The sequence below is a fragment of the Tyto alba genome, unplaced genomic scaffold (assembly GCF_018691265.1).
Source record: "Tyto alba isolate M040663 unplaced genomic scaffold, T.alba_DEE_v4.0 Super-Scaffold_29, whole genome shotgun sequence".
Lineage (NCBI taxonomy): Eukaryota > Metazoa > Chordata > Aves > Strigiformes > Tytonidae > Tyto > Tyto alba.
In genome coordinates, this window is record NW_024881303.1 from 7505839 (window position 1) to 7789258 (window position 283420).

A 283420-nucleotide genomic window follows, 5' to 3' on the forward strand; every position below is an offset into this window, starting at 1 on the left:
GATCTGTATCCATAACTGAGATATACTGTCCTAAGACTCAGCCCAAAGCTTTCTGCAGCCAGAGATCACCACAACAGGGGATGCCGCCCTGCAAGGAGACTTCTGCTTTCCAAGGCATGAGCATTTATATTAAGATCTTGTTTTACTGACCCAACCTCTGCCTCTCCGAGCAAGAAAATTCCCTTCTGATCTGGCACCGGGGAAAATCCAGCCAGAAACAGAGGATAAAAATCGCTGCCTTCCAATGTTGCCTCCCTTCCCAGCTTGTCTCCCTGCTAGATCAAGAGCAACCACTCGTCTCGCCCAGCCTCCCTACTATCAACTTCAGCCCAGCTACTGCCTTGGCAGCCCCCCGCCCTCCCTCCCGCATCCCCAGCCCCCGTGTGAAAGGTGGGGGCTCAGGGAGCCAGCCGCCCATCCTTCTGAAGGTGCTGTCCCCCTTCTCTCCATCTGCACACAAGCTGCCAGGGAAGAAGTAACCGTGGCTGTGTGTGGTTTTCTCGCCCAGGGTGACCTGGAACACATCTGCAGAGCCCTCCAAAGTAGCAGGAATGTGCTCCGTTAGGACATGATTCATCCTGCATACCGCATGGGTGGCTGCTCAGGGAGAATTTTGACATTTGCATACACTGAGACTTTCCGCTTCTCAGTTGCCCTGGAACCCCTGCGCTTTGTCTGGTTGAACGTGCGGGTCTTGAGGAGCCAGAAACCCCCTCCCAGAGGGGATCTCCCCTGGCTGGAGCCAACCCAGCAGCAGTGGTTCTCCCCCTCGGCTGCGTCATGCAGCAGAAACGAGAGAAGCTGCTCACAGCCAGGTTGAAGGATGGCTTCAGACCCTCAGCCCCTGCTCCAAGCAAAGCTGGGACAGAGCTGCCGTCCAGGGATCGATCAGGAATTTGGCATCTGCAGGGCAAGAAAATATTATCACAGTCCTACTGCTCAGGCAAAACCAAAGCACGGCAAAGGGAAGCGCTACGGACAGCAGGACTGAGTCACGCACGCTGCTTCTGGGAAGGAAAAGGAGTTGGGCAACAAGGCGATTGTCTCTCTACCTGAGGGCTGCTCCCGGTAACTGGATTTATTTCGGCAGCTGCAGAGCGCAAGGCGTGTCAGACCCCAGGCAGCCAGGGGAGAGGTGCTCCCAGGGCCGGGAGGCGGCACCGTGCCAGCGGGACCACCGTCAGCAGCGCTGCGCCACGCCGAGCCAGCGGGACGCGGCTGCCATCGACGGGAGGGATGGAGGAATGGTGAGGAACGGTAAGGAAAGGTAACGTCTCAGTGATGAAAAATGTAATAGCTATCTACAACTGGGCCTGACTATTTAAAAAAAATTAACCTCCCAGACCTTGTCTTGCTTCCCGTGGCCTCAACACAATTTAAGAGGTGAAAGGGTGTTTTCCTGCTGGCAGGTGCAGGCTGTTAAGTATCTCTAATGTATATATAGCTTCAGTGAGGGAAACTGTTTCACCTGTACAGATTAGTCTGCTTGAACTTCCTGTCATTCATTTAGGCATCAAAACTGTAGCTAGGCAATCCTGGCATGGGGAACACAGATCTAAAGTAATATGGTAATGTGTTTACATCCTTTATTATCAAGGGAACATAAATTTCAGGCTGTTCTCAAAAGCCTGCGCAAACCAGGTCTGATACCAAGGGCAACATTTTAAAGAGAAATTTTGAGAAACACAAATTTAGCAAATAGGAATTTACCTACCCAGAAAGAAGGCCTGATGTAGAAAGCATCCCAATGCCACAGGAGCCACGAGTAAATACTGACTAGTTCTAACAAGTAGGTGGAAATATATTTCAATAGCATCTATCTAATTATGGTATAAATTTTGTTTAAGACACAGATTTAATAGCTAGGTTCGGTATGAAATAGAAGATTTATGGTTTTTAATTTAGTAACTTAGAAGCAAAGTTAGGGTCTGACAAAACTCACTTCAGTCAACAGAAAGTCTCATTCTAGCTTAAGCAGGCTTTAGATCAATTCCCTGGTGAGCACAGGGGTTCCTAGTTGCCATCACCTTCACGATGAGTCATTAAAAGCTGAGTTTCTATTTCAGATTGCTTTTACAACACAAAATTCTAAGCCCTCACATTATATCCGAATAGAAATATTTACACAAGATGTGTATAAATATAAAGTTTATTCAGTATAGTGTTTAGAAAAATAAGTTCACATCATCTCAGAATACAAATAAAACACTTAATTGTCCAGGCACAAACCCCTATTACAGTACAACAAACATACATACTTTAGATCTCTTTGGTTGGGTAATTAAGCACAGATATGTTTGATGATACACTCCAGGGCGGCATCACCTAACAGTGCAGCAAAGTCTTCTGATTATTCCCTCCTCTAATGCGTACATTCTGCTTAAGTTTCATATTTGTTGTAAGGCACAATAAACCCATATCACAGAAATAACTGGTTAGTTCTGGACAAACAGTACATGCAGCAAAAGAACAAACATCCTCTGAATGTGAATCCCAAAAGTCAGAAGATTCACCCCCTCCTTGAGTTCAGAAATTTAAGAAGCTAGTTTTAAATTATATGAAACATACAAGTAAGGTATAAAATATCCTTCAAGATAACTGCTAGGAGATACAGGAAGACTTCAGGTCTCCTTGCCTTGTAAAATGTCATTTATTCTTTTTATGATTTGAGATGCTTCTTGACCACAAGTACTAGACGATTCATGCCCCTGGGAGTCCTGCACACCTATTTCATATGAAACTGAAAGGAAGCACCCTCTTGGCTGTTCATCTGCCCCTGCTAAGAAAAGTGCACAGGCACTGGAAACCTGATCTAGTGGAAGGTGTCCCTGCCCATGGCAGGGGGCTGGAACTAGATGATCTTTAAGGTCCCTCCCAACCCAAACCATTCTGTGATTCTATGAAATCTACATATGGAAGAAGCTTCTGCACACATGGGGCTGAGTTTTGCCCCACTTAATTTAACTGAAAATAGTTATTGAGGTGATTTTGCAGGATTTGAAGCCAGAATCTGTCCATTATTGTCATTAATCTTGGACTGATAGTAATAACAATAAAGATGGTTCCAGCCTTACTTCTGAGTAAAGTAGCTTTCTGAATGCGTCTTCTTCCTGACTCCACAGGTAGGGTAAAGCAGTAAATGAAAGAGGTATATGCTTGGATAGACTGTGACCATTCGGTTATAACTGTCAGTGTCAGCCTTGTGCACTGGTTCATACTGCCACCGTATACTGGGCCAAATCTGTCCCTGACCCAACTCCAGTGAAATGAATGGACCATATTCTCAGCTGGTGTGAAAGGACATTAAAGTCAGTGGAAATGTGCTAGTTTAGCCCAGCCGAGGACCTGGCCAGTAGATGTCCATGATTTATGTGGCTGAAATGTCCCTTCAGATAAGACCACAGGAATAATGCTGCAAATAGTCCAGACAGAGCATTCATTTTAATGTATTTCTGGTTCTCTGCAAACCTTTGAGTGAAACAGAGGCAGCTTTAATTAAAAGTAGTAAAGAACAAAGGGTTTTTTAACATCATGCTTTGTAGGAATTTGCTTAAACTTTAAGCGCATTTTTCAAAGCTGAGTCTGGGATCAGCAAAGTAGTAGAATTTGGCAATGTTTCCTGTTAAGATTTCCAGTGGACTTACAAGTTACAAACATATGTGAAGTTGAAGCAATCCTTTATATTCTCATCCGTAACAGAGAGAGAGGGAGGGAGAAGGAACATGTATGCCAGATAGACACACCTTCCATTTAAACAACAGAATGTGATAATAAAGACTGTCTGTGGGGCTTGGACACTCACTGCCATTCATGTGTGTGGGACATGAGCATCCATATCCCCTAAACACCGTGTAAAATCCTCAGTTTGGGAATCAGTGGAGCAATGCCTTATTTACAGCAGCCAAAGATCCAGCCCCAGGTGCTTTTCGGGACTTTGTGTACTGTCTATTTAGAGCAGCTAGCCTGCTTGCTTGAGGGCCACATAATAAAAACTGACCCTTATTTTACAGTAGGAGTAAAACTACTATTTAAATATCTATTTTAAAAACACTGTACCGTGCAATGAGTCTTTATATTGTGCATATGTACCTGCAGAAAACATGAGGTTATAACTACGTTATCTGGAGGGAATGACACTTATTTTCAATGGGAAAAAGAAAGAGTAAAACATAATAATAAGTTATTTGATATCTGGAAGACTAGAATAGATTAATCTTACTTTGTCCCAAACCACTGCTTTTATGTACATCCTCCGCTCCCACTGAAGAGTGAGAAGCCTCCTATTAGAAGTACCAGACACTCCAAGATACGTGCCACTGTAACAACGTACACAGTTTTCACCTTAACTGTGCTGCAAAGCCATGGAATTCAGAGCCTCAGTAACACAACAAATGCAAAGGAGGAAAAATTAAAAAAAAAAAGTAACAGGTACTGGCGTAACACCACAGTCTTTTCAGTTATGAGACCTGATCATGTCAACAACTGAGAGAGTACTCTGAAATACTCTCTAGCTTGCCTCCAAATATAGCCTGAGCTTCACAAACAAAATGTTAAAGCCCTAAACAACTCCTTCAGAGCCATGCACGCATTCTCTATTTACATGACAATGATACAGGGTCCTTCTAATTTTCCTAATGGTTGAACAAATTCATGCAAAGCAGATACAGCTACTGTTATCATCATCATCATCATCTTGGTTTTACGGGCAAAGAAGAGGTGGGAAGCAGATTGCTCATGCTGGAGCCCAGAAGACAGCTAAACAAGCAGAGCAGAGAGCAGAACTCCGGACTATCCAATTCCTGGCTCACGTGGAGATCCCCTGAATGTCAAGGGAAGTTGTGCCAGGGTAACATATAGCTCCATGTTCTGCTTGTGATAATCTCCACTTTAAAGTGCTTGCCTTAAACACTCTTTTTGCTTGGGAGCACATGGGGACAGCCAACTGCTTATGGGCTGCTTCTGTGTGCAGAGCATCAGTGACTCGGTACAGCTGCGAAGTGCATGCCTTGCACACTTGCTCTTCCCTTTCCCTGCACTTCTCCCTGCAGCTCTAGAGACTCTGGTTCACAGCGTAGACGCCAGTGCTTACCAACAGAGCTCCGCTTCAAGGTTCCACAGAATACGTTGCAAAACACACTGTATTCAATATAGTGCAAAACAATAACGAGGATGCCTATGCCATGCTCATGGTGCACAGAAAAAAACCTTCATTCCTCAAAGGCTTTCCACAGAACCAGTTAACAACCATGACAGAAACAGACTGGGATGTGCTACCTCTATTCTCTTTCCTTTCCATTTTGTTGTCCTTTACAAGTGATCTTGTTTTGTGCTGAGCCTGATTTGGAGCCTACAGAATTTACGAAAACATTTCTCATTGCCTTCCAAAGGCTTTGCACCAGGCCCCTGATGAGGACGAATACATGCTTCAGTTACTTTATATATTCACGTTAGAATAAAAGTTAACAAAACAAAACCACAAAGATTAACAGCATGTCATTTTTATACATCTGCATTCTTCTTATTATTTTAAAGCTTAAGGATGTGCTTTTCCATGCTACAAAAACTCCTTTGGAGGAAAGGTAAGATCTGTTCCACCTGCCCAGAGCCCGCCTGCTTCTGCTGTCCTCGGCGCAGCACAACAGGGCGAAGGGAGAGGAGACTCATCCCCAGCCAGGCAGAGACCACGGCTGCTCCTACAAGCCCCTTCGGGCAGCTGCAGCTCCCACCATCGGCCCCCACGCTGCTTCTTCTGGAAGGATATATAAATACACAATCAAGTGCACTCCTGGATGGGGGCCTGCTTGCTTGAAGAGCAGCTGAAGCCCTCCCACATGGGCTATCTGGCCAATAGGTCCATGTAAACATGGGGCTCCCTTCCCTGGCCTGCCCACCCAAACTCTCCTGCTCATCTGCCCGCGCCTGGAGCCAAGACCTTTCCCCTGGCACGACGGCTCTGCCCATGGTCCCTCTCTGGACTCCTCCTGCCCTACTGACGTGGTATGGAAGGACCTATCTTTGGCGCTCTGCACCGCTAGAAAACGTCACCCACGATGACCAACAGACTTAAAACTCTTCTTACTCGTGCAAGTAGGGGCACCGAAGTCAGCGGGTCTACTTGCAGAAGTAAGGCATCAGGATTTGGCCCTGAGGACGGATATTTGCAAATCAGTGTTTTTATTCCTCCTGCCACTGTGCTTTAGTAACAAAGATAAGGCCACTAGGAAGAAAGGCACGTGGAATTCTGTAAAAAATACACAAAAAGGTTCAACTAATTCGCAAATTACTAACAAAACAAACAAAAAACCCCTGAACACAAAGACAGAGGGGATAGAGACAGGGACCTCCTGGGTTTGTGAGACTGGGAGTTCATTTTCTAGTTTCAGTGTGATTAACATTTTACTTTTACAGTCTATTGCTTGAAAAACTACAAAAAAGTAAAACCTTGTCAGAAATAACTATGTTTACTTCCTGCTCAAACAATAAAAATAAATTAAACAGCCAGAAAATGTTTTCCTTTTCAATGCATTGTGTCTAAAGTGAAAGGGAACATAAACCATAAATAAAATCCATTGTACTAATTTTAAAAAAGTCTCCTTTATAAGAACTGAAACAATATTTACATTCATACTGGAGAGAAAGCTTCTGAGTTGCATAATTAGAGTTTCAAATGATGCTTTTTCTGGTGCACTGACAAAATGCTAGCTGTAGCATTTAGAAATTTGTAAATGTTTGATGTGAGATTTTTGGTTTGAATGAAAGTCTGCTGGAAAAAAGCAAACACACCAGTAACAACATTATTTATGATTTTGTTTCGTTTCTTAACCTCAATCAACATAAAAGCAGTTGGTGAGGTATCGTCTAGAGTTCCTTAAAAATTTCTCAATGCCCATGGACTAGAAGTAAACAGCAAAAATGACTGCATTGTTTCTACCTTTTTGGAGCGAGATTTTTGTTTTCTATCTAAAGTTAGGAGTGTATACTTACTGTTGAGAGTACGTCGTACTATGGAGAGTCTAGTTAAATTATCAGGGTAGTATCTCTTAGCCAAACCTGTACCCATTCGCTCGGTACTTGCCCTGGCATTTTCTTTCTCCTTTAATCTGCTTAAAGGAGAATACTGCATGCAAACCAAGTGTGGCAATCTAATTCCATTGCTGGAGATTCCTCTGTACATCGATTCAGACCATTTAAATGTTCTTCTGTTTTCTTTAAATGAAAAAAACCCACCAAACAAAACAAAACAAAAAAAAACCAACCCAAAAAACCACTTGGTGCTTGTTAGGGCCTCAACAGGAGACTTATCTATTAAAACAGAAAGCAAGAAGAAAAAATTACAAGTCTTGCATATCTTCATCCATCTGAACTGTCTGCAGTTTGGCAAGTTCTTTTTTGTCCGTTTCCAGTTCTTCACAAACCGTGTCAACCATGTTACTCATAACATACTTGGATTTCGAATCCAGCATCATTAAATTGCCAGTTGACTTACTCTCAGAATTAGGTAAGAAATTCTCTTTGACATCAGGTACAGCTTGCAGAACTAACCTGTGCTCTCTGACAAAATCTTGATGTACTTGTGCAGAGGGGTGGCTCACACGGTCTCCACTTGTAGAAATTATTTCTCCAAGCGTGGGCTGTGCTGTAGAAATGGACAACAGATCTTGACTGGTAATGAGGGAACAGTTCTGAAGGGTTGCATAGTTAGTGTTGCTGATAGATATCACGGTAGAGGTACTGGTCACGGGCGATGACATGGACTGGCTCTCCGAGATACCAGAGTTGAGTTCTGCAGCATTTAAAAGAGTTGGTGTCAGGGAAAAGTTATGTGAGGGCGTTACATTCACTAATGAGGAGGCCAGGGACTGGAGTCCTCCACTGGACATATTTTCTGAAGACATGTTCACATTTAGTTGTGTGTTCTGACTGACGGGCATCAACTGAGAAAACACAAGGCTTCTTTCCAGTCCTTCTTGCTTGACAGAGCCTACTGCCTGGCCAGAATTGGGAACCGTATAAACGACTGCACTTGGAGCGAGGGGGCTGAAGAAAACTTTTCCTTGCTGCACTGTTGAAGATTCAGTCGTAAAAGTTCCTCCATCAGATGTGCTGGGATTTATTGAAACATTACCTAGAGAACGGGAAGCAAAAGAAAACACAGATTATAGTTGGCAGAGAGTTGTGCAGGCATTTTGTTAAGATGTTTTGGCCTTTTTTTATGTTTGCACTACATACATATGCTATTATTTCATGCAACACAGAACTGCATTGTTTATAACAGGTGAGACAAAATTTGGCATGAAGAAATAAAAGCTGCTAATAGAAACTGCTTCTAGAAGTTAAAAAAAAAAAAATGTTCTGGTATATTAGGTATCTTTCAGACTCATTAAGGAGCCAACAGTCCCCAGCCACGTGATTAAAATGAACGTGCTTTGGCCTTCACTAGTTGCCACCACTCAATTTCTATCTAAGAATAGAAACATGAAAAGCTATTAAAGATAGTTCAGTGACAGACTACAGCTTGTGTGTGGGAACTGGAGACACGTCACATGAAATCTGCTACTGCTGGGCAGAACCCACCTGAGTCAACCTGTAGAGAAAACCAATAAATTCTATTGGGTTAACTGGGTAGTCCGTCAAGGACTCAAACGTACTGCCTTTCACCTTGCTTTATCACGTTTTTCTAAAAGCCTAACCCTGCCACATCCACCACGCTGTGTAAAGTCACCCAGCGACCGCCCACCCTCGTTGAAAGCCGTGGCACTGCTCACGTGATGTTGTAGCTAGCCAAAGCTAGAAGGGGTGGCCAGAGATGACCTGGAGTTAGTTTTACTGGACGTGCCATCTAAGTTGTCATTATAATCATTCCTAAAATAAGATATACTGGCTCTTGGGACTGGGTCCTACTTCAAACACCACTCCTTCTCAAAAGCAGTTTAATTATAATTTTAAGAGGTTACATTTGGAGACACCTGAATTTTTCACAACAGCACTGAAGATGAACTTCTTCTCACCTGGGAAATATTTTAGTTCCCTATTAATTTCTGTTAATCAGTGATGATTTTTGGAAGATGTTGGTCACACACATGAACTACAAGAATAAAGCAAGGCAACCTGAAGTTATCTGGCAATAAGATACCATTTACTGTAGCTTACTTAACATAACCTGCAGCACACTTCACTTGGAATAGGCAGCCAGCTATCCATCCGTCTTGTGTTAAGAAACACAGAAAAAAATCAAAGCAGCAAATACAGACCTTGGCTTTTCTCTGCACCAGACCAGACATATGGCAGATCACTCTCCAGTGGGAATTAGTATTTTTAACAATGGGGAAAATGTTCACTGAGGAGCTCAGCATGAATCCTAGGACTTTTGAATACAACAGTTCCACACTACTTAATGGACAGACCTTTCTTTCTCACCTTGGCTGGCTATCAGTTTATGCCTCGGAGCACGTGGATTAAATGGCTTTTGTAATTACAGGTGGTATTCAGACTAAACATCTTCTCTTTTTCATCTCAGTTAAACTATGTAGCAATAACTTCCAGTGACTGTAAATGCCACATTTTAGGCTCTCATAACTATGCACCCACTTAAAATGTGTTTGTGCAGCTACAGTGCTCTTCCCCGTATTATGGAAAGAACGATTCACTCCCTATACACGAATTCAAATAAGCTCACATGAGCACAGTTTGATTTTCACTACTGTGCTCACAGCTCCTGAAACTAGAGAGATTCATCCAAGTTTAATCATTTTCATAACCGAAGATAGAGTGGCTAATCAGTAACAAAGCTGTTCAGATGTGCTTTATAACTGACCTGCTTCAAAACAAAGCCAAAACTAGGCTTGTGCTCTCTGGGATTCTTCCTGGCCAGCCGCAAGTTTCAGTCTATGGTATGTTAAGAAAAACTCTAAAGCAAACTTGGGGAGGAGCCTGCACACTTGGCACGTGAACCTGTGATGACATATTTCCCTTGGACTGAGGGCAGTTTTATCCAAATACCCTCGCATTTTATATCTACACGCTATTGCGTATTTCTATTGTTTCCCTGCAGTTTAATCTTTTTTAATTATAGGACTGAAAATGTATGAGCATAATTGCTTGGTCTTGTTGTGTCTATAGTCATTTAAAATTTATTTTTATGAAATGCTTTGGTTAAAACAACAAAAAAACAAAACAACCACCACAAGAACAACAACTGTAACAATTTCCAGCTGCCGCAATTTTCATTTTTACGAACTTTCTCATTAAAAGAATTCAAGAGCAAATGGGGAATATTCTGAAGTACTGAAACGTGTAAAATTTACAGATATTTGTGAAGGCTGGTATCACAGACTTCTGAGAAAAGCATGAGATGAAAGGGATGTAAAATACCAGACCGCCTTCTCTCCTCTTAGTAGAGGAGTTCAGCCTCATGTAACAGTCTGCCCACAAGCATAACCCACTGCAAAGGAAGGTAAAAGGTATTATTTGACATACTGTGTGTGGCCATGAGAGAAATTCAATCCTGGTACCTTGGAGGAAAAGGACCACAGCTTCTAAAATGCTAAGTGTGCCTGATTCCAACTTTTTCTCATACCTTTTACAGCAAGAGACAAAACTTTTACCTTGTGAAGCTGCCACAGAAACAGGAGGCAGCTGCAGAGAAGAAAAACCAATGCTTCCGTTCAGCAGCTGGCCATTTGTTCCTGAATTGGGGATCTGGACAATGCCATACTGGTTTATTTGGACAGGAGCAGTAAAAGTAACTACAGAGCCTCCATCTTGGGAAGCAGCAGTTTGTACGCTTTCCCTTTTCACCTCTGAGCTTGGTATCAATCCTGGAAATGAGACTGGGATGTTGCTGGGGCTGAAGGTGGCTGCCGCGGCGCTGGGGACTGAAGCCTGAAGGAGTTTGAAGTCCTTAACATCTTCTGACGAAGACGACAGTATGTCAGTAATGGACACCCCGTTGCTCACAACGCTCGACGTGGTTTTGGGTGAATTTAAGGTAACCGTCTGCGAAGCCCCCACACTGAGTCCATTGAGAATGACGCCGTTGGGTCCCTGAAGAAAGGAGCTACCATTGAGAAAGACGGGAGAGGTACTGGCAGGCACGAGGTTTCCATTCAACAAGACGCCAGATGAACTCAAAGCTATTTTAGTGTTTCCGAGCTGTTGCATGTAGACGGGTTCCGTGTGGCCGGGAAGGCTGAGGCTGGTAACACTGTCGGATGAGCTGGGGAGCGGATGGGGAGATAAATCCTCCTGCCCCTTACTGGATTCATCTTCTGTGCTAGGGTTGCCGTCTGACTCGCTATGAGAAAAGACAGAGAGATGACATTGCATTACCATGGTGTGCCAGCGAGCTCTGCACCAAGGGGGAACTCCTTGCTTTGAGAGAGTTTGCGAGAGTCTTCCTGAATATTTTTTTTTCTGTGTTACGCCTTTACACGGCACTTGAATTTCAAGTCAAGGGGGAGGTTTCTTAAAAGAAAAGCACACATCAAACCAAACGCTCGCCGAGGAGAAACTTTACAGATCGGGTAATGGATTTGTTAAAGCATGCCCCCCTCCCCGGCCATCCGACCCGGGTGACCGAAGGGGGGGCTGCCCGGGACCCCCCGCCGCCGGCCCGGGGTGCCCACATGTGTGGGACCGGCCGCAGCCATTTGGTAACTCCCCGGGCGGCAGCTGCGGGAGGTGAGCGCAGGCCGGGCCGCTCCGCCCGACGCTCCCGGCCCCGGCCCCCCGGCCCGGGGAGGCAGCTCAGCCCGTGTCCAGCGGCGGGGGGGGGGGGGGGAGGTGGGGAGGGGGGCGGCCTTTGTGCCGCCGCCCCGGCCCCGCCGAGCCCCTCTCCGCCGGGAGCTGCGCCGGGTTTTTTTTTTTTGCTGACTGGTCCGCCCTCGACTGCATTTTTCGGTCGCTCCCTCCCCCCTTCGCCCTTTGATGTGTCCCGCGGAGAGGGGGCCGCGGCGGCACAATCGCGCCCTTGGTTGAGAAATGCCTTGGGGCCCTCCGCCGGCCGCCGCTTCCCCCCCCCCCCCCCCGCCCCTTTCCCTCCTTCCCTCCCTTCCTCCCCCTCTCTCCCCGCTCTTTCTCCCCTCCCTTCCCGTCCCTGCCCCGGGAGGAAGGAGGGGGGCGGGAGCGGGGAGGTCACCTCCACCTGCCCGCCTTGCGGCGCCGAGCCCCCGCCGCGGCCCCCTCCGCCCCCGGGGAGGGAGACACGGCGGCGGGGGAGGCGGGGGAGAGCCGAGGCAGAGCCCCGGCCCGGGCGGGGAAGCTCTCCCGCCCCGCGGGGAGCAAACGGCCGCGGGGCTGGAGGCGGAGGCCTGCGGCGGGCCGAGCCCGGCGGTGCCGCCGCTCAGGCCCGGCGCGGCCGGCCCCGCTCCCCCGCTGAAACCCGAGCCCGGCCCGCTCCCGAGTCAGGTTTCAAAACACAGCGAGCGGCGGGACCCCACACCCCCGCGCGTCCTCCGGCCGCCGTCAATGATTAACTCTGTCAGGCGCGACAATTAAATAAAAACAAGGGGGAGAAGGAGGGGGGGGGGGTGGGACACGACACCAAACACACCCTCCGATCGCCGGTCCCTTCCCCGGAGCTCCCCCGGCCCGGGGGGGAAGGGGTGGCGGCTGGGGGCGGTGGGAGGGGGGCGGCGGGGGGGCCGGGAAGTTTCCCCGCGCTGCCTCGCATGCCCGGGCCGGGTGGGTGTGTTGGGAGCGAGGGAGCGGGGAGGGGGAAGGAGGGGAGGACGAGGCGCACCGAAGGTAAGCGCCATGTTTGCAAGGGAAGAAAGAGCCGGGAGAGGGAAGGCAGGCAGGCAGGCGGGAGAGGGGGCGGGGAGGAAAGTTTGCCCTCACCTTTTGGACTGGGTCTCGGAAGGGTTGCGGTCCCGCTGCCTGCGGTTCTTGAACCAGTTGCTGACCTGGGTGAGGGACAGCCCGGTGATCTTGGCCAGGTTGCGCTTCGCGGCCGGCGAGGGGTACCGGTTCAGCTTGTAAAACTCCTTCAGCGCGTTGCGGGATTTCTCCTTGAAGCAGTAGACCGTCTCCTCGCCGTCCCAGATCGTCCTGGGCAGAGGGTATTTCCTCCGCAGCCTGTACTTGTCCACCGCCCCCAGGGGTCTGCCCCGGGCTCGCTCCGCCTCGGTGTAGCGAGCCTTGTACCAGAGCTCCTGCAGGAGCGGGTGGTTGGAGGAGTCGAAGTTGTGGCTTTCCAGGATGCTGTAGAGCTCGGCGTAGATGCCCTGGTGGAAAGCCACCAGCGCCCGGGCTTTCATCAGGCTCTCGTTGCCACGTAGCAGATCGCTCGGGGGCAAAGACCAGAGGAACCTGGCCAGGCGGTCCAGGTTCCCACCTTGCTGCAGCGCCTCGCACACGCAGGCGACGTGGTCCGGGGAGAAAGCCAAGGGGGTCTGTGAGGAGGAGGAGGAGGAGGAGGAAGAAGAAGAAGAGGAGGAAGAGGGAGAGGAGGCAGCGTGGTGGTTCCTGGCCAGGAGTTCCGTGTGGAGCAGTACCTGGTCCGCGGCTCCCTCCTCCCCGGCGGCGGCGGCGGAGCCTGCGTGTTCCATGGGGAACGGGGCGGCGGCGGGAGGGGGCGGCGGCGCGGGGTTGAGGGCTCCCGCCGCGGCCCCGTCGGGGGGCACCTTGCTGGCTTCAGAGAGGATTTCCATCACATTTTCCTGCTTGATCTCCACCGCGCTCGTGATCTTGTCCGTGGGGGAGGCAGAAGACATGTTTCGGTTTGTTTTCCTTTTTTTTTTTTTTTTTTTTTTTTTTTTTTTTTTTTTTTTTTCCTTCCCCCCGTCCCCTTCTCCTCCTCTCCCCCCTTCCTATCTCTCTGGAAAGTCCACTCCTCCTCCTCCTCCTGCTCTCGGCCGGCTCCTAGCCGATCAGGTTTCCTCCCGGCCACGCAATAACCATTAAAGATAGCTGCTATAGCAAAGTAGTGTAAACGGGCTCCTCTCCGCGGCTCCCCCCAACGTGACTCCCAGCCCCGCTGCAATACTATATGGCACCGCAGCCTGCTGGCCCGGCCGCGCCCGCCCATTGGCTGCGCCGCGCCGGGGGGGCGGGGGCTCCCGCGTCTCCAGGACAACCGTCAATCAAGCGGCCCCTCTCCTCTCCCCCCCCCCTCCCTCCTCCACCTGGAGCGCGGCGCCCCGCCGCAGGGACGTGTCCCCCTCCCCCTTCCCCCCCTCCCCAACCTGCGCCGCTGCTGAGGCGCCTTTCCCTAAACGAGGAGGGAAAGATTAAAACTGTGAGGCGGTGCGAGGGGCGCTGCGGTAGTTATGCGGGCCGAGGTACCGCACTTCGGCCGGGCCGGCAGCGGGGAGCCCCGTGAGGGGAGCTGCCGCCCCGCAGCGGGAATCGTTCCCCGCACCCCCCCTCTCCCCGTTACAACAGGAGCTCTCGACCCCGGGCGGCCTGCCGCACCCTAACGCCAGGCAGCTGCTGTCCGGGGCGGCTCGTACCTGGTCGGCCCAACCGCCCTGAGGGTGGTCGGGGCCGGGAGGGGTGCGGAGCGAGGCGAGGCGGGCCGGGCCCCCGCGGCGGGCGGAACGCGCGGGGCGGCGGGCGGCGCCGGCGGGCCCCTTTGGCGGCGGCACCGCGCGGCGGAAGGAGGAAGGCGCGCAGGGAGGGAGGGAGGGGAGGGGGTGGCGGCCATGGATGACCAGGGCTGCCCGCGGTGCAAGACCACCAAGTACCGCAACCCCTCCTTGAAATTGATGGTCAACGTCTGCGGGCACACGCTGTGAGTGGGGCCGCCGCCCTGTCTTGAGCGGGGCTGGGGGGAGGGAGGGTACACAGACGCGGTGAGGGGAGAGGCGCCTCGGCCCGGGGGCGGGGGGGGGGGGGGCCGGGGGCTGGGCGGCGGGGTCTGAGGGGAACGGTCGTTCCTCGGGTCGGTCCAGGGGTTGGGGGCGACCCCGGCCGCCCAGCCTGGCCCGGTGGAGCTCCGCCAGCCCCGTGCGGGCGGTGGTGAGGCGGCTCCGGGCCCCCTCATCTCTCCCCCGTTTGCTTGCCGCGGGCAGCGGCTCCGCGCCGGGCTGGGGGCAGGTCGCGGCGTGGGGCTGAGCCCTGCTTTCGGCTGCTTCTCTCTAGTGAAACGCTCGGGGATGGGGCGGGAGACCCACGGGACGTGGCGTGTTCGGTGTGGTGGAGGGTGCTGGCTCCTTCCCGAAGGGGTGTGAGGCTTCGGGGCGTGAAACGGGGCACGGAGAGAAAAACATATTTGTCATCAAGTTAAACATTTACTATTTCTATTTAATACTGTGCTTGGATAATTAAGAAAAAAAAAGAAGCCATAGGTTTTTTGGCGTGTTAATTCTCCTGAATGAGGAATGATTTGTCTGAAGGTTTGATGATGGTTTAAATGTTGGAAAATCCTCTTGTGAACCTGTGCTGATGGTGTTGTTTACTCATTTGGTATTTTTTTGCAACAGGAGTCATTACTTTTTTTCTTTTTTTTTTTTTTCCAAAGATGAACACTTAGATAATTCCTACCACTGGCTCTCGATGATACAAGTCATACACTGTCTGGACTCATTTACTTTCAGATCTGGAGAACTTCCTTAGTTGGTGTGGAAGTTTTAAAGGCTCTAACTTCTTTCTAGATACAAATGACATAAGCCTCATGCTGCAGCCCTTTCTGTGTGTTTTTTTGTTTGTTCGTTTGGTGGTTTTGTTTGATTTGTTTTTTGCATCTTTTAATCTTCCCTGGGATGTGTATATTTAACTGTTTCTAGTTTTAAGTTACATTTGAATTGCATTCAAAAGATGCACTCTGAAAGCTTTACTTAACTTGATACAGTGTTGTAAGTGAAAAGGAGGAAGGAACTGCTTTGCAACAAATTATGTTATTTTCTTAGAAGAAAGGGTTAGCTTTCCTCCAGTTCCCTGATCCTGTTCTCTGTGGCCACATGAACGCTTCTGTTGCCACGAGAGCAGCCGATGACCTCCTGGTAGTGGTGGTGTAGGAGAGGGTGGCATCAGGAGTGCCCCTTTGGTGACAGTGATGCTGGCTGCATAGATAACGCAGCTTTACCTGGAGTTCAGAAGGTAACAGCTCCATTTGGTCAAGGCTGTGCCGCTTTCAAATGATGCTTCTAGTATTCCAGTGAAGGTCAAAGGACTAATGGTCTTGATGATCTTCTGCTTTCAAGTTCCTCCAGAGCCACTTCCAGCAGAGGACAGCATGTTTCAGTTTGCTCTCCTGCTTTGGTTGCCAGTGTTTTTTTTTTTTGTTGTTGTAGCTGATCTTTGCTTGAGAAAATTAGTCATGTTTTGTGCTTTACTGGGTCCAGCTGCTGATGCTATATTTGGGGTTGATGTCCTTGTCTTGCTTTCCTTGTTTCTTCCCAGCTGCACAAGGAGACTGCCTCTTCCCCCAGCTCGTGGTGTTTGCACTTTTGCATTTGACAAGTGTTTTATCCACGACCAGATCAGTAGTCTGAAATCCTTGTGGTCCTGGGTTGAGCCAGCTGGGTGTCTCTGCAGGGTCTTTGCTGGGACAGGGCTGTGCAGACTCACCCAGACTGACCTTACCTGGACCCAGCAAGATCTCTTAGTCCCTCCTTTACCTTGCCAGCAAAGAGTGTCTGTGCAACTGGGCACCATCGCTTTAAAGCTTATGTGTATGAGGGTAAAGCTGAAGTCACTGTGTAAGTAGGGTCTTTGGATTTCTTTGGTTTTGTAATTAAGGACTCTCCATCTTGATGTGGTTCAAGTGGGTCACTTTTCCTCTGTAATATCCTTCCAATAACTCCTTTAAGGTTGTGCTTTTATTATTATTTCCATATGATGTTACAAAGCCTTTATGCTGGAAGTCATTTCTTAGTAATGGTTAATAAATTCTTGTAATAACTGATATAAAAGCTGAAAGCTCAGATGAGGCATCTGTGAGTGAAGTATGAGGGGAAAAAGGGGAAGTAATTGACATTTGTTCTTTCATAAATTTACTGTTTCAGGCACAAGGGAGGAATGTTTAACTAGTTCTCAAAGCAAATGAGCTAACATAAGTTTCTGATGGAAATTTACCCTTCTTAGGCAATCTATTCTGATAGTTTGCTGTTCCTACCACTGAAAATATTTCTCCTAATTTCTAATTAAATTTATTTGCTATAATTTAAGCATTTCAGAATTCTAACATGCATTTTATATACTTTGTGAACTCTTTCTTGCACCTCTTCAGCAGGAATGTGTTACATATTTTGGGGGCTTTCTCTTTAGTGTTTTCCACACTAAAAAAATGCCATTCCTTCAGTCTCCTCTCTTCAGTGATTTTTTATTTTTAATACATCCGTGGGCTATTCTCACTGCTTTTCTTGAGGCTTTTTCCACTTCGTTTTCATTTTTCTGGAACACTGGAACTGGACACGGTGCTCCATCTGAGTCCTTAGTACAACAGACAGTCAAAACTATTTCATATGATACCTGCATTTCGTACATCTCAGTAAGATGATAAGCCTTTATGTATTTTTTATTTTTTTTGCAGTGATATGTGTAATTTATGTTCAGAATAAACCCCAGATTCTTTAGCCCTTTACCATTCAATATATCTCTGGGCAGAACAGTATTTAACCTTGCGTTCCACGTTTTTCTTACCTTTTTGCTCTGTCAAACTACATCCTGCTTCAAGTGACTTTTGCACTTGCTTCAAGTGACTTTGGATTCTGAGTCACTCCATCCAAGTACTTATAACTGTCCCCGATTATCCTCTGTTAACTTAAGAAAATGACCTTTCTGTCCTGATATTTTCCAGTGTGTAGTTTGTGGACAAGATATTGTCTGGGAGATCCTCAAAGTTGCTGCTTGTGACCATAAGAAATCAAACTGGGGCAGAGCAAAATATGGAGTTGCCAGCAGTAAGTTCCTTGCTAAATAGCTTTTCCTTGCCTCCTGCCCCACCAAGTTACTTTTTGTAACAGTGGAGAAAGCTAAAAGATTAGCCATGTGAATGGGCTTGCTACCTATTTTCTTTCTGACTGAAATAATGATAACTTATCTCTGGGTATGGGTTTCTAATCATCTCTCAGTACTTCAGTATTCACCGTATTTGTTTAGATTATATGAGTGTCAGTTTAAGAGTGTCAAAAGTCCAGTTAAACCAAAGCTATATTGCCTTTAGTTGCTGTTTTGCTACCTACGTTGTTACTGTGTCATTGGAGGAAATGATATTCATTCGATATGATTTGTTCACAACAAATTGTGTGTTTGATCTTATCTGCTTTGTTATCTGAAATATGCAGGAGATACGTTGTCTGTCTGATTATTTATTTCATCATCTTCTCAGGGACTGATGGTAACCCCGACTGGTCCATATTTCCCCATGTATTTAGTTTCCTGCTCTTTAGAGGCAGGTGCTTTTGCCCTTATTCAGGCTGCTGAAACTTAATGCAGAGAGCAGAGATGATATTTGGTAACTGCCTTTGTCAGTTTTCAAAGGGTAAATAGCATGTCCAGCAGATTTGAAAACCTTGAAGTACTCTTTTAATGCTGTAACCCCTGAATATAGTCCATAGGTTTATGGACTACAAGTCCATAGGTTTATGGAAGCTTATTAAGTTGTCTGCAGAAGCATATTGCCTTTATCATGCTTTCTGTTTGAAGTTTGCCGATAAATGTGCATGGGAAATTCAGAGTCTTGACTTTGTTGGCTCAGGACCTTTGGAGCAATTGCTCTAATGCATTTCCCGCTTCTAGCTTGTGCTCTTCCTCATTTTGCTGTGATATGAGTTACATTAGCCAGTTAATCTGTCTTAGTGAATGAAGATCGATGCAGAAAATGCCCCAAGTGCTTTGGCATCATCTGTTAGAGATTTTCCTTCCCATTCAGTAGTGGGTTAATGCGCCTCTACTTTTAACTGCTCTTTCTTTTACTGCAGATGTTCTGAAGGAATATTTTCATGTTTACCTTCAGTGTTGCCTCCCAGTAGTTTCTTTCCTAATGATTTGACCATTCCTCTTTTGTTAACTGCTCTGATAACTTTATTAAGTGACCTCCAGTGATTTGATTTGCACTTGTGCAATATCTCTTGACTTTCAAATCATTAAAGAGCCTATACTTAGCTGAGGTGATTTGTCAGTAAGCTTCACATTTTTCTCCTGGGTTTCTGATAGCTTGTGGTTTTAACATTAGTTCATTTTCTTTATCTTATGGCTTTCTGTTCTGCCCTTCTGAAAAATTGCAAGAGTTGCTGTCTTATGCCTTCTGTTAGCCAAGTTGTTTCTACTTTCACATTCTTAGACAGTTCCTCTTGTTTGATTAGAGTGAAACGAGAAGGGCCTTCCTTTTATTGTCGTGGTGTTGTGTTGGTTTTTTTTTTTTTTTTTCTTAATTCCTATATAAGCAAGGTTAATCTCAAAATACTTGAGAACTTGTTGGGCAGTGTGTGTCCTGTTTGTTCCTTCTTTTTTGACAGATAACCTGCAGTGAAGTTTCTTCTTACTATGAAGTGGTGTGCTTTGGAGGTTTGGCTGTTCATTTTTCTTCGGTTTTCTACTTTATTAATTTAAACCTCTCTCATCTGGAGTAGATACTACATGTTAGAGTACCTGTGTTGGCCTCCCATCTCTCTTTTACTGTGACCTTGACCCTGACAACAAATTCATTCTGAATCTTAGCACCAACATATTCAAATAGCATTTCTCCTCCCTCATCCTTTGCATATCTTCCTGTGTTGGTGTGCTTAACCCTACGTTAGAAGAACTCACAGTGGCTTTCTCCTAACTCTGCGTGTTTGCCGTGTTCAGTTCCCCTGTGGTCAGTGGGGCTCTGGAATGTGTTTGTGTCCACTTGTGGCAGAGCAGGGGTCAGTGTGCTGATAAGCACGGCGGTGCTGCGGTGGAGATAAGGGATAGACAGATGAGTGCGAGAGGATAAAATCAGACATTGGGTCTGAGCTATAAAGATCCTTCAAGTTGGGCTTCCATTGCAGTTTATTCTAATAGAACCATGCCAAGCCTTACACTTATGGGAATGTTTTTTGGGGAGAGGTTATTTCTTAGTATTTTGTTTTTCTTGGTTATTGCTTCTTGACCAATATCGCCAAAAGTGTAATACCATGTGTTTTTGGCATTAGAGTTATGTTAAATAAGCCCTTTCCACTATAAATCTTCCCTGTCACTGGGAGGGAGTATGATAAATCAGCAGTTAAAAGTTGTTCTAGGATGGAACTAGTATGAAAATACTCAGTTCAAGAATAATGAATGTCTCTAAGTTTATTTTCTTAAGTATAACAGAGGTTGAAGGCATCAGATACTTGGCTTGAAAGATACTTTTGTGCAGGGGAGAGTGTGTCTAATTATGGAGCAATGTCTGATTAAAGTTCTGCAAGGCATTAGTTTCTAAGGTGCACTGATGGCTTTGCCTCCTTCTAAAAGTTCACTCTCAAGAATTATATTCAAAAGCCTTTGTGCATGCATGACAATTTTGGATTATTCAGGTGATTCCTAATGTCTTTTCTGAGTGTACAGATGCTGGGTGCGTGCTTGCCAATGGAGTTGTAATCCACCTGGTTTAATTTGAGACCATGAATTATCTTTTACTCTGCCTGCTTGGATTTCATGGCCTGTGTTGAGTTTTAGTAGGCAGGCTAAGCTTATCCCACTGATTTACTTACATAAAGAGGAAAGGAAATGCATCCACCCAAAACTGCATTAAAAGAATGTTAAGGTTGTTACTGCAAACAGGACTGGGTAAAGAAATTTACTGTTGGCTGTAAACTTGGACCATATGGTCTCCAACAATCAGACACAAAAGTCTTAGGTAAAAAAGGTAGTTAATTGGGGCTGCTGGTTCAGCTTTGTTGTCCCACTGCCTGCTATAGGGAGGAGGAGGGAAACTGGTATGTAAAGCTTCTAGGTGTCAGTCCTGCTGCTCCAGCTACCTGTGACCCATCCTGACTTGTAGAGAGAGGAAATCTGGATGTCTGCAGATCAACAAAAGCAAAGAAACTCCCTTTCTTCCTAGTCTCATGCCAACTGTTGCGCTGTCTCTGCAAAGTATCTTTCCCATGCTTGACATCTCTGGAGGACAGGAGCACAGGTACCAGAGGAGCCTCCACAGAAAACTAACAGACGTGCTTTCAGATGCTGCCAGTGTAGTGGTTTTAGGTTTGTTTGTGTACTGCTGCAGTCTTAGATGGTAGTTAATGAACTTGCTCTATTATAAGCTTTTCTGGTGTCTTTTTCCTGTCTGCAAGAGACTTACGGAAAGGTGTCTAGGCTCCTTATTAAAATGTCTTTTTTTTTTTTTTTTTCTCCTTTTCCCAGAGGGAGCTGTGATTATTTCTCATTTAATTTGTTAATAAGGCTTCAAAATGAAGACAGCATAAAAATGCTTACTATCTCTAGGCCCAGCTTTGTGTTGCTCAGGGGAGACATCAATTCACCAAGTTGTGTTGTGGGGATTCTGTAATCTGCCCTGCACCCTGTTATGGTTGTTCCAGGGATTCATTAGGGGGTAAGTGCATCCTTTGAGAACTCTAATTGCAGTGCTAACGGCTGCTAAAATGAAGAAACAGAGGTTTCATTATTTGTGTATTTATTTAAATGTTAGGAGCATTTGGAGTTTTGCGGCTGTCAAATTCCCCAGGAGTTGGAAGTAGGAACATCCCTGGTGAATTCGGGGGAGTGGGGCTGGAGTCGTTGGAAAAAAGTTTGGAATCTTCTTGTTTAAACTCCTTCCAAGTGAAAGGATCACTTGGCTTCCTGCTGCATTCTTCTCTGCAGTGTGGTTCAAGAAAATGCCTTTATTCTAAGATGGGGGGAAGCCCTGGAGATTGTGGAAAATAACATAAAACTGTATTTCAGCCAAGTGAGTTTGAGTGAAGAGGACTAACTAGAGGTGTAGGCAGCAAGGATCTATCAAACCTGTAACTTTTAATTTGAGCATATGCTTAATTAAGTGCTTAGGGAATGAGCATGTTCTTAATTAGGGAATTGGGTACTTAAATACCTATTTTAATTTTATTTGGCAAGTTTTTTTCCTAAAGGAAATATCGTGCATTTAATATATACGAGGACTATGATACCATATTGAGGGCTGTCATTTGTACAGTAAAGATTGGCTGTGATGTATGATTTTTAGGCCACCAGATTTCTACTAATACAGAAGTGGGGCTTGTAAGTGCAAATGGTATGAGCAGTGTTGGTTGAACCATAGAAATGTTCATGTGGATGCAGGACTTGAGCAGGCAGCAGGCACGAGGAAAAGAGGCACCAGACTGGTACTTACTGGACCCTTGTAGGAGCTGATCTGGTTTGCTCACCTGGCAGAACAGGAGAAGCTTTTTTGATAAGTTAGTCTGGTGGTGTTTGTACAGGACCAGTGAGTTGAAGTGGCTTGTGAATGGTTAGACAGGTACCAGGGGTGGTGTAAGGTTATCTGTAGGAACGTGTGTCCACAAGTAGGGTGGGAATAGGGTCAAAGGAAGGACCTTCCTATGGCACAATGTTAATTTAGCTTGCACCATTTTGCGAAGCTGCATGCTCAAGGAGCTGGTTTATCTGGGAGAGCAAGTGCTCTATTTTGTCTCTTGGGCTTGTTTTCTTGCTGCTCTTTTTACATCACATCTCAAATTAGGTTCCTGGGTGGTAGATCCTTACTTGCATGAAAAGCTTAAGTAGTCTTGGAGGACTAAAAAGTAGGTTGGAACTACATATAGCTAAAAATCTCAACCAGAACAGGACCTTTGTGTGGTCCTAAAAATGCCTACTTTGTTTTGGAGAACTAAGTAATGTTTAATATTTAATTCCCAATGATTTACATCTTTGAGAGAATTCTCTTCATTTCTTCTGAGTGAGTTGGGAGACACATCAGGGAGGTTTTTGCTTGGGTTTGTCAGATCTACCATGGGAAGTTAGGTTAACTGGTGCTTGTTTGAAATAGTTGCACAATCACAGCCTGTCTTCATCTGCAAAGGAAGAAGCAAAATTACTTTTTTTAAAGTGGAAGAAAGCTTTTTTCTGACTTCTTAGGGAATAAAAATCTAGGTCATCTTTCTTCTTTGTCTTTTTGGAGTTATTCCTGGTTTTATTAATTGGGATTAGATGCAGTTTGGACTCCGTTCCATCCCATTACTTTTCCAAAGTCTCTCCGAGTTAGTCATGGGAGGTGATTAAATCATTGTTGAAATACCCAAGAGGTTATTTCCTTCTGCCGTACAGTTTTGACAGTGAATATTTGCTTTTAAATTTGACTCTCAGTCATGGTCTTAATACTTCTGATGAAGTGGTGTTAATGCTTCAGTTATATTATTCTTTTGTTTAAAACTGACATACTTAGAAAATCTTTTCTCTGAGCTATCAGTTGGCATGTCTGTTTAGTAATACTTCTTGTCTGCTTAGCAAAGCTTACAGAGCTCTACTCTTCATTTCTTGTAAGTACGTTTTTGAAATTTAAGTTGTGGTTCTTCTCTGAGATGTAACCTTGGCAAAATGAAAGCTATTGTTTATATCCTGGATCTCTACTCAGTAAATGGAAAAGTAAATTTTCTTTGCTGAAAATTCAGTCTGGCTACAATCTGCAACCTGGGATCCTAAAAATGGCTAGTGGGTTTGGGTGCCCAGCTTTGAGGAGTCTTCAAACATGCTTTTTATTAGGCAAATACTTGCCATAGTAAGGTTAAATATGGTAAATGTCCATCATGGTAATGATCCAACACAGGTGTGGTAAATCTCTATGGTTAAAATAAAGCTTCTCAAAAAGAAGGCAAACACAATAACCTTTCAAAAATTTTATATTAGGCGGGTTTTTGTCTCCTTTCTTCTAATTGTATCTACTGCATTATAATTCAAGCCAGTAATTCTGAAGGTTTGTGAGGAAGAAAGACATTTGACATGCTTCTATGTGGTTGCATTAGTAGCCAAATGTTGGTGATATGCATAGGTATAACATTTATAAAATTAAGCAAATATATTAATGAGTAATTTTAAAAAGGATGTCTTGGTAATTGTAAATTCCCATCAGGGCAGATCTGAAAGTGCCCTCTTGGAGTACTCAAAAGTTGCATTCCTGTGTATGCTCATTGTTTGGGGCATTGGTTGGTGTCCTGGGTTGAGTGAGTGGTGGAGTTTTTTGGTGGCAGGGGAGGGGGCTATCGGGGTGGCCCCCTGTGAGAAGCTTCTCGAAGCTCCCCCAGCTCCACGTCAGCTCCACTTCTGTTTGGGAAATTGAGCCAATCAGCTGCGCCTCTGCGATAACGTATTTAAGAAGGGACGTGGTGACAGGCAGTGGGACTTGTGAGGAGGAGTTGCTGAAGCTGCATGAACACCAAGGTCAGTGGAGGAACGGAGGAAGAAAGGAGGGGGGGAGGTGTGCTGGAGCAGAGACCCCCCTCTATCCTGTGGTGAGACGGCAGGGCGGCCCCCCCCCGCCACCCATGGAGATCTACGGTAGAGCAGACATTGATTTGTGGCCTGTTGTTCCTGCTTGGATGATCAAGGTTCTGTGCCCGAAGAAGGCCGGGGTCTCATGGGAAAAGGCAGCCCCGCTGCTGTAATTCAGCGCTGGGAGGATTGCAGCATGCGGGGGAGTCCCACGCCGGAGCAGCTTGGGAAGGGCTGCAGCCGTGGGAGAGAATCCAGTCGGAGGAAGTTAGTGACCCATGACGGAGCAGTGTGGGGAACGCTGCGGCCCATGGGAGGAATTCAAGTCGGAGAAAGTTTGTGGAGGACTGTCTCCTGTGAGAGGGGGACCATGATGGAGCAGGAGGAACAAGTTTTGGACACTCCCCTCACCGAAGATGAAGGAAGTGGCAGCGCTGACTGCACCCCCCACTCCCTGCCCCTGCGCCACTGGGGGAGGAGGTAGAGATATCGGGAGCAGAACTGAGCCCGGGAAGAAGGGAGGGGTGGGGGGAAGGTGTTCTCAAGATGTGGCAATGCTTCTCACTGTCCTACTCTGTTATGTGTTGTTAGTGTCTGTAATAAATGTATGTTCTTTTTTTTCTTCCCCTAACGAGTCTGCCTTTTGCTCGTGATCATAAAAGGGGGATTTTCCCCCATCCCAGTCCTATCTTGAACCCCAAGCCTGGCTCTCTGTCCCTTCTTATTGCCGGAGGGGAAGGGAGAGAGAGCTGCTGCATTGTTGTTGGCTGCCAATCAGGCCTAAACCATGACAGTTTTTTGTTTTTTTTTTTTGCCCAGGACAACTGAGGGTGAAGTTTGAAGAAAAGCTAGGTTGGCATTTTGGAAATTGAATTGTGTAGTCCAGTGTTCAGATCTGGTTAGGAAATTAAGAAATAAAAAAATCTTCCCTGATAGTAACAGAATATGGGCTAGGCAGGGGGCTCAGCTTGTGTTGTGGACACTTAAGTTTCATATTACCAGTTCCCTCTTTGGTTTAATGATATGCAGGAAACATTAGATGTTTCTTCACAGAAAGGCCATTCTGGCTTTAATAGAAGTCATAAGTAGTAGTCCTAAGAGTGAACTGAATTTTGGAATGACATCTACTTGTTTTTTCCTTTTTGAAAAATATTTTGTAGGAACTATACTTGACAAAACCACATCTGAGAAAAGAACTCAGCAGGAACTGCTGCTATATATGACAAAATTAGACTTTAATTGCTGTAGCTAAGAATATTTTTTGATGATCTGAAAATGAGATTCTAAGTTGTTCTTCCTTTGAATATAACACATACAGGGGATGGAATGTATTGGGAAATTCTTGTGTTTTTTTCATGTGGAATGCAGGTGAGTTCAGAGAAGTGAGAACAAAATGCCTCTGCCAGAAAGGAACAATGAGCAAGTCATCTGGTCTGATAAATACTTTGGCTCCTAATTGGGAAACATGTAGGTAATGATTTTTGCAGTTCCCACAGTCCTGCCTTAATGTTTGGCAGTAAGGTTAAATTATATGTAAGCATTTGCAGAATTCTGGGTTTAATATGAGCATGACTTCTTTAACATTATGGAGGAGAAGTGGTTCTGCTGAGAGTTAGGAAACAGTGGGATGGGACAGAGTGCGGAACAGGTATGTTTTTTTTTCTTGTTGATTTTTGTTTGTTTGTTTTTTGTTTTTCACATTTGTAAGAAGCAATGTTGAGGTAAAAGTTCCCAAGCCCTAAGAATGTTCTATTCCCCCTCTTTTTATTAATGCCAAGCAATACGGCCGGGCTGTCAGTCTCTCTGCCAGAGTGGCAAAGAAGGACTGATGTTCCTAGACAGCAAAGGGCAAGGGAGTGGCTTGGCTAATGTAGACACCTTCCGACTGAGCCAGAATGGGAAGTGTTAGGTCTATTTGGGCAGGAAAGTTTGGCACTGGGCTTAAATGTATTGCAAGAGCTGCTGGCAGAGCTGGGGTGAAGAAGGAAGACCTCTGGTCCTGGACAAGTACAGGCAGACAAACGTTTAATGTCTTTGTCATCCTTACTTGAAATGTGTCGTGTGTGTTCTGTAAAAAAAAAAAAAAAAAAAATTGATATCTCTGTGGGGATTAGGAGTTGAACAATCAGTAGGTGTAATGAACGAGTAGATAATCTTTAGTGTGAGTATATGAATAGCCTTGTGTAAACAGAAGAGTTCAAATTCTTCTGGGAGTAGCTGTCTGCAGGCTTAAAAACCCTGAAAAAATAGTCCTTGCACACCCTGGATGGTGTCAGGAAGGACTGTCGGTGGCAGTTGTGTAGTTTGATAAACCTGTGACTGATATGCTGTGAACTAGAGATAGGAGGCTGCCTTTAAATCCCCAAGATCCCCTTGTTCCAGGCAAAAAAAAATAAGTTATCTTTAGTTTTGGGATATGGCTGTATTTTGTAAAGGGAGAGAGGGAGGTTAACGGGGCTGAGGGCAATGCCAGGTTGATGTGATGTTGCTGTGAATGTCGTCAGCTGAGCAGGCTTGGAGGAATTCAGGAGCTGGAGAGATACCTGTTGAGCTTAGTCTAGTATTACTGTATTTGTTTGAACCTTTATGTTTCCACTCTTGCAACAAAGCCTGGCCTAAAATTTTGTTAAATAAATCCTTGATTTCTATTCTGTCTGCCTGGTTTTGGGGAAAGGTAATACAGGATGAAACAGCAGACATGGCCAGAGTTAGCTGGCTCCATGTAGGAAGTATCTCAATGATGTACGAGTGGAACAGCCCCATGGAGATTTGTTCCTTGGGATGAAGTTAGGGACCTCAAATTGCATGGAGTCTGTGTGGGAACCTTTGCTGCCAGCTGACAGATTTTGAAAAGAAGCCTTCTCTTTTGCAGGGAACTGTGAGTGGGAAACGTGTCATGACTCTGGGGGAATTCTGAAATGCTATAGTGGAGTCAGGAGGAGAGGTTGACTCCCGGTGTGGCAGTAAATGAAGCAGCAAAGACCATGAGAAGGACTTGCTTATAGAAAGGGGTATGCCTACATGAGGACTTGAGAGGAGGATTGATGGCTGGGCTAGAGAAGCATTTAGAACTATCTGGGAAGCCTGAGTGAAAATTGGAACTAAAGAGCCATAGGGGAAGGTGCAAGATTCTAGGGAGATGAATGCTTGTGGAGCCCGTGGCTACAGGAAGATCAGAGGTAAGGATAGTGAGTATCATGTGTGCGTGTGTGTGCGTGTGTGTGTGTGTGCACGTGTGCGTGTGCGTGGCAGAGCCCTGGGGTGAAGCTGGCCAGGCATTTCACAGGGGCTCTGGCTGTGCCCCTTGGACTTCCCTGCAGGAGTGCAGGCTGTGTGCAACTGCGCCCGTGCTCCCTGGGAGCTGGGCTTTGAGCAGAGGAAATCCCGTGTAGCACTAATGCTAATCGCTCTCAAATCAGGAATGTGAAAATTGGGCATGCTTCAAGCATTAATTATTCTGGCTTAATTTCCTTATCTGGTAATGTGGGGCTAACACTACCTCATGGTGGTTTTGAGAAGGTCAGTTCTTTAATGCTGACTACACAAAGAAAACTGGAGGGGGGGGGGAATAAACACGTCAAAGCAGGATTTGAACAGAGCAGAATAAACAAGGTCTGAGGATAAACCAGCATTGTCTGCATGCATGTTAGTTGAGCATTGCCTATCCAGAGGGCTGAAAGAGGTGTAGCAAGTTGGAAAGAGCAACCTTACATCTTGGTTCTTGGCAGGCCATGCACATTAACTGTAAGGAAAACATGTAATGCCCAGGCTATATATTGTGCAGGCTTGTTAGAGGAATAACATGACATTGAGGCCTCTACCCACTGACTTAGTTGACATAAGGTAATGGCTATCGAGGGGGGTGGATGGGGAGGAGCTGAGTAACAGCCTGATTGCATAAGCCTTTTTTCCAAAGGAAACCGGGCTAACATAATGTGGAGGTGTAATAAATTTATATCATAGTGCATGACCACAAGAGGGATCAGACCACTTGAATTTTCACTTTTGCGTGTTTGGTTCTGCATTCTTTCATGTAGTTTGGTTATGGGTGTTTTACATATGGAGATTTTAATTGTCCAGCTTGCCAATCATAATACTAGAAATCTAGTTCAAACAATCTAGGCTGATGTCTCTCTGTTTTCTGTCACAGGACGTTTTCTTGGTTTCAGTCTCTGCAGTAAAAATAAGGCTGTATTACTGCATGAGTTTGATAGATAGTTTTACATTTCTACTTGCACAAGAAATTATGTCTTATTGTTTGCTAGGTAAGACTTCATTTCCAATATTCTTGTTATGTCTTTTTAAGTGAATATTTTTAAAAGATTACTGTGCCATTAAGTGAGTTCAGAACCTGTACAGTCCATTTCATACGAGCTTGATCATTTGAGCCTGATTTCTAGCTTTCTACCAGTTTCCCTCTTCTTGAACATCAGCTGTACTATTGGCAAAATTATACAAGACAAATGCTGATCTGAAAGTAACCATTCACTGAATGTAATGGACCACAATCACTTTCTCTTACACCTAATTAGTTCAACATTTTATTTTAAAATCCCTATGTTTTTTAGGGATAGTAGCAAGATGCAAAGTTGCCTGAAGGAGAATTGCCCCAACTTCTTTCTACTCTGTGTCCTTCCTTCACAAATATAGAAGCAGCTATATCATTGAAAATTTAATGAAGCTTTCATCAATATAATGCTGTGCCTCTACATTCTCTGAAACGTATACATATTTAATGAGCTTCTAATTCTAATTTCAGGTAACAGGAACAACTGAATATAACCATAAATCTGATTTGTTTGTGAACAGCATGTCCCATGTAATTTATAATTCGTAAAGTCGTCATTGATGACCAGTGTGGTGAAGCACGGAAGAGTTGTACATCTGAGCATCAAGCAGCTGCTATTTAAATCAGCTTTTGACTGCATTTGTTAGTTTGTTAAAAATGTTTTGTCTCAAACCTTTTTTTTTTTTTTTTTTTTTTAATTAAAAATCAGCCTCAGGAAACAGAAGCAATGACCTTAAAGCAACGAGACTGTTGTCAGTGTCATATTTGAGTATTTCTGTTTTGGTTTTTTTTTTTTTTTTTTTCTCTTTTCTAATTCTTAGCAAGCCTAAGGTTAGTTCCTTAGTTAAAAACTACAATAGTAGGAAAAGATTTTGGATGTGTGGGAGAGCTGGTAATACTGAGCAAAATACAGAATTGTGTATAATTAATTACAGAAGATGGACATGGGCTAGGAATAACTGTGAAAATACCCTACTGCACTTTGGACAGTCTCAAGATTTCTGTGAAGCATCAAATGTTGCACTGCTAGGCTTGACTGGAAGAAGCAACAAGGCTTGTTTTGCTCTTTCTTACTGGGAGTGAATCATAATGCTGAAAAGACAGTATTGTTTACCAAATTTTATGCAGTAACACCACCTATGAGTACATAATTACATTTTCAATTAGAATAAGAAAACATTCCCACTGAAACATCATTTTGGTCATGTGAAAATACTTTATTACTCTATCTACATTATTTAATTTATGGTCCTTTTATTGTTTCTCATAATCATAATTGACACTTATCCATTAATATTTAATTTTTGTTTTGGAGGTTAATTGCAGAAAAAGGCCGTATATGATGTGATGCCACTGAATATAGAAACATAAAATTTAATAACCAGAAACATTCCCTACTACACATAGTATTGCCTTTGTAATAATACAAAAGGCAATGTAGAGAATGGTATTCACTCCACCCCCTTTCTGGGCAGTATGCAATTTTCTGTTTCATCTATTAAGCTTTTAAAAAAGAAATCATAATATAGTACCAAGAGAAAGCTACACTTGCATGGCACGTGTTAGTATCCTGCTTGCTTTTCACTGTTCTTTTCTTGCATTAACTTACTTGGAGCATTTCACTAGCAGAGCTAATCAGAATGTTTTCTCACTTATTTTTCTAATCCAAATTTTTATGCACATTCTATCAGCCTTGCAAATGGAACACTATATGCTGAGCGTATTACATGGATGCTCTTACTGGTTCAGGTATGTATAGCAGCCCCAGAATTTTATTCAATCTTTAGCAAGTCTTAACACTTTGACTGTCACGGTCTCCTTTTAGAGAAGACCAAGAGAAGTTTTTGGACTGGCATCTCTTGGGAGGTGCAGCTCTGGAGCCGGCGTCCTCGGAGCTGCCAGTGTGCCGCCCTCAGAGTGGCACCGGCACAGGCTTGCGGGGAGTCTCCGGGAGCGGTCGCGGGCAGCCAGCTAGAATGGGGCAGGAGGAATCTGCCTTTTGTCTCCTCAGACAGCCCTGCCCTGCTGTGGTTTGAGCCCTTGCCTAGAGGAACCTGTAGCAAATGCACTGCAGGCAGCAATCCCTGCAGCAGGCTGGGTTGTGATCCCTGGTCCTGATGGTTCCCCAGTCCCTAGCGCACGTCCCCGCAAGAACACTGCTTCTCTACCTTCTGAATTCTACCCTACCTGAGTTTTAAGGCTTTCAGAGACTCTTTCCTTGCTAGAAAAGATGTGGTGTGGGCAAGTAAATCTGGTATCTCCTGAAATAGGAAAGAGAATTTACTTGCTGTACTAGTCTGTTCTAGGCATTTCATGCTGGGCAATGTCAGATATGTATCAGTAATAGACACTTCCATTGTGTATTGATTTATGTATTTACTGAATTTATGATGGCTAATTAAAAAGTACAAATTTCTAATTAAAATTCTTGTTTCCTAGCCAATTAGGATGCAGAGCAGTACAACAGTGGAACAGATGAAAGAACTACATTAGCAACACTGTTGTTTCAAAAGACTAGCTCAGTTCATCAGGTGCTTGAATGCCAGGGTAGCCTCACTCATGCAAGTAGCCCATAGAAACAGTGAAACTCCTCATGTGACGATTATTTTTAGGATCAAAACCATACTATTTATTTTCACTTCTAAAAAACGTACATCAGTTTTTCTGACAGTTGTTTTTCTGTCAAATAGTCTGTGTGTTAAGTAAACACAGACAAACAGTTTATTTAAGATAAGTCGATGGCAGTAGATTTGGAGTTTGTCTTAATACAGTCACTTTTCATATTTGGCTTTGACTATTTATAGTAGAAGCTGAAGGTGGTTGAGATGAGGGAAGAGGTGTGAATGGTGTTTTTGGTTCTTACCAGTTTAGGGGTCTTAAGTGGGTGCCCCTCATCATCTTCTGAGTGACATCAGATCTTTTACTTGCCAGTCTTCAGCATTGACCTCTTTTGATTAGGTCAGTTTTTGACGAAAGACTGTAATAAATGTACTAGTCCAACTTCAGTCCAATTTCATGGTTTTTTTTTTTTTTTTTTGGTGCAGGCTTGGAAGGGCTACTTTAAAACTTTATTTATTTTCCTTTCCTATTATCTGTTTTTTAAAATTCGGATTCTTTAAAGATAAGTTGAGTATTTTTACCTGCGGTCTCTTGAGATGTGTGTACATTGCATATAAAAGCTACATTCCAAGCTTTGTTTTGGAGTTTAGCACCCAGAAGTTAGAAAATGCCAAAAAAATGATTCCTTGTTCAATCTTAGCTTGATTCCTCTGTATATATGGTAGTATAATATTATTGACATAGAATGCTGTTTTTCATCTTGCAGGACCGGTTTTGTACCATATTCAGAGAATATTTTGTTCACTTATTTTCAGGACATTATCAAGCATATGCAATGAATAAGAGGATCATTGATTTCTTCTTTTTCTATAGTGCTCAGTGTCCCTGGATATAAAACCTCTTATGCCTATGTACTTCTGTGATATAAAACCATTGCTACCTCTACCTTTATGATGAGAAAAATCCTCATGATTTTACAGGGATCTCTAAATTTTGAAGTGTGCTATAAGGGGAATGTTAGAATTTCTTTCCCATTTACCCTTCATCTTCAAACATACAAACTGCCTCCACATCAAACAAAAATAGCCTTTTGAGAGCTTCATAATGAAAAGTGTTAAACTTTGACTATGCCAATCCTATGAATAGCTGTCGGGCATTCCAGAAAAGGGCATTTGCATTAGTTAAGGTCATTATATTTCAGCTTTGCTCTGCAATATAGTTTTAGAGTTCTTTAAAAGGTTTTATTTTGTGTTACAACATTGAGCTCATAGATGACCGAGTTGTGCAACCTAGTGTTTGGGCAGGTAATAATCCATTGGATCATCTCAGTGCTACTGAGCAAGATTAAAACTGAAGTTTTGATCCTGGGGGAAAGTAGGTGTAAAAAGGAACAGTAGAGTTTCAAAAGGAGTGGGGTTATTAGGGGCATGGGTTTTTTTCCCTTTGTTCCACCCCCCCATTTTTCTGTTATGCTTTATTGTCCAGCCTCTCATACAGTTGTATCGATGCATCCAAGGGGCAGGAAGCTGCAATGCCAGTGCAGGTACAGGGAGGAGCTGGGGATACACAGCAGCAAGGCCTGTTTGGCCACCAGAAAAAGCCTATTATGCAGCTGCCCCTCTGTGTCTTTTCCTTGGGTCCTCTGTGTGTTTTCTGAGGTACTTCAGCAGCCATGTGCCTTCACATGCAAGTTTTGTCTATACATTCATTTTTAAGATAAATCATGCACAGAACAGTTGCACTTTGCCAAGCATCTGTGATTGTGCCCTTTCAGTGGCATTGTTATGGCTTGAACACCAAACATTATGACTCTTCCCACGTTTTGCTTCTAGCACATACGAGCCTTGTGACTGGCCTTGTTGGTATAAAATATTTTTATGCTTTGTACATGAAGACATCAGACATCATTGGTTGTACCTTTTATGTATAAAGGTTACAGGAAGAAAAGATGAGCACTGGTGTGGTTAAAAAAAAAAAAAAATACTGGCTATGTGTGTGTGGTGACTTCCACTTGAGTCTCCATGGTCACTCCAGCTAACTGAAGTCCAGATGTTCCCTGTGACACATGCCTGCCCATCCTTGTGTTCCTACCCTTTTTTTTGGTACTTAAGCCTGAACCAGTTCAGGAAGGTGATCCATTTTAGGGTTTTAGACTAGGTATCATCTGAATTAGCTCCTTGTATGGCTCCTGGGCACGTGTGCTATTGTACAGGTATTAGGACTTGAATATGGGGTGGGGAACTCTGGCAGCCCAGATTTAAAAGTGGTATAAGCTACTGTAGCACCAGACTTTACCTTGCACTTGTAGTAGCTGTATGTGATGCCAATAAAAATAAATAAATAAATCTCCATATTAGTTACTTGTATGTGTCTTTGTTGGTAGCTTCAGTGCTGTGCCAGGACGGTGCTGTCTTGGTGGCATTCCTACAGCATAAAGTGGTCAGGTAGGTGTGTGGCAGCCATGCAGAAAAAACCCTTTGATCTCTGATGATGGCATGCAATTTCCCCAATACATACTGAGGGAGTTAAGATGTTTGTTTAGCTGACAGCCTGAGCGTGCAGAGTCTCCGTTTTTCCTTTGCTCAAAAACCGTATAGCTTGCATTTGGATTTAGCTTAAACAAATTGCAAGGAACTGTCTCTTCATGTTATGTAAAGTTTATGTTCCTGAGAATAAAAGGATCACTTCTGGATTACTGGAAGTGTTGCAATTTGAAAAGATCTGTGCTGGGAGGGGTACAACTTTCTCCTTGAAGTGGGGAGAGTTTTTGGATCTATTCTCATTCAGATCTTTTCACAGTCCTTTCAAAGCTTGGGCAGGGGAATGTGGTTTACAGTGGCCTTCTGGCATTGTCACCAGTGTGAATGAGAAGCTGGTATGAGATATTACTTGTGAGGATGACTACTGCACAGTATCATACTTGATAAGAGTGGTGGTTTTAATTTTGCTTACTTCTCTACATAACTGAAAGTGAAGATAATACAAAGCAAAATCCGTTTCAATGATAGTGGGAATGACAGTGAAGCAAGTTTGATATTTGATGCATCACAACTGTTATTACCAAGCTGCTTTTTCTCCTTTTTTTTTTTTTTTTCCCCTTTTTTCCCCCTTTTTTTTTTTTTTCTTTTTTGGGCAGTGTTTATATTAGTAGTAGACAGAAAACCTTTCAGGAGTCTCAACTCATAGTTCTGTGCAGGTAAAGGAAAAATCCTTCATTTAGCTGTAGTCTAAAAAGCAAACAAATTTGAGCTGGGGAGGTAAAGAAAATGTATCTTCAAGATACAGGGAACAAGAAAAGCAGAATTTCCTTCTGAGTTAGTTGATAGTGTCTTGTGCTAAAGTGCTTGCTCAGTTTTATGTATTTTTCAGCAGAGCTGCAGGACGGGATGAGGAGTAAAGCTGTTAGAGCTTCATGGAGGGTAGGTTTAAGCAATTGGTGACTGCATTTGTGGCTCTTAATCTCTATATTGTTTTTCTTTCCCCACTTGGAGTAGAGTAGGTGGGCTGGTGTCAGGGCGTGTTTGTGCAGTATCAGAGAGTGATCGGGTGTGTGCAAGTCCTCTTTGTCCTCTGGCATGGGAAGCCATCCCACAACTTTGATCTGCAGTGTGTGCAGGTGGAGAGGAGGATGAGGAAAAGTCGTGCTCCTGAAAGTACTTTGTGTCCCTGGAGTGCTAAACTTGGGGTCTTTTCAAAGAGTAATAGATGCCTTACAGGTGAATCAGCCTTTTGTGCTGAGGGCCAGGTGCTTGACTTGTTTTCAAGCTGGCATGGCAGGACACACTGGCATTCATCACATTTGTAAACACTCCTCAAAGTTGGGGAAGGCTTTTGTCTTGTAACCGGTTTTCCTTAATGCTCTGGGAGTGACTGGCTTGACGCATTTTCCCCAGGTGGCATCAGCAGCCTATGAAATACAGAGGAAGCATTTCTACTGCGTGACCTTTACTGCAGGGTGATCTTCACAAAGGACAACCAAGAGTGAGTGTCTTTGTATTTTTGGTACTTTGCCCAAATATGTACACCTGTGACTCCAAAACAGGGAATGGAAGTCTCCATGTCTTGGACCAGTCGTTTGGGCAATGCAGTTCTTGTCCTTGTTTTTCTGCTATGTGTGAATTTGATGGTCATTCTGCAGAACAGGAAAAAGGTAACTTTAAGTGATAGAAGGATCATTGCTGGTATTGCCAAGTGGAACAGAGCAGGGTTGTAGACTGTTGTGCTGAGATTTATGTCAAGTTTAGGCTTTCACTTTTCTGAAAGAGTGGTCAAGTTTCCCTTTAATAATGTATTAGTCCTTTATAGCCTTTGTTTTTGAACAAAGACCTGAGAGTATTTGTCTGTAGCAAAGAACAAGTTAAAAGTAGTTCCTGGTGAGTTTTTTACAGTATTTGGTGTATGGCCTCACTGCTGGGGCTGCTTGCAGAGGGGAATGTGTAGCAGTCCTAGACCCCCACACTATGTTGCAAAGGAAAGCAAAAACTCCAGTTAAAGAGGAGTTATCCAATATATGTAATAAGCATTTTCTCAAGTGTCTGGATCTGTCTCTTGATTTTCTTTTCTCCTTTCTGTGCAGTGTTTTTTTGTTTGCTTGCTTTCAGTAGACCCTTGTCTTGCGGAGACTGATCTTGCAAACGGTAATGAACAGAGTTTTTGTTTACTGGTGATACCTGTGGGACTGTTCAAATAAGTATATGTAGCTGAATCCAAGGCCTCCTTGAAGACCACCAGCTATTGAGGTTTTGTTTCCCTTCCTTCCTTGAGACCTCTATTCCCAGAGGGACATGAAGCCACCTTACCTCTCCAGTAGTAGCTGCCTGAAAGATTAGGCCACATTTTTTTCACAGTAAAAAAGACCTGAACATATTCATATTTTGACATGTTATGCCTGAGAATGGCAAAGCAATGGTTTACACCTTATACGCACATTTTTAACTTACCTGTGATGAAGTATTGGGTTTTAACATGCCTCTTAAATGGGTATCTTGGGGATGGAAAAGGTGACTTAATTGTATATTGTCAAAACCAGATAACTTCTTTTGGCATGGCCATTTAACGGACCATTTAGCTTCACTTGAATCTGGTTTTGCTAAAGGCTACTAAGCAGAAATCACATGGGTTTCTCTCTCACTGTCAACTGTTTGCTGTGTAGGTGGGGGTACGATGCAGGTGCGGGTGACAGTTTGAACTGTTTGACTTTGTGCCCAGAGTGACAAGTGCTGCCTAGTAAGCAGAACCAAAACATACTATTATCTTATTAGTGCATTCATATCTTTATGCAATTAAACAGCATTGTATTTAAGCTGCCTCTACTATTCATGTTCCCACAGTTTTAACACGTTATAATTTAAAGCCCATGAGAATTTGACTGAGATTTAATTCCACGTATGTAGTCTGGGTAGTAGTTGAGTGTGATTGTGTGGTTGAGGGTGGCTGTCCTGAGGAGTGAGCGTGTTCCAGTCAGTATAGTCAAGGTCTTCAGCAACCAGGTAAGAGGGAATGACCATCAGGAAATACTGCTTTGTGGGGGAGAGTGTCTTTCTTCTATGGGAGCACTTTCAGGTAAAAGGTGAAAATTGATCATCTTGGTATTTGCAGTAAATTTACATAAGGGCTGATCAGCAAGGAAGTTCCCTTCAGGTGTTTAATAATGCTGATTTTTGCAGTTCTTGAAGAAAACCCATTATTTCACAGGTGCCTCGGTTCCATCGCTTGAAAGTTTTGCAGCCAAGTACTTGGCAGTTCTGGAAATGATAATATAAATTCCTATTAGAGGTGATATTTTGGGGTGGAGTATTCTTTTGAGTAAGCATATATGTCTTTAAACCATCTGAGTCATGTGTTCTATGTTTTAATACAAAATGGTTTTGAGGACTCAGCGTTTGGGGTGGTGGTGATACGGCACAAAGCATAAGGTGACATGCAAAGGCCTCCTAAAAGGAGGGAAAAGAAGTGAGAATCTTAGTACATCTGATCACTGACTTAATTTACGCATTTATTTATTTCTAGTGACCCCATCAACCCCCGTTGGCAAGCTAAATAGGGTAGGGTGATGGTTCCAGTTTTGGGGCTGACATCTCTCCTGTCCCAGTTAACTAGGATGTTGAGGGAAGATGGTAACGGTAGGGCAGCAGGTAATGGTTACTCTTCACCAGTATAGACAGAGGTGTGCTTTTTTTCTGTGTTGAGTTCAGTCATCTCGGGAATGTGGCCTGATCTTTGATTTTCATGACCAACTGTAGCATGTTTTTACTGAGGAATTTTGTTCGACTGGTTAACTTTGTACATTGGATTCAGGTCATGCTGCAGTGGGTGTCACCAAACTTGTTTTACAGTTTTTTCCAAGGAAAACACCCAATATGGTGTTTTCTGCCCTGGGTAGGCTGATAGGCTGTAAATGCAAAAGGCTTTAGTGGTTTTTCAAATACTTCTGTTGCTCAATGGCACCATCAGTCATGAACAGCAGCCTCTGCCATAACTAGATTCTTTTCAGCGTTTAACTGTTGAGTGCATGATAGCTGCACTAGCCAGGGTGCAATCTTCAGTTTCTACAAACAACCCATCTCTTTCTTCTCTTTGGATCCCTTTTTTAATTTTTGACTAGTAAATTTGGCTTACACCCTTTGTGGAAGTAGGTAAGATGATCACTTTTCTGTAGCATTGTAATGTTTCTTGGAGAAAATACTGGTAACAGTAGAACACCTTTATACCTCTATCCAAAGTGGTGTATGTGGTTTTAAGTGATGGACGCAGCTTGGATTGCCCTTTAGATAAAGGTTGCAAAATTTAAAGAAGTGGCTTAAGTTCATGGGGATATGAAAGCTTTAGAGAACTTGCTAGAATTGTCTTATATATAGGAGGAGTGTGGATTTAAATGAAGTCGACTGCTAATCATAGGTATTGGTGATGAGTTGAAGGACTGTATTTTGCAAGGACAGAGTATGGCAAGAAGGTCTTTTTTGCACTCATAACTGAATCAGAGAAGGACCTTCATTTTTTAGATGCTAGTTTAATCTATAAAGCGGGGAGCGAACCTTTAAATGGGAGAAGCCATCTCTGTAAGCATGTTACAGAACAGTCATGGACCTCAGCACACAAGTAACCACCTACCCAAATGTTTGCCACAGTGCTGAGCCTGTGCTTTCAAATCTAAAAAATTAAAATTTCACACAATTGTTCTGAAAACTAGCCCCTTAGTCCTGGCAAAAGGAGTCTTGTTTGTCCTGGTTATCCCTGTTGGACATTAAGGACAGTTTGTGCATTCAGCTTGCAGGATTGAGCCCAATAATTCGTAGCAATACATAATTCCATCAAATAGTGAGAGTAGATAATTCACAGTCTGCGGTCTCCTTCGAGGTTATTTTTTGAGTAGAGAGAATTTTTATCTTTTGTGCATAATCAGTTTGCTTTGGCCAAGAAGGTTAAACGTGGATGGTGTTAAGTGGGTCCCCCCATCATTTCAGCAACTGGAAAGGTCTTTGTTTTCTGAAAAACTGATCCTTTGCTTTTTTGTGTTTCTTTACTGCATCCCCCAATAGCCAATTTCTAGTGGCTATTGCTTTGTTGGAGGGTCTGCGGAATCAAAAATTCATTTGTAAAACAGGTATTTTGATTGAAAGTGGGTTTAAAGAAGAAATCCTGTCATTATCATGTCTAAGCTTATTATTTGAATGAGGCTATAGAAAAAATGCAAAAAGGATAAAATTCTGCTTTCAAGGACTTTTGATCTTCCTATAAATACGTGCTCAAGGGGTATAGTCTCCTGGTTTGTTTTAATTTGACTGCTTTTAGTGGCACTAGATAATATCAAGTGTTTACTGTGTGTGATTTATATGGATAAGGAAAACACTATACTGTTTCTCAAACCAGGAACAATGTTCTTTACACGTGGCTTCAATACAGCTGTTGTGAGCCTAAATAAATGCTGCTTCTGAATATGTGTGCAGATCCCGTATAATTATGGAGCAGTGTGGTGTTTATGAGAGAACCTGCAGCATTGTTGAATGTTTCTCAGCTGATGTTTGGATAAAACAGATAAGCTCAAATATTGTCTGGGACTGATCATCTGAAACTTGGGCCAGATTTCCATTTCCTTACTTGTTTCCAGTGGCTCTTTGCTTAATCAGTGGGACTAGTGGGCTATGGTGCCGTGCAGCACAAGGCTGTAGCTGGTGCTAATGGTGGGTTTTGGTTGTCTGCTTGATATTTGCAGCTGAAGTAGAGAATGGAAATTTTGAGAACTTCTTTTTCACTTAATGTTATGCAGAGATCAGAATGAACAGAAGTTTTCTGCAAAACAAATAAATTGTACCAGTTCTACAGAGGGTGGAAGGTGTAGTTTATACTGAAACACACATTCAAAAATACTACTTCCAAGCTATTTACACACACACATAATGAGCCACACACAAATGCCCAACAAATCTGCACTGAGTTTGGTGTTTATGCATGGGAGGAACTCCACATAATGAAGAACAGATTTGTGGGTATTTATCTGACTTCATATTGTTAGACAACGATCTGATCATGATCAGTTTAGCAATGTGGGGAGACAGCTGTGTGTCATCCTCCCCGTATCCTCTGCAGTCTCTCATCCGGGTGTCTGCATCCAGTGCTGAATAACTACACTGGAGTGTTCTGTTTTCTGTGGTTTGTGGCGTTAACAAGTACTGATATAAATACAAACAATAATATAATTTATTTTGCTATAATCATTTTTTTGCTTTTGTCTTTTTGCTCCTCCATTAATACACGTTGTCTTGCTTCTTGCTCCCACATTGTGCAACTGATTCTCCTCATTGTCTTTCCTACTAAAAAAATATTAAAAGAATGAATATGCATCACAAATTTTCATCACGATAAAATTGTTTGAAATGTGCTGCAACTTGGAGAGAATAGTTTGTGCTCTGTCTTTGGTATGGTGAGTAATGTATTTGTTTACTTAGACTCCTGTTTGATAACCTGTGAAGCTACCTCCAACTTCAGTGAAATAGGGCTGGGTTTCTATTCCCTACAATCTGTAAGAAATGTTTGAGATGCCAGCATAGATAATGAAGGTCTGACACATCCTCCTTATTTTTGTTTAATACCTTCCTCTAAAAGTAGTTGCATTGAACGTGGCCTTACCATTTTAACATCAAAAAGTTTGCATGATGTTCACCAACTGGTTTAATGTACTAAAATAGCAATGGCCATTTATTTTTAAGTTTGAGGAAAGAGCTTTTTTTTTTTTAATGATTAAATTTATAATGCAAAAAAAAAGTTCCCTGCCAGGCTTTAAGTATGTCAGGATCTCTGCCACCTTTCAAAAGGAAATTGCAGTCTGACCTGCGCAATGGCCAGTGTGGGATGGGGGGGAGGTTTTGGTGCATTTTTCCTTTCTTTTTTCAATAAGTCAAAGCATTATTTGTTTTTGAGATTTGTTTCACTGGCCACGTGTTGTATGTTGTAGGGTATTTCAAGACATCCCTGAAATATTTATCATGCTGTGTCCCACCAAGAATGTAATCTTAAGGTCTCCACTGTTTATGAAGCACAGTCTATATTTTATCTCATGCTGAGAAAAGATGTGATAATGGTTGTTTAGGGATTATGTGAAAATGGAGTGAGGAATGACCCTTAAAAATTGGTAGGAAGTAGGAGATTCCCAAATGAGACTAGGGAGGCGGGGAAGCTGTTTGAATTACTACTGTTTGGATTTTTCTAATGAATATTTCCTTTGCACCTATACTGGTGAAAATGGAGATTGGTGAGATAAAGAAGCTTTTCAAGAACATGCAATAAAAATTCGTTGGGTTACAGAAACTAAAACAAAACTTGTAACTTTAGTAACTTGCCTTTATTAGTGCTGTGGTTTCAGAGGCTGCAGCCACAGAGCATGATAAGGTGCCTGTGATGCTGAAGATAATTAGTAGATCAAAAGTGCCGGCTCTGGGAGTGATATGACTTAAATGAGCTTGAGGCACAAAGCTTGCGGGGACACTCCTAAGGAAGCGATCCATTGCAACAAGAGATGCCTGCCTAGTAAAGAATGAACCCAGGCCCATCCCCTTTATCTTTAGCTTATGAAACAAGTAGATTTATCAAAACCTTAGTGCTGGGTTGCAGAGTTTTGTGTGGCCCGTGGCACTTTTGGGGCAAATGCTCTGCAGATTTCTCTGAACAGTCTAACACATGGCTCTACAGAAATGCAGGGAATGGCCCCGGGGGTCCCTTGCACCACTGGCTCTCTGTGTGATTATGTTGAAGTGAACTTGTTCAGCAAGCCCAGAATAGTTTGTTAGATTTTTTTTTTTTTTTGTATTATATATATCTTGCATATCAAAGATATATTTTTTTCCCTACGTTTTCAAAAATAGAAATACACAAACCTTTCACTTTTTGCAAGTGGATGTTTGGTTTTTTTTTTTTTTTTTTTTAAATGCCAGTCTGTCTTTTTAAAAGACACTTGCCCAGGCTTATTTCTTTAAGGATTAAGTCTGTATTTGGATGAAAGATGGCAATAAAATGTTATTGAGCTGGGTTTTTTGTTTGTTTTTCTTTCTTCTGATGAGATTTTCTGCAACTTAATGTTAAGAATGATTTAGACTCTCCTCTGTAAGGTATTTAAGGACTGGGTAGAGATTATTCTTCCTTCTCTGACATCCAGCTATTCAAATTGTAATAGTAAAGGCAACAGAGATTTAGCAAGTCATTCTAAATGGTGCTTTAGGGCAGGAAATAAATAATGCCCCAATCAGTTGAAATTCCAGTAGGGAATTGGGATATGGTGTAAAATTACCTACACTAGTCTGGAAGACCGGTGTGTTCTCAACAACAAAAATACTACTGAGTCCTTAGTATTCGAAGGCTATTGGTGCTTTTGGTTTGACTGACTGAAAAGGCAGCAGTCTCAAGAATCAGGTTGTTCCCTAAGGCTGTGTGGGACTGATGAAGAAGAGGGAGTGATGATTTGTTGAGTCATGACCACCACCTTTTGCTGCACAGAAGTCATTCATCTAAACTTGTTTTACTTGTGAGCTGAGGTATGGCATAGTACAAGGTGTACAGAAATACGCATCAGCTAATATGTACTTGCTACCAGAGGATTTTTTTACATCCTAGTAGAATATATATCCATATTAAATTACACATTAAACTACATGCACTATCTGAAATAAGACAAGCTGAGAATGCTTACTCTCTAGTTTTCTGCTGTGCAATAGTATCAGCTATTAAAGACAAGCAAAATGGTATGATCTTACCTCTTCTTTTTCCATAAGGTGAAAGAATTGATCCAAGTGAATCAAGTTTGGATCTCAGACATGTGCATATTATGGTTCATGCCAGATAAGATAAATTAATTGGTTATTGATAAAAGAATATGAATCTGTGTAATTTATGAAAGACTGCTCTAGACTGATGGTTAGGAGCTATTTCTGTTACGAGCAGAAGCAGCAGATGCAAGAACACGTGTATCATGAATGTTGTCCTTTAAAAAATATTCTCAGTATTCAAAGATGCATGTAACACTTCAGTATCTTCACTTTCCTTTTTTATTTTTCTTCCTGAGTTGTTGTCTCAGAGTTTCAGGATTTAGAGCATGTAGCTAGGACCATAGATAGGACTGGAGGCACCTTGGTTATCAAATCTAGTTATCTGTTGAAGACAATCAGGTCAGCAGATCTTCCCTGTGAGCTTATAAAACTACATTTGAAACAAATTTTTGCCCTGTTACTTCTGTCGGAGGAAATTCCAAATGCTCACTGTTGTGGCTGGTAAAAACTAAATTTGCCAGTATAAATTTTTACACTAGTGGTTGGACTAGTAGTGTTTTAGTTTAAGCAGCTTTTTCTGCTGTTTCTCCTCTGAGAATCCAGTCTTCCCAATTTTGTGATCATCCTAGTTGCCCTTTCCGCATTTATAGTGTGAGGTCATCTGTTTCGAGTGTGAGTGACTGAACTACACATGCCATTTTGGGTGAAGTCTCCTCACATTCTGTGGATGATTCTGTCTTTCTGACAGCAGCAGCTCTTCTGATACATCCTTGGGTTGAATGTGGCTTTTCATGACTGCATCACATAGCAGAGGGACCATGAGCTATTATTTAATTGGTATAGGGGTGTCTCGTCCTTGGTGCTTTTTACGTGATGAGTTCTCAGTGATGTTGTGACTTGTTTCAAATGCATGAATTTGTTTTGTTCAGTTGTATTGCCTTCTGTTTCTATTGTGGAAGGACTTGCCTGTAAAGTAATCTTGTATGCTTTGTTTAAAATATTCTGAAATGATGTGACATACGTTTTGGGTCTTCGATTTTTACCAATTCTGAAAAATACTTCTTATCCTCTGTCTGCTACCCTACCTGTTCTTGCATTGCTTGTGTTGTAACTGTGCTTTGACTCACCTTTCTAGAGGTGTGTTGATCAAGCAGCTTTTAGGGTACCCTGAAATAATGACGGACACTTTTTGAGTTGTATTCTCTCTCCTTATACTTTTGGATCAACCTAAAGTAGCTGGGTATGCCATAAAAGCTTTGTAAGAGGGAAGGGAAGGACAAATTTTAATAAACAGCATTGGGTGCTGTTGAATTCAGAGCTTGGGAAGAGAGGAACAGCTTTTTATGGTCTCTTACCCAATGACTATCCATGATAACTTAGTTCTGGTGTCTTACTCAGACTGAAAGGACCTTTCTGGGAGTCCCTGGCCATGCTGGGCATCTCCACAGGTGTGATTTGCTGTGGTTACTTCCATCGACAGTGGTGAGGGGCCCTTTTCCAGGGGAAGTATTTCTCCTACAGTTGAGTCGTCTTGCCTCAGATGTTATTACCCAGTTTGTAAAGAATGTGGTGAATGCTGGGGAGGAGCTTTTATTGCCAGGGTTTTTGAGGATGTTATCCTACATCAGCCTAAGCTGTTCAGAGGTTGCGTGCTGGAGTGCTGTCCTCTTCCATTGCTTTACATAGACCCAGGTGCTCTGGTGCTGGTGCTTGTGCCACGGGCATGTTGGCAGTTGAGGTATCTCCCCCGACAAAGCCCTCGCAGTGTCAATACATGAGTGGAAGCTGCCTGAATGGGAGCATTGTTTGTGGGATGCCCTAACCTGTCTGAAGTCTGCAGCAAGTTTGGCTGCTCAACTTGTTGGGACCTGGAGTTCACTTGAGGGTTCTTTTAGTTCCGCTTTGAGAACATATCTGCAAAGCTGTGTAGGTACGTAGTGATGTTTACAAAAGTGCCTAACCCATGCTGCTGGGCACCTAACTGCATGGTCTGGTACTAAACACGGTTCCTGTTCCCTGTCCTCTTCATGCTTCAGCTTCCCTAATGGATCAGTCTTAAAGACGTCTGGCTTTCAGGACTTTCGCGATAGTGGTGTGATATGCTTGCTGTGCCTGGAATCTTATGTTTGACAACATCCCGCTTCAGCTTTCTCACCCTGGTTGCTCATTCCTACCTTCACTTTGTCCATTGATATGTGCTGCCACAAGCATTTGTGAACTATGTGGTGAACCAAATGGGAGATCATCTGGCTGAAGAATAACCCAGCAAATAACCACGTGGCTGGACAAATGTTTCTCTGGCCTGTGGGAGAGGACAGCAGGGGAAGAACAGCGTATGGCAGGGTGAAGGCAGATTACAGCAGCTTCTTTGGCATCAGTGCTGACTTAACAACTAAAAATACAATTTTGGTATTCCTAGACTGCATATATAAACTCAAGGTTGTTAGGAATTTTTCTACTCATGAGAATGGAGGTTGGTGTCTTGACCTTTGAGTTTGGTCACTCATTTCTGACAAATTACACCCACAAAAAAATCCAGTTGATTTTATTGTATCATAAACCAAGGTTTATGCAGGAGCTCCCGCACAGCACTTTGTCCTGGCAGATTGTTCTCTCAGTCTTTTCAAACCAAGCAAGCTTAGTGGTAGAAAGGACAGCTCTCCATTACATGTTGTTTTTTGAGTATTGACAGTATTTTCAGAGCTATTCAGAACATGGATGAAACAGTTATTGCTCCAACAGGCTGGGTTTTTTTCCCGTTTTTTTTTTTTAATTGTGTGTACATACACTCACACTGTCTCTCTGTGTTTGAATAACTTAAAGAAACTGGACTGTGTACTTTCTGTTTCGAGTGAAATACAAGCCTGTGCTCTTGGCAGAAATTTGGCTTAGTTCCTCTCAAAAGCTGGGAGAGATAGGTCAACATATGCAGATCATTCAACAGGTATGTTTGCAAGAGATTGGTAAAGGTTTTGATTTTTGAGAGAGTTTTAACACTTACATGTTTCCCATTGAGACTCCAAACCACTGTTATTTTTATTGGAAAACCTTGGTCATATGCCTGGTTCTCTTACAGATGTGTCTCTTAACTACTTACTTTCTGAGCTTAGACATGAAATATGGGAGTGTCTTGTGACAAGCCTTCAGTAATGTGGTCAGGATACCTTTTGAGTTTTTTTTTTTTTTTCCCTTTTCCTGTGAAGCTGCATTTCCCTGTCTTGCTTCTACATGCCATTGTTGCACTACAGAATGTGTTGAAAGTACAGAACAGAAGGTAGAAGCCTTGTTTTGGATCAAGTAGAGATTTGTCATGATTATTTTGGGTCCCAAAAGCATTTATTTTCTGTTGTCTGTGTTTTAGTTTTTTTTCAGTGTCATTTCTGGCCTATGCAGGTGTTTTATAAGATTGAGTAAGCGAAGGCTTAAAATACTTGAGTGTTGGTAAGACCTGTCGGCTCTGGGGGCAGTTCAGCTCGCACCATGGCGTAGGACTTTCTCACAAGGTAACAAATGGATACAGAAGGGAGCAATATGTCTTGTAAGGAGTTTGGTGTGTGATCTTAAACTTGTTAACGATAAGTATGTCTTGTGAGACAATGGGCAATGTTGAGCTGGATCATGTCTAAAACCAGTGCTGTTTCTGCATTTTAAACAGACGTGAAAAGTTTCGTAATTGTCTTAAGTTTGGGTGTGCTGTGGGCAGCTGCTAACCCCGATAGCTACCCAGTTTGATGGTTGTTGAGAACCCTGAAAACTTGCAAAGGTTCTCATTCAAAGAGAATAAAGCATAATAAAAGGGTTATTGACATAGTTGAATTATTACTTTAGTGCATGTGTTTGCCCAGTAGACTGTAATAGCTTTGAAGTAGTTGTTCTGGTACATTGAGTAAATTCTCAGTCGATTTTGGTATGCTTAGTCATTGTGAAAACACTTATTTCTCAATGCCACACAGCTGCTCTTGAAGTGTCAAGAATTGGCCTGTCAAGTATTGGCTCGTTGTTTGACCAAATTGACATAATTGTGATGTAAGACATGTTTTTTATGATTGTGTGCTTAATTGACTAGGCAGAAGTATCTCCTAAAGAATCACTTTTATTTAAATACCTATAGAAATATTTTCTCTGTACTGTGCAGAGTTAATATCATAAAAGTTTCTTCTCTATTTTTTTTTTTTTTCCTAGGAAAAAAGAAAAGGCTCATCTGTACTTGGATAAATGTGAGTTAAGTTTCAGTTTGCTGCAAACTCTCTTGTCAGGTCCAAGCCACTTGAAATGGTTTTGTAATGGAGATGTTGAAACACAATGGGTGGTAGAACTGTTTCTGTTTATTATAAATTGACTCAGTATGTCTTTTTTTGCTTAAAATGCCAGTCATTCAAGGCTGTAGTTCAACCACTACCTGGTCTGCTTTCTTTCTAGTGAGTGCAGTAGAGATGAACTGGTGTATCAGGGTATGTATAGGAGTGTTTGGAAAATAGGCTTAACTGTGGCTGAGTGTCTCCTAAATTTTTGAGATGTCTGGGCTCGTTTAACCTCCTCCTTTCTGCAATATGGAGCAGAACTCATCTGGAAGAGCAAAAATGAAACAAAAATATGTGCATGCATCCTTTTCCCAAAAGATACAAATAGTCTAAAAGAAGGATTGTATGCTCAGAATCTTGGCAGATGATGCTGAGAATTGACGTAATACAGATGTAGGCAGAGTACTGGAGTCTTCTTTTGGTTTTGCTTTGCTCTTTGAAGGAGAGGTTAAGATCAGCTCTCTGGAGTCTCAATACTTTTGAAAAAAAAAAAAAATGTTAGCAAAGTAATCTCTGAGATTTTGCTTTACAGTGCATGTTACTGTGGGTTGAATAGAGAGGAGCTGCAGACATCTGAAGATAGCTTATCGACAGTGTTTAAAACCCAGAAATTCTCATCTGTTCATAGATAGGAGCTGTGATTTCTGCCTGAAACCCCAAGATGCATTTTACTGCCATGAGGAGCTGTAATCTGTATGTGGCGCATGAGCTGCTTGTGAGACCTGTTTATTTACTAGTTGAAGACAGATCCATCGTGGGTTTTTCAGCCAAATAAGGTTTTGAGAGCATTCTCAAATTGTCTCCTTACAAGGTGAGGACAGCAAAATCCCCATTGGTAGGATTTCACAGAATCTGAACAGAAGAGGGAAAGAGTAATTGGTATCTTCTACTTCCAAGTCCCTCTGATATTTGGTCGACAGGGAAGAGATGGCCCAAAACACATAAGCAGCAGCTTTTGCCAAGTACTCGAATAAAGATTTCTGAGTTCCTGAAGCTGAGGTGTGAAAAGGAAAAAACTTTTTTGTTCCCAAGTCCCTACTCATCTGGGAGATACTGATTGCGTAAGCTCATTTATTCCGAGGCTCTCAGAAGCATTTGGTGTCACTGCAGTCATGCTTCTTTCTCTTTCCTCAATTTTTGGTCCCTAAAAAAACCTGCTTTTGCTCAGTTCCCTTAGCTTTTTGGATCACAGAGATCATCATTGCTGCAGATTCTGGGAGGAACCTGCCTTGTAGGCTATGGCTATTAGTCCATCAGCCTAGAAAATAAACCTGCAGTGATCAACTGCAAATAGTAGATGAACTCTTGGCTATGTAGCAGAAACCACTGTTGGTTATGAGGACTTGCTAGATGTACTGAAAGTTGTAAAATAAACCAGGTTTGACAGCTGCTCACTCCGAATTGGGCTGTTCTTGTCTCAGTTCAAGAAACTCTGTACAAGAACAGAAAATTGTCTAACCCAAGCTAAGCAAAAAGCCCGTGCATGTTTCTAGAAGCATCTTTGATTTAAAAATCTAGATGTCCTTCTGTAAACTTTTTCACACTTGTGTGTTTTCTTTTTTTTTTTTTTTTTTTTTTTTATGTTCCCTTGCTATAAATCAGGAGTCATTCAATTTCTCTAAGTAAATTTCCCTCTGACATCAGAATTGAGGAACAAGTGAAAACACAACTTTTTTGGATGATTCTTTCTATTCCATTTATTTGTAGTTCAGGTCTTGGCTGTACGTTGAAGGCTGTATTACTATTTTTTTAATCTAAACTTTTTTTTTTCTATAGTAGAGGATCATTTGTTCTCCGTGTTACTTGGTTATAAAAGCTGAAGAGGGACTTAGAGATTCTAAATATTTGATACTATTTAATAAGTATATCTACTAAAAATAGCCTTTGTAAAGAAGGGTAGTAACTCATTCTGTAATATTCCTAGTCAACAGAAAAAGCCATAAAGATTTTTTTTTTTTTCCCTGAAATGATTAATGGCTGCATATCAGAAGTCCTGCAAACTTTTGCTATAGTCAGCAGAATCTGAAATTTTGAAAGAAAGAATATCTTGGACTCCTGCTTGTGAAAATAGCTCTTGCTTTATTCTGTTCTGTTTGCTCTTTTGCTAGCCAAGCTAGAAAAGTAAGCAGCACCATCAAGCAATGCTAATCTTGTGAGCCATTTTCATCCATTTAGTGTCCAAGAGGCTTGGTTCCTTATCTGCCATCATCCCTCCATGAAGGGTATGTGTGCATGTGTGGGGAACGCAGGCTTGGGCACAAATCTTGTACCCTTTGAAGACACTGTCCAAAACAAACACTCAGTTCTAGTAAATGTAATTTAGTTGATAAATATCTAACAGTTTTCTGGAGAGGAACTTCTGCTTGTTTTCTGCAATGTACCAAAAGCATTGTTAGCACAATCCTGAAGTCCTTGAACACTGACATGAGGGCATGTAGTGCTATTTGTGCACTGATGGTGCCAAGCCATCTAGATGCTTTATTATTTGCTTTCCTCAATAATGTGGCATTATTCTAGACTGCTTAGAGACTGAGCTGTTTGTTTAATATTTCATGTAGATGAAAGAGAACAACAAGGCAGATCAAACCAGTGTCCATGGAAATGAAGATGAGCATACTGATGTTTCTTATCCTGGTGTGGAAGACCAGGAGGCTTTATTGTTGCTGGAGGTGTTGTGAGTGGTTTTGTTAGTGACATTATGAATAGTTCTCCTGTCATCCATGCACGTGTAACTCCATGTCCATTTTCTATTGATATCTTCACCCAGATTACCTATTCTCAGGATACAAACTTGAATCCAAAAGGTAATGAAAGATTTTAGTGCGTGTGTGAAATAGAATACCCATCACAGAGGTCATACAACCTCAATGTGAAGAGGAGAATCGGCAGTATCACCAAGTGTTTGTTTAGACCTCATGGAAAGCTGTTGTCTTCAGACATACTCAGTTTTGAACAACTGTATAGACCTGGCTTTTAAGCATGAACATTTGTCATTTTTACTTTATATATGTAGTATGTATGAATGCATAACATATATGCATATTAAAAATCACTGATTGAAGGTTTCTAATTTAAGAAAACACATGGCACCTGTTTTGGCCATGATTTGAAGGGAAGTTAAGCAGGTGTTTTGGTGCTTTACTCATTGGGGGAAAGCCATGTATGATGTGTCAGCCAATAAAAGATGCACTGAATGATGCCTTGCTTCTATGGTCAGACTGTCCTTATACAACGGCAAATGGAGAAGAGTTGGACTTGCAAAGAAATGGAAGGATCACCTGAATTGATGTGGTCTATGTGCCAGGAAAGAGCTCTGTAATGTCAGCTGTGGTGTTGGGGTGTTGCCTCATGCTGCCTGGGATGTCTGGCTGTTGCATGGGTTGGCTACTTTTGGTGAAGTCACACAAATTGCTGCATCTCTTTTATTAAAAAAAAAAAAAAAAGTCATGCTCTATTTTAAAATTTTACAGGGCAAGATAACATTTTTTTCAACTCATGCTTTAAAATTTTTATTTCAAGACATGAAATAATTTATTAAATCCATCTTTATTGAAATCTGCCTTCCTGGTGTTTACATATACTCTGAGTTTAGCAGTCTGCAGCAAAATCAAAAGGAAGGCATTTGAGAGGGATTTGGGAGATAGCTTTTTTCCTTCCGCAAGAATCAGATGGAAACATGTGACCAAACGTGCTTGCCATCACTGGAAAAGTGGCTGCAGTTTGTGGGAGCAAGAATGACAGACCTGCTAGGAAGTAAGGTTGGGATCTAACTGTGTATACTAAATCTATCTGGAGATGGAGAGGAGGCTGGATTTGGAGAGAGTCCCGGTCTGCCTTTGGCTTGTCCCATATAACCCCTGTTGAATTCAGAAGGAATTATCTATGAATAAATATAAGAGTGAATGTGCATGAGTGAGTGAGAATATGATCATCTGATGTGGGATTCCCATACTGAGGTGTTGACTCATCTTTTTTTGTATGGAAAGTTATTTTCCAGCCTTAGAAACACTGGTTCCAGATTGGGAAGACATTGAAGCACTTGTTCAAAGTGCTTTTCCAAGGAGGGATTTTTTCCATAGTCAAGTCCTGTGTAAACTTGAAATGTCTTCGATTTAGGGAAGGGCAGGGAGGGGAGGGGGGAAAGTGAAGTAAAGTAGTTTCAGGTGCTAATGTCTGTGCATAATATTTTGCACATGGAGACCCTGTTCTGTTGGTCCTTAGGCAATACCATGATTAAAAAAGCAATACAAACACCTGGATCCACCTGCCAAGTTCTGTAGCTTTACACTCCCTTTTCTATAACTTAAAAATAGGAAAGAGAAGGCAGGTTTTTTTTTTTTGTTTTGGTTTTTTTTTGTTTTTTTGTTTTTTTTTTTTTTTTTTTTAGCTGTGATTTGGCTTCTGTGTTGAGACACACATAAACAGCATGAGCTGCCAAAATGAAGGAGACAGTGAAACTGTCCTTATGTACTGGGCTGTTGCATGCACAGACAAGTTAGGGGAGGAAGGAGAAAACCCATTCCCTGCCTTGCCTTCTCTCTTGCTTTTAGTGTTGCTTCTGCCATAGTGGTGAGCTAAATTATTTTCATAAAGAAGTGTGCTTCTTGAATTGATGTCCCAGTAACTTCTGAATTTCAGGCCTAGTGTGCTAAAGTTTTTGATCTTTTCATTCTCAGGTAAACTGTATTTAAATGTGCTTAGTTTTCTAACTAAAGGAATTCTGGAGCAGGAAAATGTCCAAGTAAATTCAAGGTTTGCTCTTTAACATTGGCAGCTGCTGTGCAAGATGTATTTTGAAACTGTAGTTCTACTTGTGTTAACAAAAAAATTGCACTCTTTTTTTTTTTTTTTTTTTTTCCTTCCAATTGTAAGATACAATTGAGTTTGTTTTGCACTTTCTAATCTTGGAAACAGAAGCTGGGTAGAACTGGTTGGCTCTAGCTAGTTCTGCCTCCAAGTATTGGAACCAGTTTAGTTGGTGGTAGGTCAGTGGAGTGAAAGTTTTGTTTAAGATCCTTCGCAATCCCGTCAGTATTGTTTCTCTTAACTTGTTTAGCTTTTGTGCTGGGCTTGTGAAGGTACAATACAGCTTAGCCCTTAATACACAACTATTCTGGCTGCAGTATAGCAAAGTTATAAATAGACACCCCCTTGCCACCCCAGCAGTAGGAAATGACTGCAGCAGGTGTTGTCCTCTGCTAGAAATTTGCACATTATTAATACACAAGCACTTTTAAAAAAATTGGGTTTGTTGTCTGTTCTTCCTTTATTAAATACCAACTGACTGGTCAGCAAGTATATTGTTAAAATCTGAAATCTTAATGAAGACAAAAGAAATAAAACCAGAAAAGTATTTTTGGTTTATTTCTGTGTGGCCTCTGTATAAAGTATATTTTATGTTCAATTTTAAAAGTATGAACAGAAGGCACAGGAGAGCGCATAATGCAGGTTTCTGGTTAAAATGGCATTTTGATTCTTTTAGCAGTGTTGGGCTGGCGTTTAGCTCAAGTTGGTTACAGCTGTTGCTCCATTGTAGTACTGGTAGATGCTTGGAAGGCTGTGGGTAAGATTTGTATCCCTGCTTGTGCTGTATAGTACCTTGCACTGTGAATGGCATCAAGAAAATAGATGGGGCTTTTTGTACAGCAAGGTAGTGCTCAGAGTAAATAAGGGTATTGCAGTCTGGTCCATGCAAAATGAGTTTGATGGTGTCAATAAACAAGCTTCCCCTTGACACAAACCCCATCGTTGTGTTTGGATTAACTTTAGGTCTCAGCAAAGAGGCCAAGTTGTTTGGGCAAGGAGAATAAATACATTTGTGCTGCTGAGATTGTTTCCTTTCAGCCAGGGTGGAGAGCCCTTGCTGTCCTGCCACTATTGGGTGCTACTATTGAGTGAAATCAGGGGGAGATGTATTGCGTACTTAGTGTGTGCGTAAACAACAAGAAAGGGGGACAATCCTGTGTTTCAGTTACTGTTTAACACGTATCTGCCTTTATACGCCTTCCTTTCTCCTGAAGATGCGAGAGCTGTGTGGAACTGCTGTTTGTGAGAGGGGCTGGGAACTGCCAGGAGTGCGATACCCCTCTGCGGAAGAGTAACTTCAGGGTACAGCTCTTTGAGGATCCTGCTGTCGACAAGGAAGTGGAAATTCGGAAGAAAGTGCTGAAAATGTGAGTGTCACTAGTTAAAAGAACAGAAGGTGGTCGTATTTCATGGATCACATAAAAAAATTGAATTACTCCTCCAGTAGTAGAGAGGAGATAATGTTTGTGGGTTTTTTTGTTTTTGTTTTTTTTTTTTTTTTAAAGTGACAACCCATAAAACTTGCCTCCTTTTAACGTGGAAGGATTTCAGAGAATCTGATTTTATGCAACAACTGAGGGTTGAATTTTCAATTTAGCCTTGAGGGATTCCTACTTAGCATTAGAAAATGTTGGGTGTTTCCATGTGGCCTCCTTTGGCAAAGACTTGCCTCCTAAATGGAGGTTATTAGATATTGAGGACTACAGCTGCTTTCCCTTTGAGGGGGTGAACATGGGAGTGGGGCAAGAAACAGGACCTTGATTGTTTTGTTCCTTGGGGACCTGTTCTGAGAGTTGAAGGCCACTTCCCTTCAAAATGAAAATGGACAAAAGAGAAGCCATGTTCACACTGTTTTCTACTTCGCACAATGATTCTTAGTGAAAATGCTTCCTTACAAGCCTTGTGTTACTGGTCATGTAGATTTGAGAGCTCCTGGAGTTGAGATAAGTGAGGTCTAAAATTGCATCAAAGTCCTTGTGGACAAACCCCAACATTTTTATAAGGAAAATAAGCAAGCCAGTTAGTGTTTTGGTAGAAGAGGGTCTGATGGAACGTAACAAACCTGGAGAGGGTTGTATGTGCAAAAATGAACATACAGATACATTATGAGCTTGGCAGCCTTATTTAAGACTTAGTACAATACTAAATAAATTGTATGATGTTGCTGAGAGGTAGGGAAATTGTGTCTTTGAGTACCAAGATGTTTATGTGGAAAGTAGTAATAATTTTGATGTTTGACTATGAAGTCTACTGAAGTTAACAAAAGTCAAACTGGAATAAAGTCAACTTAGTTGACTAAATACAGAATGAAGTGTAGTTAGAAAACATTGTAAAATGCTTGGCCCACTTGGATTTGACAGATTAGTTTTTAGTAGGCAGAAGAAATGGCCCCAGATTGGAATTTGGCCTGAGAAACTCCCTTTTCTGATACTTTTAGAAAAGCTTTTCTTGTGGCTGTTATTGTTGTCTGTGCCTTTGTTAACAGGTTTTTCATGCTGAAGGGCTGGCTTGGAATTAGTATATTCTAACCTCTGTGCTCCTGTTTACCTGTAACCCTGGAAGAGGAATGGGCAAACAGTAGGCAAAGATAGCAGCAATTTATGCCAGGCAAGCTCCTTTCCTTCGAAACAAGCACTTCTGTCTCCTTTTAAAGATTCTGTATGTCAGTCAGTTGTGGGAGCCACAAAGCACGTAGTTGATAAAACTAGGTCAATAATTAATACACTTGCATCAAGAACCTTGCTGAATTGAAATTGCATCTTTGTGTGTTACATAAATACTTGTTTCTTTTCTCTCAAAGATACAATAAAAGAGAGGATGACTTTCCCAGTCTAAGTGAATATAATGATTTCCTGGAAGAAATAGAAGAAATTGGTGAGTCTTAATGCTTGCATTTTTGATGTGCTGTGCTCATGAGACCATAGGCTTTTATCTTGTGACTCAGCTGCCTATAAGAATGTCTTAAGTTGAGTTTCTGTAATAGGATTTATCATAGTATCAGATGTTTATCTAATTACTTTTTTTCTGTACATTTTTAATCATATTTGCTGAACTGAAGGACATAGTTAAGTAAAACTTTTTATCTGCCAGAGACAAAACATGATTCAAAGTGGGAGCAGTGCTTTATAGCTGGAAAAGAAAGGCTTGCAGGGGACTGCCAGTGCTGCACTGGGAAAGATTAAACAAAGAGAGGAGAAATTGAAATTTTCATTATATGCCTCCATTAGCTTTATCTACCATGACAGAAGCCATATGGTGTCTTTCATCATTTTTGCTTCTGCAAGTACAGTAGTTGAAGCTGCTTTGAAGCTGATGACCTCATATACCACTGTGGTAGCATTTTAAGTTGCTGTGCAGAGGGAGAAGGTTTAGGAACAGACATTGATTTCTTTCTCTTTGGATTAGTTGAAGCAGAACTTTGCCCTCTAGGGAAGGGACTATGTTATCAACAGAGATTATTTTCTTCTTCGTTAGGGTGACTTGTGATTTATGGTGGAGTGATGAATTTTGCTTAGAAAAACAAGGATGTGTTCAAAGGAGTGACTCCTAAATGGTTTGTTTCTTGTGTTTTATGAGCTTCTGAGGCTTTTCTTTTTTTTATCCTGGAGGAAGGAAGAGGTGGCGTAGAACATGCAGGAGGGTCAGTGAATGTGATTTGAAGGAAAAGATGGAGATGCCACTCCCCTTTGGTTTCTCAAAGGAGCCCTTGCTCCTCTTTGCACAGTGGTGTTTTATAGAAGTGTATCCAATACACTTACTGCTCTGAGTAATGTATCATGTTATTGTTGGCATCAGAAGGCGGAGGATGGAGAGGTAAATTGTGTGTCTGGGAAATACCAGGCAAACTCATACGGGTCCAAATGTCTGGAGGAGACATTGTGGGTGTAGTTCTGTTTGTGTATTTTTTTGGATGGGGCGGGGGAAGGAGGGAATGAGTAGAAATAATGGTTGCACCTTAGCCAGAGGATCCTGGAAGAAATCTGTGTGCTCATGGAAAGGAAAACTGCTTTTTATTTATGTGGCATTACATACAGGTTTCCCAGTTAATGCTGTTGCAGGGCTTTTCAGTATCTGCAGCAAGGGAGTTGAAGCTTTGCCTGAAATTGCCTTAACCTCATCAATTTGTGCAGAATGTTAGGATTCTCCAGCTCTTGGGATTAGGTTGTTAAATTTCAAATGGTTCCAGAGCCTGTGCTGGTAATTTGGTTTAGAAGCAGCAGAAATCAAGGCTGGTCTTCGTAACCTTGTGCAGAAGAGTGAATTTGTCAATAATTGTGCTGGCTCTGCAAATGCATAATGAAGAAGCTCGATAGAGTTGTCACGAATTGGAGTTAGTTGCCTGAAAGGGACACCTAAAATACTAAAAGGAATAGAAAGTCTGACTACCTCCTAGTTTCTTTGTGTAGCAGCCAGGGTGATGAGATGAAAGAAGGGGTGCAGTCAGAGGGCTCTTAATTTTCACTGTCAGAGGGGTCACTTACGATATACTAACTTCAGGCAGATCCAGAATCTGGAGGACGGGTTAGATTCAAGAATGGGTAAGAATTCAAGCCCTGTTCTCCTTTCCCTGGGGACAAAGCTCATGGCACACATCTTGCTCTCCCTAAGCCCGTCCCTGCCTGTGTTCCTGGGCAGTGTTCTCCACCTGACAGTTGTCTGATACGTAGCAGTAGTGCGACTTCATCCAATGTTTTTGCTGTGCATGTTGAGTGTGGCACGGCTGAACTATATGTTAAAGGTGTCTTCGACTCTGTATGGTTACTTCACATTTTACTGCTGAGAGTATTTATTTCATTTTTTATGTATGTAAATTCCCTGCTTATTTGTGCGTGTGAAAAACGGGAAAGAAAGGGTGTAGTCCTGCAGCACAAAATTTTGCCTTGTGGAGCTAACGTACAGCAGGTTGGTAGTAGCTGGTGGTGATCGTTCAAGCTGCCAGGTTAGGAAGCTAGGGAGCTGGAGAACTGGATTTCCCCTTTCTCCCCTCTGCCCCAAACTTTAAATTTTCCTACGGGAGGGTCAAAGTGCAGCTTTACTCTGTTTTCTTTTTGCTGCTAAGTTTTGTTTTCTAAGTTGTTGTGGGGGATTAAATGAAGCAGTTGCTTGGCAGAGACAAAATGTAAGCATCCTGTATAAATATACTTCATGTGACCCTGGCGCAATTCTGAATGTTTTTCCAAATGTTTCAGGTAGGTCAGCTCCAACATGCAGCAATTGCACTGTCTTATTCCACTGATGTGATATATGACCTCACTTGAAACACATTTTCTCCCCTTCATATCAGGCATGTTATACCTACAGACCTTTTCTATTTAAAGAAAAGGGTTGGGTGGTATAGCAAAAGTGTGAGAGGGGAAGGTCAAACAAACATTAGGGTAGTCACCTCTTAAGATTTCTATTATAAAAAACACGTTTTTGAAGTGGTTTAGAATGTAGCCACTAAATAATGCTTTGGGCTAAAATGTGTTATACAAGGCTTTAAATAGAAACCACATTTTAAGGCAGGTTTTCCCCAGAAGAAAGTCAGTTGGATAATTTGAGAACATTGTAAACACAGTTTGTTGTCATTAACACTAGGAAGAAAAATTAAGTGAAAGGGTTAAAACCTGCCTTTGGGAAAGGTATGGACAACATCTATCAGAATAAGTCAGGTCTATGGCCATATGATGAACTGGGCAAAGTTAGACCTTGGAGTGTTGGTACAAGTTACAATCTTTGGATATCCCATAAATTTTGCTTGCTCTTTCTACAAAGTTTTCTTCTTCCCCAGAGAATCTCCGTAGCCAGTTTTTCAAAACCAGGTGTGTGAGCTCTCCAGAGCAGGGCCTGCCTCCTAGCACATGTATACGCACTGCCTGGCACCATTCTCCTGATACCTGAATGGGGCCTCAAGGCATTACCGCAACACAATTGCTAATAGTAATTATTGCTTTTTAAAAACATTCAGTACATTCAACTTGGAAGGAGGCTACTGTATTTGTGCCCTTTGGATTCCTGTATCTCATTACTCCTCTAGCACTTTATGCAATACCAGCTGCCTAGTGTCTTGCTCAGAATGTTTATCTCAAGTGATCCTTGGATAGAAAGGATTTTGTTATCTGTGATCACTTGTGGGTTGTGTTGTTTATTGTTCAGCGGGTGTTTCCCTCCCACCCCCACCCCGGTGTGTGTACATGAGGATTGTATTGCTGGTCCTGACAATGGGAATAACCCAGCTGGAAATGGGGCAGCTTCATCAAAGATCCATTTCATTCATCTCATCTGAACAAAGATTTCAGTACTGCACTGTTCCAGCCAAAGTGGTCTTTTAGACTGATGGGGGCTGAGTGCTTTCAGTCATTTGCTACTATGCTAAGGTATTTTTCTGGAAAATTATCGACCCAATAAAAGACAACTGAGGATAAACAGAAATAATTATTAATACCTGACTAGATTTTTCTGGCTTAGCTGTGGGTTTTCTTTTGTTTCTGATGATTATTTTGTTTTAATCACAGAAATGTTGGTTGGAAGAGACCTGTTAAAATCCATTTCATCTTTCCTCCCCCTCACCTCTCTCCTACTTGTCTTAAAAGTGAAGCACCCAGGCATCAAAAGCACCAACAGAAGGTGCCACAGTAGCCCTGGACGCCCTGGGGAGACTGAGGATGTTGTGGCTCCCTTTGCAGAGCTCTGCCCAAAGCAGTTGCTCTTCTGCCATTTCTGATCTCTAGCTGATGATTTATGAAAATGATAATTAAAGAATTGTTTGTAGTTGGGTGGGAGGAATATTGTTTATACCAAACTACTAATTTTTAAATTTTCAGCTGGCTCATACCAGCAATGCAGATCGAACACTGTCAGAAGAGTAACCAGCTGCTATCTTGCCAGAGAGGGAATGTTTCTACTATTTGAATAGCAATATTTTTTTGGGGTAACATAAAGAAAGACATCGTCGCAGAAAATTTGCAATGTCTCAGACTAAAATAGGGAGATTTTGGTGGACTTGAAGTCCTGCACTGAAGTGAAATTCATTCATAATGCTGCATCTCTGGACAAATTACTGTGCCATATAATTAAAACTTTTGCTTAATTTTCTTTTATAACGAGAAAAATATTTTTCCATTTATTGTAGAATTGCATAATGAATGTTGTTGTTCTGAAAAGCAGCGAAAGTCTCCCTGTAGAGGCCGAATTTCAGAAGTAGGGAGTTTTACCTAAATAGAATGAAATGTTTCAGAAAAACACAATAGTCTTCCTGTTATACTTCAACAGATGTCTCAAGGCAAGTCATTTTATAAACCAACCAATGTGAGATGGATAAGTAGATAAATAATTGTTGCATACAAAACAGCTTCTGTTTCTTTTCCCTGAAGGGTTTCAGGCCTCTTATATCGGCTTATGCTATATTTCAACATGGACAAAAATAAGTCTGGCTTTTCTTTGAAACCTTTTCAAACTAGCCATCTGCTTTGCCAGTCATACTCAAATCTATACCAATATTTTTTCAGGGTAGGTGCAGCATATGAGTTAGGGTTTTTTAACTCTTTCTGCTTCTTCTAGTTTTATAACTTTTGTTGTCTTTTTTTTTTTAAAAAAAAAGGGAACATTTGGAAGAATTATATTTAAAATAAATTCCTGGCAAAACCAAACACAGAACAAAAAAGCCCCCACAAAGCTGCATAGTCCTAGCTATGTAAAAGGTAAGATGTTGAGTAGTAGTGACTGCATTCTTTGATTTGTTACTTGTTTGTTTTTAAATGCCAGGTAACTTGTGGGGTGGTGAGAGAAGAGAAAGAAATAATATCTTAATTATTTTTGTGGCCTAGTGCCCCTCTACAAAATGGACTTGTCAGCTGTAATTGCGAGGATACAATGGCAAGAATTTGTATTCTCTGAATATTGATGAAAAGATGTTTGAAGCCTATGAAAAATATATTAGAAAAATATGTTGGAAGATGTTGTGGCTGGCTGATTGGCCACTGATAACCATGCAGTGTCAAAGAACATAGTTTGTTTTGCTATTAGGGTGTTTATTGTAGGAGAGAAGATACTCTTCATTTATTAAAGAATAACTATGGTCACTGATGTCAATATAGAGACATTCAGTTCTTAACACTGTTGCAACAAAATTTAGCTCTTCAATATTTTGAGTCTTGATGTGTTTAAAACTTAGTGTTGAGGCACAGGTGCTTAGGACCAAGATAATGTTTCTCTTCAGTGACTGTGAATTGATACTCAGTGGGAGAAATCTGCTCTGGTCTTTGAGGGTGCTGGAAGTATGAATCTTTCTGATTACTGATGTTCTACCATATCCTCAAGCGACAGGGCAGAACAAGACTAACAGAGGAGAACCATCATTGTGTGGGCAGATCTGACCATTGAGAGGGTTTTATTTGTGATTTGCTTCCAGCCACAGCAGGAAAACGGAAGAGGAAATAAACCACCTTTCACCTTGCTGCAAGCAGAGCAGTGGACATTTAAGGTGGCTATGCAGGTGGATACTGAAGATTTCTTAAACATCGACGCATAAACATATCTCTAACATGGAAATGTTACTTCATATCAAGTAGCAAAATAAACGCGCTTTTGTAAGGAGTTCTAAATAAAGGCAGGCATCTGCACGTGTCTAAAATTTGCCTACCTTCCCCAGTATGAGTTTTAAATAGTACAGTTTTTGTTTTACAAACCTAGATTGTGACTAGTTGAACCTCTTAAAGGTAGCTGAAAAAGGATTAAAAAAACCCCTGAACATTTCAAGCAGCAATAGTTGCAAAACCTAGATTATCATCTTATTGCTGGATGTTTTTTAGAGAAATACTCAAGAAGTTCAGGTGCCCAAAGACATTTGGCTTCTCATCTTGCTCCTCCGCTTGCACGTGAAGGTGACATCTGGGCAGCCTGCTAGCACAACGTGTCTCATATGCAATTTCTTTCTTGTGTTGTCATTGAAGAGCTTAGAGAGCTGGTGTGTGGATTTAAGTTGTAGGAAGTGCTGACACTCCTGTGCAGCTGCTGTCACTGCAGAGCCATGGTCTGATTGTATGCCAGCATTTTCACATGACAATTCTCTGCCGTAATATTCAAATATTAAGCTGCTTGTCAGCAGGGAACTGTAGGCTGGGAAGTTGGAGGTCATATCTCCATTGAAATGCTAAAAATATAGACTAAAGTGTTTTATTAAGGAAATGCTGCTACGACCAGAAAGTGTATGTTTGTTGCAATATAAAATTGGAAGATGATGTTATGCTTTTTGGAGAGAAAATAAGAAAATACATTTGAAATGAGTAACGTGCTTCTGAAAACCAAGAGCTGAACTTTGAAGGGCTTGTTTGGGTTATATCAGTGCCCAGAAGTTCCACCTGAGATAAAGACTATGGAAATCGGTCTTGCATGTAGCTATAATAAAGGAGACACAGCAGACTGTGTATAGGAGAAAGGAAGATTTATTTCCCTGTCCCTGGTTCTTACAGGTGGGAGACTTCCAGTGCAGCGTCCCAGCGATCTGCCCAGGAACAGTAGCAAAGTTGGAAATTGAACCCAGGTTTGGATTCCCGACCAAATGCTTAAACCACAAAACCAGCCTGCATCTTGGATCACTTCTGAAATGAGGATAATAGGGTCAGGATGGAAGAGTTCAGCTGATTTAGGAGCCAGGCTGAATTAAAAGTCAGTCGTCTTGAGATTTCTCATTGTTTGGAAAAGAGGAGAAAAAAATTAAATACAACATTTTGTTTGTTTAAGGTTGGGAATTTCTTCAACTATATCTGGCCTAGCCCTTTTTGCTGCCGTTCAAGGAAGGGCTGAATACTTCTGCTAAGGATAAGATGATATGGTGGTTCAGTGGAAAGAGAGTATTCCTATTCCCATCTGTACACTTTTCTTACTTCCCTTGCACTGTCTCTGGCACTTGCCTGACCCCTTTGTTGAGCCAGTTCAGGTTACTGGAGGGTTTCTGTTGATGCTGCAAAGCATCCACGGAGTCCTGGAGTCAGGTCAGGGAAAGGGGCGAGACCTATGCCTGGGTAAGTGGGACTTAAGAGCAGGACTGCCCCTTTTTGGCAGTAGTGAGCTGCTGTGTAGCTGGGTTCATAGAACTAAGCTGTATTCCACAACTATAGCATTTTGGACCTTCCCTGTTTTTTCCCTCTGCCCTCATTTACGCCCTGCTTTGGTTTCTTCTTGTTTCCTTTGCTGCTTTCAGCTGATTTGCCAGTATAGGCTATTCATTATTTAGTTTACCTAGAACCCTCGTAAAAGCTCATTTCTGCCATGTTACCTGTGGAGAGGATGAAAGAAGGGATATACTCTTTACCAAACTGAGGTGTGTGCTCTTCTGATGAATTAGAACAGACTTTATGCTTCCTTCCATTTCTCTCTAGCAGCCTTATACAGATGACTTGGCAGTGGTGCATGTGCCCAGGGTTTATTTGGCCCAATCACCTGAGAACCCAGGAAGAGAGAACTGAACCAAAACCTTCCAAGTTTTGTGCTGGCATTTCCTCTAGAACCTCCTTGTCTTCCTTAGGGTTTGACTTAGCACAGTTGCTGTGCCGGTGTTTTCTTGTGAACAACTTATCAATGGCAGTGCAACTTTCTCTGCTGCTCTTGTAAATTTACTGTAGCCACATGGAAAAACTCTTTGAAGGTTTGAGTGCTGCACGTTGGCAGGCTTCAATAGCTCTAAGGCCATGAGCATGAGCCCAGCATCCATTCTGGATGGTGATCACCAAGCGACTTCCCAGTGATATTGGCTTTCAGTTGGAATTCACTTGACCCACAATTGAACCAGTGACCTAGAGGTGAAAGACTTGGCCATTGTATCAAATTACTAATCATCCAAACCATCTACATCTTTCAAGCTGTTGATTATCGAAACAGTTCAGTTTCTTGAGGTATCTTCTGTGCCATGTGTAGATAATTGGGAATGTTGTGCTAAACTATGGAGCTTGCTGGCCAACCTTGCTTGTTCGTAATTATGTGAGATATACTCTGTCAGTATTGAGAGACATCAAAAGAATGTCATTTAACCTATTAATCTGGATGTATCTGCAGATTTCTCATAATAAAGGTAATTGTACCTTGGTGCCTTTTAAGTTACCAGGTAATGTGAAAATTTTTTGTGTACCTGAGAATTCAAATAGTCTGTGCACTAGATAATCTTATGAAATGGAATAACTTAATTTCTAACCTTGTCTTAATATGTATGTGTTCAGTCTAATTTAATTTTACAGAAATGACTGTGTTCTTAGCTGTAACTGCTACTTGAAAAGGTTAATGTTTTACAAATGATACTATGATTATTCATCAGTATCAAAATAGGATGCAAGACTCAAATTTTTATCTTGTACAGATGTATAAATGTAAAGGAACTCTGGCTTCTGTTGAAGTTTGTAATGATTTAGCAGATTGTGTCTTGCTTTACAGGGCATATTTAAATAAATTCTGTTGTTATGATGTTTATATCTGGTGCTAGAAGGGATAGAAAGCATGAGTAGTATTTCTTTGTCATAGTCATGCATGCCAACCTAATAATTTTGCTTTTTGTCTTTGTAATATTTATGCAGTATTTAACTTGACCAACAACGTGGATTTGGAGAACACCAAAAGGAAAATGGAACTGTACCAGAAAGATAACAAAGAAGTCATTCAGAAAAATAAGATAAAACTGGTTAGTTAACTTCTACTCTCCTCTACAATTTTTATTCATTAGTTAAAGGATTTTTGAAGCAGAATACTTTCTGTAATGTCTTAAACCAAGTCAAAACTGAAGGCACTACGTAGGTTGCACTTTGTATTCAAAAATCATAATATGCTGATATTCTGCAATACTGATATTTAGTGCTGTGTAAAGAGAGTAAATCGATAGTTGGAATGTAGTTACACTTTATTTGGGGAAGGGCTTGAAAAGAGGGACAGGCAGTAAAGTCTGCATCTAATACATCATCACTGCATGTGTGCTTGCAGTGTCATTGGACAATATCCAGGAGACACCCAAGTTCATTCCTGTACCAGGACAATCATTCCTTTTTCTTCCGAAGGAAAAAATGAATTCAGACACAGACTTTATGAAGCTCCCAGGAGAGAGCTGTAAAAATGAGGGGAAGCACAGGTCTGGTTTATGCAAAATTTAAAATGAAAGATGTTGAAACAAACACGAAGACTTTTGTTCAAGAGCTGATAACAATAACATCAGGACTATTGTATACATGATCTGTATGCAAAACACATGGTTCTTTGAAGATTCATTCATTAAAATACAGCTCAGATATCATTTGGGTATTTAAAAATAAACTTGCAAGCATTTTTTTCTGTAAGAAAAGTTTAATTTGTTAAATATTTTTTCAGTTTAAAAATACACATTGTTATCGGTTCTTGAAGGAAAATGTCTGCCCAGAGTGTGACATAGCAAGGTTTTGTGTTTGTATTCCAGTTGCACTAAGGACTTGCTTTCAAATCAGTAGGGGTGAAATCCTCACTCCCCTGAAGTCTGTGGCAAAACTCCCAGTGATTTCTTTAGCTCTAGGATTTCACAGGAGGAGATTGGAATCTGAAAAATGTTTGTTTGAACCTCTTCCTTTTAAAGGCAAGGAAATTTCCCTAGGGGTCCATCTCTGATCTGTTGTCCTGTCTCTGACACTGTGCAATATCCTATGCTTCAGAGCTTGAAGAGACCTGCCAAATCTTTGGCTACATGTCTTATTTTACATCGTAGGTGCAACCTCTAGGGTCGCCATGAGAATAGTGTGCTTTGCCTGCAGCCCACCTTCCGTTCATGTACGTGACTCACAGCCAGCCTGTGCACTAGCTGTGTGATCATATCAAGCAGCACAGTAATACCCTGAACCCACCCCAGCCCCCTGGGCCTTCTGTTTTCTGTACTGCATGGTCTTGCTGTGCTGTCTAGTGGAAGCTGGGCAAGCCTGCTTGAATCCAGACTTATTGGAGACCTGGAGACATTTCTTTTTTATTTCAACATTTGAAACATTCAACATTTCTTTTTCAACAATTGAAACAATAATAGACTTGACGCAGATGCTATTACAAAAACTGCATGATGTTGCCTATAAACTTACCCCTCTCCAAAAGCTGAAAGGGTGCTTTCTCTCTCTAGCTCTTTTTGGCAAGTTTTGGAATGTCTTTAGTGCATAAATGGTAAAAGGTGTCCTAAAATCTCACCTAAACTTCTCATGACCAGTCATTGTCCCTTCATTCTTGGACTCACACGAATTTTTCTGTCTACTGTAATAGCTTGCTTCTGAGGAATATAGATATTTTCTGTCCCTCTTGGTGTTTTTCTTATCCTTTGACTGTTTCAGTTTGAATTTGTGTTTGGCAAGCAGAAGGGACCAAAATTGAATGCAGTATTGTAGCTGAGATATTAACAGCTTCTTATGAAAGACCTCTGTTTTCCCATCTCTACTGGAAGTACGTTGATGTGATTCTAAGACTGTTCTCTTGTAGCAGTGTCATACAGGAGGTTCAGAATCAGTAGTGGTCAAGTAGTACATCATGTTTTCTCCTTTTCGGTTTCTAACTGATAAATTAATGTATCCAAATCCATGGCATTGTAAGTTATTTTGATCTCACTTCTTCTACTTGTGTCCTCATAAGTGTGTTATTCTTTCTTACAAATAAAAATATTAACTTACTGAACCAGTCCTGTGAATTTACCTCAGAATTTTAATAACTGGTTATTCTTCTGTCAGTACAAGCCATATTTTTCATCTTTGTAGCCAGTTCCTAATGACCTTTGCTACTCATGTACTAACCCATCTTTTAGGTCTGTAGATTTGACGCAGGACCATTCAGAGAAAAAGTTTCAAGTAGCCAGGTTTGGATGGGAAGGTGTTCTTGAAATTATAAATTGATTTTTTAAAAAAAATATATATTTATATATATATTTAATATATCTAGAAAGCCTTGCACTTTGAGTGGACTACAGTTTTCCCAAATGTGCCTTCTTCCTTAAATATCTGCTATTCACCAGTCATAGGGTAACTTGTTACTTCCTATTTTGTCCCTAGATACTGAATTTCACTTGCTGCTTTGTTCAGTCTTGAAATAGTTTTGCCTGAACTCCATTATATGAATGTCTTTAAGTTTCCTTGATTATCCTTTCTCGAATGTGGCAAAACATCATTATACTTTTCTATTTACTTCTTCCACTTGTCTTCCTGAGTTCATTTCAGGCTTCACCATGATCATCTTTATTTCTTTAGATGTTGGGGCTGTGTCTAGATTATCATTAGGCTTGACACAGCCCTTGCTGCCTATTGAACTTCTCTTTTGTTTTACTGTTTTGGTTGGTCTTCCTTTCAGAAAGAATTTGATCGGACTTGTGACAATTCTTCCTTTTTCCTGTAGTCTGATTCAGTTTACTTATTTCTGACTATAATGTTTTTGGGCTGGTTCTTTAAACTAGGACTGTCAGCACTTCCCTACAAGTTTTCTTCTGTTTCAGTGCAAATTCCAGGTAGTCTTTATACATAAATGTGGAAGAGGCTTGGAATGTCTTAAAGACCCTGAGCTTTTCAGTTCTGTTGACTGAACTAACTAGATCCCTTAATTATCAGAAATAATGTCAATTAGCAACTTGGAGATTCTCTTGTTTGTTTCCTTTCATTAAATGCAAAGAGAATCCAGCTTCAGGTGGTCGCTGGTTGGTGACCAACTTTTCCCCAGTGTCACTGCTGATTACAAAATGAAAGTAGCTTCCGCTGGCTCAGTGGCAAGTGATGAGATCTGCCAACTCGTGCACCCAGGAGTAGCTGGGCCTCACTGGGACCCACTGGCTTGACCTTCCTGGTAAAGGGATGTTTTTCAGCATCTCCTAGCCTGTATCAGATAGCTATGCTTTATGGTAAAATGTTATGATAAGAACAAATTTTACTAAGCTCTTGGTTGCAATGATGTTTTGCTGAAGCTGCTTCCACTGATGAATCATCTATTTAAGTTTTATGAAATTTTAATGCGTTTTTACTGAATTTCCCTTTGCTTTAGTATTTTTGGTGAGGAAGATTTGGAAAATGTTTCCTGTATGTTTTATCCTATACCTTATTACAGTTTACGTTCTTTTGATTCCCCCTTCTGCATAAAATTGTTGAAATCTTATGTTTTCCTCTGTCTCTGAGCCCTCTTCTTTTTATTCTTTCACTGTGACTTTCAAATACAGATTACTTAATAGTTGACAGGTTAAAAAAGATTTCTTGAAGTAATTCCTGAAACAAAATGTAGTCACTTCATACTAGTAATCTCTTTCTTTTCATCTTGTGTCACTTGACTGCAGTCTGGGTTATAGAAAAAACTTCTCATTTTCTGGAAATGTGACATTTTTACAGTTCATGCTGAAATATATTTTAGATTATAAGCTTCTCTATTAATACAGATCTGTAATTTCTTATTTTTCTTCTACACCACTGATAAGCACACAGTGTACTTTGCACAGAAGATGCAGCTGATAGGGGAGACGATCAGGAACAGTATTGTGGGATTATATTTTTGGTTACCCCACTTACATCACTTGAAGTAGGATGTGTGGGAACAAAGAAGAGCTCATTTTAGAATGAAGGTTTAAGGAAAACCCACTGTCATCCTCTAACATTTAAAAAGCCAAGATCCAGATGGTTACTTCCTACTGCAGAGAGCAGCAAGGAAAAAAAAAAAATCTAATTTTGCACTGGACAATAAGAGGAGGTAGAATCTTCATCTGTAATTACCTTAATTCTACCTAATATACTAACTTATTAATACCTAAAAGTCTACCTTAAAAGGTAGAATTTGGCTGCTTTCCTATTGCTTGTTCTGTCCTAAGTCCTTTGGTAGGAAGTAGAGTAGAGGGCAAGCTCTGTCCTCCCAAGGAGGAAGATTGCTATCAGTTGATTTCAAATTTCTATTTCAGACGCGTGAGCAGGAAGAGCTGGAGGAAGCTTTAGAGGTAGAGCGACAAGAAAACGAACAAAGGCGACTCTTCATACAGAAAGAAGAACAACTACAACAGATGATAAAAAGGAAGAATAAGCAGGCACTCTTGGACGATCTGGTGAGTAACAAAACCAGAGGCCTTGACTGTTCAGTAGCAGAGCAAACAGCAAGTACATTGATGTTCATCTCTACTGTGGTTAACTGTGTGGAATTAAAATATCTGCCCCTTTCTGCTTCCCTGTCTTGCATGTTTTGTGTCACTGTTGTCTCACATATTATTAATTTCAGTGTTGCAGACAACTCTGGTTTTGGTAAGCTAAGGACTGAAGGAAGAGTGTTTCTTGGATTCATAGACTTAACTGGACTCATTTTTCGGAATAACCAGTGCTGGTTAGAAATTAATTCTAGGAAAGCTTTCTTGGCTGTTTCAACACAAAATGAACCCTGGATAAGATTCTAGCAAAGAAGAATGCAGGAGGCTTTCTTGGTATTTGAAGGAAGCTATTTTCCTGGTTCTACCTGTTTTACTTTTTTGTTGTTCATTTATTTTTCTAGTGAGCTTCCATTGAAAGCTCTTTTCCTGTCGCCAGTTGACATGTGGAGGTATATTTCAGAAGTTACTTTAGTGAATTCAGCCATTCTAACAGTTTACTTGTTAGTTGACATTTGCATATCTGAAGATGACCTAGTATGAAAGTCTAGATTTCTATTTAATTTATTGACAATATGAAAGCCACAGGCTTTGACTGTGATCAAGGATGGCTTGCATTAGCATAGCTGATACGGTGACTACTCTGTGAACCTGGTGGTGGGTGAGGTTCTGTCATGTCTGAGGCCATGTAACTGCCTGTTTGTTTTGCCTTCAGCTGATGACAGTTACATCTGCTTTGCATGGCTGATCATGCAATTTCTGAGGGAGGGGGGTAGAGAGGAGCTATGAAGTTGGTTCAGCCATAATGTGAACTCCTACTGCTGTTGGCTTGTTGAGTAGTCCCAAACAGTGGTTGATAATCTGGTGTGTTGAAGCAAGAAGGTGATCAGGAGCTACTTCATGAGCTCAGCCAACTCTACAATGGCGAGATGGTGGAAAACGGGACAGTAACCTCACTAGTTATTCAAGCATTTTTCAACCCTTTTTGAGTCAGAGCACCTAAGTGGTAGGTGGTCCCTCTGTATTCAAAAACTACTGAAAGAAAAATGTATCTTGCATTGAGTGTGTCATGTTCTGTGCTGCCAACTTTTTGTGTATGAGCTGCTCCTTTTGAAGTGAACGAAGCTTGCATTCATTTGAGGGGTGTATAGACAACTGAGGAAAAACTCAGGCTACTTCTGGAAATTGTGTCAATCTTGTCTTTGGCTGAATTTACTACTGAGTCTGCATCTCAAATGCGACGAAGATATTTGTCATAGGGAAGCTCAATAAATGTGTTATTTAACCAAGATTCACATCTCATTTTTTTAAATGCACATGTGTGCAGACGTGCATGCATACACATTCACATGCTCCAACAGCCTTCAGCACAGTCTGTGTGTAACCTTGAAGGAAATCAGAAAAAAGAAGTATGTATGCATGCGTACATAGGTGCAGCTATGTCAATGTGGTTTAAAGCTGCTTGGAAGATTTAGATCAGAATTTCTCCCTTATTTCAGTTTATCTCACATTAATATAGTATTAATTCCTGCTTTGTATTCTCAGTTCTTATTCAAGATACAGATGCTTTTCTACTTTTCCTGGAAAAGAAGAGTTCCTCTTTGAACCAGTGCAGAAGGCACTGACATGAAGAGGGAGCATCGATGTGCAGTTTAGGAGTTTCAGGGCCTCCTGAAGAGCTGCCTTTTTCTAAGCCGGGGGTCCTGGCAACCTGTCATTGGCTTTGCTGAAAGGAACTGGTGTTTCATTTTTTGTCAGCAAAAACAGAGATGAGCAGAAAGGTTCTTTGAAAATGCCTCAAGTCTGTAACTTTGCATCCAGCAGTCTCTCTTCACTGAAGTTTAAGTAGTTTGAGTAGTGGTTCAGTTAAAAAAACCTCCACTATGAACTTGAATTTAATGGCACAGAATAGGGATTTTGAAGTGTTTTTTGGCATTTCAATCCTGTTCTAAAACACACTCTTAACTTACTAGAGACCAGTGGTTGTATGTGTGTGTGTTGTTGTTTGTTGTGTGTTGTTTTTGTTTTGTTTTGTTTTTTCCTGTTTGTTTGTTTGTTTGTTGTTGGCTTGTTTTGTTTTTTTTTTGTTTTTTTTTTTTCACAGCAGTTGGTTTTACTGAAAACCTACTTCACCAGATGGCTTGTGGAAGGAATGGTTATAAATAATCCTTAAAACATGACCAAAATACGTAGTTTTAACTGTGACTGCATATGTATTGCTATTAAAACATATATTAATATTCTAAAAGCAACGGAAAGGTAATTTTTTTTTAAAGGCTGCAGAAAGAAACTGGGCAATTTTAAATTGTGTCTCTGTTTATGAAGGGGCACTGTCAACTTAAATATGAGCCAAAACTTGTTTTGTAATACTAAAGGTTTATAAAACCAGCACTGAAGTGTTTGTGTAATGCCTTACAAAGTCTCTGGAAAACCAGCAGTTGTTAAACAAATAAACATTTCCTATGGTCTCTGAAATCCCTCTTATGCTGTGCTGCAAATCAGAAAACGGAACTGATCATAAGTAAAACTTAATTGAAAAATGCAGTGAAAGCCAGGCATAAGCAGTAACAGTGTAAAGAATTATATTACAAAAAAATAAAACTCTTCTATCCATGGTTGCTGGTCCTGTGCTAAGGCAACAAGGATTAAATTCTGGCTACAGTGATACCAGTGGCAAAACTACTGACTTGGCAGGATTGTGGGTGAGAGGAAGGTGGGAAGCTGACATTGGACATGTTGGTTTTGAATTGTCTCTTTTGTATGTGTCACCTGGCATTGGGAACCTACAGCCTGCGTGACCTGGGTCTTGGTCATTTTTTTCAAGATTTCCATGCCCCCCATACTGGGCAGCAAGAGAAAATTTAAGACAAATTTTTTGTGTGGTGCAGGTAGAGATGTTGGGTCTTTCATCTTCCAAAAAGAGAATTTTGCCTTTGATGTTTAAATCCTAATGACTGAGGAGATTCACAGTTTCTTATATGTATTAGTTATGGTATTATCATATTGAGGAAAGGTTTCAGTTTTTTACAAAAGTGTATGACAATACTGTCTCATCTGCAAAGACCGTATAATTTAGATAATCCAGAGGCAGGGAAAAAGGCACAGAAATGTTTGATATTTAAAATTCAGGGCAGCAGGCTCTAGTTCTGGTCAGCCTGGGGAGCGCAGCGGCTCGTGCAGGATAGACTGGACCTGGGGCCAGGGCTCCACAAACGCGTCCGGGGCTGGGAGCGGGGAGGGGAGGGGAGGGCCACTCGCTGGAGAGGTGAGCAAGGCGTCGCGGGTGGCTTGGGCTCTGCTGGCTACTGGAAGAGCAATCCGGTGCTTTGCTTAGGCTGTTACCTGTTGCCTGTTTTGCCTCCCAGCACTAAATGAGGCAGATTTTATATTACCTTCATTATAAGTGACCTCTTTTACAATCAAACCTCTCACTTCAAAAGTATACCACCTTGTTCTAATTTAGACTTGTAGTCTCAAATGCATTTTACATATTATTGGAAGAGTTATGTGTGTGTTTTGTTTGGTTTTTTTTAACCTTCTAGACTTGGATAATTTGGGCCGAGTAAAATATTAAAGCACTTCCCTTATTTACTGTGTAAACTCTCTCAGCTGTATACAGAGGATTATAGATCTGCTCTTAAATGTCCTCTGTGTTGTGGGACTTGCCCTTACCTCTTCAAGAGGCTGTATTTCCCAGGCATGAACAAAATGGCATTGCAGCACATGGCTAAGAGGCAGATTTTCTGCTGTGGCAGAGCTTGGAGTCAAGCAAAGGGCAAGGTGCCTTAAAGACATCAAGCATCCCCACTTGTACCAGAACCTCAGGGTTTTTGGAGACAGATCTTTCAGAAATTTTCACATGTGACTAGCTTTGTTCATGCTGTTGGACAGTTTGTTTTCCCATACAGAAAATTGCTAGTATGGATAAATGCTTACAGGATTGGACCTTTCATGCGTGTTAATAGTTAACAGAAGGGCTATGTGCATATTCGAAAGAACAAACAATGACCGAGGGTGCTGTGGGTTTCCCACAGTTGTGTAATCTACTTACCGGTCATTGTGTGAACTCTCAAGAAGTTGATACAAAAATTGGCTTCCTTTTAGTTACTGTATTAGAAATGCAGTGAAAGTTTAAGAAATATTAAAGGACAAAATGGACCAGAGAACAATTCCCACTCCTTCCTTCTCCCCCAGTGTATTATATCTAATGATTAAAAGAATCCAACATCCTTAAGCTGCTGATGGATAGCAGCACATGCTGCTGCATGGTGGTTATGGACATGTACAATACTTTGAAGATGCAGACTGTAAACAAGTGCATTTGTGGTCTTAATTTTCTCCTCGTTGTACAGAAATTAGACGTCTTATTATGACAATTTAGGCTTTTTTAACCTCTCCCCTTCCCTCCTCCCAGTTAATCACAGAAATGTGAGTAGCATCTTGTGCCTTAGTTGTTGTTTTTGTGACTCTGGATCTCGTCATGTGAGATTTTTTTGGTTTTAGCACTTTCAATCTAGTTGTAAGACAAAGGGAATGTAACAAAAATAGAGGGAAGAGAGGACTGGAGAGTGATGTAAAAGTCAGCGTACAACATCACTGTTTTTCATGATCGCTTCAGAAGATTTCTCTAGGATACCATAAACAACAAGGCATCTCGAGGCATTAAAAACTTCAAATGTCTTACCCTGAACTGATTAAGTAAAAACAATCGCAGTCCAGTATATTCAAGTTTGTTTGGTTTGGTGAGTAACAAATATTGTTCATAGTTCAGTATTTGCTTGGTTCCCTGAAACAGAAGTGTATGTGATGTTTTGAGAGCTTTAGGAATAAAATACAGTTCTAGAGCCATCAGGTGAGAATCTCTCTGAACTTCTTCCTTGCTCTCAACTTCATGGCCATTCTAGCTAAGAAGTCTCAAGGATTTCAGTGTGCATGTGGATAGTCACATTAGTTGATTAGAAAATTACTTGGCCAATACTTTTCCGACTCTCTCAAGAATGCAGTTACATACATGTATGTTAATAATCATTCTGCTCTGAGAGTTTTAAGTAGTTCATTTGCTTAACTATTCATTTTACTACTTGTTATATATTTTTTTAAAAATTGGCTGACTTCCCTAAAAATAAGTTGGTGGAGGAGAAAATAAATATGCTGTTGGTTGCACTTACAATAGTGCCATTGTGCAAAGCAGAGCAAGGATCGTTTCCAAACGGCCTCAGGTGAAATCTAATGGGAAACAATTTCAAACTGGTCTGCGTTCACTGGTAGAAAGAATGTGTCTTAGATAAACATCTGATCCAAGTTATACTACTTGGTATTATTTCTTCTCTGATTAAGTTCTAATTTTTTTTTATTTTAATAAATATAGTTGCATTGGCCAGTTGGAATAAGGAGCCTGTTATATTGTCTTTAATGTGGATTCTATAAAAATGGTTGTTTGCAGGTTACTCTGATTTATGAGGTTGCTGCAGCTTTTTCTTATTACTGAAAATGATCGTTTTCTGTAAACTGTTTCTCATAGAGAGGATGCTTAGCATTAAGCTGCTCTGCTAGTGATGGCCTTTCAGGCACAGCTTGCAGTTTTGAAGAATATGCAGTGTTAATTAATGTTTGTTTTGGTTTAGCATTCAAATTTGTTCCTCATATGTTTACAGGAGAGCTCCAGTCTTCCTGCTTCACTGCTTTTAGCTCAGCATAAGGACAGATCTACCCACCTAGAAATGCAACTGGAAAAACCCAAACCTGTCAAACCAGTCACGTTTTCTACTGGCATCAAAATGGTAAGACTAGCTTATTTCTTTTTTTTTATGTCTTTGAAAAGACCGAGGATTACCTCTTAGGGAATTTAGAGGTTATGTAGACCTGAGTTGCGTATTATATGAAATAGACTGTTATCTTCCAATTAAATAATTAGGAATTAATAAAAGAATTTCATAATTCTGCTTGTTGGAACATATGAAATATTTTCATTGCACAGTTGTCAAAAAACAAGTTATGCCTCTTTCCCTGCAAAGTTGTGGTGTCCTTGAATTTGTCTTATTGTACTGATTCTAGAAGTTGAAATTTTGGAAGTTCAAGAATAGCCTCTGTTATCTTCAGATATACTTTAAGCACTGGAATAATCTGTGAGTATGAGCGGGATAATTTAGAAAATGATGCTGAATGGCTAAGGACACTATTTTCATTGTTATTGAACTCTAGGAAGCAGCATGCAGTTTTGTAAATATGTGACTGCTGAGGTAACAGCTAAAGATCTGTCAGCATTCCTGTTCTCTATCATTACATGGTACAAACATGCATCAGCCTCTGTGTGGAAATGTAGTTGGGGGTGGTTTAGGGATGGGAGCATGAGTTACTGTTCTTTTTCACACCTTACTGCTTTCCTTTTTTGTTTTGTTAGATCTCTGCACTATTTTTAGACTTTGTATTTTAGAATTCATAATGGTAAATGATGTCTTGAAAATAACCAACATTCTCTACCCTCCTCAACAAACCAAGAAGTCAGCAAAGCAAAAACCTTTGCATCAAACTAGTCTCCTATCAATTAATTTTGTCAGGTATATCTGTGCTGTGTTCATTATTCCGTGAAGAGTTCACAATGTAGAAGCATTTGCAGCTTATTTTTCCAAAAGTAGTGTCAGCTTTTGCAAAGTTGTGCAGATTGTTTTCTTGTTTTCCTCTAGTATAAACTCTTACTCCATTTTCTTTTAAAATCTAAGAGTTTGGGGGAGGTTGATAGGCTTCGTGAGATGTTTTCTGTTTGTGTAGAAAAGCTGATGGAAGGAAAATGTTCTGTTTAAAAAATACTCTAATTGAATGCCTGCATTTTTCTTGTTGTTAAAATACATTGTCAGAATTTCTTAAAGCTGTTGGCCTTCCTTCTGGGAAAAGGAAGAAGATAAGCTTATGCTACATGATGAGGCCAATGGAAGTGCTTTCTAATTCCTTTGCAAGTGGATATTGTGCAGTATGCAGTAGTGGACATTCCAAATCTGCAGCCCTAAGTAAACATCCAGGAATGGTGAAGGACTTGGGTGAGGAGATCTCTAGCATCATGACATTTGGAACAATAAGGGATATTCCAGATAACTGGTACTTTATCAGTGTTCAGAAAGTGTGAGCAGATGACTAATTTGTTTAGTCCGAAAGAAACAAAAAAACACTGACTGACCTTAGTCCTAGATTAAAAAAGAACAATAGAAAAAAGAAAATATTAGGAATAAGTACAGTTAACAATAAAGGATAGAAATATTTGAAGTTGGTGACTACTATTTATGGAGAATGGATTACATCAAGCAAGACAGATTTTACACTGATAAAATTACAGGTTTTGTTGAGAAAGATGAATGTTTCCATCTTTATAGGGTGCTTGATTTAGTTATTGCATGACATTGATTTTTAGAATTATATAGAAATTACATTACACAGTAATAACAATATTGAGATTCAGCACAATAAATTAATTCAATGGCTAACTAATAATTTCTAAAGTAGTTATTGGTTACCACAACATGGGAATATTTCATATGGGTGTTCTGTTAGGACACAGTTCAGTGTTTGGAAGCAGATGTTGAATTTCTATGGATGACATGCAAGTTGGCAGCTTATAGGCCTCTTTGACACGCTGCCCTCATTTGAATTAAATGTGTTTTAATATGGCTAAATGCAAAAATATAAATAGAGGAGAAAATAACTAGCTTTGTGAAGAGGATTTGGAAGTTTAGCTAAGCAAATAAAGCAATGTGACCCTTAACCACAGCATGTGTTGGGGGGGGGTGGTGGGGGGCCTTGGCTATGTGAATAGTACAGCAATAAATAGGAAAGGACTTTTCCTTCTGAATGCAGTATTGGGAAGACTGCTGGACTGAAGAGTTCTGCTGGCTGCATTTTGAATGCAAAAACCAGAAAGAATGCAAAGAGAAGCCACAAAGGTCCATTCAAAGGCAGAAAGATATGCTCTGTACTGCGTTCTGCTTCTAGTTTAAGAGGAGGTTAAGGTATGACTCAATTTACAGTAAGTACCTCCTTAACGTAGAACATGCCAAATCTGAACAGTGCAACAGTAAATGTGGCAAGAACCACTAACCTTAGTTAAACAAATAGGGTCTAAATAGGAACTGAAGGAACAAATAAGACCTAAAGTTTAGAATGTTCCGCTGGTTAATTTGCCTTAATTCTTGATGTTTTCAGATTAGGACTGGGATGCGTCTTGGAAAGTTACTGTAGTCAAATGCAGATTGTTTGATTGGGAACAGAGTTAGTTTTGTAAAAAGCAATACTGCTCATTGTACATGATTTGGTGTGGTTGATGATCCATGACAGTGTATTCTACTGACAGCATAAGGTGGATTCCCACCTGGGCACTCACTTTGACATGCCTATTTTCCAGGTTGAGTGTTTCTAAAAACCCAAGATGCTCAGTCCATTTGTTTTACAGAGGCATACGCTTGAAATAGGTGGAATTTTGTTGTGCTGCCCTTCGAGGGCAGCGTTCTTTATAGTTGCTTTAGTTTTGTTCCTCTGTAAGCCAAGCCATGGAGTTCACACCACCTCTGTAGGTGAGGACAGCTCTAGGGGAATACTGAGAATTTATTAAAAAAATACAATTCTAATTAATGTTCTGTTTGACCCAACAGGTTCTGCAAATTAAGTACAGTTTTGGTGAAAAGTCTGTTTTGTGCTCACTGTTAGAGTTTCAGCAGCACAACTTTAATGAATCACTGTGTATGTTCTTCCCTTGTGCTTTTATTTTTTTCTTAATAATTTGGCCATTGACCTTTTCTGGTGGGTGTTTTCCTTAATTTTGTTTCAAAAGAAGGGAATCCAGATAGAGCTAGTTGAGATGCTGGCTAATTCAGAGCTTGTGTTTACACAAAGGCTATAAAAATATGCCAGCTGTGTCAATCCGCTTGTTATTTTTCAGCTTGAACATGAGTGTTTTTCCTGGGATGGTCTTGGTCAGAGATGTTCTTCAGCCTGGCTGATAATCGGACATGTTTCTCAGTTTCTGAATGAAGAGGCATGCCCATTCTAGTCTCCTGGGCAATGCTCAAGGAAGTTGGCTCATTTAAGATGTCATGTTAGTGCTGTGGAGTTCCTGTGCTTGCAGGGAGAGGAGGGAGTGTCTTTCATTTGTAAGCTAAGCAAGAGCATCCCCTATAGCACAAGACAGACAATTAGCTCCTGGGGATAGGGTCTCCTTTACTTTGCCTTTTGTTAAATTGGGGTTTTTTGCTCCTTTCGAGTGGAAGCTGCTTTTTCTTTGCAGTCTGCTCCTTAACTTTTAAATTTTATTTCAGTAACTTACATCTTCTGTGCACAAAGCATGCCTTCCTAATCAATCAGTTTGATTTACCACTGTAAGTGGGGGGGAGAAAGTGCTTCAGAGTTTTCTGCTTATCATGCTCATCATATTAAGAAATATGCTTTCAGCATATCTGAATATTTAAAATAGTATTATTAAATCTAATCTCAAATCAGTGTAAAGCTACCAAAGAAACTGTAGCAATCTTAATTGTTGCAGTAGTGCTAAAAATACTCTTTCCCATCAATGCTTGTACTTTAGATTTTAGTAGCCATCAAAGAGCAAAGATTGTCAGAAATTAATGTAATTTCTAACATTTCTAGGGCTTATCAGGGTGTGCAAAACCAATCTAAGAACTGGCAATAGAACCATTCTGTTTCTTGGTGAATATAGTGACCGTTTCTGGTTGGGAGGTGACTTTAATGTGAAGCTAATTTTAATGTCTAAAAGATGTGCTCATATGCATTGCACACAAATGGTAATTTGCAAATGCAGCAGGAATTAATTTCATTACAGTAATTTAGTTTTCTTTTTATGTCTGTGGTGTTCACAGGACTGTAGGAGCCTTTTGGTGCTTGTAGATCTGTGCTTTACATTACTATTGTGGTTAAAAATGCATAGAAGTGTGGACGTATTTAACTCCTCTGTAATTCATTGAACTGGGAACATGCAAACCTCTGAGTCTGTGGCCCATCCATTTACACGTTTGTGAAAAATATGAATGCCTGAGACTGGTTCAGCTGCACACTCTCTTCAGGATGTTTCAAGCTACATGCCCTGTTCTTTTTCTGTTCCTTGCAGTTTTAAAATGTTTCTTTGCTCCCTTCCCCCAGCCTCCCAGGAGACTTAGCCTCTAGTGATGGTATTCTTGAAGTAATTTCATGTAGTTAAAAACTCAATTACCTCTAATTGGGTTACCCAAATATTCAGGAAAACAACATAGGTGTCCTCTGGCCTGCTACCACTTGGGAGAGTTTGCCTTTTTACATTTTATACCCAAATGCTTCAAAACTAATATAACGCATCATTGACCGTTCAATTCACAAAACTGTTAATGGTTTTTGTTTTATTACTTAGTAGCAGTGGGAATATTTATTAATAGAAATATTAGTGCAGACTGTTGTATGTGCTTTGTCACTACCAAGATGGTCGCTACTCCTCTAAATTTGCAGTTTAAATAGATGTATCAAGGAGGGAGGGGAACCAAATGCCCGGAGGGGATGTACTCGCCCAGGATTAGACAGCGGAGCAGTGGCGGAAGGAGGAATAGGATCCAGCCCTACTAAATTCCTAGCCTCGTGTCTCTTCCGTTGAGCCAGGCTCCATCTCCTGTCAACAGCACCCCTGAATGGCAGTGAATTAAGAGTGAAATATCTGCTTCAGCTTCTGCTTCCCTGTCCAAATCACAGCAGCAATCTTACATTTAACTTTCTCTGTGTCTGAATATGACCAGGAATTCGTTCCAGTTCTTGTAGTTTCAGGCAATTAGTAGCTGAATGCTGGGGAGAGCAATGTGCAGTCTGAAGCAGCCGGAGCTTGCAGGAGGGAGCAGTCGAATCAGTATTTCAGAGGAATGGATCTGTGTCAGACACAGGATGTCTAGGACACCTCAGGAATGTACGTTACCACCAAGCTGAGCATAACAAGTGTTGGGGAATAGATTTCATGCAGCATTACACATACAGTATTATTCTAATGGGAAATAACGTTCTTATTTTGCGTTATATGGAGCTATTTCTTTTAAAGCATTGACCTCATCAACTCAGGTCAAATTAACTGTTCTTCATTATTGCCTTTTCCTACAATATTGCTTCCTGTGCAAACAACTGCTCAACGGCTGCTCCTGGTTTTTAGTCTGTTTCTTTTATAGCTTGTGGAGCAATTATCCAAAATCCTGCTCCAAACGCAAAAAAAAGTCTGTCAAAATACCTTTTTAATCAGTTGTGCTCCTTCAAAGTTGCTTAGACATATGCCAGGTACTCTGAGGTAAGTGAAGTGCGTGTCACCCTGAAGTTTAGACTACAACTATTCTGTTGCTCCCGAGTGCTTTGCCCACCCCATCTGTGTGATCAGAAACGGTTTCAGCCTTCCAGCCCTGCTTTGCCAGTTCTTACTGCTCTGGTTTGGTTGGTTTGTTCATTGGTGCAGTGTGTTTGGTTGTTTGTGTGTGTGCGTTTGCTTGTTTTAAAGTGCTTTTAGTATTTGCCTAAAGTTAAAAAATAAAGAAATAGAAAAAAATCAAGCCTATTTCCTTCCTTCACTGTTAGCTCAGCTGGTCTATTTTCATCCTACAACACTTCAGATGGTATTGATTTCTTTGAGATTGGTGTTTTGGTTTTAATCTTCATTTGGCTCATACTATGCACATTTCTTTTTTGCAGCTGGGTGGAATATTTCCCTTTTCACAACACTTTAATTTAGAATCACAACAAAATCACAACCCTTATTTGCAAGAGGAAGTAGTGTGTTTAGGCATCTAGATCCTCTCAGAATACATGCATGCTCTCTAAAATAAATACATCTAAAAGTAAGATTTTTTCAGTGGGACTGAGCATTATCTCAACCTCCAGCAGGAGTCTGGCTGAATCTTTTCTATGAGGCTGCTGCGTTGCCCTTGCAGCCCCGGTGTCTGCGTGCAGGGTGGCTGTATCCCAGGTCAGTGCTCAGACACGCTGGGCTGGGAGTCAGTCCCACAGAGCAGAGTCCCATGGCAGGGGAAACCCGAATGTGCTGGTCAGAGGGGAGCCGCAGCGCTTTCCAGCAGGTCTCTGGATGAAGATGCTCAGAGAACCAGCATTCTGGCCAAGCAGCTTCCCTGGAGTAGAGATTCGCAGGGGTGCACGTTTGGAGAGCAGGTGCCGGTGGCCCTGTAACACCAGCTCTGCTAGTGGGATTCTGCGGTTCCTAAGCACCTTCTCATGATTCCTAGTAAGAATATATATTGCGTGTTGCTTTAGCTTTGACTTTTTGTCATCAATAACAATATCTTGTTTTTAACAATGAGCATGTCATCTGCATAGAAGGATACCTGTTTTGGAAAAGAAACTGTGGCTGCTTCGTTCTCTACCATCTCTGACAATACATGGGTATGGAATTCAAATATGTGAACTGTGGGACACCAAAAATGCTGAATGATAGAATTCAGGTTAGGGCTAACATGCTGGATTTAAACAATGATCTAGAGTCCTGTGATCCACATACTGCTCACTTAAATCTCATGGGATTATAGACACAATATGCCTGCAACTTCAGAGTAGCATGATGGAGAATGATTAGCAGAAGTAAATATGTATGTCATACTAAATCTCTAGCCCTCTATTTAAATAAAGATGTTTTGTTAAGAGTCAAGCACATACATGCTGAACTGCGCTTAAAGTTTTTGAACTCTGGTTTTGAAGTGTATGCCAGATAAACTTTATTTAAGCGATCTATCATCGGAACACTTCCTGTGCACTCCAGCCCACAGACTGAAGTCTAAAACATTTAATTGAGTTCTGGCCTTACCAAGCAATTACAATTATATCAAAGTGCATAAACATTAAGTAGATTATGTTGACTGAATGAATTTTTTTCCTAATGTAGGTAAGAAATGTTTATTGGGGAAAAAAGGCAAAGTAAATGATAGTGTTTGTTATTTCCTCTCCCCTCATTTACTCATTGCTGGCCTTGGAAAAGGAGACTGGATTTTGAAGATGCAGTTCTATGTATCTGTATCTCCTTGTAGGATTCGTGTTTGGAATGGCTTAGGAGAGATGCCATAGTCAAAATTAAGCTGTTTGGTGGACAGACATAATAAGGGCTGCTTGACCTGATTCTGTTTTACGGTTGGGCTCTCTTATACTGCTCTGTTAGAATAAATATTTGTTCATTTGCTTTAAGGCTCCTTTACATGGCTAAAGCAGCACATGTTTATATATACATATTAGTATAAATACAAATTAGGCCCATAAGTTTGCACAGCTGTAATGACTGGAATTTAGTAAATGAAATACTGCCAACACTGTTAATTGTACAGGAGTGAACAGCAAGACCAATGTACTTGTTAGTAGTGTGGCTGTAGCCAGCAGTGGATCAGATCTGCTCTTCAGCTGTCACTTTTTGGAATGGAACTGACCTTAGGGTTTGGGTTTTTTTTGTTTGGTTTTGTTTGTGTCTGTTTTGTTTTGTACTTTAATTATTATTTTTAAAAAAATATTTTGTTTTTGCTTGTTTTGTATTTTTTAATCTCCTGTTTGATTAATGGAGTTGCCTGAGAGCTTGCTTGCCTGACTCTTTACCATCAACTGTCAGAAGTACATCTGTGTGGCACGCAGCATGTTGTTTTGATCCCATGAAAAGATGCCACGTAGGACGAGGCTCTTGGGGAGAAGGCTGCTGGCAGGGTTCAGCCAGGCTGTCGTCTGCTCCCCTGCCTGTATGGGAGCCAGCACTGGGACAGAGCAGCCGTGCCTGGGCTTTAGGTCCTAACGTAGGATGCCCAAATTCCATCCTAAGCAACAGCTAGACCTGCCACTAGCTACGATAGCACAAAGACACACTGTAAAGTGATCTAAGGAAAATGCCATTTAAATCAGCCTGACATCTTCCTATTACTGAGTCTTATAGCTCTGAATATGCTATTGCTTGAGTAGGTGTTACTGTGAGCAATAGGGAGAGATCTGACTGCAAGAAAGAAGGTGGCTGAGAGGAGAGTCCAAAAAAACAGCTGGCAGGGAAATAAAGAATAATAAAAAATTTCTCAATCATTGTTTGTTTTGGAAAGATCATGCTTTAAGCACATGGAAATACTTTACACATTTGAGAAGTGCTGACTTCCTACATGCCTTGTGAAGGAACAGCAAATCACTCATATAATGTAAACACATTTATAGATTGTTCCAATATAACTTTTTCAGTGCTGCTGTTCTTTTTAACAAGATACAATTTAGTGCATATATGCTCTTTTGATGCTATGCTTTGGCCAAGAGTTGGAAACATCATAAATGTTAAATATTAGAGTTTGTGCTAAATGAGCAGTGCAGAGTTATTGAACTACATTTTTAATGCAAAAAGTTGTTAAATAGTGCTGCTTGATGCACTGTTTAAAAGTAAACATACCAGAAAGTAGTGCTGGGGTGAAACAGAAATAAATAGCTTGTCTAAAAGTGTGCGTATAAGCGGTCTCATTATGTCTTAATAGAGATGATCTAAAAAAATGGGAGCAGACATAGTTGCTCTGTAAGAGTGAAATTCTAAGTTGGGGGAGAAAAATTAATAAAATCAGAAGCTTTGGTGCCAAAATTGCAGTGGGTATTTGTGGAATTGTATAATCATAGTGCTGGACAGGGGTCTCGAGAGGCCATAGGGTCCTTTCTGCCGGCGTGAGGCAGAGCTGGGGGTACTTCATGCCAGGTACCTGTCTAACCTGTTCTTAAAGATGTCCAGAAATGGAGACTCTGCAGTGTCCCAGGCAGCCCTTGGTAGCATTTACTGCCCTTGCTTTTACATTTTAGGGGAGACTTAGTAACTGTGCATTTCCTTGATGTGATGCAAGTTCATTTTCTGTCTAGGTAGGTGCCAAAAGCAGGTTGTTCTCTGCCTCTTTGTAGGAACTTTTTATGTACTTGAAGATTACTATGTAAAGAGGACTTTCACAGAACTAAATATTTTAGAATTTACATCTTACAGAAATAGTTCAGATGCCTTAGTAGTTACTTAACATTAAAAGCATTGATTTCTTCTGCAAATGTTTGATAGACTGTCTCCACTCGACAGACTAGATGTGAAATGACATTCATCAGCCGAGGAGGACTCTATGGAGAGGAAAATTCTTTTAGAGAGCAGTGAGAACATTTAAAGACTTGCAGGAGTAGCAGTGAAGGATTTGAAGCCGTTTAGGCGAGCTGAAGTAGTATATTTGTATATGTGAATAGAAGAATGTGTTATTTTTCTGCCATGATCCTGTTTTCTTATCACTTGTCTGCATTTGTGAGAACACTACATGTTTCCTTCAAATCCTTTCTTCTGTTGCTGCTGATCAAAGTAGTTTTGTGTCATTCCTTCATCTTCTCTGTGGTGTACCTGGCGGAGGGCTGGTGGCCTGGGATGGCAGAGCTGGGCTTATGGCTTCACAGATTCCTCTGAGTCAGTGGTCAGTTGGGTTGTGTGTGTGTGTGTCTGGTTTTGAGAGACTTGCCGATTAGGCACATGTGTGCAGACTTATCTCACAGACTAGTTTTATTCCTGGTTATTCCATTCCTCAATGAACTGGAGTCTATTTGCTGATGTTGTAGAGTATATTGACCTTTCAGCACAGTTAAAAGATTTCCCATATGTCAGTATTTTTTTCCTAGCCTGTTCTCAGTGCCTTCTTCAGACAAATTTTGTGTAAGCACAGCCTACATCTGGCTTTTCTGAAATTCCTGCCAGACTTAAAAAGTCATGCAAGGGGAGCCAAGAGGAGGACAAGAGGGATGGCCATAGTGGGAGGTAGTTGCTGGAAGAAATGTGGCGGGGAAGTTGTATTGAGTGCTGGCAGCAGCAGCAGTGGTCTTGTGGTAGAGCAGGGGGTCAGGGCTGGTGGGGATGGGGAAGCATAGGGCAGCAGGTGAGATGGATGGAGGAGGAGGTGAGGGCTTGGATGTGAGGTGCTTTGGAGAGAACATGCAGGAAGACGGGGCCATCACTCTTAAGGGGGGAGATTTGGGGCAGAGTTTGGCAGAAAGGCGGGACTGAGTGGGACAGAGGAGTTTCTAGGAAGAAGGAACTGAGGGGCTCCTCTATGGGATGGGACTTATAGGAGAGTTCTGGGACAGAAGGATTTGGGGGTTCTGGTTCTCATCCGTCTGGAACAGTTCCTGTGTAAGAATTCTGATATCTGAGGACAGCAGGGGATGGTGTGTACACACTTGGGTGGTTTCGAGTGTGACACCCTCCCACCCCCATCCTGCCACTTGTTAACAAGCTTTCTGGCTGTAGGCAGGGGTGTACATGCAGGCCTTGTTTCCCACAGCATCTTCTGTTTTGTGTTAATCTTTGTTACAAGGTACACTAGCCTTACTAACATATAATAATTCCCTACAAAGAAAAAATCTTCAGTGTGTTGACCGAGGCCGTGCTCTGTGTGTGCGGGTACCACCTTTCTGCATTTAACACATGCCTAAGTGAACACAGCAGCTAAGTGGATGGTTGCTGCAGTGTCTCAGAGGAGTCTGCTTTTGAGCTTTAAAATAGCACATTTGTATATTAAAAATACATTTAAAAATGAAGATGTATTTCAAAGGAGCTGTTGGGGGCCCTAGTTTTCAATAGTCAGTACTTATCCAAGATGCACTCGTATCGTCCTAGGGTACTTGCAGATAAAAAAAAATAATTTTGGATCAAAGAGACAATGTTCTGTACCAAGGAGACTTCAAAAGTAATTTTCCTCAAGAATGTTTGTTCAGGTGCAGAGGGTGGGAGAAAGGAATATTGTTTTAGGCAATCAGCATTGGACATCAAAAGGTGAATTTCCCCATATATACCTAGTCCGGACTCAGAGTGTCAGTCAAGGTGTTGCTGGAAAGGAATATTGACAGCATTGGCTACTAATGAAAGAGAAATTATCCCCATGAAGTGCCTTGGTCTCTGAAAGCTTGGCTTATCTTTATTCCTCTTAAATGTTTAGAATTTTTTTTTTTTAAGAAGAAAAACCTGGATAATGGAGTGTATCAAAGAGAATTGACCACTTTAGTTTATTATGCTTTGCCTGAACATAGTTGCTACATGGGTAACTTGTATTTTGAGGAAATGTGAGGCTCAGGTGTAGTTTGTGATGTGTAACAATTCAGCAGAATGTGTTGCAGAGCAGTAAAATCCTCTGCCTCTTGCAAAGCAGATAAGAGCATGGTATTAGGTTGTATTTTATGCAGGCTCTTTTTAAAAAATTATAAAGCATGTAAGAATATTGTGACTACAAAGAAACCTGCTTTGACTCACTTAAACAAATGTGTGTAGTGGTATGGGCAGGAAATGGAAGGACAGAGAGCACATGTGGAACCATCTATCTAAATTAGCTGGATGGGGGCCAGGAAACTGGAACTTACAACATTTGCAATGATTAGTAGAAAATGAAATGATGGCTTTGTGTAAAAATAATGATTCTTGCATTATTCTGGGACAGCGAGATAGATCCTGCAGGAGGCAGATGGTTTGTTTAAAGGTGGTGCGTGTGGAATTGGAAGACAGTGAAAAGGTAAGTAGGTTGGATGGAGGAACAATTTAAAACTGAGGGCTGTGCACAGGAGGAAAGCAGCATATATTTTTAGGTCTGAGGTCCATTCTCCTGTTTCATCCCTTGAAAGAGAGGCATAAATAAATAGAGCACTGCTCTCTTCTCCAAAGCATAGAAAGAGAATCACAGAAACGCGATCCTCTGTGAGACTGTCAGGCAGTGCTCAAGTGAACAAGAGCTGCTGCTCTGTGCTGTGTAGACGTGCTGACAGATCTAAAAGGGATCAGTGCAGGCATCTGAGCCTCGCCATCATTAGGCAGTCTTTGGCATGGGGGTTAGTGCTGCCTGTGGTTGTGTACCTGTGGGCATGTGTACATGGCTAGCACTAAAAAAAAAAAAAGGCCACTTACATCCAAGGATATATATAAAGATGGCCAGCTTGTAACGCTTCTCTGTGATAGGCCTTTTGTGTTCAGGCAAGCAAAATTTGAATAATGGATTATTAAATATTTGAAGAATCCTCTGTCTTTCCAAAAAGGTGGCGGTTTCTGTAAGAGCGTGATGGTAGTGGCGCTGGTCTGTTGGCAGTATCTTGGCCGTGCCTGCACACCAGGGATTCCCCTTTGTGGTTGCTCCCATTAAAGTATGATTAGGGTTTTCTTTGTTTTTGAGGGGAGAAGAGGAGGGCTTGGCTTGAGAACTGACGGGAAGATGCAGAGGGGATTACAGTGGGAACCTCATGCTTCCTTCGTCTTCACCCATTCCATTTTCACTTATTCACCTTAATCTACTTCTTTGTGGGATAATGCCTTGAGCTTGAATTCCCATTTTAACTTATGTAGGATCTGAAGCCTAAGCAGGATTAGGCCAAGACTTTATCTCAAATCAGACAATTCTCAAATCTGTTTGGAATAAGGGTTAAAACACCCCCCATCCCTTAAGGTGTGGTTTATACTAAAGTTTAATGTTGTATCAGTTTAGTTTCATTGATAATGTTGTGTAGAGCATCTGCTTCATGCTGATTTTTAACCTGTTTTGTGTCTGGTTAGTTAAGTGAATGTGAAATACACTTATAAAGTAACAGAAATGTTCTTGAAGAGTGCTGTAAGTGCTGTACACATTTAATTGTTGGTTGCTTTTCAACTCTCTGTAACTAACTTCAGCTGTAGCTGAGGTGCCAGGTATAACTTTGGCATTAAATTAATTTATCACCTAGTTGAAAACCTTTGGATTTTTTTTTTTTTAAAAAGATCCTGAATAAAGTATTGGTGGTATCTGGGTTATTTTGTTTGTCATGAAGAACAAAGTGTAAATGTGTCTGCACTTTAATTGATTTTTATTTAGATTGTTTTTATTTATGAAGAGGCAAAGTACACTACAACTGCAACTTTTTAAAATGTGAAATTTCTTATATAAGAAGAAACCCCCTTTAGAACTCAGAATACTTTATCTTTGTTGTTAAATCCAACACTACGTGACCATGCTGGTTTACCTTCTGTTGTCTTCAGCTCATCTCTGCTCCATCTCACAGGTAGAATCAGGCTTAGGAATGAAGGAGTGGGCTGTGCTGGAGGTAGCGGAGTTGGATCTACAAGGGGAAGAGAATTTAGACAGTAAAGCCCACTGCTGCATATTCTGTTTGGGGAAACCTCTGTCTGCAGCTCTGGAGCTGTAAAAAGTGTGGTACAGGCTTGGGAAAGGTGGGAGGAGAGTGTATTTTCTTATATTTTTGTATGGGGAAGTTTTTGCTATTGTGAGTTCTGTGGTCTTTGATTTTGCTGGCAGAAAAGGAGGAGCAGGAAAGGTAAGGAATGGCCAGCTGAGACTTTTAGGAAGGGAAGAGAGAACCCATACCTGACATCGCCCCTGGTTGACAGGGAGACACACACAGAGCAGTTCTTTATTTTTGCAGTCGGAGGTATGTGTGTGTGCATTGTCAATTGTCGGTGACAGCTGACGATGGGGGGAGGGAGCTTTTTAGGGGAATTCAGAGATTTAGATCAGGGAATATTTGTTTCAATCAAAATGCTTCATTTCCGGTTAATACCAAGCGACTGTCAGATAAAGCCAGTTGGAACATGATCTTTGCACTGGAATATCAATGCAACTTTGTTTGTGTGGTTTTTGTTTTGGTTTCCCCACCTTCCCTAACAGGGCATGTTTTACTGAAGGATCAATTAGAAAACCTGAAGGAATGTGGTTAATGTGAATGATGGGGTTACTACTCTGACCACTTTGGCAGATTCATTGCGTTTGTAAAATCTGCCCCTTTCACAATTCTTTCGTGCTTTTATATTTTTTGATTTAATTAAGCTTGATTTTTTTTTTATTATTTTTTAAATTATTATTTGCATAGGGGGACACAAAGTATTAAGCTAAGGCTGTGGAAAATAACTTTGTAAATACTTTCTTACTGTTCTGACATCTAATTAAAAACCTGCTAAGTTCATCATTCATCATTTTACCATAGGAGTGCATTTCTTATGGAGACAGTCTAATATCCTGCAGCAACTTCATGGCATTGCAAAAATAATTAATGGACCCTTTTAGGGCAGTGTGTGTTGCTACAATGTGGAATAATACTTCAGTGTTGTAAGTGAATGGTGTGCTAGGAAACACTAATCCCTCGTGTATAGTAACAGGAAGTATGAATATTACTTATTAATAATAATATAAAACACCTTTGCACACATGCTTTTTTTCTGGGCATGTCTATGTTTTCATAAGCAACAGTGAGTTAATTACAGAAAATTGGTGAGAAACAAGAATGATTTGTGTAATTAAGAAGATCTGTTTATTTAAAAGACTTCAGAACTTGTAAGAGATGGAACTTTGCCGTGTACGAGGGATGAATGTTGTGCAATAATGCCCCTTCATTCCCCTTTCATAATAAATCTCCACAGAGTATTCATCTAAAGGGCTGGATGCCAAAAAGAACAGGTTCGACTTGTCTGTGAGGATTTACACCACAGTAAAATGCACAACTGCTTTTGTAGAGGTCATTGTGAAGGTCACGGAGCCAGTATGCACCAGTGAATGAGAGCAGCCTGTAACAATGGTGCGAGAGGTTGGACTGGGTGAAATCAATATTTAAAACCTCATATGAGATGTAGCAATAAGCTGGAATCGTTAAAACACATGACTTCAAAGCATGTGTGCTGTTTTGCAAGAAATGAATTGTCTCTTTTCCAGAAGTTTGCATCTCATCCCCTCTGCTGAATGTAGCTCTTAGGTCAAAATGCAAGAATTTGCTCGATTCCTGACAATTAACAGTGAAGTAACTTGGTACGTCTAATACCCTCAAACAGGTAACAGTCGCCTCTGCCCAGGCGATCTATCCACCTCTTGTTGATACTGACGTGGATTTAATTACCTGAAATTTGGCACACCTTTTTTGACAGATAAGGTCTGAGTTTGACCATAGAGTCTCTATGTCTTTAAATAAAAGATGATGATCATTTCAAGTGGCAACCAGCCATCAGTGGGGTTTAGTGCAGAGATTAATTAGTAAACTTTGGAATGCGCTACAGCAAATGCAGCTGATTGGCAATAGCATATGGAGCAGCAACTGGTGGAAAGCTAGTGCTGCTGAGCAGCAGAGGTATTTCCAAAAAGACTTAAGGGTGCTGTGATGTGCTGTGCTTTAAATGGCACTGTGCTGATTGCATCAAACCACCGCTTTTCTATTTATGCAGTTTAGTAAATGCACCGATTAAAGAAATCTGATGTCCATTTGGAAAGAAAGCAAGTTTTCTTTTGTTTTGATGTGACTAGGTGTGCCTCATCAATAAACAGTGATGCCTCTGAACATCAGTTTACAGAGGATTGTGGTTTATCTGCAGTGCGTTTTGTAATTTTTTTAACTAGGAAGACAAATGTCAAGCGTACTGAGGTAGGAATTATTTGAAAAAGACACTGAAGTAAATATGATTAATTCAATGGCTATGGCTATAAGCCATTTCTTAGAGTTCTAGTCTACTTTTTAAACTTATGTGGATTACTGAGTATGTGTCTTTACGTGATTTGTAATTGCTTACTGTCTTTCTTTTAAGGTTTTAAATACGTAAGTAGAGAAATTTGGAAACTCTCTGTAAATTAGCTTTCTAAGGATGCTTGATCTATTTAGTATGAGTAATGGACCCCATTACACATAGTCCCTAGTGGGACTATTTTCTCAATTTGTGTGGGCCATGGGATTGGGGCCCAGATAATAAAATTAAGATGATTTATGTAGTAAACAACTATTCTTGAGAGATTACTTGGAAGCCATATATACTTATTAAAATCTCCCTTAATATTATTGTATTAGTCTCTTGATGTCCACCTTCAGTTAGAGAGGCATGGTCAAGCATCCATTTAAATCAGTAAGAAAATTTGTGCCAATACCAGTGGGTCTTTGCTTAAAAATGGCCCATGCAACTTGACTAGCCTGGTAAAATTTATCCTACTATATGTGTCCTGAGTAATGAGCAGAAGTCTGCCCTTGTGGACTAGTTAATGATATCACTAAAATAGTCATATAAAATATTTGATCTAAAACTGGCGGAGGTGCTTGATCTCATAAGATATGGATCAGCCTGGCTTTGACTCAGAATACCCTTAAGCATGTGCTTTAAAATTAAGCAAGCATGTACTCCTCTTGGCTTAATCCTCAGTTCTGCTACTTTGTCCTCGTATTTCAGTCCATAGGGCCCATCAAGATACCATGGCAGACCTGGGGACCAGGCAATAGCAGACACTGGCATCTAGTACCTGGTTGTGAGCTGCTCTACTTCTGAGCTGTTGGAATGGTCTATGAAAGGATGAGGAGTGGAGATCGGAGTTGTCAGGGTGCTGGTTGTTTCTCTGGAGGCCTGTTTCTGCAAGCCTCTGCTTCCTAGACCATTGTGTTTATTGCCATAGGTAATTGCAACGAAGCGGATGGGCTCAGTTTACGCAATCAGGTTGAGGCTTGCTTGGCTTCGTTGGGCTGGACTTGTAGGCCACAATTCAGACAAAATAATCGGTATGCAGCTGCTGCTTTGACTTTGCAAGGCTCTTCATGCACTTAAAGCTGAATCATTTGTGGTTTTCTAAACTAAATCAGTGTTCCTGAATCTGGGTCTGAGCCCCAAGTAAGCGTAGGGTAACATTTTCTGATAGCAAATAGATTTGTTAGCTTGATGTGCCTTTAAATGAATCATGTGTAAATCTGCACAGGATTGAGGCATTACAGGGTCTTGAAAAATGTTCAAAGATAATATTTGTTAGAAACTGTTTAACTCAGGCCTTTTGATTATTTGTGTGTGTGCATCTGTGTGTGTACATGTATAACAGAAACACTCATGCGCACAAAAAGCGCCTCATTTAAAAATGTGGTATCTGAGCACTGCAATCAGCTCTCTAATTGCTGAGACTTTTTTTTTTTAAAAAAAAGTACATCTGCTGTGTGTATGTACAATATACACATCCAAGTACATTACAAAGCATTATGAATATTTAAAAGCATACTGTAGCCCTTGATAGAAACAAATGTAGGGACATTCAGCGATGCATTATCTTGGCTGGGCTGCTGGTTTGCTGTGACTCACCTACCTGTATGAATTAGAGTGCTCTTTTTATCACTTGAGGGTTGCCTTTTACTATTGGTCTAAATCTAAGATACGAAAGATTAAACAAAGACTGAATTTCCTTGTCTTGATAGCAGCAAACAGTCACAGCAGCTTCCTAGTTTTGCCAGTGCCCTGGAGCAGACCGGCATAGCCTGAGGGTTTTTAGGTGGTTTCATAAGGTGAGCTGCTTTTAGGCTCTGGCAAGCTTTTTTCCTTGTAGGTCTCAGACACTCCAGCTATCAATGCTCAGTCCTAGCAATGAATGGTTCAGCTGACACAGCAACGGCTGTGAAAAGGACATGGGGGAGAGAAAATTTGATGCAGTGTCGTGTTTTAACTGTGCCCCAAGACTAATGTGAAACCAATGGAGAAAACATGGTTTTCTCAGTACGTTACCGGTTGATAAATGTTTATGTCCAGAACTAGGGCAAAGTTATTTAGGCTGCTGGTGATTTAAAGGGTTTGGTTGTATGTTAAAGCTTTTAGATATGGCCTTGCCATCTTTTGCTGAAAATATAATTTTCCTGAGAGTCATACATCTTACCTTCATTTTCTTTTTCTTGTCAAATCTTGGACAGTTCAAAACAAAACCCCAAAATTCGACTCTGGATTATTAAGCCAAACATGCCGTGAAAGCTTCTTGAACAGCTTGCCTTGGCACAATGAGATCAATGTCATTGTAGTCCAGCAATGGTGGTGGTGGGGGAAATACCCCTCCAGACCGTCAGCACTTGGGAAAGGAAATACAAAAACCTATTATTATTCATATGTACTCTAGAGTTTCTGATTTGCTCCCATGGACTTCAGTGATACGGTATCAGTTACCCCGATGCCTGTAGCGACGGGTTTGTGTTTCATGTAATGAAGTGGAACAGCAGTGCAGATGCACAGTAGCCCAGTGTTGCTGGATGGGTGGCTTCCAGGTAGATGGAAACTTGGGTTGACTGGCTTAGGAGGCAATTTTCTGTGGTCAGCCAAAAATCAGCTCTTGCTGGTGAGTGTGTGCGTGCGCGCTGAGTCAGTCTCTTAGATACCTGTATGATTGTACCACTGATTAGACTCAAAAGGCTTGGCAAATCCCATTTGTGTGGGAAGCTCAAGTGCAAAAACTTGCCTAATTTACTTTATTTAAATCAGTATAATCCTGCTTAAGGCCTTTTGGAAAGCACATCTAAGTGAACGGTGTTTTAAGTTAACACAGTGTCTTTCGTGTTCACAATAAAAGCTAGTTTCATTTGAAAAGGGTGTGTTTATGGTTATCTTCTACAAACTTTTGCCATATTAAATGTGGAAGGACTTAATTCTCTTGCATGCACACATCGTCTTTTGTGAAATTTGTACTTAGAAGATTTAATATCTCAAGTTTGCTTTATGATCAGCAATTCTTTGAACTTGCAAACAAGAAAGTGTGGATAACTTCAAATATCTATTTGAAGTCTGATTCTAAGGAATGCTTATGTTGGTTTTGACCTTAAAAAGTGAAGTTTGATCTCTGTCTTGAAACTGCAGTATTCTAGCGGAAATGTAAATACAGTCTGAACTTTTTTTTAGATATCTTTAAAATATGCTCTCTCCCTCTTAAAGACAGGGACTTTATTTCAAAGATCCTGGCTATTCAAACCACGAAAACATACTTCTGTTCATAAGGGCCCAGATTCAGCATCTGATCTCTAATCAGCAAAGCTCACTTGCATGTGCTTTCGTTCAGGAGACACTGATCTATGGTGGTTTAGACTTGAATATAACCTTTTTGGTAATTGTGAAGCCTCACAGAATAGACAGGGGCTGAGGGTGGAAGCTGACTGAGATGATTTAGAGTTTTATATAAGCACATAAAGCTGCAAGTTGTCTTGTTGTGTTTGGTTTTGAAAAGCACTTATTAACTACTTTGACATCTCGCTTTTATTCTTGAACATCTGCTTTAGATTGTTTGCCATAAAAGTGTAAGAATTAATCTTGCCCTCCTTTTTGTTATTGCTACCAGAAACCAAACTATTTTTATTACTTCTTGTATAGGGATTTGGACCCTGAGCTATTTTCAGAGTTGAGGAGAAAATTAGTTTGTATCTTCCCCCCCCATGCTCCCCCAAGCTTACTGGTAATGTTAATTACATTACAGTTTTTAAGTGCACAAAGATGTTAGGCATGGCTTGCTAAACTGTATTGTAAGCTCTACTTTGCTTTATTTGGTCCAATATTACGAGTTTTAAGGGAATTCAAATGATCAGCTCGTTTCGGTTTGTTTCTCAGAGCAGCAGCTGCCCGGAGCCAGGGTAGGGCATTTGCATCGTTGTGGAGAGCTTAGTATGTATTTTTACTGTATGGAAATAATATATGAAAGTCAAAGAAATTAAAACCTTCCTATAGGTTTAGTCCTTTGATTAGCAAATGTTCCTGATAGTTGTTCTTGGGGCTTCCTCTTCTTGGATTACAGTTTATGTTTACTTACTGCTAAGAAGCAGTAAGTAGCTGTGAGATGCGATGTCAGTGGAAGCCCAGATCTTCAGCACACTGCATTTGAGTGATTTCTTTCCCTGTGTTGTGTATTATTAAATTTCAGGGCATTCTGCTGATGTGGGTTCATCCAGTTCTTGTGTCAGAGCATATAATAATCTTACTTTCTACAGTGAAAGTGTTGTTTTTAAGGCAAAACTGTCTTGTTATAAGCCGATAGCAGGAAATACTTAGGCAGCCTCTCTAACTTGCTCGAAATGTGATGTTTGTGCCGCAGTTGCTTTCACAGCAGTCTCCTCTTTCAGAATCTGTGGCAACACTTGCTGTTTTTTATTTGAATACAAGTGTTTTAGCAAAAGGGTTCAGAAAGGAGCCAGTGAACAAGATAAAACAGATGCGGCATCTCTTTATAAATAGATAAATAGGATTTTTCTGCGACTAAGTGAAATTATTGTGTGATTGTGTTGCTGTTTTGCTGCCAGCTTCTATTTTCTCTAAGTGAGATTGTAGATTTTTCATGGCGGGAACCATTCCTTTTTCTTTGTACTCAGGATGCCGTAGATGTTTCTGGTTATTGTACTTCAAGGAGTTACAAAGCCGTAGCCATTGAAACCAGAGCAATGCAGTAGGCCATGATAGTTCTTGGGTACGTGGAGGGACTTTCTGGAACGCCCTAGGGATCAGCCAGCTTACAAATAGACTTTCTGATCCTGTGAATTTCTGTGAATCCTGTCCAAAGTACTGCTAAAATTCAGGTGCCATTGGAATTATACACAACCTTAAAAGCTGTCATGTGCCTGTGGTTCAGATTTAGGCATCATTTTGATACAGCCACTTAAAACATAGATGGAAACTTGCACATAGAGAAACTAAACCTCTCTGGAAGGACAAAAGAGTATGTTTTGTGCAGATTAAAAATGCAGTTGCTTCTGCCCCAGGGAGCTTTTTTGTTTAGTTTGACAAAATTAACATGCATTTTCAAAGCAGTGCTGTGAACTGTGTGTTACGTTTGCTGTGTGTCTCTTCCTGTCCCCAGAATAATCAGCTAATGTCTACCTGTGAGCTCTGCATGCAAATGAGGAAAAAAGGCTAAACATAAACCACTTTCCATTTTATGTTAAAAGTAGTAATTTCTAAATATACTTCTAACAGGTTTGAGTTTTCATTTAAAATTTGTAGTAAGTGTAGTCCACAAATATTGTGAAGACATATCACGTATTGCTAACGTCTGATGACACTTTCTTAATATTTTTACTTTAGACTTAAGTTTTTCTATATTCCTTTTTATCTTTTTGCCTGTTTCCAATAATTCACTCTTCCTGTTTTTTCTTTTGTATTCGTGACTTCCTTTCATCTGCCTTTATTGTCCTTTTCTTCATATTTTATTCCCTTTTTTTTGTCCCCATTGCTATAAAAGCTTCCCTGCTTTCTTTTGCCAAACGGTTATCAACCTTTAGTAGTCCCTCCTTAAAACCTAACTATTCAAGGAATGTCACTTTATTTCTTCTCTTTATCAGGCGGACATAAGCCATGCTGAATGTAACGTTTTGCATCTTTATCAACATTTATCTGGGTCTAGGCTGTATGCTCAGTGAAACAGGGAATATATAGATCGCTTGACTTTCTCACACACACACACACACAGAGTTTCTCATCTTCTACAGACTAAGGTCAGCTCTCTGTTATTTTAAGCAGTCTTTCTTTTTAAATCATCCATCAGACTCTACATTCCTTAAAAATGATATTGTATAGCTGTGGCTGTTTGGATGGGGGGCGAAGCTGCTGTAGAGGATCCCAGGAAAGAGCAGATAGTGGAGTACAGTGATGTGTGGTTCTTTATGAGCTTCTGTTCTACTAATAAAGCAGCTGATTTTTGCAGGTTCCAGTGTTCTGCAGGAAATCCTACATAATTTTCTTGCATAATGGGAGGGATCATATCAGCGTAACACTCTGCTTTACTGCAACAAAATAGGAACATCAGTAGATTGAGCTGTATCAAGACTCAAACAATTGCTGCTGGTTTGGTGAGCGATGTGCAGCTACTGCTGTGCTCTGACCTCCGCTGGTGTGTCTCTCCCTCTCTTAATGTTACGTGTCATAATACACAAAACGTCATTTGTCAAATTGATTCCTACTTCACATTCCTTGAAAAATTAGGCCCTTAAAATGTGGATATTTAAGACAATATTATATTAAAGCCTTTAATCCTGTAATTAGACTGGCTACTGCAGAGCATATGCTTGTTGATAGCCAAAACCAAAACAATCAAGGCTCCAGAAGTCTGATGGTCGAGATGCAACAACAGTTTGTTTAATTCTGCTTAACGCTGTATTACTAACATAGCACACTGGGAGTTGGCGTAACAAACCTGTAGCAAAACATTGTCTCTGAAAACTAGGCAGAGCCTCCGGTTGTATGCTGAGGAAAGGGCCATGTGGAGCCCTGTGAAAGCCACAGTAGGAAAAAGAGTGTGAGAGCTGGTTTGAAAATGCAGCTGGCACTCCCAGGGTGCCCAAATGCCACACAGCAGCCAGTTCATGGCATGGCTCTTCAGTCTATCACAAAGTGGCCAAACAGCTACCACGTGCAGGGTAGAGGTCCTGCGAACCAGCGCAGAAGGTGCAGAGGCAGTTGAACTTCTTCATACAGCACGGTGCACAACAGTGAGTGAGTGCTTAGACACTGAGACAGAGTTGAAAGCAAGATTGAGGAACGAGCGCTGAAAACCAGGATGGTGACCCATGGGCTTATTAGTTACGTGAAAATGCTCTTATGTTCTAATTAATTGTTTCCAAAAATGATGCTGTTTTCTGTACCGGGCTTAACAGTGTCGGAGATTTTGAGGAAAGCTTGGCAATTCCTGCCAGAACTCTGGAGTCTCTGCTGAAAACAAGCAAGTGACTCGTTGCAGCAAACATCCAGACTATCACCTAAATCCTAACAGGGCTCCAGCAGCCAGCACTGGAGAGGAAAGCACCAAACGAGCACAGTGGTCCACTGATGTGAAGAAAGGGCACCAGGCTTTTCTGTGCAGAGAGTAGTCACTAAATCCTGGTACTGGCGCTGATGCAGAAGAATTGTATTTCGGCATGTTAGATGGACACGGGCTTTCTTCTGAGAGGTTAGAGAAATGGTGCTTTTTGGCAGGAGCTTGAAGATAAGTCTGGTCAGGTAATTATTCATGTCAGAAAGCTGTAAAGGAAAATTTTGGCGGCAGATAAAACTGATGGTGTGATTTAGCTCATGTCACTCCGGATAATTCCTCAGGTACCTGCTTGTGTGTAACAAATCACATATATGTGACCATCTTTGTTAATAACTTCTTTGGTGCTGTCGATCTCTCAGTTTCTTTCTGCCTTTCCTAAAGAAAGCACATCTTTTAAATATGTTTTCGCGTTCAGAAATCAAAATAAGTAACTGTGGAGGGAAAAAGAGCCTAAATTTAGCCAGATTGTTACTAGGCATCTGCAATCATCTACCCCAGAGAGAAGGAGGGGATGTGACAATCTTATATCTCTTGTCCTGCCACGTATGGTCAAATTCTGTTTGAGATCAACAGGAAAACTTACACTGATTTTGTTGGCTTCTGTCAGATCATTTGTTCTTTCTGTTTTGCTACTGGGATATCCCCATAGCACTTTTCATAATTGAGTAAAGAAATTAAATTTGTTGTTGGTTTTCAAGAGCGGAAGAAAGAGCAGTTGGTTTCAGATATTTAAGCTTTTGGAAAAGCCTCCCTGGCATAGGAATCTTAGGCTAAGGAATGGAATTATGCATTTTAGTTTGACATTCTTTGTGTTTATTTTAAAAAGCTGTGGACGACAGGGAGGGTAAAGGTTAAAATAATATTAACTGAGCCCTCCAAATCTATCAGTTTCATTCTCCTTTTCCTGAGTATTACTGTAGTCAAACTACGTGGTTAATCAGAATCAGAAAGCCATGTTAGCTTTGTTGACAGGGATTTGTCAATAGTGAATTGGGAGGGTGGAAACTGGGGGGGGGGGGGGGGGGGGGGGGGGGGGAACAAAAACCAAACCCAAAAAACAAAAAACAAAAACCAAAACAACAGAAAACCCAAACAAACAAAAAAACCAAACCAAAACAAACAAACAAAAAAAACACCAAAAAAACCCCCACACTCAATCCCTCCAGTTTTTGGCTCGGATAAAAAGATAGTTGCATTAATATTGTTCTGTAAGAAGTTCTGTTAATGTGAAATCTTTCCCAAACCTGAATTCTTTTGTGAGCTTAACAGTAAAATAGTTTCCTAAGACTGCTTATACTGAAAAATTCAAGGAATTTATAGTTTTGTTTTAACTTTCACTTGAAAGCATTTGGATAATTATACACTCGGATGATGGTGTATCAAAAAGGGTCTTTGTTAACCTTTCTGTTGTGCTGCATACAATGGAAGCAATGCTCAGGATGTGTTTTAGCACTGTCATGCCCTGACATCCCACAGTGCTTGGTTTCTTTTCGACTGACCGCACAGTCCTTACACCAGGCTGGGGAGGGCGATCTGGTGGTGAAATGAGTTGAATAAAAATAACATTGCTGCAAACTGACTTAACAAGATGTGACACATAACTATTACTCTTTCTGTTATCTGAGGTGTGCTGTGTTCCGATAGTGTGGTGATAGCAGACTTGAGTAAGTTCCTAAGCAGAGAAAAATTTAAAAAGCAGAAAGATTGGTTACATCGTCTAGTCCAGGCACTTCTCATACAGAAACATGCTTTGTCTGGACAAGTTTTACTGACCCCAACCTCTGGCTTCTGTCTCTTGCCTGGGGATATTTTTGTGGCATTGCTATTCCTCCTCTTTCCCCTACTAGTGCATTTTTGGTGTCAGTCTCCTTTCTCCTCCTCCCTGGCACTTGAGAGATTTCTGAGAAGACTGTCAGTTGTTATTTCTTTTTGCTGCCGAGGGAAGGAGATGAAGGAAGGCAATGTCATTTTGGAGACAGGGACAGGGAGAGATGACAGGGTGGGAGGAAGTGTGAACACTGTACCTTGAGCTGTATTTCTGGACTCTGTGTGCTAGAATAACCACTTTCTGCTAGCAGACAAATACTGATCTACCTGGAATTTGCCAGGAGTCGGTTTCCAAACCCCTGTGTGAAAGGTGCATTGATACACTATAATTTTGATGCTCTCATAGCTGTGACTTTTCCTAAAAGGACATTGTTTTTTGTTTAAAATAAGCTCTTTGTCACTGCAAGGGCAGTTTTTCTCTGTATAGAATCCATGGCTTTTTTTTTCCTTACCACCATGTTGTATCACACTCTGAAACAAAACTTGGCTATTGCTTTTGTTTCTTATTATTTAAACTGAGAGATGCCTCAAACAGTGTATGTGGGACACTGAAAAGTAAATCAGCCAGTCAGTTTTATTTGTAATGCAAAGACGTTATTTAACCACCCCTCCTAATTTAATCTTACATTTCTCTCCTCTAAAACCATACAGTACATGAATGGAAAGTCAGTTGCTCACAAATCCCATTTCTGTGCAGTCTCTTACATAAACAAAATCATAAGGATAAGCAAATGCCTGCCTTCTAATTAGCAGTGTGTTTTGTGGTTCCATACATTCCAAAATGTAATGGACAGCTAGGGTGCCTAAAATAATCCCAGAGAAAAAACTTGTATGCCACAAAGATAGGGATGGGAGAGAGAGGAGGCAAGAAAATCTGTTGTCTGTGTTCTTGGAAGCCTTTTCTATCTCCATTTGGATACTGTCAGCTTCTTTTACACAAACATTACAGCATCCAAGGGGAATTAGAAATACTTACCCGTGACCACAACGTCAGATCTTAGGTTTGTCAGGAGAAAGCAATGCAAAAGCAGGATCTTGGACCCACTGCTTTCACTTTGGTTTTAGCATGATGATAAATGCCTCCTAATGCTGGAAAGAGGTAAGGCTGTCTGTCTAGGTGGAATACAGGAAATTTTAAAATCTTACCTCATAGATGTGAAATGGTTTCTGGGTCTGTAAAAGTGCTGTGTAAGTCCTAAGTAACAGTTATTGTCTCTTGTGATGTCTCTGAAGTTACACAACAGCTCCCCTTTTCTTTTATACCAGTCTTTTATGGAATGGCTGGGGATCACTCAGGGCAGGGACACAGAACTCAGATGCTACTGGTCAGATGGCTTTTAACCGAGATAGTATTGGTCAAATTGAGCCTTTTAGCTTCAACAAGATTCTTCTGTAAATGTACCATATCACAACATCAGTGAAAAGAGGAAAGACAGAACTTTTCACTGCTAAGTTTTCATTGGTTTCTGTCCCAGCCTTTTTGCACCAGTCTGTGCCATGCCCAGCGTTGTGACTGCAGTGTAATCTGCACAGGGCTGAACAAGTTGGAAGCCTGCGAGCTCAGGAGCCTGCATGGCCGTGCTGCTGCGCTCACAGTGCAAAGAGTCGGCGGCATAGGTACAGCCTGTTTGTATCCAGAACATCTACAGAGCTTATGTGATGGCAGGGCTTCACCAGGCTTCAGCCCTTTTCAGGTGGGAATATATAGTGTAACTCCTACACTTCCATCTAACCCATTCCCAAATCAAGGCAGACTGAAATCCAGTTTATAGGAAGCGGCTTTACCTAAAGGCCAGGCAGCTATAGGGCAGGAACAACAGCTGGTCATGAGTTTTGTTGGTTTGTTTTTGGTGTTCCCCCCCCCCCCTTTTTTTTTTTTTTTTCCCTTTTCTTTGTTACTAGATGGAATGTAAACCGTGTTGCCAAAGCCCATCAGCTAGATTTGTGATTTGGGGAAATGAAAACAAATGAGCTGTGTCATACAGCTGCACAATCTCCTTGAGGTGTAGATCTGCTGGCTGGACGCAAACCAATGCAGTTGTTTTGCCATGTAAAAGTACATACTGGTTCCTAATGCTTGCACCTTGGCCCAGTATATAGGTGATGAAGACATAGGAGAGAACCAGTGCTTTGAAACTGATCTCAATGAACTGAAAATGAGCTGCCAAAATTGAAGGGTGAAGATAATTAACTATTGGAACAAGTTACCCAGGGGATGTGCCTGGACCTTTATGATCTGAAATCTTTAACTCTAGATTGGACACCTTTCTAAAGAAGGTGCTTTGGCTGAACTACCAGTCCTTGAGCTTCATAGAGGAACACAAAATGTCCTGATCTGTGCAGGACATGGGGACAGACCAGCTCAAGGATGCACAGTTTCTATATGCTGCTCTTCTTTTAGTGTTCTGCTGTTCTCTGGGCCACCGCAGTGCGTTGTTTTTGCAATACTGCACTTCACAGAAAGGTCCTGGCATGCCTCGGTGGCTCCCATGACACATACACCAGTGCCCACCATACAGCTGGTGTCCTGACCAGTCAGCCTCCCCGCCGTTAGGCACAGCTCCATTGTAGTTACCAGGTGACCATCTGAGAGTAAATGAACATCATGATCCCTTCTGACCTCTGGCACCTTGGGAACCCCACAAATAGAAGACAACAAATGAAACATTTTCATCCTATTCTCCTAGGAGTCCCCAGGCAGAGATTGGCATCTGTAGCAGCATAAATAGTGGTGGGGAAAGAGACTTGTGATGAGCCCGATCCATTTACTGGGAGCCTTCCCATGTCTCTTGGCCAATGTCAGCAGAAGTTGCTCTTGTTAAAAAAGTGTTAGGAATGCACCAGTGGCAACTCCGCTAACAGCGAGCAGCTGTTCTGGTGATGCCCTCCAGAGATGTGGCTCCTGCAATCTGAGCTGCTCCCTTTTTCCACATACAAGTAATTTCCCAAAATATTTATCATGGTTTTGATCTTTGCCTGAAACTGAATTTTCTTCTCTATGGCTGGAACGACATTGCTCTCTGGATTGGAAAGACTGAGACTTTTCACTTACCAGATGAGGGTGTACATATGTAAAATGTTGATATGTCTTTCCCTTCAGTTTGGTTAGACACACAAATATTGTTAAAACTTTGAATCTAAAAGAGATTAAACATTAATCTCTTGCAATAGGTCTAACATGCCCATATGAATGTAGTTAAGTGTAATATTTTCATGAATTAGAAAAGTTTGTAAATTGACAACTTCTAGCAATGTAGAAAGTCCCTGCATTTGTACCTTAAAATATCATGAAGTAGCATTAGAGCTGAATTTTTAACCTTTCTTTTCCTATGTTGTGGGTTTTTTGGTTGTGGTGTTGTTTTTTTTTTTTGTTTGTTTGTTTGTTTGGTTTTTTTAATTATTAAACGTGTGGTTCCATGCTTTTAATGTTGCAGCAATAGTTTGTGGCCCAGAAATAACAGTATGCTAACTATGAAAGTTGGAGTGATTCATGGCTGACTTCAGAACTTTCTTCACCATGCTTCACCATCAGGAGCCTGTCACCATAACAGTGTTAGCAGCGGCCCTCCCAGGCTCCTGAGCAGTGCAGAAAAAGGCCAGAACTATCTGTTCTCATCATACATGCAGAGTTGTTTCTGTGGAAAACTTGAGCTGCTGATATTTCCATAGAGATCGGGTGAGATCCATGATAGTACTTCTCAAGGACTTACGTCTTCAATTTTCTTAGCTATTTTCTGCATCTCTCTAAACAAAAATATCCATGCTCCAAATTCAGAAAGGTCACTGTCCTCAACCACAAATTTAATTAACAGCTTTCCCCTTCTACTGACTTTTTTTTTTTCCTCTTTAGTTAATTTTAACCCAATGTTCCATGTTAGGAGCCTTTAGTTTCTACTTGAGGGAGTAGAAGCTTACATGAGTGGCCCAAGGGAAGCGAAGCTCAGTAAGTGATCACCAGTGGGAGCCAGGGTTATACACGGCATTACAGCGTGGAAAGCTTCCGATCTCCTGCTGCAGACAAAATGTCTACAAAAACAATACTGCTACTTTCCTAAATTCCTGCATTTTGCAGATGTGAAGCTCAGTTTCTACAGGGGAAGCCAGGCTGTTTTGGGGGAGCTCATAGTGCTCTGTCTTTTTGCTGCTGCTGCTAATTTTTGTGAGCACCATAGAATACAGTAGAAAATTGAAACTGTGTGAAAGATCAACAAATCAGTGTAGAATGTCACGCAGCAACATCTGTTAACTTTGGCTCTATCTCATATCCTCCTGACCCTTCCTTTCCAGCCACAAGTCTCCTGTTTTGTGAGAGCTCGGAGTGATAGGGACTTGGGGGTGGGGGGGGGGGGGCCCTGTGTGTGTGTGTGAAATGTCTAGCTGTTTCTCAGTGGTCTGAAGGGCCTGCAAAAGTACCATCTGGAATAGAAGTTTTATGTTTGTGTATTTCTATATTTTTAGTTATGAAACAAATGGGAATTTGCTGAATGAATTAATTGTATTGCACTGTAAAAGTCTATCTTGAGGACTATTATATATGGGATCTTACAAAGCCTGTAGAGGGAAGTGAAAGCGGCTTCCCTTTCTAATTAGGGCTTTCAGGAAATCATTGATTACAGAATCAAATAGGGTTACTCAGAGACATTTGTTTGATATTACTTCTGATAAACGAAATTTTTTACCTAATAATAATTTTACTAGTGACACTGGAAGCAGCTGTACTCTTTTAACGGTAAGCCTGCCTTCAGTAAAACTTTGCCCTTTCCTCCTACCTTGTCCAAACAGTTGTAGCTAATGAAACATTATTTCCAAACTGTAGATCCCATTAAAAAGTTTAAATCATGAAGAAATGAGTGATATGGTAGACAGTATGTTCTTAATGGGATAGTCTTTGTCCAGACCAGGTTAATGGTATAAGCTGCTTCTTGCATTTCATTTTAAAAAAGTCAAAACAAAACCTTGACCCAGCATGTAGAAATTTTTTACTACTTTTTTTATTTTTTTTTTAAATCAGGGTCAGCAGATTTCACTAGCTCCAATTCAAAAGCTAGAGGAAACTTTGTATGAGTATCAGCCTCTGCAAGTGGAGACATATGGACCACCAGTTCCAGAGCTTGAAATGCTGGAAAAGCTGGGGTAAGTAACACAGCAAGTTTTAATTCCTATTTCATGGCATTATAGCTGCGTAGCTGCGACTGTTACCATCTTCAGTTTGCCAGCATGTAGGGTTTTTTTTTCTTTCCTTTTTTTTTTTTTGTTTAAGGATCTTAACGAAATAGTAGACTTCCTGCCCAGCCAACATTTTGTTTGGGTGGATAAGCTGAAATTTTTGGTTCTCTAGCCTTTATAGATCTATTGAGAGCTGAACTGGATTGCATTAGTGTTTTTAAGGTTGTCCTTGGCAGTCGTAGTGAAGTAGCTGTTCATTTTCAGTTGCACGGTATTAAAAAATAAATAAATAAAAATCTGGGGCTTAATTTACCCAGCTGTAAGCCAGTAAAAATATTAAAGTTGGGCTGTTTGCCATGGAAAAGGGTAGATTTACTTGTCGACTGCTGTCTACAGTCAAATTGCGTTTGTGAAAAATGAAGCACAGAGCTTAACTTTGTCAAAAATATAATGCAAGGCTGGTCCGGCAGCTTGGCGGCATCGTGGTGCGCAGCCATGTTTGGAAGGGAGGTTGGGAGCCTGCTGTGCCTGGTCAGTGGGGGCTGGCAGGTCCAAAAGCGAGGGGTCCCCTCTGCGGAGAAGCGTTCATAGCTGAAACGCTACCTGAAAACGTGTAGCTGCTGGGGCAGTAAGTGTCACCCAACTCGTCATGGCCTAAGATTCAAGGTCAACAGCACTTAGAAAACTACGTGGCAGAATGAATGTGCAGACTGGCAAGGCAAGAAAGAGTTTAAAAAATAACAGTTTACGTTTGACTGTGCAATATGGGAAAACTGAAGCCACAAAGTACTGAACGAAGTTGAGACAAGTTAGTATGCAGTTTCAGAGACCACTGAAATCCAAACAGGAATCCCATCTAGTTCACTGGTGCAGGAGAAATTGTATCTCATCCAGAAAATGATAGAGGTAGACAGACTTTTTAAAGTAAATAAACAACATAATGGTGCTTCAGAAAATTCAAGGCTGTCTGGGTTTGAGGTTGTCTCCAGTTTTATTGCTTCTCTGTCCTCCTGCTGCCTGTAATTTTTATTATCTGATATCAAGCTTCTGAGACTAAAAATTAATTAGCAGTTTAAGCTCGGGCAGGGCCAGATTCAGCCTTCACCACCTGTCTGGATGGAGCACAGTTGTGAGGGACCTCCCGTGCGAGGGGAGCTTCGAGGCCCTCTCGGCCCTAAGCCTCGTCACGAATGAAAATTCTTGGAGGAGGAGGAAAAGATGACTTGTGTGGGGATGGTTTCCAGTCCCTGTCCCTTCACCTGTGCCCCCATAAGGTGAATGCCACTGCCCACATTTGGCAGTAGCCCTGTGCGATCCGTGTCCATCCCATCTAACTGCCCGTGTCACTGGCTTGAAGGCAACCCAACACCTTGCAAAACAAAATCCTTTAAATACTGCGGTTGCGTCGCAGCGTGTGTGTGCGAGCGTGTTTGGAGCAGGGTTTGCAAACAACGCTCACAGTCTTTTCTTGGAGACGCCTTGACATGTGTCATTTTACTCCCGAGCATGAACAGCCAGGGTTGTTCGGCTTGGCTCTGGAGGTGATGAAAGAGTTAAGAGCAGCAGGGGTGCTGGGTGGCGGTGGGGGTGAGGGGTGGCGTGTGGTGGGTCGTGGTGCCCACCAGAAGAGTTCTGCTGAGTCCGGAGGCTGTTTGCAATTCCAAAACAAATATATCAATGCTGTGGGTTCCCAGCTGGTACAACTCTAACCCTATTCCATGGGGTGTCTGAAATACCTTAAAGCATGCAAGGCTATTCGTTTATATATTTGTGTTTCTGTGTTTATATGAACTCATGCGCATTTCCTGTTGATGATGAATGCTTAACTAATGCGCCTCCGTCCCCGATTTGGGTTTTTTCAGGCAGCTGCATACAGCTGCCTGGGTAAGGCAGAAGAGCTGGGCACAATGTGATCTATTCCTGCTAAAGATTTTTAGTTTCCTCTTCATTTGGGCTCATACAAGAACATGTTAAATCTAAATTTTTTGTTGTTGTTCTTTTCTCTTTTCATGTTCGTGTTAATAATTTTGCAGTCCAGCTATTTATTGCTGCTATATAGTTCCCTCAAATGTGCAGGCTGTTATCATCTGTGTTTCTGGAGCCAGAATTACTGCAAAGACACTGCCAACCTGGAGACTTCAAATTGACTTCTGGTAGCAAAATGTATTGACTTTTCTTTTTAAAGATACAGTTTATTATCTTCAAAACACTAAGTGAAATGGGCTTTTTGAATATTCACGTATTAACCTTTTACCTTCTGCAAGACACACTTTAGGTTTCAGCATCATTGTTGCTTTTCTTTCTTGATAAACTTCTGTAAGGAAGGAGACAGATGGCAAGAAGGTGTCTAGCAAAGAGCAAGAAAAAGAGTGAATCCCCAAGGGATCATTTCGAACATTTGTTAGGGTTCTCTTATAATTTTAAAAAAATTACTTTTTAAGATGACTTGTATTATTTGCTCATTAGGCTTTTCAAAAAACTTTGCGTGCCATCCAGTAAACTTGATTCTGCATCCTCCTGCTTCTCTTCTGTGTGGATTTTGCAAGTTTTGCAAAAAAAAGGAAATTTATGTTCAAACTGTTCTTAGAAATTTGTTTTCAGTTTCTCTTGGGGCTATAAATTTTCTTTTTTTACGTGTACTGAAGAAAAGCATTAACATTTTTCTGATGCATGTTTTGCTATTGTGTTGCAAGTCTGAGAATAATGAAGAGATTGATTTTTTTTTTTTTTTTTTTTTTTTTAACAAATGATTGGTATAATATGTAGGGGTGTTTGTCCATCAGGGCCCCTCTGCAATTTTTTTTAATGGCGGAAGATTTTCTGGAAGTAATGAAATATAGGCAATAATCCTGAATTACATGGCTTTCTGGGAGCAATGTGCGCAAACTGACTTGCAGACAGTATTTAACCTTATAGCAGGGGGAGTGAAGCTTTCTCAGAGCCAGCCTCTGACAGAAGTTCCCTCGACGACACATCCGTGGGGTTACTGCACGGAAATCTCAGTGGCTGATGGGCCCGTGAATGCCCACGGAAGGTGCCAGGTTGGTGATGGGTTGATCTGGGTGGTGAAGGCCACTTTGGGTGTTGAGGCTGTGAGGACCAGCTCGTTCCTGTCTCAGCTGTCAAATGGAAACATGATTTGAAGAAGGGGAGAAGACATGTATGAGAGCATCTCCCAAACCCGTGGTGCTGTGCTTGGAGAAAAGTGGTGTCTTGGATCGCTGTAACATACCCGTCCTGGAGACAGGCTCTACAGCTGCCTGGCCCTCCATGACTGATAGTCCTGGCTCTGTGTGAACTGGTCACTACTCTAAATTACTGAAGTGTTCAGTGACGTGCGTTGGGAAATTGTTGGTTTCTGGGTGGGATTGAAGGCAACCTGCTGATGGTTGAGCCATGTCTTATCAAAGGCCCTACTGACACTTCGGCTGTTGTCAGAAACAGATAGTGTGGTGTAGCTTGGGTAAACTGGGGAGTGTCATATTCTGGCTAAAATTGGTGTAAATCTGTTGTACTGCCAAAGTCATTGCAAGGCAGTGTGACCTGCCATGGCTTTCTGGGAGAGGAAGTGTGTGATTCAGAGAGAGAAGATGATCTCCTGGATCCTTGGGCACTCACTGCCATTACTTTAGGGTTTTCTAAGAGGGGCAAAAAAGGCCTCTTTTTTTTTTTTTTTTTTTTTTTTTTTTTTTTTTTTTTTTTTTCCCCACTAACGTTTTAGCTGAGCACACTGAATTTGTGTGGTTGGAGGTCTGGATTTTTCACTGCAAAAGAAAAGAAATTAAAAATATAACAAACTGACATGCCAAGTAGTGAAAGACCAAAACAGAATGGGGATAGGAAATTAGGTTTGGTTTGGTTTGGTTTGTTTTTTTTTTTAATGTATGTTTGTTATGTAGTTTTGATTAAAAAGAAACAAACAAATAAAAAACCCATGAGGGTCAAAATTATGTTTGTTTGAGGTCCTAAAAAATGTAAAGATATTCTTGGCATTAATTGTAAGTCTATATGGCTAGCAGGAGTGGCCACACAGCATTTTCACACCAAGTACTTACAGCTGTGGAGGAGCCATACACAAGCTACTTAAAAACTGACTAGAAATTGAAAATCTGCTTATGTGATTAACATTTTTGGGTAAAGATGTGTGAACTTCATGTCTCAAAGTTTAGAAACAGTCTCCTGTAATCCAAAGTGGATTGTACCCTTAACACAGTGCCAGTCCTAGTCTCACAAAATAGAGGTAATTTACAAGTAAGATTAAAAATTCCTGTTTGTACTCCACTTAAAAATCCTCTGCCTTAACAGAGGATTTTTGTGCAGACCTTGTAATCAAGCCAAGCCTGGGCTGCTTAAAATAAAATTGTGTTTGCCTACTTAACTTTGTCTGTAGAGATACATCCTGAATATATACATGTGTATATAAAAAAAAAATCAAGTTTGCTCCAAAAGTCTTGGTTTTCTTTAGGGAAAAATGTGACTTCCCTTTGATCTATCAACTTGTTTCCATGTGTTACCACATTGTTAGGAGCACTCCAGTTAATTTCTGTTTTGTTTAAATATGGTGCAAAAATGAAGTTCGGTGGTGAATGCTAATATGAGGATAGGTAATATACTTTGATAATTTAAAAGTTAAGTCTAAGTAAAATGTCATTTTAAGAATTGAGGGTAAGTACTGAAGCAAAATCAGAGTGCTGTGGAAGTCTGTACATACAACAAACATGGTTTTGCCCACTGTGCTTTTTATAATGAACAACTGGACCAATTAATTCTTTTTTTTTTTTTTTTTCCTAGTGTAGGACAGCACAGTCATTTTAAATTTCAAATTAAGATGAGATTGGATTTCATATCTGTTGCAGCTTTGTTAGCATTTAATTTTTAACCTTCATTTCAAGTGGAAAATTTCTGCATATTTCTTTGTTGTACAGTGTTGTAGTGTAATTTGAAACACATGTAGAGTTCTGGCACTTAGTCTAGAAATGACTCGTGTAACTTCTTTGCTGTCAGTCATGGCGATTTTTATTTTTAAGTGAGGCAATAGTAAGGATGCTCTCCAAACTATTCTTAAACCATAGTGGAGCTGGTGTTTGGCCAGATTAGTTTTTGCTAAAACCCGATCGGTGTCTGTGTTGGGTTCAAGACAGTGAAATAACTGAGAATTGATTTTGAATGGGTGACAGGACTGCTGGGCTTTAAAAGTTGTAGCAGGTGATTTTTCACATCTGCTGTCTTTGTCATTGGGGTAAGCAGATATTTCTTGAATCTTGGAAAAGGAGAAAAGCCACAAATGAAGGGCTTACTTGATCTGCTTTGGCCCATTGATTTTGAACACTGAATTCATTCTGCTCCTTTGAATAGAATATAGTTTCTCAGTAAGCTCAGTAGTCAGAGTCAAAAGATTGAGTAAGAGCAAGGAAAGCTTGTCTTGCTTTGGAGAGCATGTAGAGGGCTGTACTCCTTCTTGCAGGAATTCTCTTGGCTACCGAGGCATATGGTCTGAATTTCCCAGTGTCTCCTGTTGCAGGGCCTGATCCTCAGTAGCAAGATTCCTGCTGGCTGCAGTGCATTTTGAATCAGGCGCTTAATGAATGTGAATTGGCAGGTAAGAAGAGATTATTGCTATAAAGACACAGCTGTATTTGTATACAGACTTTTAAAGCTAAGTATTTTTTGTTTGTTTTATCATGAATAATTGAATAAAACCCCATGAATGACAATAGCAGTACTATGTGAGTACACTTTTTAGGAATAGTGAATATGGCCAAGTATGCTGTCTTTTTCAAGAGAGAATGGAACAAGGAAACAGAACTGTGTGTAAACCATCTTAATTTTGGTTCGATGTAGAAACTGCCTTGTATTGCCTTAGCGTGCTACAAAAATCCTGCAGGTTTCGTCGTAGGCCTTTGGAAGGATGCAAATTTAATATAGAGGAGGTAGATTAGCACCAATTTTTCCAACCAAATGGAAGTCGAAGAAAGGAACACAGCCTCTAGTAAGTCTGAAATCTTACTGTTTAAGAAATCAGCTTTCTGGCAAAAATGTCTATGAACATTTCAAACGACACCCTGTAGTATATGGTGTTTTGCATGGAGCTCTTCTGTCAAGGTCATTAGCAATTGAATATATTAAAAGTGGACTGCTTATGAAATGGAGAGTTTTGCTTCCTGCCCGCCCACCTGTGGGTATAGTGTGGGTTCTGTAGCTGTAAAAGGTCTCGGGAGGGTTATAAAAGCAGAGAATATGGAAAATATATAAAGAAACAAAGAAGGAAGCCTGCATATACCGTGTAGTTTCTTATATGTAAAGTTGGCTGTAGTTGTATATGTACCACTAAATTAACCTCAAAAGCTGGCCATGACAGCAGAATGTCCATAGTAATTGTTTTTGTTGGCTTTCGGCTTCAAAATTAACTCATCGATCTAACATGAGTCTCTGTACTCAGAATCCTGGTCTGGTAATGTTTTTTTACTTTTTCATGCAATCATGGAAAAAATATGTTTCTGCTCGAAGCAGTTGTCAAACAAGCTTCTTTCATCGACAATCAGACATAGGGCAGCTGAGTAAGGCTGTTTAGTCTAGAATAAATACTCGAGAGATTACAAGGTCACTGTAGGAAATGTAATTATACCATTTATTCCAGAATAGTCTTTTTGTAGCGTGGGCTTGCAGAATACTAAATCATGCATTTATTAAAATACATAGAATATGAAGAAAAAAATTCAGAGTCTTAACCTAAGGAATGGAGAATTGGCTGGCAAACTGCACTACAGGATTAACCAGTAAATATTTAAAATTGCTTAAAAAAATCAGGATGGTAATATTGGCTTTATTATTGAAAGTTAGTAGGAGGTGAACCCCAAGCTGTCTACAGGTGTAGAGGCAATGCTGCTAAGTAGGCAGCTGAAACAGTGTCAAGCCGAGCTCCATAATGTGGCAGGAGGCATCCAGCAGTTGGGCGGGCCAAATACCCTATTTTCTGCACTCTTTGTGTCTCACCAAATCAAAGACTTGTTACTACCAGCCACTTAAAAATGCCTGATCGTCTCTGATAGTTCTTGTCTGTTATTGAAAGCCCGTCTTTGCTTTCATCCTTCCCTTCATCCCCTGCACCGATATCACTACTGATGTACGGTTCTCCTGTGACTTTGTATGTCCACAGACTTTACTCCTTAGCTGTTCTCCATCAGCTTAGAAAAATGTATTTTTGTAGAAGTTAAGTTTTAGATTTTCTGTTGCTTCTCTGAAATTATGTGGTAAGTTTGAGGTCAGCAGTTTTTGTGCTCAGTGTTTTCCTTTACTTTTTTTCCTTCTTTGCTTCTCCCACACTCCATCATATTGCCCTTTTTGACTCTCTGACTCGTCAGCCAGCTGTATAATTGCATTGGGAATTGTGTAGTTGCACAAGAAAAACAATACGTTTTGCACATGCGGGAGTGAGTGATCTTTCCTGCTTATCTCCCACTTCAGCAACAGGAGGGCCTTAGTGTCCTCAGCTTTTGTTGTTCTTCCTGGGACAGAGCCCCCAAATGCTTTCTTTAAGCCCTGTGTTAGACTAGAGGCAGGAACACCTTAGTGATGAGGAACAAAGTCTGTCCAACGATGGTCCCGGAGGATATGGGAGCTCATCGAGGGCCACTGCTGAGAGGAAGAGCTCCTCCTCCTCGATCAACATCTGAGCATCGCTCATACTTTGTCCTTGGCTGTAACAAACAGCAGAGAGATGTCATGACAAGGAGTTGGTCTGGGGCAGTCTAGGCAAACACTGTCATGGTTTTCTGAAGGGTCTGTTTGGATGGACTAGTCTTTTAAATCAATTATTTAGTCTCAGATGTAGTTGAAGTAGAAAGGTGAGGAGCATCCTGCTTTGAATTTGCCCTCTAAGGGATTTGTAAAAATTCATTGTAATAAAAATCCACGAAAGAAGCCTGAAAAGAGGAAGTGAGAGGGGCTTCCTAGACCCTTCAACACTATTGTTTCAGGAAGGGGGAGTTATGTATAATGAAAATATTCAGACTGAGTGGGACATTCAGCAAAATAGACTCCTGAAGAGGAAAATAAAGCCAGAAATGATGCATCTTCTTGACTCTGACACTGATAAACATAGTTGTAAAGCAGCCTTCCATAAGAAAATTGTTTGTTCAGGTATTAAATGGCTGAAAAGATGAATTACAAGTTTCCTGAGATGGCAGAGGGAAGCATTGGGGTGTCTTGCATGAAGCTTTATGCAGCTTTTCAAGCTGTTGCTTGTGATTCTTTAACCCCCTTCAGATAGCTTTGTTGCAGCTTTATTCTTGATGAGTAGTATTTCTTACAGCGATCGGGAATCAAGAATGTTTAAAGTTTCTCTGAAGAGTGATAAATGGGAGGAGTGAGGGATCTCTTCCTGGAGGAGCATGCCATTTGCCAAAGTCAGTAATTCCATTAATAAATTTGATCCTGGGTATGTAACTGATCTCACAACTGATGCGATGGATGGCAAGATTTTTAAGGGTTGGGTTGGTAGTCTCTGTTTTCTTACTCTGATAATGGCCCTGATGTCCCCTAGATTAGATCACACTGGAGGAACTTTTAGGAAAAGTGGAACTGGAGAACTTCCCTTAGAGTTAATGGTATCTGATCACAGGTGTTCTCTTCTTTTTAAAGCCTTGCTAATAGTTGAAAACTGTTCTAGATAAACAAGCCACATAGTGCCAGGCTTCCAGAAGGAATTGAGTTGTTCACTTCTCTCTTGTGAACTGAGGCATTTGAGTTAGGCCACATTTCTAATAATAAAATAGGGGTTTGAACATAATCGGACTTCACAGATGTACTGTTGCTCAGGCTTGAAGGTAACGGCACCATATTTTTGTTTCGTTACCTAACTGGTATTAAATGTAAAAACATAAATCCTTTTCAGTGGGAGAGGAGAAGGGGAGATGGTTTTCATTTGGCATAATTTCCTGTGAGACGTAGTTCTAAACAAGGCCCATATTTACACAAGACAATACAGTTTTACATGTACTAGTGTATCCTGCACATTTTAAAATTGTTTAGCCAGCCCCGGGTATTAAATACCTTCACAATAAATGTGTTTAATAAAAGTAGATGAAGTTTGAAATAATTTTTGAATAATTTTACAGTAGAAACACCAGTTAAATCAACCCCATTGCAGTAATAAATGTCACAAAAACAATTAATTATACTTGCTTGCCACTGCAAAATCAATTGTGTAACTGTTCGTCTAAAACTGACTTTGACATTACTAAATCCTAAACACTACACTTCTGTAACTTGTCAGAATCAGGTTTTGGTTAATAGATATTTTCAGTGATGTAATGGGAACTTCTGGCATGGAGTCAGAATATAATGGACTGTGATTAATGTTTTAATAAGCACTTTTCTTCTACTTATGATGCAGCAGTGAAATGGTTTCCTGCTTAGATTGATAGAACAGCAGGTGTGCGTACATACTTTTTTCTTTCAGTAAGAATAAGTTTTTCAGTTCTTCTGCTTGAAAATATTTAATGTTTTTCCTTGAGTCAAATGCTGCTGATTTGGGGGTTTCAGTTTGTTTGTTTTAAATCCAGCTATTGCTGATATTTGTCATTTGGAAGTGGAGGGTGCCTTGGAAACCTTTTTCAGTACTTAAAATAATTGCTTTGCAAAAAGGAAACCCATTAGTTTAAAAAATAGCTTTGATATATTGATGTTTTCTTCAGTGAAAGGATTTGTTTAAAAATACTGTTAGAGTAATTCAAAAGTGTGCGAGAACAAAGTATAGTGTTGAAAGTATTAACAGGTTAGATTTATTATTTAAGTTGATGTAATACACTTGTTACATGCTTGGTTATTTCTGTACTGGAAGTGGTTGTGTTTTTCTATATGTTAAATATTTCTACCAAAAAAAAAAAAAAAGATTCCAATTTAGTCACTGTTTTTCATGACCCATCAATCCAGATATGTTGCAGAGATAAGTTTTTTTGCTTAGGGATCTAGTCATCTGCTGTCCTGATGTAGAGGTAGTGTTTCTTCTAATATGCTGCTTAAGGTGAGCATATTTTCCATGCTCTTAATGCCCTACTAATACCAGGTGATGGTTGCACACTTGGTCTCCACTGTTCCTGTGCAGAGGAATATATATAAATGACCACAGAGCATGAGGATTACCTTCTGCTGAAAACAAAGTAGTCTCTTCTCTTTCCTTCTCCTCTGTCCTTGTAGACTGGATGGTAGCAGTGAATATACCTGTGATAAGGAGAGAGGAGAAGAGGGTGAATCAAGTAGAAGGAGGAGGTCCCATATGTCTTGGCTATTCCTGGCATTAGTCCATTAGACAAAACTTCAGGTGCCTCTGCTCTCTTATTTCAAAAAGTTGGGTGAGCCTTTCTGGAAAGATAAAAAAGGTGCTGTGATCCTGGCTCCAATGCAGGCTCTTTTCTCTGGAGTCTGTTGACATTAGTTGAGGTTCAAGATAACAGGTAGTTCCTCCATCTCTTTGTTCTTTCCCCTAAATGTGGGAATCTTACTGTCTCCTCTGTTCTCAGGAGTATCAACCCATGCTTTTATTTTTCCATCAACTTTGGAAAAAATGCAGATGTCAGCATACTCATGTTTTTAATATTTATTGAGAATTTCCCAAACAGACTCTATACCTTGGTTTTGTGCCAACTCTCTGTACTGGGATAGCATCTGCCTTGCATGGAGAAGGTTACTTGTGTGTGTTTTTTATTTGCTACTGCTGCCTTTGTCTAGTTTTCCCTTAAAAAGACGCAGGAGGTGAGTTCTGGCTGCTATCTATATTTCCTGACTCTCTTCCAGAATTCATGAGGAAATGCTCGCGAATAAAGCCAAAAAAAATCTACACCTTTTCTCCCCTTCTGTCGTTAGAATGTTCTCTGTCTTCTCCTCCTCTTTTCGCATTTAGGCTCTGATGGATTGGGCAGACTTCTTGCTCTGTGGTCATTGATTCTGTTAATTGTCAAAAAGTATTCCAAAAATGAAAGAGAAGAGGAGATCTGCACTCTGAGGCCATCTCAAAATTTGGAAGCATAAAGGCTCTGCTGTTCCAGATTCGCTTCAGCACACAGTTAATTTTGGAATGTAAAGTACCACAGATACAGAGTCTGCAAACAATCTGAAGTATGGAAAGAAAATATGGCTTTTTTTTTTGCTTTTTTTTTTTTTATTCCTTATTCCATGATGTAGGTGCATCCCGCTTTTTTTCTCACCAGAAGAGAAGCAAGTATCGTTGGGAAGGTGTGAGTATAACAGGGGAGTTTGCTTTCAAGAGTGTGCTGTGATTGAATAGTACTCTACCTTGAGTAGTCCAGGCCATAGGATCCTTCTTATTGATCTTTTGGCTTTTGTCTAAGAGCAGTCACTGAAGTTACTATTTTTGTGAAACTTCTCTCTTTCTTGTGTACCCAGAAGTGATCTATGGACTTTTTAGGTCTGTTGTATCTGCTCAATTTATCCAGCCCTTAAATATGCTTGGAGAATCATGGACTAGCAGAATAATATATAAAACTGGTGTTGTCCACTTATACAAACATCTGAGCAATCAATAGTGTCTTAACAGCTGGTACTGACCCTGGAGATGACAGCAATGATAATTCAGTGCAACCACCCTCCTCACCATTTCCATGAGTTCTCGCAACTAATGCTGCCAGACGCCTTCCCCGCCTTCTCCCAAGGGATGTAGGAAGTTCACATGTTCCTTGACTTGTTTTTGGCTCTAGTGTCAAAATGCCATTCTGAAAAATTCCCACTGAACTTGCTTGGGTGCTGAGGGGCAGCAGGATTAAAAATAAATAAAAGCTCAACATCGTTCCAGTTCTGCTCCCGGCCCCGGCAGAGGGGATTTATAGTGTCTTTGGTGGGAACAGGATTAGGCCTACAGAGGTGCCTTTAATGTTTCTACCCTTGGGCAGTATGTGTGGATACTACTTTCTTTTGCGACACAGTGGATGAACTGTGTGTGCTCACAGGCACTTTCCTATAATTGAGGAGTGTGCTCAACATGGCTCGGGGATGTTTGCAGTGGAGCAAAGGAATGTGGCTACCTGTATGACAGAGCGCCGTGTTCGCTGGGCTGAGTTAGTAGGTATTTGGCTTCACTGCGAGTTGTTGGCTGCTTGTTGACTTCCCTGTGTTTCGAAACAGAAATGCTGAAAAATCTGTATGGAGCTGTCTCCTAAGATCAACTGCCCAGATGTACTATGGTAGCAGGTTTTACAGGCTGTCTGCTCTGGGAATTTAAGATTGGAAAAGAAAATCAATGTCGTTTCTTTCTTTTAATGCTATTTTTATCCCCTTAGAGAAATACTTTGTGAATGGGGCTAGCAAATAGATGAGATTTCAATACTCACGTATGGGTCCATTTCATGCCTTCCTCATGCATGTGCACCTCTTGTTTCCATGGCAGTAGTGGAGCAGTAATGGAGTTTAATGTAAGTGCCAGCCTCTGCCCAGCAGCCCTGCTGAGGGCTGGCAGGTAAGTGCAGCAGAGGCTCGAGGCTAGACCCCAGAGAGGGAGCTGGTTTCATGGCTACATTGGTGGGTTTGGATGAGCTTGGAAAAAGGTAGTAAGGTCAGATTTCTGAAATCTGAGCTCCTTATGAGACTGTCCTTTTTTTTTTTTTTTTTTTTTTTTTTTTTTTCCATTATTTCCCCCTCCCCCCACTAGTGCTTTCGTTCATATTCTGCAAAATGGGAATATCTGTTTGGAAATATCAGCACTCGGCTCTGGGAAGTACTTGCTACTTATGGTAGAGAGGACCACATAAGCTAGAATGGCTCGGTGGAGGTGATAATACAGGCTACTGATATTTTCAAAGCACGTTGAATCCTCTGGACTGCTCTGGAGGATGGTTATTTGCGACAAATCCCAGATTTTTTTGTTGAATCATGACTTATATTTTGGGTTTATTCAGCGTTTTTTTTGTCCTTTCTGAGGGCTTCAACAGCTGAAACAGCATCGTCTTGCCACATGGCAGTTTCAGCTGAGTCTGGTGTTTGAAATGGCAACACTGCTAAATGTTTGTGACTTGTTTTTAGAACAGCATTTCAGCTGCTAGTTTCCTTAAGAAAGCAAAAACAATATGAAAAGCAAGGAATACAAATAAAGGAGAGGTTTTAAAATACTTCTCATGTTTAAAAAAACAAAAAAAAAACAAAAAAAACCCCAAAAAACAAAAAAAAAAAAAAAAAAAAAACCCAAACCTAAACAAAAGAGGTTTAGAAGGCATGTTAAATTTATCAAAATCTCATGAAGTAAATAGGAAAGCAACATCTAAATAAGCATGTGTGCTCCTTTATCCCCTTCACCTTCTTTCCTCCCCTTTTCTCCAACCCACACATAAACTCATTGATTACATTTTCTCTTAATGAGCTATTTCAAAAAATTTTGCTTTTCCTCTGGTAAAAGGTTTGAATGCTCCCAGCAGGATAGCTGCCACATGGCGGGGGTAAATATGGAAGGGAATGAAAGCTCCCAAAATCCTTCTGCTTCCTTACAAAGTGGTGAAGAAACTGCAGTGGTACCATTAATTATTCCAAGAAGAGGGTGGGATTTATGGCATCAAGAATAACAGCTTTGAGGCGATGCTGTGTGCACCCAGAAAAGCTTTAATTTCTACTGGAATGATTTTATTGATATGTATATTTGTGTGTGCATATGTGTATATGCATATATCATTTTACATTTACAATGTAATAACTCCTTGTTGTTATTGCTGTCATATTATTAGGTGTTTCTGTAGGCATGTCAATGCATTGATTGTTTTAGCAACTACAGGTGAAGATAGGTGTTTTGCCCCAGAAGAGAGAAGCTAATGCTCAGAGAGCTTACTGCAGAAAACCAGGTTGAATGCTGAATAGACAAAGGTAACATTTTCTAGAGCAACTAATTGAATGAAGAGTCTGTCTTGCTAGTTTTAATGAACTGTAGGCTCTGAATTGATTAAAAACACATACTAGCTAAGGATAATCAGACTAGAGAAGGAAAGGTGTTGGAAACACGGCGTTAGTGCAAAAGGATGTATTGGCGCATGGGGCAGTGCGTGCTGCTTGGAAAGGTGTTTGCAGAGCCACAGAGGAAGAGACTGACCATGCAGAGAGGTAGATCAGATCTGATCCTGTCGCCAGTTTCTCTCTACCCTTCGTTAAATCACATAGACTAAAATCCTCAAAGGCAGTTAAGCACCAGAATACCTTTGGAATTTGGCTTCAGTCCATATGTAAATCCTTCTTTTTTTTTTTTTTTTTCTTTCCCTTCCCCATTCCCCTGCTTGATATTTGTGTATCTATCCACCTCCTTAGTTACAGAAGTAACCTGAGTTTTCATTTTGTAAGTTGGCCATTATCTCTGTGTTGTTTCCAGTATTACTTAATGTGTGTGGTGCTGTGTCTTGTGTGACCTGGGTTCTTTGCTTCTAGCTGCGTGACCTTTGCTATTAAGCTGTCTCTAGTTGGAAGAAGTCCGTGTTAGTAAGTGCTGCAGATTAGCCTGAATAATTTATCTATTTTCCTAGCCCCCTCAGATTTTTTGACAGCTGTGCATTTTACGAGGAGTGACTTTTATATTTTCTTTTAAATCATAGATGAAAGTTGTTGAGTATCACTGGAATAAAATGAGATCCCCGCAGGGAAAATACCTCATTGGATGATGAATCCCCGTTTACACTTAGTTCTTGAGATCTATCAGTGTAAATGGTGCTTAAATATTTTTTGGTGTTGCACCTATGAAACTAATTTGAATGTGATACTTCAGGAAAAAAAATTACTGCCTGATTTTGTTATAAATGTAAAGGTGCACTTGATCTTTCCTTTTCACTGAGCGGAATCACTGAGGGATATGTTAGTTCTTGGGGTAAAGAAATTTGAGACCAGTGTTGGTTAAACAAATCCATAGGTCAGTGTGGAATATATTCAGCAGCAGTGCATTAAATACATTGAGCATATAGTGGGAGATTTTACACTCTACTGGGATTAAAGGATAACTCTGATGCAAAAAGATAACTAACTTAGGGAGAAGACCCATAGGATTCCTTTGGAAAGCTTACCAAATCTTTTTTTCCTTGAAAAACTGGAATGCACTTTTTGTACAAAAAGTGAGGGATTTGCATTGATAAAGCTTTAACCCTCATAAATAGTTATAGTCAACTTGTGTAAAACTGCACTCACGGTAAAGTGTGTGTGGGAGGCCACAGTTTCTGGGGCAGCTTGAGCTTGTGTGTGCTCCAGTGTGTGGTGGAATAGCACAGAGGTGGTCAGGGAAGAGCTGGCTCTGCTGCTCCTGTGGTATTTGCTCCTCTGTGGCTCCAGCTGATAGCACCTTTCTAGTACAAGAAGTTCTTGGTCACTGAGGACATCTCATTAGCCCGTCGTAGATTTGTGTGCCAAAATATTATTTAAGTCTTTGAAAACCTCCTTAGCATTTACGTGGCGGATAATGAAATACCTCTGTGTAGCTACTTTAAAGTCAACTTATAAGAGTGCTTGTCCTACTGATGGGAGAAATCGATATGGTGGTTTGCTCTCTTCCCACAAATCACATCAGCAGCCTGTCAGATGTGATGCACTGCACTTCACAACCTCACTAGAAATTTAGCTTTATTTTATTAGTAATTTTATTTGACTAAACCCTCTTTCTCACTGGAATGTCAGAGTGACTTTGGTGAGGAGAATATAGCTTTTTACTTAAGAATAGGTCCAAGCCCAAATGAAAGTGACTGTTTTTCTTCTGTGATATGCTCTTCTGTGCAGCTTGGAGACTTAAAAACTGAGAAGCATAGGTCCGCAGAGACCCTGACGTTTCCCAGTTATGTGTCCAGTGAATGCTCCCAGTTCCTGGCTGCCGTCTGGGAGAGCTGGAGCACTACTCAAGTTGCTTTTAATGGTGGATTATGAGGAGATGCGTTTTGTCAGTTTTTTCAACACCTGTACTACCCACCGTGCTGCTCAGTATTAATTTGTGTTTTAAGTGAAGAACTTCATTAATCATGTTCTATGCATTATCTTTCTCTCCTCTGCTGCTGTTAATTAGGAGGTTTATACACTGATGTACAACAAACACAAACATTAAATTGGGGCTGATGGGAAATGAGATTGGCCTTGAGTTATAGTGACCACAGAGTGGGATGAGATCTGGCACTTGGTTTAATGATGGCAGAGTGGCATGACATGTAATCTAGTGACATCACATTGTATGGTGTTGAATAAAGTACTAATATTTTATGTAGTCTTAAGAAAAGAAAAAAGCTTGGCTATAACGTTCAGTGCATGTTTGTGTACAAACATCCATATACCTGTTTATGGCTGTTAAAGCAGTGGCCTACACTGTTTCTTAAATTTCTTGTTATAGCAAGGAGGTTTTATATCTTAATAATATGAGAAATTAAGCAGTTCAAGAGCACAAAGCAGGAAAATGGCCTTCTTTAATTTTCTACAGATGTTTATGACGATTGAAGACTAAAGGAGTTTCATAATGAAATAGCAAATTGCTTGAAAGAAGTTAAGCTTCAGTGCAAAGATACACTCTATTTTAATATTCATGGGGAGTGTATCACGTACTAATATAATAATCACTCGCCTCTTGTCTTGCAGCTTTTTGACTTGACGTAGCCATGGAACTTCCCTTTAAAGCGCAGTAATTCCTTTAAAACCTGTTTGATCTGTCAAGTAGGTGTAGAAGCTTGTGTCAGACATGAAGAAGATAGCAGATTCGGCTCTGACAGATGATATGAATACAGTGAAGTTAATTGACTTTGCCAGGGGAGAAAATTCTTCCTCTCAATTATGTCAAATGCCAGACAACTTTTCAGAGGTGGGGAGGGAAACATGCCTAAAGGACAATACTGACACACTGCTTTTCTATTGGGTGCTTTCTGTGCTTTATTTTTACTTTTATTATTTAAGTTTTGGGGGATAAAATAATAAAATCAACTAGCTCAATTGCATCTTTGTTTTGGGATTCTCAGACCTCATAAATCCATTGCCCTAGGATTTTCTGCCTGGTTTTGTGAAGATACAAACTTTCAGGAAACTCTATGAAACAATGAAGTCCTAGACCTTTTATTTTTCTGCCAGTTTTAGCAGTTGTGCTGCTTTGACTTCATATTAGTATAATTTAAGCCCTGTTATAATCAACAGGTTTCTGTCACATTCTAAGTTTTTAGTATTTGGAAGGCAAAAGAGAGGGCTGAGCTTTTTACTTTGTTCATTAATCCCAGGTCAGGATTATAGCCTGTCTCATATATGAAGCTCTGCAGTTTTGTGTTCCAGCACCACATGATTCTTTTACAGAAATTTCCTGTCAGTGGAGAAGGAGCCAGCGAGGCTGTCATGGTAGGGGTTTTGGTTTTGAGGAATAAAACTCCTTTTTCTCCACTCTGACACCTTTTCTTCCTTCAGCACAGTTTTTGCTTCTAGCTTGTGGGTTTTTCCACTGCAACCCACAGTAAATATTATTGCCAAGAAATGATAAATAAAATAAATAATAAAAAGAGATTGTTGTAGGCAACTTTTTATTCTCTGGCACCTTCTTCTGAGATGGTGATGCATGACAGCACAGTGGCATGCATGCACATGTTTATACAAACATTTCGCATGCTCAGCAGGGTATCTGTACTACGATTAAAAGGGTCTGTGTCTCTGATAAATATTTAAGTTCATCCATAGTGAGACTGGGTAACCAGACTGTGTTCCCTCTCTCCGCTAAACACTACAGGTGGTCGCATGTTGCGGCAGAATAAAGATAAAACTTGCAGGAGTTAGGTTTTACAGGCTAGGAAGACCTGCCTGGCTGGCAAGTGTTGCGTTTCTGTCCATGGGATGGGTTTCTTTCTCACTGGATGAGCCCTTTAAGTCATCAAGGCCGAGGATGGGTGCTGTTAATTAAGGCTGCAAGGTGATTGGCATTTTGGGGGGAAGAAAGAACAGAAGAAATCACAGCTATATCTGGGTTTTTTTCACAGTGAAGGTAGACTCTTGTTTACAACGTCCTTTTCTTTTGTAGCACAGCTCTGCTATATATAACCAGTCTTTTTGTGTCTTATTGTTCAGTAACTCTTATGGCTTCTTCAGGAGTATGTTGGTAAATGTGACAGTGTTTATATTTTATGTGGTCGGATGTTTTGTTATTTATTGCTGGTTTTTGCTTTATGAAAGTGCCCAGGAACATGTAATGCAAGTCTATTGTACTTGCAGTGTTCTAGAGGTATGTGGAGGAACAGTCCATGGCCCAAACAAACTACCTAAAAGTGGAGAATACTATCTGTAAAAGAAAAAAAATAGATAATATGCAACAGTAACAAGCTTTTATTTCTCCTGCACTTGACTCTCTCTTCTTGCAAAATGTGGCAATGATATCAAAACTTCTAATTCTTATGGCTTCTCCCTGTCAGTATAACTGTTCCAGACCTTTCAGTGGCAAAGAACTCCATTCTGTTTGTGGAGTCCAACTTTTTACTCATCCTTACATCTGGTTTTGTTGCCATAAAACCCAGATATTTTCAGATTGACACAATATTGATCACAGTTGCATTTGGTTAAATTTGAGGTTAGTTTACATGAGTCAGTGATGAAATTTCATGTGACACTCTTTTGGACATCGGGTATTCATTATCTTTAAAATATATTTTTGAGGAACTTTATTCAGCCATTAAATGTACTTTTATTAAAACAAGCCCTTAGTATGCATAATTTAGATTTGGAATCATGGTAAGTTTGTTTTTTCACATTTCTTGGAATGTGCTTTCAGTTTAGCTAAACAACATTCTATTTAGGGCATAATTTTAACAATAATTTTTGTAATTCTGGCAGCAAATGCTGTAACATTATAATTATGCCATAAGCATTTAATGTTTTTCCATCATAAACTGGCTATAATCCCAATTCTGGAATACAGCTTTCTTGTTGCTCTCGTTTCTTCAAGTGATGGTGCAATTTTGTCCACAGAAATGATTTCTTATTAAAGTCCACCATTTGGGTTAGCTACATATTAAAGCAGTTCAAGAAAAAGTCTCTCCTTCTGAAGTCATAAATGATTTTTGAACTTTTCTTAAAGGAAATTAACTTTTAAGAATGATTTAAGTCAGCAGATAGTGTTCAGAAACAGACTTGATTCTTGCATACATTAAAATACTGCACTCATTTAACCATCTTAATTTAAAAATAGGAATTAGTTAAGCCAATACAATCTAGTGATGTTAACACTGTTACATGTTGTGGATTTCAAAGCAATACAGGACCTGGTGGTATAGCCCAGGGGTCAATACTGGGACCAATACTGCTTAGCTTCGTCATTACTGCCAGGCTGATAGGAAAGAGTGTATTCTCAGCAAGTTTGCAGGCGATAAAAAGTTCAGAGGAACAGCTCATACACCAGATGGTTGTGCTGCCCTTCAAAGGGACCTTGACGGGCTGGAGAAGTGGTCTGACAGCAATCTCGTGAAGTTCAGCAAAGAGAAGTGCAAAGTCCTGCACCTGGGGAGGAATAACCCCATGTACCAGTATAGACTAGGGACCAACCAGCTGGAAAGCAGCTTTGCACAGAAGGCCTTGGAGCACACCAGGTTGACCATGAGCCAACAATGTGTCCTTGTGGGAAAGAAGGCCAACAGCCTCCTGGGCTGCATTAGGCAGAGCATTATCAGCAGGTCGAGGGAGGTGATCCTTCTCCGCTGCTCAGGACTGGTGAGACACATCTGGAGTGCTGGGTCCAGTCCGGGGCTCCCCAGCGCAAGAGACATGGACACACGGGAATGAGCAGGGACTTGAGGCATATGCTGTGTGAGGTTAAATTGAAGGAGCTGGCCTTGTTCAATCTGGAGAAGGGAAGGCTCAGAAGGATCTTGTCACTGTGTGTAAATACCTGACGGAGGGCAGGCGGTAAAGGGGACAGAGCCAGACTCTTCTCAGTGGTGCCCAGTGAGAGGGCGAGAGGCAGTGGGCACAAGCTGAAATACAGGGAATTCTATTAAAACAGGTTTACTGCGAGGGAGGCCAAACGCTGGAACAGGTTGTCCAGAAAGTTTTGAAATCTACCTCCTTGGACTTGAATATGTGCTTATTGTGATAATTAATTTCAGTCAACAGTTAGCTTGTTTTTCAAAGTTACTGTACAGGACGTACTATTGGAATGGTATATTGGCAAATGACTTTATTAGTTTTTACTGAAAATGAATATGCCTGTCAGCTTCTCACTATGGTGCGAGTCTTGCTTTCCAGATCAGTAAGACTGCTGGCTTCCCTTTCAAAACTAATTCTCTTTATTGCCGTATTTGTTTATGTGTCTTGATAATCCTTCCAGTTACTGCTTTAGAAGATGTGGGAAGGGGAAGAATACTTGTTCCCTGAAGGTTGCTGTAAACCGGTCATTGCTGTTATGGTACTCGATGAATGAAATATTTCCATACACCATAAAACTTTATCTCGAAGAAAGTCTTGAGAACTTAAAATAATGGTAAATATTCTGCAGACTAACTCTTGCAAGGGCTAAATAGCCTGGCCTTGATCCAGGAAGGCACTTAACAATGTGCTTAACTTTAAGCACATTGAATATTCTTACTGGCATGAGTGAAAAATCAATGAGACTACTCACATGCTTAAAATAAGACATGTGCTTAAGTGTCTTTCTGGACTGCAGCCAGTGTGTTCAGCCTGCAGGATGGGCTGAATTCTAATTGTGGGCAAAAGCTAGTAGTGTTTCATTTTGCTTGTCTTGTGTGTTTCTGAAGAATTCATTGATATTGTCTGTGTTTATTTTAATTGGCCTCCATTTCCCATCTAAGCCCTACCAACTCCAAATCTCTGGGAGTAAAATAGATGTGCAACTTAGGGTTGTCAAACAGCTTGTCAGGGATAGTACTTAGACTGTATATATTGCTGTGGAGCAGGAACTGAACTTCAGAAAAGCTGGGAAAAGATGAGGTGAAACATGATTGTTTTCTTTGGTAGCCAAGGTTTTAATATAGAGAGAAAATGAAGAGGAGAGAAGAGAATGACTGGTGACACATCACACCTTTTCAGTTAACATAGTTGCTTCTTAGGAAACATTAAAGAATGCAGACAGATGCATTAATAATCTGCTGGCAGTGGCTGTAGCCTTGGCAAGTAGGCTTTCCTACCTACTATTGATTTTTCTGATTCTCAGGCAGCAATTTGCAATGGGTGGCTTGATCCTTTACCTTCAAAATGGGCAGCGAGATGAGTTGTCATGGCCAAAATAATTTTTACTTTCTAACCAACCCCTCCTGTTTCTTCAACAGCATCTTTTATTGCTTAGATGACAATTTCCACTGCTGACAACTGTGAATGATAAAATATGCTATATTTAAACACAAAGAGCCTCCATGACTAGAGGTGCAAAATAACCTGCTACAAGGCTACCGAGCTCTTTGTTGGCACCAGCTACACTTGTAGAACCCAACCCTCAAGCGCTGTAAATCTGGGGTGTTACTGGTTGGCAAGTGTAAAAGCAGTGGAGCCACAGTAATCTAGAAGAAATCTTTGCTGTCAGCTCTAGTTGTCTGAGGAAATAGTGTGTCATTCCCCTCCCACCCCCTTTTGTTTTTCAACATGTCGACATTGGTTGTCTTCCACTTTTTCTCTCTGTGTTTGTGGCTTCTTCCTTACATGTGACATTGCTTTCTTTTCTGTCCAGGTTGTTAGAGCCCACACAGCAAATTCTTCTTTGTATAAAGACTTTGAGTTGTGATTGCTGAAATTTATTCACCTGTCTTTTTTACTGGAAATTAAAATTTTTGTTCCTTATATATATTGGTTTTGGACTAGACGAGAGAGAAATTTAGTTGAAAAGAGAGTAGCCAAAATAAAGGAAAATAGAGCACTTTAAATGAGGGTGGTGGGGGTGGGAAGAGGAAATGGGGAAAAAAAAAAAAAACAAAACAACCCACCATGGAATTTTATATGTAATTACAAAAGTATCTCCTGAGAATGCATCTCCATGAAGGAGCAGCTTCCATTTTTCAGAGACCTCTTCCACAGTGACTCTTGTGCAGTTTTGACTTGAGTTTGCTTGTAGGTGGTTGGGTTTCTTTCAGCATCAGAAGTGTGCTTGCTATAGCACTCCAAGATCTGTTTCAAGCATCTTTCAGGGTAACTAGCAGTGTATGTTTTTACAGTGTACTTGCCCTAATGGCTATTTATTTCTTTAAACTGTGAATTCCTCTTTTACTTAAATAAAAGCATAACAGAATAATTTGTCACATACAGAATTTCATGTGAATTGAATAAGAGTTGATTTAAGGTTCAAGTTTAGAAGGTGTATTCAGATTCAGGGATAGCCAGTGATCTTTTAATCAGTGAAATGATGTGTGCTGAAGGTATCACAGGCAAAATTAGAACTGGAAGACTGGATGGAAAGTGATATTTTACAGCTATTTTGCTTTCAACTGTTTTGCCTTTAGTTTTTCTAAAATGAGCTATCAGACTTAAGTCTAGGTCTATGAGTATATCTGTTTGCAGGTGTCTTCAATGTGACAGAGCCTTCTGCCACCTAGTGTTAATGTGAGTTCTCTCCTCAGCAGGGTATCACCAGATAATTTATTAAATGTCATTATTTATTAATATTCCCCGCACAATTGCTAGGCACTCTCAGTGAACGTTTAAAAATGCAGTTTCTGCACCAGAGGGTTTCAGAATCAATTTAATCAGTATGCACAACTTCTTTGGTTATGTTTATTGAGGATGCACTTTGCAAGGTGGGTGAAGTTGTTATACAAATAATCTATGGAGAATTTCAGTAATTGTGAATGTCACTCCTCTGTAACAACTCTGTTAGCACTTTTCTCCCCCAGGTGAAGCTAAGGGATTCTGTCTAACTCAGCACACTTCTGTGCTCCTGCTGGTTCAGGAAATTGTATTATCCTGAAAGCAGCAGAGAATAAAAATTAATTCAACAGGAATTATATAAAATAAAGAATGATACCATTTAGACACTTAATTCATTGTCTTTTTGGTAGAGTAAAATGAAAATCTCCCATCGTCACTGCTTTTTCCCATCTAGAAATTCCACCAGGGCACAATAGAGGAGGACAATAAAATACAGAGATTTGCACCCAGATTTCACAATAGCAGTGTCAAACCATTAAAATAGAAAAATGGGCTTAAAATGATACTTTATATTGAAGCCAAATAATAATAGCTACTACCATATGTTGACAGATAGGAAGAAACTTCTTAGGATTGAAGGAGTGTTTTTTTTTTTTTTCTTCATTCTCCTATAACAATATTTTTCAAGAGAATGGAGCAACTCTTTCCCCGTCTCCCCTCCACCTTTGTGACCTGTTCTTGACTGCTCTGTGGTACAGAGTGGGGCTGAACGGTTCCTTTGCAGGCTGGTGTTTGAGAGCTCAGCTAAAGGCTGCACATCACTTGGGCAGATGCTTCTAATCCTTAGCCCAGCCGTGGTTTTGAGGAAAAGCCCTGGCGCCTCGCTCCTGCCCTCCTCTCTTTTGTCCCTCGCACCTCTTCGGGCCCTTCCTGAGGAACAGATGCCAGCATGGCTGAGAGCTGTAAACCTGATCCTCAACATCAGGCTGAAATGCTGACCTGATCAGCAGCAACCAGAACCTGAAGAAGCCGAGGGTCTAATGCATTAGAGCATTAGTCAGCTGCAATACCAGGCAGGCTGTTTTTTTCACCTTGTTTTGACCTGAACAGTCTCATCTTTGCAGCTTGAATGAAACTATTTAATCTTTTTGCTTTCAACATTTATGTTTTTCAAATGCCCGAAGAAAATAACTTTGAGTTCTTATTATCTCAAATGAATAACTATGAGCACAGAGCAGCTCTGTGCTCGTAGTTATTCATTTGAGATAATTATTAGGTTTGGCAGCTTATTTATCTGATCAGTATCAGAGGTTAAAAACCCTCTAGAAATTCTTGTGCATCTTGTGCTATTTTGTTTGAGTCATACTGAACTGGAATTACCATATGACATGAATTCATTGCTACTCTGTCAGAGCAGAGGATGCTGTGTCACAGTGAAAACCAAACAGACCAACTGACCTGGGGAGACAGTATTTTCAAAGCTGAGGTTATATCCAGCTTTTTCTTTGTTCAGATGATGTTTTCTCCATCAGAAGTGGTTTGGGGGCAAAGGCTGTGGCTGTGGTAAATGCATTTCTGGTGTTATTTTCCTGCTCTTAGTCCTTTATTCTGGCAGAGGGGGGAGAAGGTGATGTTTTTTTCCCCTTAGGTCCAGCCTCCTCGTTCTCACTGGGATCAGTGCCCTGCAGTGGCATTTCAGAGCCGTGCAGCAGCGCAGGTAGATGGAAGAGGCAAACTGGGGGAGCGTGTCGGGGCGGAGGCGGCTCTTGACTTCCATGAGTTTGCAGGCGGCCTGTGCCCATGCCTGACACCTGAGTCACCCAGGGGCTCTCTCCTCCCTTGCTGGGACTAAAACACAGTCCTTCAATGTGGAAAAAACTCTGATCCATTTCCAGCCTCCGGCCCAAAGTCAAGGTCCTTACGAGAGCTCCTGGGGCAAAAATATCTCCTCTCTGCTGGTAGCAGGTCATCCTGTACTCTGCAGTTGTGGTACAACCAGGAACCATCCTTGTGGTCTGTTGCCACAGAACTGCGCATCAAGCAAAATGTACTGAATAAGCGGGGGGGGAAAAGTCCCTGTGCATCTCCATCCTCTTTCTGTATATGTTACTGACTGAGCGCTCTGTTCAGAAAGGGCTCCGTTTGCTTCACAGCTGCATAATTTACATGGAAGCTGGTCCAGGAGGAATGTCTTTCATGTAGCCCACTCAAAGCCCCGGTTCATCAATATGGATTGCTTGCCGTGCGCTGGGGGATTTATGGTACGCAGTGGGGTGTGCGGAAGTCGGAGAAAAAGGCAGAGAGTTGGAAACAGTAGGGAATTTTTATCCTAAACGAGGAATTTGTGTGTCCAACAGAACTGTCTTTCAGAATAAAAGTTTGGTTCTCTCTTTTTGCCTACAGAAGAGATGCTGTGTTCCTGGAGTGGAACCCAAGGAAATGTTCCCCTAGCCATGGGGAAAGACACAGTGACGTCTTTAAGTCTGAACTTGCCCTATCCTTAAAAAAAACAAGATAAGCCTATGAAAACAATCCTGACTCAGGTAGTGAGTTACAAAACAGTGGTTAACTTCCTCAGAGTAATAATAATTATTAAAACATATCCATGTTCTTCTGGTGACCTTTGTCCTAAACGTAGCATGCGGGAAGAGGAATGGAGTTGGAAGGCAGGGGGAAGGACAAAGAATTTGAAGATCAAGACATGCCAAAACATTTCCACAACATGTTAAAGGTAGAGCTACTTCACAATTACAGAAATGATGGTTTAATGGTCTTTTCAACCATTGAAAAGAAAAAAAAATACAAGATCATCCTGAGAAAAGTCCCTTGTGTTCAATGACATTCTTCTCAGGGTCAAGTATGAGTGGAGCCTGATTTAGTCATAGACTAAATGTAGCTGCAGTTCTGCAGTCCCCTGAAGTGTAATCTATACTAGTCATGCAGAGCGAGTGCTTTGCTGGATTCCAGCTAGGACTGCAGTGTCCTTGTTACGCAGCGAGGCTGCTCAAGGGTGTTAAAATGCTTACTTGCACTTGTTTGAGCAGTTTCTGCGATGGCTGATTGATTTACTGTATCTGGAAGTTCAGACCTGGAAACCTGAGCAAGGGAGAATGCCTTCGCCACGGTGGCGAGGCTGGGTGTTGAGAGGACAGACAGCTGGCGGGTGACCTCAGGAAGATGACAAATGGGGGGCCAGGTGCCCCCCGCTCATCCAAGGGCGCTCGCCACCCCTCTGCTCGCAGAGGCACGAGTTACGGAAGTCACTTGCGCTGAAGGAAGGCTCCCTGTGAGCAGGGCTTCTGGAAATAAATGTTAACCTTTTGTTACCAGCTAAGTACGCAGGGGATAATGAATTCAAGCAGCTATTTAGGAAAGAGTTTAAGTAAAAATCCTTTCAGTTTGAAGGAGGAAAAAAAAGAAGAATCATCCAAATGGTAGTGGTTGCGCGTGTTTCAGAGATGGTGTCTGGAGCACCAGCGGGAATGTGTGGTGCTGAGACGTGGTGAGATGCAAGAAGCAAACTGTTTACACAACCAAATTGGTGATGGTTCTTGACTGACATGTATGGAGCCATTAAAGGAGCTAAGTATATTACTGGGAGGAAAGTGGGATTTGAGGAAGCCCCCAACAACTGAAGAAAGAAAAGTCATCACAGAACATGTATAAAAATATCCTTTATAGAGTAGAAACACGTGAACAAAAAGAATAGGGCTGCCTTTAGTTTTCCTTTGCTTGTGAAGGATTAATGTATTTGCAGGTTCTGCTTTCCGTTTCCCATTTCTATTTTCAAACAGGCAGTCACTTGCTAAAATGAGAACTTTCAGATAATGGTTGTCTTGAACCTGCCCTGTTACAGCACAGAAATCTATATATAATGTTGATTTAGACCAGCTGAGAATATGCTTCCTTTCTCTGAAGTTTGACTCTTGGGGATTATGGTGTGCTCTAGCAGGTTCAGAGGTTTCTTTTTTTTTTTTTTTTAAACTAAAAAACCCACAGCAAAACAATATGACCTCTGTTATTGCTTTAACTTTTGAAAGCGTATTCAAGATCTCCTGCATTAGCTCAGATCACTGAATCTACTGCAGAGACAGCAATGGCTGCTCACTCCCACTGGTATTTATGTTTTCTAATATTGAAACTGTGGCACCTCATCTGAAGTGATTCTGCCTGGTCAAATGTTAAAAACCTACATAAATGTAGCATTTGATTATTATCAAAGTAAATATGCAGACACCACTTGTGAATTCTGGACTCACGTGAGCTGCAAAATGTGTTTATCAAGCATGCACTGGATTTATATACCTGAATTCTTATTGAATATAAATCTCTAGTTTGCATAATTCCTCAGTGAAAAAAAGAGGTTTATTTCATTTGTTAACATTTTTAAAATATTGTCTACAGGTGTAATTGGATTTGCAGTTCCTCTGAAGATGGATATAGTTCAGCTTGCACCATTTAAAGGGTTTATGTCCCATTTCAGAGTGCTTTAAGTCTGTAGTCTATAGTGCTTTAAGTGGATAGTCCTTGAGTCTATAGTCTTTCTCTTAATGAAATAATGTATTAAGGCTGGTCCCTTCCTGGGTAGGACCCTTCAGCGGGACCGGAGTTGTCTAGAAATTGTTGTTATGGCATTACCTGCAGGACCCTGTGTGCGCTGCCTGCAAGTGGTATCCCAGGACTGTCATTCAGCCTGGGGCATAGAAAATGTAGAAAATGCGTATTAGGTCAGAGTAATACAAAGCTTCCTTTATTCTATAAAACCTTTTTTCATCATTAGTTTCCTGTCTTTACACTTTAAAACACCCAGTTCTTTTAAAACGATATCAGACAGCTTCTGTGGGTCAGAAGGCATTTCTCCTTGTTCTTTTGATCTTCATTTCTCCGTGCTTTTTCATCTTACCTTTAGGCTATAGTACTGGCTTCTCAGGTACTCCAAAGGCAAATGTTTATCTTGTTAAATAAATGTGGGTACCTGATTATGATACCTCACATCTATTTAGAATTTAGAGCAGCAGTAGAATTGCAGTGCTAGGAAAATGCTGAAGAACCAGGTGTGCTCTAAAACTTTTCATCCTTTAAACTTTTGTTACTGGTAGAAGAGTTGAGGTTTTTTAATGATTCATTTATTTAGGAGCACTGAAGATGTATTTTGAGATAGCTGTCACAAGAAAATTTCCCTCTTCCAATAATGTTTAATGTCTTCATCAATGACATAGACAGTGGGATCGAATACACCCTCAGCAAGTTTGCCAACGACCCCGAGCTGTGTGGTGGGTGACACGCAGGAGGGCAGGGATCCCATCCAGAGGGACCTGGCCAGGCTGGAGAGGTGGGCCCGGGCAAACCTCATGGAGTTCAGCAAGGCCAAGGGCAAGGTCCTGCCCGTGGGTTGGGGCAACCTCTAATATCAATACAGGCTGGGGGATGAAGGGTTTGAGAGCAGCCCTGCGGAGAAGGGGATATTGGTGGATGAAAAGCTGAACATGAGCCAGCAGCATGCACTCAGCCCAGAAAGCCAACCGTGTCCTGGTCTGCATCAAGAGCAGCGTGGCCAGCAGGTCGAGGGAGGGGATTTTCCACCTCCGTTCCATTCTCGTGAGACCTTCCCTGCAGTGCTGGGTCCAGCTCTGGGGCTACCAACATCAGAAGGTTATGGAGCTACTTGAGGGAGTCCAGAGGAGGCCACGAAGATGCTGGGGGGGCTGGAGCAGCTCCGCTGGGGGGCCGGGCTGAGAGAGTTGGGGGGGTTCAGCCTGGAGAAGAGAAGGCTCCGGGGAGACCTTCGAGTGGCCTCCCAGGGCTTAAAGGGGGGACAGGAAAGATGGGGAGGGACTCTGGATCAGGGGATGTGGGGATAGGACAAGAGATAATGGTTTTAAACTAAAATATGGTAGGTTTGGATTAGATGTAAAGAAATAATTTTGTGATGAGGGTAGTGGAACATTGGAGCAGGTTCCCCCGAGAGGTGGTGGATGCCCCATTGGAAGCATTCAAGGCCAGGTTAGACGGAGCTTTGAGCAGCCTGGTCTAGTTGAAGATGTCACTGATCATTGCAGGGGGGTTGGATGAGATGACCTTTAAAAGTCCCTCCCAACCAAAATTATTCTATGATTCCATCCCCCAGTGTATTAGCTTTTCAGTGGAAATGTTTGGTGTCTGGATTTTGTTACAAAAAGAGGAAGTTTTCAGGGAAAGTAGTATGGGAAGATTTGATTCTCTTCTCTTCCCCCACCAAGGATGGCTTCTTTGCCTTTGTGTCTTTGCATTTAAAGATTTTTCTACTGCAGGGTTCACAACTGTACTTACCAACGTCATAGGTAATTTCTAATAAGATCTCTGATACAGGTAATTCGAAATATTTTACAGTTTATGTATGTGGTTCACCATTAGAAGAGGAAAGAATTTATGTGAAACATCAAATATAAGTGCCTTAGTTTTTATTGTAAACACACTGGAAATTCTTTTATCGGTCACTGCAGTAACTGAAGGGTGAGGATTTGGAGCGGGAGCACTGAGCCCGGAGGTGCTGCGGGGTTGCTGTTGCAGCAGGACACGTGTGGCTTTGGGCTGCCAGGGTCTGCAGTGTTTGCACTCTGATACAAGGGAGAAGAGGAATGGGGGAAGAGAGGGAGGAATAATTCATCACTGATCTCTACCTTTGGAGTCAGAACTGGCTTTGTCAGAGGCAGCTGTTTCATGGCTAATATTACTTATCTAGGCTTTTTTTTCCTCTTTCAGTGCCTGGTAGCAGACCTCTATGCTGTTCCATCTTAGCTGAGGCAGACCTGTTTTATTTCAATTTTAAAGAACTTTGTTTCACTACACGCACTTGACATGTACTCCTGCTCCGAGACACTGACAGCAGTTGAAACAAATTGCTATTTAGAAAAAGCAGATGGTAGAGACTAAAAAGAATCACTAGAGGTCCTAGATTTCTTTTATTGATTTGGTGGGTTGGGATTTTCTTGGCTTTTCTACTGGGAAAAGTTATTTCTGGTAGAACAGGGTTCTTTACTTCAAGACCTAAAACTGAGAAATAATAGTTCTAGGAGCCATGAACTCAAACTCCCAATTAAGAAGCTTTTTCTACGTCTTCACTGTAATAAATAGAGACCCATTAGAGTCAGTAGGCATCTGATTTTTAAAGAATTTATTGCAAGATGAAAACTTTAACTTTTTCTTATTGGAAAGTTCTTGAAGTTTCCCTCTGAAGTAGAAGGGGGAAAAAATACTCAAACATCATCTAAGTATAGATATGTTTATTTCCAAGCAATTCCAGTGAGCCTCTGAAAATGTCCTCGAAGGTAAAGTCAGTTGGAACTGGCAGGTTTGCTGGTAATACCAACTGTGCACTCAGCAGTCAGTCCTGGCAGCTTCAGCCCCTAAATACGGGGGTCACTGCTGTGTCCCCTGTGTTGGAGACATAGGTGGTGGTTTTACAAGCGTGCTGGAGGCTGCTATGCCCAGCCACAGGCTGACTGGAAGGAGAGGAGCTGCGGGCACAGCTCTGCGAATCATGACGATGAAGTGACAGTCCTGCGCAGTCTCCTGGCGCGTGGGTGCGTGGAGTGGGCTGAGCGAGTTTGTGGCAGAGAAAGGGCCATGTCTGTAGTATTCCTTCCTTTGTGCTGGGGTCTGGCACTCATCTGACACCTTGGTGAGCAATTTCTGCTCACTAAGCTCTCAGAAAACCAGCATAGCTAAACAGTATTATTAATAATAACATAGACTGGCTTACTAAGCTGAATCCGAACGGGTAAAAACGCTGTCTGCAAGTGGGATTGCGGGGGTTTCAGGGGTGGTGTTTATGGTAGGGTCTCTTGCCCTTGGCAGGATTCATCTGTAGCCAAAGCTGTATTGTGGTATTTTGATTGACTTTTCCTTGTACCCCTGCACTATGGGTTGCGTTTGGTCTTGTCCTGCTGCAGGACTAACACGTGACATAATCGGGTTAAAAATACGTTATTTTTCTGTTTGCCTTGGGATCTCATACCAAGACCTCATTATGCTTAACAGTTTTTTGACGTTCACACTGATTGCTGCAATTGTATACACAGAGGCTTTAAAAAAAAAAAAAAAAATCAAAACAAACCCTACCCAAACCACCATCACCAAAACAGCAACCAACCCCCCCCAGCTATCGCAGTGGGTAGCTACCTGCCTGTTCGCTGGTGCTTGCAGCAAACCCTACATTGTGATAATTTGTTCTCCATTTTAGTCACATTCAAATTAATTAAAACTGTTCTCCATTCCTGGTCACATTCAAATTAATTAAAACTGTTACGCTGTATTTATCAACCGAATGATGGTCTTCATTCCTTGAGGCAGCCATGGACCTATTACTTTCCAGAGAGCATTTTTCCCATTCCGCTATTAAATGGATTTATTTCTGCCATTTAGTTCTTCTTGCCCTGGAGGGGTGATGGTAGGAGCCTCGCTGCCGTCAGGGCTGGAAGCGTGACCTTGGGCATGGCACAAGGCCTGCGGGAGGTATGGAGCTTGGCTCGTGGGGAGCCTTTGTCGAGTTCATGGTTCTGTTAAAGTTGTATTATATGTTGGAACAGGCTGTGCTGGCTGGTGTTCAGCAGGAATTTCTGACACCAGTAATATCTGGTGTGTTTGTTAAGATCTGAATACGATGATAGTGCTCAAAGAGTGTCTGCTAAAATAGATGAAAGATTGCTTTTTGGCTTTTGAGGACCTGGGATCAGGCTTGTAGCTAGTCTGTGGAGGGATGAATTGCTATTCTGGATGACTTGTTTGATTACCAGCTTTCGGTGTGTGGTGTTTTTGTCCTAGCTTAGATGTTACAGTCTCTGAAAGGGGAGAGCCACACCGTTTCTGACTAATACCTAGGGAAGACCTATTCCTAAATGAATTTCCCAGGGCTATTTAATGAAAAACAGCAACAAACTCAACTTATTTTATAAGCAAATTCTGCTTTGGCTGCATGGACTGACTGTGTGGTAGAACTGGTTCAAGCAAAACCACAGTTGCTTGGAGGAGCTCTTTTTACCTGCTCAGGGGCTATAGAGTAACCCAGGCTACACATTTCTCAACAAAAAACAGGCCAGAGAAAATCCAGTTTCTTGCGTGCCTCTCTCATTTGCCAGTCTCTACAGTGATATTCCGAATAATGCATCGATATCTCATCTTAGAGACTTGGTAAATCTGATGAAAATATTGTCTCCAGAAAGGTTCAGGAATGGAGCGTATGCTACTGCGTTACTAATGCTTTACACAATTTTCCAGGCTGGAGTATTTTGCTTGCTTTCATGCAACCACTATTTATTATTTAAATGATGAATCTGGAAAATTTCCCAGATCTAATGTCTGCCCCATTACTTTCTGTCTTGGATACTGCAGATAATCAGATGAGCAGTAAATCTATTCTGTGGAATAGAACTACATTATCTTTTTATTTTTTTTTTTCTGTCAAACAACTCGTGAATGATTTTTCTTTTCTTCACCCCCATAAAATACCTAATAGATCAAAAAAAGTAAAATCTGTATGCCAAACACACAGTATTCCACATGTACCTCCAATGATGCATCTGCAGAAATACCAGTGGGAGTGCATTTATCTTGGGTAGACGTGGGAAGATTATGTGAAATAATCCAAAGCACGGATACGCTCAGTTGGGTGGATAGAGGGAAGGACTGAGGTTGTTTTTTTTTTTTTTTTTTTGTCTTGTTGGTTGGATGTTCTACTTTTGGATTTTTTTGGTTCGTTTCTTTGGCTAGTTTTTTTTACCCTGGTTTCATTGTGCTGTTTCTCCATCCTCTCTGATGGGTTCTGAAGTCTTTGCTGAACCTCTCTGAAAGGAGACCGTCCTTCCGGGCAGTGAGGGGCCGTTTGCCAGAGGTCTCGGGTGTCACCGCCTGACGAGCGGGTGTTTGTGTCCCGGCTCTCAAACCGCGATGCCAAGCGGTGCGGGGGCTGCGGGCGGCACGGGGCGATGGCGCCCGCTGCCGCGCCCAGTGCTGCTGCGCGGTCCTCCAGCCGTCCCAGTCGTTCCCAATGCAGGGATGGTGACACGGCCTTTGGAAAAGAGAAAACACGAAGGAAACCCACCCCCAGGAATGACCATCTTGATTCTGAGCCTCTGCACCGAGTGTGAATTACACCTCTTTCCTTGAAAACAGGAGGCTTTTTTTTTTTTTTTTTTTTTTTTTTGCGCATGGTGATGAGAAACTAAAGGTCAGGAATGAGTCCCCTGAAGGCTCATGAAGAACAAAATACGATGTGTTTTAACTGACGTGAAAGGTTAATGGGGAAGATCAACATCCAATGGCTGCAGCTAAGGAAAGGGGACTTGTTTGGGCAGAGCCTGAAGCAAAGCGTAGGCATTACAGTGAATGGGAAGTGTGAAACCGTGGGGCAGAGAACACACGGCCCTTTAGCCCTGCTTAAAAATAATAGTGCAGGCTTTTTTTTAACTTTAGTCTACCCTCAGTAAAAACAAGTTACATTAAAAAACTGTGCACCAAAAAAAAGCAAACCTCTTTTTCCTGGTTTCTGCTTATAAGATTTACAGGTACTTAAAATAAACCTATGAAAAACAGACCTAGTGTGCTGGAATTTGCTAACTAGTGAGAGCAATTACCTCCAGGTCCCAAGACCTAACGGAGCTTGACTTTTTGGAAATAAAACTTGGCAAGCGCTTCTTCCTGCTGCTGTTGTAAAGGTGTACATGAAAAGATGTGCTGACCTCTGCCAAAAACCCCAGGAATCCAGTTCAGAGAGATTCTCCTGCGAAGGGCACGGCCGGATTCAGGCAGCACAGATGGGGATCGGTGTGGAAAAGCCGGCGAAACATTCGCTTCTCATTGTGTGGCTTCAGCGTGGCAGATTCTTTGGAATTGCCTGGTGTACCACAGTAATGAAATGGGTCAAGAGCAGTAAGTTTAGATACTTAACAAGAAAATAAAGACCTCACTTGACAGCCAGCAGCATGTCGTGCTTGTTTCACAGGAGCAAGGAGAATTAATGCAGGTTGCTGTAGTAAAAGTTGATCTGAGCCTTTTTGGCAATGATTTTGTATTGCTTCAGAGATCACATAGCAATTAACTATAAATGCTGTAATAGCTGTTAATCAGGCCTGCTTATGAAACTAATGCCCCAACTTCAGATGACCTGAAAAAAGGGAAAACATGGACTCTGCCTCTGTCCCTTTAGTGATGTGTAAGTAACAAAAGGTAAGTAATGAAGAACACACAACCAACCTTTGTTAATATAGAAATGTAAAGTAATCCCCCGTTTTCTCTGGACTGTTCCATGCATGAGTGGAAAATAAACTTTGTGCGATGAGATAAACACGATAGAGGTGAAATCTGAGATGGGAATTGGTTTTTATAAGACTCTTCAGTTTGGAGGGTGGAAGTAGTTTCACACTGCTGTTTTGAAGGAAATTATTTGTTGTCAGTATCCCTTCTTCATTCCTGGCTGGGGGAAGAAGTTCCTGTTTCCCACAGCAGTTGTAAAGGGCCTTTGGGAAGGATGAGATTTTCCTCCTAAAACATTAAGGCACAAGTAACAAGAATGTTTAAAAAAAAAAAAAAGAAAATAAATTAAAAATCTATTAAATGCACTCTCCCACAAAACAAGAGCTCTCTGCAGATCATCTTCCCTTGCAAATTAAGAGACAGGACAGGCTTTGCTGCTGTGTTTATAGATTCCCTTTGGACTAAAGACTATTAAAAGGGTTTGTGCCCTCATGCCTTTGCCTGTGCTGATGGGAACCAGTGCCCGGCAGTGGGGACCAGACTCCATCACGAGGTGGTACAAAGCGGCAGAGCTCACCTCAGCGTGGCCCCAGGAGGCAAATTCAGCCTCTCAGCTTCAGCATCTCACCAACAATCACTCAGAAATGTTGCTCATGTCTGTGCATTGTGGTTATTAGGTGCAAGAAATACAGTTTTAAAACTGTAATTAATCATTTCTAAGTAACCTCTTTTTCTACACGTTTATGGCATCAAGGGGTATGACTATTTATTATGTCTTACCTATAAAATCTGACCTGTTTTATATACTCTTTATGGAAACAGTGTACAGTCATAAATTAAAAGATGCAACTGTTTTGGATATTTTACTGGTGGTCCTGTATTTTCCTGCCAAAAGTGCAGCTGTTTTAGGTTTCTCGGGATAACATTATAAAAGGCTGTATGCGTTTTGCAAGTTTATGCTTGAATTGCCAAGCCAGAGGTGGAATGACTCAACCTTCCCAGGAGCAACATGTACCAAGTGATGAATCAAAACAGCTAGCTGAAGCTCCGTGGCTTACACAGCCACTGTGAAAAGCAGCTCTCATTGATGGTATTTTATCTGGTGTTCAGCGTTTGAGACGGTCGCTGTGCTGAGCGGGCTAGCCCGCAGCCTGCGTCTGCGTTTGATGGGGTTTTGGTGCAAAAGTAGCTGAGGGTCCGGGCTTGCATCTGCCCTACGTGTGGTGCAGGAGCTACAGGGTTACAGCATTGAATGAAGCCATTCAGGCCCCCTGAGCAGGCACCTTTAATGGGATTTCTCGGCGTGCACGGCTGGGTTTGAGCCTTCAGAAGGAGCCGAGGGCAGCCAGGAGCCACAAGCCAGGAGCTTGCGGCAGTGCCAGCGTGGGCAGCTGGTTCAACGTCGGCTCGTCGGTCTGGCTGGTTTGGTGTAAAGTCAGATGGCTCCGCAGATGGGTGGTGGCGGTTAATTAATGGTGAAGTTTAGAGGCTTCTTTAGCCAGAATGTTGATGCCGGGCTCCCATGGATCTAATTCCCCAGCGTCAGTGGACTTACTCCAGATACAGACAGACCCAGGAGCGGGAAGGTCAGCCCCACCGTCAGCAGAGCAGCTGGCAGAGCCGGCTCTTGGGAGCGCCCAGTTACCTGGGCAGAGCCGAGCCCCCCCGGTTCCCGGGGGAGTGAGGAAGGCCTGGGTTGTCCTCGTTGTCTTAGAAGGAGCTACTGAAGGGGGGGAGAATGCAACCCCCGCCCCAGCGCGAGCACAGAGCACCCAAACCAGGGGGTGTCCTTAACCCTGTGCAGCCTGTTGCGAAGAGCCAAGGTTTTTCGGTGGGCTGGCAGGGCAGCGTGGCTGGAGGTGCAGCAGCACCGGCATTGTTTCAGCTGATGGAAGTTTTTATACTGACATGTTCATCGGTGGCAGCAGGCGGCCTGTGTCTCCTTGCTTGCTCCCAAAAAGCAGCTTCAACTTCACTGTACTGTCAACTGCGCAGGTGTTTGACGTGTTTATTTCTGCGCTAAAAGAACGCCTGTCTTTGTTCTAGGTATCTCAAACACGTACGAGCTGCCTCTGTGCAGGATATCGCTGGAGGCTACACTTCTGCTCTTGCTTGTTACCGAGCCTTACAGGATGCTTTCAGTGGTCTCTTCTGGCACCCCAGTTAGCCAGCGTGCATCGGCCTGTGATCAAGGGACACCGAGCGGAGCGAGAAGCGAATCAAGCTGGCAAAGGTTGGGTAAAACTGCTGCCATCTGTACAACAGCTAAGCTGCAGTCACTTTTCTGTGTAAAACCAGGTGTGTTTAAGTGTTGAATAAAAAAAAAAAAATCAACCAACCAAAAAAACCACATCTGCACGAGAGCTTTGTAAAATGGTAGATACATTTTTGTGGAGGGGGAAACTTGTTAGTCATGTGGCACTTTGCTGAGGGAGGCTGAAGCAATAAGCCACATCTAATGGAAGATGTGAATAACTCAGCTGTGTATGTTTGAGGTTTAAAGAAATACACTTGTAAATTTTTTTTAAATAAAGCCAGACTTTTTTATTAAAGTTTGTGGTTTTACTCTTATTGCAGGGTTTTATTTGCACAAGCATTTAAATGCCATTTTGATTATAACATTTAGTGTCAATATTCAAGCCTACATTTTCTTCCCATAAAACTAGTTTCCCCAGTTCAGACAAGTGGGTTTTTCCTCCTGCCAGCTGGATGAGAAACTCTGGAACTATGCTGACACAACTCTTATGCAGAATCCTTCCTGATGTCACTTGGTTCTTACCTTTGTCTGGAAAACAAATCTTTAGCTGAAAGTTTTTTGACTGAGTTCCTCTAGAAGCAATCTAAGAAGCCTCAATACAAGGCTGGGTCATTCAAGTAGTCAAAATTTGTTTTTTTCCTGTCTAGCTCTGTTTGCAACTTCTTTGTCACTTGTTCAGGAGCTTCTTTTAGTAAGAACATCCTTTTGTCTGGCTTTAGGGATGACCCTTGCCACTTGATCTGCTACTTTAACGTATTCCTTCCCCTCTTCTTGTAGTGGAGCGTAGACTAATTGCAGCAGAGATGGGCCTCTGTGGCGTGACTGGTCTTTGCCACGAGTGTGTATAAACTGCAGGAGACTGGAAACTGCTCAGGACAGTGAGAGCCTCTAGAGTAAAGCCTGGACCACGTTTTATGGGTCATCTGTTAATAGTTGTTGAACACTGCTCTGGAGCGTACTAAATGAAGGTATTTTTTCTATGTTGTAGTAAAGAGAAGAATAAGCTCTATTCCAGACTTGGTGCTTGCTTTATAAAGGAAAGGGGAGGAAGGTGCCAAAAAGTCCATTGTCTGTGCCCAGAATAGTTGCCGACAGGTAACATTACACACGAGGCCGAGGTGTAGCAAAGCTCACAGTCCGCGGAGTCCTGCTCCCTGCCAGGGGCAGGTCCCGGCCTTTGCCAGAAAACCTCTGGGGGGGCGTTGTGGGGCTCAGCCAGGCGGCGTGGGAGAGCCCACTCGTGCCCTTGAACTCGTGGTGTAGTCTGGCCCCGAGACCAGTGCTGCGTTCCACCCGGGGTCCTTCCTCCTCTCCCCTTTAAACCTCTGTAAGGCTTAAAAGTTGACGCGTCCTTTATTTTTCCATTCCCTTGCTCGTGGTAGTTGGCTGCCACCAACGCTGGGCCTAGCTGATGGTTATTCTAGCAGCCAGGAGCTGTGGGAGTTCGCTCCCTCTGTCACAGATGCCCGACAGCCTGTCTCCTGCTCCCAGACAGAAGATAGCAGCGGTCCTCCTGGGGTTCAGCTCTGGACCCTGGGAGGGAGTAGCAGCAACTGGGGAGGGGAGGCTGTACTACTCCGGGCTCACCCGGGCTGGTAAAGAGACACCTCTCCGATGATCTGCTTTACATTGAGTACATAAAGCCTCAGGTCATTGCCCTCATGAATGCAGAACTGCATGTGTGTATTAATATGTATCATGTACATGCGCTCATGCAACTTGTGTGTACGTTTGCTGTTGTTTGCTATTTCATGTGGGAGGGTTAGACACAGAAGTGGCAACTGCACAGAAATATGGAAAAACCCCTGGTTACGAGTATAGCTACATATAATTAATCGACTTGCATTTAAAGTGATGCTAAAACAACAATGGCATGGAATCCTCAAGTGAACAAAAGCTGTAAGAGCTAAAATCCTTCCCTGCCCTGGGATACTTTAGTCACATGCTGAAAATCAGAGTTAGGTAGTTGACTTGCTGAACACAAAAACGGCGATCGAAGCCGGGTTTCTGCGAGTGCGGTAGCGCCAAGGAGCCCTAAACTCGGACTGAGAGGCAACGCGCCGTCAGAGGGATCTGTGGTCCCCAGCCGTACGGACGGGCACGTTCACACCCGTCGTGGGGTGACTGCCCTGTCAGAACGGCCGAGGGCCTTGTCGCGACAGCAGCGTTTAGGGAGGGCTCTGCAGAACAGGAGCAGCTTCCCGGTATTCCTGGGGAACGCAGCAGGAGGAAGGGATGCCGTGGTGACAGACAGCAGAGGTGGCATCGCGGGCTGGGGGCACGAGGCCGGCGCTTGCGCTCAGAGGAGCGGTGACTGGTAGGGAGAGGGCGCGATGTGCCGGCCACGGACAGCCAGGACAAACAGGCTAGAGCTGCTGTGACACCGCTTTAGAGGCCAGTGGAGAAATGCTCAGGCTGGAGCGGCGGGCCGGGGAGGTGATCTGTGCAACAGCTTTCCAGATAGTGCAAGGGAGTCATAATGATTTTTCTCCCCTGGTTTGATAAAAGCAATCCAGCAGTAACCAAGCTGTGAAGGCTTGCTCGCAAGAACGGGCTGTGTAGCCAAGGGAAAGGCCGTAACATGGAGCAAAACAAATCCACGAGCCTCGGCGGTTGTTTGGGTGAGGCCCAAGACATCAGGTTGCAGGCCCCGGGGAGGCAGCCGCGGCAGCAGAGCCAGGGAGGGCGAGGGCCGTCTGGTGACAGCGCAGCTAGGCGTGAGCGCCCAGCCGGGACTGAAGGAAAAATCTCAGAAACCAAGGGGGTGATCCAAGTTCTCTGTCCAAATAAACTATTTGTGGTCGACGTTGCCCAACAATAGTTTGGATGGGTAAGAAAAGGAAATCAAAGGCAGAGGGTTTTGGAATCCCTGCAGAATACAGGCAGCCAGAGGGATCATCCAGGGCCAGAGCAGCAGGCGGGGAGGCAGGGGCAGAGCTGGGAGCCAGTGGGGGCACAAAAGCCCCAGGAGGATGCGGTTTCAAGACGAGAGGACTGTTCAGCCAGGTACTGGTTCCAGGCTAGAGCTTCAATACAAGCGTGTGCTGAATCTACAACTGCGCAAATGGCACTAGTCTTTCCTGCTTTAATGGTGGGCAGGCACTAAATTAGGAGTCAGCTAATCCCTAACTAAATCTCAGTGTTAAAAAGTGTTTATTACTCAGAAGCCTAGGAACAAGTATCTATGGTTACTTGAGCCTTTTTGTATCTCGGGTTAAGTTTCTGAAAGGTTGTCTTGCTTACACAAGAGCTGTTTGTGCATCTGCTAACAGTAATCCAATATTCTTAAACACTAAAACCATTTTTCAGAGAGAACCCAATGCAAGGGTTATACAACTCATCTCGCTAGACCTGACAAAATGAGAGATCTGTTTCTGCCACAAACTGCACATTACCCAAATGAGACCGCACAAAACTACCCCAGTCTGTGTTACTGAATTATCACAGGGCATGAAACAACAGACAAAAGTACCAAAACATCTGAAAAGTACTAACACATTTATTACAAAAAAGCGGTTTATTTTTTTGTAATAAGAACATTTTCAATCTGTTTATTGATCCCACAATTAAAAAAAGGTAAATGCAGGAAGTAAGGCTCAGAAAGGAAAGCTGCAACAGGCTTTATGCATCTTGGCACTTGGGATGGACAACACACGAATGCTTCAAATAATTCAAGGGATAAACCAAAGGTAACCTAAGTATACCTTACACAAACTACTAAGGTAGTTACCGCAACTCTGGTCTTCAACTTTTCTTCAACTTTTCTTCAGAATAATCTTTGGTGCTACACAGACGTTTAGAGGCTGGTATTGCTGGAAGGTTAGAAAAAGCAAGTTATTTAAGGTACAGTAAACAGATTGAACTAAACCACAAGCCATGTAACACTTAAGGGATTTAACAGGAAAAGATGAGAGTTAAAATCAGGATTAACAGTCACAAATGAAAACTGTTAGAACAATAATTGGAGGTCTTTACTAAATGCTGAAAAGGACTTTTAAAAAACCTATACTGAGCTACATTTTGACCTAAATGTGCTACCCAGCAACAGCGTAAAAATATGTTTCATGGCATTAAAGCTTTATCAAAACCTCCCTTCCCCCAGTTCAGGTAACTGCAGACTGGAATTCTCCCCCCTCTCCCCCCTTGTCATGTAGTGCAAAGCCCAAGATCACTGAAACCAACCTGCTTCTACAAGTACTTCAGGAAACAGATGATCAATTATATTTAAAAAAAAAAAAAAAAAATCAACTTCAACATTAAAGATCTGTAAGGATACCTATTTCTCCATTAAATTGTACAGAACCTGATTCTGCTGCTGTAGTGACACCAGACCTAAACTGCGTCTGTGCAAGCGTAAGGGCGAAGGTCAGAGCTGGGACCAGGCCCTTGGAAGTACGCCAGCCTACCTCGGGTGAAAATGACGCTCCAGTTTTCAAGTATTTATCTAACAGAAATGTGTGCTGGGCCTTGACGCCCCATCCTCCCCCGGCACGCGATCTAAAGCATAAGGGTCTGGTTTATGGCCTGCAGGATGATCCTCTCCAGTCCCCCGTTTTTCCCGCGGAGGCTCACGCTGGGATCAGAGGAGCGGGCAGGGCGCAGGAAGCCCGGCAGCTGCTGCGCACGTGCAGGCGCTCGCTCCCGCTCGTCCGCAGCGCAGCACCGCTGCCACGTCGCGCTGGCAGCGCCGGGCCGGCCCGGGGCAGCGAAAGGTGCAGCCCGAAATCTGAGTGGCGCGCAGGAGGCGCGTTCCTTACCTCCGTCCGGGCAGGGCCTCTTGTACAGCACGTCTGCTGGAACCTGGAAACTAATGCACAGCATCTCCTTGTTCGGCGCAACGTTTCTAACCAGGTACGTGGAGCAGCGGCCAGCCAAGGAGGTTCCCAGTGAAGCTTCAGCTCGTTCCTGAACATCTTTGGCGGGGTCGTCGTGTTTGGAGAAACTGTAGCAGTGCACCGTGGGGAGGCCGGCAGTGCTGCCTGGCTCTCCGGCTAAGAGATGCCTGAAAACGTCTAGAAATTCAATAGCCAAAGCTGGTAAATTCATGACAATATGAAAAGAGGGTTTCTGTTCTTCTTTCAGAAGTGGGAGCTCTTTACTTAGTTCTTCTCTTACTGGCCCCAGGAGGAAATCCCTGCCATCCATGTTGAACGCTTTTATTTTGGTGTCTACTTTGTTTAGTTTGCAGTTGTGCAGGAGCCAGCTGTAGGAGTCAGGGTTGAGATCGTTCGCAAATACGCGGCACTTTTTCTTTGCTGCTGGAATAGCAAAAGGTCCAATCCCAGCAAAGACATCGAAAAGGACATCACTGGGCTTTAGAAGCTCAACGATACGGCCATGTTCTGTGGAAAGACGTGGGTTCCAGTAGACTTTAGAAAAGTCCAATTCATATGCAATATTGTTTTCTTTGACCTGAAAGTCCAAGACATTTTCTTAAGCCTCTGCGCTCAAATTCCAGGGATGTTTAAGCATTATCAGTAATTAAGACAGCTAAAAAACAAGGTGCTCTGTCAAAAGGTAATGCATACACTGACATTTGTCCCATTAGTAATACACATGAATCTTGTATAAACAGATCTACTCATCAGAAATAGCCATAAGGAATGTTCCAACTGTCAATCCAGATGGCTGGCTTATGCATGTCTCAATCTCCAGGTGGAAATAACGCAGCAACTTAAAATGACCATAAAAAAAAGTAATCTGAGGCTTTTCAAGAGCTCTGTGGCTGGCTGACAACTGCTTTATTGAAAGCAGACCTTGGGAAGATGCCTCAAGCCCCTCTTAGCAGAGTCCACATAGTAAATAAGTGTCTGAGAATGATACAGCACACGAATGGCAACAGTCAGCCAAATTCAGAGCCACTGGGAGCCAATTCTGCAGTTTGAAAAAAAATACTGTATTTTCTCTCTGAAGGTGACAGAGTCTGGAAACTGATCCAAACCTAAACCTTGGGATGACCACTATCTTAAGAACAGACCTAAAAAGAAACAGTATTTATTCAGACAAGAATGGGATGCAAGGTAATACTTTGCACCTTGAATTGTGGGACTCTGAAGTAAAGCAACTTTGGATCCAAATCACTGCATCATTTGCTTTGCCAGCAAGAAACACAGTGAAGCGTATCCGCGCTGCTCAGTGTGCAGCTCAGCGGTATGCTAGATGTATGCTCAATGAGCTAATGCCATCTGCATAATACTTGATTGTCACTTCTGCCTTCACAATTCAAATGCCTTCTCTGTGCATGTACAGGATGTTATACCAAGCTATTCAACTTTTTTATTTGGTAATCTGAAGTTTTCTCTTCTAAAAGTATAAAACTGCTAACAGCTAGGAAAAATATTTTTTGGTCAAATCAGTGGCCAAGTTTCCAGCTGAAGACAAGAAACCCTATATGAATAATACTTGGCAGTTGCATAGTGCTTTATACCTGAAAAATGTCAAAACAGAGGAGAGATGAGGTTTGTCTTGCTGCTGACAAAAAAGGAAAAAGGCATAAGCAAAATCTTCCCTAAGTTGCAAAGCCAGTGAGATTTTAAGACCCAGTCTTATGTTCTATACCAGCCACTGTACAAGGCTTGGTGAAATTAAGAACCAGCATTTTCTTAGATCAAATCCACTAAATATTCTGGCTTTAGAGTGAGGACAACCCCCCCCCCAAGTTTGTAATTAGTATCTCTCTAAGAAACCTTTACTTCATCTGCTTTTACGTATCATTAAAATCTAGGCTGTGAACTTGAAAGAATACTTGTGTTCATGATCCCTTTGGATGTCAGTTTGCTCTTGGCAGACCAGGACAAATGAACGTAGAAATAACTGCCAACTCTCACACTCTAAAAGGAGGGTCAGGAAAGGGCACTGTGCAAAGCAGTGGTCTTAACAGCATCGCTTCAGCACATCTCTCCAGTAGATGCCTTTGGGTTTTAGCATATTAAATTTAAAATAACAGGAGAAAAAAACCCTGTACCTTGGTTACTAGGTTGCTCTCTCCGGCGAGCACTTCCATTTGAAAATTCCTGTATGTGCTGTCAATAATATTGGTTTTATTCACTGCACAGGTGATTCCTGGATTCTTGTCAATTATAACCTGGCCTGAAAGAGAGGGCGAAAGATATTCCGGTTAAGGAACTACAACTTTTTAATGTTCTACAAGAGATACAAACACTGCTGTTTACAGTTAAAGTAACAAAAGTAAGATTGTAGAACAACCTTCCTCTAATGATTCAGGGTTGCAGATGTGACATCTTCCTAAGGCACATACTTTACCCTGACCCAATGCTCAGTGAGGTGAGACCACAGTTACTGTGAGAGATCTGGGCTTGTGTGCACAGCTACAGCATCAACACACAGCTGTTTAAAGTCAAAATATAGAGCAATGAAAAGCGCTCAAAAGTCTTCCTTGCACAAGTAATAATTTACCAGTAGAATAATTGCTTAAAAATCTTTTTAGTGATATAAAAAATATATTAATTACTTTTTTGAGTTGTTTTACCTACCAATCAAATGTCTGTATGGTAGCTGATGATCTCTAAGATTCATATGAGCTATGTGACCAACACGGCTAAATCCAGAGGTGACTTCCTGACCTTCAGGCAGGACTGCTCGGAGGATCTCCTCTGACTTGAAATTCTCATAGGTCAGCTCCAAGTTATACTTGGACACCTCAGGACGAACACTAAGCTGTTTCAATACTTCTTGCTCCGATTCTCCCAATGAGAATTCCGGTATTTTATGAGGATCCAGAATAACAAGTCTACTGTCCTCATCTTCTGGATCCTCAACCACTCGCTTTAGACCAGGACGCTGCAGTACCACGTGTTTGAGGGACTTCAGCAAAGTATTTATAATTTCTTTCTTGACTCTAAGAACAGGAACAACAACTGTCCTTTTAAACACTTCTCTGTTGAGTTGTGTCATCCCACGCACTTCAGGATGCGGCAAATACAGTTCTAGATTAGCTTTATCCTCCACAGTTTCAGGCATTGTAAAAAAGCTGTTTTTTTTAACTGCTACAAACAGCCCAGGTGTTCTGCCAGAATATTGCACCAATAGCATCCAAACTGCTGGAAATGATGTATTTGATGCAGCTGTCCTAAAACGGTTAGTTTTCAGTAGTCTGGCAGAGTATCCAAATCTCCATAAAGTCCTAGAAGAGAAATTATTCATTTTATAGACATTATGCAATCATTCCATTAAAAAGGTTGCAAATCACATGGATTTGATGTTCTCTTAAGCTAGAATTTCCATCTGTACCAAACAATCCACAATAGTTTAGTAAAGCTCTCTATTATGAATTATTTAGGACAAATTTCTGTCCTTTTGCAAATGTATTTTCAGACTTTAACTTTAGGCAGTGAGATAATCCCCTCCTGCCAAAAATCAATGACCTCTCTTTGTTCTAATAAATGTGATATTAAACGCAGTAAGCCAAATGGAAAACTTTCTACTGTCCTGATGCTCCTGTGGGATCCCTTCTGTCTCTGATAAAATTCATTAGTGAGCAGTAGTTGCTAGAAAACAGTTATTAGCAGTTGTGGTCATAATCACTCTTCAGCAATTTCTGCCTTCTGTACCCCAGTGGTAAGGGGTTACACGCTCCATGGCGTCTGCTTCACGAGCTACATGCCAGAAAGACCATGAGTTAAATGCAGAATTCCCCTAAAGATACAGGGAAGCATTAGTAATGCCTATTCAAGTGACTGAACCCCTCTCCATAGTTCATTCACAGGATGGGGACTTGAAAAGCAGCTTTACGCTTCTTGAAATAGTTGCCTCCACTAGAGTCAGTCGAAAGGGGCCCAGCTTTTCTGACTCTGCATCAGGTGCTCCTAGGCAGGAACCAATGATTTAGGCAGTGTGTGAGGCTGACATTTCTCCCGACTTCTTGGGAAGTTTGTTTTAAGGTTGGGGGTTGATAGGAGAGATGCAAACCAGCTCTGGAAGGAAACCATTTCTCATGCCTGCCTCTGACACCTACACACCACCGCACAGGGCTGCTGCCCTCCTGGTCTCCTTCAAAAAAGGAACTGTGCCTGACCCTTAGCAGGGCTGGCCCTGCTCCCATCCTCCCTCCCACCCAGATCCCAGCTCCTCGCTGGGACTCCCTACATCTCCAAGCCAGCTCATTTCCCTAAACCAAGTTTTTGGCAAAGCACACCTCCTTTCCCTGTTGACTCAAAAATAAACATTTACATTCTTCACATCTGCTACAGCGGAGAAAGACTTCATCCAGCGCCTGAGCATCCCAGTGTTTTTCTGAGGCATTCCCCTTCTCCCTGGCTGGAAGCTGCTGGCCTGGCGCGCGTGGGCTCCTCGCTGTGCAAGATAAAAGCCCCCCCGCTGGGTCTGGTTGGAGGTCCCTGCAGCCGAGCGGTCGCAAGAAGAACAACATCTTCCCAGCACTGCCTGTGGGGAGCTCCCCCGTCACCGAGGGCCCGCCGAGATCCCCGTTTGCCCCCCTCTTCCCTCAGAGGGAGGAGGTGAACCGGGGCCGGGCGGCCCGAGCTCCCCCAGGGGCGGGGAGGCGCCGGGCAGGCCTCATCCAGGGGAAAGGACCCTCGCCAGGGCCGGGGGCCGCTCTGTCGGGGGTCACCGCCCCTCCCCGAGGGGAGCCCCGCGGGCAGCCGCCGCCGCGGGGTCCGGGGAGGCCGCGGGTCCCCCCTCAGGTCGCAGGCCGCAGACGGGGGGGGGGGGGGGGAAGCGCCGCACCGTTGCCATGGTTACCGCCCCCCCTCCCCGCCCGCCGCCCTCACCTCATGCCGAGCCCCTCACGCGCGGCCCTCGCACGTCACCGCCGCCAGCGTGACGCCGCAACCGCCGCGCCGTTCCGTGTGGGCGCGCCGAGGGGGCGGGAGGGCGGGGGCTGGAGCGGAGGCCACGCCCCCTCACCGCCCGAGGCTCCGCCCCCCCCCTCCCGGCGGCGGCGCTGCCCTCAGAGCCGGGGCGGCGGGGCGCGGGCTGCCATGGCGGCGGCGCCGCGGGGGGCCGGGCGGCTCCTGGCCGAGCGGGGCTGGTACCTGTCCGCCCGCCAGCAGCGAGGGGAGGCGGACGAGGACGGGGAGTCCGCCCCGTTGCTGGCGGTGCCGCCGGGCAGCGTGCGTGTGAGGGGGGCGGTTGGGCGGCGGGGGAACGGAGCGGAGCGGAGCGCTCCTGAGGGGGCTGCGGCCGCGGGGGGCTGGCGGGGCGCGGCGCGGCGCGGCGGGCGCCGGCTCGGCTTTCCTGCGCCGAGCTGGGGCGGTCCCGGGGCGGGAGGCCGCGGGGACGGCTGCTCCCGGCCGCGCTGGCGTTCGGCAAGGGGCGCCCGGGAGGGCCGCGGCGGAGGGGGCTGTGCAGGGCGGGCCCGTGGGGGGTGACACCGGCTGAGGGCAGCGCCGGGCCCGGGAGCCGGAACGCCTGGTTCTGGCCGCGGCTGCTGAGCCCTTCGGCTCTGTGGTGACTGAACGCTGGGAAGTGCTGCCGGGGGCTCTGCCCCTCGCTCCTGCGGCGGGCGCGCAGGGATTGCCCGCTTTAAGCCTAGGTCTTGCCACGCTCTTCTTGCTCTTCAGTATTGCTCTACGCAGAGGTTGTACACGTCTTGAGATCCTTGTGGGACAGCATCACATTAGCGTGCATGCATGGGTGTTTGCATGGCCTTAGAATGAGAAAAGAGATTTTCTGATTTAGATTAGGGAAGGAAAAGTTGATTGTATTCTCTCCACCTCCCTTAGGTTTACTCAGATGAAAGGCCAAAACACGTCTCTCACTAACTGTACTTTGTTCTGCCCTTTTCACAGAATCCTCCAAATCATGGCTCTTCCTTTGGTTTCTCAGTATTTAATTTAATGAACGCGATCATGGGAAGTGGGATACTTGGCTTATCCTATGCTATGGCCAACACAGGGATCATGGGGTTTAGGTAAGCTTTCAGTTTTTACATATGCTTATTTTTAAACTCGGCTGGTAGTTTTAAATGGAACAGAACTTGATTACTAAGACTCCTGTGCAAGAACTGAGGAAGAAATAAACAGCTTGTGTGTTTCAGCATTGTTGAATAAGATATTCCCTCTTTGGTTTAGTCATTCACATCTGGCCTAACATAAGTACTACCCAGACGTTGCATTAAATTGCCACATGGTGGCAATTTCTTGGCCATTACTCCTAATAGATTGATGTTTACATTTCAAAGCTGCTATCTCCTTCAGTTCCAGAAACGGGCCTTCTGGAGTAGGATGGCTACATAGCTGAAAAATGTGAATGAGCTTGTGCTTTTGATTGCACTTCTGCTTGTTGCATGTACTAACTTATGGATAACAGGGCCAAAGTCACCAGAATTTTTGCTTTTAACATTTTGTAAGCATTAGATTCACTTCATTAGAAGATACGTATTTGTCTGTGTATATGTATAAACACAACCTCCTACGCTTCTGTCCTCTTTGTAATTTATGTATCAGGCCTTTACTCTGTATAATATGTGATAAGCTTTGGTGAACAAAATAAGCAGTGGAACTTAGCATGTATTGGGAATGTCAGAGACCGTATGAACCACAGTCAGCAGATATAAGCCATAAAATGAGGAAATCTGATCTTGTGGTAGCTTACTTCTTGCAGCAGTAGCGTTCTTAAAGATAGAAAGTGCATTGTACTGCAAAAGTGTTGTAATTGTGTGTATTTTGTGTTTTTTAGTCTCTTGCTGCTGATTGTTGCTAGCCTTGCTTCTTACTCGGTATTTCTTCTGCTCAGTATGTGCACTCAGACTGGTAAGTGAAAAGGATTTCTGTAACAGTGATCTCTGAAATACTTCTTCACCTATATCACAAAGATATGACCCAGTATAATTATTATAAATAACAGCATGTTAACAGGTAGTCGTGTCTGATTCACTGATGTTGAAATATTTAACATTTGTAACGATTACTATTTGCCATTTAAAAGTACAATTTTGAAACTTGTAATGAAAAGTCAATGCTAAATTGACTGGTTTCTAGATCTTCAGTTTTAATTTTTTCAAAATGCCTCTTTCCTCTTTCCAAAAAGATAGTTCCTGTATTTCTGTAGCAAAGTTATTTTAGCGCTGGCTGAACTGTGTTACTTCAGTGTGTACTGTTGCTTTCAGTAAAAGCTTAAGAGCAATAAAATATCAGACTTTCATTCTTCTACTTGTAATATATATTTTGCTTATGTTTTGAAATGGATACCTTTTAGGTTTTATAATCATACTGGATTATTATTATCCTCATAGCACTTTAGACGCCATGGTTTTTACAGCATTTTTGGTACTGAATGAGAAGTCACTTTGCAGTCCCTTAGAAATTATACTGCTTTGAGAATGTTCAAGCAGTAGATTCTAATATCTGCTGTTAAATCTGCTAATGTTTTTATTCTTGCTATTTTTAATTGTTATTGAAACAACTGACTTATTCCTTGAGTTCTTGTACACAGAGTTCATGTTATAGCAGGAGGGCTCCATCCCTTTCAGTCACCTGGTTATTGTTTCCCTCTCATCTGTTTTCCTCTCTTTTCAAAGGTGGTGGGAGAAAGCTTCCGTTTCTTTCCTTACTGGCTTTGTTTTCTATAGCTAGCTTTGGTCTCTCAGATGATTGCTTCCTGATTCTTCTTAAATCTGCTGCTCCTGTCTTCACCTGTTGACTGATCTTCATACATTCTTAAAAAAAATTCTTCAGAGGTAGGGTTACTTTTATGGTTGATACTGTTGGCTGCTTGATGATTTGGGGCAAAGTCCTTTGGTAATTTTTTTATCCTCTTGGAGTTCTGCATATTAGAAAAGAATTGGAACCTGAAGTAAGTGGCTAGAAAGACACATAAGAAACAAAAAAGGGGAAACTTGAGGTAATTCTTGATGATCTCTGTTTACCTCGTATTTGAGGCTGAGGAGTTCTGTATTATGTAAGCACTAAGTGGTATTATGTTGTTATCTCGTAAAATAATAATAGAAGAGATCCTTGCAGAATAACTACTGGTGAGAAAAAAAAACTAAGGATTTAAGCTTTTTGAAGTAAAAAAAAATTTCTATGTTAAAACTTGGAGACCTAGTATACAACAATGGTTTAACTCCTCAGTTACTGTCCAAAGGCACCACCTCAAGAAAGCATTTTTTAAATACAACTAAAATCAGGGAATACCACTGAAATGACAGGATGAAGCATTTCTCTTGTCTGAAACTAGCACTTTAGGTGATAACTAATTATTTACTGTAGTGTTGACAGATAATACTAGCACCAGAACTATGTCTAGATAAATTTGCTGGATTTATGGCCTTCTGTGTTTTGATTTTTTTTAAATTTTTTTTTTTAAATACAATTTCTCAGACTATATGTAGTATATTTCCTGTAAACTACTGAAATAATTAAATGTTACATAGCATTCTGAGTTTTTTTCACTTGGAACATTGTCTTTAAAAAGTGAGAAATATGATCTTTTGTGCCTTGACAAAGTAAAATCTGTGTACACGTTTGCTACCGAAGTAGATAATTGAACGTTTTTCTTTATAAAACTTACATGCATTTGTGAACAATGTTATAGTATTAAGTTTAAATTAAAAATGAGCTAGAAAAATTTAAAGGGTGAAGAAGAAAAACCTTTGAAAGCGTTTGTAAACTATTTGGGTATTCAAATCATAAAAGTAATCCTAGGAAGGAGCTGACCTATAAAATGCCTCCTAAAAAGAAAGCTCTAATATTCCATTTTAAAGAAAAACCAGAATTTATTAAGCACAGGCATTTTAATTGTAGTTTAAAAATAAAGGAGTGTCATCAATTTTTAATTTATATTGGTCTGGACTCTGTCAAACTCCAATGATTTGCATAGACCAAAAGGCTTATAAAAAAAAAAAAAAATACTCCCAAGTGTCAGGTGTTAGATCTGGATTAGTTTAGGCAGTGTTTTCTCACAATGTTAATTCAGTGTGACCTGCATTGTTTTGGGGTTTGGGCTGACAAAGGCTAAGCTTACTCTGTAAAGCAGAGGAATTGGGAACGTGAGTGGGATGTACTTTGAAATTTTGTGGCCTTTTTTCTTTTCATTTTATGAGTTAGTCATGAGTATTGCTCATACTAAACTTGCTAATTTCACTTTACATTTAAATGGATAGTTTCCATTTAGTGTTAATAACGTAATAGAAATCAAGCCAATCAGGCAGAATTTTTTTATCTTTATACCAATTTTGCTTAATATTTTGCTCCATATATTCTTGAAATTACAAAAGTATTGTGTTTAAGTATTAGGGCTTCCCAGTGTTCACAGGACTAAATTGAGTAGAGAAACAGTTATTACAGAGAATATTCTAATGTTTTACATGGCTCTTTTGGAATTGTGTGGAAAATCTTCTTCTCAGTGTTGGTAACTCCTCGTGTGTGTGGTGTGTGTATTTGTTCCCACGTGGTAAAAACAACTCTCTCCTGAATATGCTTAACATTTTACTGATTTATTTGATGCCATTGGAGATGACCTTCTGAAATGCTCTTTTTATTTCTTGGGATCAAAAAGATTTTATATATAGAAATCTAAGAAAAATACAGGTTAAAATCTGTTAAGACATACTTCATGTTTAATTATATCTCTATATAACTTTTATCAGTGTAATGAAGATTAGCCCAGGTTTATGCTGAGACCTGACTCTGGCTCATTTAATTTTGTCATTTCATTTATTTTGTCATGGCATACTGATGTCAGTAGTAGAGCAGAATATGAAACATTGCTCTTGAGAAAATTACATGAGAAAATGAATTTATTTCCACCACCCCACCCCTCCCCTGCCCCAGAGCATTGATCTGGTTGTGTGCAGAACTTTGTGAAATAAAAGCGCCTAAGCTTGGGCAGTCGGCGGTCTGAGGCCCGAGTCCTGTCACCGGACCCCCGTGCCCTGCCTGTGTCTCCTATGCCTTGTTCCATTTATTTCATCTGAACTTCACTCAGGTGTGAAGGTCTGCTCCTAGCAGCTCAAATTGCAGGGCTGGGCCCTAAATTAAGATGCGGCAGGAGTAGAAGCAGCAGTGTACCCAGTGGAACCAAGGAAGAGAAAGCAAGTATTGTGACGATACAATTATGTGGCTTTGAGATTAATTTTTACCCTTTGAGGCATTTACAACTGCAGACTGTTTTATTCTGTAGCGAGAAAGTGAGTGGTATTTCTCAGACAACTTTCATCTTTTTGATATCGCTTGAGTTTCTAATAACAAAATACAGAGCAACAATGAAAGACTTTAATATGACTTCCTTCTTTCTGAGAAGGGATTGGTTTGAGTTACCAGCAATATTAGAAGTGAGCTTCAGCTAAAACTCAACAAAAGCATACAGGAAACCACAGGCTATTTTAATGTGATTATGTAAGTCAGGTGCAGGTAAGGGCAGGATTTTTGTTTTGTTTTTGGTTTTGCTTTGGTGTGTTTTCTTTTGTTGTTTTATTGATAGTTTTCAACCGGGGAAGGTGTTTACCTTCAGCTCTCTTGAAAATAAATAGTGCTGAGTTTTTAAAAGCTGGCAAGATGGTGATTGGTGTTTATATACATACAAATGGATCCTCTGTTGTTGTCTTCATTTAAAAAAAACTGTACGCTTTTAACCAATAAAATATGGGACTATCTTATATCTAATTGGTGAGGCTAATTTCAGAATTTTTCACCTGTAGTATCACTTGCAAAAATCTTTGGGAGAAAGCAATTTGCCATGAGTGTATTATTACTATTTTTAAAATGTTACTTCTTTTAATATTAAATTGAGTTTCTGGAGAGTCTCAATAGTTGAGCATATAGCTGTATTTTGTAGCAACAGTATAGATGTATATAAAAAAATACTATAAAATTCTGCCCTGAATTATGTTCATTTAAAAGGAAAAAAGGCAAAGCTAGAGCTTTCAAGTCATTTTGAAGTCAGAAATATTTTAGCTTTTTTTTTTCCGTACTAACAGCTGTCACTTCTTACGAAGACCTTGGCCTGTTCGCATTTGGATCAACTGGAAAGGTGAGTATTTATTTTTACCTGTGTGTTTTTCTTCTTAGTTTCATGCTTCCGATACACAACTCTTCTTTGCATAGTAAAGGGATATAAATGAAACAAGTAGTATAATTACTGACATTCTAGTATACTGAAAAATCCATTACATTCTGAAGCTTTTCACTGCGTTTCCGTTAATGTGTGTGTGGTCTGTGGAAGCCCAAACTTTAGGTAACTGTAAAATAGACATTCCTTCAATACAAGGTTTTGTGCTACTTTCTTGTCAGTGTGTTCATCTTTTATTTGTATGTACAAGTCCATGCTCACTGGCGTTGTTGGCAAGTTGGCTCAGCCATCCATTTCAGGTTTGTTACAGTCCCCTTGTACCTCTACTGTAAACTTTTAAGAGACAGGTAAGTGATTTACTGTTGGTGTTCTAGCATTTAATAGAGGTAAGTGTTTGAGATAAGTGTTAAAGATAAGTGTTTGCCTTTAGTGTACTTTCCACAATAGGAACAAATAAGAGTACATTTAATGCATGTTAATTTTTTTCTTTTATTTAATAAACTGTTCAGATGAATGTTTCTTACTTGTTGTTTTCGCTCATGATTAAAAACAAAACAAACAAACAAAAAAACCCAACCAAAACCACTGGCAAACTAACCATTTCTGGTATAAGCATAATCATGTAAGTCATGCCTTTAGTAGTGTACACAGAATCTGTCTTTCCTAATAGATAAAGTTGTCCAGTAATACTGGATGCACAGGAGATACTACTTGTGAATATTGCACATTTAATGTTGTGATTTCTATGCTCTGTGTTACACAACACAAAAAGCAGATATTACCACACAGAAGTGTGATTTTAATGTTTTACTGAAACAATGTAAATTTTTTAAAAATGCCTTCTGCTAACAGGCTGAAGTCTTAATTTCATCTGGTTTAATGTAACTGAAAATTAAATCTGAGCTATTAGATGTTTGTAAGACTTACATTAGCATTAATAAGTAGATACCAGTGTAGTCTGTGAGGATCGATATTTATTGATCAAAGTTAAGATGTGATCAACCTCAAGAGATAATAAACCTTGATATTAGCAGGGTACGAAATAAAATTATTTTTTACAGGACCTGTTTTGTACACATTAACCACAAACCATTAGATGCAGTCGTAGGAATGTAGAGCTTTAAGGAGATGGTAAAATGTGACTTCGTCTGCCTTTGCTCTGAAAGCAGGGCTAAACATACATACACCACTCTTGGCAGATGGTTGTCTAATCTGTTATTTGAAAGCTTAAATGAAGAAGAGTTCACAGCTTCACTAGTAGTCAACATCAGTATTTTTTTTTTATTCTACCTAATATACTTCATAATTTTCAGTTTAAATAATTTGTGCTAAAGATCATCTGGTCTTTTATTTTCAGTGTGTATGGAAAACACTGGAATATTTCTAGGTTGGGAAGCTGTTGCTTTGATAAAATAATTAACCAAAGTCCACCGGGCTTTTCTGATGAACTGATGTTTTCTGAAACACCTTTCTCGCTTGAAGTATCTTTGATATTTATATACCTTTCTTAAAAGTTGCCTGCAAACGGGACACCATAAGCTGGCTGAGAACTCAATTGTGACAAGAAATTTAATTATTACCTATATTTTAGGTAGAACATAGTTGGTACTGCATCTCAAAACAAGATTTGCTATTTCTGTGGGTGCTTCATGCTACTGATTGTGTTATCTCAAACTATTTTCTCTACTTTCAATCTAATAACTCGGTCATATATTTTAGATCTACTTCCTGAACATATTGCTTCTAACTGATCTTGCTGATTTTTAGACTTTGTTTACCACAACCACTCTGAATTCTAGTGCTGTTCCTGAATGCTTCTTGCTTCAGTCAGGCACAGGTGGCTTTTTCTTTTTTCTTTAGTACTTGCTCTTCCCTCACCTGAGTCACTTGCTGATGATACAGACAGACCACTGTAGGACTGTGCTTGAACTGGCATCTTAGGTTGACAGTAAACTACTGGTTAACTGCTTTTGAAGTAGAGCAGTTATTCAACCTTATGATGATTTCCTGACAAACATTTTTCTGAGATTTGTGGGAATGGAGATTTTCTGCTGTTGGAAGATTGCTGATTCTCCCTTTCCAAAGGCATGAAGTATTTGTTTCCATCTATGGCAAATTCCACGATACCATACTACTTCCCCCCTCCCCCCCCGGTGACTTTTGAACTGACTTTGAAGTTATTTAAAATTTGATACGATTTTTCTAGCTGATCAGTTGAAAAAATGGCAACTCTGCTTTCAGATTTTATTCAAAAGTACAAATCTGGTTTTCTTCTCATAATAGTGGCTTAATTTTTTCCAAGTTGACTTGATGGTAGCAATTGTGTAGGAAGGTCCTACTACATCAAGAAGAGCAGTGGGTAAAAAGCAAAACTGTACTAGATGATCATACTATTTTAGAACTGAACTGAAAAGAAAACACTGGGAAGACTTTACACACTTTTAGGCTTTCTTTAGTTAGAAGTTAATTCTTTGGATTCAGACAAATATTTTAATAGCCTGTGATCGTTTCCACTTCCGTATCAGTCCAGTATGAATAATCACAAATGCTAAAGAAAAGCCTATCTAGTTTACAAGTTTAAAAGAATAATGACATTTATGACAGTCAAAAATATTCGGGTTTTTGAAGTGAGGAAGTAGCTTGTACAAATCTCTTCTAATTGTCTTTTCCTAGGTGAACGATAGTTTTCATTAGTACTCACCGGACGTCAATGAGCATGCACTTATGTTTTCAGTGATTTAAAATCCTCTTTTGCAGAACAGGCTTCACTCTACACCTTACCTTCTTTTGTCATCTCACAATGAAAATGCAGTATTTTCAAGGATTTTCTGCTTTTTGTATTACTTTTCGATTGCGTTGGTTTCCATGTGTTAAACTTTTTAGTAAGGAGAAGATGCCCTTCCTTTCAGTGCTAGTTATCGCTTCTACATCTGGTCTGTTTAAGATAATACATATGTGTTTTATGCCTGCTATAGGCATACGATTTTAGTTATCCTTACCCTTCTAAAGAAATAAATTTTTTTTATAGGTCCTTGTTGCAACTACAATCATTATCCAGAATATTGGAGGTAAGAAGCTTCATATGCTCAATATTAGCTGAGTGGAGTATAAGCTCTACAGCCTACAAAGCTCCACAAACACCAAAGGCAGGAATTAAATGAAAGTGTTCTTAAGAGACTGATTAGAAGGACAGAAAACTTAAAGAAAAGGCTTACGTTATCATGCTAGTTATGGAGTAGATGGGGAGACTTACAGGGATTGGATTGTGTGCCTGATACTGCATCCCAGAGTGTGGAGCACATCCATTATAGCTGGCATGGCTAATTAGAAGGGACTGAGGAAGCATAATCTCCTCTCCCCTATTCTGTACATTTGCATCTGGTAGCTACATTTTATCTTACCATCTGTTTGGTTTTTGCTGTTGGAACTTAGGTGTTTTAGTGATTTGTGTAACAACTGAGTATTTACTTAGCCGTGAAGCTTCGTATGTTCTTTATTAATGGTAGTTTTTTGTTAGTTCAATACCTTGTTTGTCTTTTGGGGGGAGTGTGGGGGGTGCATTGTTTAGTTTGCTGATTCTCATCAGGTGGGCTGATAATCTATGTTGTCATATGCTGGACTGTCCAGTTATATTATTCTTATTTTGCCTTCTTTGATGCATGACACAGTAAAATAACATTAGCTGTCTTTGTATTAAAAAAATCGCCTAAGCATTTAAAGTCTTGCTCAGGTATGTTCACATACTTGACAGTGACTAACTAGTAGTGCCCTTCGAAATTAATTGTCTGAAAGTAGGCAGTGTTTAACAGAACAGTTTTAAATTTGGGGGGCCGTAAGTGTTTTAGATACTTTTTTTTAGATGAGGGAATTGTGTGAAAGCTGCCTCCTCTCTGCCCCCAACCCTCGAAGGTACACGTGTTCACATACGTGGACAGAAGGAACCAGCATTCCGGGGCTGCTGTTCTTTCCTTTAGGGTTACATGTTGAGTCCAGACAATTCAGTGATTGCTGGGTTTTGTCACTGTGTAGAGACCTAGAACTACACCAAGTAACTGCTTTTATGATAAAATTTAATCTTTTTATATTAAAAGCTCCAATAATAAAAACTGCCTGATTTGAATGGCTACAAAACCCCAAGCATTAATTTCAGGCAGGAGTGAACATATTAATTGCAAGATTAAGGATTACTTATTCATACAGGTTTTAGAGGATGTTCTGTAGCAACGAACAAATCTCTTCGTTTCCTTTCCCATTTGAGTGGACCTCTAAATAAATGGTGCTAGAGAAGGAGGGGTACACAGTACAGGTCCTGGAGACTCTGGGATCATATACAAGACTCTGTGGTCAAAGAAAATATGACTCTCTTTTCTTCTTCACAGCAGTTCATAACCTTCTTGGTGTCATTTCTAATAAAATTCAGCTCAGTAACTCTAAAGCACATGCTGGATATTATCAAACTACTTATTCTCTCTTCTGCAGTGGCCTTCTCTGCCAACAAGTTGGGCCTGGTTTGCCAACCAGTGGTTTTCTGTTTAACTAGTCAAAAAGTAGATTTTTGCAAGTTGAAACTCTTCTTTCAAATATTTTAGTGACCTCATTTTGATGGAAGCTTTCAAAACTTTGTTTTGGTTCTTTTGGTTCCAAGGGCAATATATTTCACTGCGAGAGTTCGTGCATCCAGTACATTGGCTTGCAAAGATTACTTAGTTTGAAATGCACTGAAAAGAGAAAACTGACTTTCCTTCACCCAATCAGTTAGCGTTAGTAGTGCCTAAACATGCCCCAGTTTCTGTGGAAACATGGGTTGCAAGTTGGGCCTCCTTGGCACCTTCTCCCATACAGAAGGTGTATTGTGCTGTCACTGCAAGGAGCTTTCACAGCGTACGTTTAATATCTAGATTTCTGTTTGGGAACAGAGCTCATAGCTGCTTTATTTCTCCCCTTAACCAGCTGCCTTTGGCAGAGTCCAGTGATGCTGCTGTCCAAGTCAGCAGAGCAGCACCGTGTCGGAATTGTTTTTGAAGATGACTATACTGCAGGCTAGCAGGCACTTAAAAAAAAGAGAGAGATGAAGAGTTCCTTCACTTCCCACAGAGCTTGACTCTTGAAGAAATGCATAGAAAGAAAGAAATTTTTCTTGCCTTTCTGGTCCTTCTGCAGATTTTAAATGGGAGTGGTGAAACTGTGGAGCGTAGTTTGTCCTGAATGGGAGCCATGCTGGAATGAAGTGCAAAACTTGGGTTCTGCCCTTAGTGCACTTTGGTAGGTGTTCCCATCTTTTTTGGTTTTCTGTCCGTTTGAAGGAACCAGCAGCACTGTGCCTGTTGGGCAGACATCCAGACTCTGTCAACATCTTTAATTTCAGAGTAAGGCTAAAAATAACATTGTGTTCTGTTACCTCCTCCATCATCAGTCCTGGGTACATTGCATCATACGCTATCTTATTTCAGAAGTGATCAGAGAGCATGAGATAATGAATGATGGTTTGTGTTTAAAATAAGCAACTTTACTAGGGGTATTGTCACTATCAGCATCTAGTCTGGGCCTCTTTAAAGTTTGGTCTAATTACTTACAAAAATAATTTAAGTGTGTGATTCCCATTCATTTGGGGTGAAGAGAGCTTTTTAGTAATCATTTTAATATAGTTATGCTTTCCAATTTGTCATTGTGCTTTTTTAAAAAGAAAGCTTAAAATGCAAATTTGAATTTGACACCCTAATTGCACACACTTATGGTTTTGTGTAGATAGGGAAGTTGATTTTTCTACTAGCAGGATACCCGAAGAAGAAAACCCGAAAGATTGTTGTACAGCTACAGGAAAGCACTGGTTGGTCAAATTTGGAATTTAAAAGGTTTAAAAAAAAAAATTATTTCCGGTACATTGCTTGGAATTTTAACATGCATCTCTACCATGAGTGCTCAGTTTTCCTGCAGTTTTTTAATTGTCTCTTGGAACATTTTGTGTTATGTTAATCCAAGTAACACAAATCGAATCTCAAAATCCATTTAAATACCGAAGATTAACTAAGGATGCATCACGATAACTTTGGGTTATCTTTGCAACATCCAAATGTAAATTAAGCTCATATTAAATACTGTGACTTAAAGACTTTATAGAATATATGAGTTCTTAGCTTAGAGAATATTTACTTAGCTTTCCTTATATGAATATATACTTGTTCTTGCAATATAGATATTTGTTAATAAAGTGAAACCAAAAGGTTGAATGGGTTGGCCAGTGCTACTAATTTTTATATTGTTTTATTTGTCAGCATTTTGGCCCAATCCAGCGGCCCTTTAATCTAAATAACTAGTGATTAGTTACATGTGAACTGCCTTGTTTGGAAAGAGCTAGTTAGTGTGCCTGTGGGGCTGCAAACTGAACGCTAGAAAGGAAACTGTCAAATTGCATGCTGCCAGGCTGTTATTTTGTTCATCCACTCCTCCCGACCCTTTCCTTTCCCTCCACGTCTGGAATGATCTTCCACGTGTCCAGTTCTCGCCTGCCATGCAGAAGATAATCTTGAAGGATTTCAGATCTTGTCACGTGCCCTCGGAGGTGAGCCCCGGGCGACGCTGTGTGTGCCTGGAGGTGAAGAAGGAGCGAGGGAGGCTGCTATCAAAAATGCTAAGTTACATGGCTCTGCTGGCTCTCTCTGTAATCCTTTCCAGGAGCGACGGTTGTTGGATGGAGTCCCTGCTATTGTTTTAATAGCGCTGTGCTTCTAGGAAGTGATGGATGGGGCACAGTGGGCCAAAGCTGTGGCTCGGCGTCACGCAACCCTTCCCCCTCTCCTGGCAGGGAAGGTTTGGGAGCTTCCTAGATGCTTTCCAAAGGGGGGAAGGAAGACAGGAATTTTTGCTCCTGGAATTGTCCTCTTTGTGGATGGGACTGAAAAGGACAGTCCATAGCCATGTGTGTGAGAGAAAATTGGTAGGAATCTTAAAGCATATGCAATGAAGTTAGAGAAGGAATTATTTTAGCAAGGCTGGTGGAAAATGGAGACAAACACAATAAAGCATTGCACAAGAGCAGCTCTTAGGCTGTTGCCAACACTAACAAATCTTCAGCATTGAGGTCTAGCAGGAAGTATGCGGAGAGTTTTACAGCATACCGCTCTGGGCTGCGGGCTGGTATCAGCTGAAGGTCACTGCTGTAGGGAGATACGACGGCCCAGAGGGCCTGGTAGCTGTGATACACAGAGACATAAATTGAAACTGCTGAGAACATGAGTTTAATTATTTAAAATTTATTAGCAGTGGGATTAAGTGCAACAGGAGAACCTGCAGAACAGCCACGTAGCATAGGTGGTCTGTGTGAGGATTTTTTGCAACAGACTTTATTTTTTTCAATTTCTTTCGATAGGCTGAGACACACAGAGGAATTCTCATGCTGCAGATCGGTACGAGTAACTAGTCTGTCTTGGCTTGTACCCAGACGATCCTTGCAGTCACTCTTTGGAACTAAGCTTTCCAGACAGCTATCTTAATTTTGCAACAAATTACTTGCTTTCTAGTATAAATACAATTTAACTGAGTGTAATTTCTGTAACTGATGCTTGTGGATTTTGTTTCAATATTTTCTAATTAACGTGTCCTCAAAGGTGTACAAGTTTTTCTTCTTTGTAAGAATAAGTTATGACAGAAAAAAGATTGTTCTGTATCCCTGGAGCGCTGTTTTATCCTTGGGTCTACTTGAATGCTGTAGGCAGTAAATAGAAGTTACAGGATTAGTTCTGATGGGAGATTCAGTTCTTGAGCTAGATTTTACAGCCTGTTAATATAGCCAGCGGGATGGACAATACACAGAGCCCTGCTGTGAATGTCATACATGCTAAATATTTATCTACATAGTTCATATTTTTCAAGCTTCCCGAAGTAAATCTAGAGGTGTAACCACTGGAAGAAGCATGTATTTAAATAACAGCTCTCGCACCACCATCTGCTGGCCTGGCCCGGCCGCGCACACCCAGGGCCGCCTGCTGCCAGAGCTGCTGCCTGCCTCGGGAACCTCCAGCCTCCTCCTGCTTTATTCCATCCCCCCCCACCCCCGCTTTTTTTTTTTTTTTTTTTTTTTTTTTTTTTTTTTGAGTGTGTGAGGTAGACAATGAAATATTTAACGTACGAATTTGCTTGGGGGGGAGGTATATGTGTGCTCTCTGTGTGTCAGTACTTATAAATGCTGTGCATGGATTAAAAAAAAGACCTTGTTTTGTCAAGCAAATGGGGTATTTTTCTTTTGCAAATTACTTTGTGGTGTTTCGCCCCCGCCCTGGCCAGAGTTCGTCCATTCTGAAGTTTAGTTTTAAAAGTGTTTACAAAATTTCTCTCAAATTTAAATGGACCAAATAGTTTTTGAGAATGGAGAGGTGGGTGAGAATCAAAGTACAATACTCTATAAACTTTGAAAATAAGTGAATGGTGTGAATCATGGAAGAATAAACCAGAGCTTGTTACATGCTTAGACCTGCATAGACCTTAAGAAATTACTGAATTTCCTTTAAGTATGGGAAATCTAATTCTGTTTTCAAACTAACTTGAATGTTTGTTTTCACAGTGTGGTTTGCTTTTGACCTGAAAGCCTAATTATCCTTACTGATTCAAAGTGAGGATTTCCAGTGCAGAGCAGCCTTAATTAAGGGCAAGTTTGTCAGCTCCTGTACTGATTTAACAATTGATGACCCACGCTCTTATGTTTTTGTATTTCAGTGAATGGTTGCTGAAAGGTTTGTTATTGTAAAGAACATTAAGCTTGCTTTAAATAAAAAAACCCAACAAAAATCCCAACCTGCAGCTATACTTCAGAATGGAATGTATGATGAGCTATGTAGAAAACAGTTTTATTCAATTTTCTTAGCATAACTGTACAAATACGATTCAACTAAGGAAATTTTACCAGAATAAATCTGCTGCCCACGTGTTCCCTGTAGAATAAGGAGGACTTTTTTTTTAAGCCTGCCATAAGTAAGTTCCAGAATAATTCAGGTAAAAGCTAAAGTTAGAAGGAGAGGGAAACAGGGGAGCAGAAATGAATTGGTATGAATGTTCATCACATGAAGACTAGCAAAAAAGTTGGCAACTTATTTCTGTTTTCAGAACTTCTCCTTATGGGCAAGCATTACATCTCCTTTCATGCACTCCAGTCTACATTTGTAGTTAAAATCAAATAAATGATCTCAAGTTTTTTCAGTTTTTAAGCATCTACTAAGAGGGAAATATTAAAAAAAGAATACATCAAATAATTGTGAGACTTCTTAAAATTGAGTATGTGGGGGATTCATTGCAAAATGAAAACAAGAGAGTCATATTCTTAAGGCCTTATGATGTGAGGGCTAAAATAGTTGATGGTTTTTGGCGGCATCCATGCATCATTCCTGATGTTTCCACACTTAGAATTACTTATGAGGAGCTCAATGCAATCCTGAGGTACTTCCTATCTTGCTATTCCATTCTAATTCTTTGACAGGAAATACAGGAGCTTGCCCAGAATCTTCTCTAGTTTTATTTTCTTTCTTGAAATCCTTCCCTGCTTTTCTTTTGAACTTTGTCACGTTGTTTGGATTAGGACAGATTAAATTTTAAACAACTTCCATACTAGCAAAGGGAGACACAAGCCCAAAGGGGTTTGTCAGATGCAGTTGCTGTGAAAGATCCAGCTCAGTTGGGCTGGAGCGTGCAGCGGCCGGTTGTGTTTATTCTGCTATTTCTGTCTTTCGGCCTCTGATCTTTCCAGTATTTTTGGAGAAGCAGAGATCTTGCTGACTGAACTCTTTAGAGGATGAGTTACATGCGTTTTCATGTATTTTAATTGTCTGTAGACATTTGTGATGAATCTCTGTTTTACCTGGTATTTCCCAAGATGAAAATCAAGATTGCTCTGTCTGTTTGTCCTGACTCCCAGATCAGCACCCCTCTTTTTTAAGTAGGAGCTGAAGAGCCAGTGTGGCTGTATTGATACAGTCTGGTTTTCCTTAGCCCGCTACCTTCTGTGTGAAGTTTGGAGGGTAGCTTGGTTCCATGTTCACACAGTGCTCAATAATGTAAGACCTCTTGATAGCGTTCTAATATGATCACCTACAGTGGTAGATTAGGAAAAACTAACCACAAGAGTTATTCAGTCCCTTCAATTAAATTATTTGAAGGAATTTATCACCAACCATTTTCTAAGCAAGGAATAAAATATATGTTTATACATAAGTTTAATGTACATATTCCCTTGCATCATTGCTGTGGACTTCAGCAGTTGATTTTTTTTTTTTTTTGGGGGGGGGGGGGAGGTAGGGTAATAAGGAAAAGTTACGCTTCTTTTTCTGGTAACTAAAAAGCCACTCATATTTGATTTGAAGATTGGACTACCTTCAGAAGAGGTGTTTTGGGGACTATTTTAAAAACATAACCTTGGCTTTCCGTTTTTCCAGTAAGTAATGTTTTTCAGGTAGGGGCACATATGCTCAGTGTTAAGCAGTATTGTATCACAATAAGGACATTCTGAATAACGTATTCATGGTATATATATATTTATTGAGAGTTATATCTCTTGGCGGCACTACACATTATAATAATGAAAGTGTAAAGCAAGTACCCTGTTTTACATTTTAACAAACATCTTTTTTTTCTCAGAAAGAGCTAATACCAAGTTTTTAGAACATGTCAAAGTCATTTGTATTTTAAGAATGTAATTTCTTGCTGCTTTCAAGACAGTGGTAAGCTTATTTAATAAAGTAGTAATATTTTTATTTCTGCTGAATACTGTTTTATGGTGTTTCTGTGTTAAAGCCTGTTGAGAATTTCAGACCTGCTTACTTCTCCATCAAGTGGCTCTTGGTGCATACTGAAAATTATTTTACTATAACATAATATATGCAAATTCAGGACCTGAAAATTACGAGAACTATATGCAGGTTGCTTACGTAGTTCAGCACTTGTTACATCTGCATATTGCTAAAGCCTCACTACATCACTGTACACCATTCTGCAGGAAATCTGTCTCATTCAGTGCTAAAGATAGATGTCTCATGTTGCAAAGAGAAACTGACACCAAGAAAACATAACACTTTTTTAATTTAGGGTATGACACTGGGTTGTAAGAGCAGTAAGTTCTGCTCTCTCATGCTGTGTGTATGCAAGGGGAGTGAACTCTGCAGGGGATGTTGCTTCTGACTGGCTAATTTTTTTTGAACACTTGGCTTCTAAAGATGAATGTATGTTTATTGTAATTTTTGTATGTGATAAAAGGTGCCTTAACAGCCATTAAAACATTGAAATTATTTGACAGAGGAAGTCAGTATTTCAAAGTGGAATAAATCAAAGCACAAGGTATGTTTTTTTGTTGTGTTCATTTGCCACAGTTTAGCCTTGTGACAGTGTAAGCTCTTCCTTCCATTATGCATTAAGACTGCCAAGGATAGTTGACGTTTAATTTTTACAATATAACTTGACATGGCTTCTATCGTGATAGGCATCAGGGAAGTTTAGTAAAATTTCTTATTTGCAGCAAAGGTTACATGACTTCATTATACTATCTGCACATTTTTCCTACTTGAGATAAATTTTTTCAAGTTACTATGCCCTGTTTTGGTTTCAGCTTTAAAAAACAGTGTTTGCACACTTGGTAGTGTGTTTCAGAGCTATACAGTAGTTACTGTCCTCTTTCACACTGAATAAAGCTACAAGGAGCTGTTGCTCCTGAGGAGAATTACAACTGTGTTGGTAAGTGAAGAAAAAGCAGGATTTGACTTTTTAAACTGTATTTAGCATAGGCATCCTGCTCAGGTTTATGTCTGAAATGCACGTCTTACATAACCATCAGGAAATAAATAAAATTATTTACTTTTGATTTTCTTCTTAGAACAAACGAGAATATAAATGGGGAAAAAAAATTCTACTATGTGAGATTGTTTCCCATATGCCCAGGGAAAGGAAGAAAGATGCATACAAATGTTTAGCATGTGCAGGTTTCTTGGTGCATGATTGGCTCTCTACTTAGGAGTGGAATTCAGTGAAATAGGACTCCTCTTTTAAAAACAAAGAGTAAGCACACAACAAAGGATAAGTGATCAAATGATTAGCCAGAGGCTAATAGGAATGCAAGGGAAGAGTGACAGATTGCATATTAGGAGGAAATCTGATCTGGAAATTAATTTGAAGCTTTTTGCAGCTGAGGCTGCAAAAGAACTAATATTTAAATCTTTCTGAAGGACATAAATATATGAAAATTCTGATTTGCTTGTGTATAAAGTATTGTATAAGACAAGAAAGAAGGCTAATGGATGAATAAAGTTGAAGTATAATTTAGAAGAATTCTCCTCCCTCTCCTCCCACTTAATTTTTTTAAAAATCTGTCTTTGCTTAGGATGAAACATGCATCTGCCTGTAGCTTAGCGTGAGAAATTATGTTAATTTACTTACAAATTCTGGTGATTTAGAAATATGCATGCTGTAAGGTTTTCCGGTTGAATCTACATTGTGTTGTATGCAAATAGAGTAAGATCAGGACAGCAGATAAATACCTCACCAGACACAATCAACAGTTACATGTCAACAGGGAAATGTACTTGAATATTGAAAAAAATAGAGCTTTTAATTATGAAGAAGTGAATATTTCCTTATTTAGTGACCTACCAAATGGTTTAATTTAATGTTGTGGTAGGTAGATGTCACTTTATATTAATAGAATTTGCTTTCTTTATATAGAGACCACATTACCTTTCTTCAAAATTTAACATTAACTGCTGTAGTACAACAGTGTCTGAGTCCACATGGGTTTTTTTACAGGTCAAAGCATTCCTTTTGAAAAAAAACCCACAAGCTTATTCAGAAATCAGCTTACAGAAGCTTGATGGTTTACCTTTTTAAAATCTATGTTTCAATTTTAAAGCATGACTAAATTCTAAGAATTACTAAATGCAGAACAGTAAAATTTGAATACAGCAGATGACTTTTTGTCAAGCTTTAAATGTAAGTAAACTTTCATCAGCACATTAGTAAAATTAATTGCTTCTGAATGATGGAAATTAGTTTCATGTAGGCTTTGATATTATTTTAAGCTGTTTATAAAGCCTGATTTTTCTAAGTACTCTGCTGTTTTTTGATTCACATAAATACTTGCTGCTTATGGAGAAGAAAAAAGTGACATGAACAGTATGTCATTTAAGGTCTTAGTAAGGTATTAAATTAGGATAAGTTGTAATTTAAAAACCCTCTCATTTATGCCTTTGATCATTTTATATAGAAAAGGAGACAAGTGATAGCGAAGTAGCTTTTGGAGTTATGTGTATGCATCATGGCTTTCTTCTGAATAGTATTATAAACACGTCATTTCAGTTTGACACTCCTCCAAGAGTAGCTAACAATTTATCTTCTGATTTGCAGTTCCTGTATAGTTTTGTACTTGATGATGTTGTTGGGATCTTCTTGGTGGTGGGTTTAGCATGAGAAGCAGAGATCTGTCACTGATAATCCTCTTACCTCCAAGGGCCAGACCACGCAGTATATAAAAAAACCTTTCAAGTCCTTTTCTTGTTTTTAAATTATGTATTTATTTCACGTATTTATTTAGTACAGCAGTTGAATAACAATAAAAACTGAGTCTTTAAAAAAGCCTGTTGTATTGATAGAAACAAATCTTATTATTTAATCTTCATCATTAGCAATGTCTTATAAAGAGTAAAGAGGAAGGAGAAGTGCTGCAGTCTCTAGCCTGTAGGTCTGTATTCCCAGGTGAAAGGTCAGGCCTATATTTTATATTGTTTTGCCTTTTAGTCCTTTGGATTATGTTTTCCTCGTTTCAAGACTGACATTGTAACAGTCTCTTTGGAGGCATTAGCTAACATCAGTACAATACTCAGGGATTTGTAGCTATTTTTAAAGGAAGTATATGAGAAAATTAATTCTAATTCTGGTGCCATGGTGTCTAATATATAGCAGAGATGTTCCAATCGTAGCCACTCTGGTTAAGCCATGCTAATTGTTACAACCAGAGATATTGGTATTCTTCTACTAAATCTGTTCTGCTTCTGTTTGCAGCTATGTCATCTTATCTTTTAATTGTTAAGTCTGAACTTCCTGGTGCCGTTGCAGGATTTTTAAGTGGAAACGAGAGTGGGTAAGGAAAAATGCTTCATACATTCTGTATTTCTCTTGAAGAAGAAAGTGGTTCAGAACAGCCGAAAGAGATGGGTACTGACACTTCCCTCTGATCTCACATGCTAAAAAAATTAGTTCTTTACAGGAGTTCATGGAATATGAAATGTATTTGGCATGTGCAAGCCTTCTGCAGCACACACAGAGAGCATGATTCTTTCCTCATAGCAATTTCCCATCAGACGACCTTAAAGTCAGTGGCAAAACTCCATGTACAGAAATCTCCCTTCTGTAAAAATTTAAAAGGGGAAGCAGGAGGGGACAGGAGGGAGAAGAGGAGAAACATTTAAACTACTGTCATGTTATCACTTCACATATTTCAAAACCACAGTACAAAAACCAGCAGGCATTTAAATTTAAATATTTTGTTGTCTTGCTCCAGTCATTGGACTTGCCTTGGGAAAAATGCCAGGTTTCCAGACTTGGTTTATAATTCCTTAACTTGGCTCCCAGTAAAGAAATTGTTCTTTTCAATTGAGCTATAAAGCTGTATGTAAGGAGTGTATGCCTCAGAATTCTGTCAAAACTGTTGCAAGAAATCTCTGCCTGTGCTAAGACAAACATTGCAGCTTCAGCACTGAAATATCTTGTTCAAGTTGTGCCAGTGCTGCTGTCATTCATAACAGTGTATCTTAGATTGTATTACAGCTGTTTTTTCCAAACTGCTATTTTCAGATGCTTTGAGCTCAACACTTTCTCTGGACTGAAACGTGGTGAAAATGTCTCAAGGCTGTGTGATGCCTGTATTATTTCTGAATGTTGTGGGTGAATTTTGAGTTTGAAATTAGTTTTTTGAAAAGGTACTTTAGTTCATTTTATATTTTCTCATTTATAACTTTCCCATTTTATAAAGAACATTTTGAGAATTAAATGTGGTAATCTGACTTTCTGTCTTTCCAACTTCCTGGCCCTTGCAACAGTATGTTTTTAGTGAGGGGCTTTTTATTTTTTTTAACTATTAGGTTTTATGTGTATATGTCATTTTTAGTCTTCTAATGTACCTCTTACAGCTGTGGTAGTCATCAGATTTTCATCTGGGTGCTATCACCTCCTCCTTCAAGATCATACTTATAAGTGTACTCTTCATACGCAGGGGCATTGAGCCTGCTACTGTATCTGCTGCATGTGCCTTCCAGTCTGTCTGTTCCCGGATTTAGTTTATAACATCACTTCCTACTGGTTTTAATTTTGTCAGCTCTGTTTATGCAAAGTGACTTCCCAACAAAGATAGAGTTTTAAGCAAACAGCTTATGAAACCTCGTAATAGGTAGAATCTGGAGGTCCTGCATGCATGCATACTGCTCAAAGGATTGATCTGCCTAAAAAGGGCAATATAAACAACTTCTTTATTAAGGTGCCTATTTAATAACACTCCCACCAGCTTTGTTTATCAAGGTCCTAGTGCAGATCTGGATGCAAACGCTGGCGAACATGCAGACAGGTTACAGTGGTTGAACTGGTTATTATAAATCATCTGAGCCATTGTAGTTCGCAGTGCGCTCTCAGCACTGCCACCACCCATACCTCTTCCTTAGCTGAAATTACTGTTTAAGATTAGAATGAAGTTCAATTTTGCATTTAGGAAGAACTGAAATTGTTCATCGGAATACTAACCACAGCTCAAGTGGTAAGCTGATTGTCAGCCAGGGTCTCATCCTGTTTCTGCCCCTGTTCTTGGGAGTTCTTCCATTGATAAATGTTTATTCGACACAATTTGACTCCTCTATTCTTTGCCCAAGCAAATGTTTCAAATGCCATGGTCGAGCAGTATTCCAGGTACGTCCACACAGCTGACCTTCTCTGTATGCCCACATCTATATTTCTTACATTTTGCCATATGAATTGCCATGGTAGGTCATAATCTTTTGTTTCTGTGTATTTCTTTGTAGATATTAAGAGTAGGTTTTTTTACTGACAGAGTTTTCAAATTGTAGGAAATTGTCCCACAAAAACAGGTAATCACATATCAAGCCTAAGTAGCAACTTATTTATGCAAAGGGCATAAATATTGACTAGTTTGATTAAACTTCTTTAACTAGACCGCTTGTTTCCAGATGTGGTTGCACAACTGTCCTCTTTTTGTTAAGTCATTATTGCATCCGACATGCTTTCATTTGGGTGCAGAATTTATCTTTAACTGTACTTAGAATGTATCAAAAGTGTCAGTTAAACTATCTGTGAAAATATTTTATCTACATAAACCAAGCCACACATTTGGGAAAGCCATTTAAAGACTATTTTGTGCACTGACTTATTTTTATAGGTAAAGGTTAGCAGGTGTGCATGTGTTTGAAGGGCTCAGAGCCAGTGTATAATACATCTTCATGTCTTTAATAAAAAACAAAAACATACAATATGAACACTTGTTAATTGTGAGTTAAGATGTTTCAGTCTGTCTGCATAACAAGAATTCAACATAGTTTTGATGACATAAACACAATCCTCATTTGAAACTGTGTTCAAAAGTTGTAATTTGTGAGCCCTCTGTTAACATTTAATGACCCTGTCAGGAGGGTATGATTGATGCAATTAAGTTGTCTTGCTTGCGAGTTATATAATTGATACGGACTGAGAGTAAGATCCTAATTTAGAACATATGAATCTCTTGTCCTGTTGCATTCAGGAATGAAATTAAAGCAATTTATAAATGTCTGCTTTTAGTTAGAATAGGAGGGAGGGAGGAGGAACATCTGCATGCCGAAGCATTTTCAGTAGAGTCAAGGATTTATATTCCATATTTCATATTTGGAACGCTTTTATCATATAGGATTAAATTTGCAGATCAAACTGATTTTAAAGGCAATATCAAAACATTTATTCTGGCTTTGGAACATAAGTGTATTTCTACAACAGTATTTGGAGGATAAAATGGACACATTTTTTGATAACCAGTAAATGGTCCACTATTAAGTTTTTTTGAGATCTTTTAAAATATAATAATTGGCATTCCAAAATTAAGCAGTTTACAAAATTCTTTTTTCTCCTTCCCATTACTTCACTGAAGTTTTTCTCTCTTTTCCTTCTTCCCCACCAAATGTTTTCATTTAACCGTAAGGTAACCAAAATAATTTTTTCTCTGGCCCACTGAGCTTGTGAGCTACAATGGCAACTGTAGATTTGCTGCATGCTTAGAATCGGGAGACTTAAACCAGACATCCCACATGTACACATAGTGCAGCATTCATTATACTTTTGCCTACTGCTCTGATACTGTTCCTCCTAATCTGATCATCCACCATACTAGAGAGAATGGAAAAGTTTAAAAATATGCGAATGCTAAATGATAACATTGTGAAGAATGCTATCAGCAGGGAGCGAGTCTCAGCAGTGTTGCTTTTCCACTGTAGTAGCAGCAGACCTAGCTAGTAATACACCTTTCTGAGTAATTTTTAATACAGACATTGTCACTTAAGGGTTGCATTGATTTTGCTGTGGTGAAGATGCCCTCAACCTTGAAATTTCTCTGTTCATTTATATTACATAGTTTTTCAAATAAGTGACACAAGTAGTTGTCCACGATATATGACAGTAGTTAATATAGGTATATGGTAATTTTTCTTCAACACAGGTGTTATGCTACTTTCCTTATGATAACTTGAGGTGCTGCCTATTTATTAGGTGCTAACCATATCCTGGACTAAATAAACTTGAAGGTCAAAGGCCAAGGTGTTTATAGGTAGTAAAGTCAAAGGCTGATGTGCAAGATGTTTATCAGTACAGGATATGGTTATTACCAAGTTAGGGGGAGCCACCCTCAAGATGTTTCTGTTTCTTAACAACTTATCCATCTGTACTTTCCTCAGTTTGGAGATGAGATTTTGATACTTTTAATAGATTTTAAATGCATTAAGACTTCATGTGTCTCTACAATGCTTTTTTTATATGTATAGTTTTATGCTTAAACATTATAGCAGATTTCATTATCATAATTTCCATCCCTTCTGTCCTTTAATTCTTTTTGTGTATGTGTACACAGAACGAGTGATCACTTTGAGGGGAGTTAAAGATAAGAAAGCCCTCTTTAATGCTGTTCTTTCTTATATCATCTCTGGACAGCAAACATAATTTCAAATTAATTAAAGTTGATTTACTTGTTGTTTTCTGTTATTTGACCACTGTCATGATAGGTGTAACGAAACTTGGGCAGAAAAGAAAGTTGGTATGTTTAGAAAACATAACGGTAGTTCCAAAGAAATAGGTTGGGTACCTGCTTAGCTTTCTATTTGACACCTCTTGGAAGTGGTAAAGAACTAAGGCCATGCAGGAGTGAGTAATAAACTGGAAGTTCAGCAGTAAGTGAGAATTAATGTTGCTGTTTCTTCCACTTGTGTAAATATGCAATTTGGTGTAATGCAATTCAAGGTATATGTAGCCTACTATGTAAGTACTTCTACTGGAAATCTGTAACGTAAGAAATACCCCTGCCCTCTCATCATTGCTTTGACTAAAGGCAGAGATTTACATATTGTGCTGCTGAGAAATAACTTCACACACATCAGACTCCTGATCCATGCAGACACTTGCCTGTAGAACATTGCCTGCAATGCTGGTTCATTACAGGATGGTGCTCCGCTTCCTCAGTATCTAGGAGCTCTATTTTGTATCACAATATAGAAACTAGGAATAAAAATTCATGTAAATAGTATGTGAAACTGGAAATTACTTATTTTTCTTCTCCAGTGGTAATTTTGTCTAAGATCACAGTTTTAAAGTAGAACATATTTTTTTAGGACTCTTGAGCTTTGTATCGATCATAAATAGATTTTTTCAACAGGTCTTGGTATCTTGATGGGAGACTGCTGCTACTGATTACTTCAGTCTGCATTGTTTTTCCTCTTGCACTTCTTCCTAAAATTGGTGAGTAATTAAAGGAGAGAATCGAATATTATTCTACTTTAGTAGCAATTACCATTGAAGACTTTAAAAACTTAATGGGTTATTTATTTATTTTAACTGGCAGGGGGCTGGTGATGGTGGGGATTACTTAAGTTGTAGTAGTGTGTTCTACCTTGCAGCCCTGCCTAGTTAACCTATTACTTGGGTTGCAGTAGTATTTTGTCTGCAATACTAAAATAAAATCTTTACAGCAGAACATTAAAGAGCTGCATTTACTTACAGCATGCCATTAGTGGTAAGCCAGTTCTAATTCTGCCCTACAAAACTACATAAATGATCTGTGACAGGCAGTTGGAATGTTGTTATTTTGAGTCCTAAGCCCCAGATACCAAGCACTGTAATAGAAAACATGCCTAAAATGTAAAGCTTTAGCTGTACATTAGGATCACTTTCCTTATAAATTCTCTTTTATTTTTACTGTTATTTTACAGGCTTTCTTGGCTACACAAGTAGTTTATCATTTTTCTTTATGGTGTACTTTGCTCTTGTGGTAAGTTAAAAATCTGTGCCCAGCTTATCTATTTTTTCTTTCTTATTGTTTGAATGTTTTCATAAGCCTATTTTGAAATGAATTGTCTTCCCCTCCCCCACCCCCCCCTTAAATTTTTATGTGAAATTTAGAGTTTTCCTCAAGTTCCGTATGTGCTTGCTTGGACAGACTACATTTGTTTTGCTGAGGCATGGAAATGTATATGAACTTTAAATCATTTGAAAAGATTTAAAATAATTATATTTTGGACTGGTAAATGTAACAATATTTTTGTTTTGCTGACGGTGCAGTGAAGGGAGCTGGCACATACACTTTTGTTTCCCTACTAGTAGTGGAATGGAATTCTGTTTTCCTAGCTTCTAACTATTACTCACTGCAACTAGTGCAGAAGAAAATTTAATATACTCCAAATAAATTAAATTTACATGTATAATGGAGTGACAGAGTTCAAAAAAAGGCAAAGAAAACTAGAACTTCATTAAGGCAGTTTACAAGATTCATTAATACGTCAATGACCTTATTCTTCTTTCCCGCTGAAAGGAAAAGTTCTTTTCTCTGAGCCAGATGGGGGCTTTTGACCCTGATGTTCACCCTCTCAAGGCCCCTGTGAGGTGGATGTTTCCAAATATCAAAAGTGAGACCTGCTAGGCAGATCTGAGAGAGAAAACGTGCCTTTAAGTTGCACTATTTTTCTTTTTACAGAGAAAAAGTATGTTAATGCACATGTGTAATACGTAGTATAGCCAAGCAGCTCACACTCTGTCATCTAGGTATAGAAACAAGAATCTTATTTGGGAGCCTGGAAAAATGTTCCCCCTCTCCCCTGTCGTTCTGGCTTGCATTGACTTGCATTTAATACCTGTTTTACAAAGGGATAAACAGAGTTGAAGGCAAGTTGAACAAACATGCCATCCAGGAGACCAAGGCAATCCATTAGGAACTAAACCATGTGATAAAACCAAACTTCAAAGCTGTCAAAACATCTCCCTAGGGTATCCCTGGAGAGTTGCAGTGTTTGTAGGACCTTAGGAAGTATTCCTCCTAAGCTGAGCATGGAGGAGCAGCCACAGCCTCTCCAGAGCTAATGGAAATTCATTTGTAATATTTATAAATTACCTTAACTTTTGACCTCTCTCCTAAAATTTATCTGGAAAAAAAAAAAAAAAAAAAAAAGAAAACAAAAGAAAAAGCACTAACTATAGTACTGAAATAGGTCTTTACCTGAAGGTAGTTGCAAGAGTTATAAAACAAGTTCAGCTCCTGGATTTCAGTGGGGATGTGTATGCATCTCTGGAGAAAGCTGTTGTAATGGGTGGATGCAGTAAAAAACAATTTTGGGCTCAGAAAGGGGAAGTGTGTAAGCAAGTCTTGTGTGCAGACATGTCAGACTGGGATGGGCTTAGTTCTGATTATCAAAAAAGTAGGTAAAAAGTACACGGGCTACTGGATTTCTTACAAAATGGTTAAATTTGTATGCTTACTCTTTGTTGTTAAATGACAAAGAAGCAGCCACAGTAAATCTAATTGAGGTCAAAATTTTTAAAAGCCGTTACAGATATTTAAAGAAAACTAATACTTGTCACAGAATATTCTCTCTGACTTCTTTAGGCACTGAAACTCAAAGGCATTAACTGTGGTTTAGTTTTCATATCTAATGGCTTTGAAGTGGATGATATGTGCTGTTGAAATGGTGTTTTAGTTTACACAATGTTAATTTCTGCATGGCAGATATGTTTTAATTTGTTCCAGAAGAAAACTGTGTTAGTCATATGGAAGTAATACAATTATATTTTGCATATACAATAATTCCGTGCATTTTGAAGTCCATACCATCTGTTCAGCTTTTTGCCAGCAAGCCACAGTTTTAATACAGCCTGCAGAAAAGATAGGTACAATAGACAGCATATGTCTTGGTCAGTAGGGTCTAGTGAGTGCACTGAGCAAAAGGTCTGGAGACGGCTCTTTGTTACCTGTGCTAAGCTGTGGGGCTTGGGCAGGTCACATATCTCCTCTCTGTGCTTCAGCATCTTTTCCTTTAAAGTTAATATGCTGCCTGTAGTCCTCACTTGGAAAAAAGTGAAAACACTGAGATGAGCTGGTCTGGGAGGAAAAATAAAAAAGTAACTATTAATTCAAAGCCAGATTCTGTGAGGTCCTGAGCACTTTTTGTTTCTGATTGTTGAATACTTCTCTGACTTGAATCCTAAGTGAAAATAAATTAAATGTGATCGTTAAACTTTTTTATTGCCTTCCCTCTTGCTATATTGAATATTGGTGAAGAGTAAAGACAGATTTTTCTTTTTTTGTGGAGACAGCTCTATTGGTAGCTTGTTCAACAAAGGTGTTAATGATTCCTGATGGTATTTTTCTAAATCTCTTGTTTATGTTCCCAGAACAAAATGTGTCGTAGATTGGGAACCTGCCACATGTAATGAATGATGTTATGCACAGAGCGCTTCACTTTGCCGAGTGCTGTCAGTACTGCTGGAATAAAGGGAGTCCTCTTTTTCCTCTGCAGGATACAAAAAAGCAACATCACTGAGAATATTAGAACATTTTGAGCCTCTAACTTCATTTTCTAGCAGTGTTTTTGTGTGCATTTAAAATACCCTATTTCCACTAGAATATCTCTTTAGGTTTTAGGTTATTTTCACTCAAAGCCAAATGTTTGTTATACTCAAAAGACAATGTTCATATGAAATAGGCTTAAAGTTCCAGAGGAAGCTTGTGCTGCCTGCATCACTGCTCAGCTAACCAGGCTGTGCTGCCATCTTAAAAATCTCTTCCTGTTGGGAGGGACACCTCATTACACACAATTGGAAACCCAAACAGATTGGAATAATTCATCAGGTGGGCAAATATAATTACAGATTTTTAAATTGTACCTATTGCATTATATTTTGTCTCCTTTTATTTCCATTTCAATCTGTTCTTAATCTGTATTAATTTTATTTTAGAAAAACGTTCTTCAGCTTTTTAGGTTTGGTTTGTCTTGACCTCCCTCTGTAGTGTTTATATATATATATACATATTTGTTCTTTAGCCTGCAGCAGACCCTGTCCCACCACTGCCAGGCACACTTTCCTTTCCCAAAAAGCTTCATCCCCCTTTTCATTGCTCAGGAAGGCTATTCCATCCTTGGCCAGAGTTCCCACAAAACTTTCTCCTTTGGAGCCTTCAAGGTGTCTCCTGTATTTCCCCTATCTGGATGCCTTTAAACACAGGGATCTTGAAAAAATATTTTGTCACCTTCCTCAGCTTCATAAATGTCTTCAGCTAGCCAGCGAGCTTGGGCTTCCCGGGGAGATAGCACAGCCGTGGTGCAGCAGCAGCAGCCGGCATCTGTCTCAGCTTGTAGCTTCTCGCTGCTTAGTGCTCCAGAAGGAGATGAGGCAGAGGTGACCCACGTCACAGTTATGAATATGTACAATGCAGGCCCACAATATATTTTAGTGTTTGCTTCTTTCCTCCTTCTCCATTGCTTGCTCTTCAGGTGAGCTTCTTGATGTACTACCAGTACGTTCTTGTCCCTTCTTACACCCTTCCTAAGATAACCTTGCAGTTCAGATTGCACAGAGGGAGGCAGTTTAGCCAATAAATAAGCAGGTAAGAACAGATCTCCTGGTATAAAGCAGTGCCAGTTGAGTGTCAGAAGCATGGTTGGAGGATTTCCATTGATAATCCTCTTTCACAAAGTGTGCAGACTGCTGTTGAGCAAGCCACTACCCAGTTCCATGGCTTGAGTTGTTGTGAGTTGTTCTTAGTGATGCAATTTAAGACGTGTGTTATTGCCACAATGGACTGGACGTGCCATGTACCCACAGTTTCCTCTCCCCACATGTTGTCCGGAGGGGTAGCATTTGTTTGCTTCTTCTGGCACTGGTGACAAGAGGGGGAGCATCTGATCCCTATCCTCTGCGAAACACCACTTGGCTGCAAGCGAAAAATAGTTCTCTGAGCCAGGAGAAGAGCTCTCTTCCATGTTATTCTTCTCGTGAATCTGAGTCTTTAATTAAGTTTTTAATTATTTGCTTTAGGCTTCAAAAGAATTATAAACTCTAAAGCCAGGCAACTACAATAGGAAATTAATTACAGTGAGGAGAGCAATGCAACTATCATTTTAAACTAGGCTCCTGAAAAAGGAGGTAACATTTCTTATTTTAATTTCCCTTTGATTTTCAGCCCTGTTACTTGGCAGTCCCTAAACCAGCAGGGTGTAGCTAAAGCCCCAATGACATTCTGGGACAATAATTGCATTTATTGTTTTTCCTTTGCTTTCTAGTCCAAACCATATGTTTCTGCCTTTTAAGATTAGCCCTAGGCTCTGCTCTATCTCTGTTAAGGGCTTGTCTACTTAGGGAAAGAGCCTGGGATAGCTAACACAGCAGCTATTCTGTATGGGAGGCAGTTAGTGTGGAGCACAGAGAGAGTGACTGCGGAGTGCTGGTTGTATTTCAGTTAATGTCAGAGCTCATTTCAGTGCACCACCTCCAGATCGGCACGCCATAAGGCTGCCAGCTGTGCGTAGGGAGCAGCTGTATGGAATGGCACTGACAAGTTTTTCTGTCAAGTTTCCTCCTTGTGGCCTAACTGTCTACCAGTCAAGCCTGTTAATTTGCTATTGGTGTATCTCCCTGCTTTGTGTGCCAACAGTTTGGTATTTTAGCTACCTGCACTGAAATTTAAACTGATTTTTAGGGTATCATTCGTACATTAAATATGCTGTCTTTGCAGATCATGATAAAAAAATGGTCGATCCCTTGTCCTCTACCTCTAAGTAGTGCCATAGAGTCTTTACAGGTAAGGGTGCATGCTGTTTTGAAGTTCTAATTTTATTAGTAACTGTAATGCTTTTTTTACATTAACACTTTCAGAATTACTTGTAATTTAAATTCCTTCTTAATTATCACAGAAACTAAAAAGTTTCATGTCTGTGGTTTGGACTTATTCTTTCATTATGCCATTTTTTTGCATGTATGTCTTGCAGGTTTCAAATTCTACTGAGGATTGTAAAGCAAAGCTCTTTCATCTTTCAAAAGAGGTAATCTCTATTAACAATACGCAAACTTAAAGGGGGGTGGTGGTTTTTAAAGAACTGGGGTTTAAACTCTATGCAGGGTAAGCTATTCTTCTGTAAAACTAGTTATAGGCTGCTGAAGTATTTCCTATACCTGCTGCCAAATGTTATCCAGTCTCACTCTTTCCTTTTTATATGAAGGCTGGCTGTCCAAGTTAGCATTTATGAAAACATTTTGCAAATATGACCAAAGTATAAATTATAACAGATGCAGCAGTGGTCAGCTTCATGATGCAGTTGAATCAAGCCAACTTCATATGCCCTCAGCTGGAAGTCAGTGCTACTTGGCTATATGGACACTTTTAGTTCCTGGAGAGGTAGAACAGGCTTCTTGAAACTGCCTGGACCTAACCTTAGTTTTTCCTTACCTGAAGGTAATTCTTCAGGCCTAATGCAATCTTGTGCATTTCACTGGATGCCAGCTCTGATATTTGTTAAAGTGGCATTTAAATCATGTCACCACCTACCAAAGCTTGCAGGAGAGGAAGTACTCTAGTCTCTGTGGGGTGAAGAGGAAGGGAAAAAGGGAAGAATAAATCTAGGATAGGCCTGTAGTGTAGTGGAATTTAGGAGAGACACAGTTGGTTGCATTTGTCCAAAAACCCCAAAATCTACCCCCCACCCTCTGAAGAAGGAGGGTGGGGGGGAAGCTTGGGCAATGCAAACATGAGACAAATGTTATCTATAGATCAAAGAAGAAATTTTGTTTTGACCAGAAACATCTACTGTGAGATTCTGGCATTTTGTCCTTTGAAGAATCTTGGGACTCCTCTCTACTTCTTTTTTTATCTTAACTTTATCAATAGGAAGTGGCATACTTTTACCAGTATGGGCCCAGTTACGTCAGCACAAAAGTGTTTGTTACAGTTCAGCTTATTCCACTTGGCAATTGAAGTAAGCTATACTAGATGGTTCACCTCTTCTGTTTCAAGTTTTTGGAATAATATACCACTAGTTGTGTGGTTGCAACTTTAATGATATAACTATCTTAAAACTTCAGATGCCAAAGCATATTATGTTTTCTGGATGCTGTATTCAGATTTTTGTGAAGCAGTAATAACAAAATAGGGAAGTCAGGATGAAGGAATGAGTAATTTGACAGGTACCTATGAATATTAGAATTCAGAACACTTCCTAGAAAATTTCATGAATGATACACTGACTGGGGCAAATCCTACTCTTTTTACCTAAGTACTTGACCTCAGTATAGCTAAAAATGAATCTTTCAGTTGTTGGCTTAGGGATAGCATGGCCTCTCCTGATCGTGAAACAGTAAGTTATGACCACCACTTGAAGAGATACCGGTTGAAAAGGTCTGTTTTTTGTGAAATTATTCAGGGACACCATTCTCTGTTGTGGAGATTTTTGACAAAGCATTAATGTGGAAAGAGTTCTACTGACTTGCAATGATTGAACTGAATTCTGAATAAATCCAGCTATTTTTCCAAACTCTGTAATAACAACCTACAAAATGTTTTTCTTCTATTTTAGAGTGCTTATGCAATACCAACTATGGCCTTCTCTTTTCTCTGCCATACCTCAGTTTTACCCATCTACTGTGAGCTCCGAAGGTAATGTGCAATAACACCTGCAATACTGAAATATAATGGTAGTATTTCTGTAATATTTCCCATAATTAATCTTCAGTAACTTTTATTTTCAAGTCAGTGCCATCAAACAATGCAGACTTAAGTAGCTTTCATGTTTTGAGGAAATGTACAGTTTTAGTCTGTACTCGCTTTTCCTCTCTTACAGGAGAGAAAAGTAGCAAATATGGTTCCACCATCAATGTCAGTACATTGTCCTGGCCTGGACAATCTGGAGAAAAAAGGTCATTTGCTAAGGTACTTAGTAGTTAATTTTTATTGTTGTGACTGAATCTGCATTTAGCTACATGTGATTCAGTGTTTTTTGACCCTGTTCCTGGCTCTGAATATGTATCATCATGTATAAATCAAAATTTTTATTTAAAAGATACTTTGGTATGTCTGAATTCCCTACAAGATGGGAACAATGTTATTTGTCTGCATGAAAAGTGCCCTTTAATTACCAGATTAACAATACTTTTGAAAAGCCTAAATATTAGTGACAGCACAGCACAGACCTCAGCAAATATTCTGTGGCCATAAATTAAAATGATGCTTGCTTATGAAAGGCAAGCTGCTACATAGATTGCATTGTGTTTAATAGGCCCCAATACAGATTAAGCAACACTAATTTTCTTTTTTTTTTTTTAATTTATTTTTTTTTATTGTTTTAGTCCATCCAAGAGTAGAATGCAAAATGTAACTGTCACAGGAATTGGTCTGAGTTTCCTAATTTACTTTACGTCTGCCCTGTTTGGGTACCTGACATTTTATGGTAAGTATATTCTTCAGATGTTCTTTAGAATGAAGGCTAATAATAGATGGTAAATGCATTCTGTCTGGAGTACTTGAGGTTTGTTTGTGCATTGATACGCCTGAATCTTCAGAAATCTTGCTCCTGTGAAGACTTAAGAATATGCCTAACACGGCAAAGTATTACAGTCTCACTGACTTCTTAAGGTGTAATGTTGCTAAATTTTGCAGGGCTTATACTCTAAAATGCTATACAGACAAGATACTGGCCCCTAAACTGTAGCTGATGGTCTGTTGATGTCCTCTAATGCTATGTAATTAGACTACTCATTGCCACTAAATGTTGGACTATATAATATTTTCACTTAAAAGCTGGGAATGGATCTGTCATGGTCTGTGAGAAATTTTGAGATCTGATAGTATTCTGCTTGTCCAACAAGTTTGAAAGGTCTGTTCTAAGGCTGTATCATCTAGCAACATTTATCACTTAACCCTGTGATATCCCAGCATATTTGTAGTCTCTAAGCACTGAGAGCACTGAGACCTTTTATGAGGATACAAAGCATGTTTGACTTCTTTGTTTTGGTTTTGTATTTTTACAAATTAATTGGAACTTAACACTAGCTGTCTCACTAGAAATGTGCTAAAAGTGGAAAATACTTTTCCCATGAATCATCCAATTTAGGAAAGTTTTATTTTAAAGGATTGCACAAAGTGATTTCTTTATGATATCTGTTACGTGTAATGTAAAGACAGACTAGAGGACTCTGAGAGAAAAAATGACAAGGAATGTAAGAAAGTTAAATGGTTAGAATCAGAGAAAGCACCCATCTAGTTTTGTGTATTGACTTCAGTGGAGGGCAGTGACAAAAGACTATGAAAGGATTTAAAAATTTAAAAGAAAAAGCTTTGAGTTGGGCTTCCTAGCACATGTTTCCGGGCTTCAGTAATCTGTGTTGCGTCCTGCTGCCGAGCCAGAGACGGTGTCTGATACATGAACGGAACCAAGAAATGCACATTTCTTAGAGATGTTGTTGACATAGTGCTTAATGAAGTAAATACACCTTTTTATTTACCAAACAGAAAAATGGGTGGGGTATGACACTTGCCCTACCAAATTCTACAGACATCTTTAATTTTCATTTGCTGTAGGGTTTACGTGGTAGTGTGCTTCAGTACCAGTTTAATAGCTCTGCATTTGGACTTCTGAATACTTCTGGGTACAGATTTTTAGTTGAGCCTAAACATAGATGACTTTGGCATTCTTGCATTTCCCAAGTAAGTACACAGAAAGATTTCAGAACCCTTATCTACACAGTCGCCTTTTTTTAAAGGTCCATCATAACCTTGGCAAAAGTAGGTGTCTCTTTCATACAGCAATTTTAGTATCCTGTCATACAACGTCACAGTTTGATGCCAGTTTGATATGAAATGTCATTTGGCTCTATGTATCCTGCTGTAAATTTGTGTTATGGTGTGTTTTGCTCACATAGCATGCACTGCCATAATGAATTGCCTCTACTTGGTGATCTGTCTTTGGAGTAGTTCCATGCTGATGCCATCACATAAATGTATCACAGTCATTTATGAGGATTCTTGGAATGTCTTCTGAAAACTCACCCTTTTGCGAGATAATCATGTGCTAACCTGTGTTGACTGAAATGAATAAAAAGTCTTAAAAGAGACAATAAGGCAGTGAGACAAAAGTGTTCTGATTAGGATTTCCTCTCCTTTCAGAGTGTTTTATGTTTTTGGATCGTTTTGATGAGATAGTGTCTGACAAAGTACAAAGAATATGGGATTTCAGCAGCCAATAATTCCAGATTTCTAGGGAATTTTGCACCTTTTTTTCCCCATAACTGTCTGAAAATGTTCCTTTGACACTCATAATCCTTTGAAAAATTATATGGGGAGTCTTGAAACCCCAAAGAGCATATAGGCCACTATTACTGTCTCTGTGTGGTTTGTAGGAAAATATAATTTTGAGTGCAAGTCTGAGAGATTCAGCAGGCAGTGTGGAATGACCATCTGTCTCCAGATGAGATCTCAATAAGAAGTGGAAAAAAAAAAAAAAAAAAAAAACAAAAGGAAAAAAAGAAAAATGGTAGTAGTCCTAGAAAACATCCTGGTTCCTGTTACCTTCACTGTCATGATTTCTTTGGGACTAGATGCTGGCTTGACCATAGTCTTTTAGTCTGTTTCACTGGAAACATTTCTGGTTTTCTGCAAGCCTGATTTCTTTTAGTACCTTAGACTCAAGAGCCTAAGACACTGGAACCAACCTTGGATGTCTGCAAGAGATATCCTCCCCCCACTCCCCTTCCCTTGCAAGCAGCTTCTCCTTTTTTTACTTTTTGGTTGTCTTGTTTAATTAACTTATTTAAGTAGAGGGAATCTGTTCCCTGTTCCTAAAACAGCAGTCCAAGAAAATGTAAAACATTTTATTTTAAATTGAAAACAAAAAAAGAGTTTTTGAAATGAGACATACTTCATCTTTGTGTGATTCAGAGAGTTTATTCTGTTTTCTGTGAATTTGAAACTTCATACGGTCACTGGACTTTGGTGGAAATTTTGGTCCATTCTGAAGTCCAAAAAAGCATAGAGTCAAGGTATGCTGAAAAGTCAGGGTAGCACACGACTTTCAGGGCTCTGACTTTTTCTGTTAACTTAGTGAAAATTTTCACCTTAAAAGGGCAAAAATCAAAGGCGAAGGGTTCACGACTCATTCATCACTTACTGCCCCACTTCTGCCTTGAGTAGTACAAAACCAACACCTGTGTTGTGGTGGCGTATCCGTGGCATATGGTACTGTGGGAATTCCACAATAGAGTCAGTTTTGCAAAGCTAACGATGCATGTGGCAGAGAGCACGTGAGATTCTTACAGCTGAAGAAGAGAGAGCTGAGATTTGAGAGTGTCTGGCCTGGTTGGGTGCGTTGCAGCTTCAGGCCTCTGTTTTTCTCTGGGTGCTGCAAAAATCCAAACTGACAGCCCTCAGGTGTCCTTGTGCTGCATTTGTCTATTTGCTTGACACAGGGAGAAATCGATCTCAGTTGTCAATAGTTTTGTTGGGGTGTTTGTTGTTTTTTTTTTTTTTTTTTTTTTTAAGAAACATCTTCTGGAAGTGTAACTGACGCTAATTGTCCTTTTCCATATCATCCAGCAATATATTGCTAACTGTAGCCAGTACAACACGTGCGTTAACATAGTTTTGAACATTTCTTTCTTCCTTTAAATCAGGATTGCGGCTTTTCTTTCAAATCACGAAATTTTACCTTTGCATATCACTTAACATTTCTGGGGTAAAAAAAGGAAATGCAATTCAACCAATTTAGCAAAACTAATTTGTTTCTGGCTTTTAGTTCAACCAAAAGAATCCAGTGGTGACTGTTATAGCCACCTAAAACAATTTTTACTGTAGAGTTGGCTTCATGTCACATCATCTTTCTTTTTAATGCTTTCTCTTTCATATTTGTATCTTTTCTTTAGGTAGCTTTGGCTTCAGCAGAGGCTCTACAGAGACTTGCCTGCTGAATTTTTTTCAGTTTTCTCGAGGTTAGGTATCCTAGTGTATCAGTAATGCCAGTGATGTGCATCTGCAACCCTGCTCCACTCTGCACTAATCACAAGCAAATTGATCAATTTAAATGTAAGCTTAATGTGTGATTAACAAAGCAGTTAATTTTTCTTATTTTCAGACAAAGTGGACTCTGAATTGCTGCAAGGCTACAGCAGGTACCTGCCACATGATACTCTCATCATGACTGTTAAAGTAGCCGTATTGTTTGCTGTGCTTTTGACAGTCCCTCTCATCCATTTCCCAGTAAGTACTCCTAAATGTTTTGAAGCTGGCCATAAGCAGTGGTAACACTAATGCTTTGCAGACTGCAATATTTGAGTCACATCTAGTCTTGTGTATCTTATTCACTTGTCAAGTGATTGATCAAAGACCACATATTTGCATATGTTCCATGAGAGCTCCAAAATAAAAACCTAACCACTAAGCTAATTTGTGCTCTTGAGACAGATTTCAGATTAAAACTAGCCCACAGCATTGTTTTTAATTTAGAGAATTCAGAACTTCTAAAGTTTACTTAGTTTTTTTTTTTCTTTTTTTTTTTTTCTTCCCCCTCTTAAATTAAATTTTGCTGACTTGGTTTTTCCTTTCTACATGCACGCACCCACACACAAATACACTTACACTTGAAAACTCAATTTAATTGTAAATTAAAAACACATATTGACTTATTTCACTAAAACTCCCTACTTTAGTTTATCAGTACCATGTTAGAACTGAAAATTCATTTAGATAGGACAAAAAAAAATTGCATGCAAACCTATGTATATAGAAGTGTATAGATGACGTATCAGTTGGCAGCATGCCAGTTGCTACCAATCATGCTGAAAGAAACAAAGCATTATCCCCCCAACCTTCTTTTGTCCCTGTAAAAAAGGAGTAATTCCTTAAGATTAATGGCCAAGTGATAAATATGGCTTTAATACTAAAGTAAACTCTGTGCTACAGAAAGGTAAAAGAGTTAACTATTGCTAAGTTTTTTGCATTTTTAAAATATTATTTCACATCTGGAATTATCTAATTCTTAAGTTTATGAATTTGAGATAGGACTTAAATATATGTATGTATTTACCCATGCAATGTTTCTCTTCATATTATGCAGGCAAGGAAAGCTGTATTGATGGTATTTTTTTCCCACCTTCCTGTGTCGTGGATTTGCCATATCCTTGTCACTTTAACACTGAATACAATTGTTGTTTTGTTTGCGATGTACGTGCCGGACATTAAAAACGTTTTTGGAGTAGTTGGTAAGTTGTGGTGGTGACTTTTTTTGGTTGTGTTTTTGTTTTTATTTTTTTTAATTTCTCCTCAAAAAATTCAATATTATGATAAGCTAATATATATACTTTAATCTTGCTTTAAGTAAAATCTTACTTTCTGTTTTTTAAAGGTGCGACCACGTCAACATGTTTGCTTTTCGTATATCCGGGACTATTTTATCTTAAACTTAGCAGAGAGGACTTTTTATCACCACAGAAACTTGGGGTATGCTTTTTTTTCACGTGCACTAATTATATTTAAACAGGCTCATTTTAGATGCATCTTGATACACTGTAGAGCACATAATCCAGGGGGCAAAGTTTTTGTTTTAATTGCAGTTCACAGAATCTGTGAGCATTTTCTTTTATCCTTCATGATAGATCTAATCTTTCTGAAACTCCTTCACAAGAGATTTTTGACTAGCAGTATGTCCATATGCCAGACTGTTGATCTGAATACATGCTTTTCCCTATAGTTTTCAGATGTTGACTTTTAATCCAATTTCTGCTCAGTTTTTACGCATTACTCTGATGTTGTCTGGACAGCTGGGACAAAGCCAAACTTCATTTAAGTGACACGGTGTTTGTGCTTGTTTTCTATGTAAGCCTACTCAAATTTTTTTTTTTTTTTTGCCTCTTCCTTTTTATTTTCCCTTCAGTTTTAGTTGGAGTTTGCGCATCAGCCTGATTTTTGCCTTGTAACTGTCTGCATTTTAACTACTGCTCTGCCGAGCAACTTCATGACAGTGGCTAAAATGCCGACAGACTGTTTATACATAGTTCTTCTGCCATTCTTGTGATTCATAGGGCTGTTCTTGTATTGACAAAATAAGGAATCTGAAAGAAAATCTAATACTGATGCTCTCTGACCATTTAAAGTCTTGACTACTTCCAACTGATTTGAGGCCTTGTTATAAACCAGCAAGCTACTGTGTCTTGAACTGTAGTTTCATTATCATCTGGCTATTCAAAAATGTAAAAAATGTATTTTAACTGTAATTATGAGTAAAATACAAATTCATTTTCTTAATTAATTCAGAGTTGTATAGAGCAACTTTTAATTATTTTTTTTTCATCATAGTGTAAGCAAGCACACTAGACAGGTCTGAGAGTTCCCAGTGAAACTATCCCAAAGGAGGCTTAGTTTAGTTTCCCCCTAAGCAGGTACCTTGTGTTTGATGACTGAGTAATTGAAACCCTAAAGATTATTTTTAAAGACACTATACAAACCTGTTCTTACAGGTTTTTTTTCATCATTAGTAATAAGCCTTAGAAATGTAAAATGCTTCCTTCAGTAAAACATTAATTTTTGCTTTTCTTTCTTCACAGGCATGCGCATTGGTTATTTTTGGCATTTGTGTTGGCCTTCTCAGTTTAGTTCTAATAATTTTCAGTTGGATTGATCAATAACAGCCTATTGTCACTGTCTGAACTGAGCTTCAGAAGGACAGCAAAAACGAGAGATGTGTCAAAACTACTGAAATGAATGCTGGACATCCTAAAGAAAACACTGACCCAACCTGTCTGTGGGAGAAATAACGTTCTTTTTCACTGCATTAGTGAAATTCCTTCTTTAATCTTGAGTCACTCTCTTCAGTTATTGGACAATTAGTCTTTTCCATTCTAAAGTACTAGTTTTTAATGACGTATTCATGACAGGTAAAAGGACTCTTGATAATTTCTGCAGTGCAAAAATGGTTTAGTGCACATGGTGAACAGAAGCAGAACCTTGAAGTAACTTCTCTTTTAAAGACAATGAGATGGATAAATACACATCAGTCATGATGGACATACTCTGATGTGTACACTTAGGATAATGCACACATTATCCTAAACCGTGAAAGACATCCATTGCTGAATAATTTCCAAAATTTCAGCTGGTTCATATTAAGAACTTCTGATTCCAAATGTTTACCCTAATTTATCCTAACATGGATCCAGAAGCCAGCTGCCTTAGCCCAGTTTAATGGGCACATCATGATAATACTTGTTAATTGTTTTTTTAAATACAGTTTTTATACCTCAGTGAACTTGAATCATACTGAAGTCATTTTTAAATTAGAAGGTTTTACCCATCTAGCATAATAGCTTTCAGTAGCATTAGGAAATATTTTCAGTTTGCAGTCAATAACAGAAATTTTTCAATTAATATCTGCTTTTGAATATCACCCAATGTACCTCAGTATTCCTCCCAGTGAAAGACTTCTTTTTCTCTCTTATTCCCATTTTTACATTTTTTTCATATTTGAAATAGAGTGTTTCTACATTTTATGTACTGTTGTGTGTCAGAGAATGTTTGGGATTGAAAGGTGAAATTCTGCCTCTGTTGAAGACAAAGGAAATTTTACATTTATGGAACCCTAATTTTGCCTTGGATTTTTATAAACCTCCATGTATCCTTTTATAATTCCTTTTTTTTTTTTTTCCTAAATGAAATGCAAATGCAGTTTTCATCACCAGCTGGGGTCTGTTAAATATGGTATTCAGTACCCACCACAAAAGTTCCTTGTGTTAGTAGAATGAAAGCAGTGGTTGATACTGTGGTAAGGTTTTAAAAATTTGTTTCTATCAGATTGGATCTTATGTCTTTAAAATAGCCTAATATCTTCAGAGGCTTTATGCCCTAAGGTAGCTAAGCCTCCACAGAAATTACTTGTGTAAAGTTAAGAAATAAGACCCTAGCCTCAGAGAATGGGAAAGTTCTTCATTATTTCCAGATACAATATTTCTTTTAATTTAGCTTAGCACTTTCACGTCTGAGAAGTGGAATAAGACACAAGAGAATCATAGCAAAGTAATAGATTTATGTATTCTGAAAGAAGCTAATAAGTGACATTTAAATAAATTGTTCAGTCCATAAGGTGCAAAGTTAGCAGATTAGTTGACTGTTGCTAGAAAGTCCTGCTGAGACAGGCGTGTCCATATGTTGACCTGTGTTTTATCAGTTGAGACAGGGGAGGTGCCCCAGAGCTTGGCATTTCTAAGGTCTTAGCAGTGGGTCTGTGTTATTAACCTTTTTAATTGTGTCACATTGGATTTGGAGAACACTGATTGATGTGCCAACTTTTAACATAACCCAGATTGAATGTGCTTGATCCTCACCTGTCTAACAGGGGAGAACAGCAAATAGCAGAGTTGGAATCACTTTCTTTATTCCTCAGTTGTCAACCCTAGTATTTTCATGCCACTTGGCTTTCTCAGGATCCATAAGATACTTTTCATTTTCGATACATGGCCTGAAGGCACCCAGGTGATGCAGCTTGGTACTGCTTGAGGAATCCTTTTTGCCTGGGGAATATTATTGTACTTACGAGTTTAGTATAGAAATAGACATGTGTGGTGAGGTTTGGTTTTGGTGGGATCCCTGGAAAAGACTGCAGTTATTTTTATAATAAAGCTTCTAGCAGAGGTTTCATGACACAAGGTGAGCCTTCTAATAGCTTGTCAGTACCAGAAACAGCATGTCCACTCTTGGTGAGAAGTTCACAACTACTTCTGTGGCACTGCCAGTGGCTCCTGGTCAGCACGTTTAACTAGCGGAAAACCAGTGTGACCACAAGATGTGACACGTTATCTCCCAAAAAATGAACCGAGTGAGCTCACCTAGGGGACAAGAAAAGTGAGGGGATGGTAGGAGCAGGACCAGCTTTCTGAGCAGCCTTTAGATAGAACATTTTTCTCATAAAACCCCACGTTTTGCCCAGCAGTTCTGCTTGAGCAGGTTAAAGTTTTTGCGTGTGCACGGAGGGGATGCCTCTGACTTGAGAGGTCTCTGGCCTCCTTTGATCAAGGGATCGATGGGGTTTTCTCAGCATTCTCTGAGTATTAATGGCTGAGGCTCCCCATCTTGTCTTTATTCTTGTAGCTCTCCCAGCTTGTTTAAGTCCTGATAACCAGATGTAGCTGCCTTCCTGCCTGTGGCTACCCTCGAATAGCTGTGTGTCACAGGCTTCGTTATGCTACAGGGATTGAGCCACTCAGCGTATCTCTGGCAGTAGTGTAAAAAGCTGAATATTTACCTCATAAAAGTGAACCTTGAGAAAGCAGTGACAGCTGTGCATCAGGAACTGATTTTCTCTCTGACTGAACCAAAACTTTTTAGTAAAACAGGAGACTTTACGCTCATGTGAATGAAGCGTAGGGTTTTTTCAGACACTAGAATTTAGGAGGAATATTTATTAGAAATTTTACAGAAATTGTTTCTCATTTATCATACGCTGTTGTAGCATACTGTTGAGTAATACTTGTAATCACTGCAGTCACTTTATTTTAAACTCTGACCAGCAAGACTTAACACTGAAGACTTAGATTATCTGTGAAGATGCAGAAAGTTGGCAAAGTTTTGCTAAGCTTTTGCTCTTTCCTCCTCGCCATGAAAAAGCGGAGACTTTCCCTGCACTGTAATGCTCTTTTCGTACACAGGCAGTTGGGTTTGTGTGCATCAATTGAAAAAAATGTGACTGAGAAAATACCTGAAATACGGTGTTAATTTTACAGTTGATTACTGTAATGCTTCGGAAATCACTACAATATTGGTTTTAATCCTAACTAGCCTGGCTATTAACTATCATAATAGGTAGACTTTGGAATGATGAATACCAGTGAAGTTAATACTGGGTGAGGATGAACGGAAGCAATTCACACCTCTGCTGGAGCACTGTTATTGCATTTTGGCTGTGGTGCAGAAAGGATAGCAGCACGGAGGGTTGCAGAATGTGTGGTGCCTTTCACCTGCAAAAGAGTTAGAAATACTGCTACTTTTAACTTTCTATGATACTTAATTTAAAATATGGAGAGAGGGAGAAGAACAAAAAGAGAAAGAACTTACATTTCCCAATTGAGAAAAAGATATGAGTGTTTTCCACAATAGAAAAAGCAGAGTAAGGGCACTATTTTTATCCTTTGCATCTCCCACAGACTGTTCTCTTTGTTGTGTCTGTGTAAAGGTTTCACTACAATTGTGCACTCACATGAATTTTTTGAGCAAAACAGGCCTCCCATCTGAAACTCTCTGCTCACTCACATTATGCTAAATATATTTTTTTTATCTTGTGTACCGATTTTTTGTTCCCTGAGCTTCCAGATTTATAAATTTCAGTGGTTCTGCTTTCCTGCCTGTCATTAGCATTTTCCATCTTTCTTTTCTGAAGACTTAACAGGAATGGATGAAGGGGACTGCAAAATTTCTGAACTCACTTGGAAAGGTTGCCTTTCCCCAATTCAACAAGAACAACAATGTAAGAGATGAAAATTAATTTGTTGCCTTTGATTTGATTTCTGTTTTTCTCCAATTTCCATTCCTTGCCCATTTGAAGGCTGATCAAATTTCAGATGGACTTTGGTAAGCTGGGTGTGTGGAGTGTCTTTTGTAAACAGCAATGTAGGAGCTACTACTGCAAAACAAAAGCACTCTAAACCTGTCTTTGTATTGTGGCAAAATGCTCATGTTTTATTCCCGTGCTTCGAAGCAGTTTGTATCTTAATGTATTGATTTTCATGGCAGTAAGTTTGTTTGAAATTCTCTCTTTTGTCCCTGTGTAGTGAAAATTGAGACACTGTGAAACTCCTATCCTCTCTCTGTCCCTCCTTTCACCTTCCCTTTCACTTCAGTTTTGCCTCAACATCAGTTAGGTGGCACCGAGCAGGAATGGGCCGTTAGCTGAACAGGCTGAGCCATCCTTACGGGGAGGGTGGCCTGGGCGAGAGGGTGTGGGTCAGGGTGAGTGTCACGGGATCCATGCCCTGCAGGCCTGGTCTTCCCTACGTGCCTACCACTGCTCACCACTGAAGGTCAGTGCTACACCTAGGCAGACCTTTCTGGTGTGCCCATTTTTTTGTTCTTGTAAGAATTTGCCTTTTTGAAACGTGGAGGCGTTTTAGCTTTGCAACAGGGCAAGACTGTGGTTTGGAGTTCCTAAATCACTTGTGTTGTGTAGTATACTCAAGGTGCCATAGTTCCTACTCTTGCAACCCTCATAATGAGGGTGAAAACACGATGGTGCAATGGCATCTTTCTGATTAAGCTGCTAGGGTAAATGTTAAATCCCTGAGCAGCTCGTAAGCATGTTGTTTGCATGAGAGAGAATATGGGCTTGTACTTTATCAGTGTATTTCTCAGGCCGTGCAAAGTATCGTTTTGGTGTGGATCTGGAAGTCAGTGCTCCCCCAGCTGTAGTCCCTGGGGGCTGTGAGGATACAGTGGGGGTGTCAGGCCACGCTTGCCTGTTTGGAGGCTCCATAGGCATAGGGTTATGGACCTGTGTGGGTGTTTTGCCTGACCCAATATGGCCAGTCTCATTGCAGCTAAATTCCTGAAATAAATTCTGAGGATTATTTGTGAAGAAAATTAAACACTTTCATTAGCATGAGCTGATGCGCAGTCAGCGTTATACATGGTAGGGGAGGACAGAAGTATGTCTGTGCTGGATAAGAGTGATGTCCCTGTTACTGCAGAGGTGTCCCTCGCTGGCAGGCCAGCTCCTGAGCCAAAAGGAGGTTTGAAATTCAGAGTGCTGCCAGTTCAGCAGCCTGGGGTCTGCATGTGGCTCACACTGATATTTCTGTTAAAAAATAGAGACATACTTACCAATGGATCACTACAAATACATGAAGATTAACCAAGTTGTTTCCAAATGTCCCTACTTAAGGAGATGAAAATTAACATAGTTCTATAGTGGGCATCCTAATGTGCTCTGTAATTGCAGATTGAAATTCACATCAGTCCAGGAGCTAAAGGAACATTGTTATAGAACTCTTTTCCCAATTAGATTTAATTTAACACTTTACATGAAACTGTTGTTTTACAGTTGACCTTCATGTTGAAAATGTTGAACATTAGTTGTAGTTGCTCCTCATACTGAAAAACCTTTGGACATGTTTACTGCTACTTCTTAATGACTGCCGGTGGGAGAGAATTTTCAGTATTACTTAAGTGCTGCCTAATTTTTACAGCTTGTGATGGTGTGTTTTGTTTTTGTGTTTCAGTAGTGATCATCCAATCATGCCTCGTGTGAAATTAGAATTCTTAAAAAAAATTATCTGTATGTAAAAATTGCCTCGGTCATGTCAAACCTGTATGTTGTATAAGAGATTTCCTATTTTGAGTTCTCCTTCCCTCAGCTTCCTTGCAGAACAGCCAGGGCATGTTCCAAAAAAACCCAGAAAATAAAGAAGAGTACTTGTGTAACTCACGCAGTTGTCATCTTTGTGTGTAACGTGCCTTAGTGAAATAACCACACGTTGCCTCTGCAGTTCGTTGCTGACGCGCAGTGGTGTTGCTGCTAGCCCCAGCTCAGGCAGTAGCATCACTACTGCCAGGGAAGGGTGTTGTTCCTAAAAACCATTCCTGGTTTGGTGGTGGTAGCATATTTGTGCACTTACATGTGCTCTCCTTCATCTGCGTAGTTCTGTGTGACCCTCACCCTGTTCTCTAGGCGATGTCTTGCAGCACCTGGCTTGAAATGGATGCGAGACATTGTCTGGGAAGCTGTTACAAATTGCTCCTCCCGGACCCGTCTACTCTCGGTGCTTGGTTTTACTCTCTGAATGATGCTCTCCAGAACACAAAGGATGCAGAAAATAACTTGTCCGGTGAGAACTGCAGCTGACGTCCTCTCAGGTATTGGTGTGATCGACAGCAACCTGCCTCTTCTGCGCTGTTCTGCTCCCCCTCTGTAACACAAGAGGCAGCAGAAGAGATCTCGGAGGCCGTGGCCGTGCAGTGTGCCGCCCCGTGCCAGCCCTGCCTCCGGGCCACTGGCAGCGGGTGCCTGACTGGCCTGCAAGTGCAAAGCGGGGTGAAAAGCTGCTGGTTTGGGGCAGTTTGGGAAGGGTCAGCTTGTGCTGCAAGGTGAGGGTCAGCCAGGGAAGGCAGAACAGTTTGTTGCAGGGTAGTAGCGAGAGGGATGGTGCCCTGGAAGGGCTCTGGAGCAGGGACGTGCTTTTTGGCTGTAAATCATGGTGCTCTAATAGCTGTGACTGACAGCCTGTGAGCGCTTTGCAAGGTCTAAGGGAGTCCTGAATAGAAATATAAAGTGGAAAAAAACCCCTCATTATTGTGCTGCTGGCTTGATTCCAGAGCTGTATGAATGCTCACACAAGTGGAAACGAGGATCGGCAAATTTACGTTTTACTTAGTAACATTTGACCCAGCAAAACTGGTACCAGATCACACAAACCCCAGCTTTGTCAAGCGCAATGCAGAATTTGGTCTTGCACCACACCGGCTGCTCCTACCTGGTGGTGTTGCCAAGTGGGTCCTCTCCGTGCTTGGCATTTCTCTTGCCTCCAGCACTGCTGCTCGCATGTCAGTGGTTTATACAGCAGCCGCATGACACCAGGCAGCTCTCCGCACCTGGTTTAAATTTAAAGCTCGTTTGCACATGATGTCACACTTTTATTGTCAGCTGGGCGAAGGTCAAGACAGTTCATTTTGGGAAGGTTTGCATTGTTGAGCCTTTACAGTGCTGCCATTAATGCCTTCACCATCTGACTTCCATTTCAGTTTTCTGGCATGAGGTAATCGAAGGCACTAGATTTATATGACGAATGGGGAGGCTGGTGCAGTGGCTAATCAGCCCAGGTTGCAGAACTACTTTTCTGGATACCGAGGGTGGAAATTATTGCTCCCCGCATCATGTAGCAAATCACAGATCTGGCCAGAGGAGAGTTAAGGAGCCCTGGAAGCTCGGAGCAGTTGTTACAGGCTGTTGCCTTTCAGGAGCCGTTGATCTGAGTGGGACGGTGTTCCCGGGAGCCTGGTCTCTCCACCCTCCCAGGTAGCTCTGCTTGATAATGGGATTTACACGTGGGGATGGAGAAAAGATTTGGGATGTGGTTATGATGGTGCAGAACCCATAGGTCTGGAGTTGAGGGCCATGAAAATCTCAGGCCTTATTCTCGCCTCCCGCAGTCATGATCTGCTGTTTCAGTTTGTACGTCGGTCCGGAAGCAGGGCTGTAGCTCAGCGTTTCCCCAGCTGGGATTGTGCAGCCCATGGCTGTGAATCTCCTGTAGGAAGGGTTTAAGCAGCCTGTGTTTTATAGCTTCTTAGAGGTCTGGCACTGGGGGGTAGCTCATGGGACGCGTGTTTAGGGTTTTGCTTTGGGATTTTGATGAACAACTTCCATCCCTCCTAAAGGGAGAAATGGCTGAATTAATGCTTTTTATTGTCTACCATTTACCTCTCTAAATACATAAATTGATGTTTGATCCTTCAGGCCTAAGCTTTGAAGAGCCTGAGCGGTGAGACAGAGTCAGATTCATGTTGGTGGGTACCAAATGTGGACACAGAGGCAGTCTGGGCAGAAGTTCTGCTGGGGGCCTACCTGTTTACCCGTGTCTAAAGCATTGGGGTGAACTTCTGAAGTAGCACTGACCTCCTCCTCTTGGCCTGTTCCAGTTGCCAGTCACTGGGCGGTCATAGGAGCCCGTCCGGAAGCTCCCTCGCCCCTGAGCTTTGGGTAGGGGCGCAGGGGAGTTTCCACTATTGCTCACTGACCGGGTGCCGGCCAAGTTCTTCAGGTGTGGAGAGCTATCTAGGTGAAGTCACGTGGTGGGTAAGAGATGCGGATGGAAGGTCTGTCTGGAGGTGACTTTGCTTAAATGGTGAGAATTGAGGTCACTGGCAAGCATCTGAGACTCAACACTTCCACAGTCCTTCCCTCTGCCCAGATCCAGAGGAGGTTACAGCCTTTGCTGCCTCTTTGATGTTGTCTACATGTCTGAGTACAGGCTCCCTGTGCACATTCCTCTCAAGGAAGATATGTGGAATTTATGCCCCAAACATCGCTGCATCTTCAGGACTTTGGTCCTTTTACCCCTCCTGGACGCGTGCTCTTTTCAGGAGCGAGGCAGCACAGCACGGTCCTACTTTCAGACTGCAACTTGCCAGGCACTCGTAGTGCGGAAAGGCAGAGTGAAGAGCTAAGAGCCCTTTTATTGTATCAATGGATGTTCATCCATAAACTGTTGCATGAAAGTGGGGTGCTTCAGATTCGGTGGGCGCTGAGACCAGCCGAGTTATTCCTGTGGCACCAGGGTTGCTGGCACGACACAACGGCAGCACATCCCAAGGCTCCGAAAGGGCTCGAGGTGGGGATGAGTAAGAACGGCCTTGGCCGCTACGCAAGCGGTGATACCGCCAAGGGCAACCAGGCCTCTTGCACAACGTGATCACCAGATGGGACTAGGGAGAAAGGTCCACGTCTTGGGGGACGGCATCGCACAACGAGGTGTGCCCCGTGGGGCCTGCGATGCTCCCTGGCAGCCGCAGCGGGACAGGCCGATGTGTGGATACGGTCATTTTTAATGCTTATTAGAGCGTCACTGCTGGAGCCAGCTCCAAAATTGTTGTTGAAATGGTACGGTTTTCCTTTTGGTATTTGCTGGCACAGTTTCCGCTGATGTTTACAAGTTGTTTCTTCTGGAACCATCTGAGCAATGGGAACATTCGTCTGGTCCGTTTCCAAGGGGAGATTACTCGAATGATGGTGGAATCAGAGAATTCAGTGGAGAGACATTGTCTTGGCCTGGCTGCCAAATGTTAGTCGAAGACGTCTGTCTTGCCATTCCTTAATCTGACAGTTCAGTTTGGTGGGTTGGAAGCCAAAGAATGACGTTTCCTCAGGGGATGCAAAGCCTCAGGCTGGAACTACATGGAAACCATGGACTGATATTTTTTCCCCACAAATTCTGAAAGTTGATATTCAGCCTTCTTCCAGCCACTGCAGCCATTCCACCAGCGCAGGGGCCTCGTGCTTGCCACGTCTTGTCTAAACAAGGCCTTTCCCTTTGAGCGGAGGTGTCGCCGCACATTCTCCAGTGTGCTGCGAAGGGGGAAATACTTGGCTTGAGCACTTCCCCGCCACCCCTCGCTCCCTCTGCGGGGGTGGAATACAAACATGAGGGTTTTAGGGGTCCCAGGAGAGACCAAGTGAAATTCCTTACTTTGAAATGAACCTTAATGCCGAGAAACTGAGTCTTTTAAAAATCTAATGCTAAGCACAGTGTTTCACTAGGCATAAAGAAACTCCACGTCCATTAGTGTTTTGATAGCTCAGTGTTATCCATTGGGTTCCAGCATCTCAGATTCAGGGGACTGCGGAAGCAATCTATTGAGTGGTGATTTTGAGGGGTTTGAGGTTTTTGTGCACGTTTTAGCCCGACCTTTGACTTACAGGGTTTGCCTCTCCTGAATTCAAGAAGAATTGGATCAGTCCTTTGAAGGTGTTTACTTTAGGGATCTTACCTCTGTGAAAGGGTAGCAGAGCAGCCTTGGCCATATAAATCAATTTGGAAGTGAGTTATAAAGTGTTTAACTTGCCTTCTATTAAAATTCCTTGTCGTCCCTCCAGTCCCTACAGCTCGCTGTTAAATGAGCTCTTGGGAATCTGGGGATTGAAGTCCCTTTCTGCGCTGCAGAGGGAACGTGCTTGACTGGGAAGATCTAAAAAGCAGAGTCCGATGGACGTTGCCTGTAAAAACAGGTGAGGTTTTGTCAGTAATTTGGTGAATTTAAAAGCTCCTTGTCCTGTGTCAACCCGGCTCAGGGGGAGGACACAGCTGAGTCTGCCTTCCATTTCTGCACAGTGCCTGGCACTGTAGCCTGCTCGCCCCGGGGCTCGCTCACCTCTTGGCTTTGGCAAACTGGTCCCAACCCAGCGCTCTGTCGCTCACTGAGGGCTTTGAGTGATGAAAAAGGGTGCCCAAGGACATGGGTGCCTGAGGACCGGTCCCCTTTTCTGCTGCTGTCTTGCTGCTGGGAGAGTGTTTAAGAGCCTAAATGCTGGAGGCTTTCAATGCAGCCTGAATCTTCAGGATCCAGCCCCTAAAGAGGGGTTCCCTTTGCCTGGGTTGGGCACAACTGGGCTGGTCCTGGAGCAGCCGTGGGACTGTTGGGTTGCCTCTTGAAACTGTTGACCTGGAACAAAGCGTACACTCACAAGAATGTGGCACCATCCCTGCTGTGCAGGGGGTCTGCAGGGCTGGACAGGGGACATCAGCCCCCTGCTCTGTCACCCTCTGTGTCTCAGCTGCCTGCGCCTCCCCGGGATGGTTGCCTGGTCCATCCTCACCCCCGCGATGGTCCTCTTGCCGTGACCCATCTTGTAGCCTCATCCTTCGCCTTCAAGGAAACCAGAGGAGAGCCCGAGGTCAAAGCCTGTCGCTCAGCCCCTTCTGAGCTGGCCATAAACACACTCCCTCATCCCTGCGGGTCTGAAAAAGCCACGGGTGGGTGGCTCAGCAGGTGGGAGACCCTCCCAGGGCCAGCATGGCACCTCCCAGGCTGCTTCACCAAAACCACTCCACCAGCGTTCACGCTGGGATTATTTTAACCACTGTTGCTTCTCTGGGGACCAAGCAAAGTTGGCCGTCGCAGCCCTCTGCCACAGGCACCTTGCCCGGGCACAGCAGCCGCAAGGCTCGTCGCTGCACCCCAGCAGCTCCAGCCGGTTTGGTCTCTGCTGAGCTTCACTGAGCCAAAACTTCAGCGAGCGGCTGTGGGAGCTGCCTCCCACCCACCTCAGTGCGGGGACACGCGTGGGCCTCGGGGTCGGGGTGGTGAGAGCACGAGGGACTGGGACCAGTGCCCAGGGTGGTTCTGCAGGCTGCTCACCCCCAGGCATGAGGTCTTGGAGCAAGGTAAACCTTATTTCTAACTTTCTTTACCAGGTAGTTAATGTTAGTTGCTGCCGATAGCAATAAGCAAAACATAGCTTCAGCTGGGGCCATTGCAGCAAACGTTTTGACACTTCTTACCCAGGCTGATCTGTTTAAACACTCACCTTTTTCTGCTTTAATTGGATCCACAGAAATGCCCAGGATGCTGGAAGCATTTTTAAAATGAGTCCAGAAAGCAGCAAGTGTTGTTATCAGGAGCTGCTGAGCAAACACCGAGTTTAATAGGGTGGCACAACTCTCTTTGCTCCTAGTGTCTGCAAAAAAAGGTTGAAACACAAGAAGTGGAGGAGGCCCATTTGCTGAACCTGCATATCTATTTTTAGTCCCCTGCTTCATAATGTCCCAAGAAAAAAATTTTTTAGTGCACAGCAGGGTAGGAAAAAAATAGTGCTGATGGCATCTCTGCTATCCCCATTGTGCTGCGAGGAGAGAGGGCAGCTGCTTTGCTGACCTGCCACTTGCATAAACCCGCATTCCAGGTACAGAGGCCATTTGCTCATTGGGGTTGGTTTGACGAAATGGCCACTGAGGTTTATATATAGATCCTGCCTGTCCTGCCAAGTTGTCTTAAATTCTTGTAAGTTGAATGAAGTTGGAGGGGGTGGGAGAGGATCAGCTTGAAAAATAGAGCTGCTAATCTGCCGGTGTCTCTGGGAGAGCCTGCCGGGATGTCCCGTCTCCCCTGGGGCTTGGAGCATCCGCGGGCATCCCGCTGGGAGGGGGAAGCAGGTGGTGCCCCCGTGCTGGCCCGGGGCTGCGGGTTGTTCCACAGAGGCTGCGGCCACTGCTGAGGTGCCAGGGGCTTGAGTGATGAGGGAAGGTTGGGAAGAATATTTATAGCTCGTCTCAGCGCTGGGCCTGGGGGGCGATCGCCATCCCAAGGATGTGAAGGGCACAAGTGTTCAGGGCAGCTCCCCGAGGACAGCGGGGCACAGGAGCCAGGAGCACAAATGTCCCCATGGTACAGCCAGGGGTCTGCAGCGTGGTCTTCCACACCCTGCCGGGGCAAGCCCCCAGCCCCTCCACCGCTGTTACCTGCGGAGCAGCCGCCCTCTTGTTTACCTAAGGAGGTTTTGAGGATCGCATGGTTTGCCTTGGATCGTGCTTCTCTTGTTGTACCAAAACACCTCAGCAAAACAAAGGTTGTTTCGAGGTAGGAAAACGTTGCCCTTGCTCTCAGCGTCATCATGGTGGGAAAAGCCCAAAGCAGCCCCGGCCACGCAGCCAGGCCCACGTCTGCCCCCAGACACCCACTGTCTTCCCCTGGAGATCCTGGGAAGTGACCAACAGGGACTGGATTTGATGTTAGTTCTTGTGTCTGCCTTGTTGAAATAATTAATTTTTTCTTTCTGAAAACGCTATGAACATTTAAGGTATTTTTCACCTTTCCTTGAATGGGACATATTATGTTTATCTCCATCAGAATTCAAGTATCTGCTTGACGCTTCGTTAATGGCACCGATGTGGATTTTTTGTTTTGTTTTGAAGTGATCCCATGTCTGCACCAAAATCTGACTCTGAAGTCCTGGGATAAGCAGCAGAACCATGCAATGTCAGCAGTTTTCACCACTTTGATATGAATTAGCAATACCTGATATTCATACAGAGGCCTTAGGCTCTAAGATTGTGCCAGCAGACAGAATTTCAGCTTTGAAAAGAAAAAACATTTTTCCTCTTGTGACTGTCGAGCAGCTCTGGGACACAGAAAGCGCAGTGAAGGCGTGCTCAATGCATTGTTATCAAAAACCTCATGGTGTTCAACACCAGGAGCAGCGCGTGGGGCCGAGTCAGGGCCTTGAACGCTTGGATTTGGTGATGCCCTTAGCAGGTCTTTCATCTTTGTTTACAGATGAGCTTCTGAACGATGAGCCAGCGAGGGTAAGAATGGCAGATGGCCTCAGCCCACCGTGCAGGGCAAGGAATTACCGCAGGTTCTTCAGTGAAGGAGGGAGGGAGCTCCTGGGTAGAATAAAGTGCATCCCATCTGCTGCTTGCGCTGATGTGTGTGTGGCTCCTCTGATGGAGGAAAGATAGTGAGGCTGCTTCTCCGTGGCAATGTTGGGGGATTTGGAGGTGGCTATTTTTGGGTTTAGGGAAGATGAACACCAGTTGACTTTCCAGAGGCTGGTTCCACAGCACACATGCCCTCGGCAGCCACTGCCTGCGAGCAGTGAGGTTTCATTCCTCGAACTTGAGTTTGTTCGCTGCACGGGGACTATTTGACTCTCCAGTGATACATGCCTTGTTTGCTTTGTTTTTTGGCCAGCTCTGCTGGCAACTTTTCATTTCTCCCAGGGGTGTCAGTAATGGAGACATTGAGCTGACAAAACTCCCCGTCCATCCCTGAGGGCGGACACAGGCCAGGCACCTGTCTGCCCCGAGATTCCCCCAGCGTACACTTGTCCGGGAGCTGCTGCTTTGTTCCTCAGGGTAGTCTGACTTTGGTTTCAGTTCAGATGAATTCCTCCCTTCCTCTTCCTCAGGCTGCCAGGCCCAGCTCCGAGACCTGCCGGATCTGGAAGCCCTGGGCAGATACATCTGAGCTGTCAAAATCCACATCAAATTGTGAGTCCTGTTGCCTTTGTTGCTTTCTGCAGTGAAATTTACTGGTATCTGTGCGCACCGATGGGCCACTTCAGTGTTCACATGCAGTGGAGGCTTAGTACCTGCTGAAGTGGGCACACAGTTCCCTTGGGTCTGGCCATGCACAGTCTTCATCCTGGAAGAGGCAGGTTGCCACGCTGTGGACATACCCTGCTTTTCTCCAACCTGCTGGTATCCCAGCCTTTCAATAAACTCTGATATTGTTAGAAATGTGGCTAAAATATTCCTTTTTTTAAAGCCTCATAACTTGGTCATCCCACGTACACTGCTGGGGCAGGAAGGTTGAGGTTTGCTTTTATTCCAGGTCAAGTGCATTTACCATGTAACCTTGGTGGGGGAGTAGCTCCCCTGAAATCGCCAAGTTTGCTAATAGATGAACACTTTGTACATAGGTGGTGTGGTGAGGTTGGTGCCCTGCAACTGGCTTGTTTAGCGCAATAAAAATATATTGGGTTCCCAAGATGTTGACCAATGGGTTTGGGAAAGAGATGATTGATTCACACAGCTGAGAAACAGGGATTGTAATGTGTTTTGCCAGAGGAGGCCAGTTTGACGGATGAGTTCATTTAAGGATTATGCTATAGATAGAGCTGTTGACAGAATGAATTTGTTTTTATTTTTCATCAGTAGGTATAACACAAAGCAGAACTAATTGAAAGTAGTTTCCTTGTGGCATCTGGTTGTGTTTCTTGCTTTAAGTCTTTCACACGCTGTAAAATTACACCAACGGCTTTTCTTCACTTCCATTTGCTTTCCAAGTTTTCCATCACTGCTTTTCGAATGGGTTCCCAGTGTGTCAGACACGTTAAGAAATTGCAGACAACACAAGAAATGGAGCTGGGCCGTTGTTTCTGCTTATTGCACAAATGTTCTGGTGCACATCGCAAATCCATGCCTTGAGCAGACGCGCCAAGGTGTTCTCACCTTAGGGCTGATGGCAAAGCTGAAACATGAATGCTCTTCAAGATATTTTTGATGGCATTTTAAACTGTGACCTGTGCTAAATATCATTGTTATGCAGACTGATCTCTCTCTGTGTAAGGCCCAAACCTGGGAGGTGATTATGTTTACCCAAGGAGGTGTTCTGAGGTTGAAGGAAGGTGTTGAGTTAACTTCTGGAAATAGCTTTTCCAAGCAGCCAGAGAGAACAAATCCCAGTGTTTCTTCAGGAATTTGCCTTGCTGTGTTCATTGCTCTCCTGGTTGGACTGCTCCCGCCTGCCTGGCTCAGGCTGAGTGATTGCAGCGGGGTCTCAGCTCCGCGAGTGCTTCCTTCGGTGGTTTGTGGCTGTTGGGGGGACTGCACCGGGATCTCTGAGCTGAGATCATGCAGGCTGTCAGGGGAGAAAACTGGACTTTGTGGCTCAAACCCGTCTTACATATTTGATCTGTGGGTTTTGGCTCGGCTGTTTTTCTCTCTTTCTTTTCCAGTTGTGGTCAAGCAAGAGTTTTCCAGAACTGACTCACATAGGGCCAAAGAACAGGAATGCAGCAAGCACAACGGCGCCTGCCAAACTGATGGACTTGCAATTGCAAGGGAGAAAATACCAGCAAGGTCTCTGCCACTGAGTTCAATACCTGAGGAGAAGAGTCCATGTGATCTCAGGATTACATTGCAGACTAAATTCTAGTCTTCACTTGGCCTCAGACCTGAACTTTAAGCACCAGCCAAAACATAATCCAGATTTGAGCACTGGCTATTGGTCTATCTCATCTTCTGCTCATCATATGTGCAGTCATTCAACAGAAGCTGAAATGTATTTTCTCTGCCAAGAGCCGTTGGTTTCCAAACAACTACATCAGCGCAGTGAGTGATGGAGTTTCCATAAACTGCTGTAGGCCAAATGCAGTCATCTGAATTCAGGTCTTGGCAGGTATAGAAACTTGGAGTTGTCAATGGTTTTATGTGAAATTGTACTTAATTAAGATTTCTTATTCTGTGTTTTAGTTCTGTTAAAGCTCTTGGAATTGCAGGTGAATGGGAGCTTATTATCTCTTAGCTAGTGAGATTTTCTGTTCTTTAATTGACCTTTAAAATAATTTAGTCTGAGCCTGGATCTGGGTTAAATATAGCTGGTTATTTTCACTCTGAGTGTGTAATACATGAAAGAACCTAGGTATCCTTTGAATGTGTTTAGACAAGTGCCCTGTCTGTGTGCAGGTATGTATTTATAAACATTTGTGATGTGTGTATTAAAATGACACTTCCAAAATCAAGTATTTTCTCTCCCGTAGCAAAATATTTGTGTAAGAAGAGAGTAAGACACTTGCTGGAAAGAAGCTAGAAAGGAAGGGACATGGATTGTTCCCTCAATAGCTGTGAGGTGAACGTGGAGCTGTTACTCACTTTATCCCATAAAACCAGGACTAGATGGTGCCTAAAGAAATTGCCCAAGAGCAAGCTGAAAACAAGCAGAAGGCACCACCTTTCTAACAGGCTTCATGGTACTGCAAAACACCTCGCCAGTGATGTTGTGGTGGCTAAAACTTTCAAAGGGTAGGATTAAACAACCTCATGGAAAACAGCACAGTGTCTGTTTGCTGCAGAAGCTGTATGGATACAACATCTGTCTTCAGAAGACCCTAAACTACTGTGGGCTAGAAGCTGGCTGGGTGTGGGACAACTGCTCTTCCCTTTCTGATACTTATTTCCAAAGCATTTATTACTGACTACTGTCAGAGATGAGATGCTGAGCTCCTGGTCTTATTACTTATGATCAGTCTTATCTTCCTAATTTATATGAAAAGCCCATGAATTCCAAGGAACTACTGCCTGCAAAACAGAAGCAAGGTTCCCAAAGCCTCTTGCCTCCAATCCCTTGCCTATGGCTGATTTCAGTTCAAAAAAAGCACAACAGAAAAAGAGAATAAATGCAAAGGATTTGGCAACAGTTTACTCTGTGTTTTCCAGACACAAACTCTCTCTCCCTTGACCTGCTCTTCACTCTTCTTCCTAATAGTGGAGACACCCCATTTGACCTGGGAACCCCCGTCTTTCCATCCTACATAGCTGGAAAATATTAAGCTGATTTCTTTCTTTCCCTGTACCTGTTAATTCAGCTTCTAGTTTTAGGGACCACGGGCCGAACCAGTGTGAAGAGGAGTCAGGAATACCAGTCTTCAGCAATGCCAACCCTTGGTGTTTTGAAAGTGTTGGCTAAAGCGATGCCACGAGTTCTGGGGACCATTCCTGGTGCACGGGTGAGGCGTTCACTCCAGCAATGCTTGTCGTCCTGCAGATTGCTCTCCTGGAAGGTTTGTTCAAGCAGATGCTTCTTCTGACAGCACTGCATGCAAGTATGTATCTTGGGGGCAGTTAAATGTGGGGACTACAGCTAGGTGGGGAGATTAAGATATTTTTGCTTCTATGAAAGACATTGCTGAGATAGCAGGGTACTATAATAAAACCCAAGATTAGCTAGTGAGACTTTAGCCACAGTCATGCTTGTACAGTCTTGTAGTTTATAGGAATAGGGCCAGATTCCTGCAAGCAGATTAATCCTCTGCTGGTGTTCACCATTTCTGATGTTTTAGGAGTCACCAGGAAACCATCTGGGCAGCAGCATGTCAATACTCAGCCAGTGCATATTTGCATACTGTGTAAATACAAAATTCGAAAATTTGGAACTAATTCTTCCCTTGAGGGTCTTTGCTCTCTGGGGGAAAAAAAAAAAAAAAAAAAAAAAACAACAAACAAACCAAAACAAAACAAAAAACAAAACCAAACCAAAAACCCCAACAAAACTGTTGAATCTAATCCATAAAATGAGTCTGGGGGACCAAGTCCTACACAGTGGAGAAAAGCTCTGGTTCTGAAAGAGCGAGTGAGTTTGAGTGGTGGCAGTGCCAGGACTGAGGACTTCCTCGCTCCTCTAAAAGCCAGTACAAGAGGCAATCTGGCTACAGGAGGAGATACCCACCCAGGGAGCTGGTCCCTGTGAGCTGGCCCACTATTTCCTTGAGTAGGAACAGCTTGGAAAGAACCTGAGACTCTGAGCAGGATCAGATAGAATGTAATTTCACATACCCATGTTCTTCCTACCTGTTTTTTATCTCCCAACCGTCACTTCTCATCTCATGTTTGATACTGGAACAATGCCCCATCTCTGCTTGTTCAAGGCTAATGCCCAAAGCCGCAGCCTCCCCGAGGAGCTGGCATGGGTTCATCATTACACTGCTGTTTATGTAGCTGTTTATACCCAGATTCCTACTCAATTGCATGGTGCATATGTCTCAGATTGGTATAAATGAGTGTCTGGAGTAGACCAGCATCACGTCTGCTCTGCTTCCTACTGCCTGCTCTTCTCCAGAATGAAAGACTTGGTAGGCATTGCTCCAGGGGCCTTCCACTGCTCTTACCCTTTCCCTTGCCATCAGGGTGGGCAGTGCAAAAAAATCAACCCAAGTCAGAAACCGTGGGTGCAGCAGTGAGAGTGAAGATGGATGTTACCACGTGCATTCTTTGGGACGGAAAAGGGATGGAGGGAAAAGGTAAAAATGGCCCATTCTCAGACAGTAAAACATAACCTCTGGTCCTCTCACCTAACAGCCGGTGATCAGAGTTATCAAATTCCCTCCTATAACTGCTGCTGTCACTTTTCAGGGGGTGGAAAGCCCCATTAGCTCAGCTCTACCAGTGCCACTTGGCAGCTGTGGCGATTTACAGCAGAAAAGACTCATCATCTGTAACTGTCAAGGCAGAATCTCCAACTTCATTTGAAATACTTTTACTCCTCCAGATGATTTACTGCTCAAGCACAAGGTGGTCATTTTATCTCTCTTTTCTTCCCCCTTTGCCCACGACAGACTGGATCCCCTACACAATCCCCTTCCAGAGCTATGGTGTCAAACAAGCAAGATGAAAGCTGCTCCATTTTTCAGGAGCCCTCCTGAGCAACGTGCTAGAAGTCGGCTGCATATCCAATTGCCGTGTCCATTTTGCTGGCACCTCCAGCATTTTATGCGGTGTCTGAATCTCAGCAGGCACCTCACGCCTGCTAATGGCTTTGCGAGTCAGCCAATCAATTGGTTATTTATGGCAGGCATGTCTCAAAACTGCCGGGTCAGGTTTTCCTACCCTGATGTATTTTGTCCAGAGGAACACATAAATCCACTTCTGCCATTTGCAGCTTAAACCTTCTGAGTGTGAAGCCCGTGGGTTAAAGTTTCCAGCGATAGTAGCAAACTTTATTTTAAAAGGTTGTTCTCCTGACTCTTATGGACTTGGACACTTCGGGTCGTGAATCAGTTCACACTGCAAGATTTATAGGCATTAAACTCTTTTTGGTGTCCTTTAGCTCTGGAGTTTGAAGTCATAACCAAAGGAATTGAGACCTCTCTGCTGTTCCAGTGTTTTTCTATTTAAGGTGCTCTTCTGAAAAGTCACGATGACATCTTAATTAGGTGCTCTGACGTGAGGTACAAGAAGTGGTGCAGAACTCCTGCACTTGCAGAGTTTGATCCTGCAGCTCCAACATTCATAAGCTCATGAATGGGAGGATGAAGTGCTCGTATAAAGTGAACTCTGGATTTTGTTATCAAGCCTCTAAAGACCGTAATGCTCCAGTTATATGGATGTGTGTACATCTAGGTGCTACAGCAATCTGATTCAAAGTTAGAAGACTTCCCAATCTTGAAGACTTAAACACTAACCACCAAGGAACAACTATTTATAGCAGCACCTATTATGCACAAAGGGCATCTCAGTCAATCAGAAAGCATGGGATAATTCCTGGGCAGACTGTAAGTGGATGAGACAGGATCACACTCATCTTTCTGTTCAGCCTGTCCTGGTATCTTTTCAACATATTTGCATGTTTAGAAGTGAAAAAATGTCTACTGAAAAATCAAGTGAGGGAGATTAAAGTAAACCCACTTTCTAAAGCCATGAACACTGTGCTGCATTTCAGTGATTTGAACAATACATTGCTTACAAAAGAAACTAGCTGTTAATGACACAAAGTGGAGATCTTGTTTGGTCTAATGTCAGAAAATAAGCTTTTTACCGATCAGGATGTGAACAGTCTTGTAACTGATAACATACTGCAAACACACTTTCAGCTTTCAACATTTTTAGACTTTGGAAAAGGTAATCTCACAAATCAAAGCTCTTCAAGTGGCCTTGCCACCAACACTTAAAATTAAATCTGATTCAACTGATGATAAAAAATACCTGCTTGTCAAAATTTGGACTGATTTACAAAATTCCCTGGAGATACAACCAGGGGCACCTCTCTCTGTCTGTGGCTGGGAAGCTGTGCAGAACTGTATGGGATTCATCATCTTCCCCTTCCCAGAGCTCTCAGATGGAGTGACTGGACCCGCTGACTGGTGATAAATCAGTTGTAAAGGTAAGGACAAACATGACAACAGGAGTCCAGCCCTAGTGTTAATGTTTCTTCTTTCAGCCTTCCCCAGAAACAAACTCAGTACCTGGCAGAGCACCTTGAGCTTTCTCAGTGCTACAGCCCGTGCAAGGTGGCCTCTCTCATTCTCAGACCTCAGTGACTTTTCCAGCCCTTCCTGACCCTCCAAGGTGTAATGATTTATGGACCTTGTCCCCCAAGGAGTAAGTTTAAATCTTGACATAGGATCTTCCAGCCCTCACAGCACTATTTGGGTGACAACAGCACAGGAGAACAGGTCTAGGACCCCCAGCCTTGCCCCAGGGAGGGTCACCGCCACCCTCTCCATGCAGCCTGCTCTGGGGGGACCATCAGCTCTGGGTTTTCCCTGAAGGAGAGGAGGAGGACCAACTGTTTTGGAGCCAGATTAAAATGTACTGAAATTGTGCAGACTACTAGTTGCTACGTGATGGACTTACACACGTTCTTTTAGGTCTGTGCTCTGGAAATTATGAAGGCCCATGTCCTTCATGGTACTGATGACGGCTTCTGCTGACAAGAGGAACAATTTCCACCTCAGATGAGTCAGGATTTGCAAGGTATTTTGGCATTTCTCTGTTTACAAATGGAGACCACTTAAACTCTGCCAATTTTTAAAGCATGGGCATTTGAAAGAACAAACAAAAACTAATGAGAAGACATAAACACTGAAGTGTTAACCCTTGAGTGACCTCTGAAACAGCTGCATGGGGAATGTGGAGCTTAAAAAAAATTCCTTTTGTGCCACTTCTGTAGGTGATTTGATGGGTATTTTCAAAGATGAACAGGTCCTTGTTAGCGGGTGGCAATGCACAAACGTTTGCGTGTGTTTATAACTCCTTGATGAAAGCCAAGGCAGGCACCTGGAGACACTGTGGAAAATGGAGGTTCCTTGGCTGTGATGTTCTGTTATCAGCTCCACGGCTGCGCAGGGAACAGCGCTGTGTGTGGTGGAAGTTTTTAAAATGATTTTCATCAGCATGATTAAATACTTATTACATGAGTCAGCCATACGGGCTTCATTAAACCAGTGAACTCAGAGGAGCCTCCTCATCTGTTTATGAAAGCCATCTGGAATTACGGATGGCTCAGAGAAGGAGGGTGAATGCAGCTCAGTGTGACAGAAGCCCAGTTCCCCCTCAGGAGCCCGCCTGCACCAGCCTGTGTTGCACTCCTCGCTCCGTGCTCAGGGAAAGGGGCTTTTATTTTTCTCTCTGCACATTTCTGGGCAAAGAACCAAGGCCTGACATGACTTCGACAGTGAGACTTTAAATATACCCTGTCGGGATGTGACACAGGCACCTTTTTCTGGTGGCAGGATATAACACAGCTTTAAAAAAGAAAAAAAAAAAAAAAATAGATGCAAGCTTTTGCACTGGAGGGAAGTGTACCTTGAAAGGAAAGGCTTAATGAACTTTAACCAGCCTTCCAAGATCTTTATTAGTTGCCCCTTTATCAAATTAAATTCACACTGTGCTAGGCAGCTTAAGTACTGCAAGTTGATGTCATGTGCTAAGTGCCAAAGTAGGCTTTAATTGGCTGTTTAAATGAGAAAAGGGGTCCTGCTGCGCAGCACATGCACGTACACACAGATATAGCGAGGGGGGCAGGCGGGAAGGAGCCTGGCTCGTGCTCTCCCCCTGCTAAATTAGCAGAACACGGTACCAGATTCTTCTTGCACTAGCTGGAAAGGTTTTGCTCTGTGTTGGCTTGAGCCTCTTCTCTACCAGGCCAAGTAACTGAAGGAAAAATTGCATGAACGTCCCTAAGCTCTGTCCCCAGGGTTACAGGTGAAGCAAGGTGGCTTCTCCACGTCTGCGAGCTGATGTGCTTCAAGGTAAGCTGGGATGAGGTGCTCATTCCAGAAGTGTCCTGTGGCGTCACTCAGAGACCACTTATTCTGAGCAGCTTTCCTGAGAAAGGCCTGATGCTCAACCTGGTAGGGTTTTAATAAAGATTTTTTATATTGGTCACAGCTTGGTTTCATAGATCACGAATTAGTCACAGATGTCAACAAGAGTAGCCAGAGCAGTAGAGGCCAGACGAAGACGAACAGGTCACTTGTCCTGCAGAAGAATTTTGATCTTAAAAATACATTACAGGGGCAGCAACGGTGACTGTGGAGTTAAGATTACAGACAGCTCTGCCCCTAAAATGGGGAGTTCTTTGCTTTCCTGATGGGAAGCTCTGGCCTCCCAGGAGAAGCAATTAGTCACACATGGAGAAATCCTGCTGGGATTGCTTGTGTGGGATCATCCAAGGCGACCACTCGCATGACTAACCGCTCTAACCCTTTGCGAGAGGAATGAAAAATTAAGTGGCAGTGGTGTTTCCTACTCCTGCAACCCAGACGTAACAAGGGTGAAAGTGGTGCTGGAACTTGCTAAATTTGAACAGTTGTTTTCTGTTAGCACATGGTCTTAAAAAATGCGATTTGAGAAGCTTGTTAGAGAGCTAGTGTTAACATCTAGTCCCAGTGCAATTGGGCCCATCTGGGTGACAAGCCCCTCGAGCATCCTGCTTTCCCCGTGCAGCTGCATCCTCCCATCCCGCTCATCTTCCTCGCTCCCGCGCGCCGATGCTCAGCCTTTGGCTTGAGCTGCCGTGGTGGCAAGCTCCGGTGCTGCCTGAAAACACCCTCCCTGCTCATCCTGACCCACGGGGCTGAGCAGCACTGGCAGGGAGCCCTCAGCTTGCTTTCCACAGGACCTGGGGCTGGGGAGCAATGGTTTTTGAGCACCCTCAGCTGCTGCCCTGCTGCTCTTCTGGGCAGCGAGGCTGGTGGTGCCTGGGGGACTTTGCAGCAGGGAACACCTTCATCGCAGCAGCATCGTGGCCCACAGATCTCTTTCCTTTCCTCTTTTGTTACACAAGCAAAAAGCATTTCTCCACTGCTGAGAAGCCTTGAGGCAGATCTATTGTCCTTCCTCTCCCTCTCTCCTTCCCTCTCTTCTCCTTCCCTCGCCTGCTCTTCCAACCCTTCTCTAGTTTTCTCCCAGCCCCTCTCATGTCCCCCTCCCTGAGTCTACCTTCTCCCTCTCTCCTTCCTACAGACCCGCTTCCCCCATTAAGCCGGACACTTTGGGGAACTCCTGTCTCCTCTGTAACTTGCAGCTGATTTTATCTGCCCCCGGGGGATGGTTTTCATAAGGCAGCAGTCAGCGCGGAGGTGCGGAGGCTTCCGGCCCTCGCACTAACTTGCATTCCAGCATTAAAGATAATGGATACAATGGAAAATCAATGGAGAATATGTAACTTTATCCCATTCATAGCTTCATATTGCATTACACCATGGCCCTCAGATACATAAAAGTGATATATTGCTGAACTTGGCAGGAGAAAAGAACAGAGGAAACAAATATCTTTGGTAAGAATCACAGTCTAGGTATAACCTATACAGCGAATAGGCCTGCATATCTTCTGCTTTTCATGAAATTTCCCTGCATAATTGTTTTCCAGTAATTTGTGAGAGTGTAAAAAAAAAAAATAAAGGCTTTGTGCATATTACAGATTTCCCTTGAGTGAGATGAGAGAGGGAGAAAATGACTGCTTGAGTTTCCAGCCTCAGCCAGATGCCAAATATGTCAGAAATACTGCTTTTTTGTATTATATCAATGGAAGGAAATTATTGCCGCTGTTATCTGCCCTTTGGTCAGAAGCATATTCTGCACCTTGGCTAATGTGCCTTTGTGGTGCAGCCACCTGCACTTTTTCGAGTTCATCTAATTACAGGGTAGATGAGTCAGGCTGCATTTCCTATGGGCTGTCTTCAAACATAGGAAGTTATTAATACCGATTAGCTGAAAAAGTCCAGGTCTTCACCACGACGTTTCCTGGCTAATATTAGACACACCTTCTATACTTTAAGGTGTGATGGCTGATAAGAACCAGTAGTATGGCAGCCGAGGTTTTACGGCGGTGGGTGCAGCATGGGACAGGCTGTCCCAAGAGGTTTTTTTCTTACAACTTTGAATGAATTCAAGCAGACAGGCTGGAATGACAACGGGAAACTAAAGGTAGAGAGCACAGCCTGGGATGTGTATGTCCCGTAGGAAATGATGAGGGAGCAGCACGGCACTGCCTGTGGTCTTGGTGCCTGGCAGCAGAAGAGTTTTACTGGGAAATTTTCCCTTCAATAGAAAGAAATATCCCCCCAAGGAAGAGTTGAAAGTTCCTAGGGGATGTTGTTGTAAGGCTTAAGCTCCTTGTTTTGTAAGAAGATTAAATGAAGCTTGGCTATTTAATGAGAATTAAGTAGCCATAGCTAAGATCAATGAGCATGACAGAGACCTACTGGGGGCAGGGGTCCCTGCACGACCCCCTGGGATAACTAGAATTTGGAGGCAGAGAGGAGTCCATGTGGGAATGAACAATGCGAGGCAGCAGGGTCTACTTCCAGGTCTTCCACCAACATGCAAATACACGCTGGGCTGTTTGCAGACCCTTCCTTCACCCTTTGCTTATCTCCTCTGTGCAGGCTGCCAGGGCCAGGGGCTGTTGGTAAAGCCTCAGCTCCATGCTGGGGTTGTGGTGGCTCCCCAGGTCTCCCACACTGACCTAAGCTACGCTACTTGTCATCGCTCTGGGTGAAGAGATGGAAAAGGGGATGCACGATGGCACAGTGGATGGATGGACAGACTGTGGTGGCAATGGTAAGCTCACCTCACGCCTGCCCCTTGCATGGGGGGATATGGGGGTGCCTGTCTGCCTGAGCAGAGTGACTGTGGCTCAGATAGAGACACCTGGCCAAGCTCTGACGAGGCAGAAAATGGGTGGAAATAACGAGGTGGTACGGCTGGCCCCACTGGTGACAACGGGGACTTCACTGGTGGCATGTGGAAAATTTTCAGATGGTAAATCAAAAGGCAGAAATGAGGGATAGAAGGACAGTGTTATGGAGATTTAGCCAAATCATGCACAGAGGAATATGGAATGCAGCCAGAAAATTCTTGAGATATAAGTGATTACACCTTGCAAAATAGGTAAAATAATAAAACCCGGGCAACCAGATTTGGAAGCCAGAGGGACAGTGATTAAATGCTTTAAACATTCATGAACCAAATCTTGTATCACAGATGCCTTGCTGTTTTATCTCTTGATTTATTTCACTCTTGCAAGCCACAGAAAAATTGTATGTGATGGTTTTTCCTTTTCGGTTCCCACTACTGAGTTTACAAAGCTTGCCAAACGTGGAGAACTTCACAGAAATCAAGAAGAAAAAGCTTCCTGGCTGACTGGATTTTCCATTGCTTTCTCAGCTGTACTGTGGTGGCTCCTCTAATTTATTCTGCAACCAGAGGGGACAACTGCACACAGCACAGTCGTGTGAGATAGGAGAGAGTCGCTGGCACACAGCACCACAGCTGCTCTGGAATCTAAGGAAAATTGATTTTAGGCGAAAGGACTGGATTTTCCTCACACACTGGGTAAATGAGGAATGGCCTTACTGAGGACCGTGGCATTGCATGAGCGCAACCTGGTGAAAGGGGGGAAAGCAGCCTGGAAAAACATTTTCTCGCAAGGTCCCTCGGTTTTATATTCTTAGTTACACTTGCAGAGTACATCATGCCGACAGGAAATTATGCTTCCTTTCTCCCTCGCTTTACTGGTTTAGATTTCAGCTCCTCCTATGTAATACCAGCTAGTACAGATACAGTTATTTTACAGTATGAAGTCAGTGCTTCTCCAAATAATTTAACTAATGTTTATAACACTATCCCCTGTAAAAGGGATAAGTATTATCCCTATTTTACAGGTGTGAAAATCAAGGCAATTTGGTCATGGTGTTGAAAGGAAATTATGTTGAACTGGCAGCACTGAATTCATGTAACTTATCCCACTTCTTGACTGTAGATCAGAGTTCATACAGTCATTCTCTAAAAATATCTACCAGCAAGTATATGTGGGCTTCATATGAATGTAAAAACCTACCCATCCTTCAGACTTTGATTCAGTGTCTGAATGTATCTTCCTCGTACCTAGTTTTACTGTATTTGGTCTAAAAACCCATAACTCGAGTCACACACGCAAACTTTGGAAAGAAGATTGCCAGAAATAGGGCTTCTGCTGTTGGAGGCTGCTGCCCAGTCCTAACCTGCACTTTTCATGTCTCAGCTGCAGATAAGATGGAAAATCTGAACTGCTTTGGCCAGAAGCCTATCCTGGATTTGGATTCTCCTTTTTTTTTTTTTTCTCAAACAGTATGTGCAATTACTGCTTTACTTTGCAATACAGAAAAGCAAGATACTCCCATTTCTGTTTGGTGGAACTGGGATGGGTCTGATATATACAGTAAAATGGCACGCACAGAAGTAGGCAAGTAAGTGGGGAAAAAAAGTTAGTGAGAAGCTACTTCTAGGGAATCAGGAAAAAAACAGGGGATACGATTTCTTTCTTAGTGAATTGTTTTTGCTCAGCAACATTTTAGTCCTAAAGCAAATCCAGAAACTGTTGTGAGTTTATGACATATGACTAGTATCTTGAAAGTTTACAGCAGATTGCAACAGACTTACTTAGATGACATTTAGGGAGCTGAAGCCACATTCGCTAAGTTATGTTTCACAGGGAAAAATATACTGCCTAGTGGAAATGTTATGCTGTTGTTGGGTGGCAGCTTGCATTATTATTAGAGATGGCAAGGATCTATGTGGCATTTGTACTTGAAATAAGAAATTTTAAGCAACTCAGAGCTTATGGGCTGGGCACTTCTTTGTTTGCTTGCTTTTGTATCGCTTGGGTTTCTGTGTGTGCATATTTTAGCTAATGCAAAAATAGAGCCTCTTTTATTGCAACATTTCACAGAATTTTCCAGCTTAAATGAGCCAGTTTCCAAATCAAAAGGATAAACCCTGATGAAAAGTTGGCCTCTAAATGTGAAATTGTTCATTGTCCACATTCCATTGACTTTTAAAGGAAAAAAAAATAAAGTATTTCTATAATGAAGGAAACTAATGTTTTAAGGGGTGGTATAGCCATCCTCTAGCAAATGGTAAAAAATCCATGTCAAATTGAGAAGGGTGATTTTTTCCCACCATTTTACACAGTTCTGGTTGCCTTATTTTGCTTGCAGAATACAATCAAAGACACCCAATGGGTATGATGGAAAAGCTCGGGAATGAAAAATACCTTTGATTTCCAAACCTCTGCTCATCTCTGAGGAGCTGCCAGGTCTTGTGTTACTGGTGACTGTGTAAATGTAAGCGATATGTTGCCGGTCTTCCGGACGCAGAACCCCTACGCAGAGCCCGCTGGCCCCCGTGAGCACAGCCAGCTCCCGGCCCCGCCTGCCCAGGGTGGCTTTCCTGCTGTCACAGCCCAGAACCACGGGGCCTGTTCTGCCCCACAAGCCCAGCACCATAACCCTGCTGGCACCTCATGTTGTTGGGGGACCACTGATGTTTGGGGTCCCCAGCAGAAGGGCAGGGTGGTGGCACTGTGCTGCTAGGGAGGATGACATTGTGTCACCAACACAGCCCCTATGGCCAGAGGTGTCCCAGGAGGAGGCACGCTCCCCCACTCCAGTCCCTGCTAGAAGACCCAAAGTGTCCTTTTATCCCTGCATGTGACCTGCCAGTCCAGCTCACGTCCTGTCCTGTGTGCTGGAGGCTGAGACATCGGAGAACGCTGGCTATAGGGTAGCGATAAGGGGAATATCTGTGCTCCCTCTCTCCCTCCCACAGCCTGAACCCATCCCTGTGGCCCGGAGGGGTGGCACAGGAGAAGGGCTCTGCACCCATGTGTAGATCACTGATGCAGGGCCATGTGTTACGGAGGGGAAAGAGGGCTTTAGCCCTTGGGGAGGCTGCCTGGGATGTTGTGGGGTGCTCTGGAAACAAGTATGAGATGTCTGAGGTTCTGGCAGCCCCACAGGCTGCCACACAGACACTGCAGGAGTTAATCTGCAGGGCGAAGGTGTTTAGGACTCATCTCTCCCCTCAGTAAATCAAGGCCTTGGTTATCACGGCAGATTTCAGTTTTCCTAATAAGGCTGAGAGTTTTCCTAAGTATTTCAAAGGCAGATAATATCTCTGCAGGTTTGAACACTGATTCCTCCCAACTTGAGTCAGGGTGACTCAGATTTAGTAAAATAGATCCAGGAAAACTACTTAAGGGGTCTTAATTATAAAGTGCTCATCTCCCTTTGCACTGTTTTTTTTTTTTGGGGTTTTTTTTTTTTTTGGTGGTATGTAATAGGTTATCTGTGACAGGAATGGGAAAAGCCCCAAAATCTTACAGTGCTTTTACAGGGCCATAAGTTCCCTGCCAGGTTCTCGAAAAGAGCAAAGTGGATGAGCTCAGATAAGCAGTGGTTAGGTTGTGTCCCAAAGGAGTAAAAGACTCACAAGATTTTCAAGCAAGGTGCTCCACTAGAAGAACTGGCTCTAACCCAGAAAATCCTTGACTGTATATGAACAGAGAGGCTAAAGTCCAGAGGGACTTTAACATCTACTCCAATGTCTTGGATATTAAATTTCATTCACTTCTACCTCCTTTCTGAGTTAAATAGAATACATTTGACTAAAGTTTATGTTGTGTTTGCCTAACATGTAACTGTCTCCTCCCCCACCACAAGCTCCATCCCTTCATCTGACGAGATGACAAGATACAAACCAATCCACCTCTGCCCTCCGGGGTTGCTCCAATGAGTAAGGGCCCCCACTTAAACATGTGTGCAGAGCTGCTCATGTGAATTTGCTGGGCTTTCATGTCTAGTCCCTGCTTCTCACTATGGCTTTTTCTATGTTGAAGTACCATTTAATATGCCATCACTTCATCTCTTAGACATTTTACACCATCTAATAAAACTGCATCACTGACTTCTTTAGAGTGGTTTTTGTGTTCTGTTTTTTTTTTTTTTTTTTCCAAAAAAACAAACTCAGACTTTGAACCAAGACTCAATTGCATCACAGATCATGCTGCATTATGGGAACTAACATTTCTTGTGAAGCGCTGTGGACCTTCTGGACACGTGAACGGCAGCACACATTTAAACTCACCTATCTACCTGCTACATTTTTTACTTTATGTGGAAGGAAACGTGGTGGTTGCTGGTCCTCGCCTCCCTTTGCTATGGCCAGACACACTTTCTCCATTATGCCCTTTCCCTGTGCACCACTTCGGCACAGAGTACTGGCAGCTGGAACGGAGGACGAGAGGCTGCCCTGTACACTCCCTTCTCAACATAGGCTGCGTACACCTCTTTCAACAATCCTCCTGCTGTCAGGACTAACCAGCAGAAGGCAAGTAAAGAGGTTAGTTATTTAGTCTAAAAATAGATCGATGTAACCTGAAAAAGCATAAAAATATAATCTAAAAAAAAAGACCTGTGTATTTGCTTGTATTCTTCCAGTGATATAGTGCCTGATGATGCAGAAGATGATGATGCAGCAAATTAATTCCTGATTCTTCAATTGCTTTTTGAGAGCTGAAAAATTGCTTGACTAAGGTGACAGAAGGGTCACAGAGGACAGTGAAAGTCAGCCTGCTTGATGTGGGAGCTGGGCCAGTGCTGTGGTTTAACCCCAGGCGGCAAGTAAGCACCATGCAGCCGCTCGCTCACTCCTGCCCCTGCCCTGGTGGGATAGGGAGGAGAATTGAAAAAAAGTGAAACTCATGGGTTGAGAACAGCTTAATAATTGAAATAAAATAAAACGTAAACCATAAAAATAATAATAAAAAGGACAATAGCAAAAAGAGAGAGAAATAAAACCCCAGAAAAACAAGGGATGAACAATGCAATTGCTCACCACCCACTGACTGATGCCCAGCCAGTCCCCGAGCAGTGACCAACACCTCCCAGCCCACTCCCCTCAATTTATATACTGAGCATGACGTCCTATGGTATGGACCATCCCTTTGGCTAGTTTGGGTCAGCTGTCCTGGCCATGCTCCCTTCTCATGGCAGAGCATGGGGAACTGACAAGTCCTTGACTTAGGATAAGCACTACTTAGCAACAACTAAAACATCAGTGTGTTATCAACATTATTCTCATACTAAATCAAAATACAGCACTGTACCAGCTACTGGAAAGAAAATTAACTCTGTCCCAGCCAGGACAGCCAGCTAGAGACTTTGGCTAAAACAAGACACTTGTAGCACTTTTCCGTACCCATAAGTAACTCTGAGAAGTGTGAATAAGGGAGGTTTTATTTTCTCAAATAATGCAAAATTGCGCCAGGAGGGGAAGACTCCTGCAAGGTTTTTCAGCTTAGCTCAACATTATGGCCTAAAAGGCTGACTGGGGAGGATGAACACAGGTGGGTTCGTAAGCATGAACCTGAGTAGCCTGGCTTTAGTGCTGCTGCAAGATTTACTTCCAGATGGGAAAAAAAAAAAAAAAAAAAAAAAAAAAAGCTGAATTATCTAGGGTTTGCACAAGTCCTGAGTATATAGTTTGGCACCAGCCACTAACCTAAGCCAGCCTGGGAAGAGTCAAAAGCTTGAAGTGTCGGGAAGGGAGATGCCCTACTTGAAAGGATAGAGAAGCAGAGGAAATGTGTGTTCCTGGCACAGTGAGGTCTTCCAGGATGAATTGGCAATGGATCTATTTATAAATTCACAAGTGGGCTTTGACATTCAGTATCAGCGAAAGAAAAAAAGCCACTCCAAGAGGCTGTGGAAATGGTTTACAGAACATGACTTCGTCTTTGCAGCTATTCATTAGAAGCAGCAGCAGCTTTTACAGAGGAAGATGCAAGTAGGTCATTCTGAAAGTAGTGCTGCTGAGAGGGGATACTTGGTGGCCTGTGACTTGAAACATTGTTCAATCCCCATAAATCCCCAAGAAAAACTGCACTGGCATAAAAAGGAGGGAAAATAGTTCTGTTACAGTCTTTCCCTTTACAATTAAAGAAAAAAAAAAAAATCCTGGCTGCATAAAAAGCCTTTATCCACACAGCATAGTCCAGAACAGAATTTCAGACGTGCCCAATACAAGCTTCTGCCCCAGCAAGGGCGAGAGAAGGAGGTGACACAAAGCTGCAGAGTCAGCTCATGGGGGTTCAGGTCATGGCAGTCAAACAGCAGGAGAGGAGGCACGCTGGCAACTCAACGTAACCGTTGGGAGCACGCGCAGGCAGTGGACGTAGGCATGTGAAAACAGGCAGAGAACAAGCGATCTGAAACTGAGTCTTTGATTGGTGTCAGTGATGGGGGCAACTGTCCAGAAAAAAAGGCTTAAACAGGGATCTTAAACTGAGTCTCTGGGGTTGGAGCCCAAAGACCGATTAGCCAGGGTGGCAATGAAATTACTGACCACTCTGCATTTCATTAGGGCAGAGTGAGGAAAGGTGTTCATTCACAACAATTTGGTGGAAATTCCCTTTTTAATATGTGGTTCAGGGTTGGGAGGGCAGGTACAAGCACCTCATCTGCCATGCATGACTTCTTTCGCCTCCAGGGACAGAAATAATCGTAACAACTTCTTCCTGTGATAGGTTTCCAAGAGAGGAAAAGCGCAGTATGGTTGAGACCTGCACAGAGGTTTGGGGAATCGGAGCTTTTGTGAGCACGTATGGGTTCCCACTCATCTACTGAGCATTTCTGATAGCTGAATATTATAAAATGAGGAATGACTGCAAAACATGGCTATCATAGCCATATGTGTGGAGAGGCAAAGGGCTAAAGACAAAGGTGGAGTGCAAGTGAGTTCTCAGAACTGTCCTTGGACCAGTGCCAGCACAGGGCAGTAGCTCTAAATGGGGGAAAACAACGGTTTAGGACAATTTCTGAAAAGGAAGCAGGATTTCTTTTCCAGATCTCATAGAGGTATATGTGTTAAATTAAATAATTTTGAAAGATGGCTATTGCTTGCATGAAGAGATGGTGTTGAGAATGCTGTGGCGGATTCAGATGGGCTTTCCTTATTAGATCTGGACAAACAGTGGTGGATACAAAAGACAGGAAGAGAAAAGCCCTGCCCCTAGTGCAAGACAAGGCTTGTACTCATTGAAAGAGATGCCTTTCAGCTTGAAAATGCACCATCCACTAATAAAGAGGCTGCTGTGTGGTATGTCTTTTGTCCAGTGTGTTGTATCTAGCTGATATCCTGACGCATGCTGAAGCCTTTGAAGGGGAACTAATAAACTGTTTATAAGTGGTCTGTGATAAGCCTAAGGCAGCCCATCTGAAAGAAAAAGTAATGTGAGGAGCCCTGAAAAGAAATAATTTACCTTTCACACATTGTGGGGGAGAACACCAGGGATGGAAAAGAGCTACTCAAGTTAAGGCACAACCGCAGCATGGAAACAACTGGGTATAAACTGCCCAGGAATAAAATTAAATTGGAAACTGGAAGGAGTTCTGTCCTGGATATGTTTTTCTAGGAGAAGTGAGAAAGAGTTTATGAAAGAGACAGCAGATTCCAAAGAAAGAATAAATATTCCTCAGGGACTCTCTGAAAAGACAGATGGAACAAAAACAAGCAGGAAGATTAAAAATCCCCCAGGAGGTTTGTATAGGAGAGAGCTCAGACTGAGCTCGTGGTATGAAAACATCATGACAAAAAATAGTGGCTGCCTGATTACGCTTGCGCCATTTGTAATCTGTCCACAATCCTTTTCTCTGCTTGGTGTGGACCCAGAAAGAGGCAGGAGAAGAGGGGCAGAGTGTGCTGTTCCCCTGGAAATCAGGCTCCAGAAGAGTGTTTAGTGTCAGGTTAATGGTGGTGGCATAACTGCTGTCTTCCCTTCTCCTGTGAAACAGCTCCTTTATTTAGTGGCAGCTGAAAAAAATGGAGCAGAACACAAGGTGAATGGTTAAAAACAGAGTTGTGAGGTTAGAGACATTCCCAGGACATTTCTCTTTCCTATAATAAAGGGACTGATGCTATTTGATAGAGCAGAGTGGGCAAGAACAGCAAGGGATAAAGCAAACATAAGGCACATCCTGAAAAAGAACAAAGAACAAAAGCTTCGGGGCAGTGTGGCAGTGAGCAGAAGGCCTAAAGGGTGAGCAAAGAAATGGCCTCCTGCTGTTTGATCCCACCGTGTCCTGGCACATGGGGATCAGTTTGCATTTCCTAAAAATAAACAGAACTGCAGTGAAGTGGCATCTGACTACAACTCAGCATATGCATTCTCCTCGTGGAAACAGTCTGAAACCATCTGGGTCGAGGGAGGTGACAAGACACCCACGTGTACATACACTAGCAGTTACAGGTCTCCACATATTTATTATTAAAAAAGTTATCTGCTATAGAATTGTCCTGTGACTGCACCAAAAGCAAGACCCCTTTGCTTTCAGCTCCTCTCCAAAGAACTTAAAAATCCAGTGCTTCTTGGGTCTGATCTAGACCTCTGTGTGCACAAGATGCCCCTTATATCACAAAAAGGATGCAAAAATAAGAGTTTCTTTTATGGTAAACTTCCCAGTTGTAAAAGAGGAACATGAATTTCAGATATGCCAAACAGCCTGGAATGCCTTTGGTTTCAATACTTCTGCTCCCTCCTTCTTTGAACAGACATTTCTTTGGATCCTTTTCTGTTGCATTTCAGTTTTTGATACCAGAGGACAACTTTTGTGAAAAAAGTGAATTCTGAAGTAGATTCTGAATACTTTGATTTTCTTCACCCTAAAATTCACAGGGGGACATTTACGTCCTCAGTCCATGCTGGGTTTAAGGGAATAATCTGCAATCTGAATGAGAATTGCCCAGGAAGTATTTTTCTACCCCACCCAGAGGTTTGGGCTTGAATATGTGAGCAAAGCCTTTAGTTTCTTGGCAAATTTGGGATCAGCCAATACTGTCTTGACCAATGTGTTCCCTGGGTGTGGAAAGGATTATAATTGCTTCTTGGCATAAAACCCAAGCAATTGCACATGCAACATTAAAAAATGTGTGATAAAACTCTAACTTGATCAGAGACTTGTATCTGATTTTAGAAACCAACAGAGCATGCAGTATATATAATCTAGTAATCTTATTTCATAACATATCTCTGTATGTCAAAGCACAGAATACTGGTGTAGTTTTTTTATTTGTTTCCAGAAATGAGATTTTTCTGATAATCCAAGAGTCTAGGTCTCACTGGTGTAAATTACTACTTCACCTTAGCAACCACTATGACTCTCATTGTTCGTATGCACTGAGAATTTCACTTAAAGAGCTGTTCGATAGCTGTAAACCTTAATGCAGTCACAGTAGGCCTCAAATGAGCGTCTGGAGAAGAAGAATTTGAGCACATTTCACGAGTGTTTGTCACTAACTAACTAAAACCCCAGAATATCTTAAAACATCAGAGGGCAGTTGTTCAAGAGGGTGTGACTCTCACTAGATGCTTTGCCAGCCTCAGGAAAGAATGTGTGTTTTGGTTTGTTTTTTAAATGCCTATTGGGTTTTGCTGCTGAATGCTCTTCTAATCTACAAGAAAGTTCTCCACTTTGGAGTTATTTTAAAGCTTGCATGTAACGAATTACTAAAGTGAACAGAGTTCAAATTTTCCACAGGATCACACTTTTTTCTTGTCTTTCAAAACATTTAGGAAAACAACTCTAAAACGTTAACTGTGGATTAAAATGTTTTTCATCATCCCAGGCCTGCAGCTCGGCCGGGAGTGGTGGTGGATGCAGAATTCCCATCCTTTTTCCTAGGTCAGTGCCTAAGGGCTCAGACCACCTGCACAGCACCTGCAGGCAAATTATTCAAGGTAATTAGCCTGAAGATCTCCACCTGCTATCAGCTTTCCCCTCATTCATATCAAATGCTGAGCTGTCACAGAGAGCCTGTGACAAGCATTCTCCTTGAATGTGAGGGCCTCTTGTCTTCTCTGGAGATATAATGGAGGATTTACCCATGCTTCAGCTGTTGCTGTTTGCAAGATGGACAGAAGGCTTAGGAATACCACCAGCAACTACAAATTATGTATCTCGGGTAACACCAAAATGTAGATATTCTGAATAGACCCTCAATTTCTGCTGAGCTACCTTTGCTGTGTCCTGTTGGACACCCCCTAATTTTAGTCTGTTCCCATCTGTGAGGCCATTTGTGCTTACAGGATGTGAATGCATTAAATGGGAGGCAGAGGGAGCAAAGCACTGTGGTGTATGGGGTCAGCAAAGACTGGGCACTGCTGGCCCTGAGACCTAGTGAGATGCAGGAAAATGGCAGAAATACATTATAAGGGACAGTTCTTGACCTCGTGTGTGTTCAGGATAAATGCAAGCTAGGCTAAGAGCCAGCTGAGGCTGCCTCTTGGAGAGATGGTGCTGTCTGGATTGATGGATTCCTGCTCTGCGATGTGCTGCACACACAGCAGAACAAGGTGGTGGTGGGGTGCTCTCTTTCACTGTCCAGGCAAAGGGACTTTCTTGATCCCATTCTGGTAGGGGACTGGTGACAAACTAGGACTCAGCCCTCCAGTCTTGCTGTGTCAGAGAATTGTACTGATCCCCTGTGCAGAGCTGAGCTGCTGCTTCTGCCCACGAGGTGTGTGCGAGCATGGGGAAAAAGGGGGCAGCTGTGGAGGAGGCTCCTGCAGAACGGGTCCTGCCAGTAGCTGCATGAGCTGGACAAGCTCATGGGCAGTGGTAGCAGCATGTCTGGATACTAAGCGATGCAGGAGGCTGAGTTCAGTGTTGGGAGAGACAGAAGCACTACATCTTGCTGTGTCCCTCTTGCTCAGATGCTCCCTCTGTCTCACAGGTTTAATCTGCCTGTTTGATGCAGGAGTAACAAACTAGCTCAGAGGGTTGTATATAGCAAGCAATGCTTGGCAGGGCTGCTAACCTCCCATATAATACGGACTTTCTCATATTGCAGGTTGAAATCCTGCGTCTTTCCCTGTGGCGTGTTTGCCTCCATTTGACCCCTCTCTTGAGTTCTGGCCTCGGGAGCTCTCATAGTCCCCTGGTTGCATCAGGGGACAAGTTTTAATCCTGACATGTGCGCTGTGTGGCAAGACCTGAAATAAGGGGCATCCCCATGACCACCCGATCCAACCAAGGGGACACGGTCCTCTCATGAGACCTGGGCTGGCTCAGGTGATGCTTGTCCTGTGTCAGCCCACACGGTGGGGATTGCCCCTTGGCATGAGACCTGTTAGGGACTGGGGCAGGAGAATTGTGTCCTGGGCTTTATTATCTCAGAGGAGGTGGGCGCAACAGGCTATCAGCCCTCGTGGTGCGGGTTGGTAGCTGCTGGGGAAGAACTGCTTCCCTGAGCTGCGAGGGATGAGGCTGTGCCCAGATGGCATCCTCTGGCATGGTCTGTGTGGAGGTGCTACTTAGGATGTCAGGGGTCTTCACACAGAGGAGTCAGGAACTGCTCCGGTCCATCATTTAGAAGTGGTTTGTGCATCAGTATTCGGGAACATCAGATTTCCCAATTTTTCTGGCTTTCAGTCTTGTATCTAGCAACCACACCACACCTTTTGGAAGGGAAGGCATGCCAGGGTAGTTTCCTCTAAGGAAGCAGAGCTCCAGTGTTTTTCTGCAGTGGCTTACCATATGATGTCTTTTCTTTTTTGCAAGAAAAATAAATGTTTAGAAACAAGCCCAAGCCACAGATTTCAGATCAGGATCCAGATTTTTTTTAAAATACCCTAAAGTTGGGAAGTGCTTGCCCTAGAACAACAGTTGGACTGTGTTCAGCTTTCTAAAATAACCCTGCCCAAAATCCAGACTCCGGACCCCACCCTCCAGGCTCATACCTCTTTCTTCAGCAGAAGTGGAAATAGAAGTTGAATCTCATTCTATCTGAAATTTTCACTTCACAACACATTTCAGTTTTTAGTTTTGTTTCCTTAATAATTCCTGGCTGCTACAAAACTCGTCTTTTGACCTCTCTTGCCCTCTCAACCAGCAGCTTTCCAAGCCTTGTCCTTCATGGGTTAAGCAAAGGAGGCCTGAGAGAAACTGCCACTAATTAACTGTGACAGCTGAAATCCTTGAAATTGCTATTGAACTTGGAACCTTGTGTGCTATTGTTCTTAGCTCCTCTGCTGGAGTCTTGAGTGATGGTGGTTTGGATGGAAACATTTTTGGGCAGGTCCTTGGAAAAACAATGGGTAAAAGCCCTTTTAATCAACCCTGTGAAAGCCAGCAATGGCAATATTGACCAGAACTTAAAGACTTAATTTCATGCATCTGGAACTGAAGGGGATCTTCCCCAAGGTTGATGGCAAAAGTCTGCCTGTCCATCAGGGCTCAGGGGAGGAGGGACCAAACTTTTTCCAGGCACAAGGACTAACTGATGGTGCAGTGTATCTATCCAGGTGACAACTATGGGTTGAAATTATAGTTTGGATAAAACCAGTTGCTGGTTTTAGCCTACCAGTCAACTGCTGCTTATAATTGCGAAAGCATCACAAATTAAAAGATATCTTGAGATACTTTTCAAAGTATCTTGAGATGCTTTTCCACCATTCTTCCTGGTACCTGTCATGAGCACAAAAGATCCACAAAAAGTCTGCAGAACTCAGACTGAGCATTCAAACCTTCTGCTGGGTGGCTAACTGTAATTGTTCTGAAGATGACACAGAGAGAGAGAGAGAGGAGAAAAAATGAGTCAAAACTCTATCTTCTCTGATTCTCAGACACGGGCAAGCAATATTGGTTTTGGTTGTGTACATTTATTCCCTAACGGCATATGGTGGGGCAGCCTGTAAAACTACTTTGCTATATTATTTCAGCTTGGCTAAGGGATATGGTTTGTGATCCCTCGATAGACACTGTCTTTGTTTTTGTGGAATATTTTTGAGCGAAGAGGACTTTTGGATTTGGCCCAATATTTTCCTTCTGGGGAATTATGGTTTTCTTGCCTTTCCAAATAAGAATACCCTATCCATGTGTGTAGTTGTGTCACTCAGCCCTTCTTTTTTTAATTAAGATGAGCACTAGATTCATACGAATCCAAGCAAAAATGTGGGACAATGTCCATGAGTTGTCCTCTAGCTTACATAGGATGATTTTCTGTTACCACAGAGTAGTATCTCAGGAACCAAGCAGGATATACCTGCTAAGACTGTTTTACGCTAAGAGTGTTTTAGTTCTTTTTGGGCAACCTCAAAATGCTCCTGCTGGGACTCACAAAGGTTGCTACGTTCTAAAGGAGTTGCCCCCAGGCCTGCCTGGCTGCAGCACAGTGCTGTACCCTCTGCTCCCCAGCATAAATTTATGCCCAGGTATGGGACAGATAGAAATGATTTCCCTTCCTCAGCATGAGGTCTCATATTAGTCACTGCAGCAGGCCCAGCTCAGCTTCGGAGAGCTATGGAGTCTCAAATGACCCTGGATGATCCATGTAATAAAGTAATAATAAAAATAATACAGGAATATGAATCCTGTAAATCACTGACCAGTTCTGAAAATAAATTGGATCTCTTTTAAAGTTTTTAAGATTCATTTAACACTGTCTTTATGGCCAGCTTGTAGGCTATAATGGTATGGCCCGGTCTTCAGCTGATATAAATCCCAGAGGCTCCACTAAAACTGTTGTTTCATTTTTGATTTACAGTCACCTTAGTGAGACAGTCCCTGTGCTATTTCTGTTCGGATAAGGAACTTGTGAAAGTTGTTATCAGAGCACATTACACTCAATTTTTTCTGACTTTGGAGACAGATAAGAAAGCAGATTTTTGGAAGCCTCTTGAATTAGACTGATGCAGTTAGATTTCTAAATAACTTCTGATTTGCAACTGTAATTGCTCTTGCAAATTTATCAGGCCCTTAAAGTTATTTCAGTATGTCTGAATAGCTCATTTTATTTGCTTGCTTTATGATTAAAACTAATGAGAGCAGACCACAAATTCATGCTGTGTTTCCATATAGCAGAGTAATTGCAGTATAGGCTTTGAAAATATATTTGCAATTCAGTTTCTCAGTCAGAATTTTACTAGAGAATATGCCCACTTTTTCACATGTATACTTACTCTCCATGAGTTTAGAGCATTTGTGGGGTTTGTTTATGCTTTAAATCCTGGCAAGAACACTTGTCAAAATATCACTTCTGCTCTTAGAGACTAAGAAATAATTTATTGTCTTGCCATTTGTTAACTTATTCTTAGCTTGATATCCATGTCACCTACTTGATAGGGACATATCTGTAACTGGAAAATTCAAGTTTCCATGAAAAACTTAACAAAAGTGTTTCTGACAACACAAGCAGGACTGCGTACAGCTCTGATTGTGATCATGTGTATGTACATGAGAGGAGCAGCAGGGTGGGCGAGGGAGCAAACGGGAAAAGTAGTAAAGGACCTGAGATGCAGCCAGAGGTGTGCTTAGAGCCTGACCTTGAGAAAATAACACAGAAAGGGAGGGAGAATATGGGTGGGCAGTTGTTTGCAATAGGACCAGGTGTTGCCCCCCGTGTTATTTGATTCCTGCTTTGCTCAGAGAAACAAGATTTGGGTAATAAAGAGGATTTCAGTTCATAAAGAGGTTTTGATTATGGAGTTAAAAAAAAAAAAAGTGAATTTCTTCTCATAATGGAAAAAAAAACCTAGTGAGATCCCAAATACTATTGAACTGCTGGAAGACAGCACTGCAAGGACCAGCTATAGGACTTCAGCAGTACAGAACAATAGCACAATTTCTATAGCACGCGATGACTTCATCCCTGTTCTCTCGGACTCCTTTTGTAAGAGCAGAATGGCTGAGGGGAGGCTGAGGAAAACCAGCTACTTGCCTCTTCATACAGCTCCTGCTTGGTGCATCAGAAAGCACAAAAGTGAATCAAGAGGCCAGCTGCCTGGAGTCACCAGCACTGCTGTGCCAGCGTGCAGCTGAGCCAGCATGCTGCTGAGCCTGCTGAGGTTTTACATACCCCCTCGTGCGAGTTGTGGCTGGCCAGGATCACCCAGGGCACATGTCCTGCCACCAAACTGGTCAGGTTATAAATCTTCACATGAACTGGACAGCATGATGTCCAAGCCCATGGAAAAGGAGCATCAGCCTTTGGTCTATGGTTGTTGATAATGGCTAGAAATGTTCATTTTAGAAAATGAGGTAAGTGTAATGTTACTGTAAGGTGGAAAGCTTCCAAGTCTGATCCTGTCTCATGCCCCTGCTGCTCTTAGGCCTGAGACCATAGTGGCAAGCTTTACCCTGCAGCAAATATTTACTGTGACATTGTAGTCCCTCAAGGGAAAAAAGGGTTTATGATGGAAATGATGCTGGAGTATTAAGTGCAGCGGTGCTCGTGAGCTGCACAGCTACAACAACAACCCCCAAACCGGTCAATAGGAAAAAGGCCTTCTCTGTCCAGGTGGTGAGGCAGGCAATATAGCTCTACTGTATGCAACACCAGAGACTTTCCAAATCCTACTCCAAATCTTTTAATCCCTTCAGTCCTTAACGGTTCAAAATTACATCATCATTTCCTCCATTTCAGACAGAGCTTTACCCCTTCTGCTTCGTAGCTGCAATGCAGACTAATAGGACTCATACTTCTTAATCTTAAATGGAAAAATGTATGTCAAGTCAAAACAAAGCACAGTTTCTAGATCTCCACAGGGGGCATGGAGGGTGTCTCATAAATCTGTATATGATTAAAGGCAGCTGCAGATTGATATGGACATTTTGAGCTTGTCGGTCCTTTGTGTGATGTATAGCTATTGGAGCAAACCAGCAGTGGCAAGCTGAAGACAAGGAATTTCCTGCACTTCCTAGTCTTATTGCTGAGGACCAGGAAATAGGTGTCTAATCAGCCTTGAATTTGTAAAGACCCTAACCCAAACCCCAGCACAAGCGCTGCTAGTTTTCGACCTGGACATTTATTCTAAAATCTTTCAATCTCTTGTTTCACTAGCAGTGAATGTGGAGAAGTACAATGAATTCCTTTCTGGTAACCTGAGAATATCAGTTAATGGAAAAAACAAAAAGTGCTCTGCAACTATATTAAATTTTCAGGGTTTTTTCACTCCTGCCCCCAACTGGCTGATGTTAACATTTTTCTAATGTCCTTGAGATTACAGCAAACAGCTTGCAGGGAAACAAACCCAAACTTAAACTCCCCAAACAGCTTGAACCACGTTCTCAGCTGGCATAAACTGATGCAACTCTCCTTTTTATACCAGCTGAGAAGCCAGGGTACCGCTGCTTTTATTTTCAGCTTCACAACATAGTCACCATAATAAAAGTAAGATTTTGAGATGAGTTTTGCTCCAAGTGACATCATAAGTTAGTGGGGATCAAGAAATGTACTGGCAGAGCTGAATGGGGTGCTGTGCACAGAGTCCTTTTGGCACCAGCAGTCAGACTCCAGGATCTACAGAGATGCATCCAAGGACACTGTCTTGCATTTTGCCCCCTGTTTTTATGAACATCAAAATGATCTGTGTATTTATAAATGGAAGAAGGGAAAAATAATGTTGAAAACATACATCTGTAGCATGGCAGCATTTCTGATTATCTAGTATGTTTCACTACAAAAGTTGAGTGATTTAAGACTTATTTTGCTGTCTGTGAAGTCTAACCCATGCTGGTATTTCTAGGCAAACAGTTCCCCACCGATGTTAGAGACAAGTAACAGGTACATGAGGAAAGTAAAAAGATATAGCTGATGGAAATGATCATGTTAGACCTCCAGGGTCACCCCCACTCTTGCATTTGGATATTAAAATTTTGGCTTAGACACAAGCAGTTCAGATGTTTTCAGTCCCCCACAGACATTTGAGCAGCTGAAAATTAGGATAAAACACAAGCTGCCCCTATTGAGCAGTGAATGTCATGGCTGAAAGCTGTCTCAAGACATCATCTTTCACCCCTGATGGAGAAATCTCCCAGCTGGGCAGATTTGACCAACTCTTGGCAACTTGGAGCCTTCACTGCAGCATAAAGAGGAGAGAACATCTGGCTTACACCTATCTTTAATTTTCCATGCTTTTGGGAAAGTCACAGTACTAACTTACCCCTGTCTATCTCCTCTGCAGGATAATTCCACATCAAAGGTATCTAATAGAGGAATTATTGGCTTTGGCCTTTATCAGCATGGTATTAATATTTGAAAGATGGATCAACATTTTTCAGTTTTCCTCCTGCATTTCAGGGAGGCAGTAAAGCTTAGGTTGACATTATGATACTTTAAAGTACATGGAAAAAGCCACAAAGCAAAGTTAGTTATTAACTTTCTTCCTGTGACAACTCATGAGGAAACATAGGCACCCGCAAATCAGATGTAGCAAACAAGTTTACCAAGCTGGAAGCTGCATAGTCTGGTCAACAGGAGAACCTAAGATGAGGTTGCAGCAGTAATCTCTCCTCTGATTTGATAATTAGGCCCCTAAGCCTGGTTTCAGAGAAGCACCTTCCTCTGTCCACCATTCTCTGTTCAGCTTCTGTTCCTCTGGTGATGCTGGTGATGTCTAACACCATCTGGAAGGAGGAGGTGGCACCTAAGCATGGATTTAGGTGTCCAGGGGACTCTGCTGGTGGACACTCGCAGGGTGTGAAGTGTATGAACAGGCGTTTGGGGATCTCAAGTTTGGATTTAGATGCAACTGCCGAAGTTCTCAAAGGTCTTGTTAAGTACTCATATTTTATCTCGGAAAAGAGATATGTGGACAACTGCTACTCCAGGGCTTAAAAGGTGAAGAGGTCCCAACTTACTAGGGACCTGCTGATGTCACTAAGGGCTGAAACAAAAGGACCTGTTAAAGTCAGAAGTATTCTAATGTGCTTCAGAAGACCTTTTGGAAAAGCTGACTCCAAATTTTAGTATTTGCTAACTGGAAGACCACATAGTTTGCGGGGGGGGGGGGGGGGGGGGGGGGGCTGAAAATTACTGCATGGAATTTGGAAGCAATGTTTTCAGATGTGAATTTTAAAGACAAAACAAAAGAACCTGAAGCCCACTGTCATCTTGCATAAACTGGGTAGTAATTGCTTTTTGGGCAGTCTCCCTGTATTTTAACAAAGCTGCAATACATATTCCAAATGGCTGTAGCATAAAAAACTTTGCCTGGCCTCAGATACCAGGATTGGCAGCATCTTGTTTCAGAACTCTGAAAGTGAGATTAATCAGGAAGAAGGTGTTGAAAAAAGGAGCCAGAGAAGATGGGAACTGATGTTTTTTGTAGCATGGACATCCTTGTAGCACTTATCAGGATTTCCTGCTTTTAATTTATTCTTTCATTATTCACCTGGAAAGACAAAAATCCTTGAGTTCATGCACTTCACTGGAACGTGCTGGTCTCCAAGAGATACGTTAGCTATTTTCACATGGGAATGGTTACTACTTGGCATCTATGCTAAATTCACAGCACACTGGGTCAAATTCATCTATGTTGTAGCCTTCTCAAATTGCGGGATTTCCAGTCAAGATGCATTTGGCCCAGTGTGCTCTGCCTGTTTTGGCTCCAGTACGTTATGAGATTGTTAGTTCCAAATCCCCTGAAGGATAATATTCTTCCTTGGGCACAAAGCCCACTCAGGTCTCTGTGCACCACTAAACTAGACTATAAAGGATAGGTGAAAACCCTGTACAGAACTGCCACTGATCATGTCAATACCTTTTTGAGTTGCCTTTAAAAGAACATATTTAGTGATGGGCTTGCTGTGCCCTGCCCAGTCATGAAAGCTCTGAGGATTGAGTCCCACACAGCTACCCTTAATTTTGGGAAAAGTATTTTTCAAAACCAATACAATCATGCCAACCCCTTCACCACATTGCCCATGATAAAAGCGTTCATTCAGCCAGTGTAGTTACAACACCTGCGCTGTTCTGCTGTCTGGGACATGTCCTGCAAGTCTGCACCTCCAGTCTGCCCAGTGTTCAGCTCCTGTTGGGAATTCTCCAAAGTAAACTCTTCCCTCCCCCTTCCCAGGTGCCATACCTTCTTTGTTCCTGAGCCGCACAGAGCTCAGACAGTGCCCTCTCTATACCAACAGACAGTGCCACTTAAGGACAGAGATAAGGAACTCAGTGGGCACTTTGGCTAATGTGATGTGGATCCCATGTAGCAGATTCAAAGATGAGGCTGAACATCACCACAGAGGCGTTGCTGTAACACAACAATATAGATGCCTGAAATACAGTCCCTGCCAAGGAGAAGAGGAGCATGAGGTGGGGTCAGGGCTGTGTGTCTTACACTCAGCGCATGAGACTTGACTGAGCTCAATCTGCTGGTTACAGCCCAGGAAGTCTGAAATGACCCTTGTGCTGTGTTTCTGTGGTGGGTTTTTTGGCAGTGGAGGGAGGGACTACAGTGGTGGCTTCTCTGAGAAGCTTCTCGAAAGCTCTCCCAGATCCAAGCTGGACCCGCTTCTGGCCAAGGCCAAGTCAAATAGTGATGGTGGCTGCGTCTCTGTGATAATGTATTTAAAAAGGGGAACCTGAGAGAGGGTTGGGAGGAGGACACCTATGTGAACACCAAGGTCAGTGGAAGGGAGGAGGAGAAGGGGATACCCATGGAGGTCTACAGTGGAGCAGATGCTGATCTGCAGCCTGGGGAGGAGCCCACACCGGAGCAGGTGGCTGTGCATCTGAAGGAGGTTTGGACTCTGAGGGAAGAAGAAGCTCCTGCTGTTGTAGTTTGGTGTGGGGAGGACTGCAACATGGAGCAGTATGGGGATGGCTGCATCCCGTGGGAAGGACTCACACTGGAGAAAGTTTGTGGAGGACTGTCTCCAGTGAGAGCTGAGCCCAGGAAGAAGAGATGGGTGGGGGGAGGTGTTTTCGGGATGTGGTGGTGCTTCTCACTGTCCCACTCTGTCTGTTAAGTGTTGTTTTTGTTACTGTTCGAATTAAAGTTTTTTTTTTTTCCTTCCTCTAATGACTCTGTCTTTTGCCTGTAATTGTAATGGGTGAGTCTCCCCTTCCTGTCCTTATTTCAATTCCCAAGCCTTTTGCTTCATTTTCTCCTGCCCAGCACTGGGAGGGGGAAGTGGGGAGTGGATGGCTGCGTGGTGCTCAGTTGCCATCTGGGCTCAAACCACGACACCCTCTTGACTGAACTTCTCAAAAATCTCCCTCAGTCATGCAAGTCTGAAATGGCTCTGTACATTGAACAGGTGGGAAAGGAGAAGTAACAGATAAGAGCTTTGCTATTGTGTTTTGCTGCTGTTTGATGAGAAGTCTTCATCAGGAACAGAAAGTGAACCTGCTGTGACTGGGGCTCTAGGCTGGGATGTAAGAAGCATGTATGAAGTCTCCAGGCATAGTTTTCCTACAGTCTTGAGTAAATCACTCATTTCTCATTTGCAGAAAGTGATGGTAGGCCTGTCTTTATCTGGCTTACCCTGGTAGACTTGAAGGTGCTTTGTCAAGGCCATGGTTTGGAAAGTGCTAAGCAGGTTTGGACAAGGCCCATAGGTGCTTCTGTAATACGAGACAGGAAGAGCAGCAAAATTTAATGAGATTCTCCCTCAGGAGGGAGAGCCTTTCTAGAGCTGATACTGCCATAGTCTGTATTTTCTGCAAAACTAGACTGAAATTCAAGGTAGTTTCCTTTTTTGTTGTCTTTATTAAAGGCAAAAATCCAATAACTTTTAATAAGTATAAAATGTAAATCTAAATGACTTAAGATTCATAAGAAAATTGGTCTCCCATCTGGGAGTAGCCTGTGCAGTTTTCAGTGTAAGAAACAGGCCATAACCCCTTCATAGGCAATACAATTAATCAAATAATAAAATTATGCTAAGCCAGTGCTGATGATCATTTCAAGGGATAAGTATAGTTATTCTGGCTCGCAAATAAAAAACAAAAGTAGTTGAAAGTTAGAACATGGAGCAAATGGACGATTCTGAATCCTCCCTCTATTGTTAAACTGTACAAATCTATTGCTTTTCTAATAAATAATCCCAGCACAGAGCATTTTCTTGCCAATATTTTCAGCAGCGGAAGCCAAGTCAGAGGTTCTGAAACCAACATATTGGCATGGGTGTTTTTTTTCTCCTCCTTCTAATATACCATGGAATCTAGTTAAATATTTTTCCACTCCTTACTTCTCTCTGCGTCTTCTGGAGAAAATGTGAGTCCTATTTCCTCATAAAAATATCTTAGCATTTGACAGGTTGGGTGTCTTTGATCCTGAAATGTTTTTGGATGATTTTTCTCCCCCACTTTGACTTTGTAATATAACGCTCCATAAAAAGTATATGCATATATGCAACTTTAAAAGGGGATCCTTATTTGAAATTAAACTTTTACACCAATTAACCTCCTCCCAGTGCACTATAAAGTGCAGTAAAAACAGTGCTCTTACAGAGACCCTTGCAATTCTCAGATTGATGCCTCCCTGGCTGTGGAACCCAGAACATCTGCTTTAAATTAGCTCTGATGGAAGGTCTACTTGTAAATGCATGACTTAATCAGCCTTACTAAAGTAAATGGCACATACTGTAGCAGAGGGTGCTTCAGAGTCAGACTCAAACCTGTCTTTCTTTTGAAGCAGAGAGGGGGGAAAAAGGGGGGGCACAGAGGGGGCAAACTTTAAACCAAAGGCGATTTCTTTTTTTTCCTTTTATGAGCTGACATTAGCAGACGTGTGGCTGTACCATAGCCAGTCTAACTCCCAAGCACCATGTGCAGCTGTACAGGGTAAGCCTGCCTTGCTCCTCCCCACGCTCATATACTCATGCTTTCAGGTCCTGTTTAGGCGAAGACTGCAGTGCATTCGTGGAGGCGTGCTGGGTAGTCTTCTTGTTTGCCTGCAGGCTCTTGCCCAGCTTCCCTGAGAGTGCCCACTTTGTCCTGAGAAAAGTGTAACAGCAGCTCATTCAGATGACTTTGCACAAAGACGAGTCTCTGCCTTGCTCAGACCCTGCTAACCTTTCCTAAGAAAAAGGAGCCACAGGCTTCCTGTTGGTTTTTAACAGTGGGGATTGTGAAGGGTGAAGAATTGCAGAAGGTCCTTATGAGGCTGAGTGACTGGGCAATAAAATGACAGATGAAATTCAGTGTATATAAACATAAAGCGATGCATGTGGGGAAAAACAATCCTAGATTCATTATAAAATGATGGGCTCTGAGCTGACTATTACCACTAAGAAGTGAACCTTGAATGAAAACATCAGCTCAGGACTCAGAAGCCACCAGAAAAAAAGCAAATCAAATGTTAGGAATGATTAGGGAAGGAATAGAAAGCAAACCAAAAATCACTTAATCACTCTCTACAGCCATGGTTCATCCACACCTAATAATATGTGTTGTTTTGTCCCCTCATCTGAAAAAAAAAAAAAAGATATAGTAAACTGGAAAAGGTTCAAAAAAGGGCAAAAAGGATGATCAAAGGTTTAGAATGACTTCCATGTGAGAGATGACTGAATTTGAAAAAGAGACAGATTGGGGGTGGGGGTATGACAGAGGTCTCCAGCACCACAAATGGCAAGGAGTGGTTGAGCAGGGATCAATCTGTTCCCTGTCTTTTCCAGTACAAGAACTGATGGGCACGACATGGAGACAGTAAGAGCCAGGTTAAAAACAACAGGAGCGTTTCTTCACACGGTGGTAAAGAGCTGTGGAAACCCCTACAAGAGAATGTTATGGATGCAAGTTCAGTGGTTTCAATGGGAGAATGGATGAGCACTTAGAAGAGATCAGGGAATCAGGAGATAGGTACGAGAAAAAATACTGACAAAGAAAAACTAGAAAAATTAGAAAAAATATCTAGAAAGGAAGAGAACAGTGAAGGAAAAGGGCAAATGAGAGAAGACACTGGGGAGACAGAACAACTGATCTGGAAAGGGACTACTAGTACTTGCAAGCTATGTAAGAAGGGTTGTAGAATACACGTGGAAGGTACAGGGACACAGACCAAAGAGCGTGTGAAGAAAAAGAGGAGGAAGCCACAAACGTGTGTATAGGTGGGAATGAGGACCATCAGGATTGGAAACTGCTGGAGAGGAAAAACAAGGTAAAGTGAGAGGGGAGAAATACTCAGGGAAGTAAGGACTGCTGTTTGTCTGGCAAGGAGAGAGAGCTCTATGCTGGGGGCAGCAGAATCATACCGCTTTGGGACAGTTCATTACTGCATACTGGTTGTGCTGAGGCATTATGCATCCCATATAAAAATAAAGTGGAGGAACAACATCATAGATGCAAAACAGGGTCCCCAAAACCCAGAAACTACCCAAACCAGGGTTGTCTGTACAATCTTAATTTGGTCCTATCGTTTTTTACAGTCTAATTACTGAAGCATGTACTTTTCACAAAATTAACCCATACATCTTGTTTCCTCTGGCTTTACCCAGAGCAGCTTTTGTCCCCTCTACATTCTAATAAGGCTGCTCTCTACTTTGTGCTGGCTGGAGAAGCCACAGAAGAGACAAGGACCTGTTCTCAGTGCCCATGTCCTCATACCCAAATGACAGAGCAATAATTACAGAGACACTCCTTCTGAGCCCCCACAGGCATCTATAACTGCCCTGGGGGAGGTCCCAGTCCAGTCTGAGAAGCACTAGGAGCTGTAAGGTAGTTGAACATTCTCAGTAAAAGTGATTTTTGTGTTGTGGGATTTGTTTTGGTTTGTTTTTTTTTGTTGTTGTTTTTTTGGTTGGTTGGTTTTTATTGTTTGTTGTTGTTGTTGTTTGTTTGTTGTTTTGTTTTGTGTTTTTTTTTAGCAGACATCTAGAAAGTGTTTTCTGAACATATGGGAATTGTGAGGGTTTTGGCCACTTCTTGCTTGTGCCGTATGGGGAGATTTTCATAGGCACAGTAAAAGTCACCTTCCAACAACCTGCCAGCTCTTGAGTTTTTCAGTCAGAAGGTAAGAGGCACAACAGCTATTTACAGAAAAGGCACTAGGATTGTTTTAACATAGATAAAACAGTATGTTTCCCCCAACCCTTTTTTTTTTTTTTGAAAGAGACAACTCCTTTCTTTTGATTAAATGCCTCTTTTAAAAAGTCCCAAATATTCAACCTGAGGCTTCTGGTATATATGAGAAATCTTAGTGCATGCAATTGCATTTTCATAAATGATAAGCAATCAAAATCAGGACAGTACAGTGGCAAATGCTAAGCAATTGTAATGAAGGGCAGTGCAGCTGGTCCCACATGTACCACAATTAACATCAACATCATTATGCCTTTTTTTTTTTTTTTTCTTATTTTGTAACTACCTGTACTTGGGAAGAGAGAAGTTTTAAAATAACAAGTGTATACACTAAGAACACTGGAAAAGTGGAAAACATGAATGCTGTGTTACCAAGTGTTATGTATTTCCCTTTACATGGATATCATTATTTTCTACTGTGTGCTTCTGGAATGCACATTAGGGCATGAGATTGGGTCCTGGTGGATTCAGTGGAACTTTAATATATGCTTAGAGTGCTCCCTTAAACAGGATTGAGGCTTCTTCAACCCAGAAATCATATGCTAATACAAATCTCAATAGGCATGTTAATTTAACATTACCATTTGTATCCACACTCATTGAAGTGGGTAGATAAAGACTTGAAGACTGAGATAATTTAGGGTCAGACTGGACCATCAGACTATGTAGTCTAGTTTAGCAAAGAGTAATCCACTTACTAAGGGTAACTGTCTTTTGAGAACAGTAATTTGAGTTTGGCACGAGACTAAACTGGCTTTGGCTGAAACCTCTATTCCAGAAAGGCATCATGTCCTGATCTGAACACATGAAGAGAGAGAAAGCCTTCCACTTTCCTTGGTGGTAAGTCCCTGAAACTAGCTGTTCAATATTTCCTTCCAAGAGTTAAAAACTGTTCTTCCACCTATGGGTTTTTGTGATGCCATTGCTTTTTGGGTTAGAGAGCCTTCAGTACTTGGTGTTTTGATGGAGAGACTCATATACTGTCATTAAATCACTTCTCAGTCTTGTTTATTTGTTTTTGATGAGCAAAACAGCCCAAGCTGTTTAAGTGTCTATCCATCATTTTCTCCAGCCTTTGATCAGCATTTTTGGTGCGCAAAAACTCAGCATCCAAAACACTGAGTGACTCCTCCCATTCATGTGGCTTACTGTATTACAGACCACACTTCCCACCCCACATATGGATGCTTGTTCAGAAATCCTGATAAGCCATACTAGCAAAAGGCTTAGATTTTCTTTTTTCTGAAAGGAAAGCTCTGAAAACATAGCTAGTGCATGTTTGGCAAGCAGCTTTGTCTTCCATTTCCTCTGTTGAGATGACTGGGTCTCTTTGAATTGCTCTACACTTTACAATAAAAAAATATGGCTTCTGGGAAAAGCCTCCTCTCCCTCTGCTGGTTCCACTCAAAACAGAATTAAACCAGAGCTCTCAAACCCCAGCATTTCCTGGGGGCCTGCTCTTTGCTATCAATCCATCATTTCTTTACAGCTCATTTTTAGATGCATTTGTTAGAAGTTATTCTCTGGCTACACCCTTTATGTCATAAATCAGTTGCTTCTGGCCTGCCCAGACACTGCTCAGTACTCCCAGTGCCATTCCTGCCAGCCCTCACAAAATGCAGCAGGCTGAGTCATACCTCAGCAAAAGGTCTGTGATTGCCTGATTTTATGTTATTTCTCTTCCATTAGAGAGCCAAACAAGGAGTGACCATTTACTTTTTTGGGGTAATACATATTCTAAATAATTCCTTATTTATGTTTTCTTCCTCTTCTCCTTTCTTTCTGTTTTATTCATTATATGTTATTCTAAAAAGCATTTATTTAGCATTGGCCTTTTAGTGTTAGAAAATGGGAGGCATATTGATTAGTCATTGCTCATGTGAAGTTGTTTAAATAGTACTTTAAAAGACATTAAGCAGATTTCACATCAAAAACCACTCAGACACATCTATTTGGAAAGATACTGACTAGACTCATATTTCCTGTATTAAACTACTTGTATAAAAATATGTTACTTTCTGATTTATCAAACAAGCAAATGACCCTCTGGAGAGTTTCTGGTTCAGACATGAATACCTAAATAAAACCTTAGTGAATCATTTGAACTTGCTAGAATTTTCCATATGAAGACCATTATACATGTATCAATATTATGGTGTGCACATATTCAATACATGCCTGAAATCTGCGTCACTACAATGTTAGCTTGAGCTGTACAAGTACAAATGCATACAAGAACACCAAGATGATCTACAGAGAATATAAATTCCTTATTCACAATTGTTTTGCTACATGCTGACAAAATGTTTAGCCTAACTTATCTCCTCAACTCGGCACCATAAATTCAAGCTTTAATTATAATTTAATTATAATTTAAGCCTTTTTCCTTTTCACATAATTGTTTTGCACGTTTAGGGACAAGAAAACACTAGAGTGAAACCCACTGAGCAGATCTGAGCAGATAATTTGACCCATCTGTAGGATTTAGGAGTAGGTTGGAAGATGTAAAAATATTTTAAGCAATTTAAAAGTCATGTGTCTAATTCAGTCCTCAGATATAGATGCATAAAAAACTCTAACAGATGTTGTAAGAAAGACAGACAATTGTGGCAGACATGGGAAAATCGAGTGAAAAGACAGAGGACAATGTACAGATTTTGGCTTAGACCAGGAATTCAGGTCCTGATCTGAAACCCAATGGGGGGTGATGGAAAGACTCCTATTGTTCTCAAAGGCTTTTGGCTAATATTTCCTAATATTAGCTAAAAAACATTAGAAGCAGTGAGGCACTGAAATATCACAGGAGTGACAGGCACAGTGCCTGATAGAGATTAGAAGGATTTTTGCTTAGGGCTGAATAAAGCTGAGACACAGACATATGGACAATAGATGTGTGTGTATGTGTATGCATATATATATGTGTGTGTGTTTAGCACGGGTTTTATGGAATTATCTTGCTCTGAAGCCAGGGAGGAGCATGGTCCAGCCCCACAAACCTCCAGCACTGAGTAAGGGTAATGGATTAGGTGTACTTCTGGTCCCTAGGTTGTTGACAAGGCACTAAATGCCCATTTAGGCAGAGTTGAGGAAGACTGCCTGAACTGCTGGTACTAGCGTAAGATGCTATAGCTTGTTTGGCTTCTCAAATGTAGAACCTCCTAAACTGTAAAAGAAAGTTAAAAAAAAGTCCCTGTATAGGGTATAAAATCTCTGAAAAAGGGTTCATGAGAAAGGAGAGGAGGTGGATTTCCCCTTCTACCACAGGAAAAGCCTGGCACAAACCACAGCCAGGAAAGAGCAGAAACTAAAGATTTATTTGCTTGTATTGTCAAAGATCACAAGCTAAAACTTAGTCATTAAGACTGTGAGATTTGAACAGTGTGGTGAAGAAATACTAATTAGGTACTAATGAAGGAGAGAAAGCTATGGTTGACAGGAAGGCTTGGCTAATGTATGTAAGAATCTCCCAGTGTTCCTCCTGCTAACAGAAACCTCCTGTGAGTAAACTGAAATGCTTTTGGAGCAGAAGAGCCTGGAAAGAGAATACAGCTGGATCTGGTTACCCTTCAGGTACACACCACCCAGTAATGCTGAGCTACGATCACTGGCATATGTGCCTGAGAAATCCGGGAGATCACTTGGGTGATAAATTCACAAGGTCCAAACAGGTCCAATACCAAACTTATAGTGAGGTTGAGAGGCAGAGGAAAAATTTCCTAATATCTGTTCCCTGTGGTTTGAATTTTTATACTGTTAAAATATTTCCATAATCCAAGTGTTTGAACACCAGTTGATTTTGGACATTTTTATGAAATATCTCTTTTAGAGGTGATTTATTTTAGTATGGTGAACCAGACAGCACAGGAAACAGCTAGAGAGCAGCTGAAAGAGCAAAATTAGATGCAGTTATAGCACTACCTCCACGGCAAGACTCAGTGCACAAGGCATTTCTGAATTCAGGACCCCCCATCACAGCACGGACAGAGCTCCCCTTCCACTTTCAGACCCTCTCAGTTATCAAATGGAGCAAAAAGTATTAAACCCTGCTGCAGTGGTTAACAACACAGAGAGGCTAAGGGAGAAATATGGCTTCCTATAGCTTGTCTAGTGTGGGGTTTTGGAGCGGACAGGCTTCAGGGCCAAAGACAAGACTCTCCCCCGAGGAGAGTCCTGGAGATTTGTTCCTTCTGTGTGTGTGTGGCTCTTGCCCATGCTTCTAATGGCAGCTTCACGGCCATGGCATGGATTTAAGAGGCTGTGCAAAGTCACCGTGTCCTGCTGCCATCCTGCCCGCCCCCGGTGCTGTGGGAGCTTCGCGCCCTGCGGCCCGGCCCGCTCCCCGGCGGCACCTGCGGTGGGGAGAGCCCGCCTGTGCTGAGGGAGGGAGGAAGAGCAAGCTACAGCGCCTCTGATTGGCTGTCTACCACAGAAGCCCGCCTCCAGGGCGTCAGAGCAGCCAATCCAAGCTGGCGAAAGGGAGAGCAGGGTTCGCATCTGCGTCTACCACAGCACTCGTCTGTTCTGCCTTCTGTGCTGCCCGGGGGGGCTCGGGGGCGAAGCTCAGATGGGCAAAACGGACAGGGGCTGGGGTGGAGGGGGTGCACCAGGGTGTGTGGGTGCGAAAGATGGATTGGGAGGGTGGGGTAGGAGGCAGGGCAATGCCGGGCCCAAATCTCCTCACAGTAAACTGGATGGAGAGCTTATGGCCTTGTGTACATCTGCTAGGAGGATTCAGAGATGAGGTGAGAGACTGCACATCACGCTTAAGTTTTGCTTAAACTCTCCTGAGCTCAGGAGTTTGCATTGTGGTCTGTGCAGCTTTCTTGAAGTCAGCGCTACAAGTTGAGCTGTGCGGTAATGTGTTGCGAAGAGTTGGCTTGTCATGATTTCATTCAATCGGTTTTTGCTCCCCAAATAAAGGTACCCACGTTTTGTTACCTTACGTTAAAACTGACTTTTAACAGGCAAAGCTGAACCAAAGCTAACCCATACACAAGTCAGATGGAATTGTTGTTTCTCTTCCTTCAGGTTTTTGGGGCAGGGAGGTCTTCCCTTGTAGTGTCAGAGCTGCAGTAAACTCAGGGCAATTTGTGACAGTTAACAGCAGTAGAAATCCCCCATCCACACTGGTCTCTTACTAAGGGATTCACATCTCAAGCCTGTTTGGTAGGTGCCTGTCCCATCACAACAGGCCTAAATATACCAGTTGTACTGGGCCAGCTTCCCATATTTGTGCAGGGACCATGTTAACACTTTTGCAGATTTCTGGTTCATACAAGTGTCCACCTTGAGTTAGCTAGGAAAATAGTGCCAGGAATTACGTATATTTCTCTAGTCAGTAGTGAAAAATATTCCCTTATGGACCCTTGGATTTCTAGACCTCTGTGAAGGCAAGGCTGATCAGCCACTTCTGGAACAACTGTTAACCACAGGATTTCACTCAGACTATTTGTAATGGAGAGGCATTGTAGGCCAAATATCATATTAAGTGCCTCCGTGCAAAAGCGTATCTTTACTAATGGTTAGTGCTAGCATGTGAAAAGCTTAGATGAAATATTCTCTGGTTCTGCATCAGACATGGGTGTTGCTAGATATCCTCCATAAACTGATACCTGATTATAATAATGAGCACAGTGATCTCCAGTTTGGCTCTTTTGCTCTGATCCTGAAATATGAGCACATCTAAGTTCATGTGGGTGTGTGTCTATCCATGTACTTCTGCAAGGGTGAGAATTAACTCCATTTCTGTGTTTCATTTCATAGGAAGGGCCAATTTCCTGCACTTAATGCCCATCAGGAGTTTGTGGGACTCTGCAGCATGAGAACTCTGGAATTACACCTTGTAATTTGGAACTTCAAGGTTTGTAAACCCTCGAATGTTTTATTGTTGCCTTTGCTGTTCCGTATTTGTCTTCCCTTATATATATCTCACATCTTTCTTTAAGTTAAAATGTATGCTATCATGGCCTGGGATAAAGTGTGTAGACTGTATCTGTGTATGGGGTAAGCTAGTAGAAGCTACTCCAGAGTTTCCCTTTCAGTATGAGGGCTTTGCAACAAGAACATAAATCTTTGAAGTATGTGTTGAGCCAGCTGCTACATCATTTAAAAATAGTCAGGTTGGTGCCAACAAGACAGATCACTCAACTTGGGGGCCATAAACAGAAATCAAAGGCATGCATTAGCAATGCCCCAGTGTTTGTATGGTTCCACGACGAGCCCTCTGCTCCTTCCAGCACGTATGTGATGGTGTTACAGAATACTTTGCTGTCCCTTCTATCAATGTATCAATGTTGCTCAGGCTGGAAAGGTGCTGTATGAGTAGAAGACTTTTTCTAGCTTTTTTATGTTAGATTGCAGTCAGTTTTCTCAACTTCATGGTAAAGGAGAGGTTTTAAGTGTTCTTGTTCTGATAGCCCCAGCAGCTTGGGTGACATGCCATTTGGGTATTAAATGCTTGAAAAGGGTCAAAGCCTATGAAGTGGTCAAAGGGAAAAGAAACAAGGTCAAAAGTTTAAGCCATGATACATGGTAGGCAAGGAGAACCTATATCTTAAGCAGTCTAGACAGCATATTAGCAGAGAAGGCTTACTGTGTTGTACTCTGTTTATGGGAGTTTTCCATAAACTGCAAAAAATATTAGGAATGCAGCATAACCAAAGCTTTGCCTTTTCCTGTTGAGAATAAATTGTGCAGTTTATGTTCAAAGAGCATGCCACCTATACACACTTAATTCAAGTAAAAGGACTATTGGGCCTTAGCAGAAAAGATGCAAAAAAAGGCTTATTAAGATGATTTTTTTTCTCCCTCAAAAAAAAAAAAAAAGTCATTTACGTATCTGTCTGGAGACAGGTATAACATAGCCATTGGTGCTTTACAGCAGATTTAGGAAGCGACTGCAGTATTTGGGCACCTGTGTTTTTTATGTTCACATGTATATATTTTCTTGTTTGCAGAATGAAAAATATGCAGTCTTGATTCATTTGCTTTGCTCGGCTTGTTTCAAGCTTTTTTCCTCACTGAATAAAAAGCAAAGTATGTGGCATTTTCAGTCCATAAATCTTGTGTGCTGTGGGCTAAATTCTGCTCATAGCTCTTATTTAGAGTAAGTTAATGAGGCCAACACGTACCCCAGGGCAGAATTTGGACCTCTGAGGCTACCTGGGTAAAGCCTCCTAAATGGAAGGATGGTTAAAGCACTGGCTTGGGACTTGACAGACTTGGGTTCAGTTCAGTTCAGCTCAGCTGTGTGATGTGACCTGTGAGCTCTTGGAGGAGGTTGCTTACACTCTGTCAGGCTCCATGGGAGTGCCCCACAATGGTCCTGGATTGCAACACATACACCCTTTCTTTCTTTCTTTCAGTTTTGTGCTACAAAGTCACACTTTTATCTGCCCCTTTGCATCACTACTGAAGTGGAAACAATTGTTATTATGGTCTGACATGAACGACAGTTCTTTGAGGTAGGGACCACTTTGTCATTTGATTCCCTTCTACAAGAAAGTAAAATTGTCTGACATGTTCTGTTAACAGCAGTGCTGTCAAGAAATCTGATTATTGATGTACCATACAGTTAACATCTGTTAGCTCCAATCAAGGAACTCCTGCCAAAACTCACTTGAGAACTACTGCACTTATCCTCTGAGGTTACCTGCAGATACTTAACTAAAAAGAGGGCACTGAAATAGCTGCTCATGTGGGTGCATATCTAAAACACAACTGTCAAGACAGTTTCATGCAAAACACCTCAGCTATTCCAGTTCTGTCTTTCACTCGGGCAGACTGACCGTCTAAATTGTGAATAAGTTCATAGTCCTCATGAAGAAGAATCTGGACTCTGGCCTGTAAGCCACCACCATCAGTTATGTTTTTCAAGAAACACAGTATTCTCTAGGAATCATTTCTGAGCTTTAGATCAGGAGTTTAAAATATTGCAGTGGGATTTTCAAAAGCTCTCCTTGGAAGCTGTGCTGGGCCAACACAGCAGTTTTGTAAAGCTCACCATAAGTACTTATAAGAGTCACACTGCCCACTTACTTGCAGGTGTTTACATATGCTGAGCATTTTGCTTGAGCTTGTATGTATGCAAACACTTTAAGGTTATCAGGTTCAGTTGGATTGTGGCTGGATTTGTATTTTGTAGAGGTGAGGCCATGAGAAGAAAGAACAGGGAGAAAAATGAAGTGGAATTGAGAAAGAGGAAGGCAGGAAGATGGGAAAAAACAAAGTTGTGGGAGCTATGTGAAAGACCAAAATGACGGTAGTGAAGAACTATTAATTAACATATATTATCTATATGAAGTATGTAACAGTCCAGCCAGATCCAGCATTATGACATATACTTGATCTTATACAAATGTTATGATACTGCAAAAGAGTTTCAAATTTGAATGATATGTTCTTATTGCTTGTTATACATGTGTGGTCTTAAAGCATCACTGAACAAGGACTGAGAGACAGCAGAGCAAGCAGCTGTTCTCTGCCAGGAAGATAGCTGAGATTTGAATCCCAAATAGGATTATAGTTTACAGTGGCCCTTGCAACAAAGTCAAGGTGCTGCAGGTCTGTTCACTGGGATGGCAGGCTGAGTGCCTGCTATCTCAGAAAGAAAAGTGAACTTTTATTCCCAAGAGAGTAAGTATGTCTGAACTTCTAGCAAGGTAAGCTGAGGAAATTCACATGGATCAGAAATCTCTCTGTGAAGATGAGATGAGGGAGGATTTTTAGCAATGTGCGGTGATGAGTCATTGCAACTTCTATTAATACAATTGGCACGTTTGTAAATAAATTCACATGTGCTCCTCTGAAAAGTTAGCTCATGAGGTCAGTCAGCAGTAATAAACCAAGAAGAAATGCAGTTTCATAAAAACAGTGAGCCATGGCATTATTTTCCAGGCATTTTAGAATGAAAAGGAACAACTTGGTCATTTGAAGTGAAACAAATTACTGTGTATATATCAGAAATTGTCTTTTAGCTCTGCACAGGTATGTCATGCACTTCAGAAACCACATTCATTTGCATGTGGTTTCACAGTTCTCTGAAGAAATGTGTGCGTTCTCTGATTGCTTAAGGACAACATATGGTGTGTAGATATATGGCCAGATCTGGGAATGTAAATCAGCACAGCTCCCTGGAGGTCAATGGAGCTTCATTATGTTATACCTGTTGAGGATCTGACCATGTATAACAGGAGCTGGATGAAGTCCTTTCATGTTTCGGGTAGTGTTATACATTAGCACCGTAATGCAGGGCTGCCTTTCTCCCCCCCCTCATAAAAGCCTGAAACCTGTTGCCTATTATGCCCTTAGCCACCCATTCATAGTTCAGACACCCTTGAGTCCAACATTGTACAAGAAGAAACTTGTGTTCTCTGAACAAAAGCTGCTGCTGCTTTTGGGGCGGGACTTTCCAGACTTATGGGTTATCCTAATAAAACCCAGGAATGTTTTAAAGGCAGTAGCATTAGAGACCACCAACTATTTTATCGTTGAAGCCTAAAAGAAAAATCTATTATACCTGAGATTGACCTTGTAACCGTTTCTTTTAGCAGGCTCCTCAGAAAAGTAGAAGGGCTGAATTTTTACAAGGGCATTGATGCAATATTTTAGATTGCATGAGTCTGGATATTTACACACAACTGTATAATAAGCCTGTGCGAAAATAAACTGGATTCGGCCCCTTCACATCTTCATCCTACCAAAGAACACAGAAGAATCAGTATAAACAAAGAGGACCAAACCTTGCCTGTTCAATATGGCTGTTGTTACTTTTCTAGATGTTTGTCTGTCCTGTCCAGACAGCGTAACATGAACAAAACGTATGTACATGAGATATGTCAAAACATACATTCATCCCCACAATATTCCCATGAAAATAGATCACAGATAATAAATGGGGAATATTATACGTTGAAAACCATCACCAAAACCTGAAAACTGAAAAAACTGAATGAGCTCAAAATAGTTCAGTGCACAATTTCCATTGATGTAAATGGATTAACTGTATCCGATGGATCTGCATTTGCCATGCCCAAGGCTGTGTGAGGTGTCAGGCAATGAATCAAGTTCTCTTGAGAGTCAAACCAATACCATGCACACAAGCCATCATTTAATACTTGTCCTGCTGAAGGTAGCAAAGCAGATGATGTGAAAGCAAGCCATGCTCCATAGTTAATGAAAGTGGCTAGTGGCTGTTGTCCTGGGCATGTGACTTAATTTTTGGAAAAGGTGTGACAGGTTTGCTTATAGTACTCCAAATTAGATTCAGTGATCCGAATGTCTCATCCAGGTTCCTAGATGGTCATATGGTTATGCAGAACCTCCTTCACTAGCCATACCTTCTGCCATTAATTACGGCTTTGTTGGTCGCTATGTTAATACTTATGTCATGAAGTACTCTCTATCGAGGATGTGAATATATAATGCAGATTTTCAGAGGTGAGGATTTAATTACGCAAGTGTTGCTCGCCTCCTCAAAAGAGCAACGTCCAACTGTCTCCCTCAATACTGGATGATGTATGTAATTGAGAAGATCTGAGCCTAGCCATTAAACTCGCTGTAGCACTGACACTTGAGACATAGGGCCAGGTTGTCAAACTCTCAGACAAAGGACATTTGTTCAAAATACGCTGAGGGAACCTGCATCTCCACATGTGTATGTCTGCCACAGTGTATGTGGTAGCCTAATTTACACCTACAAATCCCAGTAGGTATTCATACTGCCTGCCAATAGGGAGGGTTACAGGAACTGATCTGAAAGAAGGCCTACAGTTCTGGCTCCTTGCCTTGACTGTTTTAAAGTTATACTTCAAATGACAGAAAAACAGAAACTAAAAGTGTTGGATACATTTTGACCTTATTTTAAGGTAGTTTGATTTAAATTAAAATGTGATACTCAACATGGGATTACCTTTTAAAACATCCTTGTTTGATTCTCCCTCTACATAAGAGGGGAGAAAAACAGACACAAACAGAACAGTGATCAAGTTCTAGAGATTTAAAAATCAGCTGGTGTGCTTAGTCTGATGTATTCCCTCATCTACCCACACATTTATTCTCTTGCTCACACACAGACAGAATTAATTCATCCCAAGATGCAATTGTGCATCTGTTTTATATATTTGACTAGTCACTTCAGAAATATTTTTAACTTATGGGGAGCATTTACAAGTGTAAGAGCAGGAAAGGTGACAAATAAAGGTGAGAGTATACATTTGCCAGACAAGAATAATGAGACGTAATAACTATGGACAAAAATCTACTTCTCTGTGATCCATCCTATATGTAATCCCCAGTAGGGCTTCAGTGATTTCACCTGGAAAGTATTGAGAGGTTATAAGGAAATCCTTCTGTTAAGAAGGCATAGGTAGGAGTCAGGTCATCTACATCCACGTCTATGGTAGCACAGATTTCTACTGCTTGGTTTGAAGGTAATCTCAAGCTGTTGGTTAAATCAGGCCAGCTGCTATTAGCTGTTCATCTAAACCAGAACATGACAATATGAAGCAATAGACAGGAATGTATAAAGCAGGGCAAAGTCTAAATAAAGGACCCTGTCACCTTCCAGACAAACCCTTTGTTTCCTCAGGTGAACTTTTGTCTTCATTCCTACTCATGAATTCTTAATCTTCCTACTACAAATCAAAGATGTTGTCCTCTCTCTGACAGCAATTGGGTCTTCAGCAAGTTTCCTGGCTTAATTTGCCCTCACACGAATGCACGCTGAAGATCCATCTCTGTTCTGATCCTCTGCTTCTTTCCAGGTTACTTAAACTGACGGGGATTTCTCTTTCCTTCTGATCTGAGGATCCCTACTGACAGGGCTGCAGATGAAGAAGGGAGGCTGACTACAAAATGCTGAAAAGTGAACTACCTCCGGCTTCCTTCAGATCCTTTTCCTAGTCCCAGAGGAATGCATTCAGGAGGCCAAATGTCTCAGGAAGCAGCTGCCACGCTAAATACTTATAGCTGGGGATCGGTCCTGAGATGGTGGGAAAGTTGAACTGGTTTGGAAAATGTTAGTGAAATCACCTTCAAAACCAGTTTAGCAGAGAGCTGCCACTCAGCTCTGGTTTCAGTGGCACAGAGGAGGTAAGAAACCCCCCTCACAGTGCAGAGGCGAGGCGTTTTTAGCACTTGATACACCAAATCTTGTTTAGGGTAAATAAGCAAAATTGCAGTGCTTCATTGCTTTGGCACTGTGATGTTTTTTTTTTTTTCTCCTCCTGAAGGATGACAGTCCATTTTGTACAGTATACTCAAGGGGTGCAATGTGAGGAGAAGATGTCTAGAGTCATATATCTGAGAATTGTGAAGTTAGAGTGGTGTTTAAAGCATGCTGTAGTCTCTGAGATTGTTCTGGTATCTCTTCAGGAGCAAGGCTGCATCCCAGTGTGGAGGACATGTGTGTTCATTACAAGGGAACAAAAGCTGATTGCATTAGGTGCTTGCTCTACTTCATATCTTATGTCCAGAGACCTTGGTTAGTGCAAGTGCAAATGTTGGGCTGAAAAAGGCAATAAAAAGCCTCAATTCATCATATTTATATCAAAACTCATCAGCTGTGACTAGTTTATTCTCCAGGTACCAGAGTTTTGGGGGAAATAAGATTTATTCTTTGGTCTTTGCTTTTCTTGGGATAGGCGATATAATTTAGGAAGATCATCATCACTCTTTTTTCTTTTCCTTTTTTTGAACATAAATTCTTGTAAAAACAATGCATCTCTGTTGTACAGAGAAACTCCAACAAAGCTTTTTTTGGGGGATGAAACCTTCCTAAATTGTAATTCCCCTAATCCCTGAAGTGTTTTAGGAGTGGAATAGACCTGCTGTTTGCAGAGCAAGAGGGCTTGCTACTTTGCGGAGTGTTGCAGGCAAGACCGACCTCTGCAGGTCAAAGTGGAACAAGTCTAAGGAAAATTAGACTGAATGGAGCTGTGGCCTGTAGGAGTAGCAATGAAAAGTATTGTTCTCCCATTTCTTGGAGAAAGTCGTTCCTCTTTCCCTATTTTCTTCAGTCAAACTCATGGTGTATGTTTAGGGAAAGGGGCAGGTGAAATTTTTTTTGTGAGCTCCAGCCCTCCTCAGACAGCTTCATTTGCTCCCACTGATGCACAGAATGGTTGTGAAGGGTAATAAACTCTTGCCACTACTTTTATTCAGGGTGAAAAGCTCCTTGCAAAGGAGTTGTCAGGCCCTAGGACAGGCCATGCTTTGATATGAATTTGAAAGGTTCCATGATGGTGAAGCTCCAACTAACACTGAAAAGGGTGTTAACATTTTTCCAAGCACCCTAGGACCAAACGTGAGATGGGGCCAGGGTATGTGTGGCAGATTGGGAAGTGTTTCTCCTATATGCTGAAATTTAGTTTGTCTTTTTTCTTCTTTCTCTCTCTTTTTTTTTTTTTTTTCAGGGGTCCTGAATCAAAAATTGCCATGACTGTTTTAATGGCTGTTCTGGTTCTTTTCCTTCTAATTACTTGCCAGTGCCAGAGTGAGTTGTTCTTGTACAGTCAGCACTGCAGAATCTTTGGAGACTCCAAAACAGTTGAATAAAAGCCAGTAAATCTAACAAGTTGCTCAGTGAGCAGTGGAACTTGTGAAGCCAGGCTTCCTGTGTCTCTCCAGTGGAGATGCTTTGGTGTCTAATAAAATCACTGTCTCTGAAGTGGTTGCGCATGTGGATTCTCTGATGGCTGATAAGAGGTGAGCTCACACTGTGTTTTTTCTCCTCTGAGGAGTTTTTGACTTCAATCTCTCCTCTTTTCTCATGTCTGCGTAAGAAGTAGGAACTTGATGTATTTGAGTCCTTAGCCCTGCTGAAGGTTTAGTTGAGATTGCCAGACAGATTTAACAGCTGTACAGGGAGAGGGAGGGAAAAGCAAAGACTGATGAATATATGTGCATGCACACACATACACACATGGTGTATACAAATATAAATATAAAACCAATGGTCAAAACATGAAGCTATGTTTTTCCAGCAACCCTAACTTACACAAAGAGAGATTTCTTTTTGCAGGAATAATGAAGGGGGCAGACAGAGCAAAGAAGTTTTGTAACTACATCAAGCTCTATTAAAGTTGGTACTGGGTACTGTTCCACAGAAGTGGTAGTGTTTCTATGAACACTTAATAACTTTACTATACGCCCATCTTGGTTTATATTAGATTTGTATGTCCGTCTCACTTTTTAAAATGGCAAGATAGCGTTACTGAAATTACATCCAAGATCTAGGTGAATTTCTTGTCATCGTGCTGGATATAGAAGTGTCAGGGAATAGTTATATGCTTGTGTTATGCAGGAGACCTAATTTAGTTATCACAATGATTCCTTATGGCCTAAAAATCTGTAAATTTATCACTGCCTGTTCTTTGGCTGCTAAAAAAAACAGGCTATTGTTGAAATGGAGCTTGTGAGACCTGGTTCCTAAGTGTTGGCAAGTTCTTGGTTTTCAGATGCATTTTGTATGTGGTTCTTTCCCTCTGGCATTGAGAAACGTAGCCTTGGTTCCTGCTTCTGTTGCAGTGGACCGGTAATCATCAATTCTGTTCCAATTGATTGTTTTTCAGAACCACAGCTGGCAACAAAGATACTCTGATTCTGGTTTGGATGCCATGCTTCTAGGCCTCTGTGGAGTTTCAGGACTTGCATCTTGAATGGCCAGGAAGATCTTAAGCCCCTACTATTATTTCTTGTTCACTATCCCTGTTACTGTCTGTTATTGTTCTTATTTCTACCATTGTTGAAGCTGCACAAACCCAGAAGAGGAAGACAAGCTCTCTCACCCAGAGAACTGGTTGTTTCCACTTTACACTGAAACGTAACAGGGTTATATTCATGTTATGGCCATCAGCATACTGCTTTCATTCTCCTAACTCGGCACTACGTTATGGGATGTAGCTAAGGAAGACTTTATGTTCAAAATACTATTTTGGGAAGAGGTGTTACCTCTGGTAGAAAAAAATTACAAACTGTGAGTGCACGGATTTGCCCTTCCATAGATGTTGTAACTGTGATTACTGTAGGGCAAGCTGTTCTGGAGCTAGAAATCAGGAAAACCGACAATGTCGTGGTTGGTAATCATCTGACAGCTGGCCGCTGTTCTGCTTGATGCCAGCTGGCAAACACCTATCATAACCAGTGCAGTGGAAAAACGCAGCAATGCAGTGTCCACCAATACCTACATTATTCCTCATATTCCTGCTTTAGCCTTTTACTGAAAATTTAATTATGGTCTTAATTATTCTTCTGTAGTCTGTGCTGCAGAAATACACTGGAATTGATTAAAATGCCTATATTTTTTTTTTTTTTGCCCAAGGCAAAGTACTTAAGTAATTGATTTGAAGCAGGATTTCGTTTTGATTATACCACAGTCACTGGACTCCTGAGCTGCTTCAGTTCCCTACTTGCTCCCAGGAGGCTTTCTTTTTGAATAAACTCAGTCTCTACTCCTCAGCCATCTGGCTTTCAGCTCTTCAGCATTTTCATCCCAATCTCTTCATACGCAAGCCCAGATTACAGGCATTTGTTCCAGCTCCAGATAAGTAGTAGCTGGATTTTTCTCTCTCAGATGCCAAAACTGCCACAGTCCATCACAGGAAACATAGTCCAGCTACGCATCACAACCTACAGGGCCTTGTACTTGGCCTGCAGCCCCTATTTTGGTGAGTCGTGTGTGCAGAAATGAATATTGACCAAAGGTAAATATCCCAGGCTCCCAACAGGAAACTAAAAATGTGTCTGCAAAGTGATTACAGAAATGGATGTTTTCTTTGCTGGAGACATTGAATTTTTGCTATTCCAACAGAAAGTTTGAACCAGCACTAGTTAAACATGAGGAGTGGGTTTGATTTGTCCAGATGGAAGTGCCTACAGTGTAGACCTCTGCACTGTGCCAATATTCTGCATTTCTTTATAGTCCATGGAGAGGCAGGCACATGGAATGTGTGATTTATCTTATTGCAGACATCTGAAGCAATTCAGATGAACCGGACCTGGAAGTGGTATAGTTCATCTTCAATCTCTCCAATGATTAAAGGGAACATAAAGTGATTACAAATAAGACCTTTAAGTGCAAAATCCACTCTAACCCCTTAGAGAAATAAGATATCAGAATGTCTGCAACTTCATTGATTTTCTTATTACATTTTTTTTTTTTACCATGTTCAGGCTGAGCTCCTATTTGTCATTAATATCTTAGGGTGATTCTAACAATCAGGTATTGCAGCTGTGACATTATTACCATAAACCATAGCTTAGAAATGCCTGCAGATTAGCTGAAATGTGCTTTCCATCAACATCGGGTAGGGACATGGCTCCTTCCCTCCTGTTTTGTTTACAGGGAGGGGCAAGGGGGAGCAAGCCATGTCTTTTGCAATTCAAAACTTAACAGTCTCCACTTGTGTCAGAGTTCCTGTGTGACTTTCTTATATAGTACAGTGAGATCTTATGGAATGGAGGATCTTGTTTCACACACATCTGTCTTTTTTGAACCCACATCACCACAACAGCAAACACTTGGTTTTAGTGACCTCCTGTGCCAATACTTATGTCTCATTGGGAAGGGAAAGGATTTTCCTCACTTGGCAGGTGAACATCTAGATTGTGTCTCATATTCCGTCTTTGCAGAGCCAAGGTCTGCAGAACATGCATTATAAAGGCAGCAGTCTTAAGGTCTCAGGAGAATGATCCAATGTTATTAAAGCTGTGATTTTTTTCCTTTGCAACAGTGTTTTTCAGCCTGTGGTCTGTGTACCTCTGGGAGTCTGTAGAATACTCCAAGAGATCTATGAAAAACAACTAGCAGAAGCAAGCCTATTGTCAATTGTTTTAAATTCCCTATACAAGGACACACGCCTCTTTTGGAAAAAAAATTAAAAAAAAAAGTAGGGGGCTTGTAAATTGAAAACTGTTGAAAACTGCAGCTCTGTAATGTTACAAGGAGTAAGTTTTCTAAATGCTTAGATGCGTATAGGGTCAGAGGGTGAATTATTCTAATTTGGTGGTTAGCACAATCACTCACGCAACAGCAGTTGCTCCAATAAGCATTTAATCATTTTGTACGAACAGGAGAGACTGAAAAAGCTCTACCTCTGAATATCCTATAATGCAGTAATTAGGAAAATCTCTAGAAGGTGCGAGGCTTGAATTGGGCAGGAAAAAATGTGAAGTTTAGCACATCTGTGGGGAAAGTTCCCACCTTCTCTATACTGGATATATAAAAGCAACACCTTTCCACACGTCTCTCTTCTTGATACTTTCTACTGTATGGGATCTGGTAAATGTTTCCTTGTGGCTGAACAGTTAGAGTTGTTGTACATGGACTCAGCATTGGGATTGTTGTACATGTGCTCAGTGTTGGAGTGGTTGTACATGTGCCCAGCAACAAGAGACTGAGAGGGTGGTAATCTAGATGTATAGGCTCAAGTAGCACTGCATCTAGGGTGCTGAAGATCTGTGTTTGTGAGTTGGGCACCAAAAATGCTTTACGATTAAGCCTATTGTGTTTCATCCAAGGCCACACAGAAGGTCTTTGGTAGAGAAAGGATGTGAGCCTGAGTTTGCCAAATAGGAGACCAGTACCTTAACCACAGGGCTGTGATGTCTCTACTAACACAAGAGAGGCAGTGACCAGATTAAGTGTGAGTAAGGGAAGCCTTTTTTCCCACAGAGTTTTAAAAGGGAACCAGTAATGTGGGAGTTCTACCAACAAGCAAGCTGTGCCAAGAGGGAGGAGGGGGAGGACAAAGCCCTGCATTGGATGTGCAAAGTACAGAGGTGGTGCAGAAAGAAATGTAAGGTTAGATTTACAAATCCACAGGGAGGCTACAAGGAGGGTTACTGCTGCTCCATGATGTGCTTCCTGTTGGATTGCCACATAGAGCTCATAGCAGCCTAATGAGAGGCAAAGATGGGTTCATCGTTCTAGTAGAAAGAATATTTGGTTTTAAAAAATGGATCAGCTTCAAGGATGAACAGCTTCTTATTCCTCGAAAGAGCTGTAATTGAAATCAAGACGATCTACTACTTCCCAAGGGCTTTGTCATACTGTTCAGACATCTTGAGGAGCCGTAATTGGATTTTTACCATAAACAAGCATTGAGAAACATGTTTCTTATTTAGGTTGGTTCATGTGTTCATGTCCTTTTTGTTTCCCTGTTAGTCAACAGAATTTCTGTTGACACAAGTGGGAACAGGAAGTAAATATTTCATGTGGGGAATGGCAAACCTCCTGAAGTTCACAGAACTCAAAAACTATTAGCTTATTTTGGGGATTTAGAAAACAAAATGTTTACCTTCACACACTTGTTTTGCCTGTAATTTAAACTCATTTTCTCTCCCATGCCATTTAAGGAGATTACATTTCAAAAACAAACAGATTTTCTAGGGAGCCAATTTACATATTAAAGAAGACTGACAAAAGCAAAGCAGCCACAGATCTCTCCAGTGTAAAGGATTTCTGTATGTCCTGTTCTCAGACTTCTTGATTTTCCTCTGTTGGAAAGTGTTTTAGATTTTTATATTACATTAAATATTAAATTATGTATTATAGAAATGTAATGATAAATATTACATAATTATAGGTTTGTTTTTATTACATTTATTGTTTGTATTTATATTTTTTGATTGTATTTATTATATCTATTGAAGCCTCTGTTTTTTTCTCTCAATTTTCATTTGTTGTGTCTCTGTCAACATCTCACACCAGTATGTGTATGTTTTGCATTTTCTAGTGGGAGGTTATGCTCTGTTTAGAAAACATGAATTCAATAATGTGGAAAATAACTTTCAAACCTAATTTGTTGGCATTGTCACAGAATTTGGAAAAATTCAAACTTTAAGGTAAAGACAGCTGAGAAAGCAAATGTTTAAATAGGCTAAAGTTTGGATGATTGTGTGCTATTCTTTATGCTCCCCTTTCTTGTCAGTCTCATTTTGATGCTTAAAATGCAGTCAATTTTGCAGGCAGAGTACTGTGAGTGAATAAGATTCTTGTTTGTATTGCAGAAGTAGCCAGACAACTGGTAATGATATGGAGGTTTTCTTTTTTGAGCCATGAGGTACTGAAGGGAAAAGCAAAAGTTGAGCTTTTGGTTTTAATTTTCCATGTTCTGACAGTTGTGTACTTGATTTCTCAACATTATGGTTATCTGCTAGCCCAGAAAGACTATAATAAGGGTTTAGAAGTGCAATAAGAACATTGGTTTGTACTGTGGTCCCTGAAGGTAAATAATGTGAAAATAATTTGGTTGTAATGTTTTAAACAGTGGCTTGAATTGAAATACTTTTTTTATTTATTAAAGAACAGGAATATTTATAAATCTTTTATTTTTCTAACCTATGTGCAGTATTTTTGTGCTTGTTGTGGCTTCTAAGGAGTTACATTTTATTCTTTTACCTATTCTGAAAGTTTTAAAATATATCAGTAGCCAAAAAAGAAGGGTGGGTGGTTCTGAATGCAGTGCTGAAGACCCAGACCCAAGTCTTGTGGAAATCTGTGGATATATTCTCACCCCATATACATGAAAAGTAGACCTGGATTCACAGTGTGTCTGAGTCAAAACTTCATGAAATCATTCTGAGCTTTCCCTTTGACTCCAGTTGGTTTTGGCTCATGTTCAGTGAATGGGGAGCCAGTTGACTTGTATTTCTGACCCCAACTTATTTTTATTTATTATGAGTGGACACCAGCTGCTTCTTTGTTGTCTAAAATATACTGTCTGCCCTTGAACTTTGACATTTTCCTTCCAAGAGGATGATTTAGACTTTGTCCATGGTTTGCCAAGCCAGCAGGCTACATCATACTTTTGGACTTCCGACAGACCATGAGTGGCGAATCCCCCACCTACCTTTGGAGAGATACATAAAATAAGATATGAAAAACACATACAAAGCCCTATAAAATGGAAATATTGATCGACGGGTCCACAGTTTGTGTGATTACCTTTGCTGTTATGTTCAATTAACAGTCTTGTCAAGGAGAACCTGGTTTTGGTCACTCAACCTTACTTCATTTAAGTTGATAGTCCTCAGTATCCAACAGTGGGATAAACCAGATTCCTTAGCTTTGTTTGTTTTGGCCTACCGTGTCTCTTTATGAGGAAAATGGTCAAAGTAAAGTGCTTCCTCTGTGTATTTTGACAGGAAACAGTACTAATATGCTTTCCTTTTGTCGTATGCCTTGCTCTTTTCTCCCGGTGTTGTTTAAATATTTTCAGTCCAATGACATATTTATTAACCCACCACTCTCTGCATGGGGTAAGACTTTGATTGGCCCATCTGTAAAGACTCTCGGTTAAGGTGGTTTTTTCAGCGAGAGTTAATAATATTACTACTATTCACGTAAAACTCTGAGACAATCTCTTTAAAAATGGAGCACATTTATCTAAAACAGCTGGTTAAGAGAGCATGAGGGCCCAGCTAGAGTCGGCAAGGTCGGGGGTCAGGGTTAACACCAATCTCTGTGGAACTTTGAAGCTGACATTTTACAGATTATATGTGTCTCAGTGCACAGTGGGCATGGCATATAAATTGGTCTTAGAGGCCCCTATTTGTTCTCTGCATTTTTATGAGCCCACAGAGTTGTTCTTTGAAGCAGCACACACAGAAAATAAAAACTCATTTTAATGTTGTGGAACTATTTGCAGTAAATCATGTTAACATCCTGGCTTTTCTTTAGAGAGATGCAGTGTGTTTTTCCATATTCTTGGGTGCTGTGATTGCCTCAGATTTAATCCTGTATTTTTCCTTTTAATCTTGCTTCATACATCTTGTCTTCTCTCCTGTTCCCCACTTTGGTATCTGCAGTTACCCTGAATGCCTGGCCAATTTTAAGGTAGCAAGGACACCTTCATTTTGCCTCATGCAGTGACTTAGCTATTGTAAGTGCTTACTCTCTTCTCTATCGAAAATCCCCTGGCACTATAAACTCTGCTGTATGGCACTGTAGCCTTAGAAGAAAGCATCTGATTTCAAAGAAACTAAGTTCCATTCTGGAACTAATTATATCATTTACTTTATGGATTTTTTTTAATTGTTAGGTGTTTTAACTGGAAAATGCTGAATTCTGGAGAGCCACAAGGAACAGACACTGTTAACAGAATCTGCTGGAGGTATTTTAGCCACCTAATTAATTTTCAATAAATGCTTCCAATAGGTAATTTGCTTCTGGCCAAATGTAAATCAACTGGAGACAAATAGGGTTAAAATTGGAAATGTGTGATGGGGACAATGTTTATGGACAAAATAACCTGGCACTCCTAGAAATAACTTGCTGACAGTAATAGAAAATTAGACCACACAGATGTTAACAAAACCGGAACACTGAGTGTCACATGACTCCGGTAGCGTTTCTCCATCTGGACACACAACCGGCTCCTATGTGTGGGTCCCACCACACAAGGCCTGTTTATCCTTAATCTTTCCTTGGTATGGTTTGGGCATAAGATGGACTCAGTCCTCCTCTATCTGGCATGCTTCCTAAGGTGCCTTTTCTCTGATCTCTTTTGCAAAAATGGACTTTATTGTCCACTTGAAACCTCCACAAAGCCTCAAAGACACTTCAGCTAGTATGAATATCCTCTGCAGAGCTCCAGGCTTTTATGTTCCCTAGTCTTAGAGGTCATATTTTCAGAGGCACATAATAGCTGAAACACAGAAAACTGATTAATAAATTTGTCTAATTTTGTTTATTAATAACGGTACCAATCTACATCAGCTTCTGAGAGAAATACACAGAGTTAAAAAAAACCTAAACACTTCTTGCATATTTGCTTTTTTAAGTTTCCTTACTCCTCTCACATACTCTTCGCTCTGAGCATTCTAATTCTACGATAAATCCCCTTGTCTTCTCTCCAGAAAATGAAGTCAGCAACTGTCCCTCCCTAAAAGGGCTGGTAAGAGATTCTTTTTATAACTTCCAGTCTCCTATGCTGGGTGGACCTTGGACATGTCTGTCAAATGGCCAAGGTCCCCCATGAAGCAACACACTGCGTAAGTCCCTTCCTGCCCTTAAATTCAAACTATATAAAGTTAGTCTGACCTGGGCAGAAGCAGACTCTTTATCCATGGAAACTTTCATATGAAAAGAGGATTGTTAAGGTTTGTTGCCTCTTTCTTATGGGACTTAAGTCACTTAGAATAAATTAGACAACTTGGTTCAGAGAAAATTATAGGATTGGTGTTACTTGCTATTGAGTGTGCCTGTGAGCTGTGGATACTGGAAGAGCCTTCAGAACAGATACCAGTTGCTGCATAAACAGGGAAATCTCTCAAAGTTGGCATTCATGGCAAACCAGCAGCAGTACTAGTAAGACATGGTGGAGTTGCAGTGACATTGCTGGCCTGAAAAACAGGCCACAGATAACTATGTGGTATGGGACATGACAAACATAGGTTGCTATTAAATAAACATAAGGACAAGTGACCTTTGGAGGCATGTGATTATCCTTCTAGAAGGAAGCTTGCTTAAATCTTTAGCATTATCTGAAAGCAGAAGTCAATGACACAGGCTTGCAACTTGTATAAACTTCTCTAAACATAAAGGTGACAAAGCAAGCTATGACAATTCTCCTGGCATTTTCCTAGTCTCTGTTAATGAAAAGATCCTCACATGGTCTCAACATTTCCCTAAGTTTTATTGGATTTAGGTCTGGTCATGCTCTAAACATAGGAACCCTCTCAACTTCAGGAAAAGGGCTTGGGAGCAAATTTGTTGGTTAATCTAGCAATAGCTTTTAACACTGTAAAATCATGAGGGGGTCTGGAAAATTTTGTTCATCTTTTTGAAGTCCCACAAAGTTTATTTCTGTCACTTTATTTTTCCGTGATGGCCAGTGTATGGAAAATGGCAACATATCAGACTCCATTCCTGTCTCAAGCAGCCCCAAACAAGGTTGTGTGCTGGCTCCCACGCTGGTTTCCTTCTTTTTCTTGGCTGTGCTGGCGGAGGCATTTTGCTGACATTGAGAGAGGAGTATTTATTTAGTTCTATACCAATGGAAAGTTTCTCCATCTGCAGGGCTGCTCATCAGAGATCTTCCTTTTTTCAAATGACTTAACACTGGTAGCCTCTTCAGTTGAAGACATTTGCTGAAGCAGTGACCATTTTGTTGAGCAGCCAGTCGAGTGGGTGTCATGACTGAACAACAGGATGTGCATGTCCATCCTGTTCCTGCTTCTCTCCAGTCTGGGAGAGCTCTGCTGGTTAGTAAGAATGCTGTCACAGAAGCTGCTGATGAGATTAGCCATTGCATGGCTTTGCATTTTGGCTGTGGTCACACCTCTGTAGAGCAACATTGTGAAACAAAGTAGTAATACTAATGGCTGTCAACATGTCCAGCTCATACTATTCCTTCCTGGTTATAAGACATGGGTAACATACTGTTGCTCCATCAAAATACCTAGTGTATACAGCCTGTATGCTTTGGCTTGGCCTATTTGTGAGATTAGATGGTGGGGTGAAATACCTGATATGCAAATCCTTGTATATTGACAATTTTTTCTCATTGAGAGCCGAAAATGCCTTGACACCTTATTATATAGCTTGAAAATTCTTAAAGAAATACTTTATAATGACAAAACCAAGCCAGCTGTTCCCTTTTTGCTGGGATAATGCAAATCCAGCTGGAAAGTGAGCTGGATTGACCACCTCCTTGAGGAGCCAGCAGCGCACAACAGAGCAGGGTGGTGGCAACAGTGCTTTAAGTATCTTTGAAATAAAATGTGAACTGTACCAAAAAAGAACGCCGTTCCTTGATGTCCTTGATAATTACACTTATTCCACATCCAGCTATTCTTGAGACTTTTGCATACCTCTGGTCTCCAACATACCTGTCCAAGTTGCATGTTTTCTGGATTCATGTATGCTGGAATCAGCCTGAGTTTTCATCATTTCTGATGAGATAACAAGAAAGGCAGGTAGGAGCTGAATTCAACAGGATTGTGCAGCTTCACACAGAATCCCATTATAAGCAGATATTTTAGATGTGTTCCCCAGAGCAATGTTCTAAAGTAGTTTAAAAATGGATAAAGGAAATAACTGGCTAAAAAAGATTTTGTAGAGATAAGGACAGATCCTCAGCTGGGATAAATTTTCTGTAGCTCTGCTGAAGCCACGGGAGCCAGGCCTTTTTATATGAGCTGGTGTTTCAGCCCATAAAGTTGTCCTTTTAATTCCATCATTAATTATGAGCCATTTTTTGAAATTCATAGTCAGACAAATAATTCTCTACTTAACATTGTGACTAATCATGCGTTTAAGGGTTGTAAGAAGAGGGACCAGTAAATCTAAAGACCAATATGAGAGCAGTACCCCTCAGGCAAGAGAATCTAATTCTGTATGGCATTTTAAACATTTTTCTTCTGTATCATGGAATGGATTGATTAATTAAACCTGAATCACATTTAATAATCAAGACTCAAATAATCAATATGTTACAGGAATTCTGATTTTATGACCCATCTACCCACAATAGCAAATTACGTTTGCGGTGTTTAAGTTATTATGAGTTCTTTTCACTGCTAAAAGAACTGATGGTCGTAACATCAGAGAGGTGAATCAGTTTTGGATAATAGTTTTGACTTCTGGAGAAAGACAGTCTTTCTATTCCTAGAATTCTATTAAGATAAATGATAGCAAGTTTTCTATAAGCTTAGTACTATGTAGTAGTACAAGCTAGTTAATAAGGGAATTAGAAATTGCTGGAAATACTTTATTTTTGAGTTTATGGACATTCGATACAGTGCTGAATTCATATATTGCCTTTAAATCTAAAAAGCATAACAAAACTCTCTACATTTTCTGCATTAATCTAGACGTATTTAATTAGCAGTAAAGCACAAGGCTGGGAGCCAGGAGGTCTGGGTTGTAACTGCTGTGGGGATCCTTTGCAAGCCTTGCCTTGCCTGTCACCTGGGAATAAAAGTCTCTCTGGGGAAGGTTTGCCACAATGGAACTTGATTTACTGATGTTTTTAAAACATTTTAAAAGACTGAAATTGGAGGTACGGGAGAAGTGAGAATTGTGTGGAACTGTTGTGCATCCGAGTACCCTGGTAACTGTTAATGATGGGCACATTTCAGAAAGTTTACAGAATAGCTTAGGTAGTCATGTATTTGGGTACATATCAAACATAGAGCCCGTTTCTGCAGAAATCAATAGAAGTCCTATACTAAACCTAATGAAAGCAAGATCAGTCCTTGTTCTGGATCTGTATCAAAAAGTGGTGCAAGGACATGTTCTCTTACAATTTTCTCACCAAGACTTCTTTTATTACATTGAACTAGAAAGTGCAAACAAAGAGGGAAGCAAGAAATATATCTTTTTAAATTAAATGGAATTTTATTTTTAATCTCAAGACAGGCTTCTCTTGAACGCTGTGCACAGATTTGTTTTACTTTACTATTGCCAAATTTCTTGAGCTACTGCCAGTCATAATTCATTTGAGCTCTCATGTCGTGATTAAACACGTTGAGTGAATGAATGAAGATGGGAAATGCCAGCGTGTATAAATCACAGCAGACTGCCAGTTGTTCTCCATTTGCTTCTTCCTCATCCTCGTCATCTCCCCACACCCATGATCAATACTGTTTCCTGTTTACTTCACTCAAATGGAGATGTGGCCTGATCCTGTCTTTCTTACCACTTGGTTTATAAAAGCCTCTCTTGTTTTTCCAAGTAGTCCTTGTTTCTGGGGAAAGCCTGAGTGAGCCCAGCTGTAACACTCAGGTGAGTCAAATCCAATGGCTTTTATTAAAATTGCAGGGGTATGTCTCCCTCAGTGTGAAAAAACACATGAAAAAAATTTAGCTTGACATTTCAGCCTTCAGTCACATGAGAAATGCCATTAATTTACATATATCTGTTCTCATGTGTCTATCGCAGCAGTGGCGCCTACTCCAGGCCAGAGTCTTTAACCTCATAGCTAAAGGAGGAAAATAGACAGAAAGCTGGTGCTACATTTCAGCCCTGGTTGATAAAGAAACGTGCTCTGGGCTGCTGGCAGCTGTTTCTTTCTTTGGAAGAAGGTCACAAAAATGATAAGTGAAACACCAAAAAAAAGGTAAATCACTCAAAGAAAATTAGATCTATTTTGTTTTGTCCCAAAGTGTTTCATTATAATCATAAACTATAAGGTGTTAAAGGGGTTAACAGGCTCTCAACTCATTGTCAACTAATTATCTTTAAGGTGTTGTCATCACATACTAATCGCTGGGTTAATGCCAGTTCCACCACTGGGAGGTGCCCAACCCCAGGGTGACCTTCTCTCACCTAACAGATGCTTACTTCATTAACTTCAACCATCACTTGCACAAAAAAAGCTTTTAGGAACTTTCATCTTTTTAAAAGGGCAGGGAAAAAACCCTAATAAACTGGTAGCCTGGTTAGCAGTAGGGGATAGCTTTAGCTTAAGGCACCATGGGTGGCTAAGATGTATGAGAAACAGATGTAAGGCCTTTGGTGATAGGTCTGCACTTTCTATTTATTGACAAATGAAATAGGCAATAGAAGGCAATTAAAAGCCAATGATTGCACACAAACAGTGCAAACCATAACAGCAGAAAGGAAAGAAAAGCAACAACACTGTGCAGCTCAGCTTGTTCAGGGCCAAGTGACATTGATTTGGGAAGCAAAAATGTGATTTTTTTGTAAAGAAAATGTTTTGAGTTTGAAGCTGAAGAGGCTTGATAGTTGTTCTTGCTTTTGTATTCTGTTTTTCCCCAAGTGCTGCCTGGTTACAAGGCACTTTCCGTCTGTTTTACTCTAGTTTTCTTTCTGGGGTTCAAAGAGGTTTAGTATTGGTTTTAACTGTTAGAATGAGTAAGAAAGATAATCAAACATGAATAGGCAGCAAAGGGACAGTCTTTTCTTACTGTGACTGAATGTGTCAGTGATTTGACATCAAACTGCAGGTTTGATAACCTCTTTACATTTTAATGTTTTCTTAACAGACAGTTCTGACCTGGACATCAAAATATAAATTCAAATGCCTGTAATCAGCTTCTCTGAAGAGAGAGATTTATCCCTTTTTTTAACTAGTCTTCTGTCTGCAGGAAATAAGTTTGCAAGATAATTTATCTCCTAAAGAACTTGAGGAGTGTGTGTTCTGCTTGTAGGCTAACCTCCCCATCCCAGCACGTACAGATAGGTAATATGGGGAAGAGGAGATCATCTTTGTAGGCATTTTAACAACCATTTTATACTCGGACCTGGGATAACACCTACTTTTCACTTAATATGTTGAAGGTGCAAATCCATAGGCCTAACTTAAATGCGTCTTTATTCTGCAAACTATAATTTTGCACCAGAGGCAAGGGGGAAACCAGCTCACCCTCCCAGGATGATGTTACGGCCGAGCAGAATCTCATTAAAAATCAATTCCTCATGTCCATAAAACAAGTTTATTTTATCTTGTGGGAGCCTGCTGTTAGCACTCACACAGTCCCATTGTGTGGAATTCTTGCCTCTAGTTGTATGCCAAACTGTACAGTGTACCATTAACGAGTTTCAATTTTATGCTAAGCTTTTCAATATTTTTGGTGTCATTTACTGCAGGTTATTTTGCCAGCATGTGGTGTCTTATAACATATGTTATTAATAGTGATGACATGTTTAGGTTCTGAAGGTTTAAACAAGACCTCCAATATTTACATTTATAAAACCGGGAAATGATGAGAGCGGGGCTGTGATTGGCCACCGAAGGCTCCAGCTGTGCAGGTATTCATCCTAACCCTTGCAGGTCAGGGCTTGCTAGCCAACTGTTACAAAAACATAATGCAAAACACATTTTATAAGCACCACAAGACAAGTCAATACATGTTAATTATCTATTAATCTGCTCTTTTTGTAGAGGGTAGTAGGAAGCACATGTGTTTGGCCTTGTGCTTTGTAGTACCCCATATACCCATGGTCCACAGGGATGACTGCACCCTTGCCGGGGTGATACAGGGAGTGTCACGGGGCTCAGGTGCCCTAACGAGTTACCCTGGCTTAACATCAGAGCTAAGCAGTACTTCTTCACTGGGGCCATGCAACAAAAGCAAGGTAAAATACATTTACTTATATCTCAATAAGAGAGGTTTGAGTTAGTGCATTTTATGTCTTACCTGCAACAGATTAAGAATATGCACGTGCTCAGTAACTACAATTTTGATGACCCGTGGTAATTTAAACGGCTGGAACTTGATTGTGTCTCTGGGCCTTTTATCTACAGGACTTTTGCATCTCTATTTATCTGTGTTCTGTTTGAAAAAATAGTATGTGGGATCGTAGGCACTATTGCAATTAATAAATCATCATCTCACAGTAATTTAGAAATGTCATTTTTGAAAGCTGGGTAGAAAACATGGTTTGTTCAAAGTATTGCTAATCTTGCGTGTGTGTATTTGGGGCAGGAGGGGTGCTGCAGTCCTAAGTACCATTAGGTCGATTAGTCAAAGTTGACTACACTGTAAGTTACAGGGAGCAAAGAATGGTGCTTGAGCGATGCTTTCTGGTGCTAGGAAATGATTAATATCTAGAAAGAATAAGTGCAGAGTCTTAAATGAATTATCATATATTCTGTTTAGTAATAGCAGCAGAAAAAGTCTCATTTTTTACTTTGGGTGAACCTAAAATTCCAGGGTTAGGATTTTCAAAAGCACCCTTCCAGTTTTATTTAGGCAACCAACAGTTCTTGACTTTGCTTGCTTGAGTAAGCTTCCCTTAGAAATTCCAGTGACAGCAGTGTAGGTTTTGGGTTCACCAGAAAGTACAGGCATGGAAAACTGCAGCTTAAAGTGACGTCTGCTGTGAGTAACACAGAGTTGCTGTATTTATAACAGGCAGGTGTAGGCAGCAAGGAACTGATGGTCACAAATGTGCCTATGGGCCCAGCTGCTGAACTTCCCATATGTTTAACAGAACTAGGCATGGGCATGAGACCTCTTGAGGGTAGAAGACCATTTTTCATTCTTATACATTGTTTGGCACAATAGCATCCTTGAGGGCCACATCTGTTTTATTTATTCAATGCTTTAAATAAACGTATTAAGTATAAGCCGATGTTTTCTTCTGTTCAGACAATTATGTCAGGTTTTAAAACACCTTGTTTTGTAAATGTCCTCCTTACCAGAATGAAACAAAATGTATTGCACTCAGAAATCAAGTGCAAGATCTCCATGCATTAAAATCACAGTCCTTTTCACTGCACAAGCCCTAGCAATATAGGAGCGTCACTACTTATCTTCTGTTCAGTCGAGGGCAATGGCACGTATGTATAAAGTGGCCTTGAAAACCGGCAATCTTTATACTACATTGTTCTGTGCAATTTCACTACCTAGGAAATATCTATGAACCTTTTTATATCTCACTGTTGTCTGGTGGCTGAGGGTGGCAAGTAAAGGACTGAGCAATTATTATGCTTTATATAACAGTGATGTTATTTTCTGTAATCTCAAATGCTTGAATTAAAATACAGATAATAAAAATTACAACACGACCTCATGCTGTTATCTCTGAAATGGGTGGTCAGAGCCCAGCCAGGAGTTTTGTGACATGTCACTAGTGTGGATCACCAGGGACCCCGAGGTCTTGGTTTCTTAAACTTGTATGGGCATAGGAGATGTTACGATTAGTCAATTTATTTTATTTTCTCATTATTTTGAATTGAAATTCCACAATAAGTCAACTCATTGATAAAATATAGCCAAAATTATCCTTACGGTTATAGATAAGGAAACAAAAAAAATTACCTAATACATTATATTTTCCTATGCCTGTATTTTTGGCTTCCACTTACCCAAGCAAAGTTTTGAGATTTTTAGGGAATTTCAACCAAATCAAAGAGGAAGAAGATTCAAAGGAAAGATTCACAGGAGATTCCTACAGGTTTTATGGAAACAGGTATCTGTATAAAAGGGAAAGATGCAAATGAATGTCCCCCCCTGAGAGCAAGGCTGCAGCCCAGTCTCTGCTGTATTCATGGAAACGGGAAATACATGAGAAACAGTCATACTGAAGACTCCAAGAAGAGGAGAAGCCTCTGCTGGAGTTCATGCTATGTTAGACACCGGATAATCCAAGCATGAGAAACAGCCACAGGAAACCAGATTTCACAAGTTACGCTGTTCACAGAACCCCTTGCTTTTAGACCCCCACCCCCAGAAATTACAATTCAATTTGAATTCAGCATCATGAGAAAGCATCTATGAATCTGTGAAAGCATCTATGAATACTTGCAGTATGGTCAGGACTCTTGGGAGTGGTTTTATTTTGTTTAAAGGCTTGTTTTTATGAGTTCCACAAAGTTCCCTCAAAGGTTACACAAAGACGAAATAATTTGTTCTTAAATTTCTTGAAGTCAAGAAAAATCACCTAAATTTTATTTTCTTTGTAATAGTTAATGAATTTCAAAATAATATTCATTGGAGTTTTTCAAGGCAAATGAACAAGTTAGGCATGCATCTCCTGCTGGCTTTCAGTGGGAACTCAACAATTCACTGTCACATTTTTACTTTAAAAATCTCCCCCACCGGTATGAAAGTATTCATTTAAGCAGGACTGATTTTGTGTAGAAGGAAGTGACAGAACATTAACACAACTTGCAAATAACAGAGGTCTCAGCTGGGTGGTGAACTAGGTCCTGTCTCACCATGCCACAGCGCTCTCACAACAGCTAATCCTGGATTTAGGCATCCAGCACTAGGAGTGCAAACTTGAAAAATGCAGCTGGTGACTTTTTGTTTTATTTTTATTTATCTCCTCTTCTTAAAAGTCTCCAGGCCAGCTAGAATTTCACAGCAAGGCCCCCTGCAGACAGTGGGAGCAAAGTAGTTGGTTGGAGTCGGAAAATTTTAGAGAACCAGAATGATCTGATCTTCATTATTGATCCTCTTGGTTCATACTTTATTTCTGTTTCAGGAAGTTGTCACCGCCTCAGTACAGCATCCCTTAAAGGTCACTCATGAAACTCTTCAGATTTTTAAGAGCCTTTGGCTTTCTCCAGTTCATCTGGTAACACAAAGCTGGGGATAGCACAGTACTGTACCTGCCACAGGCGAGACAAGGTAGGCCTTGGGAGGGGAAGTGGAACATGGACCCAAGTGTGCCAGCTGCTTCTTTGCCAGCCTTCTCTTTGTCCACGGTTGTTGCAGTTGAACAGGCTATCGGCAACATTTAATGACTCCTTTTTTTACTAGCCCTGTGCAAAGGCACAAAAGTTTCTCTCATCACCCCCTGTGGATTCTGGGACACTTCAAGCCAAAGGGAGCCAAGAAAGAAAAAGATTGCTTGCATAGAATGGATTTTGTAGTCTCTGAGACACACAGAGAGAGTCCCCTGTAGCAAGCTGAATTCACAAACTGTATGTGGAGAAATTGCCCAAATTGTCACTTAAGTTAACATGAATTTTTATAGTCTTTCCCTAGGAACATATATTACTTTAACAAAATAAAAAGACTTTCCCCTTATCAAGCATTATTCTTTTACATTTACAGTTTGCCTGACATACAGGAGTAATATTCCATGGTTTGCTACAACTTATAAGTTTATGACCCTTCTGTGGCAGATCAGACTAAACATAATTCATTCACAGCTACTTAGTGTTCTGGGAAATAAACCCCTGAACTTAAATAACTATAGTGTGACCTCTGTAAAATATTATTTATGGGTTAAGAACTATTATTATGTACATATCAAGATGTGCCAAAGGTTATAAAACAAACACTAGTCAGCAAACTGCACTGTTTACTGGCCTAGTCACTCATGGCTTGCATTCTGGTTATAGTCCTACAAATATCTGTAAATGGAGAAAACTATTACTTGGCTGCCTTGGTAATTAGAATGAAGTTGGTGCTATGGACCACTAAGGATTCAATAACAAATAATTCTCTGTCATAAACAGAATACCAAAATATAGCAGAGCAATCCAGTTGAAATACATGGTGTCTGCCATTAAAAACATAGATTGCCACAAGGGTGCAGCCTCTGTCAAAATCAGCAGGGAAATGACAGCCATTCATCTGCTATTAATTTTTTAAATCAGTTGATCAAATGCAGGTAGAAAGCTCCGAGCATGTATGTAAGGCTTCCAAAAGGGAATTTCAGGTTCTAGTTTTGACATCTACCAACTCAGAGGGGTTTTGAGCACCATGTGAGCGTGCATTCATTGCACTGCTTGTTCATGTATAACCCAGTATATCAGCACACATCTTGTGCACAAGGCTTCTAAAATGTTTTACAGGCAGAGCTGTATAGACACATACATCAGAAATGTTCGTATTAGTCAAAACCACATCATATAATTTTATGTGAGAAATCAGTCATGGTTTATTCCCCTTTCTCCACTCCTACCTCCCCAAGCTCCCCCCTTCCCCCTCCCCCCCACCCCCCAAAAAAAAGACAAAAAATGTTTGAATGAAAAATGAACCACAAACTCTATCTGGACACGTTTTATAACAATCCCATTTAATGTTGCAGGACAGATCCTTACATCCCTTTTTCAGACAGGAAAGTTCCCCAGCAATGTCAATGGGGTTTCAGTGATTTCTGCAGTAAGGACAGGCATAAGTACCTGCATACAGGTTTTCCTGGCTCTCAAATGAAGTCCACTAGTTCTCGGCTCACAAAAATCCCTTCCATTCAACTTGGTTTTTAGACATCAGGGACAGTTTCAGGCATGTAAGGTAGATGCTAAGTAATTAGTATGGGGAAGCAAATAATTTTTCAGCCCTCTGAGGAAAACTTTTTTCTGTTACTGAGTTTTTTTAATTTTCTTCCTTCACTACAGAAATGCTGTGTGAGTAAGAGAGCTGGTACCAAAATAGCAAACAGCCCTGTGGTTAGGGCAATCCCTAGAGATGTTGAAGACCCAAGTTCAAGTCCTTTTGCAAACCTAGGATTTACACGTTGGTGTGCCACATCCCATAAGTGTGCCTTGTCTGCTGACCTCTTTCTAATGCTGACCTGGGCTGAGCCAACTTTCCCTCTGGGAGATGGGTGGGAACCAGCACATTTCCCATCAGAGGTCTTAGTTGCGGTGGAATGTTTCAATTCATTTTGCTTGACAATTCTTTTTTGCCCTACCAGTTAATGATTCTTCTACTGTGTCTGCTGTGAGGGACCTTAGGCTGTTACGTATCTGAACATTTCCTTCACAATTTGAACCCATTGCATCAGTGATACCCCTGCAGCAACTCCAAATATTCACATAAACTGCCATTTTCATTGGTTTGAGGCTGTTGAAAGATCCCAGTTTAGTAGAAAGCAAACCAGGTCTTGCACCAATATGGAGCAGAATGGGGGCATGGAGCTTGCTCGCTGTAGCCAAGAGCTGTCACTTCCCATGGAACTGAGATAGAGTTGCATGAATTCCAGGACAATACCCCAAATCTGGATGAAAAATTGACTGTTGGCGTAACCAGTAATGTGAGCCAAACTGCTCACTAAGTCCTTCTGAGCTTCCCTTAGAACATGGCAGGTGTAGACTTAGCCACCAAACTCCAGGGGTATGGGAGGTATTGGAACAGGCAGAGCTTGAAATGCTGAGTGTATTTTCCATCAACATGAAAATTGGTGGCATTTCCAAATATTTGGTTCTTTTCGCTAGGTCACAGTTTAGGCTAATGTTTACTCACGCTAAGTCTTTCCTGTGACCTGCTTGAGTTTAGCTGAAGCTGGACTGCAGGGGACCTGGCTTTCAGAAGAGCTGTGTGTCCGTGTTTGTAACCTAGCCGGAAAAAACAAACCACAGTGAAACCAGGGCATGCTGTGAACATGAAGCATTTGAGATAGTGTGAGCCAAGGAGGAGGACCCTGGTAGGGGAACTGGGTGAGCTAGGTCCCACTCCTGGCTCTGTCCCATCTGCAGGGTAGTCTCAGGCCACCACTTTTTCCCTCTTTGGTCTGTTTTCCTTCTTCCCTTATGCCTTGTCTGTTTTGATTGCAAGATATGTGGGATAAACTGTGTGCTCCTTACTAGGGGTTTGTCCAGTTCCTAGCAGAGGGCAGGCCTATGCTTATTTGATTCCCCCCAGGCACTGCTATAATGCAAATAATACTAGAGATCTGAACAGTTTTGCTCTTCTCCCTTTAATAAGGTTAAATATGTATTTTAAATGTGAGCTCATGCGGGGCTCCTGTTTTTTTTCATTTACTCCCCAGAGTCATTTTCAGCTTGATTGCACAGGAGGCTTTAACATTTACATCCTTGGAAGAGGCTGGAGCTGTTAGTTGAAAGCACAACCGTATGCTGTACGGTGCGGTCCCAGCCTGCCCAGGGGGCTGCTCTAACTAAACAGAATCAAATTAAAACGCATCATAAAATTACAGCATGCTTTTCTGTAAAGTTTGATTTTTACTTTCCTGGGCCTGGCCTTCACGTTTCCTTAGGAGCAGCGCTCAGCAGAGCTCCCTGTGCGGCACCACTGCGGGGTGAGGGTACCCTCTAGCGGAACAGGCACTGGCAGCACTGAAATCCAGAGGCTGCCGAGGGAGGGCAGGGATGCCCTGCCTTCCCAGGGGCTTTTTTAGGGCCGATGAGAAATCAGAGGAGATGAAATGCTGACTCTGGACCCTGACCATCTGTGCTCTTCATGCTGTGCAAGGGTGCAAGTGGGTTTGAGGGTCATCTTTAAAGGGAGACGTATGCTGCCTTAATCCTTCCAAAATCAGGGCTTTGTGATCCTCAGGACTGGTAGAAATAGTGCAGTGCAGAGGGACACAACTTCATTAGTATTTCCTCCTGTGCATAGTGCTGGCGTGGTGGTACCCTCAAGGCTTGTTCTCCAGGCTTGCGGGATCAGGCAGGCTGAGCATGACACTTGTGCAACCACTTGTCCTCAGACTGGCTGGCCCTGCTGGGAAAATTGCTGCCGCTGTCCATGGAAGGGGTAAACCTTCCAGAAATGAAGCCCCCTCCATCATGGGAGGCAAAGGAGTTCTTTGGTGTCCCAGTTTTTGCGGCCTTTCCCCCTTCATAGGGACCTAGTCCAACACTGATCTCAGCTCCCAGGCTTCTGTGTATCAGCGCCACAGCACTGAGATAAAGTAGTCTGGCTGATCTCTGTCCAGCTGGGGATCTGGCACGTTGTTTACATTCAGATCTCAGCAGTCTGAAGTCCAGTTTGACACTTTTCACTCCCAAATGTTACTCTTCTGGAAGGGGCGACTTTTTTAAGCAATACAAGGGCATTGGCAACACAGCTGGTTTCTCCAAGGATTATGAAAAAGCTTAGAATAGCTAACGACAGCATAATATGCATGCAAAACGGTGCTTCCACGTACATTGTTGCAAATGCCTAAGCTTCCTTCCCTTACATAGCCTTATATTTCTCTTGCTTTGCTTTATGGCTGGCAGTACCTCACTAGCTGTTGCTTGGTTTGAAAACGAAAGAGGTAGCTCCATCTAGAGGTCTTTGATAAGGGAAGAAAATCTGGTTTTCATAGCTCTGCACTGAAGAGTTTCTGGCTGATGCAGTTGTGTGCATGAGGGTGCTTTTTTTTTGTGCAGTGTGGCTATACCTTCTGGTTTCTAGATTTTTTTTTTTAATTCTAAGATTTTGGAGCAGAGCCTTGAAGTTTTAGAGTAATCCTGAGATACTTCTTTTTTCCTCTGCTTATTATTCATGAGTTGCAGCTCAGCAAGAGCATCCATGTGTGTACAGTTTGCTGCCCGTGTGCATAGTTTGGGGCAGAAATGGGATGGATGGGGAGATCCTGACCATTGTTTCTCCCTGTTTCTTCACAGACATCTCAGAACTTCTCAGTGCAATATGTGAGAGAGGACTGCACTTGAGCCTACCCATGTATTTAGTGGCTGAGACTACACTGATTCAAAGGAAGGGTCGAGTACCACTTGGTAACCACCATGGAGCGGGAATGGGGACATGCAGGTAACTTGTACTCGTAGGTGTGCACCAACAGAGATGTTATTTTGAGTAACTATGAATCTAACAGTTTGTCTCAATGAGTACTTGGGATGGCATCTTGGTATTACAGAGTTCTTAGGATTTACTGAGATTTTAAAACTCTCAGTAAAAGTGCACACATGGCATCTTTTCTTCCTATCAGTAATGATTAAAGCAGAAACATAGAGATCCATCTGATGCACAGCAAGTCCCAGAGTGCAGGCCTGCCACAGCAGTGTAATCATATGCTGGGGATGTTTTGGGGTTTGGTTCTGGACCAAGAGGAGAGTCCTTTGTAACAGACTGAAGAATAAAAATTGATCCTCCTTATGTAGAATTTAAAGGTTAATAATGACAAATACCTCCTATGGGTTTATTTTTCTTCTAGTCACCTAGTCCAGGTAATTGTTCCCTTCTCCCTTTGAGTATTCTTCATCATCATTATATTCTCTATAGTATGTTCACCTCAGTATATTTTTAACTCCATTCATTCTAACCCTTTCCTTCTGGCTTTTCAACTTCCATCTCCTCTATACGTATTAAAGATGATAGCTCTTGTGGTTACTAGAAAATGTACAGATAAATAGAGATTATTGGTGAACTGCATTTCAGTGGAACAGAGTTCAGCATTTGAGATGAAGAAAAGAATGTGCAGCTCTTGGCAGATGGGACTTTTTTTAAATAAGAAAAAGGAATTTAATGAGAGACAAGGCAGGAAACTGAAAGACCAGACAAAGTCTTGCCTGAAAAAAGAACTTTGAGGGCTTGCTGATCCTTTGCCAGTGTTGAAGGAGTCAACTCAGTTAGGTATTATTAGCTAACATAATGAATCTGCAACATGTAGTCATAATAGTCCCACAATGTTAATACATTTCTTTTTCTCTCCTCTTTAGCCTACTTACTGTTAAAGAATATCTACTGTTCTTTTAGCACAGGTCATAGTTCAGTCTTGTGGGGACTTACATGCAAAGTTAAAGTACTCTGGAAAAGAAAAACATCCTACTTCTTAAGGAATAATATTCATATTAGATAAATCTTTCTGGGGAACATTTGGAGTGCTAGTTCTTAAACAGAGTTCTGGCAACCACTGCAGTGGTTTTGTGTGCCAAGCTCTCCATCATTTGCTGTTTCACCTATTTCAGTTTCAGGCTCTCCCATGAGGACCAGGTAGGTGGGCACAGTTCATCTCACAGAGATTATTCCTCACTCAGTGCAAGCAGATGAGAGTGTTGCTTTGTCTCCTCAGGACCAGAGATGGCAGCCCCTGGAGCTGCCTGCCAAACTTCTCTGAATTTCCTCAGCAACGCAGCCCCCAGCTCTCCATAGCCAGCAGAGTTCCTCTCCCAGAAACATCCGGCTGACACCTGCACAAGGTCTAGCACAGCTGGGAGCCTGTCCTGTTGATCCAGGAGCATGCAAGCTTTATTTGGCCATGGCAGGTACCTGCTTCCAGAAACTATCTTTCCTCCACGATATCTTGGCATCTTTTACCTCAGAGATGTGCATCTATGCCTGATTGGGTGTGTGCTGCAGACAAGGGAACCACAGGTTTGAAAGCTGAGTACTCATCCTCACTGAAATCTTGCTTCTCTGATTGGGAACACCAGGGCTAAATCTCCTTGATCTGAAATAAAGCTACATACTGTTGCAGTGACAGGCCTTGGCCTGACTCTCCCCTCTGAATCTTAATTTCCTAATTCACATACTTTTAAAATCAGCCTAATGTGAAGCTCGTACCACATGCATCTAAGGTTCATCAGCTTGGCTTAGGCAGCAGATCCTGACCAGAGTATTATGGAGAGTATAAACAAAGGTATCTCACAAATGGAAGGATCAGCCTGTAGGTGTGCTGTGGCTGGGTGCACTGGCAAATCATAGATTAGTTTGGGTTGGAATGGACCTTTTAAAGGTCATCTAGTCCAACTCCCCTGCAGTGACCAGGGACATCTCCAACTAGATCAGGTTGCTCAGAGCCCCCTCCAACCTGACCTTGAATGTTTCCAGGGAGGGGGCATCTTCTGCATCTCTAGGCAACCTCTTCCACTATTTCACCATCCTCATTATAAAAAAATTCTTCCTTATATCTAGTCTAAATCTACCTTAGTTTAGTTTTAAATCATTACCCCTTGTCCTATTGCAACAGGCCCTGCTAAAAAGTTTGTCCCCATCTTTCTTATATGCCCACTTTAAGTACTGAACTGCTGCAATAAGGTCTCCCTGGAGCCTTCTCCTCTCCACGCTGGACAACCCCAACCCTCTCAGCCTGTCCTCGTAGGAGAGCTGTTCCATCCCTCTGATCTTTTTTGTGGCCCTCCTCTGGACCCATTCCAACAGGTCCATGTCTTTCCTGTGCTGAGGACTCCAGAGCTGGACACAGTATACTGGAGCAGAGTAAAGGTGGAGAATCACCTCCCTTGACCTGCTGGCCATGCTTCTTTTGATGCAGCCCAGGACACGGTTGGCTTTCTGGGCTGTGAGTGCACACTGCTGGCTCATGTCCAGCTTTTCATCCACCAGTACCCACAAGTCCTTCTCTGCAGGGCTGCTCTCAATCCCTTCATCCCCCCAGCCTGTATTGCTACTGGGGGTTGCCCTGACCCCGGTGCAGGACCTTGCACTTGGCCTTATTGAACTTCATGAGGTTCACATTGGCCTCCTTGAGCTTGTCCAGGTCCCTCTGGATGGCATCCTGTCCCTCAGGCATGTCAACTGCACCGTAATCATAATGTGATTTTCAGTTGCCGTGGCAGGATCTCTTCCTTTGCTGAGCTGGCACCCGGATCCTAGGAGAAAGAAAAATGATCCAGTGGGAGCAAAAAGAAGGAATAACATGCTGCATGAAGTGCACAGTGACTTTGTTAGAAAGACCCATTTCTGCAAGAGGAGCTTGAGGGAGAAGGAGAGGAAACAGGAGAGGGAGGTTGGTACAGTGACACACAGGTCTAGATGACAGCTCTGGCACCTACTTTCTGTATGTAAAGCAGAGACTGTGGGGTCTCCTCTGTGAACAGGTTCATGGTAAATCCTGGGATTTATTATGTTCTGAGCTGTACCAGGAGCTGAAAGAGACAGAGATGCTCTTTTTATTCTATCCTGTTACCACAAGGTAAGGAGAATGTATACACATCTGACAATCTGGGGCCATTGCTAGCAAGTCTCTGCTTCTTAATGGCATAATGTACACATCCTTGGGCTTCTTACATACTTCTAAATTTCTTGTTCAACTGGTTCTGTTGCACAATACGTTAGCACGTGCTAGCTTGGGAAAGAGGGTAGGAAGGAAGTTGTTATCAGAAGCTGATAGGAGAGGAGTTGTATCAGAAGTGCCTTGTTTATACACAGGAGCAGATAAGCTGACTCATGTCTTTGAGTCCCCAGCACCACAACACTACACATCCCCATGCACATACCACGTGAGACATAGGCCTGGGCATACAAAAGAGGCTTCAACCTCTGCCCCAGGGATAATAGAAGCACTTTCTAATCACCTGTGCTGGTCATACAAACTAGCAATGTCTTGAGCCTGTTCTTAGCAAAATCTCTCACCCTTTTCCTCTTGATGCTGCGTTGGATTCATTGGCTGCTATAGTATCTGAATGGGTTTGCAGATAGCACTGGGATGATGTAATTTGGCCAAATTTGCACTCCATGATCATCCTTTCCCACTTGGTATGTAATCAAGCCATGATAAGGCCCTATTTCACAAACCAAATGAGGATTGGTGGGGCATCTCCAATGCAGCATGTTCAGATAACACATTGTAAATCACTTTATTTGGAAGAGTGTAGCCTTTCTTCTTCAGAGAGTTAAGCACCACATGTGCCACTGATACGCTGTGTCACTGTGCTGGTTGTGGCCCTGTCTGTCTGACTGACACAAGCCTTTAGTGGACATGTAGGATCATTTATACCAGGTGTATCCTTGTGCCTTTGTAGAAGGAGAGAAGAACTCCTAAGTACCCTTAATAACTGCAGTACGGCAGAGAAAGACCAATAGCTCAGAAATTGAGTTATTTCAATCTCATTAAATATACCCATCCCTACAGACGGTAAACCACAGTCACTTCACATATCTCCACCTCTGAAGTACTGGTAGTTGTCTTGCAACATCAGTCAGGTCTAACACTGATTGGTGAGAGTCCAGAAGATCCTGTTTCCAAAGAGCACTAGCAACACGTTTCTGGGTGTCTCCTCCCTCATTTGTGTATCATGGCTCTGCAGGTTGAAGAAAACTGCTCAGACTGCTTGATGAAAGCCACTTTCATGACAAGCTGTTGATGGTCCTTCATGACAATTTGACACTGGTATTGTTTTTCCATTGCTTTGAACTGAATCAGGGTGAAGAAGCAGAGCAAGGAAGATGTGAATCAGGGGTCTTTAGCATTAGGAATGTGGAAGGTCTTTCAGATCTTGTTAATACTATTAATAATGTTCCTCACATACAAGCATTTACAAGACTGTGGCTCTAAGTTTACTTGTAAACCACAAGACCAGAAGAGACCTCTACAATTACCTGGACTAAATGTTTGTGTAAGACAGAAAGAGATCACCCTTACTTGTTGCATCAGTCCCAATGAAGAGGAAGTAAAAGTTATTTTTAAACTTGAATGTTGAATTTCAGTGAATTAGAAAGAGACAACCATGAATGAATAAGAAGATTTTACCGCCTCCTAGGTACATATTAATATCCAAAAAGCAGAGGCCTCTCCAGATGCCTGGTGCCTCAGAGCTCTCTGGTTTAAAGGAGTGGTTTGTTGGGCTAGGTGGGGCTGGCAGGAGGGGCTGGCATGTGAACTGACTGTCTACATGGATGGCTTGAACCCATTTCTGAGTGCGTCAGTCATGTTTGGGAATAAGTGAGGAGCTAAATTATAAATAATAGGGCAAGACTGCTGGGAAAGAAATAAACCCCAGTAAACCAAAACAATCAGTTTGTTCTCCAGTGTTTCCTGTACAAGTAATAAAATCTAATAACTGAGTTGCTGTTAACAGTTAATGACCACTGCATTTGTTAATGGACCCAGACAAATGAGAGCAGTTTAATACAACAAACAGGCCATTAGTTGTATTAATGGTTGGCTTGTAGGAGTTAGTGCTCTTATAAACTATATTCTGCAGTTTATAATACCAGCACTTTATAAACTGACCTGGTGTTTTCCAAAAAATAAAAAATAATAAGGATCAGGTGAGCTCCAATTTACTTGTGGAAAATAAGTATGCATGCTAACTAAGAAAAGCTGATATTAGGCTAAATCTCTTTTTCTAGTGTGCACTGGAATAAATCAGGAGCAACAGCAGACATACAAACTAGGGCTGATTCTTGTATAGCTTAAATCAGTGGCAGCTTTTCTTCAGACTTCAGTGAGTTTTGGATCGATCCCATAATTATTATCATTAGAGAGGAATTTGATCTTTTTTTTTTTTCCCCCCGACCACAAATGATTCCACACATGGGATATTCAGTTTTTAGCAGCTGTCATTATTTAGAGGTTTAACAAGCACTCTTACAGAAAGAACTATAAAAGGGAAGTTGTATAAATAGACTAGAATTAATAGAGGAACCAAATAGAGTTAGTTCCTGCTTCACTAGCCTCTACAGTTCTTTTAATTTTTGTATTTTTAAAGTGTATTTAACTGCAGTTCCATTTACAAGAAATGTCAGTAGCATTTTTGCAATGGTAGTTGTGAAAGCCAAAGTTTTTCCATTGCTTTACAGACTCACTTCTGAATGTAACCAGTGTTTGGTAGAAATCTAAAGTGGAGCAATTTAAGCATTTGCCCTTAACTTGCCAAACGGGGACGATACTAAATTATTACAGAATTATAGGTTACTGGTGAAGGGAATAATGCACACTTTGGTAGGAAAAAGAAGTGGAGGTTTTAAATGGTGCATGAATGGGCTCTATTTCGTGTATAGCTGTAGTGTGAGATGAGGCCAAGCTTAAATCATAAACTTACAACAGGGCTTAGCCAAGCTCTTTGGCTTTGTTTGTGGAACTGAATTACAAGTCCTCCAGATAGACTACCAGAAACATAAGAGAGAACTTGCATAAACTTATCCTTAAGGTTACTGTGACCTGAAGGAAGAATGCAAGAGTAAACCCAGAGGGTTGTTCCTATCTTTGGCCGTTCACCCATCTACAGGGAACTGTGGCTAATCCAGTCTCAAGGGGTGACGTTCCTGAGTTTATCTCACTTAGATATAGAAATTACATTCCAGAGGAACACAACAGGCATACTGCGTCGCTCCTAGATTCATCATACCTCAGCCATGCTGCTCTAGAGAGTGGCCAGTAATTGAGGCTTCAGAATAAGAAGTAACATGCTTAAGCAGAAAAGGATAAGAAAGAAGAGAAACAGAGAGTGATCCTTCCTCTGTTCAATCCTCCCAGCTGGCAATTTGTGGTTTAAGAAGTTCCTGAGCCAGGGTTTATTCCGTGGTCAGTAGCTACTAGTAAGTCCATCTTCCATAAATGTCTAGCCCCTTCAGGAGGCTGTTTATATTTCTGGTCTCCATTTTTGGCAAGGGATTCTATATTGTAGCTATGCACTGTGTGAAAAGGCATTTGCTTCTGTATGGTTTAAACCTGCTACCTCATAATTTCTGCAAGTGCCCTTAGGTCTTTCCTGGGAAAGAATGAAAAATCCTTTCCCATTCATCCAGCTCATATGGTTTATGATTGGACAGATCTCTCTCACATTTTCTCCTTCAGTCATTCTTTTCCTGACCCAAAATCTTAGGCTAGGCAGCCTCTCTCCCTTCACAACCCTGTTTCATGCCTTTGATCAGCTTTGTCACCTTCTTCTGTGCCTTCTCTAGCTCTAGCGTGCATTTTTTGAGACGGAGGAAGAAGCAGATTTGCACACAATATAAATGGTATGGGTGTATCATTTATACACTGCCTTCAGTTCTATTTCTAATGATTACTAATAGTCTATTTGTCTTTTTGCTAGTTGGTGATCACTAAGCTGTTTTTTCCAGTAGGTTTTCCACCACTACACTAAAATCTCCTAGAATGGTAGTAGAAGGTTAGTAAGATTGCCTATTACCTGTTTGTTTATCCTGTAATTTACCTATAATTCAGATCATATTCCCTCATGTTCTTTCTTTTGTATTTGTTGCCACTGCATGCCATCCACCATGCTGCTGCTCAGGCACAACATCTGGAGATCTGTTCATTCTTCTCAGTTGGTTTCTTGAACAGCTATGTGTCGTCGGCTGACGGCTCAGGAAACCATGCAGCTTGGCAGGAAGCGCTAGGAAGAGCTCAGCCTCCCTGAACACTTGAGGGCACAGAAGTAATCAACTTGCCGTTTCTGGAACCTGGTTTCTGAGCTTCTGCTGGGGAAGAGAAGAGAAGCCATGCTCCTGCAGACCTGCCTGGCACCGAGAGCTGTGCAAGGAGCTTCAGTGTAGCCATCACCAGATGGTGCTGCTGCATTCAGCCTTGCAAGGTCATTGTGTGCAGGGATGTTTTGATTCTTGGGAGAAAATACTGAACTGGGGATGTTTTTCCGCTGCTTGGATGTCTGGAGAGTAGGCAGGGTATGTTCTGACTTCATGTCACTAGTCAGTTCTCTTTGAGAACAGGACATTTGGACTTTGGCTGGGAGTTCGGAATAGGGGTGTGTTCAGATGCTGTTTGAGATGATCTGTTCCAGACTGGTTCAAGTGGATAAACAAAATTAATTAGATTCACATCGTATGAGTCCACAGGATTTTTTTTCTCCAATGGAAAACTGGCTAGCAATGGGTACTGCTGCTCATCAGAAATATTTATAACTAAGGTTCACCTGTTTTTTCCGTAAGTTTTACAATACTTTCTGCTTTCTTTAAAGGCCCAGGTACAGGAATCATGTTATCACATGAGACTTTCTATACAGTGGTTCACTGGAAAGTTCTTTAAGTCCCCTTTCCTATTGCTATTCTATATGAAACTCCAGTGCAGCAAAGTACTTCACCTTGTGTGATTAAGCAGAGGAAGTAGCACTGTCCGAAACTTTAACTGCTGCGTTTTGATGTTCTCCCTGTTTGTGCCAGTAAATACGTGAGCCAGTCATTACTTCTAACAGGTTGCTTGGGAAGGCTTTTATCTCTGCTTCCTCAGAAAACTGAGAAAAGGTAAAGAGAAAAATTTTGACAGTATTATAGCAGAGATGTTAATTCATGTTTATCTATAGTCTCCGATAACAATTTGTGTTTAACTATAGTCTCCAAACTCCAAGAACTCTCATGAACCTATGTTGATATTCAGACTTCTAAAAAGGGCTTATCTGCACTGTTGGGGGAGCCTACAGAGGGTTTAATTTTCATAAGGCAAGTAGATCCAGCACAAAAAACGGAGGCAAACCAGACATGCTGCACTAAGCTAAAATTTCTTCTTTTAAAATCATCATTCGTCATTGCTATTGTGCTGAGCTCTTTGAAGGCCTCTGAGCAAAATAAAATCTGTTTGATGATTTGGAGTTTAGAAAGTAAGTGTTCCAGCCTTTATAAAGCTGTCAGCCTCATTCTGTGGACATTCATGCTGGGTGCTTTAGGTTCAGGCTGTCTTTAGGTCTTGTCTGTAGCCATTACAGACAGGCCTGGTGAAGTCTTCCAGGAACTGTGGGTTGCCCATGATGGTCAGCATGGATTCGGCCCTGGCTCATATGGACTCCAAGGGACAGGTTCATGACTAGGACAGATAGAGGTGTTAAAAGTGCAAAATGGCAAATAATTATGATCTTGAGAAGGGAAGTGAGAGGCTTTTTTGTTTTATGGTGTCATGAAAGAAGAATGAACAGTGGTGAATCAAAAAATTAAAGTGATAGCAGATACACAACTGATAAAGACATGTGTATAGCTGATCAGCTCACTGCTGTGGGATGGAGGAATCCAAGAAGGTATGAAGATTATAAACAGGGTACCTGTAGGGAAAAGAAATCTACCCAGAATGATCATAGCTAATACTAAAATGCATTTCGGAAGGAACATCAACCCAACAAAAAAATTCCTAAATCTTGAAGTCTTTTATGGGAACAGACTACACTGTGTTTGCTTGGCCATACCTTCTGTTAAAAGACCTGGTGCTGTGCTGGTTGCTCCTGGAGACAAGATCCCAAACCCTGTGGTAGCTGGATTTTGTGCAGTTTGGCAATTTCTGAGATTAAGCCTGTGTTCCTTCTTCCCCAGGCTGAATTGTCCTTACCAAGCTCAAAAAATTCTTAAACATGTCTTTTCTCCAGATAACACTGACAGATCAAGGAACTTAAAAACTTTTCAAGGAGACCTGTCAGAAGTCTGATTTAAGGTCTACGAGTTTTTCTGGCAGAACTGTTGCTTCCATGTGAGGAATGATCATGTTACTGAACCTGTTCCACCTGCTCTCTCCCGAGGAGGCAAGAGGAGCCCTGCTCTGTCTGAGACTGGAAGGAGCCTTTGCTTGGTGCTGCTGAAAAATGTGCAGTGTCCAGAAGGAGAAAAGGGTGTGGGGAGAAGGTCAAGGAGGAAATGGGGTGGGAAACCAGAGGTGGTCTGCTAGGGAAGGGATAACATGTGAAAGATGAAGGGCTGAGAAGAGAGGAACAGGCTGGAAAAGTAAAAGAAAACTAAAAAAAATGAAAGTAACACACAAAAAAAGAGGCTGCATGCTCTCAGCCAGCCTCGGCACCATCAGGTGGTGGTGATGACCTTCAAATGACCACATCTTCTGCTGCAGGGATTGCAGCCAAATTCAGAAAACATTGGCCAGACAGTATCACCAGGAAGGCAGGATTTCACTGCTCCCCTACCCAGCCCACACCATTTCGCTGTCAACTTGGGAAAGTAATTAAGAGTATTTAAATTCCGACTTTATGAAGTGCAATGAAAAACCAAAAGAAATCCACCCCAAAACAAACCCTGCACGCCGAGCGCCAAGAATGTTAATCATATGCAATTAACCCCAAACGGCAGAGTTGTAACAATAAACTTTTCAACAGCAACATCAACATATCTTTGCATTCTCTCTACACGTTCTCCGAGTTAAACGCGCGGCTCCGGCGCTAGGATGCTGGAGAACGCCCGCCGTGAGCGACAAAGTAGCTGAGAGCACGGGGCGCTGGTTCACCCCTCTCCCCGTGCCGGCGGTAACCGCGCAGGTAGGACCTGGTGCAGCCCCCGCCCCTCCCCCGGAGGTGTGAAACGGGGCGGGGAGGGGCTGCGGCACCCGGGGGGTGTTTGGGGGACCCGGGGCCGGGGGGGGGGGGGGGGGGGGGGGGGGTGTCTGTCTCCCCGCGCA

General features: G+C 41.6%; 4 protein-coding genes across 9 annotated transcripts; 2 read left to right on the top strand and 2 right to left on the bottom strand.

Annotated features, from left to right (window-relative positions):
• Positions 1–2137: 2137 nt before the first annotated feature.
• SIX4 (SIX homeobox 4) lies at positions 2138–13775 on the bottom strand. The gene is made up of 3 exons (XM_032996366.2): positions 12838–13775; positions 10605–11293; positions 2138–8125 (listed from the first exon to the last, which is right to left on the bottom strand). The coding sequence occupies exons 1-3, from the start codon at positions 13710–13712 to the stop codon at positions 7332–7334; spliced, it is 2358 nt and encodes a 785-aa protein (XP_032852257.2). The 5' UTR covers positions 13713–13775; the 3' UTR covers positions 2138–7331.
• Positions 13776–14602: 827 nt separating this feature from the next.
• On the top strand, positions 14603–139420 carry MNAT1 (MNAT1 component of CDK activating kinase). Of its 2 annotated transcripts, XM_042799033.1 has the most exons (8): positions 14603–14731; positions 52733–52885; positions 54319–54392; positions 63062–63165; positions 67396–67536; positions 73224–73349; positions 102934–103055; positions 138915–139159. In XM_042799033.1, exons 1-8 carry the CDS (start codon positions 14643–14645, stop codon positions 139033–139035), a joined length of 930 nt encoding a protein of 309 aa, XP_042654967.1. In that variant the 5' UTR covers positions 14603–14642; the 3' UTR covers positions 139036–139159. The 2 variants fall into 2 exon arrangements, with proteins under 2 accessions (XP_042654967.1, XP_042654966.1); XM_042799032.1 differs by lacking the exon at positions 102934–103055 and having other exon boundaries at positions 138915–139420.
• Positions 139421–142606: 3186 nt separating this feature from the next.
• TRMT5 (tRNA methyltransferase 5) lies at positions 142607–148974 on the bottom strand. 3 transcript variants are annotated; one of them, XM_042799031.1, is made up of 6 exons: positions 148875–148974; positions 148315–148437; positions 146619–147268; positions 146090–146214; positions 143883–144537; positions 142607–142937 (listed from the first exon to the last, which is right to left on the bottom strand). In XM_042799031.1, coding segments are annotated over exons 2-6 (1500 nt in total). In that variant the 5' UTR covers positions 148317–148437; positions 148875–148974; the 3' UTR covers positions 142607–142869. The 3 variants fall into 3 exon arrangements, with proteins under 3 accessions (XP_042654965.1, XP_032852288.2, XP_032852290.2); XM_032996397.2 differs by lacking the exon at positions 148315–148437 and having other exon boundaries at positions 148875–148966; XM_032996399.2 differs by lacking the exon at positions 148875–148974 and having other exon boundaries at positions 148315–148856.
• A 106-nt stretch (positions 148975–149080) lies between these two features.
• On the top strand, positions 149081–194084 carry SLC38A6 (solute carrier family 38 member 6). 3 transcript variants are annotated; one of them, XM_032996363.2, is made up of 16 exons: positions 149081–149222; positions 149895–150016; positions 150784–150857; positions 155024–155076; positions 158144–158183; positions 169141–169219; positions 174032–174114; positions 174585–174643; positions 179378–179443; positions 179631–179684; positions 181212–181291; positions 181981–182081; positions 185757–185881; positions 186738–186882; positions 187026–187120; positions 188224–194084. In XM_032996363.2, the coding sequence occupies exons 1-16, from the start codon at positions 149085–149087 to the stop codon at positions 188302–188304; spliced, it is 1395 nt and encodes a 464-aa protein (XP_032852254.2). In that variant the 5' UTR covers positions 149081–149084; the 3' UTR covers positions 188305–194084. The 3 variants fall into 3 exon arrangements, with proteins under 3 accessions (XP_032852254.2, XP_032852252.2, XP_032852253.1); XM_032996361.2 differs by having other exon boundaries at positions 149081–149216; XM_032996362.2 differs by lacking the exon at positions 149081–149222 and adding an exon at positions 149589–149638.
• Positions 194085–283420: the final 89336 nt, after the last annotated feature.

Excerpts from the sequence above, each read along its gene's own strand:
- TRMT5 (XM_032996397.2), bottom strand. Across the intron at positions 146,215-146,618 it reads ACCATACAGACATTTGATTG|GCCAGGTTATAATTGACAAG; the intron begins GTAGGTAAAACA and ends CCTCTCTTTCAG. Across the intron at positions 142,938-143,882 it reads GAGGCCCTGCCCGGACGGAG|CAATACCAGCCTCTAAACGT; the intron begins GTAAGGAACGCG and ends CTAACCTTCCAG.
- SIX4 (XM_032996366.2), bottom strand. The coding sequence starts at position 13,712 with ATGTCTTCTGCCTCCCCCACGGACAAGATCACGAGCGCGGTGGAGATC. Across the intron at positions 11,294-12,837 it reads TCCGAGACCCAGTCCAAAAG|CGAGTCAGACGGCAACCCTA; the intron begins GTGAGGGCAAAC and ends CTTTTCTCATAG. Across the intron at positions 8,126-10,604 it reads TTCTGTGGCAGCTTCACAAG|GTAATGTTTCAATAAATCCC; the intron begins GTAAAAGTTTTG and ends CCCGTTCTCTAG.
- SLC38A6 (XM_032996363.2), top strand. The coding sequence starts at position 149,085 with ATGGCGGCGGCGCCGCGGGGGGCCGGGCGGCTCCTGGCCGAGCGGGGC. Across the intron at positions 158,184-169,140 it reads CATTATCCAGAATATTGGAG|CTATGTCATCTTATCTTTTA; the intron begins GTAAGAAGCTTC and ends TTCTGTTTGCAG. Across the intron at positions 174,644-179,377 it reads TGGTGTACTTTGCTCTTGTG|ATCATGATAAAAAAATGGTC; the intron begins GTAAGTTAAAAA and ends CTGTCTTTGCAG.
- MNAT1 (XM_042799032.1), top strand. The coding sequence starts at position 14,643 with ATGGATGACCAGGGCTGCCCGCGGTGCAAGACCACCAAGTACCGCAAC. Across the intron at positions 14,732-52,732 it reads AACGTCTGCGGGCACACGCT|ATGCGAGAGCTGTGTGGAAC; the intron begins GTGAGTGGGGCC and ends TTTCTCCTGAAG. Across the intron at positions 63,166-67,395 it reads AGAAAAATAAGATAAAACTG|ACGCGTGAGCAGGAAGAGCT; the intron begins GTTAGTTAACTT and ends TTTCTATTTCAG.